The sequence below is a fragment of the Accipiter gentilis genome, chromosome 15 (assembly GCF_929443795.1).
Source record: "Accipiter gentilis chromosome 15, bAccGen1.1, whole genome shotgun sequence".
In the NCBI taxonomy this organism is placed as follows: Eukaryota; Metazoa; Chordata; class Aves; order Accipitriformes; family Accipitridae; genus Astur; species Astur gentilis.
In genome coordinates, this window is record NC_064894.1 from 7,079,906 (window position 1) to 7,368,263 (window position 288,358).

The following is a 288,358-nucleotide window of genomic DNA, read 5'->3' on the forward strand; positions in this document are numbered from 1 at the left end:
CACTGGAGGGAAGAGCACCCTGCCGCGGCCAGCCTGAGCTTCTTGTGTTCCGAGTCTGGTTAGACTCTGGTCTTTAACCCAGAAATTAAAACATGTTGGATTTCCCCCGGAGGTTTACCTTGGTGAAATTTATCAACTATTTATACAAAACTGTATCTGTTCAACAGTATTTCTAAGTTTAGGAACTTAGTTTACTTTTGCACATACACTGATGTCAACTAAATATACATATATATACACACACACAAAATATAACTAAATATACTGATGCCAACTCACAGCAGTAGTTTGCAAACTGTTACACAAGCCCCTACCCCCATTGTGTTCCAAATGTAACAGTTTTTAAATCAAGCTCCGTGACAGTGCCTGTTGACATCAGGTTTGTCCTTCCTAACTCAAACTTCAGAAAACTAACGTCGTTTCCCTTATCTTTACGCGTATGTAAGGAGTGCAGTGGTAGCCTGGATAGGGATGTTGGTATATATTGGACCAAACCTGTGACGTTAATTGTAGGAACTCTCAGGAAATATTTGGTTGGGAATTTAAAGCTCTAGGATGAGTGCATTATTTATGCAGCAGGCTGAAAACAGAGTAATTATTTTAGCTCTAGAGTTCTTCATACTCTGTAACTTCGGGCCTGGAATTTTATTTCATATTATACAACAGGAACATGCCAGATAGTGCATCGGTTCTGTAATACAAAAAAAATCGGAGGCTAACACCAAAAGAGCGCTATTAAAACCATGACATGTTTCTCACATAAAATGACACTAAATATGACATAAGTTGCATTGGAATGCAAACAAATGGAGTATATTTCTTACTTAAATGTTCCTTGGTTCTGAAACCTAAACTGCTTTGTAAACAATATTGTAATAATATCTGTCTGTGTTACAAAAGGGCAATAAAAGGCCGTGAGAAGTTGTACAGCTTCTTCCCATCCCACAAGATCACTGAAATTTCTAGACCTCAAACAAAATTTGCACTGACTCCTTCCACTGCAAATGAATGTTTAGGTTCCAGAACGAAGAAGACATTTTAAACAAATGTCTGGATTAATATGTTGAATACGTTTGTATGGACAGCTTATGGTATGACGTTTAATTAGAAAGTGATACAGCTTTTTTTTTTCCCCAGGGAAACCAGGCCTTTGTTTTGCAAAGGCAGTGTTCCCTGAATGAATTTATGAGTTCTTTTTTTGCTCTACACCTTACTGTACAGTCATTTTTGTGAGCTTTTCATTCTACCCTCAATTATTCTCAGTCTTTTCACATATAGTTCCCTTTTTCGTAGTGACATTGTCTAATTCTAATGCTTTTATTTAGACACTAAATTTTTCTGGCCAGTTAGGAGCTAGATGGGGTGAACTTGCCTTCACTCTTTTATCTTGTCCACAATCAGAGTTGCTTGATGTCATTATTTCCATTTTGCAAATTGAGTGCTGAAGCTCAGGGGAAGAGGTTAAAAGCATCTGAGTTTAAGCTACTCTAATTAAACTGCTGAAATTCACACTCCAGCTACTCTCACTTGTGTGTTGAAAAGTAAGCTTAAAAAGATGCTTGCTGGTTATTTGGCTACTTGAAGAGAGAAACTGATGTTGTGGTTAGGAGGACGGTTTGCCTAGACTGAAATTTTACTGACCCAAGATTACCAGGAGCCAGTGTTGAAGTGAGTGTTTCATTCTGCTTTCCAATTTTTTGCTCTGATCTTTACACAGGTGAGTGTTTTCTACAGTACTTGTATAGACCTATCATTTGGTTTCTTTGGTTTTGCAAATACTGCTGCAAATCTGACCCTACGCGTCTGAAGTTGGGCACCTGAAAATAAGAACATGGCTAATGACCACTGGAACATACTTTTAAGTAACTTGCCAAATATCAGATAGTTTTCCTGTAGCGATGGGTCATGTGTTCATGTCTGAAATACAGTATTTAGTTGGTTTAACAATGAGGGAGGGTTTTTTTTTCATTATCTTACCCTCTCATGGAACAACAGGAGTCATACAGCTCAGTTGGTTTTGCTGTGAGATTTTAAGTTCCCTAAACAACTAGACTTAGCATCCATTGAGAGAAGTGGTTTCTGGAGAAAACATTGTATGTCATCACATAGAATTTTGTACATGCAAGTAGACTAAATTAAGGTTCCTTAGACAATTTAGCAATTTTTGGATGCTTCCTACCTTTCTAGTGCTTGTGTTTGTTAACTGTCTCGCTTAATGTGTATTTTGCATTTCGCTTATTTGGGTTTTCCTGACTATCATTGTCAGTATATGATGGTCACTCGTAGAACTAATTCCACAATTCTGATTTTTGTTACTCCGTAAGCAGTCATAGTATGTTGTCGTTTTTTTCCTTACCTAGGTGAAAACATGGCGCACAAATCCCAGTCACTTTTCCAGTTGTTTGCTGACAGAACTTGTTCTGGTGGTGGTTACAGATTTTGCCCAAGCCTTTGCTGTTTTCCTTCATTCCAAACCCCAGAGGATATCCTTTCTGCACTGGTTCTTCTCCCAGTCTCTCTTGGCTCTACATCTGTTAATCTTTTATCATGTCTCTAAGCTCAGCTCTTCAATCTACACTCTAGAAAAATGGCCACTGCTGTCGTTACCTTCCTTGATCCTGTGTTGCCAAAGGAGCTTCATCAGCAGAGAGGCTGAGGAAGTATGGGCTGGATGAGCAGCCAGTGAGGTGTACTGAGTAACGGCTCAACAGCTGGGCCTGGAGGGTGGTGATCGGTGGTACAACGTCTAGCTGGAGGCTGGTAACTAGCGGTGCATCTCAGGGATGACCACAGGTTCTAGTCCTGTTCAACATCTTCATTAACAATCTGGATGATAGGGCAGAGGGCACCCTCAGCAAGTTTTCAGGTGATACAAAACTGGGAAGAGTGGCTGATACACTGAAGGGTTGTGCTGCTGTCCAGAGGGACCTCAACAGGCTGGAGAAATGGGCTGACAGGAACCTTCAAAGGGAAGCGCAAAGTCCAGTCCTTGGTGGGGAACAACCCCAGGCACCAGGACATGCTGGGGGCCAAGTGGTTGGAAAGAAGCTTGGAAGAAAAGGACCTGAGGGTCCTGGTGGACACCAAGTTGATCGTGAACCAGCAATGTGCCCTTGCTGCAGAGAAAGCTAATAGTGTCCTGAACTGCACAGGGAAGAGTCACCAGCACATCCAGGGAGGCTCCCCTCTACTCAGTGAGCTATGTCCAGGTCTGGGCTCTCCGGTACAAGAAAGACATGGTCATACTGGAGAAGAGTCTGGCAAAGGGCCACAGAGATGATTATTAAGTGACTGGAGCATTCCTCCTGTGAGGAAAGGCTGAGAGAGCTGGGATTGTTTAGCCTGGAGAAGAGAAGGCTCAGTGGGGAATCTCATCCATGTGTATCAATACCTGAAGGGAGGATGCAAACAAGATGGAGCCAGGCTCTTTCCAGTAGTGCCCAGTGACAGGACCAGGGGCCATGAAACACAGGAGGTTCCCTCTGAACATCACTTTCTTACTGCGAGGCTGACTGAGCAGTAGCACAGGTTGCCTAGAGGAGCTGTGGAATCTCTATCCATGGAGATACTGAAAAGTCATCTGGACATGGTCCTGGGCAACTGGTTCCAGGTGGCCCTGCTTGAGCAGGGGGGCTGGACCAGATGACTTCCAGAGGTCCTTTCGAACCTCAGTTGCTCTGTGAGCTTGCTCTCAGTTCCTGTCCTTGCTCTGACAAACCTGGCAGGTGAAAGGTGGCTGCAAAGGAAATCCTGGCGAGTGCTGCGGGTACAGGTGTGCTGTTCCGAGAATGAAGCTACAGGGGTCAGGGCCAGCCCATAGGTAACACTCATCAGAAGTTCATAGCTTGGCTGAATTTGGTTGCATTGCAAGACTAACGACAAAAGGCACATCTCTGGCATACAAGACAAACTGCTTGCCAAATTTAAATCTATGCTACAAGTCTGTAGGAAACTTTCTTGCAGAGCTTAATCGGTGTTACTGTTCTTTAACATTGTGAGCAGAACTGTTTTAGCTAGTGTTCAATTTGCAGAAAATAACCTACTTTGGAAAATTTTAAACTGAGCAGCTGAAGGTTACCGAGGGTATTATAAGCAAAACACAGCAATTTTTTGATACCTGCTACAAGAAGCTGTCGGTACTGTGATCTACCAAATCCATACCGAAGTTCATTTAGCTGCAGGTGAGTAACTTCTGTTCCATGAAGAGCAGCCCTACACCTGACATCTGCAGGTTGCCTATTTACTGCAGGCTGCTTTGTTTTTCAGATGGGCCTGCAGTTACCAACAATTGCTGTTCATCACCAAAAAGGAAATCCATATAGGTAATCACAGAGTATGGCAGCGGTGGTGGGGGCAAGAAGCAAAAATTTTAAAAAACTGTGGTAATTGCTATTGTGTGTTACCTGTGTGGCTTTCACTGGGTTCTCATTCCTACACTACAGCTCCTCCTTGTCCTCCAGATGAAATACCTAAACCCGTGGGGCCCATTCTACTTTCAACGTACATGAGAGTGGGCCCATGATATCTTTGCCAGAGAGAAGCTTCAGCCAAAACAAAAGCAAATCTTTCCCCTGGTGCAACGGGGCATGTTGCACCAGGAATGGAATCCATCTGTCCTCAAATACTGGGATGACTCCAGGAATATCTTCCAGCTCATTTTCCTGTCCTCGCCATTTGGGTTTATAGAATGAATCTGCTCACAAAGGTAAAACGTAAAGCAAGGAACTTCAGAAGGATTGCGAGTTGACAAGTTAGGGATTCCTCTTACCTCCTTTCACGCTATTATTTATGCAAGCCTATTTCTCTGGAGCTACCCACAATTCCAAACCATCTGCTTGCTTAATTGAATTACCCTTTAAGGAGAGGAAATAGAAAATTGGGGCCAGTCCAAAAAACAGAGCATCAGAAACCAGTCACACGTTGCTAGTGGTGGAAATGCAAAACCATCGACCTTCCTTAACTAACATGTTGTCTGATAACACAAAAGAAGAAACCACTTAGCAAATGAAATGAAACAGGAAGACTTTAAATAGGAGCTCTTGCCTTAAAATGTAATGTTTTCATTTTCTGTAACTTGAATGAAGCTGTTGGAATGCAGAAGGCCTGTGGAAAAGTCAGAATATTAAAAAAATTATGTGCAGTCAAAATAGGTGTTCATGTAAAGTCTACTGGAAGGAAAGGGGGGGGGGGATCATTTCACAGCTGTCAAAGTCAGAGAATTATGTACATGCGCATAACACTAAGTGAAAGGGAGCAGATAAGACTTACACACCAATTCCCAGTAAATAATTTACATGATAAGGAAATGAATGGTGCTTATCTAGAGTGAGCCTCCCTGGAAAGAAACCAAAGGTTGATGCTGAAAGGATCACCATCTTGGAGTTGGTAAGCATACTACTGCTAAAATCCCAGCAAGTTTTCTTGTTCTTTCTCTGTCTCTGGACATAAGCTGCTGAACCTTCAGCCAGCTAGAAACGTTCTTTTGCAAACATATGAGCAAGCTATTCTTCATCCAGACCAATAACGGATAAATTGTGCTGGCAGGACTATGCTGGCAGCTACAATAGCTACATGTGGAAACTGCAAGGGTAATTCCAAAAATTCCAGTTTTAAAAGCAGTGAGTTTAGGTTTAGTTTTTTCAGAAATTAATTGCAAAACTATAAAATCATTTTAGGGAGTATCAAGGCACTAAACTGAAACACTCAACAGTCAGGGAACTCCAAGAGTTGATGCTGATAAGCTGTGAGGTATTTTAACATGACCACATTACACAGTGTAATTACATCACATTCATATATATTTAGAGTATGTCAAAAAGCAATGTAGAGTAAATGAGCTTCTGGCCTCATTAAGTCATTGGCTGTGACTTAAGTCAGTTCCCATGGACATTTTTACAGGCAGAACTTTACCCATTACGTGTGATGTGTAAAACAGTTGTAGCTACGTGTAATCCACGGGGAAACCCAGCTAATACCAACGTGATTTAAACACAAGCTTTCCGTCTGAAGAGATGCCTACAGTAAAGGCTCATAGTCGATGTCAAACCTGATTTTTGCATTTAATTTTTCATAATAAAGTGTGGGGAGAGAAACTTAACACTCACAATACTAACCACTTGAGAACAACCATCTCGGGAGTGAAAGTTCTAGCCATGCAAGTGTGAGAGCCTTTACATTTTTGTATTTATATTGAATGGTCTAAATTTTGATCAACTTAATTATACATAAGAATTCACTTTCACAGACATTTAAATAGCCAGGATGTTGTATGATATTCTTTGAAATGCAAACACACATAATATCCTCCCAGGGTTTTCTGAGAAGTCACCTGGGGTCCTTTACCTGCTCATCCTTCCAAACTACCCTTCCATCAGCTCTGACACAATGCAGTGGCTCGTACAATTAATGCATATTTTTTAAAAACGTGTGGCAACTTTAATGACAGAAACTGTATACTATAATCTGTAGCAACCTGAATTCATATTAAAATATTCAATTTTAATATCTGTGTGAACAAAGACACCTTGGACATCTAATATATCGTCAGTTCTTCGCAGCAGGGCTACAGCAGAGGGACGCATACATGTTGATAGTCCTCTTAAAATGTCACACTGCCTTGTCTCAGTGGTCTTCCTGCCTTTGGCATGCTTGCAGGATTCCGTCTAGGCTGTCCAGAATATTGCATTTACACATTTAAGACAGTGCTAATATATATTTCTCATTCATGATACTTCTCGTTCATCAGACCCTTGTGGTCTAATGGGTACAGCGTGCACCTGCCTGAGCGAAAGCTGTGCTGGCAGACCTCATCTGTGCATTGCGGATTGTGAACAGATGTTCCTCCGCTGCTGTTTCCCCTGCCTGACACATTGAGGTGCAGGAGGAACAGGGCGATGCTAAAGGTACTCTGCTTTCCCTCCCAGCCTCGAACTGTGTCTGTCTGTTACACAGCTGTTAAGAAAAATTGGTTGGCGTCTCCAACCTAGCTACACTGTTTCTGGTGTTCTGAAAAGTCTCAGAGTGAAACTACAGAGGTTGGTCCAACTTTCCTAGGAATGAAACTGGAAACACTTCTTGCCTGCTTCCTTATATACAGGCAAGGGGTACAGTAAAATACATTTTGCCTTGTTTTCTCTTTCCATCTTCCCCCCCTCCGCCCCCCTCCTCCCCCCTTTTTAGGTTGAAGTTCTTGCCCTCAGATTTTACTTGTGTGTGAGTTTTCCTGTATTTTCCCAGAAGATTTATAGAAGAGAGGCTGCTGTGTCTTGGGTTATTTTTAGATTTCCCAGGGACAAAAGAGGGGAGAGAGGAGATACGCGCTCCTCCTGATGAGGGAGCAGCACGTCAGATGGTGAGATAGTGCTCAGCACTGCTCGGCTTCCATGGCACCATGGAACCGACCGGCTTGTTTACACTGAAAATATTTTGTTGAGCGTTTCCTGACATCGTATCCTGTTTTGCTAACAGAGGGGCTTTTATCCAGTCAGCAAATTTGCATTTTCATTTAGCTGTCCAGTCATTCCCTCCTCCCCCCCCAATAATAATTATCCTTATCTGTCTTTTGCAAATAAAAGTAAGGCTGAACATACAAAGTACTGCCCTGAAAGGCAGTGCCAAAGGCAAACTCCCGTCTTCTAGAAGTTATACAGTATTTTGATTTGTCCAAATTGTTAAATGTTCCTAAACTATCTCAAGCGAAGATGCAACTGTCAAATTCACCTTGCCACTTTGCAGGCGTGTGGAACGTTTTAAAAACCAAAACAAGCTCATAGCATGTTTCAGGAGTTGTAGGAATGTTAATCTGGACACAGGATTTAACTCCACCCGTGCTCTGCCCAGGATGCAGGATTACTCAGGCGCTTTGTGTACTCCCATTTTCCTTTCCATGTCTACATCCACAGTGAACCTTGACTAACCCTTTCCCTAGAGAACCCCCTGGGTTTTCTCTTTATCCCCTAGAAGAGACCAAGGCATCGTTATGACTATCGTATCTACAGGGGTTGATAAGGCTGGAAGAAAACATTTTGTTTAAATTATATATTAGTTAGCGGCTGTACTCACAGTGTCCCTGGCGTTGTCCAAACACTCACAAAGGATGCAGCGAAGCATGCCCTGCCTAAAGAAAGGTAGTTAGGGCTGCGAGATTAAGGAAAACACGAGAGATTTGGAAGTATGAACTGGCTCGTTTCCCTCTGCCAGCAAAATACAGAAGAATTTTACGGCTGTCAGGCAGAGAGCAAAGAGGCTTTGCGCATACAGTCAGGGTCACTGTGCCACTCGCGAAGTGTTGTGTGAAGAGAAGCAAAGTCTTTGCGGGAAAGCTGACAAACCCGCTGGCGATGCTAGGCCGCTCGTAAAGCCGAGGGCCGGGGACGTTTTGCAAAACTCCAACACGGCGGGTCAGGGAGGGGCGGCTGCCGTTGGCGGTTTGACGCCATGGCCGAGCGTGAGGCAATGCCGTCCGGTCGAACCGCTCTCCTGCCTCACGCCAGCCGTGGGGAGGAATGGCTGGGTGTAGGCAGAGGCTGGGGAAACCTCGCAGAACCCCCGGCGGGAAGGCAGGCCGGCACCTCAGCCGCCTCACGGGACCGGGCTGGGGTGGGTGGGCAGGACCGCTGCCACCCACGGGTGTAAAATCCCTCATGGCGGGTCCCGTGAGGGCAGGGAGGCCACGGGCCCTGGGGCCGAGGTGAGGGAGCTCAGGAGACGGGGGTTGAAGAGTCTCTGACCTCCGAGGTTCGCCGCAGCGGGAGAGCCGCCGCTTATTCCGTACCCTTCTTTAGGGGGTAATGGTTGACTGAGAGAAAGATGACCCTTTCTGTAACAGCACTGGTTAAAAAAAAGACAAAGAAAACAAAAGGGGGAAAAACCCCCAAGCTCTCCCACAACAACCACGAGCCGCGTCCCAAAACCACCAGCCCACGGAAGACCAGCTCCGGCGCGGGAGGGCGCAGGCCGCCCGAGGGGAGCCGGGCCCTGCCCTGCCCTGCCCTGCCCTCAGCGGCCGCGGGCTGCTAGGCCGGGGCTCCCTGTCAGGCAACGCCGGTGCGGAGGGAAGGCCGGCGGGCCCGGGCCGTCCTTCGCCGCCTCAGCCCCCGCCCCCGGCCTGCCCCTGTGGCGCTGACGTCCCGGCCGGGCCGGGCGGCGCAGAGCAGCGCAGCAGCCGAGCGCGGCGACAGCAGCAGCAGCAGCAGCAGCAGCAGGTAAGGACGCGGCACAGCAGGCCCTTGGCCCTCCTCCTCCTCCTCCTCCTCCTCTTCGGCGGGGGTGGCCGCGGCCCGCTGCTTCCCCCCCCCCCCCCCCCCCCCGCTTTCGCCTCAGTCCGGCCCGGCGTCAGGTGCGGTCGGCTCTCCACAGGTTTCTCCCGGGAGGAGCGGGGCTTTGCGGGGTCAGGCGTTCTCCGGTAGCAACCGGTATCGCGGCGCGGGGAGGGGGGGGGGGGGGGGAGCGACCTGTTGGAGCGGGAGGCGGCCGGGAAGAGAGCCCCGGCGGCGGGGTGAGCGCTCCCCGCCGGCCCTCCTCGGGCTGTACCTTCACCTTCCTCCCCAGGAGGGACCACCACAGCCTGAAGGGGTTTTTCTTCCTTCAGCGAGCTGGCACGGGAGTTTTTTCCCTGCGTTGGGTTTGCTTGGGGTTTTTTTCAAGTATCATTCACTGTAAAATACCATCCCTGCTGAGCTCTTTTCCTCGTTTCAAAAACATTTCCGTGCTGGTAGGCTTGTCCTTGTCCCAGAAAAGATGTTTTTTTACAGCCTTGACCGGCCGCCCGCAGTATGACCGGTAGTGCGACTGAAAAACATCTTCTCTTGGAGTATTTCTCCCTGAAGTGCTTTTGCAGGGCTGCGTTTTTGGAGAGCGGGGTGATGTGCTGCTACCAAAAACTGACACCCAGTTCCTGTAACTCGCGCCCATGACTGAACAGGAAAACTGGGAAAGGTTCGTCCCTTTAATGGGCCAGCGCTTGAATACAACTTGCAATGCAGCATATTTATTGTTGACGCTTGCCTGATACTTGGCCCTCAGGTTCCGAACTAGTAAATCCTAAGGCCCGTAAGATTGAGACATCTAAATTAATAGATTACAGGTTGTATAAAAGGACAGTTGTTATCTGTGACTTCATCTAAATACTGCTGGTTGTCAGCCCTTTTTTTATTGCTGGTTGTCAGCCCTTTTTTACAAAGGTGGCGAGAAGTAGTGTTTCGTGTCTTGTGCCCTGCCTTGCTCTCGGAAGGCAAAGACCTTTGGGGCGGTCTAATTTCTTACAGTTCAGTTGGCATCGCCCGGCTGCGGAGCGGCCTATGAACTGGGGTTCACAGCCGTCGGAGTACAAAGGTTGGCCATGGAGCTGAGTCTTCCTTGTGTTGCGAACGTGACAAATTAACAGGGTAGAGATGAACTCGTGAGTTAAATGTCATCTGCAGTTTTTCTTTTCAAGGCAGAGGAGGGTGCTAGGGAAAAAAGCCTAATAACAGTAGAAATAATGGTTAAAATTATCCTTGTGCAAATTTAAAAGTATAGGTTAATGTCTTCTTGCACTATTTGTTTAAATACCATAAAACTGTGCTAATGTACAAGTTAACTATGAAGCCAGCGGTTTATAAAATAACCGCAAAAGAAGGATCTGAGCGTCGTTCAGGTGGGAGAGTAAATACCGAAATTGTCAGAGCACAAGTTAGAAACTTTTGCGATTGTTGTTTTTACTAATGTAGAAATTAGGATTTAGCTTGACTGTATTTTTAGTGGATGTGTTTTTAATGTGTATAAGTTAATAAACTATTTAGTGACGGTACAGTTATGCCTTTAACTGTGAAACTGTAAAGCCAGCAGTGTGAACATAAAGGCAGTAAAGTTTGCTGCGAGGCTTAATAGCTTTCTGAATTAAAACCATGTCAGTATTAGCTTGCAGATACTGTAAATTGAACTAATTTCCCTATGCCCATATTTCTAGCCTGAGTGGGCGCTTGTGTATAACCTGCACTAACTACTGTGTCCTTCAGGATGCGGGATTGCCATGTGCCTTTGTTTTCATCTGGAGTCAGTATTTTGACCCATTAACCATTATTTTCTTGTAAGCAAGGTGATTGTGCCTGCTCGCAGGGGTGGAGAAGGTTTCGTGACCCAGTCTAACCATATTCCCTTGGTATTTGATAATGTTGGTCTGAGGAAAGCTTTGAGGTTTTAGGAATTTTGACGGTCTGGTGAGTGATGTGGCAAAGTTAAGTAGGGGCTAAATTTTATTGTCACTTTCAGTACAAAATGCGGAAGCGTGAGATTAAGCTGTCAGGTTCAAAACAAACAGAAGAGGGGTGTTTTGTTTTTGACCCAACGTGTAGTTAGTTAAGCTTTGGAAATATTTTCTGAAAGCATGTGGATGTTGCAATTTTACAGGGACTCGAAAAGCAGCCAGGCAAATTAATGGAAGAAAAATCCACTAAGGCTGACTTGTACAGAGTAACTCTTGTAGCTCAGGGAGTTGCCGAGCTGCACGTGGAGCCTGGGAAAGTACTGTCAAGTATTTACCAAATTTTTATATTGATTTCAGGCACTGACAACTGCAGGCAGCATACTGGAGACAACAGACCTGCTATCTGACCCAGTAGGGCTGCTCTTAGGAAAATTATTTATTAATCTGAAGTGTTTGAGAACAGCTGAGCCAAAGGGACCAGATCTAGAGATAGCAGCTCTGTCAGAGCGATTATGTGTCGCCATCAAACTGGGAAATCAGCTACAAGTGGTGCTGGGGGCAGTTCTGGCACCTTTGTCGTCATTGATTATCTTTGATCAACAGAATTAGCACAAAGTCTGAAGGAGACTGAGGAGGGGTTTCAGACCTTATTTTTGATGCTCTGTTTTGGAGGACAAGAGGTTTTTGATATATTTGATGGCTGTATTCAAGTACAAGATACTATTTTCAGGAAGGAGATCCTGTAATGCAGAAAGGCAAAGTCAGCTTGGCAGCAGCGCCGTGGAAGCAGATCTGAGGGTTGAGGGGGATTGCGATAAGCAGTGGGATGCAGTACTGGTGAAGTTCATGATTTAACTTTTTGTACTAGTGAAGCTTAAGTTAACAGGATAATGTGTTCAGTTTTGGCCACAGCCATTTAAGAAAGATAAATATAAACGTCTCAGTCCGGCAGAAATGGTCATCAAGGCATAGGAAGGGTTTGCGAAGCATTGTCTACAGAGACCACACGTGTTTGGGAAGAGTGTTCTACAAAGTCTAGACAAGCTCAGTTCCAGCAGAAAGAGGATGAGATGAGGGAACAAGAAGATGCTACAGTCTTAAAATTAGTGAGAAGTGGTCTATGTCCTTCTGTCAGTGACTGTATTAAAAAAAAAGATGAAACTAGTTTGTACCAAAGATTTGATGTAGTTCTTAAAATCTGTTATGCTTTGCGGAAAACTGGAACAAACTGAAGTTGTGCAATCTCCTTTTTGCAAAGGTTTTTGAAAGTCGAAGAAGACTTGTGTTAAGGATGTATTAAAGACTTCCCTCAGGACTGTTTTACTTGTTCTCATGTAGGGGGTTGAAGCTGATGATTTCTTCAGGTGCTGTCTGTATTCTGGCCTGAGTTTATGTGGAAAAAAGTAATTTTAGTGCTCAAAAGAAAGGCAGTTTCTGTGATAAAGGCCTAGAATCTTTCAATTATTGGTGGTCATCTGATGTTACAGCTTAATGTATTTGGTTTTAAAATAGTTAGTGTTGAGGCAAAGTATTGCATTTGACAGCAAAATGTTGTGGTTTAGGAGTGTAGCCCATAATCCTGTAGGAAATGTACGTGTAGGATCATATTGTGATATAAACCAGGAAAATCAGACGGATAAAACCTGAGGTGTTCATCATCTACTGTAGTATATACTGTATGTGGCTTGATAACCTGTGTCCAAATGTTGCAGCATCTTCTGTTCTGAACCACTTTTAAAGAATTGTCAGCTTATTAAAAAAAAAAAAAAGAAATCAGACTTGCTAGGTAGTGTATGTTTCTTTAGGTACCCTCATTTTGAATCTGTTTTTTAAAGTATGCATGGGCAGATAAAAATGACTTAACATTTTAACATAGCATGCCACCTATTTAAGTTTTTGCTTTGGTGTTTCTTGGAATGACTGTATTACGTGTGTAGTACATACTGGTGGGTGCAACTTGTGTTTTTGAAGTGTTGATAGAAACTGTAATAATATAAAGAACACATAGAAAAAAATATAGCTTTTGAACTGAAATCTGTAGATGAAACCTTTTTTTTTTTCCTTCTTCTTTTTTCCCCAAATACCAGTTTTGCGAAGCTAAATGTGAAGTGTCACCAGCCTTTATAGTTTTTCCTAAGGTTTTGATGGCAAGAAAAAGATAAATGCATGCGCTCTTTAATCTCTGTCAGCACGATTTCTGTAAGTAATGACCACACATAGTTAATAGTATATATTTTATTGGAAGGAGCACACTAAATTCTGTCTTTCAATAAGCGACTGTCTTAGAATACCAATTACAAAGAATTGATTTAGCCAAAGCGAGCTTTCGCTTTTTCTTTTGTTGAACAGTATCCAAAAACGGAGCGGAGGACGATGGGGCTGGGGAGGGCTGGTTCGGTTCGGTCCTGTCGCCGTGCTGCATGCCGCAGCTCGAAGGCAAAGTTGCCACCTTGGACCTCTTGGCGCGGCCTTGTGAAGGTGGTTTGGGAGCCTGTACAACACTCCAACTTTTTCCCAGTGAAATGGGAGTGAGTTGCGGCCAGGCAGCGTTTACCCTGCAGACACGGTGCTGGCTGCAGCTCCTGTAGGCATTGTGGAGCTAATTGCAGCTACTGTCAGTGGCATGGCATGCTCAAACGCTTGGTTAGCATGAGTTGGTGTCTGTGCTGCCGTGGCTACGCTTCAGGTCATACCCAAGGTTTACGTGACTCCTGAAGCACTTCTGTCAAGCCATGGGTCTTTCCTCGTCAGCCGAATGCTTCTCCTCACTCTGCAAGTGGGTGGATGAAGGGTAGTTTCTGCTTGCTGCAGGGAATGAGAGAGGGATGAGGCTATCTGGAGTTAAACCTCACTTTTCAGATATGCAGCTCGCAGTGCTGCTGCTGCGCTCACCTGATACCTGAGTGGTAAAGGCAGAATGGGGCCAGTCTCCAAACTGGGATCCGGCTCTGGCAGTGCTGAACGGAGGTCTTGTGAGCGGTGCCATTGCTGGGCTGGCCACATCTGCACGTGCATCTTTCGGGGTTTGGTCTGCTCTCAGAAAAATCAATGGAGAAATTCCCAGAGTCTTCAGCTGGAAGTCTGAGTGAACCCTGGATTTGTAAATGCTCAACAAAAGGCCTTTTTTAGCATAAAAGAAAACTTCTTTGTTTTTTTGAAGCAATGTGCCTTGAAAGAGCTTGCTGAATTTATTTTGTGAAGGTGGTAGTTAAACAGACAATTAAGAATATTATTAGTGTAGTGGATAATTACTTAGTTTCGTGAACAAATTTGTTTTCTTTAACAATATTTAGAAGATTTATCTGAAGTTTGGGGGATAAAAAAAAAGAGAAGCAGGGAATGTGACAAAGTCAGTGGTTCACAAAAACCTCTCCGGTATCAGCAAGAACTCTGGCTATATTGGTAGCAGCAACTTTCTGAATTATAACATAGAATCATAGAATGGTGGGTTGGAAGGGACCTTTAAAGGTCACCTAGTCCAACCCCCCTGCAGTGAGCAGGGACATCTTCAACCAGATCAGGTTGCTCAGAGCCCTGTCCAGCCTGACCTGGAATGTTTCCTGGGATGGCGCATCTGCCACCTCTCTGGGCAACCTGTGCCAGTGTTTCATCACCTTCCTGGTGAAAAATGTCTTCCTTATATCTAGTCTGAATCTACCCTTTTGTTTAAAACCATTACCCCTTGTCTTACTGCAACAAGCCCTGCTAAAAAGTTTGTCCCCATCTTTTTTATAGGCCCCCTTTAAGTACTGAAAGGCTGCATTAAGGTCTCCCTGGAGCCTTCTCTTCTCCAGGCCTGATCTGAAGTCCTGTAAGTATTGTTATATTTCCTATTTTGAGCAAGTCCAGCTTGTGATTTGTATGGTCCAGAACTCCATCCCTCTCATCTGCTGTACTCTCTTTGTTGCCAGTGACACTCAGCAAGGTTTTGGTCATCTCAGGTTCATTCTTAGTGCCCCGGATCCAAAGCAACCTGACTAAAATGTGATACTGTAGTAGCCGTGTTTCAGAAGAAGCTGCCTGTGGGAGGGCAGCATGTCCTTCTCCCAACCTCTGGCACGACCCGTGAGGGAGGCCGTGCCTGGTGGGGTGAGGACAGGGGACACCTCCTTCTGAGTTCCCATCCGCTCTTCGCTCTTTCCTGATCTATTCAAGTGCAGCCCATCACACCCGCTCTATAGTGGCAGAGGGGACGGCAGTAACAATCTTTCATTAAATCCTCCGTGGCAAAGACTGGCTGTTTTGCTGCATCTTCCTCTTCTCAGCTGGGTGAGTGCTGTGTGCAGGCAAGCTGAACCTTCCCGCCGTCATGCTCCGCTTGTTTAAGGGGAGGCACTGGAGCGTTTTGGGAGGGGGATGCTCTGTACCACCAGGTTTAATGGTGTGCGGTAACCTCCTGTGCTGGGGGTCCTGCTTACCTACTGCAAAGTTTCCAGGACAGGGATCAAAGCATTTGGGAATGAAGAATCTGACAAATACTTTTGGTAACTTCAATTTTAATGATTCTCTAGGGTTGCAATTTTGTGAGTAGTTGGGCTGAGGTAATTGCCTGCTGGCCCCCCGAAAGGAGGAAATCTTCCCACTGTTGTGCCCTCCCCTCCGCTCCCTTCCCAGCAGCGATGATGGTCGTTGGGCTTTTCCACATCTCAGTGCAATCTGCTGGCTCTGCAGAAAGCAACAAAACCCATCGCCTTTCTCTTCTCCGTATCCCTGCTGCAAAGGGACGTCATGCGTTTCAGAGCTTATGCAGTGGGGCAGCAGGAGCGTGCAGCGAGGAGCAGAAATGAGGGGAGGCAGGTGAAGGGTTGTACCCCTCTCAAGGTGGTAAGCTGTTACCCCTTCACCTCACCCTCTCTCAGGAAACTACAGCATTTTCTGCGGTCTCTTAAACCTATGTAACGCTTCGTTGCCTCTACCAAAAGGTACACAAATGCCTCCAGTAGCCCTGTTGGCAGAGAGAAATGCGGACATAAAGAGTGTACATGGGGGATTTCAGAATCATAGCAGTAGGACCGGAAAGGATTTTAAAAGATAAGGAACTTCAGAGGGCCCTAAAATAACATGGACTTTTATTGCTGTGTAAAGATACGAACACTTGGGTTTAGTACATGTGATGGTTTTGGGGGCGGGGAGGAATTTTTTGTGTATTTTTTGTTTTTCTTACCTGGTATCCTTTACAAAGGCAGGAAAACAAATGAGATGAATCTTTGTCTTGTTTTGTGGGCTCCTAGTAAGTTGCTTTTTTTGCAGTGTTTGCTGATTGCTTTAAAGCCTTTGCTGTGTTCATGCAGCAAGACTTTTCGGCAGGTGCTTGGGTACGTGAATGGCACTCTGCAGTGTATTGTTCTCTTTGCTCTACTGCACGGGGCGTTACTTATGTGGATGTACAGGGATGATGCTCTTTCTCCTTCTCTTACGCTTGTTGGCTTGCCTTTCAATCAGCATGCCGGTAGGCCCATTTTCTCCTCCTCTTTTAATTTTTTTCCAAAAATAGACTTGCCAGCTGGGTATTCATATGTGGGAATACGCAAATGCACATGTTGCATCATCACTTTATTGTCCTTGTTTGCTCTTTGCTGGGATAATTTCTCAGAGGCTTTAATGGTTTTCATGGATTTCAGTAACTGATCTTCTTGTGGCCATGGTTAAGAGCATTGCTTCAAATTTCAAAGATCTTGGGAAACAGAAGAGAAGTGGTCTTGTCTGTCATAGTTGTCTTGAAACGCAGCTGTTGGGAACAAAGCATTTAACTGCAAGTGTACAGAAGAAACAGAAGTTTCAGGGACAGTGTGATGTTCTTTGGTTTTGATTGTCATGCCATTACAGTACTCCTGCATCTTCTCAACCATCTGAAATTAGTCATGGTCAGACACTCAATCTCAGATTATATGGACCTTGAGATAGTATTTGGTTAACTGCATGGATGTCATATATTAAAATAATTTTTTCTTTGGGTGTTTGGAGATGTATTGGGGGCTTTTGAAAAAGTAGTGTAACACCTTAGTATTTTTTTAGATCATTTATACAAGAACATATATTAAACTTTGATTAGGGGAAGGATACTTTTTCAAATACATTTTGTATCATATCCTGATGGTAATCTGAAACAAATTTTAGATCTTGTTTTATGTTCTGCTCTGAAGTTTGACATCCTTTCAAAGAAAAAGAGTATTTCTTGCTAACCTAGGGAGAGGAATCTTAGACATGAAGTTTCTTAGCCTGTTATCATGCTGTACAAGTCATGTCTTGCTCAAAAGGTCACCACCCACAGAACATGTTTTTTGCAGTGCAGTGCACTAAGAAGCTGCTTTTCTTAGGGCTGTAACGGTCTTTCCTATTGTAAATGAAAATACAGTCTTTTGATGATACGGCATCTGATGCTATGGGTATTTGTGTGTTACGTGCTAAATTATAATTGTGTATATTCAACACCAAAGCAGCAATGCTAAATATAAACAATATGTTGACCATGTACTCTTATGGAGTATTCTCTTTCAATTTAAATCCTTGCGGCCTTTCCCAATTTTTCATACATATATGTATTTTTTTAAACTAGTACATCAGATTTCATTTAACTTGGAACTGAAAGTACTTTTTTTTAATAAGTGTTGGAGTTAAGCTTCTTTATTTCTCTTGATATGGAGTTGCGTGTCTGTTCATGTAGTAGTCAGCCTAGCAGGGGTTTTAAGATATTAAGCTGGTTCATAGACTTTTTTTTTTTAAATTGCCCTTTGCAGCTTCTGTTGCAAACCCTTCTGTTATGGTCCTGGATCAGTTACTGAGCTCTGTAGACAGAGAATTTTTTTAATCCTTTTTTTAAAAAATGCAGTTCTATTATTTCCTGATATTTTTTTTTTAAAGTTTTTTTAGTAAAAAATTTGGGAATTCATGTGAGTAATAAGTACTGACTGCTTGAGTGCATCAGATGGAAGTGGAAATTCGCATGGTTTCAAAGAAACCGGCTATTTGAGATGAGTTGTTTTCTGTGTTAATCCTGGTTTCTTTCTGAATCCCTGTGGGAGGGAAGAGGGCGGACAAAGGCCACTTTATGCTGCTGGCGTGTTTGCTGAGTGACTCTGCTGCTTCAGCCCTCGGGAGAGGCTAGAAACAGGGGAGAGGGAAGCGAGGAGGAGGAGGACGAGGAAGAGTAGTTTGAGGTGAGCTCCTTCTTGAGGAACGTGTGAAGGCTGAAGGACGATGCCATGCCAAGGTGGGAAAGCTGGGGAGCTGAGAGGACCAAAGGGACCCCAGCAGATTCAAGAGGGGACTCTTGAAGATTGTAATGGAAGGAAAATGCTGGTTTGACTGCTTGAAGGCAAAACAGGTTGGCATCAGGGGTCGACCTTCCTACCATGCCTGGGCTGGACTTTAAAGCCCTGTTTTCCTCCTCAACTGAAAGATGCTGCCTGATCCCCATACATGCCCAGGCACTGACCCTGGGTGTGCCTGCCGTGGGTGTAAAAAGACCATGAGGCCTTCCAATTTGGGCTAAGTATTCCACCCCAAGACAGGTAAAGGTTTTGGAGTGACATCTGAAGTTGTGCTGAGGTGTGGTTAGTTGTAATTAATAAAAGCTAATTGGCTCATGTTTTCCTAGGACTCGGCACATTCTCTCTAGCAGCCTCCCTTATTTCCATCAGTCGTCCTGTTGGAAATGGCCAAGAAGTTTTGAGAGGATCCAGGTAAGACAGGAGCCTTCTTAAAGGATCTGTTACTTCCTCCACTGTACATACTTTATGGAGAAATTGGGACAGGCTGTAAAGGCTCGCGTGGCTGTGTTTTGTTTAGTATGATCGCTGCTCCATTTTAAATTCACGGCCTAACTTTGTGATGAGCATCTTGCAGGCAGGCAGGCCCACAAAACTTGTTAACTGGTAGTCTCCAATTTGACAATGAGATAAGCACATCTGTGTGATAAATACAGGATTTTTTTTCAAGTATTTAATTTTACTTTTTTCAGGCCTTTGCTTAAGGAAAAGCTGTGTAACTGACACACCTGAAAATACAGGAGAACCAACTTGAATATGAAATACTAGCCACATTTGTAGGAGAAACAATTTTATGTTGTGAGGAATTAGCCTAGTGGTGTTAGCAAGCATTTAAATAAGGTTTGGTGGTTGGTGTGGGGGGCTGTTTATTTTTAAAGCTCATGTCTTGGCAGTCTTTGAGTTACTACTGTTGAAAAAGAAGGGTGGGGTTTTTTTTTCCTTTTTTTCTGCCACACCACCACTTCCCTTAAGCATCTCCTGCAAGTGTTTGGACTATGCTGAACTTTTAATATAAGCTAAAAGCTTGTACTAGTACCTAGGGAAGTTAGAAAAACTAAACCGCCTTCTCTATTATTGTATCTCTGTCAAGGTCTTCACATACATTTCAATACTAATAAGAAGAAAATGTGGGAGAAGAATGAAGGGGTTTTTTTTAAGATCTTCCTGTAGCTGTGGCAGGATTTCCCCTTTTTCAGGTACCAGGGCTCTCCTCCAAGGGCCCCTACCCAGCTGGGACAGGAATGGCTTGGTGTCAGCTCGGGTGCTTCAGGCTATAGTGAGTCATATGTGGGGCGCAGACCTTGGTTCCGTGATAGCTGATACCACCTCTTTGCACTGTTTGATGTAATGTCAGTCAAATTTTGACCCAGATGCATGTGATAACGTTCATTTGGAGTTCACCAGAGCATAAAACATAATGAATACTCCAGTGTATATTGTTAGCACGTCACCTGGATTGGCTTCCTGGGTTGCATTGTGTCTTGCCCATCGTTCATCTGCCTGGATCACTCTGGGATCCAGGCTGCAGCGGAGGTGTGGTCTGGATCCTTGGTGCTTCAAATGCAGGTATTTGTGGACTCCTTCCGAATCAGACTTCGTTTTTCAGGGTCAGCTGCTGCCCTTAAACAAGCCCTGTGTAAGTTATGCCCAGGACACCTGCCTTTTTTTTTTTTTCTTTTTTTTTCTTTTTTTTCTTTTATGTTGCTACTTCCAGGATATCCTGCCTTTTGTATTTCACAACTTGCTGGAAATAAGAAGGATTTGCATGGCGTCAGTCCTACAAATGAGCGTGCAGCTTCACATGCTCTTTGTGGACTGCATATACCAAGACAGATTGCAAATGGAATTTGTACAATAGAGCAAGTAAAACTGGCTACATCAGTGTGGTTTTCTGAGGATGAAAGAGATGCTGGTTTTTGTTTTACTTGGCAGGCAGGCTTGGTGTCTAGGGAGAAGAGCAGTGGAGAGACGCAGGGCAGAACATTGGGTAGAAGCAGAATTTAAGGATTGGAAAGAGTTTTAAACAAAACTGTGTTTTTCTCTACTCTGCCTTCCCTTGTTGAGGATGACCAATGTCATGCCAGTAAGCGCTGGATTGGGGATGGCTGTAATTACTTAGAAGCTGTCAACCTACAATTAACCCTACTTGTCAGCCTGAGGTTGGGAGAGTGACGTGGAGGACACATTTGCTGTGGGGAACACTCCTCTCACAGCAAGCTTTGCTCCTGTGTGCCCAGCAGAGCCTGGGAAGCCCTGCAGTAGAACGTGCTTGCTCCCCACGCAATTCGGCAGGAAGGAGTATTTTTTGTTGTTGCAGGTTGTTGTGGGTTGGTGCTCTGCTGGGGACTCCTTTGGCTACTCACAGTGGTCCTTGCGCTGGATGAGATGGCACTGATCTTGTTCGGGGTCGGCAGAAGCACCTTGTCACCTTGTCAAGAGCACCCTAGCAAAGAAAGCCCTATGGCTTTTGCCACCCAAAATGCGTGTGGTTTCATAGGATTCCTGGACCAAAGCAGCAATCTGTTTTCCTGTTTTGGGAAAAATGGAAGCGGGCTGAATACTGTTGCACTAAGATGAAGATCTGCTTTACAAGCTAATTTTAAGTGCAGCTTAATGTGTAAGTGGTTTAGAGTAGAAGGGTTTGAGAAGGGGAGTAACTACCAGAGGTACAAAATTATTAATGCTGGTGTTGACTAGGGTGGTGTAGGCAGAAGCAGCCACATGATGTAGGGAAAGCGCAATCTGGAACAGGGGCTGCCGATGTGCTGAAGGGAGGAGGCTGAGAAGATGTGGTTCATCTTCCAGGCTAGCTGGGCTCAGAGGCGCAGCACGGTGCAGGACCAGCACAGCTCCCCTGGCAGGATGGAAAGCTCCTGGCCTCCTGCTGTTCCCCAAAACCAAAAGCAGTCCAGAGCATTTCAAGGAGTTTTTGTTACCTGGAATAGCATCAGTGGTGATTTTTCTGGGATTGGCCCTTTCTGCTGCCAAGTTTTCTCTTCAATATCTTCAGTGATCCTGCCATTTCTTGTGTTTTTTGACTTGCTGATAGCTGGCAGTTTTAACAATAAATGCGAGTTTCTGTCTAGAGAGCAAAGAGAAACTTTAGAGTTTCCCTCTAAAGAGCAAAAAAAAAAAAAGGCATTTTGAGGCTGGTAGAAGAAATAAACTATGGGATGGCTAGAGAAAGGGGAGAAGCTGGGTATCAAAGAAGATGAAAATCATTCACTACCATCAAGGCCTATCTTTTATTGCACTGCTACAGTAGAAGGGCAGGCCGGGTGAAAAGTTAGTCCTCTGTCCTATACCTCCCTTCCCTTGTGTTTTTCAGCGTAAAACTGGTTCAAGAGACATGCAGCAGTGAAGGCTTACAGGAAGGCTGCTGTAGTTATTAGAGCACTTCCTGGGTGGCTCGGGATTTCTCTCTGAAGCCACACCTGGTTTATTAGGGTTTCCTATGCTGTTATTACAGGACACACTCAGTATACATTTCCAGAATGATGTCAAAAGCTTCCGTATCAGAGCAGGATCATCATAGAGCACAGGCTGCTGGATGTGTGAAGAAATTAATTAAATTACAGCATCCAGTAAAACTTGCATGAGTTTTATAGTGTAGAAGCTGAAAAACCAAATACTTTTTTGATAACCTTTGAAATATTCTCTGTTGTGTGTTTAAACTTGAACGTCAGCAGACTTTGCTAACTCATCACTCCTAAAAAAAAAAAAAAAAAAAAAAAAATAAAGAATATTTATTATCTCTTAACAGACTGGATGCAGTGGTATTGTTCTTTTAGCAAAATTAGATTTGTATCCTTCACAGGTCATAACACTGGGAGGTTAGCCAGCATGGCTCACCCTTGTCTGTGAAGGGAGTATAGGAAACGGCTATTGCTGGTTGTGCAGGCATTTGAGAAGGCATTTGATTAATTTGTTTTCCTTGTTGTCCCCAAGTTATTGGAGTCATTCAGGAACCATGTATTTTTTTTTTAAGTTTGTCAGAGTAAACCATTATAGCTAGCAAGTTCTTTTTACTAGTCACCCAAATAAAGAAGAAGCTCTGGACGTTGTGAATTTCCTTTATCAGAGCTTTGATACTGAAATGCAATGTCAGGTTGTTGGTAAATATTATTAATTTTCTTTTCTGTGTAGTAAGAAAGAAATACTGCCTGCTTTTAGTTTTTGCGGAATAGTGTGGCAAAAATGTACTCCAGGTTTATAGTTCAGTCTTCTGAACTATAGTCGAGTGCTTCTGTTAAATATCCTCTATTTATTAATAGAAATAATAAGATAATTCTTCAGACCTTGTGTCCTTCAGTTAATAAAGGGAAACATGTACATCCCTGTAATTGAAGACAGGTATGCTATTGTGGAGGGTGGAACATGAGTCTTTGTAAAGAGAGGTGAACTCTCCATTAACACGGAGTGACAAGGGTACTGATTCATCTGTTGATGCATTTTGCAAAATGGGTCGGTGGATTTTTGTGGGCTTTTTTGGCTTTTTTTAGTTCAGTGGGTTGTGAGTTGTGTCAGTTGGGCTGCTTTGTACTATTATCTTAACTCTTTTTGAATGCAATTATTGTTGTGTTCTTGCCTCAAGACTTCTTATAGGTCTCTGGAAGGTGACTGAATCCCATGTGTTTATTGCGATGTCTGTCTCAGCACCAAACAAAGGAATTGGGCTTTTCTGGGTTCCTGAGGAAATGCCTGACTTGAATTAACCCTCTGAATTCTTCCTTACAGTCAGATTTGTCTCTATTCTACACATAATTGTTTATTTTACACTGTGTTTTGAATTTTTTTCGAAGATGACGTTAGAAGATCTCTAAACATGAGATGTTGTAAGACAACTATACTTACAAGCTTTTAGTTTTCTAGTTCCCATGAATAATTCAAAACCAAAAACTCTTCCCTAAAGGAAGATTTTTACTCCAGAGAGAAAATACAGGAAATCTATGTGGATTTTAGTATTAACCCCCCCTGCCCCTCCGAGAGGGTGCTCAGGTCCTTCAACAGTGTGAAGAAAATCCATCATGAAAGCAGATTTGAAATACATATATTCACAAGGAAGAATTTGAATAGGTCGTATCTGACTTTCGTGTAGAATTTCCTGATCGCTGTAATTTAAGCTCCTGTGGAGCTCAAATTTTGGATGAATTTACAAAGAAGATATATGGACTATGTGCACCTGCAATAAAGCATATATTTGCTGGAACATAGGAAGTGATGAAGACCTCCAGATTAGAGTCCCAAATAGAGTGCTTGAGTGAACTTAAGTTGGAGCATTGGAGACCAGAAGTCCGGAAAGCTGAAGAGGATGCTTTATAAAGCCCTGAGCAAGGGGGTCATCGGGTTGTCTTCTCATGGGTGCATTGATGATAAGTTTCATGTGATCCCACAGTCTTTCTTTCAGTTGCAGCGCAGCCTCATTTGCATCTTCGATCAGTCTGTTTGGTTTAGAATTGTATTTTTCATCCTTTAAAAACTAGTAACGTGTTAGTTTTCCATGGAAAAAAAAACATCAGGGACTGTTTTGTGGCTTACTGTTTGGCAGTCAGCTGTGAGGGTCTTGCTTGTAGTCACAAATGCATTAATTGAGTGTTTTTATCATCAGGACTTTGCCTGTGACTTTTTAGCTGTCTGGTAGACCTTTTGATTGACACTGATGTTTTTGAGTACTTGCAATATCTGCAAAAGCTGAAATCAGCCAGGAATTGACTCTGAAGTGTTTCTGGCAGAAGGCACTAGCACTTACCTTTGGCTGTGTCTGTGTATGTACTGAAAATAAATAAAAAAGGCAGCTGCTTTGCAGACTGGGCATGGTGTCTTGCAAATCAGACTGAGAAATATTGAACTAGGAAGAAAAAAAATCTAGTCCTAATTTAAAATCTGTGTTATTGGTTAAAAGTAATTCTACAAAAGATTTTCGAAATGATCGATGGTCTTTGTGTTTAAAGTAGTGCCTGTTTCTAGTCTGTGTGGTCTTTGCTTCCAGTGCCCGTGTATTACAGCTTTTTCTGCTAGATTGAAGAATTCTGTAGTTTGTTTTCCATATAAATATTGTATATATTTAACCTGTGATTACATGATCCTTACCATTTTTTGTTTGGCAAAGGAAAGGGTTTGCTTAAAGCTTCATGGAATTCCTGTGTGGCTGGTACTGAGCACATAGAGGGAAGTTGTAAAGATGTGCAAGAAGAAAATGTTTTGCCTTGGCCTTGGAAGAACAAGGGGATGTGTCTTCAAGTTTAGAAATCAGTAATAATACATTTTTTAGTAGGAAGGATTTTCAAACTGTTCCTTTAGATTGGGCTAGAATTGGAGGAAGGCTTTAAAGGTGCTTCTCTTGATCACAAAAGGTATTTGAATTAAAAGAAAAAAATATAAGAAGATTTAAGTATCTTTGAAGCACGCTTAAGAACTATTTCACGTTATCCTCTTCTCTAATTGATTAACTGGATAATAGGTTTAAATGTACCAAATAACAAAACCCATGGATTTTATAGCAACTGATCTGAATTGATCTAATTAAGTTTGGTTTTTCCTCTTGTGTCACCTGGGTGAATCCTAATGATGTATAGCAGGTTCCATTAAATTGGGTTGTGCCTGCTTCTTGGGAATGGTGTTGAGAAAATTAGAAATTTCTTCAGGAACATTAATTTATTAAATAAAAGTACTAAGTGGAAATGGCTGTTCGGTGTGTTTCTGCTCCAACTATATCTGGTCCTTCTCACTCATTTGGGCAACTCCATTTGATTGCCTTTCTTGATGGTCTTAATATCGAGCATATTGACTGCATTTTGTACATGTAGACGTGTAGCTGATACAGGGTTTGAACCTGTGATGTCAGGTGTGATGTCAGTTTTGCTCCTTACCTTGTAAAAAGTATTTTTGATTTCTGGACCCCCTGAAGTTTCTGCTGGGCAGCTGGATTCTGTCAGAAATTTCACATCTGTGGCTCTTTGGGATATTATTTTTTCTTAATCCCCTTTTGGGGACTGCCAAACCAGCAGTTAATAACTGTTCTAGAAGAGTGTTACTTAAATCCTAAAGGTCGTATTGGCCAAATCTCTGTGATCCACGCAAAGTGCCCTATTTTTACAGTTGGGAAACATGATGTCAACCTTCCTTGACATCAGATAGCTCAAAGAAATGTTGGTAATCAATTCCAGAAGCTCTGCTGTTAGAGTTTCTGTTATGTTTTTCCCTTTCCCCTTTGTGTTGCACAAACAGAACACAAAATATAGTTGTTTGGCAAATACTATATGTACTTGCTTCTTTCTGAAGTGTTTAAAAATGCATCTTTATTCTCTGAAAAGTAATGATTTTCTAGATTGGCCTTGAGCATCCGAACTCCAGCTGTGTCCAAATAATTTGGGCCATGCTTGTATGCATTTTGAGATTTTTTGCAAAATGTTACAGGTAACAATCAGCTGGAGGAGATGAGAAAACCTGTTAACTTTTCAGAAATCTTAAACAAAATCTTCAAAGCTATGGAAAAACCATTAGGTTTAGAAAGGTCTGAATTTTTAACCTGAATCATTAAGAAAATACCCTTAATTAATGTTTCAGATACTCTTTGTATTTCTGCATCAAATATTTTGCTTTGAGTGAAGGGAAGCTTTTATGGCTGAGAAAGGATCGTACGTTAAAAATGAATAAAGTAAGTCTGCTTGAGCTTTGAATTACAAGTGGACTCATTTTTGTGCCTTAGAAAAGGCAGGTGTTTGGTCTGTGTCTGTTCTCTTAGACTGCATCCTTTGCACGTGTATTCAGAGATGTGGAGAGCCACGGTAACACCTTGCTGTTGCCTCAGGGAGGAGTTTCTGCTCTCATCTCTGCCTTCCCGTGGATATACTTTCTACTTCTATCTTAATGCTGTCAGTGGAGCTCACCCATCTTCTTTTTGAACTGGGAGAAATTATATAAGTGGATCAAATGGTGGACTTTGGCAGAGATATTTTTCTGCTGTTGCAAGTGCAGTGAGCTGGTTCAGAAGCACCAGGGCTGGTACCGCCTGAGTTGGGGAGGAGGGGACCGAAAACCGGGAAACCTGACTTTTGTCCTTGGGACAGGGAGCTGCTGAATTACCTCACCGGCTTTTTTGGTGGGTTTTGTGTGTGTGTGTGTTTTTTGTTGAGTTTTTTTGTTTGTTTGTTTTTTGTTTTGGAAGCTCTTACCTAAGTCACAAAATGTCCTAGGGTACCTCATGATAGTTCCATAGTTGATTGTGAGTAGAGCATCACATAGTGAGTAAGGGGGCTAAGTTGTCCTGGCAGAGGGGAAAGAGGGTTTTACTTGGGGTTTTTTTTGGTGGACGTATCTGTGGTTTGTGGGGAAGAGTAACATTGCACTGATCTTGTATTTGAGAACTTTAAACTTTTATGTGTGAGCCTTGTACACTCTTGTCGAGGGTATTTTTAATAGTGTCTTCCGGTGTGTTTTTAAACCAATTTGGATTTACATTTTATATATTGCTCATAAATGAAAGAAAAGTTGACTTTTTATAATGCAATGTTGGAACAGGAGCAGAAATTTCTGTACGTGATTAGATCTGCACAACTGCAAATGTTAGCTGTGCTTTTGGCTTTAAAGCCCTAATTCAAATCTCTCCTGTCCGACAAGCAGCAGAAAGATTAATCTCCTCTGGAGAGAGGAATCCATACCCCAGTTTTAGACAAACCACGATGATTAAAGGTATTTGCAGGTTGAATAATCACAAGCCTTTGTTCAGGACTGCTGAACAGGGTTATGTTAAAACATGCAGGAACAGGATTTATTCGCATTCCTGTTGTTGCTGCTTCCATATTTCTGGTCCACAGCATCATCTGATGGGGAGCCAGTGGTAAGTTCCCAGCTGAGCATATAAGCGATATTTTACTTTGAAACCTGTTGTTTGATTAGACAACAGTATCTTCGGGTGTCCTCCCACAGCTGGGGCGAGGGCCGCTCGTCAGAGCGCAGTGCCCTTGTGTGGGTTGGTGGTGGCTCACGGGCTGGGGGCTGCTGGATCATCTCGGGACAATTTAGAGGGAACTGAAGATAACTTTAATCATGCTTTGTTTTTAGAGAGCAAGATTACTACAATTATATAAAGGCTGAAAGGGAAAACTTGGTTTGGCTGGTGTTTGAACTCTGGTTTTTAAAAGAAGTGTACATTTTAAGTATTGAAATTTGGAGGTCTAAGGCAAAATGTTTGTGTTGTAGTAGGAATAGTCTGTCCTTGGGGAGGGAAGAAGGAAGAATAACTCAGTCTACATTATTTAGGAAGAAAAAAAAAGTTAGGAGAAGCTGTCTTATTGTTGGTTTAAGGTCTTTCTTGCTGTTTAAGTAATGCCATATGACCAGTAGCTATATGTTACATGATCACTAATGCACAGTATTAAAAAAGAAAGCTTTGATTAAAATGGTGATAAAGTTGAAGATAAAATGCAGATTAGAAAAGGGGAAAAATGCCTTAAACCGGCTTCTGACTGTGTTAGAGCAACAGTCTACAATTTCTGTCTTTTCCTGTGCCAGAAACCGTCAGCAGCTGGATGAAGAATGAGTAGAGGTGTGTCTCCATTAGCGTTTTAGTTCATCTCAGGACCTTGCTCTTGTGGTGAACCTCCTGGTTGCCTGCACTTACTGCACTGCAGGTCCTGGATCCTGTTTGGATGAAACCAGAATTCTCCTTACAAAAACACCTGATACTCTCCGGCTGTGAATTCCTATTCAGTCCAGAGGCTTAGAGTAGAGCCATTTGGTACTGACTGCATTTAGTAAAACCTCAAAATGCCTGTAGTCTGGGCACTGGCCCCTCAGCGCTGCTGTTTCACTGCACAAATTTGTTTCTATCGTATTGTGCTGTAAAGCAACAAAAGGGAGGAAAGGTGTCACTTGGTGAAACTAATTAGGTGAAACTAATATAAGTGTTTTCATCTTTCATTTTGTTCCTGAGATGAAAATTAATGTAGTATGATCATAGCCTCACCATAATGTTAAATTCTGGAATAATTGTTAAAGAAAGGAAAACAAAATGGAAACTAAATATTCATGTAATTGAAAGAGGAGAAGGCAAAAGTGGTTGTGATGAGTTTCCTAACCTCTGGAGGTGTGCTCTTTGTATAAAATATTTCACATAGTCTGAAATGAAAGCTCAAGTGCCCTAGATAAAGGCTCTCATCTTCGAGCTGTCAAGTCCAATTGGGAAGTATCAGTGGCAGCATGACAGTGCTCATTCTCCCAGAAGTTTTGTTCCGGCTGTAATTGCTCAGGAAGTTTTGAATTTAAGAACACCTGAGCCACCTTTTGCGGCTGGATTTACAACCTGACTAAAAGCTTTCCTTGACGCCACTTCTGGCCTCCTTGCCAAAATAAATAGGCTGTTCTTAGCATGTGACCATGGTGGTTTGTCCTCTGCATGAGCTTCCGTACAAAATTTGTAATTACTTTTAAGTGTTAGTCCTGGTAGCCGTGATTCTGCATGTGTTATTTTCAGTTTATTTTCATATCAGATTTATTGAGATCGCGTGTGCCTGTGGTTGCTGTGCTTTAGTACAATTCCCAGCCTCAGGGATGGCCCTCTTGCATGTGAAGAGAATGTGTTCACTGTATCGCCTGCACCATGGGACTTGTTATTGAAAGCCTTATAGCTACCCTAGATTTCTTCTGAAAGATGAATTTGGCCAAGCCTGGTCTCTTGTATAGGTTTTGTAACACTCGGACAGAAAATTAGTAACTATTTTTGTGGTAATGCTGGTTGGTAATTTTTAGTCACTGTTGACTTTAACAGACTCTTTTGAGCAGGGATGCACTTTCTGGCAACATCCCTGTTAAATTAATAAATAACATTTTGTACGTGGCAAGGGTGGTGAGTAGTGATCAGATGATGTATTTGAGGTTTTAAAATGAGTCAATAAAACACAGTTGGACTTTGAGCTCAGTCTTCTGCCTTAGATCTTCTAACCATTTTCTGAACAAGAAGTGAGCGTGATATTCTTGAGCTGGATTTCTTGTAACAACTCACGGTCTGTAAAAGTATGGAGCTGTATTACTTACTTGCTGCAGCTCCCTAAGACACTGACCCAGCAGTAACAAAAACAGACATTTGTCTTGGGCTGTGGCAAAATCTGAGCAACGATTAGCTGTGATCCAGAGTCCATATTCTGCTTGGCCTCATAACTATGTTTAGGGAAGCCCAGGACTTTCTCAAACCTTGCAGAGAGTTAGTGTCCTACCAAAAATGAAAGTTGAGCTGTGGTCAGGATGTGGCTAATGTGGAAGTTGTTATGGTCTGCAGTTTTCCCTGCTGCTGAAATCTCGTCGGTGCTAATGGTAGATTTCCTCTGATTTATTGCTGTTCAGATGCCTAGCCTTTCCACCACTTTGCCTTCTGTGAAAATACCAGCTCTTCTGGAAGGGTAGAAGAATTAAACGTTATTTTAGAATCATAGAATGGTTTGGGTTGGAAGGGACCTTAAAGATCATGTAGTCCAACCCCCTGCCATGGGCAGGGACACCTTCCACTAGACCAGGTTGCTCCAAGCCCCATCCAATCTGGCCTTGGACACTGCCAGGGATGGGGCAGCCACAGCCTCTCTGGGCAACCTGTGCCAGTGTCTCACCATCCTCATCGTAAAAAAACTTTTTCCTTATGTCTAATATAAATCTACCCTTCTTCATTTTAAAACCATTGCCCCTTGTTCTTGTCACTAAAGGCCCTGGTTAAAGTCTCTTTACATCTTTCTGCAGGCCCCCTTTAGGTACTGGAAGGTTGCAGTAAGGTCTCCCTGGAGCCTTCTCTTCTCCAGGCTGGACAACCCCAACTCTCTCAGCCTGTCTTCATAGGAGAGGTGCTCCAGCCCTCTGATCATTTTTGTGGATTTTCAGTGGACTTTATTCTTAAAGCATACGTTCCAGATTTTCTTTTGAGATTGAGATAGTGTAGCTAATTTCTTCGCAATTACTGTCTCTTGCTAAAATTACTATTTGTACGTTCTTGCCTTGTAATAAGGGGCCCATTATACTTGTCTCCCCAAGAAAACCTGTGGATTTACCAACAAAACATGTTCAGTGTCACTTTCTCTGGGTAGCTCTAGGTACTTCTTTTTTGTCCTTTGCTGTTGATAACTGTCTTAAATGGCTCTCGTGCTTTTTTGTGTGAAGAGAAAGCTTTCAGTCTCATCCCTCAGAATTACTTTATCAGTGACATTGGTGCACTTGGCAACAGTTGGGGGTTTTTTTGTTTGGTTTTTTTTTGTTTTTATTAAGAGAAGATTGAGTAGATTTGGACAAGAACCTTGTTTTTTAGCTACCCATTTTTGAAGGGCGAGTTTCTCCCGAGTTCATTATGATCTGTAGAGGATTGTCTGTGTTTCAGCCCATTGCCTATAAGTTTTTGTAGGAAGTACAAGCTGATAGGAAGAGATGAAAAAGGAGGCAGCACCTGATAATGTAAGTGATTTTAGGAGCTAATGCTGTCTCTGAAGGAATTACGGTTTCTATGCGGAGAGGGATGACAGTAAACAGTTCCTGGGTTGTACTTGTTAATCTGCAGGTACTGATTGTCATTAGTTTCTAGTATTTTCTTCTTTAATAAAGTAGCCAAATCAAAGTTGGTACTATTTGGAAAACTCTGATTTACTGCCTATTTGTTATTCTGGTAGTAAGACAGAAAGTACAGTTGTCTTTTTTCCAGTCCAACCTCTCTGCAGTGGCCTGAGGTCAAGCATCTGAGGTTTCCTGCAGACCCTCCAGCAGCCTTTGATGCTGCTATCTGCAGTGCTCAGTTTATTTGATTTGACTTAGATCCTGGCTGAGTATATATTCTTATTTTTCTAAAATATCTGTTCCATTTTCACTCTGATATGTACCAGGAAGTCATGTGTGACAACGTATTCTTATTGCTGGACTTTAAAAACAAATTATCATGCAAATGTGTGTCTCTGTTCTGTTATTTATACACATACGTATTTATCAAACTGATAAAACTGAGCACAGGTTGCTTTCTTGCTTATTTCTGTATTTACTTAGTTTTCCATTATTACACTGCAAATTACTGCATTATTACTCAAAAGTTGGGTGGGGTTTTTTTGGGGTCTCCCCCTCCCCTTAAATTGGTGGTTAGGGATAGGCCTCTGATTTTCTTGTGAGGGGATGAACTTTCTTGGGTTTATCTGTGTTCATATGAGTTAGAATAAATTACTGGGATTCAGTCTGCCTTGGCCTCTTTCTGAATCAGCTTGGCAAAAGCTGATATAAAATGCAATATATGCTTGCTTTAACTGGTATGAGCCCTTGCTGATTACACCAAGGTGTGCTTTTAGCTGACAGTTATGATGGTCTACAGAGGATTAAAATTCTGGGGTCCTGATATCATAATATGCAGCTTCTGTAATTCAGATTGTGGAAGCAGGTGACCAGATATTTACACACCAAACCAATATTTATGACAACTGATAGCATTTCCTTTAAGTATTTGGGAAGCAAAGGAAGGACTTTCTTACCTTACTATTTTTTTCATTTGTGTAATCTGATTTTTCTGCTTTTTGTGCTGGAGCTGAGGTCTCTTGTGTTTGGCAGACTTGAGGCCTGTTGGCAGTGTTTGTTTTATCTTGTATACAGAGGTCAAAGAGAAACCGATGGCTGTGCAGTCTTAAAAGAGAATAAACACATCAGTTCTTGTATTAGGTCACCTGAAGATGAGCAATAGCTTGGCAGCAGGGTGCGTTGGGTGCGGAAATGGGACACTTTAATTTGACAGTAGGAGGGTATAAGATGTAGAAGATGAATGGGTGGGGAAGGCTGGAAAATGACATAACTGGAGGAGAATTTAAACCTCATTAGCTTAGAAAGAGTCATCGTCAGTCTTCAAGAAGTATTTGTTCTTTCTGATGTTTACACTTGGAAAATGTGGTCCACGAGGAGTGCTACCTGAAGGGGTTTAAAGTTACCTGCCCTTGTTGAGGCCGTTTGTTGAATATGATTTAAGCTCGTGTGCTTGAGCACTGCAATCGGTGGTCACACAGTGTGGTCTCTCAGCTGTAGGGGTAGTTGACTCCAGAGTTCACCTCCCGAGCTTGAACTACTCCAGCTAGATCTGCAAGACAGCGTGTCTGTCTGCTCCTGTGTGTTCTTTATGCTTTATCATGAGACAGCTTAAGACGCCTTTGATTTTGCTTTGATACCTTTATCTGTTCTGCTTTGTACTTCCTTTCTTCCCTTCTCACTGCCCGCTGGTTTCACTAGGGCTGACTTGCACAGTCTGAAAGTGCTTGGTTGGTTTGAATAACCTTTTTAAGACTCTGTCTCTTAGCCATATCTGTTTTTCTGGTCCTCTTCTGAAGTAGTGTCCAGACCATAACTGAGGAGTTCGTTCTTTAATTTTAACTTCAGCTTTTTTTTTTTTTTTTTTTTTTTTTTTTCGGTCTTGCTGAAATTTGATGTTGTGTCTTGGGTTTTGCTACTTTTCCTCTTTCTGCTTGTTGCTATTACTGGCTTAGGTGTTGCTGTTGGTTGAAAATGCTTGTGCAGATCCCCTTGGCATACTTATTCCTTGGTTTGTCAGGAAGCTCTACTTGGGTTATTTTAATTAACAAGAATGGGGACAGAAACCTCTCTATTTTGTTAGAAGGAACTAAAACAGGAACCATGTTCTTGAGAGAACGGTAGCTTAAACAGCTGGCAGAACAACAGGAATCACAGACGAAATCATCAGAACTTGTTGATCCTGCTACGAATCAAGTTTAACTTCCCAATGTCATGGTCAAAAGACCACAACCTCTGTGGTTAGAGTTTTACAAGCTTACAAGTTGTATGAAACTAATCTCGGCCTTGTATAATGACAGTTGGAATTGGACAAATAGTGGCTACTAAAGTTTGACAGAATTTTAAAACTAGCTAGAATTTTGTTAAGAAATTAACTAGAACTACATTGCTGCGAGTAAGAGCTGTTTCAGCCTAGCTTTCATGATATTGAGGGTTTTTTTTGTTTGTTTGTTTTGTTCTCATTTTGAACTGTTGCTGCAGTAGGATATTACTGCATAAGCCACATCTTGACGGATCCAGTCAGTACTTCTCGTGGGGAGCACAGGTGGGCACAGTGCACGTGGGGGACAGATACATCAGGTGCCACAAAGATCTTCGGTGCTCACGGGGTCTCGTGAGGGATACATTTCCAAAAAAACACTAAGCCCAGTTAAGGCAGAGTCCACTGGAAAGCTTGCTCCTGCAGCCCCTCCAGTTGTTGGTAGATGGGAGTACTTTCCACCGAGGTTTTTGCAGCTAACAGTTTTGGTTAGATTTACTAAAAGTAAGATGTTGCTTTTTGGTAGATTTGAAATTTTTGAAGCTGGAACTACTGTTAATGTTTTTATAGGGTCCCCAAACAAAACTTCATATAGGATGATGGCTTTTTCTTTTAAAGGTCTAAGCAAATGCTTCCATACTACAGCTTGCTGAGAACTAAATCTGTTGGCATTGATGACAGATGGAAGCTGCTTGCTCCTGTCAATTTATTCTTTTAGATTTATAGAAATTAGATTTTCTTTTTTTGCCTTCATACATGCCTTGGTCCTTCTTCATGAAGTACATCATGTCAAGTACAAACACGGTCATGGTTACCTCAGGATTTAATACGAGCCAATATCAATCTCCTAGTTAATATAAAATGTGTGTCGCTGTCTTCCTTTGCTAAGTCTCATTTGACCTTGCATCTTCTCCACTCGTTGTCATCTTCTCACACGTTACAGTTTGTGAGAGTGTTTGCTGCTTCTCCTCCGCCGGTGTGCAACGAGCCATCCTTTTCTGTCTCCAGCCCCTCTTGTGGACTCATTTTTTCTGCCATCCCCACAGAGCTGGTGTGTTTATTGTCATTGCCCAAAGCTGCCTTCCTTTGGGTTTCTTGGACCTTCACTGTAACCTCCAGTGGCAGATTTCCTTGACCACACAGTATTTATTTTTGTTTCTTAGGCAGTACTGAGGCTCTTGGCACTTCGTAAACAGCTGAAAGCCACTTGGCCTTTTAGAAATCTGTTCAGTTAAAGTACAAATTGTGTTAGATAAGCTTCCCATGATAGGTGCTTTTTTATGATGTTGTCCTTTTTTAATGGGCTACATTTTTGTTATGTGAAAGGTGCATATAATACAAAAATGATGATTAATTAAACATGATGCATTTGAAAAAGCATGGAAGAAATGTATTTCAAAAAAAGAGTTCTTGCATGCAGCGCAATGCGTGTAACACCTCATTTTCAGAATGGTGTTAAATAGGAAACATTCAGTTCCTGTGAAGGAAATTTCTTAGCATTAATTAACAAATTGATTCTTTTTAGGAGCTTATTTGGATGCAACAGCCATTTAAATATTTGCAGACAACGTAGTTGTGTGTTTTTCAAAGTACTTCTTGCTCAGACCATCTCCTGCCCTGTGTCAGTATTTCTCAAGGTGGCCAGGAGGGGAAGAGACAGGAGCAAGGAGCAAAGCCAGGAGCGTAGCTGGGGTGAATTGACTTGAGCAATAATTAAGACAGAGGAAGGTAAGATGGTTTAGGGTAAGCCATACAGGTCTTTTGCCAAGCCTGTCTCTACTACACCCCTTCCTCTGTGCCTTAAAATTTGTTTTTCAAGGATATGTTTCTGGAATTATTTGCATCTTTTCCTTCCATTTTCAGAACTTCGTAAATGTGTCCCATAGTGAGGGAAGTGGAAAGACAGCACAGATGTTCCAGGTGGAGCTGTTTGAGAAATGATAAGGAGTGTTGCAAGCTTGCTTTACTGAGGTCCAGAACAGTTTTTTTGTAATTGGGAATTGCCACATTTAATGTGGAGAAAATAAAACTGGATTTCTCTTCTGCTTTAAGCACAAGGGCTTTTTTTAAAAAATGTTTTGAGTAGTGAACACAACAGCAGAGTAGGTATTTGCTATGTGAATGCTAAATAGGAAGTGAATACAAATACAAAAGAGTGATTCTTACGGAAGTACTACAGAAATCAGTTTCTAGCTGCTCAGTATTGACAACTCGTTGATAACTGCAAATATACAAGAAAATGAGCATGCCATGAGAATAATTTCATGAGCTGTTGTGCTCAAATTGTCTCTGGCAGTCAGAGCATGTAGCTTTAAAAGAAGTTTTTATCTAGTAATTCTCAGATATGTGAACTATTACTCTTTGTTTTACTTGCATACATCTACAAAATGTATTGGCAATTGACAAGTCAGCATTAACATTTTCAAGGCAAATTGTTTTTGAAGATACCTTTGTGCTGTGCTGTATTCTAACCTGTGTTCTTCTGTTCTGGATTGGCAGAAGTCTCCACTTGACAGTTACCTTGCTGATGTTACCTTAAGTAGGCGTTAAAAAACTGCAGTTTGGTATGGCTAAACTAGAGTGTGCTAGTGCAGAGAAGTTTTATAGTAAATTTAAAAAGTAAATAAGAAATAAAAATTGAATGGGTTTAATATTCAGTTAAACAATGCAGATATGATTGTATTGCATTTAGCTCAAAAAAAAAAAAAATCTTTGTACTATATCTGCAGTTCCTTTGAAGTATTGTCACTTGCTGTAGAGTGCTGAATGCTGCCTAAGCTTTGATTTGTTGAAGTTTCAGTTAAACAGTGAACTAGAACTGAAAAGATAACTTGATTGACAGTAAGCTGCCACTATGTATCAATGTTTTCCTCTATCTGGTCTGTCCTGTATATTCACAGGACCCTTCCCAAAGCATTCTCATGTGCCTGGTGTAATCTGCAGAATTTTGAGCAGCTCTTAAACACACAAGTAGTAGGGTTTTTTTAATATAGAGCAACCTATGTAATTCTACTCTTACTGTGATAATTTGCTACTATGCCTATTCTGACTAGCTTATTTTCCTTGGATTTAACCAACCTAATGAGATACTGTCAGTTGTTTAATGAAGTTTTTTAATTTGTTTTAATTAGTTAATTCAGCAATCAGTACACTGCCTTGGTATAGTTAACTGTTCGTAGGATAGTAAATAAGATCAGATCATACAAATGCCTACCTCTGGGCTCTGGTAACAAGTTGAAAATCGCATTACTGTATTTTGCTTTCCTAGACTTCTTTCACCAGATGGTAGCGTTTGACTTCCTTTTGAATAATCTACAAAAATAAAAATATAGTTGTAATACATTATTTTAAAATCAGTAATATTTAAGTAAATGTAAGGGGGATGATAATGTGCCAACTTTCAACTGAGGAATTCTTTGTTGTTTCATATACTCAATGTGTTATGTAGATATTTTTTTTGAGAAACAGTATCATTAAACATTCTCCAAAAGAGGGAATAATAGTGCCGAAAAGGTTAAAGAAGAGCTGGTGGGTGTTTTTCTTGCTACTGTAATCTGGGGAGTACAATATAGTTTTGTCTTGCAAGTTGTTTGAACTGCTGGCTACTAGCGTTTAGCCAGTGCTGAATGTGCTGAATACTATTACTGATAATTAAGGCAAGGTCTATTGCTGCTTGCCAATTATGAAAATATAAAATCTGACATTTGAAGGAATAGCTATTAAGTTTAGCAACTTCAGACAAATGCTTGTTTTATTACTGTCCCTTTCCTGCTCAACGGAGAGACAAACTCTAGTACGGGGTTCCTGGACTCTTTCTATAGACTGTAGAAAGAAAAGGGCAGCTAGCTTCCCAGTTATAAATGTTACCTTTGTGAATTCTCTCCTTCGTGTTGGAAGAAGTCTTAATTGTGGAGACCAAAATGACCTAGCAACTTATAATCAACTACTTTAATATATACTGAGTACATACATACAAATGTGGAAGATGGCTCATTTTGGCCTCCTCATCATTCAGGTGACCCTTTGTGTTTGGTAGTGTTGCTCTCAAATTTGTTGCCTTAGTGCTTTTAGCCTGCATGAGTCTTTTTGCTTTTATAGTTTTCAGAAATGGTGTGCTCTTTCAACAGCGTAGTAAAGTTGGCTGCATGTAGATTGGATTTAGATGGATGCACATGGGAGAAAGAAAGTTTGTTCCCACTGATAGCTACTAGTGAGTAGTCTGTAACCAGACTGGGGCTGTATTTTTATGGGGAAAAATATGTTTTGAAGGTTCTCCATCCAAATCTACATTTTTCCGAGTTTGTACTCTGTGATATGTATGTTTTAATCAGTAAAGCATAGTTTCATGTTTTAAAAAAGTGCTGTTTTCTCTTTCTAAGGGACTTTTGTTAGGTAGTTGAACTTTGAACTTCTTGTGTTTCTGTTCACCTTAAAATGCTGGGCTGGAAACCGGCTGTTCAAGAGCTGGTTCAGGAATAGATTTCATGCATGTGTCTCAAGGGCAATGGCATATACATCAGATGAAGGGGTAGATAATAGAGCAGGTATGACCTGATAGGTTTCAGTATCCAATTTAAATGTACTACCTGTCAGAGTCCCAGCTGACAGAGATGGAGTGGTGCCAAAACCAAAATGTTACAACTGGTTTTGTGTCACTTCTCAGGCAGAAGACTGTATTTATTAAAAGTAATTGTCCTGTGAATAACTACTACACTTGGATTTAGATGCTTTCACCCAGTGGCTTCTTAGACGCTTGCAAAGCCTCAGGTATTTTCTTTAAACATGCATTTCCTGGTGGTGGCTGAATTCAATTGCTGCTCTGTCTTTCAAGAGGATTTTTTTAGCTTGTGACACTCCTCTGTCATAATTTATTAACAAAGTATGAAGTAGGTTTAGGAGTATGTAAGAAAGCAAAAGCCCATGTCAGTGAGCAAAGCAGAAGCCTTTGGATGCTAATTGGGAAGGTCGGATTCGAACTTTTGGCAGAAATTTTGGCAGTAATTTCAGGGTTTTTCTCTTGTGCAACATGGTTACGTCCAGAGTCCTAGCTGTGCTACTCGGGATGTAAAAGACAGCCTTGTTTTTAGTGGTTTTGTGACACATGACTTAAGTACTAATTTGAACTAGCATTTTAAAAGCAAATGGTAGGCTTGTGAAGAAATGAAGGTCTGCTTATATCCAGAAATAAACTCAGCTGTTTAGCAACCATGCCCGCAATGGCAGTTGTACTCAGAGGTCAGATCTGGCTGGAAAAAAAAAATAAAAAAATCCTTAAAACTGTGGTGTATACTATATCTGATTTACCATATCCTAACGTAAAGAAAAAATGGCCTACAGCCAATTGTGAGTGAATACAGATGTTGTTTTACAGGATTTATCATATGACGCTGGCAACACATGATGAAGATGATGGTGTTTTGTAGAGTTCATGGGATGTAGCAAAAGGTTTGAAGTAAATAGAAGTGAATGTGACACTCAAGGTTTTAGAACAATAACTTTCTATGAGTAGTTAAAAGAAGTTACTATGCTCCATTCACGGGGGAAAAGTAAACCACCAATTTTCCTGTATTAAATATAACATTTTAAATAGCATGAATTGCGTGAGTAGAATATACTAGAAACATTTGTCAAAATCTTCATGAGCTTTTTACATCCTGAACTGCATTCAGGAGGAAAAAAATCTGCTGAATTGAGTAAATTTAAACACAAAACCAGACATCAACACTAAACGAAGTACTCTATAGCTATTTTTTTCAAAGTCTCTTCAGAATGCTACTTAATTTAAAAAATATTTGGGTCTTTGCCTCAGAATTATTTTTTTTCTTCTATTATTTCCCATTAAAGTTAACAGCAAATTGTCTTATTCCTTGACAAGTAAGATACTAAGACCAGCAGCATTCTCAAAGCAGTCACAGCAAGCCTTTTCCTTCTCTTCAAACATTTCTGAAGTCTTTGGGGGCAGCAAAAAGCAGGTCATGTGCAGCATGTCCTGACAGATTCTCTGTGGGACAAGGGTGTCCTTTTCTGCTCGTGGTTGTACAACTTTCTGGTGGGCCAGTGACTCTTTTTCCTTGCTGTTGGTTGTGGCAAAGGGGTCTGTAGCCTTCCCCAGTTGTGAGAAATTTTGGAGATCCTTTTTCCTTCAGATGTGGGAAAAGAAAAATGTGGAACGTGTTTTGTAGCTTACAGACTCTTGGAATTTGCTGCCAGTGTTTTCTTTGCTGCTTGGCAGGCTCATTTGGCTCATGCTGAGAGAGGCAAGTTACACCTTGGTGATATGAGATACTTTTTACAAATTTTGGAATCACTAAAACATGTCAGTTTAGTATGTGAATGAGTTTTGGAGGGGAGTAAGAAACGGTCAGGAGAAGTGAGCCTTTCAAGCTGTGTGGACTCTTTATTCTTATTAGGGTAAGGACAATAAAGTAGGTTTTGGGGAAAAAAAAAAAAAGAAGAAAGGACTAATTCAGCATATTTAAAATGGCACTGTTGGCCATTCAGAGTGTGCCAATCCTGGCAACTTTCCTGGTTAGCTCAATGAGCATTGCGTGCAATGAAACACTCCTTTTAATTGGGAGCTTATTTAGCTGCATAACTTGAGGACCCTAAGGTTTGAATGTCTTGGTCTTTGCATCTATTTGACTTGTATATCATCGATTCCTCTGAGACAATTTTCATACCGTGTTTTTGTAGAAAGTGAGGTTGGTATTCCGTAAGAGTCAGAATTGTAATGTTACAGTGTCAGAGGTCAGTCTCTCAAAGGCTTATAGTTTGATAAATCATTTGCGACCGAATATATCTGTGGTTATTTAAAAGCCATGTGCCCAGCCACATGAAAAGAGTGAGCACGTTCATTTGTCTCAAATGACAAGAGACTGAATTTCTGCTCACGTGCCTTGACATGTGCCCGTTACAGAAATTCCAGTATTTGCACACCAAATCAGGTACAGACAAGTATCCATTAATCATATGACCCACTGCATGCACATGTATATTTATGTGTGTCTGTACATGTATATACACACATGGATATACACACTCCTAGAATAGACTTAGCTTTGAATCTGTCTTGTACTTCTATTTTGATTGTGAGATAGACCCCCTTTTTGGTTCACAAGTTAAATTGGGGAAAGAGCTGCAGGGACCAGTCTGTGGACCCCCCTCCCCCCCTCCCCCAGATTGAGCTGTTCTTGAATCTTCTCCCTACTTAACTCTGAGTGTTTCCTCTGCAAGCAAAGCATCGTGGGTTGGAAAAAGGCTGGAAGAATCTTGTCCTGACAGACTGGCTCCAGTCTGCAGACTGGTTCCTTCCACGCTGAGTAATAGGAATAAACATAATAAACTAAAGTCTGTATAGTGAATCCTGATACCTTACTAAATTTGTATACAATTTTTTTTTTGTTTAATTTTTTTTTTTTTTTTTTTTCTTACAGGAAATACTGGATAGATCCCACAATGGAGGACGGGAAGCCCGTTTGGGCTCCACACCCAACTGATGGGTTTCAGATGGGGATGATTGTGGACATTGGCACTGACAACTTAACTATTGAACCTTTGAATCAGAAAGGCAAGGTAAGCCTCTCACAAACAAAGGAACAGAGAAAAACCTTACAAAAACTATTTTACGTGTAGGCCAAATCTTTGCCAATATCTACAATTACACGCAGCCTGAAGGAGTGGAAAGTCAGTTTTCTGTTCTAAGTTTGGCTAAGGATCTTTGTTTAGCTTTAGCTTACCTTGCAAGTGAAACATCCCACTGATAAGAAGAGCATGCTTTCTGTCAGTTATCTGCATGTGCATTGAGTATGTGCTTGTCAAACAGAGGAGGACTGAATCTTCGTAGCCATTTGATTCAGTACCGTATACCTTATTTTTCTAAATTAGAGACTGATTAAGAATCTACTGTTGAGATTAGCTTCTCTCTTTTCCCTTACATGCATAGAGAGTGTCCTACAGGGGTGTGCTAGGCTTTGTCTTAGATTAGACACCTTCCTGTTAGATTGATGGAGATTGAGAGATGAATCCTGTTACCTCAGGTACCTTGAGAAGTAACATGATGTCAAACAAAGGTCCTATGGAATTGCTACATCAAATTAAAGGCAAAATAAATGTAATTTTAAAATGAAGACCTAATTCATTCTAATTAGTGTGTTCCAACTGCTTCATTTATCATGACATCTTTCAGATTCAGTATGTTGTAATTAAATGTCAGTTTATACAGGAAACACCTTGTATCTATCTATTATCCTAATTCAGATGGTCAGCATCCTGGTTTTTACTAGCTGGAATAAGATCAGACACTGTTTTAGAAGTTGTGATTTTGGTCTTTGTGAATATGTGATATGTGCCCTTTCTAACAATTTTGTCCTTTCTGTATCTTCAGGCATGGAAAAGGCAAAATGTTTTTTGTAACTTCTTTTTTCATGTCAACAATAGCAAAGAATGCCTTGTCACAGGTCAAAAGGTTATGCAGCAGTCCTTCCTTTGGGGGGAATGTTTATAGGCTTTTTTTCTTCTGCATCTTGAGAGGAAGTTGATTTTGCTTTCCTTAAAAATACAAAGCACTGATTTTTGTGTGTGAGAGAGAAAGTCTGTAGGTTTAATAGCAGTAGTATGCATTCTTCAGTCTGCGGAAGAGCAAAATTACTCAGACAAGAATATTAAATATTCCACCTATGGCTAAGTAGTCTTTAACTGACTTAAATTGTTTTGACCCCCACTGCTATTTCTGTTTATATCCCGAAATGGTTCTGATGTGATAAAGAGCAAAGACTGATGTGATAAAGAGAAGGCACTATATTGAAACAGAAACAAGCAATAAGGAGATCCCCGAGTCCCCGAGTCGCTGTTTATTTCTAATATATGCTCCTTTCAGGGAGCTTTTTTTTTTGTGTGTGTGTGAAAACAAAAAATGATCCTAAAATATGAATATTTCACTTAATGGTTCACAACAATCTCTTTGTCTAGAAAGTTTGTTACTCTGCTGTTGGCTGTTTTCCTGAATTGAGCAGATCAATTAAGGGCCTAATGTTCACTCATCTAAGGGAACAAACACTTCACAGTTTAAATACCATAGAGATTATGGTCCTATATTTCTAATTATCAAACTTCCTTATATTAATAGAGGTGGAGTAAAACATTTTCTTGTTTACCTTCTCAGTCCTTTCAAGGTGTCATTGATTTCTTTTTATAGTGAAATGTTTCTCGTTGCTTTTTGTCTTTTTAAGAAGACTATTCTTCTGTGCTTAGACCATTAATTTGAAGTAGTCAGCATTAATACCCATTATTATCAACTTTGTTTACTTAAAGTGATAGTTCAAAAGTATTCTTCAGTAAGAAGGAGTGATCCAGCAGCTCCAGAGTTGCTCATGATAATTACAGGGAGGAGAGGAGTAACCTGATCTTGTAAACCTATCCGGGCAGTGTAACTTATTATTATTATTTAATCTGGGTCATTAACATGTCATATGTATTCTCTGTAGGCGCTGGTAGCTTACCAGAGATCACAGGCTGAAAAGGAAATGTATATGCATGTGTTTGATTATTCCCTTTTATACTACTTAATGGTTAATTAAAATATGTTGTTACGAACTGCAATAAATGCTGCAAGGCAGCAGTTTCATGATGTCTTAAAATCTTCCCTCCCTTCCCCACTGGTAGCTAGCTCTGGCGTTGCAGAGTGGCCTGCTCTCAGCTCTGCGTGCCAAGCTGTGCGTGACGGAGCAAACGAGGTCACAGAACAGATCCACCTTAAAAATGAAGAAGTGGGAAGTTTTCAGGATGGCGGCAAGCAGTGGCAGGAGGATGGAGGACCTGAGGCCAGCGTGGCCGTAGATTGCTTTCTATTATGAAACCAAGTTACCCAGTCCAGACGGGGTGAAGGTAGTTGGCCAACGCACCGATTTACTTATAAACCAGCAATAGCAATTTTGGGTGCCGCAGCCCATACAGAGTTAACAGCAGCATTTACATTTCTGCGCAGAGGCTGGGTGTCTAAAGAGAGGTGGGGATCTGAGTCACCCAGCCTGGGCTATACAAAGAAGAGTGATCCAAGCTGCAGGAGCACGTTATCGGAACAGAGGATGCACGTGTTGCACGATGGGAGCTACTCCCTGAAAACTAGATCATCAGCTTGAAAGGCTGATAAATGCCCCGACTGGAAAGAAAATGGAGAAACCGGAGAGTGGTTTGCTAATGAGCGTGGTCCCACCTAGGGCTGGAGCGCTGCCCTGAGAATGGGCTCCGAACCGGACCAGGGTGCCGGGGCTCGCAGCCCTGGCGTGCGTCCCACCAGCAGTTGCACGCTGGTGTACAAGGACGGAGGTGGGTAGAAAGGCAGCCAGGTGTTAAGCAAAACTAGTATTGCGTTTACACTTGGAGTGTACTTTTCTGAACTTACTGGGAACCCTAACCACAGATCGTGTTGCACATATTTTTATTTTATTGTGTTGCTTAATGCTGTAACAGGGAGGAGGCAGATGACAGTGCAGTTGCCAAATGGGGAATTTACTCTTTTCCTGAAGGTAGCAAATCTAAGTAAAGTGATCAGGGAGCAATGCCTCAGGGGGACTTGCACCATGAGCTGCCATCCCGGGATCCTCGGGATCCTTGTGGCACTGAGGAGTGGGGGTCAGGAATTTCCTAGAGCATCAGCAGCGTGCTGCAGGCGGGCGCTGACACCCCTCCTGCCCTCAGCTGAGAGGCACCTGATGGCTCTGCGCCAGTTCTGAAGGGTCATGGAGGGCTTTATGGGGCACCTGCTCTGGTATGCTGTGAATAACCAGAAAGGTATTTTCCTGGGCTAAGTATAAATGAATAAACGTACTTTGAAAGTAAGGATCAGAATGTCCAAAGTTCAGTGTTTCAAGCTAAGGGTGTTTTTTTTTTTTTAGCAGTGAGCGCAGCTTGCTTGTGCGAATGAGACATGTTCTTGTCTGTCTTACGCACCGTTTGTACTGCTTTAGGTTGGTTTGTGAAATATGGCTGAGAGTAGTGTCCTGTCTGTATCTGGAAGGCATTGTTACACATATTGGATTACATGGTAGAAAGAAGATCCTGCTTGAATGGAAAGATATCTTTTTTCACTCATCTAGTTTCTGGGAGAATAGTTAAGATTGCCATTGGATTTCAAGGCCTGCTTCATTACAAAGACGAAAAAAAAACCTCTGCAAAAAAACCTAAACCTTCTGTTTTGCCTCCTGAGACCACTTTAGTGTCTCGTAAGGTTAATATCCTTTCCATTTTCTTAGAACAAGTTTGTTTTAATGCACAAGTCTTCCACCAAATGCCTGTGTTTTCTCCTTAAAATAAATGTTTAAAAAAAAAATATGGGACAACATAGTAAAGAATTTCTTTGGGTATTTTTTTATTGATAGACCTGGGATACCTTGCCCATTTTCCTATTTAATATACTGGATTTTAACAGTAACTGGCAATACTCGGAGCTCTGCACATCTAACTAACGCACTTACCTACGTAACAAGTAATCACCTTACATAAAGCAGTAGTCCAACTGTGACATACAGGAGTGAAATTCTTTGTTGTCATAGTTGAAGCTAGGCTTCATATTCTGATCTAAAAAAGTCCAGCAGAAAACCAGCAGCTTTCAGATAAGCCTTCTTGACATTGCTTGTTTGTTTTATCACTTCTGAAATATTCTAGAAATTAATTCACAATTCATATTGAGTGAAAAAATGGAGGATATAATACAGCATGAGTTCTCATTATTTTTTTTCATTGAAATTTATCTTGGATCAGAATGCTGAGTGGTGAGGACATTGAAAAAGCCCCATCTTTCTCTTCTGGGATAGGTCTGGTATGGCTGGCTTTAGACCCATGAAACATTAAAGTATCAGAGAGATCTATGAAGAGTTACAAAATAGCCTGGTATCACATTCATTATCTCCTGTGAAAAAAATTCTGTCCTTGCTAGCAGCTAAACTTGGGTTACACATCAGCAGACAAGAACAAGAAGTAAAGTTAGATGTTTTCGTGAAGCCAGTCATGCTCTTTTTAAACTTTTCCACTGTTTCATGTACAGTTTCATGTACAGTGAACAGATTACATGGGAAACTGTTGTTTTCAAATATATCTTTACCCAACAAGATATACTTTTATCACTGATAGACTTGCAGAGGAAATTATTAGGATAATATGTTCTAATTGCAATATTGTGAGGGGGAGTAAAGGAGGGGGAATCTCTGCCCTGCTAAAACTCTGAATAGCAGCTGGCAACTTTCTGAGGTAGGTAAAGATGTTCAGGTCCTCCACAGCTCCACCAAACTTCCATAAAGGATATTTTGGAGGAAGTTGGTCTGATGGACATTCAGATGTTCCGTCATCGAGCAGTTCTGTATCCCTTAGGAAAGCTTCTTTTGCATATTGTTCTCCATTAGATCCTGATAAGGGGATGACAAAGTATAATTTATTATGACTACAAATTGCATACTTTGATATCCCTTCCCTACAAAGTTATCATATAGACTTACTGTTTTCTGACTGGCGGTAATTAGTTCTGCTCCAACATTTTTAACCCTTCCCACTTCGAAGGGAGTTGGAATTTGTGGCTGTTTGTGATGGTGTAAGCTGCAAGAGCTCACATATTGTGTCTGTTGTACTGAAGCAAAGATGAAGCAAGTTGCTGTATTTCTCCTAAACTTCCATGTGAGGTGTTTTTCGTGGGACTGTCTTGCTGAGTACAATGTTAAACAAGCAAATGTGTTTGTTTATTAAGGTCAGTCTTTAGATCTGGTTGGTTGCCTTTTCAAATTTTGGACTGGACTTCTTGTCTCCATTTCCATGGGGAAAAGGAGACTGTGCCTGCAGCAGCATGGTAGCTATCGTGTTTAATTGGTACAAGAGGGTTTTTGTTCATTCATAGGTAGCTCAAACAAGCTATTACTACGGTAAACAAAAAAGTATAATTAAAAACCTACCCTTACAATAGGTATTTTTGTGCAGATGCTGTAATGTGTGTGCGCTAGGATGTTTTCCTTTCCTTTTTACAACAATATAAGTTATGATTTCTGGAGAATAAGGAAGAAACAAAGTTGCTTTTATTATGGATTTTTCCAGTTGGAGTGAGCACTTGATAAATGGCTGTTTTGTATAACTGGAATACAAGTGTTGAAGGAAGGTCTTGTTTTACTTTAGTATTGATTTACTGAAGAAAAAAACCCAAGCAACAACTAAAGCTACAGTATTTGGGGATACAGAGGATAGTATGTATTGAACATTTATGGTTGAAGTAGGAATGTTTTAAAACAGTGTATGATAATGATAGCACAGTCCTTTAGCTGAACTAATGATTTGGGTTTTATTCTTTGTGCTTCTTTGCAAAACTGAGGAAGTCGTGTGTCCTTTACAATGCTGTTCCCTCTGTAGTACTTTTTTTTATCCTTATTTTTTATATTACACAATATTACAATATTACAAGCATTTTTGGAAATGAGCATCAAATATTCTTGCAATAAAATATATATTACAGTGACTGCATTTTTATAATGTAGCGTAGTAATGTAAATGTAGCAGCTCCTGTGTGCACCTATTAACTCAGTAAAATTTCCAGTGCTGAAGTATAAAGCTGGCAACTTCATTTTAAACCACGCACAATTACAGCGCACTCGCTTGTATCATTGAATCAAACATCTTTGAACTATATTTCTATTTTTATGGAATTCTGACAATGTTAATATTTTTCATCTAACAGACTTTTCAGGCTGCTATCAATCAAGTGTTTCCTGCGGAAGAGGACAGCAAAAAGGATGTAGAAGATAATTGTAAGTTACAAATTTTAAAATAAACTACGTATTTGAAGAAAAATCTGCATAGAAGAGAATTTTGTTTCCTTACAAGCTTCCTGTTTCTTCCTTTTACTCTTTGTTTTGCTTCTTTGCCTGAATTTATGTATGACCTCTACTAGTCCTAGTACTTCTTAAAGTAAGCCCATTTTAAATATAATTTATTGTGTTTTTTTAGTTTTCAGTTGAACACTTCAGAGGACCTCATAGTTACCTTATTCCCACACGCAACTGTTACTTGACTTCAGATATATATTGAATGTCACCTAACTGCATCAGGATCAACTGCATTCAGCATTATGGGGGTTAACTATATCTTTTAGAGTGCAGCAAAAGAATTAGTTGCTTTAGCAGCATCCGTATTGTACAGCATTATCCTGCATGTAACCCATTTCTTAGATAGCATTCCTGTGGAAGTGCAGGTAATTGAAAATAAATTTTAAGATAACCTTGCTAAAACTGGAAATGGGAATCTGGACCCATTGAGGCCACTGGAAAAGGAAATAGGTTACAGTGAATTGGATACAGGAGTCCTGCTGGAGAAGGAGTTTTGAGGTGAACTTGTGTAATAAACTTTAGTGTTGATCTGCAGAGCTTTTATTTTGTTAAAAATTTTATAGTTAGATGTGTAGAATCAAATACAGTATTCAAATCTGGGGAGAGGGGAGACACTACCGAGAAAGATGAGCAGGTACTAGCATCAGATTTTAAAGAAACACTTCGCTGCCCTTGCTCTGTGTGAGCAAATCGCAGACTCTCCTGTCTTGAAAACCCGATGAAGGCAATTCTTTTACACATTTCCTGTGGTGTTTACTGGCTGGTGAAAATACTGTTAACTTTGTAAATGGTCGGCAAAAGTATCTTCTATTGTTCTTTGTTTAAAATAGAGGCTGGGACTTTGAAAGTTGTTTAGGTGATTCCTGTTTTGGAATAGGGGTTAGTATTTATATCCCGTGACAGGAAATACAGCTGTTACAGCTGCTCCATAAGGAACAAGAAGGTGAAACCTGAGGTTTATGATCTGACTTAGATGGTGCAGTGTCATTCCAGGTGGAGCCAAGCTGGTAGCCTTGTTTCCAGTTGCTTGTGTTTTTGCAAACATTATGTGGGTTGAAACTTTTCAAAGCTGGTATCTGTATTGTCTGCACATCAGGATCGTTAGGGAAATGCATTTAATCTGTGCATCTGCCACAGTGATTTTACTGAGATGTCCAGGCACCTCAGTGTCCTAGTCAGGGGACTGAAATTTGGAATAAGATTATAGAAATTATTTAAGATTCCAGCAAAGTACTATTCAATTAAGTTAAATCAGTCTTCTCGTCAGAGAGAATGTCTTCTTTCACTTACTGAGTAAAATATAAAGCTTAAAAATGCTTTGTCCGGTAATCCTTTCTGTATTAAACATTATTTTGAGACTTTTCTAATGTAGTCTAGCTGTTTTCTAGCTGAGATTTATCTCCAGGATGTGTGAAACCCAAGTTAATTTTCCCTCTCTGTCAGAGAGCATTTGTGCTGAGCATCATTGACATTTAAGAAGAAACTTTATAAAATACTGAGTGCTTTCAGTCTCACCTTATAATATTGTTCTGAAAAATCCTGAAAAACTAGTTAATAATACACTTACTATTCCAACGTATGCTTTAGTGATTAACTCCCGTCTAGGAAGCAATTTGCTGAATATTGCTTTTTGCACCCTTAGTCTTCCATATTCCAAATGCACTAGCTGCAAGAGACACCTTTTTGAGAATCTAGCCCTTCCTCAAATGTGAATTTTCAGTAAATATTGCAAACAGTACAGAGACAAAGCATTTACTTTTTTTTTTTTTTTTTTTTTTTTTTTTTGTGATTCACACTCTTCTTCTGCCCCCACTGAACCCCGCTCAGTTTTGGGGGCGTTGTCACCATATGTGGAATTCGTATTTTTTTTATGGCCAAGAAAAAGATTTTTTTTTTTTTTTTTTTTTTTTAAATTTCTGTGGTGAAACAATTTTTCAAAAAAGAAGGGAGGCAGGTTATCAGATAAGAATCTTAAAAAAAAACAGTTCTACAGATGCAGACCCTTGCAATTACATGATAAAATTATTTTCCATACAAACCCTGCTTCATTGTGTGCACAGGAGAGCCAGTGTGAGTAAATTTGACGTTGGTATATCCTAGCTTTTGGTACCTGACTTCACTTCTGTGAACTTTGTGTGTGTGTATAAGTAAACATATGGACTATTAAATGCATATAGATACGTACAGTGGTTATATTTAGGCATGAGCCATGTGAATATTCAGAATTCTCTCTGGTGACTTCCTTTGCCTCTGGAAATGGATGCTTCTTTTAAAGGATTTATTCTAAAAGAGATGCATTTCGAAGTTGCTGACATAAGCCTTAGTTTGCATGTCTTGAGTGAAGGCTTCGACGTTCCCTCGGGGAGCAAGCTCCCATTACGCAGGTGTAACTGCTTTAACAAGGACTTGCTAAGAGACTACTGGGGATGCACTGAGATCTGGGGTCCTTTGTTGTTTAGACTTTACCAAGTCTTTATTAGGATGATTAACCGATGACTGTTTCCTTTAAAACATAACGCAAACCCCGAGAGGTTCTTATGAAGATAGTCAAGGGGGAGGATCATTTCTTTAAGTGTATGTAGACAGTTACTATGTAGTAGTTTTTGAACTCAGTACTGAGAATCCAAATGACTTAAAAAAAAATCAGCAAACTTCAAAAGTTAACACCCTACCCCCCCCAACCCCCCCCCCCCCCCAAGCATACACAGGGGGAGAAGGAGATTTTAAACTTTGATTAGAGCAAGCAGGAGTTTCTGCTTGTGGCCCATTTCCTCGTCATGTCTCTTTGTCTTGGGACGACCATGTTAAAAAAAGGCGAAGGTGGAAAGAGGTCTGTGGAGGCAGACCTGCGGTTTGTGGTCCCGGCGCCATTTTCTGGGCCGCGCGGAGCGGCCTGGGTGAGCCTGTGGAGGGGAGCAGGAGAAGGCCCGCGGCGCCAGCTGCCTGCCCGCCATTGCCTCATGTAATGGCGGCCGTGCTGTTACGTAGCTCTGCTGGGGCGGCCGGGGAGAGGCCGTGGTGGTTGGGACCAGCCTGCTGCTTCACGGCGGTATCGTGCGCAGGCCCGATTTCAAGGCCGTTGTGATCCGAAGGGAGATTTTCCTTTGCGTAAAGCTGAAGCACGCCTCGTGTGCCCTTGCCAGCACGGGGATGTGCGCGCAAGGGATTTTGCGGAGGAGGATGGTTTCTTCTAAGCAACCCAGAAGTTGCAGGGTCCTTTGAGAAGCGTGAACGATGCCAACCGTTTGAAGCAAAGCTGTATTTAGTCATGTAATGGAAGGAAGGGCTGTTGTTCAGTGAAGCTACGCAAGCCAGAGGGAGGCTGGAAATGGCTGCTGAACCTGCCTTTGCTTCAGGCTGAGCTGGTATAGGTGGTGGGAGGCACGAGCCACTCCTCAGTCCGCTGTGGAAGGAAGGGTAAACGAAAGACGAGATTCCAAACGAGATTGGAAACGAAAACACAGATGCTATTGAGAAGCTTGCGTTATCCTTCGCCAGTATCTTTTGGTTCAGCAGGAGGAGCATTGAAAGAGATGTTAAGAGCTGCTTGCTGAGCTTCAGGCGTCCTTGCAGGGCAAGGTGGCTGAGCAGGTTGACTTCAGGTTGTAAGAACCGGCAGCCCTTCTTGCACATTTGTGTAAATAAGTTGGAATGCATTTTTCTCTGCTGGAGCCCTCAAGAAAGGGCATCGGTTCAACTTGGTTCAAGCTGAGAAACAGCTTTGTTGGTCATTATAGATGAGAGGTACATATGTGGCCCTCGCGCGAGGTGCGGGGTGGCAGTTACAATTACAGGCACAGTGCTTACTCCATCAACAGTAGTCAGATGTATACAACTTTTTAAGTGGTGCTAATACGGTAAGGTTTACCAGTATGGTAGTCAGTCAGTTGTAACTAGACAAAATGGTGTTGTGCATTTGAATTTTAAGTGGTGTGAAAAAGAGGATTGGGCATATTTGAAAATGCAGACTGTGTAGTGAGTAGTGCCCTCAGTTGGTTTAGGGATGATGTTTTTAATATTGTTACAATGGGAACTGGTAATGGCCTCTGTAATTAAGGCTGCTAAGACTTTCCAGTGCTTTATAGCTGAAAATAAGGACCGGCTTTGCCAGAATGTGAACCCATATGGCCTGAAGCTTTCTGTGGGTGCCTGCTCGCTGCCTTCAGCGGCCACTTTGTAACATTTCAGCAGAGTTGGTTGGTTATTTTATATTAACGAGCTAAGGAGAAAAATAAAGCTAGGTATTGACATGTTAATGTTTTCTTTTTCCCCTAACAGTTTCCTTGAGGAGGCCTAGTAGCAACAAAATTCAGAATTGAAATACAAAAGGCTGCGTTGGTGCCTAGTGTTGCAATGATGCCTGCTGCCGCCTCTAGACAGTATTTCTCAATTGAATCGGTGAATATAAACATCTAAAAATCACCAGGAGCCAGCAGTTATTCTAAACATCAGTTAGTTGGCATTACCCTGGGGATACTGTGGCCGAGATTGGAGAGGGGAGCTGGAAGGAAGGAAAGAGTTGGCGATTTTGGTAGGCACCAGTTTCTGTGCTTGCAGGCCGGCATGGTTGGAGATACACCGTGTTTGTCTGAGGCTGGTAAAAGGGAGCTTATGCTGAGCAGAGCCTGTGTTGAGACTCCTGGAGTCTGACGCTTTGTTGAGCAACTTCCTGTAACTCCAGTTGTATAGTAAAGAGCAGTTCTATGGTTTTTAAAGCATATATTGAGTCAGCAGTTATGCCTCAACACAGTATAAAGAAATGATTGATAGGATTAAACTGTAAGGAAAGAGAGGGGAAGTAAAATTCTCCTTACTCCTAAGATTTAGTTTTTCAGCTGTACAGGAAAGTAGTCCTGAGCTCTTAATGGTATACAATTGTCTTTTACTTGCAGGTTCCCTTATGTATTTAAATGAGGCCACTCTTCTTCACAATATCAAAGTTCGGTACAGTAAGGACAGAATTTATGTAAGTATTACATGTCATAACAACCAGTCTAATGATAGATGTCCTTTCAAATAATCAACAAAATAAGCGTTTCCAATTCTGTTTATTCCTATAACAGAAACTAAACAGAAGTGGTAACATTGCAAGGTTAGGAGCTTTTAGGCTGCCTTTTTTTATTTTTATTTTTTTCCATCTTATACCTTGTTTGAGATCTGAATCACATTAATCACATTAATATTAGCTGATTTCTACCAGGCAGAGCAGTAGATTTTTCTCTACGTGACTGTTCATGTGCAACCATAGCACAACATTGTATCACAAAGGTCTGTTCCTTCAGGTAACTTAGTTTGCCAGTAGAGTACCTGTTAACAAAGATGGTTTTCTTTCTTCATTATTTTTGAACGAAGCAAACAGGTGCCGTCTTTGACACCTCCTAGCTCAGATGTCCATCTTAATCTTTTATATTGCTATCAAATTGCCTAATTGTAGTTAATGAATTCTGACTAAATTACATTTTGTCCTTGCCATCTGCCTGGACACTGACAGCTGTGAAATAGTAGAAAGATAAGAGTTTCTTTCTTCCTTTTTTTTTTTTTTTTCCTAATAGAAAGCTGGCTAGTGATAATATGAAACAGTTCTACATATTTTCTAAGTGTCTGTGTAAAAATAATCAACTTTTGTGCTAGCATACTGTTCTAAAATTAATTGAATTAGAGTTAAACCCTTTATATATATGTATATATACATAAAGAAAGTAGAGTTGTTTTCCTTTGTTGCAGTTAATTTTACTAGCTATAAATTCTTTATGGCTCAAGAACAAACACCAGCTTTAAAATAAATAAATAAAAAAACCCGGCCATTTGAACACTGTTCTGGAAAAATAATTTAAAAAAAAAAGCAAGCAAAAAAACCCTCAAAGGAAGTAAAATTCTAAAACTGAACTGGTTATGAGGTAGGGTAGTATTTAGCTTCATAAAGCCTTTCTTTATTTTAAACAAATACTACTAATATGTTGTCTTAAGCAGGTGTATTTTCAGGGGGGAGGGGAGGGGTGAGGAAAGTTTGATTTATATTTTAACTACCTTTCCCTTGTAACTTTACAATACGTTTTGAACCAACAAATTCTTTTTGCTTTTTGTTTAATGCTAGTTAACAGTATTTGTCTTGTCACTAAAACTAACGTTAGTACTTGCAGCTCTTGAAGAATTCTGTGCATATGTTTTCCTTCAGTGAAATAAGTGCTGAAAATAGAAACATCTAAAAAAATTCATATATTTTGTGTGATCCAGCCTTCTATCAACATACCATGATAGTGTCCAAATTTCCATTGTCTAGGTATATGCTTAGTAACAACAAGCATTTCAAGCTGAAGGTTTATCTGCTTTTCTTCAGACCTTTTCCTGAAAATCTTTTTTTCTGTGATTCAGGCATCTGTTCTTCCTTGCATGTAATCTGGCCATTATAACCAAGCTATGAAAGGGTTTTTTTTTTTTTTCAGAAACCTTAAAAAACTTATCTTCAGTCTTCCTTATCCTATGGAAAGGTAAAAAGCAGTCTGGGTTTGAGATTCTTCTCAAATTCCTTCTCTGTGAGAGTACACTTGAGTTCTGTATTTCTCACTGTGGAAGCAGCCATAGCTAATTTCTCTCAGCTGAATGCTTTTATTGCCTGGTTTGAGCGCATTTCCAGGCAGGATTCTGTCAGTCCTTCCTGCTGAGTTGCTTCCATTAGATACTGAAAAATTGTCGTCCTCACTGGAGGAGAGTGCATTATGCTAGCCAGGAGCTTAGTTTATTCACTTTTGACGAGGAGGTTGTGGTGTCTCATCCTTGATCCAGTAACTCGGACAATAGGAAATAATTTAAAAGGAGATTGGGAGAAAGGTAAAATTCAGGACATGCTCCACAGCTCAGTGGTTAGGAAATTCTCCTGAGAAGTTTTTTTTCATAGAATTCCTGAGAAGGTAATTAGAGAAACTCTGAAAATGTATCCGTTCTTGTATCTGCATTAGCTGGAGAGAACTGTAAATGTAATTGTTATACTTAGGCTATGGTCTTCAATAGTAATACAAAATTGCTGTTAACGATTTGGTTGGATACCAGCTAATAGTTTTCTGTTAATTGTTATTTTCACAGACCTATGTAGCCAACATTCTTATTGCAGTGAATCCGTATTTTGATATACCTAAGTTTTATTCTTCAGATACTATTAAAAAGTACCAGGGTAGATCACTTGGAACGTTGCCACCACATGTTTTTGCTATTGGTATGTATTGAGTCTGTATTTGTCTTTTACAAAACAAACATTAAATACTTTGCAGTTACACATAAAATGCCACCTGTAACTAATTAATTTACTTTTAACTGTTATAAATTAAAACCACTCATTGCTAAAATTGCAAATCCTCTCATCCTTGATATGCGCAGTTTGGAGAACTTGGAAATTAGCAACCCTAGCAACCCTGTTGCTATTATTCTGTACCTCCACTGTTTTATGTCTAAGCAGTTTAAATATAATTTACAACCATTAAAAAAAAAAAAAAAGTTCAGATTTTAAAAGTGAAGAATGGCATAATTATGATTGGCACTGTCTTTCACTGTGGTGATTTCTTTTGCCTTTTATTGCGTTGCCAGATCATGTGCACTGTTTCTTTTTATATGCTTGTGTTACAGGCAGAAAGTACATTTAAATGTTATTTATGGGATATACCTGATTTCAGTCACTTTGTTTAAGAAAAAAAAAATTTGGAAACTACAAATCAATATTTGACTTGTTAAAAGCCTTCTCACCGTGTTGCATTTTTTTTTGTAATCAAAAGTATAAATAGCTGGGGTTTTAGTACCTTTTGCATAACAAGAAAACTACCCATGTTTTTCCAAGTTACCTTGTCTCAGATGCTACAAAGTGCAACTGAAAGTTTCCCTTTAAAGGACACATTAAAGTAATATTGGTTACAATTTTGTAAATATATTTAATTCAAGAGATTTAGTTCTAGGTGGTGGGTTTTGTTTTATTTTGTCCTGGATATAGTTGAGTAGCTCTTTGTTTTCAAAGACTTTAAGCTCTTACATGTCAGTGTTTGAGGGTGAGCAACTATAATATGATCTAAAGGGAAACAGACTTTAATAAGTTGTGATGCACTCAATTGTAAAGATTTACTTTTTTATTCCTGAAAATGTTACATTTTAATTTTTGTATTGTAGCTTGACTTCTACTTCCAGCTCTCCTGAATATTAATTTTTCTTATGTTTACCATATTCTTCTTTTTAAGCTGATAAAGCATTCCGTGACATGAAAGTGCTCAAGATGAGTCAGTCCATCATAGTCTCTGGAGAATCAGGAGCTGGCAAGACAGAAAACACTAAATTTGTTTTGAGGTTTGTGCTTTTGGACCAGAGTTATTCATTGAATTTCTCGTGTTGATGCGTTTGGTTGACATACAGTCAGAGCAAATTGTAAAGTAATCGGTAGGTTTAAGCCACAATTCAGTAAGATACCTCTACGTACACATTAATACAAGAAATTCATGGGGTTAAACTTAAATGCTGACATGGTAACATACGGAAATGGCTATATATTCACAGAAACCTTAACTCGGTTGTAGTGACATCATGTAGTAGTTACGGTTTATGATGCAGTCATTATGGTATTGCACATCTGGTATTGTGGTAGATAAAAACGTAACTAGGCATTTTAACTGTGTCTTGCAAGACACTGTTGGTTTTGCCATAAATGTGCATTTCTGTGTTTTCCTTGTCTTTGTTTCTTTAGTTTGCTTAAGCATCCAGGGTTTTTTAACTCTTGACTTTGAGGTCACTGCAGAGATTCTGTAATATACCTTACCCTAATTTATAGAATAAGATTGAATAATGGGTTTTATTTATTTATTGATGTTCACGTATGACCAATACTAAATCAAGCATATTAAACTACATGGAGGTCATGTTGCTGATATATATCAGCCTTGCTTCCTTTTATGTGATTTGAATGTTTTTGACCATATTTGCTTCATACTTTAGCAGCTTTATATCACTCTGGAACAAATGTAACTGGAAAGCACTGCTCCGTTAAATTCATCTATATCATAGATGGCCTGATTATCCAGGGAAGCACGGTGCAGGCAGTGTGAATATGCTCCCTTCCCTGCCTTGTCCTTGTTTCCCAGTATAAATCTTTAATTCCCTTTTCCCTGACATCATGTATTCTTTAATATGTATGTACAGCAGCGGTATTATCTTCCACATCCCATGAGAATTGTCATAGCTGTCTGTCCTTCATACTGCTCTTCTCTGCCCCTGTGCAACCTTTAACAGATAGCTATAAGAATTACTGCAAGATGCTGGTAATGATTTTTACAGGGGACATCCTAACTTTGATTCTGATAAGAGTAAAAAAAGATGGCAGGCACTGGGAGGACATCTCCTGAGGAATGCTCTCAGAGGAGGTTATTCTTCTGCTTCATGGCAAAGGAAGTTCTGATTACATGGCAGACAAAGATCGCTGCTGCTACTTCTCCCCACCACTCGCCCCCATGAAGTCCGTGTACAAAACATCATTGAGTTTTAAAAGCAGGAAGGTTTTTCCTTTGTGTGCTCAGAAAGCAAAAGGTACTAATACAGCTCTCTTAGTGCCCCTAAATTATTTTTGGAAGGCCCCATTTTCAGGAACTGTTTTTAACTTGGCCCAGATTTACTTGTGAATTTCCAGAAAGCATGCTCTGTGCACAGGGGAAAAAAAAAAAGAAAAAGCAAAAAGCAAGCTGCAACTTAGGAGCCAGTATGTTACAGATTTATTTTCAAAGTCTTTCTTCAGTTGCTAAGTTGAATCTTACCTTGATTAGGCACCTGCAATTTCCTATCTCACTGTCTCCATGTGGGATTTTTATTAACACTGAGAGTTACAAACACAGAAGCTGTATGCATGGAAACATTATTTAATTCAGGAAATAAATATGAAACCTTATGCATTTACTAAGGTTATTAATAAATACAGATAGTACAGTAATAGTTTCATTATATTTGTATAAAAGTATAATTTCCATCTATACATCTAGAAGAAATTTCTAGCGTGTCTTGAAGTACTGAAAAAAATCTGAAGTCTGCAAAAATATTTTTGTTTTAACAAAAAAGAAAAGTCAAACTGCATTTATTTTAAAAGATATAGGTATTTGGAACTTGTAAGAAATATGCTTTCCCTTTAGTAAATGGTTAGTAAGTATGGTACAGAGGCATGCTAAATCCTGTTGAATTGAGGCAACCTGACACATGAAAGATACCGATATTTTTATCTTGCTTTACAGGTATTTGACAGAATCCTATGGCACTGGCCAAGATATTGATGATAGAATTGTAGAAGGTATTGAATTTTCTTTAATTGAATTAAAATGCTGATGGTTTAATTTTTATTTATGTATTTATTTATTCAATTTTGATATGTCAATCAACAGTAAGTAAATAAAAGGTAGGATGGAGATACTATCAGACTTCCTAGGGCATCATTTACTGGTAGTTTACCTTGATCTTAAATTCTGAAAACATAATCTTTATTTGTTATTCGCTTAATTTTTATTTAGTATAGTGTCACAGTCCTTGATCTAGAAAATGTTTCAGTGTGTGTTTGAGTTGAACTTCACACATGTGTACCCAAGATTGGATTTTATGCTGTATGAAATCTGCAAGGACAAGGTTATGTTCTCATTACTATCTGTTTGTACCAGGAAAGAGTAATCCCTCCTCCTCACCATAAAGTTCTGAAAGTCAGGTAAAGCAGGGAAGTTATTTTAAACTAAGTTTCTGGGTCATTTTTCTGTTAGGTCTTTTTTGTCAGAAAGCACATAATTAGGATTGACGCTTTCATTGTGTCTATCTTTATAATAGGCTCCCAAACTCAGAACAGACTGCGTTGATCATCCAGTTGAGCCTCTTTAATGTTGCATGCACTTGCTAATTGAACAGAAAATAACTTTTTGAGAAAATATAAATATCTCAAAAAAACCCAACCCTCAGCCAATCTAATATGCCTCATATATCAGTTTTAGTCTTCTATAGCATATAGTAGATTTATTTTGGAATTTCGTTACTCTCTGTCTTTTTCTTAAACCAAGAATTTTTACTTTTGCTTTAAATTTTCTGTTTTCCAATTCAAGCCACTGGATCATTCTACTGGAACTACTGCAGGCTTTAATCTCTTGTTGCTGTAGGTTTGCTTAAACCAATTCCTTAGTGAAATCCACTGTGTGCTAAAGGAACTCGGAAAGTGGCCAGGAGTTGGATAATGCCTGACACAGTATGCCATAAAATTAATTGGTACTTGTAGGTATTCTTAGAAAAGCTTGGGGTTTTTAATCTAAACCAGCATCTGATGCATGAATTTTGAAGTTTTTTAGGCACAATTTTAATGAGCATGCTTACAGCATATGTATTACTAGAGGAACCTTTAACCTATCTGAAAGACCTCTTGCAATTTGTTTTTATTCATAATATTTTCTTCAAAACTGTTAATATTATGTAGAATACCTGAATAGCTATCAAAGATCTCTTAAGAAGTCAGTTTTGAAAGTCAGATTTGCATTTTCATAAGCTGTAAGTATTAAAAAAATGAAAACCTAGCCAAACCCGAGAAGGTAATGCTGATGTTGTCCTACTAAATCATGCATTATCATCTATAATTTATCCAATCATTGTAGTTATTCCCTCATTCTTTAATTTTTGTAGGACCAGATTTGTAGGTGGCTGTCAGTGGAGTTTAAATCTGAGTTTCTGCTCGCTTAGTTTCCAATGCATATTTTTTTAGCTAAAAGCTTTAGAAGATCTTGCACATATTTTCAGTGTTTTATTGTTACTGTGATTCAGTAAATTGTTTTTGTTTGATCTTCAGAGCTAGTAAATGCAGTCTTTCAGAGGCCTTGTGTTTTATAACTACTAGGCATTTTCAGACTGCTTAAAGTGTGCATGATGTGTAGAGAGAGAGAGAGAGAGATATATATATGTACATGCTTTAGATTGCTGCCACTCTTTCTTTATGGGCTTTAAGGCGCTTGAAAACTGCAGCCGGTAAAAAATAAAATCACTCAATCACTTAATTGACCTAATTTGAAAGGGCATTTTTAAGTTGTTTTTGAAATCAACACACTCTTCTAATACATTTTTTTTAATTCCCTAATCAATCTAACATGCTGCATGCATGACATTTAAGTGGCACTTTTGTCTGTGGGATAAGTGGGTAGTTTAGATTTTATGAGTAACAACTCATTGGGAAGTGTCAAATTGTGTGTTGTATCATATAGTTTATGTATCAGTTATTTACCTACTTGCTGTGGACGAATATCACTGAATAATTTTCAGTGCTTGTCTCTGAATTTCTTACAGTATCTATTCAAATGCTTTGCAATCTTACGTGATATTTAAGTACTTCATTGTAAGTTCCACCACAGTATATCCAGTACAATTTGCAAAACTGATTGTTCCTAATAGCTAATATTTTTCCTTTAATTTTCAAACCTTATGCCCCATAAGTTCACTGAATAATTAGTATGTATTTGTTCTCTCTTTCTTTTTGGTAGTTTATTGATCAAATTTTAAGACTTTAAAAATTTTAATTTTTTTAAACAGCAAATCCCCTATTAGAAGCCTTTGGAAATGCAAAGACTGTTCGCAACAACAACAGCAGTCGTTTTGGGAAATTTGTAGAAATTCACTTCAATGAAAAGGTACTGGAATTTTGATACAGATAACCAGTGTTGATTTTTTTGCCATAAAATGGTAGTGCTAGAGTGTAAGTAGGCTGAATAGACTTATTTATCTTGCACCAAATAGCTACTGTCCTGCTTTACAGATATGATTTGTATTCTATCACCTGGAAAGGAGAACCAAAGCCACACATTACTGTGTCACTGCTGGAAGATGGTGGGTCAAGTCAGTAGGAAAATTGCTTCCATGCACAAAAGAATAAAAATTGTTCCCTTCATTGAAAAAAGGCATGTCTGAAGAATAACTTACTTGCTCTTAAGTATTTATGCATTCCCTTAATGTACAAATAAGCATGAGTTGCATATTAGATATAAACAGATATAAATGTATTTTAATACTTTAAATGAATTATTGATGGTTTTATGTATTTGTATAAAATTTGGGGACCTCACATTACTATTATGTATGTGACAGGAGTCATGGATTTTTTTTAATTTTTTTTTTCAGAAGTACTATTCACTGTGTAGCTTATGAAAAATGTTCCTTGTTTGGGTGTAGTTTTGCTTGGATAGCGTATGCATACACACATTCCACAATTAAGAATGACTGTATAGCTGTCCAGCATGTCCAAGTTCAAGACTTTCGTCGACGATTCTTGTAGAGATTATGTACATGCCTCCTCATCTTTCTGATTGAGGACATAAAGAAACAAATTCTTGCTGTTCCTTCCTGAAGAGTTTAAGCACATCATCTGGTCTTGAGCTTGTGGTCTTTTCCTAAGTTTTCATCCCTCGGTTTTGTAACTAAACTTCAGATCTTTGGTTAATAGTTTAGATAGTAAAAAACTAAATTCTTTTAAGGGAGAGGGACTTTATCTGCTGGCCAAGTTCATGTTAATAAACTTATGGAAAAGACCCAAATTTCTACTTGGAATGATGCATTCATGACCTGTCAACTTACCTGTCAACACTTAAATGGTGTTTCAGATTAATTGCTTCAGCTGAAGCAAATAGCACTCAAAGTATCTTCAGAAACTGCTTAAAAGCCTGTTTTGGCTTTCCAGGGCAAGATCAGCCTGTTTACCTGAGCCCCTTTTTTACAAGACTATATATTTCACAAGACTTCACTTCATGATGACCTTATTAGGTCTGATTTCTTGAAGAAATATAAGTACAGACTGGGGCCTCCTGAATGACTGCATTTGTCAGTCAGTAAGCCCTCCTTACTTGCTGTAAGAGCCGTAAGCTCAGGAATTTCCTTACTATTAAGATTTGTTTAGACACAGGGAATTTTACTATAGGCTAGATAACAAATGGCTTTCGAAATTCCTGTCAGACTTCCATCTCACAAAAGAAGTGGAAGTGTTTGAAACAAAATGTTTTCTTGTAATGTCTGCCTAAGATATTGCCCAAATATGTATTCTTTAATTTTAACCCTTCCTTCTCCTTTGCAAGAGTCTCAGTGAAATGCAACTAGAGAAGCTTGTAATAGCACAGTAATGGCACTTACTGCCATCCAAAAAGTGTAAGGATGGCTGTAGCAATGCTTGCAGGAACTACTGGAATTCTACCATGGATTTATGCTTGTTGGGGTGAAGCAGGCCCTTCTTTTAAGAGGAATCTGTGTATATGCAATACCTGAGCTGAGGGGAGAAGTTATGGTAAAGGCACTGTTTTCTATGCTCAGTATGTGTTAGGTGTAGATATATTTTAACCTTCTTTGGAGCAGTGTCCGTTAAGCGAGCCATGATCAGACAAATGTAAATTGGAAACTTCTGAATCTCAAATAATCAAAAAATATTCAGATAATCAGAAAAATATTTTTTCCTCCTAGAACTCGGTGGTTGGTGGATTTGTATCACATTACCTTCTGGAGAAATCTAGGATCTGTGTGCAAGGCAAAGAAGAGAGGAATTACCATATCTTTTACAGGCTTTGTGCTGGTGCTCCAGAAGACATTAGAGAAAAACTGTACCTAAGCTCTCCTGAAAACTTCAGGGTGAGTATCAGAGTCAGTGTTTGTAAAGCTTCTCATATTGCCATACATGGATTTTTCATATAGGTCTTAAAATCTGTATTTATTATCTTTGACAGACTCCTTCCTGTTACAAAAATCCGAAGATTTTTTTTGTTAAATCTATTTGAATCTGAAAAAAAGCTGCCTGTCATTTTTCCTTATTGGAAGATTTCCTGTATTTTTTCTCTATGGCTTAAAATTGAGGAATCTTTGCTTTTTCCAAAAAAATCCTGTTGCATACGCAGCGGGTAGCAATGTTGTTATGGGATCTTCTAGAGGTGTGAAGGGTGAATTTCTTGGTGGTAGTCTAACTGTTCTGTGGGTAACTCATCTTTTAAGTCCTGAAAAATGCATTTATTTCTTCCTATTCCAGCCATGTGTTTAGGAGGACATAGGATTTGTCCCACGATTCTCTCTCTTAAATTATTCTTCCCTTACGCTTCACACCGAGGATCAGACCACTGTGACAAGGTGGTTGTGTGTTGTGGTTTAACCCCGGCCAGCAACTAAGCACCACGAAGCTGCTCACTCACTCCCCCCAACCCAGTGGGATGGGGGAGAGAACCAGAAGGAAAATGATCAAACTCGGTTGAGATAAGAACCGTTTAATAGAACAGTAAGGAAGAAACTAATAATGATAATATCAACAATAATAAAATGACAATAATAATAAAAGGATTGGCATATGCAAAACAAGTGATGCACAATGTAATTGCTCACCACCCACTGACCAGTGCCCAGTTAGTTCCCAAGCCACCCCCCCAGGCCAACTCCCCCCAGTTTATATACTGGGCATCATGTCACATGGTATGGAATACCCCTTTGGCCAGTTTGGGTCAGCTGCCCTGGCTGTGTCCCCTCCCAACTCCTTGTGCCCCTCCAGCCTTCTTGCTGGCTGGGCATGAGGAGCTGAAAAATCCTTGACTTAGTGTAAACACCACTCAGCAACAACTGAAAACATCAGTGTGTTATCACCATTCTTCTCATACTGAACCCAAAACATAACACTATACCAGCTACTAGAAAGACAATTAACTCTATCCCAGTCGAAACCAGGACATTGTGCTTCTCTGTTCCAGTCCACGTGTTTTCACATCACTTGTCTTTTCTACTCTGTTGCACCTTGTTCCTATCACACCGTACTCATTTGTACTGTTCCAGTTTTGAGTCTCTCCTGTTCCTCTCATCATGCTCCTCTGTCATTCTTGTTCACTCCAGGTTACACGATAAGACTCATCAGTCCCTTTCAGGTGAAAGGTACCCCTTTTATGTCTGATTGACCTGAAGCCCATGCTCAGCTCTTCCTGCCAAGATTAATTCTATTCATTAAACATGATCCTCCCTCTTAGGTTTTTCTTCACCTGATTTATTCTTTCCTGAGGGCTACTTACTATTTCTGAGTTTTGGCTATCTTTCCACAACCTGTTACTGGTCCAGTCAGTCAAGTAATGGAGAAGCCAATAAAATACACATCAAATCAGTGCTGAGTGTAATACTCCTAACTATACCTAAATGAAAGTGAACTTAAAATAAATAGAGGGTAAATAAGACTCGAATCATTGTGCATACTTCTTTAAAAATGTTAGGTTAATGTTCAGTGGCAGGGAGAAAGCAGAGGAGAATTGTAGGAGTTGTTAGGAAAGGAAGGGAGAATGAGATAGTGAGTTATGCTGCAATGTACATCCATATTTGTAAATAGCATACACAGTTGTGTCATCCCAACTCAAAGGAACATAAAATCCTTGGGTGAAGCAGAGGTCATGGTTGAATACAAGCAATTGGATAGTGTAGGCCCTTTAATTCTATCCAGTGTGCCTGTTTTTATGACTTCTGATTTGTTTACTGCCTTCCCTTCTTCTCCCCATGCTTTATTTTTAGGGGTTTTGCCCTTTTCTGAGTTTATGTGGTTTCTCCTGATTAACCCTGATTCTGTGTTATGTTTCTAGTAGCTATCCCACAAACAGGCTGGCTTTCTGTCCTACCATTATGTTCTTGCATTCTTTTCCTCCCATTTTTCCACCGAACAGTTTTACTACTTCAGTTTAACTGTTAACTTTTTCCACCAGCTTTCCTTCTTTCTCCTGCCCTTCTCTATGTTCAGATTTCATTGAATTGTTTTCAGAAATGATTGAGAAATAACGTGACGTTTCCTTTTGCTTTCTTTCCTTTTGTGTCAGTCAAAATATTTTTTTCTATTTTGTTTTCTGTTTGCCTGAAGGACTCCAACCCCATTTCCCTTATTTTTAAATTCTCTTTTAATTTCTCAGTGGTTAAATCTCGATTACTGCAGTCATTTTTTTTCTTGAGGAACGAATATTATTGAACTCTTATCCAACCAGTGCACCTTTTACCGATAGAGCTGTTTCTCATTGTTTTCCTGATTGTCCCTTCTCTTTCTCTTCAAAGCAAGCTTTTGCTGTCCCTTTCAAGGCCCTTCTAAGCCTATTCACATCTTACACTGTCATCACCTTTTTATTAGTAATGTGAGGACTTTTGCCTTCACTCATTTATTCCTACTATTTAATTATGTATAAATATATTGGTAGGTTTTTGGTTAGTTTTGTTTTTCTTTTCCTTTTGCCAATCACACTTGAACTGTAAATGCCTACAAATATCACCATGTGCTTTGTTGACCTCCACTGGAAAGAAAAATATTAGCAAATCTCATCCTATTGGTAAATACTGGTCAGTTGTTTGCTTGTGTTCTGTCATTTGCCTCCACTGTCTCTTGGCTTATTCCTGGCTTGGAATCTCATGGAAGCAGAATTTTGTGTATCTCTAAAATACACAGACCAAATCCCTGCTCTGGGTTCGAAAAGCTTTTGTAACACAACCCTGGAGAGCTACAAGGATACAACTACAACTACAAGGATATAAATAAATTGACTATCATCTTTTTAGACTTTCTTGATCTTAAATGGGCTGAGGAACACCGCTAACAAAGAATTACATTACTGTGTTAATAGCTTTCTTTGTTGGTGTGTTTTGCTACTTGGTTTTCAGCAGAGGGCTAGAAGGCTTAAAGATACAAAGCTCCTACTAGTTTTGTGCAAAGCAGTGCTTGCATAGGTGACACCTAAATTAGTGCACTCAAGTGTAGGGAAGGTGGGTGGACACTGGTGACCGAACATGTTGCTGCTGCCTCTTGGCTTGGCCACGTCAGTCTGCTTACTGATGAGCCAGGAAGCGTGCACAGAGCTGCAGTTCCATATCGTGCATGTCGTACATTTGTACTGTGGTGTCTAGATGATCTTGCTCCCTAAAAGCCACGGCAGTATTTTAGGAAAAAGTTTTCTTAATTCCTCAGAGGTGTTCCTAGGGGCCTTTATAGACCTTACATTCTTTCTGTAAATATTTAGTTTGTATCTTCTTATAGTTCATCTATTTTTACTCCATTGTGCAATAGAAACTTGATCAGATGCTTATAAAGAAGGAATTGCTTCTGTTCTGTAGGAGAGCTTTTCTTTTGAAACACCCAACAAACACAACACTTAAAAAAAAAAACACCCCAAAACAGAAAACCAAAAAAACCCAGCACCATTTATTTTCATATAATATGGAACTAGTTTTCAAAACTTTTGTCTTTACTGTGCGGTTATTCTATGCAATATTCTCATATATGTTTTAAAGCTAAGCTCTTGAACAAATTTTCAAATATATACTTTTATTGTGCAGCCACTTTTCTATTAAAACTTATTTCTTGTAGTTAATAGATTTTTAATTCTGGAACTGAATATGCTGCATGCCCACTCTTGGGGATTTTTTTTTTAATCAAAAACTCTGCTCATGAGAGCACACAAGGTTGTAGATGTCAAGGTCAGAATTATAACCTGCTTAAAATCAGGCTGGTGCAGTATAGTACTGAACAGCCCGAGTGCCTTCACAAAAGGCACTCGCTGGCCTGTTTCAGTTATAAAGAGTTTACAGTGACACCAGCCTTATCACACCGTGACATAATTTTTTTGACTTCTACTAAATTTGCAGCAGTTGCTGTCATTTCCATTAAGAATGTTTATTGCTTTACCATAAGTTAGTATTTGAATCCTTCCTTGCTGCGTGTGAAAGATCCACTCTGCATGTTAACACTTCTGAAATATTTAATAATTTTTTTCCCTGTCTGACATTAAAGTAGATTATCTTTAATTAAAAAAACCCAAAACCTTAGGATCATTTTCATCTTTGTATGTATGTAAATTCATATAAATATACTTAGAGTTTATTAGTCATATTGCACTAAACTTTCATGAAGTATCACTTTATAGGAGATTTTTAGAAAAAAACAAAACAAAACAACTGTAAAAGGTTAATTTTCTTCCTAAATTTGTATTACTCTTGTCAGGATTATTTTTTCCCTGTTTTCTTTGTTCTCATGTGCTGCTTCGGGTTTTATCATAAAATGGCTCCGAATAATCACACTTGTGTCACTTTTTTTACCACGTTTTTTTGTTGACTGCATGTCTGTCTGGTTCAAATTTCATGGAAATACCATCTTTCAAGCTTCTAATAATAGATGGTGTTATTATACTAAGCAAAGTTTGATGATTGATCAGTGTTTTGATATTAATGCTGATTTTTTTTACAAGAAAAACATTCAGGAATAAAATATTACTCTTAAGTTGGTTATTTAGAAAAGTCTATCCCTAAAGACACAGTTTTGCATTGGCTCTATTGTGCCACTTGTCTTCTGCGTTGTAGTTTATCAAGTCAAAGTCCAAATTAAGGCCAGCTTAGGTCCTAACTCTCAAGTCTGTTTTGCTCAATGCCTGGTTTCTCTTGAGCTGCACTCACTTGAAAATAGGACTATCTCAAATCTAAGGTAATTCTCATTTTTCACAGAAGTGAAACAGTAATAAAAGACAAAGGATAACTTAATGCTCTTTTTTTCCCCCAGTAGGCTGGCTTCCCCTTGATTTAAGTGATCCCTTGTTATCTCCTCCCCATGCATTGTGAACCAAGGCAACTGCACTGGCTGCACCTGCCTGACCTGTTGTCTGGATTTCAGCAACGCTGATGAGGATTACCTCTCTGTTAGTTCATTCTTCCCCCGCAGTTCCCCTGGGGAAAAAAAAAACCCCACCACAATAGTATTTAGATGTTATATATGATAACCTCAAGCGGTGTATTTGTGTGCTTTAAAAATATAATTTCTCCTAGATTTAATATGTAAATTTACTTGAGTTTTTAGTTTTCAAATGAAAGCCGTTTTCTTGTGACTAGATGTCTCCTACACAGGTTATTATTGAATACCATGGTTGTTCACATTCTCAGCCTGTCAGATAAGTTTCCACACTCCCTTCTTGAAAAGTACAACATTTTTCACTTCCCATCCCCAGTTTCTGGGATCGTGTTACTAACACTGTAATACAGGGATATATTGTGTTTAAAATATGGGCTTTGCATTCTTATTGACTGATAAAAAATACTTTTTGATACTTTGTTGAACACCAAACTGACTTTGACCAGTGTTTCTTGCCACTTTAATATTAAATTTGTCACCTAGTTTTCTTCTGCTGATAGAAATGCTTTGAAGACTATTTTATTTTGTAGAATTTCGTATATAAATTTTAATCCAAATATAGAATTATCTGTGTTCACCTCGTTGAAAACATCTCCTTTGTTCACGGGCTAGAGCAAAGAATCAGTTCACTTCCTTTAGACAAAGGGCTCTGTCCAAGCTTTTGGACAGAGTTCTTACTTTCAGCTGAACGAATTAGAAAGAAAAAGCTGGCGGTCCCAATTTGCTGGAAGTGTCAGTCATTATCTGAATGCCTGCTCTATTCCCTTTCCTATCCAACATGAGGTGGTTATCAGAAGCCAGATACTGAATTAGGCTTCTGCTTGTACCATGTTATAAGCTTTTAATACTCCTCAAGCTTTTTAATATGCTATGTCTCTTACTACCCATAGAAATATTTCACTGGTGAGGAAAAAATGAGTAAAGTTTGGTATTACGCATAGGCCAGAAAATTTATTTTCGTGGTTCCTAATTTTGATTGTCTTTTCTGTAATCCCAGACTCCATTAATAGGTTTAGTAGAGTCAAACGTTAAGAAAACATTGTGGGACTTAACAAAATGAATATCCCACTGTGTCAAAAAGTATTTTAGTTGTCAAAATCGAGAAGATTCCAACAGAAGTTTGTTACTGTTGCACCTCTGTAATTTTGTAGATGTAAATTAATACATTTTCAAGGAATGAATTCTGAATACCTACTGTGTTTTTGGTATCATATGATTAAATCAAGCTATGTAGAACAAGCCTTAAATAAAAGCATATATCTTCCTTATTTCTTTCTTTAAGTATACATTTCTACTTTTTTATTGTTACAGTATTTAAATCGAGGCTGTACCAGATACTTTGCTACCAAAGAAACAGACAAGCAGATTTTGCAAAATCGCAAGAGTCCTGAGGTATGTTTGTATCTTCAGTTAGTTTATATCATTAACTAATGCAGATAAGAGTTCAAAATTATGATTACGGTTTTACAGTGTGGAATGAAATGTTCATTTTACACATCTTTATAGGTCTAAATGGGTACTGTCAAAGCTGTTATATTCCAAACTCTGGTTTTCGAGTTCAGTCCTAGAAAAACATTTTAACATGCACCTTAAAATCCGAAATGGAACAGTATATAAAATTGTTTCCTTTTCATTCTTATTATAATACAACACTTAATGATGCAGCTTGTGTTCTGTGGAAAACAAAAATCTACCCAAGACTACTCGTAATTTTCTTTTTAAATCTTAGTACTGCAAGGAATAGGTCAGAAGCAGTAGTTTTTTCCAGAGCCATTTTTACTGTCTGGATTTTTGAAGTGATGTTCCAAACTGTTTTATAAAACATTAGTGCAACCTCACTTCCAGCACGAGTATATCTGCCTCCCCAGTATACTGTGTTCTTTATTGTTTTTTTGTTGTCCCCTTGCTATGAACTGTTACTTATGGCAGAGCATGGCAGTTTCTGGAAGAAAGTGTGAAACTTCAAAACACTTCTTTCCTCTTTCTCCATCTCTGTTTACATTTTTTAAAACTGGAATGACCAGAATTTGTAGAATTTAAACCTCTGAGCTTTTTCACATGAGGACATTAAAGAATTTAATCCAAATTAATAGTATATGTGAATTGGAAGTTGTTTAAACACTTCATTAAACTTCCACTGTGTTCTCTAATACAGTTTTCATCTATTCATACCTAAAGTACTAATTTTTTATTTGTATAGCTGGAAGATATTTCAAATCTTAATTAAATCCGTACTTGTGATTCAGTAGCAGGGCAAGCTGCATATACATGTGGAAAAATACAAAGATAACTTCACTCAAGAGCTTCTCTACCCCAATGGCCATGGCCATCTCTTTTAGATTTGAGAACTTTGGCTTAAGCTTGTACATAGCTTGTGGCTAGCTGTGAGAGATGGTATAGATACTTCCTTTGCTCAAGTAACGTTGTTAAGTCTACTCCTGGATTTCAAGTGTTTGTATGTTGTCATACTGAGCACATAATGCCAATTTCTTTTGCTTGAATGTAGACTATTTTCTATAATCAGGGATGGTGGAGAGTGAGATACAGAAATGCTGATTTGGTATTACTGTGAGGCAGAAAGCTGGTAGATACTTAATTCTCGTCAAGCATATAGAGGAAGAGCTGGTTGGGAGATTTTGCCTCTGTTTACCTAATTTGCCTTAAATGAAGATTTGTAGTGAAGTTGGTCATTTATGTAGGCATAAAGTATCAACATTCACTTATTCGTGCTACTGGAAGATGAACCTGTGCAATCTTCTGTTATTGGTGGGATTTACAGGTGGGTGTTCTGTTGTAAAATATGTCCTCTAAAGGACTTAATTTAAAATAAGTGTATGTCTAAATTAAAACATACTGAGAATAATTCTGAAAATATGTATTAGACATTAAGTAGTGGAACATATGATGCCATAATACCTGTAGGTTACAGCCGTGTCAGTTTGAAGGCTTAATAAAGGATCAAATTTCAATGATATTTAAACCCATTCTAGCCACTTAAACAGGAAATATACTGCATTGTTCAGGTTTTTAAATCAGAGATTTTATATTTGCTCTGTCATTCTATGAAGAATATTAAGAGTATTTTAATAAAAGTAGCTGGAATAGTCAATTAATACTTAAATTATTTTTCTGTTTTCCTTATCAGGAAGATGAGGTGATCATTTTACATAATTAAGATGTAGTTTAATTTTATTGACGTGTCTAAATGTTGTGTGAAGTGAATTTTTCAGATGCATGTGGTGTTTTGTTTTGATGAAAATCATGTTAGCTTATTTGATATTGACAAGCCTTTTACTTAAAGTTAATTATTCTTTTTAGTTGAAAACATTTTAAAGTAACTGTAAAAACGTAGCTCAGTCTGTGCATGTTCAGTTAGTCTCTTGATTGCATGCAGATTTGTTACTATCTAACCCATTAATAGTTAAAATGGCTTTTGATGTATTTAAATGAGGAAAATCAGCAAAATGTTCTATTGGCTTTTTAAAACATAGCTGGTTTTCTTCTAAGCCATGGAACACTGCAAATGACTTTCCTGTTTCTTAATCACCAGCAAACATTAACAAGTATATTTCTCTAAAAAAGTCTGTTTAGGATAGGGATAACTCTTCCAGTTCTGATTTGTCCTATACTCCTTTCCCATGGCCTGTCAGACTTTCTGTCATCCTATTACGAGGACCTCAATCATCTTTCAGCTGCTAGGGGCTAGAAGCACCCCTCTGTTATAAATGTTTTGATAACTCTCTTTGCCAAAGTCTTCCTTTCCACCGCTCACTATCCAGTATTCTCCTGTCCTTAGCTGTCACGTTCTCCAACTTCTGCTTTCTGAAGATATTTTGAAGTTTGCTTTGAAGCTGAATTTTGAAGATCATGCTTCAAAGTATCAACAAATTAAAATAAATCAGGGTTCTTGCAAAGCCTGTATTGTATGAAGAGCTCTAATCTCTACCTAGTTTGGCATGCTTCTTTTATGCTTTTTGTTATGGTTTATTCTTGACTGGAAATAATGGCTTACATTTGCTTAAACCACTTACTGAATTTTTGGTTTATCTTGTTGTTTTATAGTATCTCAAAGCAGGTTCCTTGAAGGATCCACTCTTAGATGATCATGGAGATTTCAACAGAATGTGCACAGCAATGAAAAAGATTGGTCTGGATGATGCAGAAAAACTTGATCTTTTTAGAGTAGTGGCTGGTGTCCTTCACCTTGGAAATATTGATTTTGAGGAAGCTGGGAGCACTTCAGGTTAGATGAAACTTAAATTGTTCTCTGTAAAAATGCTGAATATGTCTCTTGATTACAGATGATTCCTTTCCATGTGAATTATTGCTTTAGAAAGCTGCCTTGTGCTCAAGGGTAATTCAGTTTTAATTCACCCCATTTTGAAGTCAAGTTTACCTATTTGTTTTAAAGTTGTACTTCTTTACATGCTCTGAAAGCAAATGGGCTGTCACTGAAATTGTTCAAGAAATTGTTCAGTGCAAAGTTTGATATAAGAGACATTTTGTGTCTCAAAACAGTACTTGTATTTTAATAATAATTTTTAAAAGTCAAACTTCTTGCTAATATCATGAAAACGTCTTGAAATTAGCAACTCCATGTGTAGGGAAAGGCATTAGGTCCTTTGGCTTCCAAAAATACCATCATGTTAGTATTTTGAAAGGTGAGGAAAAAAAGTTACAGCAAAAAACTTAAGTAAATGTAAACTTCCTATTTAAGGAAGTATCTTATTCCTTTAAGATGTCACTCACAAGATGAGTTGGTACAACAGTAGCAGAATGTGCAGGAAGGTTGAGGATAGGGAATGAGTATTTTGGGAATGGTCGTTCTTACCTCACTACTGAAATCAGCCTCTCTAAGTTGAGAGCTGCTGTCCATATATTCCTGAAAGACTGAAGAAACTCCCACTCTGGACATACTACAATACAACTATAGTAGAAAAGATATGTATGTAGATCTTTATCTTGAGTTGCAAGATACACAAGATAGGGTGAAATTGGTTCCTCTTAGTCCTACTTCAGGTATGTATAGCTCCTGCCAAATTTGGTAAAGTTGCTGGGAAGGGCATGCCAAACAACATTTTTAAAAGGTGTTTGAATGATGAATTAAATGAGTACTAGCCTTCCAGGTTCACTATCTCCCGACCCGAAGTGCAGAATCACCACAGAAGAGATCAGGGGAGGTCTCTAGTCCAACGTGTGCTGGTCAGAGCAGGGCCAAGACTGAAATCAGACCGGGTAGCTTAGGGTTGTCGCAGAGGAGGTGGGTTTTTTTCTTTTTTTTCCTTTTCTTTTTTTTTTCTTCTTTTTTTCTTTTCCTCCTTTTTTTTTTTTCCTTGGGTCAAATCAGAACCTCCCCAGCGTCAGTTCATGATCTTGCCATCTTCATGAAGACGACTGAAATGAACATGATTAACATGAATGAATCTGGGAAGATGTGGGTATAGAAAAGGGTAGTGGCTTCACGGGCCTTGGCAGTAAGCTGGCAGGGAGCTTCCCTGTTTTGGCCTTCTCTGAGTTGGGACTTGGGGATTGACAAGGTGGGACAGTGAAAAAGGTGCAAATGTGAGTGGAGAGGCAGTTTCAGGAGGCAAATGAGCAAGGACAGGGGGAACCACAGATGGTCAGGAAAGTGAGCGTTTAGCGAAGGGAAGGAGGACACCAGAAAACTTTTTTTTTTTTCCCTCTGAATGTTGAAATTCAAACCCATTTTTTTCTGGAATAAGTTACTGAACTTCTAAAGTGTTCATTGCAAATACAGGCTTTATTCTGCTCTCACCTTGCATGTGTACACACAGGTGTGCATTTGAACTGCTCCAGGCACAGTCTGTCTCTTACCAGAGACCCTCTGAAGTTGCTGTTTCAAAAACCTGGGAAATGCCAAACAAAAGCTGTTTACTACAGGTCAGATGGTGTTTCAGAGCTTCCAAAATCAAGTCACAAAAGCCCTAATCTTTTAAGGACTCCTTTCTCTCCCCCCTCCCCTTTTTTTTTTTTTGCCTAGTGTCATTGTAGAGTAAGGAATTCAAGCAATGTTTGACTAGTTAGTTCCGCCCTTTGGTCTCTTCGCTTACCTGTAGGAAAAAAAAATAATGAGAACAACAGGAAATAAATGTTGTTATCCTGGCATATGTAATTAAGTGTTAGTTGTTGATAAAGCGTTTGAGTGCTTCAGTGAGAGATTTACGAAGCTGTAGTGGCTGGATGAGCTCTGGCGTGAAGGGTGTGGGGCAGAGCAGAAGGAAGCACACCTCTCGGCTGTTTACCCAGGAAAATGTACATACCAGTATCTGAAAAAGTAAGTGCTAGGAGTCTGCCGTGCCAGGCACTGCTGTTGCATAGCAAGGAAGTCTGGAGGATTACAGGAACATCTAAATCCAAAAGTTTAAATCCCTGCAGTTAGTTTCTAGGTATTAGCATTGGGATAGTTCTTTCACTTACAAGCAGGTTAGCTTTTGAACAGCCCATGTTTCGAGCAATGTCCTAGAAACTGAGAATTTCATCTGTATTTTTTGGGTGGTGCTCTTTTGTTTGTTGTTGTTGGGTTTGGGGGGTGGTTTGGTTTTTTTTTGGTGGTGGGGTTGTTTTTTTTTTGGGGGAGGGGGGGAAGGGTGTCGTGTTTTTGAGAGCTGACTCTTTGCATGTAATATGTGAAGCAGTTTCCAGGGACAAACTTTAATTCCTTCAAAGTTGATGTCACCTCTAGCCGTCGCGGCAAGACCGTCACCACCGGTTCAGTGTTTTTCCTAGAACCTCGCCTAACGATGCCGGCCGCAGCAGCGGCGTTAGGAGGCACGCTTTTAAGACCAGAGAGAGAAAGAGCGTGTCCGTGGCAGCCCGCCCGCAGCCCGGTAGAGCCTGGCTGCGGCCGGGCGCCGGTCTGACCCCTCTCCCACCCAGGGGGCTGCACGCTGCGGCCGCGGAGCCAGCCGGCGCTGGAGTGCTGCGCGGCGCTGCTGGGCCTGGACCAGGAGGACCTGCGCGGCAGCCTCACCACCCGCGTCATGCTCACCACGGCAGGGGGCGCCAAAGGAACGGTCATCAAGTGAGTCCCGCGGGCGGCCGCACCGGGGGGACTGGGCGGGCGACGGCGGGCCGCACACAAACGACACCACACGACACGACACCACACGACACGCGTGTTGTCGTCCCGCCGCTGAAGCGGACCGCCCCCGCGGCTTTCGCGGAGGGGCCTGCGCTGAAGCGCGGCCGGGGCCTTGAGCCCCTCCCGGCCCGGCGCTGCGAACTGCGCTCTGAGGTAACCCTCGCCCGAGCTTTGCCCCCCGCCCAAAGGCCCTCGGGATCCGCCTGCGGGGACAGGCTTTGTCCCATTTCTGACCCGCGGGGAAAATGGCCTCAAACTCCCCCTTGGCAAGTATCAACCGAGCTGCAGTTCGCCTGAGGGCAGCTACTTAAAACGCTCACTTAACGGTATACGATAACACCAGGCTACAAAAATGGGAGAGTGCGGAAGACTTGCACGCTTCCCTTGTTAGTCCCTTCAAAACAGGGACTAACATTTACACGTTCACTAGCTCCCGACCCCAAGCGCAGAATCACCGCAGAAGAGATCAGGGGAGGTCTCTAGTCCAACGTGTACTGGTCAAAGCAGGGCCAAGACTGAATTCAGACCGGGTGGCTTAGGGTTGTCACAGAGGAGACGCTTTTCTGTCATGCGAGTGTTAATTTTGAGATGACAGTTTTTTAACACGGCTTTTATTTTTTTTTTCTTAATTTTTTTTTTTTTTTTTTTTTTTAACCAGTTGATCCAAATGCACATTTTTAGATGCTCAGGCTTGCTTGTTTCATTGTTGTTAGGTCATTGGAGGTTTTTTTTCTTATTTGGAAGAGTGGCAGCTGTACAATGTCTGACTAAAATGGCCTTTTTTTCAGGAAAAAACCAGCTTTGAATAAGTTACTGTCATGTTTCCTAAAACCTCTCACATGTCAGTGAGTACGCTGTGTGACCAGGGAAAGTATACTAGGCAGCCTGTTAAATCCATGACCCTCAGAGAAAATTAGATACAGATTTAACAGATACACTGTATCAGGGACTGTTAATGCTGTGCCTAAAATATTTCAGGAGATATATACTTGGATGTCTCTCTCTTGTCACGGGGGCTGCACAGTGCTCCCACGACTGCTGCCTTGCGATACTAGGTCAGGGATGCTCTAGTCGGAGGGTGGTACATCCACCCTTCTCGGTGTCTGGGTGATCAGTGTCCCTGTGTTTGCCACATCTAATTCTTCTGAAATCAAATTTCAGCTTTAAAAACACCACTGCAAATGGTAAACCAGAAATGCGCTGCTTCTTGCTGTTGCTGGTAAACAAACATTTAATCTTGACTGCGAAGTTAATATTGTTTCATAGAAACATAAAAAATACGTGGAACAGGATAAATTTAAGAGAAAGTTTTTTGTTTTTTTTTCTGGAGCTATTAAGAATACATCACTGTTGAAGTAAATAGTGATCTTAAAAAAAGAGTGATTATCCCTTTCATTTTGACAAGAAGCTATTATCAAGGTAACTTCCTAGGCATAGAAGCAGGATAGTGATTTCTTTCTGTACACATATGGAGAAGGAATAATTGCAAAGAACGTGTTTAAACATGGTAGTGAGGATAACATTTCAATACTGTGAAAGTTATGACTCTTATGAAACTGAGTTTTAGGAAGATGATTTCACTACAGTTGCCTTTTGTTTATGAAAACCCTCCAGCTTCCACCACAGATTTTCTCTTGTTGAGATTGATGCTAGCCTGTAAGCTGTCAGGGTTGCTAGCTAAGCTGCATGCAACTGAATTGTGTGTTTTAACATTCAGTTTTCTATGTTGTGTGTTTGCTGGAGTTAAACCATCACATGGAAAACTGAACTTGGGCTACACAGTTTTGAGCACATTAAAAGTAATGCTCAATGTTTAGCTGAATGCATCAATCTTTCAATTAGGAAACTAATCAACATTCACTTCACTCATTGGAAGACTGCATGCGTGGTTCTTACTGACTTACGAAAACAATGAAATTGTTTTAGTGAATCAGAAATACAACTTTATGCACATTACACCGGAAGTTTAATATATGAAAGCTATAATTAATTATCTATATTAATGTGGTTTATATAAGTTCCTTGCATATTGTGTCTTTTGAAATTTATTATTTATGTCTTACAGTATGAAGTATTTGTTAACGTATCATAAACTTGTGGACTGAAAGTAAGAGCTGATTGATTTAACCTTGGTATGTCACTGTGGCCAGTAAAGGTGGCAGGTGTTAGTTAATACATGCTTAGGTTATGTCAGACTTATGAGGTGAAAAGTTGATCTTTGAGCACTTGAGAGCATTGGCTTTTTTAGTCCTTGAACGATGTAATGGACTTGAGTAATGAAGGTTTCCAGTGGTCAAGAGCTCATTCTGTGCAAGAGAAGTAATCTTGATCTCTACTTAATTCTAACTAATAATGATAAATTAAAGGAGAATAGCTGTGGTGCAAATATTCTTCAGGACCTGCTTCCTGATCTCCAGGGTGAAACTGATCTTCCTGGCCAAAATTTGAGCATGATAAACCATCAGCGACAGCCTGTGCTGTTTGAACATCGTGGGTTTTTAGGGGAATGCAGATGCTCTTCTGAATAAACTCATATTGAGGAGTCTTAAGTTTAGCATGGGTATGGGCTGTTGTTCCAGTAATACATGATTACTGAATAGCTGACCTTTGAGGTGTATTTCTAGATAGAGCAACCAAGTAGACTTCTTGGTGGTCTGCTTATTTCTGTACTTTGAAAGAAGGGATGGTCAAGAGTTAGAAGTTTATAGTGACTGCCATGGAAAAAGTTATAATGGTAAGTAATGATTGGGGAGGGGTTATTCTGCCTTCAGTTAAAAGCTCAAGATTTAGGTCTCTTCATAATATATTCAATAGTGCATCTCTGGGAAGTGGTTATAAATTCAGTTTTTAGAAATTGGGGACTCTTAGTCACTATCATCTTGCTGCCTTGTCAGCTGATATGGAAATAATTTTTCTCTTTGTAACAGCCTTTACGTATAGGAAGATGTGGGTCTTGCAGGACGAAGTGCCTCCGTTGGCCGATATTTTCCAAGTTTTACTATTTGCTCTCTTCCAGACCATGTCTAAATTGACAGAAATATCTCCGATATATTCATCCAGGACAATCTTTATCAGTACTACAGATAACATTAGAGTAGAAAACTATGTATTATACAGTACAGGTGGTACTTATATTAATGCATGGCAGTATGAGAATTGCAGGTTTTGGAAGTTAGTAATGTTTTTTACTTAATTCAGCCCGTGATCCCCTACAAATGCTGATCTTTGTCTCCTGACTCACTGTTTATCTGGTTATTCTCCATCTTGCGTTTGTATTTTTGAATTCTCCTAAGTATACCGCCACACACTTTCCTTTACTGAAATCTGTCTTGTGGATTTTTAGATCATCTCTTCAGTTTGTGAAAATAATTTTGTATGCTAATCTTGTTACCAAGATTTTCTGCTTTCTTAGTTCGGTATTATTAGACCATTTTTTTGAAAATACCCTTACTTTTGCATTCCTTTTAACTGAAAGTGTTAACTAGAAGCAGAAGGGGTTTGAACAAATCGCATCCATGTCAGATTCAGATGGCACCCCACTGGAAATGCTCTCGGTGAACTATTGACTCAGCCTCTGAGAACAGATTAGTTTTGGCTGTTGTACACATAACATATAGATAAAGCGTGCCTGTGTAGTTTCTGTTTGAGAATGTTTGGTGGGACACACCGAGCACTAAAGCAAAGGGGTATCATAATATACTGCTTTCCTTTCATCACATCTCAAGTGACCCTGTCCAGGAAGGCTTCTTAAATACAATTTTTGTTGCAGCTTCAAACTCACTTTGGATTAAGACTGTAAAGATTTTCTGCTCAGCATATTTATCCTGATAAGCCTGGGGTGTTGTTAGCAGTGTACTGTTTCAAAAGTCTGCAAACACAAGGAGCTATGGCTTTGTGCCAGCAGATTTTCCCCAGTGTTTTATTTTGTGGATGGCAAAAACGAATTCTGAGGACTCCTTCCACCATCTCAAAGGATTAATGCATTAAGCCTCTTTCTCTAGTGTTTTCTAAACTTATGCAGCTAAAAGCAAACGTATGCTAATAAATACATATATCTTTTTCTCATGTGGCTTACTGCATGTACAAGTGGTTTGGACTGGTTTAGATATTTGTTAATTAGCCAGCAGGTTTTTCTATGGTAGTGTAGTTTAGAAACTATTTTATTGCGATCAGTATTAGAGTTTTGACAAGTACATCGTTTTATTTTGTTACAGCAACCCAAAGAGCTACTCATTTCTCTCTGTCTTTCTTAGGGACCTTTTGTGTTCAAGTAGATCATGTGAGTCCTAATAGGTCACAGTGAATAAATAGCTCAGCTGAAATCACTGTGCTAGGAGTATAACAAAGGCTTTGTTCTGCTGGGCACAATGGAGCCAACAAGGAACAGTAGGAGGGTGACGCTAAATGCTATCTCTGTGAATTTTATTAAATACTAATGCAGTGGACTGCCAGGGAGACTTGACAGCTGCACTACGTTTATCTGTCCTTGTTAGTCTCCCAAAAAGAGCATAATAATCACCTCATTGGCTGAGGTTTTTGCCATCCACGTAAAGTATGTTTACAGAGAATAATGTCTTAGTATTCAAAATTTGGTACACCACTTAGACTGTAAATGCACTGTGCTACTCTTATCCAGTTTCTCCCTTTCCAAGAAGACTTTCAAAGAGGACTCTGTCATCACAAAGTAAATTTTTTTACAGTGTGAAAAATTTAACTTGCATCATTCCAGGTCCTCCAGCTTCTTTTGGATTATGTTTTCTACCAAAATGCATATTTTTTTTTTGTGGTGGTGGTACGGAAGCCTCTGTTGGAAAAACATTGTGGTTTTTTTTTTTTGTGTGTTTTTTTTTTTTAGAAAATACTTTTCTACAGTTTTTGGACCTTCTCTCAAATTACAAATGTGCTACTTATATTCTTCAATTATGTAGGCCTTTCACTAGTTAGGGTTATTTCATCCAGGCCTTTTTATTTGTGAAGCAGTAACAGTATTGGATGACAGCAGCTGATGGGTATCGCTTCACCTGCTCTCTCTCCCTTAATTGTTGTCAACCATGGGCAAATGATACATATTTTAATTGCAGTTTATTTGTTCTGGAAAATGTTTGTGGACTGCATGGAACTGTCTGCAGGATAAATCTAGTCCATGAGAACACTTTACCCCAGACCTCAGACTTTCTGGATCACTGAAAACCTTGCTGAAGAAATTAGTATGAAGACCAAACAAGGGGTTTTGTTGTAGCCTTACCAAATAGCTTAGAAATTGGAAAAATGTTTTCCCTGTTCCTTACAAGTAGCTATATCTTTTCCTGTTCAGACAAGAAACAGGAGGAGGAAACGGATTCCTTTGTCAGTGTGCCGACCAGAGGAAAGGAGGAGCTGAGTGAAAGCATGTTCCTGAGAAGGAAGTCACTGATTCTGAATGTCAGTTCTGTAATAGGGCTCTTCTGTATCTACTGGCTCAGTGCAATTTCAGCACTATTTTGTGGTTCTGTACTTTCCACTGTGCAAAAGGCATTGCAGGGTTACATGTTCTTTCCATGGGTTTCTGCTGCATACTATGAAATTTAAAATAACAGTAGGGTTTTGTGCAGTTTCTAGATTTCTACTTTATAATGGCAGAATTTGTTATTTTTGAAGAACAGGGAGGCTTTATGAATACACGCTGTAGATGTATGACTGTTTGTCATGTTGTTTAAAAAAATAAATTGAAAGCATAGATGATTTCAGTGTATTGTATTATGTAATAGGCCTGCAGCTGACATGTGGGAATTAGTATTCTGATCTCTTAAACGTATCAGAATGGAATGTAAAGGTACCTTCCTTCTATTTATAAGATAAGATTTCTGTCAGTACTCGTTACCTTAAGATAAGTCAGGAGATACTTAGTGGAAGACAAGATTGTATGTTAAAGCTAATTACTATCTCATGTAATGTAGCTGCAGGTGTCCTTAGTGAACAGAGTCTCTGGTTCCCTGACTCACCAGTCACAATAGAAAGTGATCTCCATCAGTCTCATGTTTCTGCATCAGAAGTATCATCCTTGAGAAAATACAGAAATAATAAATTTGCGTTAGTGTAGTGCTTGTGAATCCTGGGAAGTGAAGGAAATGATGCAATATGGGTAAGCTGCATAGCATTAAGTTCTTTTCTGACCTGCCACTTCTTTGTACTCCTGTGTACAGAAAACTGCCTGGAGGGGGCGATAGGGCAGTTCTGCAGTGGTGACAGCTTGAACCTTGTACGTAGGGCTTACTTAAACAGTTCAGATAAGAGGTATTTTTTAAATGTAGATTTGCTGCATGCTTGAGAAGTTCCATAACTGGTTATCCACCACCTTAGCTGGACAGTCCATCCTATGATTATTACAAATTGTTATTGTAGTCCTGGTGGTCCAAGGATATGAGAGGCAAGGTATATGGGGAGAAGTGATTTGTTTTATTAAGCCAACTGATTGAGATATTTAGAAAAAGCCTAAGAGCCTTTGTCATACAGCCATCATCCTTATTCTTCATGACAAAGAGGATTGGTGTAATAAAAACCTTGACATTATTTCTCCCTGTTCCTCCCTGCAAATTTTATCGGTTTGGTTAGCAAAGGGTCTCTCCCTAAAAATCTCTTCTTTTGGTTTACTTCAACATTGGATATATCTGTATGTCATGATACAGTGTTGTGGAAAGCCTTTGTGTACCTATAGTCGTTCTAAATTGTAGGCCGTCATTCCATGCATGAAATTTTGATACTGTCTGGTCTGGTCAAGAGGCTTATCAGTATTTCAATTTAATTTTTTTCCCTTTATATTTTTTTTATTGACATGTAAAAATCCTTTGGAATTTTAATCTTTGACAGTCTGATTCTGTTCTGGTCTGATTCTGTTCAGATTGGTGGGACTTCTGCTTTTGAATTCTTTGGCAACATCATTAGGATCTAAGTGCAATTTGCAATCATACCATAAAGCCAAAAGTTCATTTTTCACACTGCTCTCATGTTGTTTCTTAAACACTTCCTTAAGGCTTTATTCTTACATAAATTGTCTTATTCTGGAGACTTTTACAGGTACTTCTTCAGCTGTGTACAGTGTAACTCTTTTTTAGGTTTGGTACTCTTACCTGTTAATCTGAAACTTTTTTTTTTTTTTTTTTTTTTTTTTTAAAAAAAAAGTCTTGTAGAGTGTATTTATCTAGGAGATGATGTGGTTAAAAGTGCTTGGAGACCACATGCCTGGGAGTGTTCAAGGCCAGGTTGGATGGGGCTTTGAGCAACCTGCTCTAGTGGAAGGTGTCCCTGCCCATGGCAGGGGGTTGGAACTAGATGATCTTTAAGGTCCCTTCCAACCCAAACTATTCTATGATTCTATGTTGTCTTAAGAGGCTCCTTCTTCCAGTGTTTAAAAAGAATCCTTATTTTGGGATTGCATCTAACTTTTACCATGAGAACACACTCCCTTATCTATGTTTTTTTACTGTTGTCACCAATTTACTTACAGCTTTATAGCCTTAGTTATAGCCCTTATGAAAGTATAGGGACAAAGGTGTCAGAGCAAACCTGAACTATAGGTTTTGTTGTAATGAGGCAGCTCATAAATACATAGTTGAAATATTTTTTGTAGATGGGAATGTCTGTATTTTAAATATATCTCTCTCTGGCAATTATCAATATAGTTTGTTATTATCTAAGAAACGAGTATGAAAACATCTGCATCTTAACTTCTACTGAAAATAGTGAAACATCATTCTTTCTTTTTACAGGTAGGATAGTTAGTCTAACTTGGCAAGTTTGTTTCCAGCCTGGGCCTAGAGCTCAGGGGATTTTTGTGTCCTAGTTTACAATAATTGGAAAGGCTCTTTTTAAGTTTAGGGTCTAATCATTTAGTCTAATCAGTATTTCAGAGTCAGCAATTCTGAAAAGTAAGATCTGTATTTTTGTTTTGTAGGGTACCCTTGAAAGTGGAACAAGCAAACAATGCTCGTGATGCCTTGGCTAAAACAGTGTATAGTCATCTGTTTGACCATGTAGTGAACAGGGTAAACCAGTGTTTTCCATTTGAGACTTCTTCTTTCTTCATTGGAGTTCTAGATATAGCTGGTTTTGGTAAGTACACTTAAAAAAAAAAAAAAAAAAATATTCTAGTTGTCTATTATTGCTGCCAAAGATTCAATGATAAACTCTGTAATGGAGAGGGGGAGGGTTTGGGTTTTTTTGGTTGGGGTGGGTGGGATGGGTTACAAGGGCCTAAGAAGGTATCAAGAGAGCAGATAAAGCCTCGTTTTCCTGAGATACAAGAATATAGAGGAGGTCTAGAGCTTCTCCTGATGACCTAATAACGCTAACAAGTGTTAGTGTGCAACTAAGCATCTTCATAATGGTTTCAGATACCTGTAGTGTCTACATAGACACAGCTTTTGAAGGACTAAAAATTTGGAATGAAATCTTACTTTGGCCACCCAGTAAAATTAGGAAAGATATCGCATGTGTGTGCTGTTTTCCTGTTCAGTCCTGAGAAGATCACTGCATACTGACAGGCAAATGAAGTCTCTGAATTAAGATACTGTATTCCTGGAGGCTGGATAGTTCTGTTGCAGAGTTGGACTTTGGGCTGCTGGTTGCTCCTGGGATGTGGTGGGTGTTGATGGTTCCTGTAAAGCTTTTGTCTTCACTGGAATGCAGAATAGGGCATGTTTTCTGTTTTGCTCTAGCCCTGCTAAGGTGGTCCAAGAACAGTGAAAACGGTAACCTTTGGTTTTCAGGTCTTTAGAGCTAGGATATCATGTGCCAGCCTGATGTGACATGGATGTATGAGGATGTATTGGTACATTTTCACTGTATGGTAGCATCTTGCTTTGGTTCGCTGCCAGATAGAACTGTCTGTTATTTGTCTTAGAAATATGATCTGCTGCAGTATTTTTATATCTATCTTATGTGAGACTTGAAAATCTGTAAAAGCTTTTATTTTACTGAAAGAGACAGATATGGATCTGAACACATCTTTAAATATTAGCACTGTGAAGCTTTTCTTAGTTACTGTGTAATATAAATTCTTGCAACACTGGTTTATCATAGAAGTTTAACTTCTGTTTTTTCAGAATACTTTGAACACAACAGTTTTGAACAGTTCTGTATTAACTACTGTAATGAAAAACTGCAGCAGTTTTTTAATGAAAGGATTCTGAAAGAGGTATGTTATATTTAATGTTATATTTGAGGATTTATTTTTTTAGTAAAGAGACACTTAAAGTAGCACTGCTTTCCATAAGATTGCACATTGTGCTTAGATTAAAAAAAAAACAGTTGACAAACTGTTTTCCTACCGTGTGACACCTGGTTGTGCCAGAAAAGAATATGACTTTTTGAAAACCAAAAGTCTTTTCTTCATTTTTACCGTTCATTAAAATGAGGCATCCAGATACTGGACAATGTCTCATACCTAATGGGAATATCTAATTGCATGGGCATATCATTAAGGAGGTGAAGTTGGGATATATTAAGCTGTGGAAGGAAATTCTAAAATATGTGTTGATTCATGCTGTATTTAAAAATGTCTTCAGGTGTATTAAAAAAAAAAATTTTTTTGGTGGGTAAAAAAATACATGGTGAGTGTGTTTTCTCTTTTCAATTTTGTTTTGGTTTGGTTTTTGGTTTGGTTTTTTTTTTTTGTTGGTTTTTTTTTTTAGGAACAAGAACTTTACCAAAAAGAAGGCCTAGGGGTTAATGAAGTGCGCTATGTAGATAATCAGGACTGCATAGGTATGTGCTTCTTGAAATGTCAAGCTATTCATTAGTGTCATAGAGAAAAAAGCTTCAAGCAAAAGAGGCAAAATATGTGTAGCACTAGAAATTTGTGCTTTTAATGACTGGTGCAACCTTGTGAATTCTTCCATCTTTGTATAACATTCTAGTTCTGGTTGGTAATAGAGCCATGTTGTCCTACGGTGTGTAATAACTGCAGCTGGGACTTGTGAATTTCATGTGCATTTTCCTAGAAAACTAATTAGAACACCTAAATAGGGTAAATAAAGTGAAGCAGGGTGTGAGGGTGTCTGGGGAAAAATATTCCATGAATTAAAAAAATCCCATCCCATTGCCCCCATCTTTTTTGAGCCAGTCAGCGAGCAGAGAAACGAAATGAACTACAGGCAACAGGCTGTAGATGTTACTGCTGTTTTTAGGCTTCCACAGACTGATATACCAGAGGCTTAAGAGGATGTTGTTGGGTTTTTTGTTTGTTTGTTTGGGGTTTTTTTGTTTCCTCTGTGTTCAACTTGTGTTCTCCAGATTGGTGTATTGTGAACAAAAGTTCATCTTGCTTTTGCATTTACAGTAATTTGCTTATGGTAACTAGTCAGTCCTGGCTGAGCAGAGAGCGACAGAATTTAACATCTGTTGCAAAATGTTTGGTTTTTCTAAGATTCTGTAGCTCTGCTGAAGTTTTCACTTTGTCAGATAGGACTGTACAGTCACTAACTCTGACTTAACTAAAGACAACTCTTGTCAAGCAAACCTCTTAGCCATCTTGTGCAAAAGCAACAGGAAGGTATTTGGAGGAGGGAACAAAAAGAATAGCAACAGGAAATAGGTGACTTCTATGAATACAAATCTTACCTCTTCTATTGGTTTAATAATGTGTTTAATAATGTGTATATGAGCCTGACCCTGTTCCCCAAAATGTTATAGTTTAGAGACTGTCATGTTGCTATAAAAAGGGTTTCTTCCCTCCCAGTGCATGTTTGCATTTGGGTTTTTTTTTGTTGTTGTTTTTGTTTGTTTGTTTGGGGTTTTTTTTGGTTCTTTTGAAACATATCTCAGGATCTAAAGGGGTTCCCTGATGCCTATTGGAAGAAAGGGCCTCTGTCTGACTCATAGTGGGAAAATGGGTCAGGTTGTAGAGATTGTTGCCAAGTTGTTGCCTCTTCCTGCCACACTTTCTGTTGAAATACGATTTTGTTTAAGGTGTTGGACCAGGCTGGTGACAGCAGTGAACATGTAGAAATACTGTCACAAAAGACAAGGTTATCATGTTGACATGGGCAATTTTTTAACGCTATGGCAGAATCTTAGAAACAGTCATTAGTATGTTAGAATGTTTTGATGGAATGGTAGTCATCTCTGTAGCTAAATTAGCTTATTCAGACTTTATAAGCATAAATTCTTTGCATGGGGGTTTTCTTTGTGCTTTATATATAGCCTCATACTGTTTACAATCTGTAGTAAGAGTTCATAGGCATTGCTGCAGTACAAGCATTAGTCATTCCCTCCTTTCCACAGGAAAAAAATGTAGGTAGTAAAAATTCCTCTTAAAAGAACAGTTTCGTAGATAATACAAAAAATGTTTTAAAAGCTGCAAAATTCTTGTGTCTAATAGTTTCAAGAGCATGAATTTCTATGTCAGCTTCTAAGCGCTTTCATATATGGTGTGAAAGGTCAAGGCAATACACTTGTAAGAAGTTGTGAAAGCACCACTGTATGCTCAAGTCTGGTCTGCCTTTCTTAAAACAAATGCGTTTCATTTTCCTCCCTGGATCCTGTTGTGAATGGAAGTATGTGCCTTTTCATGCTTTTAGTTTTGACATGTGGTAAAACGTGGATGAAAAACTTAAAAAAAACCTCCAAAAAACCAAAAGCCCAACGATACAAGCAATTATCCCATAAAGACCCATGGTCATACCAAAGAAACATTTAGGCACCTTTTGGGAATTAGATTGAGACCCAGAGTAAAAATCAAACAATTCATGCCTGATCTTCCCTGCCTGCCGCCCCCCCGCCCCTGTGTTCCTTGTGCTAGAATTAGAACTTGATATGTATAGGGTATAGATTACATCAACAATTCAGATATGTAGAATTATTTTGCAATTACTTTTTTGTATTTTGTGTTAACAGCTTTCCCTACATACCTTTATACAGAATCAGATCAGTAGCATTTTAAACTTGTAATGTTCAGTTCTGATACGAGTTTATATATTCAATTTTTGTAAATATATTTTGTTTTATTAATAGATTTGATTGAAGCAAAGTTAATAGGTGTACTGGATATTTTGGATGAAGAAAATCGTCTTCCCCAACCAAGTGACCAGCATTTTACTTCAGTTGTGCACCAGAAACACAAGGACCATTTCAGGCTCTCTGTAGGTTTATTTTTGCTGTCTGTCCTGTTTTAATAAAACAGGTTTTGGAACAGTTGACAGTAACACTTCAATTTAATGAAACCCTTTCCTAAGAAATCTCATACCACAGCAGTCTGCACAGTCCGTATTCTTTTGTTAAGGACAAGTTTGGTTATTAGGTTTGTTGAAAACTTCACTGAAGGTTTTAAGTCTTCTAGCAATTCTAATATCCTGCTGAAACTAAAGCTGTGTTCTTCACTTGTATTTGATGTTTCTTGGCATGTAATGCATGAAAGGGAAATAAAACCACATTTTGATTTAGATTATTTCATATCAGATGAGCTATTTTGTTGTTCCTTTCAAAAATTGCTTGTTTTGGACAATATTTGACTTGCATGGAGTATCTAGCTAGCACTTCAGAGATGAAAATAGGGAACACACAAGGAAAACCTTTTTGTTGTTAATTCTTTAACTTACAGCACTCTGTGGAAGATTAATGCAAGCTATTGCAATTTGTGTACATGACTTCTGTTGAAAGTGGGGGAGAGAGTTAATTCCCTGCTGAAAAAATGCAAGCAAATGGAGCCAAATAAAATTGTCATCCATTTACCTTTTGTTAGGTTTCCACTTAATCTTGCGTAACTGGATTGCTGTGCAGTGAAACATTTTTGTCGGTATGTGTACAGTCAGCTAGGTGGTTGCCTTTTAAAATATACCATCTAAAAATATTTTAAGCTTCTATCTAATTGTATTTATATGACAAGGCTGTTCATTAGTTGTGGAATGAACGGTATAGAAATTGTTGATTAAAGCCAAAAAGAAAATCAACTAGTTGGTGTTAGCAATCCTGGTGACTTTTGTTTTGAATATGAGGTATCTAAGAGTGTGAATGAGAAGGAAAATAGGTTTTTGGAGTATCTTGGTTTGAACAGGAGCAGTAGTGGTCACCACAATTGTACTGCAGGAAAGGTCGTTTTTAACACCTAGTACTTCTGGCAGAATCATGGTGATGTTTTAAGAGTAAACTTTTTCTCACTCTGTGGTATAATTCTTTTTTGTAATTCAATTTTTTTAATTCCAGATTCCTAGAAAGTCTAAATTGGCTGTTCACAGAAATATCAGAGATGATGAAGGCTTTATTATCCGACATTTTGCAGGAGCAGTATGCTATGAGACGGTAATTTTACTTATGCAAAACTATTTTTGTTATGCTTTGTAGGGCTTGTGATATTCAGAAGTTGATATGTCTTAGCTTTGAAATTGATTTTATGAGTATGTGACAGAATTGACAGTTTCTTTTAACTTTACAGATTACAGACTGTTTTGGTGACGTATATTTTGTCTAAGTTTGTTATAAATCTACAGGTATTGGTGTCAAATATTGATTCATGATCTACTGCAAATCTTACATCAACATACGTTTGGATCTTGGGGAGGGGAATACACTACGTGATATGAAAGTACTGTTAGATTTAAGAGTAGCTTTTCGGAAGCATGCTTATCCTTGTATGCAATCACTGTTTATGTTATATTAAAATCACATTTCATACTTTTTGGTTTCCATTTCTACTGGCAATAGAATCATTCATGTAAGAATACGAAATACCTGCAATTGCTACCCTCAGAATACATTCCAGCTTCTTGTACTTTTTTGACTATTCATCATACAAAAACATTGAAACACCTGAAGCCAATATTTAAAACCTAATTTTTAAAAAGTAAGAGTTTAGGATAAACAGAAGATCCATAATGCTTCATTGTTCTAGTCTGTAATTCCAGTGTTTAAGAGGAAAATACATATTTTAAGGGCTTGTTCTTATTTACTTCAAAATACTGCAAGAATGAGAAATGATTACTGTGCTGATTTGAAGTAGGCACATTCTGTAGTTATTTTACAACTTGAAGTCTGTGTGTTACCTATCTGATTTTTCTGAGGTCACTGAGCATGTATGTTAATAATACCATAGAGTGTCTTCAGGAATGGAGGAGCCACATATGAGCACATAAGCTCTGCTGTCTGAGCTAATCAGATATGAGGTAGCTTTGGTCCAGAAGCTATGCTAATATGCTTGACTTAATTTATCCCCTCCCTCCGAGGGACTTACATAGCTTGGGCCTTAAAACTTTTGGACTATAGCTGCCTTGTACCTCACCTGTTACTTGTTTCTCTTTCTCACTGCACTTGTGGCAGTTCTTACAGTCTCATTTGTGGTGAGGAGGCTTATCTGGCTGCATTCATATTCCAGTCTTGTGTTTTCATAGTCCAAGGTGGCCTGTGTTTGTCCTTTGATTCTCATCACCATTAAATCCTATCCATTAAATAGGATATCTGGCAAATTCATACTTTCTTCAATTAGTCTTGGACTCTTCTGTTCATAAATATCAAAGTCACTATTAAAGTTGCACCAAAAGTGACTGAGAATTTTGTTAGCATGAAATTGGATAGCTAGTGTCTGAATTTCAGTATAATGTATTGTTCTTAACTTCTAAAAGTTAGTGAGCCAATTTAAATAAACCAGAGAGGGAAGGTTTGTAGGAAGGGACAATATCTTTTATTAAATCAACTGTTCTTAGTCATAGTACTACTAAAACAACCATTTTTTATTTCATTTTCCAAACTGTGTAGATGCACCAATTAAAATGTGCCTGTTAATGCCCATTTCACAATAGATCTTAAGTGATACTACAAGCAGTGAAGAATTAAGCTTCTCAGAACTCCCAAGTGATGATGTGCTGAGTACTCAAAATGGAAGCAAGGAGGATAATCATTGAAAAAACCACAACTGACCTCTTAAAAGGCATTATACCTTACCTTGGGTTTCATGATTCCAACAGCATCCTTCAAATTTAAGAATGTCTTTTCTCTCTGTCATTAGTGTTTTTTGTGTCCAGTCCAGAAGTTGTTTGAAATAATGTATGGCTATTTACCCCACATATTGTTGCTGATTTTTTTAATTAAGTATGTGACTTTTTTTGCTTTAATTTTCTTTAAGACTTAAGCAACTGGGGCAGTGACTATTATTTTCTTGGGTTGTCTTTTCAGATGCAATTTGTGGAAAAAAACAATGATGCTTTGCACATGTCCCTTGAATCTCTTATATGTGAATCCAAGGACAAGTTTGTTCGACAGCTGTTTGAATCTAACACTAACAACAACAAGGATCCCAAGCAAAAAGCTGGGAAACTTAGTTTCATCAGTGTGGGAAACAAGTTCAAGGTAACATAACATAGCAAAGAATCTTATCTTCTTGTAATATATGCCACTTTTAAGTTACCTGAAATAAGTAGAACCTAAGGTTGGGATAATTGAGTGGTAATTTGAGGTTCAGACAAAGAAAATTTTAGACTTTTTTACTATTGAATTATAAGAAACCAGTATATTCAAGCTACATACTGTGCATTTCTGTCAAAAAGATGTTTCATAATAGCCCTTAAAGAGATTATACAGTAATTTTTAAGTCAGAATTTGCAAGGCCACATGAAAGTCTTTATTCAGGAGGTTTAAAGTCTTGAGATTCAGATTTGTATTCTGTGGACTTTAAGGGGTTCTAAATGTGACAAAAGGTGTCCTTCCATCCTATCTTAGTTGTTCATTCTAGAAGATGTATCAATTGGCTACACTGTGCCATTCTCAAAATTCAATACCTAATCTAACCACTGTTTTTCCTCTTCTAAAATATAAAGATAGTCATGGCTTTCACAGAAAGATGTTCATTGTGCTGAATGTTTCCTTTCTCAATACCTGAATCTGATGCTTCTCCTCATTTTTTCCTTTCTTCTGCTTGTTGTAAAGCTGACCTTCAAACCTTGTCTTCTCCAAATGTTTTCTGCATCCTTTTCTCATTCAGCAGTTTTATTTTAGCTGGACTATTCCAGCTCAGGATGGCTAGAAAGAGAACTATAGGGGAATTAAGAGATGAAAAGCAGGCACAACCGTGGGCTGCAGGTAAATTTTTCAATCTCATGGATTTACTTTTGGTAGAGCTGCTGCAATTTCAGCAAGAGCTCTTCTCAACACATCTGGGCCAGATCCAATGAAGGATTTGTATGCCTTCAAATCAAGTGCTGCAACATTTTTGGTATGCTACCTTACCTAGGACACCTAAAACCCCACATCATGTTCCTAGCTAGACTCCTTACGTACTCCCTGGGGAAAGCAGGTATCTTGGACAATCCAAAAAACATGTTGTAGAGTGGGGCACTGCCAATAGCAGAAGAGCATTTCTGCATTTCCGCTCCATGTCAAGGTTAAGTGCTGAATCAGGACTGGGAGATAAATTCATTCTTGCATAATTGTATCATGTGGCCAGTGTTTAGAACTCTTCTCTAAACACGCAGGGGCTGAAGAATGGGAAGGATACGGTTAGCAGCACTTGCTTTATTATAGCAACAGTATTCTGCTTCAGGTCTACACTATATTTAGTGTTTCATATCTACTGTATTTCCTGAAGCACCAAGTTATTGGTCAATCTGACAAAGAGGATTCTCCTTATACCGTTCTGGAGACGGGTTATTAGGTAGCCAGAAATAAAACTTTGATGGGCCCAGGAAGAGTAGGAGATGGAGCCTGACTTTTACAGTAGTGGGTTTGGTATTTAACTAGGAATTGGGCAGCCTGCTCTCTTGAGTTTTGCTCTGATGATTATTTCCTCCTCTTTATTATATAGTGGTTGTAGAATTAAACTGTAGCAATCAGTTTAATATAAAACGCATTATCAGAAGGCAGACTGAAAAATAGAATTACATACAGATAAGCTGTCTCCTGAGCCAACCCTGCAACCATGAGTCTGTTGTAGGTGAATCTAGGATGCATTGTTTTTATAACTGCATTTTTAAAATGAAACCAACTGTGAGATCTCTGACATAATGTCCACTTTCCTCCATCTGAGTTTTCAATTACTCTTGGATTTAGCACCCCACATCAAGTAGATGTGGACATGTGAATGATACCATTGTCCAAGGAGGGCTGGAGTCAAAAAAGGGAGGCATTTTTTAAGTTAAGCAGCAGTTGAGTGGGGAACTTTTTGGATTGCCTTTTGGACTTTGGTGTTCACCTCTATACCTAGAACATGACTAAAGTCCTCTTTGGATCTGGCCCACCAAACTATAATTCTTTCAATGTTTTCAAGTTTCATGGCATTCTGAATGTATGGGTTACTCCCAGTAATTCATTTAGTGTTACCTTCCCAGACACAACATGTGCTGCTGATGAACACTAATAGCCTTGAAAATTTCACTTCAGATGACATCAAAATAAGTTCTATTACCTTAGTAGAAATTTCATCTTTTTAAGAATAAGAATTTTTAGTGCATCAGTATGTCAGTCAGTCTCAAATTCTTCTAATTACATCAATTAGATGGTGTTGCAGGGACTTCTCTTTATGGAATCCTTCACACATCCCTTCCTTATAACTAATTAAAATTACTTCTCATAAATCAGTTGAGGGCATGATTAATTTGTTCATCAGATCTACTCAAGAATCTTTGGGATGATTTTACTATGGTAATGATGGATTCAATTGTGATAATTCAAAGAACAGTAGTTTTAGCAATATGTTTTATTCATATGATGATTTCATCGGTGAAATTTACTTGAGAATGGCTCTGACTTATTTTGTGTCAAATCACAGAGTATAAGGAAGGGGTATTTTTCCTCTAGCAGAAATGTATTTTGTTGATGGAAATTAGTCTGTCCCTTCCAAAATTAAGCATTTCTACCTTAAGAAAACACAAAGATTATATTCAAGTAGAGATAGAGAGAGTATGTATAAGTGAGAACTGAGCAGGAGGTTATTAGTGTTTGTCATGCCTCTTGTGGCACTCCTTCTCTCTCTCTAACCATATCCATGATAAGTTTAAAAAAAAAACAAACCAATTTTATCCACTGGAAGGATGGCTGGCAGCTGTAGGTGACACATATTGCCCATACTGGTTTCGTGGATTCAAGGTAATTGAAAGATCTGGTCCAAAAAAATATTAGTCAAAAGTCAGATCCTTTCAATTTTGGTTCCAGTACAGAAAATGAGTAGTATGTTAGGACATACAGAATTTTGTCTTCAGTCTATATCCTTAAAGCTTGCTAGTAAAGTAGAAAGGCTGGCACTGCAGTAATCTATGTGGTAAAACAGACACATCTGTAAAGTAAAAGTATAGCTGTGTTCCTGATGTGGTTCTGGAATATTTTAAGTCCCTGCCAGTTACAGTCAATAGCAACTGTGACACATTTTCCCTGACAGCCTTAAGTCTCTGGTGATCCTGTAGACTTGCCCCCAAAGAATCGTAGGACTGTGGTCTTTTCTCATCACAGTATGTTTAAATTCAACCTCGGTCAATCTGGTTTTAAAATATAGTCTATTGTCATCAACAGAGAATTAAAAATTTGAAAGTTTGGAATTAAAAATAGATTATGCAGGTTCATTCACCTAAATGTTGACTTAGCTTAAAAAAAAAGAAGATGACCCTGAGCTTATCTGTTTTCTGTGTTAATTATTTAACATACAAATGTATGCTTGTTATAGGTTAAATTTGGGCTTTCACAAATTTTCAGTGTAATTTTTTTTAAATTATTGCTGATCAATCTTATTTTCTCTATAACATTATTACATAGCCATTATTTCCTTTATTTTCCCACATGGGCTTGCACTTTTTTTTGCTAACTATGTTGTAGTAACTAACTAGTCCATACAGTATTGTTGTACAATTAAACACAAACAATATCCTCTGGACCATTCGTGCACACTTGCATGATTTTGGCTGTTAAAATTTGTGAACGTTTTGATTTATCAATTCTGTCTGATATACTAACAATGAACATGCATGCAGTAATGCTATACCACTACTCTGTATATTTCTGTCGTTGTCATGGTAAGACTATTGAAATATCTGTTTTCTTTTACAGACACAGTTAAATCTGCTTCTTGAGAAGCTTCACAGTACTGTAAGTATGTATACAGATACAGGTTCATAATTTTCTGTCATAATTCATAATCGATAATCTCAACAATATGGTTTACAATAAATGTGCTAAGTATTGCTTTAGAGCTTGAAGTTATATGGCACTTCAGAAGCATCTTGCTGTGCAGGTGATGATTATTGAGTTACTTTAAAAAAAAACCCACCACCTTTAAAAAAAGTTGTTGTAGAATGAAAGTTACACAATTTGAGTAAACAGTAAGAAATCTGTCTGGGCTGCAATCTCCTTTTTTATCACTTTTACTTTTTCCCATTCACTGGTTATCATTGATGACTAATTTGCAGAAGGTTTAGAGATGTTACTTCGAAGGAAGGCAGATAATAATTTATTATTAATTACTGTTTTCAGATTCCATGAAGCTGTTAAAAATAAAATGTTTCATTTCACTTTTGTGATAGGCTGTAAATGCACAGATGGTCAAAGAACCTGATTCCCCTAATGAGTATTTGCTAATTTAGCTGGTGTAATTTGATAGGGTTTAGAATTCTCCATGTAGTTCAACGTAACCATTTTTTTTAGAACTTGGACTTGTAGGAACACATTCTTGTTTCTCTTGACCGCATGTTCTAATCAATTCTAGATATGAGGTTATGATCTTGTCAAAAAAAAAGGGGGGGGAACATGGGAAACAAATGGGACAGGTGCTGGAGTGTAGCTGATATTAAGTTTTTACTGTACTCATGAGGCTGGTCTGAAAGAAAGATGATCTCTTTCATACAGAACACTCCGGAACTGAGATCCAGTCCAGGGAAAAAATATGTGTCCAGGCTTGCTGTACTCTGAGTTTAGCTAACTCATGACTGAGGATATATTGTTAATATAGAGCTCCCTTGGCAGGTGCTCTCTCACTCTCAGCTGAGAGATGGAAAAAGAGAGAAGACACTGCAAACAGCAGTAATACTATGTTTTCTCAGTCCCAATTTTGTTTTAGTATATAAGGTAGGTTATCATCAACAGCCACCTGTTATAGGAAAATCTGAATAATTGGATGGTGTTTTGCAAAAATGTCATCCTTAATGAATGTGAAATGGTGAGAGAAAGCAGTGGTCAAAATTGTAGAGATAGCATGCATAGTGATAAGAAAGGAGCAGACTGGAACAACGTGGGGGAAGGGAGAGTGAAGCCATGAGCCTAAAGAAACTGTAAAAAGTAAAAGTTAGAAGAAAGGAAGGTCAAGTTCATCTGGCATGTTTCCAGTGTCAGGAGGCTGCTAGCATGTTCACTGATATGAACTCTGGAGGACTGAGGCATTTAGGTGGTGTGACTGTAGACGATAATGAGGGTAGTAGAATCTAGACTGCTAAATCATAATTAGATTGTACTAGTGTTAAGAACAGTTGAATGAAAACTCGAACGTTGAGGATCCAATTAATAGTTTGAGCATTGAGATCAGTTACATCAAGATTGAACGCTAGAATGCAAAACTGATATACAAGAGAAAAAGAATGTCAGCATTTCTCTTTCAGAATACTATTATTTTTTATCCTTTTTTTCCCCACCCATAATTCTTAAATGATTAACTGTTATTTCAGGAGGTTTAAAAATGTGTAGATTCTGCTAACTTCTTGTTTTGGTAATAGGGATCTAGCTTTATTCGCTGTATCAAACCTAATTTAAAGATGACAAATCACCATTTTGAAGGAGGACAGATCCTCTCTCAGCTGCAGTGTTCAGGTAATGTATGCCTCTGATGTTTTTCCCTCTGTTTATTACTTTGGGCATTGCAGATTGACCTAAGTTTGAAATATGTGAGATGGAAGCAATATTTCCTTGCTTGAATTGTTGCTTTCTAGAAGGTAGCTTATTTATGCCTTATGAACAGTTATTCAGATTCTTAGTAACTTAACTCTCATTTTAGTCAATAGAACCCTAGAAATAATTCATCTGAACAGCCATAAGGTCTCTTCTTTGCAAGATGAGTTGATGTAATTTCCATTGACTGTTTTTCCATTGATTATAATGAGAGCTCAAACACCAGGTGCATATGTAAGAAGCCATGTAGCCATATATTGGTACATAAATTTAGATTTCTTGACCTGGAGCTGAATGCCATCCCTTTGTATTGCCCACAGTGTTAACAGGGAAGCAGTTCTGTCCAGAAAAACAGAATTTCTTTAAATGACTGTGGCAGTTGAAGTGTTAGAAACTCCTGTGTATGTTGAGAAGCAGTCAGTATTAGCAGAGATATCTAATAATGGAAACACACTTGTTTTCTTTGATTTTATAGATATTATGATAGAGTTGAATCATATTGTTTTACTTTTTCAAAATTTCTTTATACCACTGTTAATTTGATTTGGAGCTGAACTTCCAACAAGGGCACTTCATAGTCTTTCCTGTAGCTTTGTATAGCACAGATTGCTGCTTTTTCATTATTCTTGAAATGGTAGGCACTTTCCAATTTTCCAGCTTTATAGTAAAGAGTGAGTATTAGCAGTTTTGCTCATGCCCTGCTGAACAGCGGAAGGAAATGCTTGCTTGGTAATTAGAGTGCTGGTATTGTCGTTCTTCATAGGGTGTTTGTTCATCAAAGTACTTTGATTTTTTTTTTTTTTTTTCCTTTTCTGTATTTTTGTACTTTCAGCAGCTTGTGCTTAATTTTTTCTCTTTTTGAAGACAAGATACTTCCAGGTTCTGTAGCTCCTGTTTTGACAAGCCCACATGTTTAACATGTCATGTTACTGTCACAAAAGCTTAACAACTTTTCAGCATTCCATTAACACCATTAGTAGTAGGTTTCTTCAGGTTAACAGCATTTGGCATGTCGGAGAAGAAAAAAAATAACAAATTAAGTCCCTGCCCCCTCCCCCCCCCCAATGTTTTACAGTAGTCCTACAAGCTCACTTTTCCATATTTGCTTACTTCAGCAACAATAAATGAAGCTTAATCTCGTAAAACAAAGTTATAACATGTAATGTTAAAACAGCAAGATGTAATGCTGTAAAATCTTTTTTGAAGAAGAAAGACTTGGTGTAAACAAATCAAATTTCCATTTGCAAATATGCAAAAGATTAAGTTTAAAGATAGCAACCACAAGTTAAAGGCTAACTTAAAAACTTATATGCAAAATCTGTTGATAGGTTTATGTAAAGCATCGGGTAAAAACTGGCATGGCCTGTGCTGCTTGAAGTAATTTGAACCATTCACTGACTGTATCTGTGCTTTACTGATGTCCTAGTCACAGCCAAAATGTAGTAACAGTCTTTGGGACATTAAAATTACATCTTAGTAGCTGGTACCTAGTACTGCAAGTACACTACATGTTCTGGCACTGTATTTAATGTCAAATCAGCACCACATCTCACAAATATCATTGACATGATGAAAACAAAAGCCTGGTTGGGCATTATTTGTTATTTTTTTTTCATAAAAAATGAAAATGTCAGGTCTGCTAAAAAGAAAAAAAATATTTAGAAGAAATATTAGAAAAAAATCCTCTGCATGATTGAGTGTTACTTACCTCTCAAATAGGGAGAAAATTGTATGGGCTCTTCTCATCTGTTCAGTATTAACTTTTTGTGAATGATCACATGATCAAGAAATGTTAAAGGCTGGATCAAGTCCCAGCTGAACTTTGTGGTTTCATCTCTGAACAATGTCTTTGGGGCTTATGTCATAAACTACTGGTTATCATAAAAATCACTGCTTCATATGAATTTTACTGATACCAGCTTTTGCACCTCTGTTTCAATGAATTTAGGAATGGTGTCAGTTCTGGATTTGATGCAAGGTGGTTTCCCTTCACGAGCTTCATTTCATGAACTGTATAATATGTACAAGAAATACTTGCCTGAAAAATTGGCTCGGCTGGATCCTAGGCTCTTTTGCAAGGTAAGAAAGAAATTAATTCTTCTTCTATAACATGCAGGACAGAAAATGTATTGGGGAGGGGGTGTGTGGTTTTTTTAACTTTTGGGTTTGATGGTTTTTTTTTTTGAAGGAGGCAGAATATAATCCTAACTGTTTTCTGTGTTTCAGGCACTATTTAAAGCCTTGGGACTGAATGAAAATGATTACAAATTTGGGCTAACCAAGGTGTTTTTTAGACCGGGCAAGGTAGTGTTTCTCTTGAATTTCATGAATGTGAATCTTAGAATAATTTTGGTTGGAAGGGACCTCTGAAGGTGACATTGTTCAACACATTGCTAACAGTGTGGCCAACTTAAATAAGGTTGCCCAGGGGTTTTTGTAAATACTGTTCATTTTCTGTGAAAAAACATCAATATTAATACTGATATAATTGGTTTCATAGTCTTGTTGCTAATGCTGCTGTATTCCTAATGCAGTGTTCGTATTTCCAGATGTCCTGCTGGCCACCTAAGACTTACGTTGACTAAAAAAGAGCAAGTCAGAGTAAAGAAAAAATATTTTCTAGTAAAATCTATTTATAGCTGAAATCTCTTTCTGTTATTCTAAGCATTGATGCTGCTATGCAGAGAAAGAAGATGAAGTATGGAGCTGTTGCAACTAAAAAGGAAAATTATTGTAGACCCAGAACAATGTTCTTACTGTCATAATTACCAAAAAGTAGAAGTACAGGATTTTCAGAAAAGGTTGCCATTAGTTGGACTCTTATACAAAGGTTAAAAATTGAGAAGTGCTTTCAGGGCTTTATTTTTTCCCAGATACAGAATTAGGGGTGTCTTAAAGTTGTGGAAGGCCAGAGTAAGTCTTCAGGATGTAGAACAACAATTGATTTTTAAAAATTTTGGCAATAAATAGTTTTAGTGATTAATAAATAGTTGGATTATTCAAAATGCTAAGTGTTGCACATCAGTTAAACAAACAGACAAAAAAACCCAGCAGTTATTTGTTATCATTAAAGAATAAAGTGATGCCAGAAATACCTGCTCACTTGAATTAATTGAAAGCTGTTACAATGATGACATACAGTTTACATTAAAAATATTTAACCTTTTTAACTCAACAGGCTCTTATATAATAATGTCTAACGCTCTCTGTTCTAGTTTGTAAAACTTTTTTATTTATTTTAATTATTTAGTTTGCAGAGTTTGATCAGATAATGAAGTCTGATCCAGATCACTTAGCAGAGCTAGTTAAACGAGTGAATCGCTGGCTTATCTGCAGTCGTTGGAAAAAAGTTCAATGGTGTTCTCTCTCAGTGATTAAATGTACGTATTTTATGTTTTATTAAATCAAAATGTTTGTTAAAAATATAACAAAGTAATTATCATCACCTTGAAATGTGGCCGAGGACATGTATAGCAGATGGTTACATACTAAAGTCTGAGTAATTGATTTCAAGGTTGGTGAGTTTTGGGGTTTTTTTATGCTTTATGTTTGGTACGTATAGCGGGGCTTAGAGCAGAGGTTTTTCAAGGTGGAACATACAGCCCACCACCAGTCTCCCGTGTCCAGTCTGCTTGGGTACTTACTGAAGCCTGGGTAAACACTTGCACAGAAATAAATAAATAGCTATCACAGGGCTTGCAAGGGGAGACTTCTACATCAGCAGGAAAGAACAGTAGTTCAGCTCTCAGCTGACAACATGGAGTCATTTAGTTCTGGGAAGTGCCTGCACAGAGCTTGTCATCTCTGGACAGAAACTGCATGTCTGAAAGCACTGACATGAATTATGGGGTGAACATCTCCACTCCAGCAATTACTGCTGATCAGCCAATAAGTGCCTATCACTATTGATAGGCAGTTTCTAAGTGCTTGGCCTGCCCAGTTTGCTGGAAGAGTGTGAATGAGGCGGTGTGGAATAGAGAATGGTGCTTGTGGGTGCTTCAGTAAAGATGTCTGGGAGATGGGGAAAAGTCTGATGCAGGATGTCAGGGATCTATGATACGGAAGGTGGAAAGTGTACATTAAGATGGGGAAGAAAAGCATAAAGGCCTCGTGCCTTACGACTGTGCGTTTGGGCCAGCACAGTCGTGAGACATCTGTCACTGATTGGATACTATTTGTTGCTGTTTATACTGGGGCAAATACAATTTGTGAATTCTTGTTGTACAGGCTTCACACATCAGAAATTGTTAACACTAACATAATGTTTTTCATCTAGAAATTTATGCCATTTAATCTATTCTTCAGAAAGATAAGACAGAAAGCCTGTCACTGTGTCCAAAAAGTAGAAACCCAGGGAAATAATATTCTGGTTTGATGTGCCTTACTTTTTTTTAGTGTTTAATGGGAAATTAGAAGCTACTTTTATCACCAGAATAAAGCTGAAATAGATACACAAAAAGTAGAGTACATCTTTGTGATCACCTAAGTGCAGTAGTTAAATATCACTGTGTTCACAAACCATGTGCTCAGCTGATGACTAAAGGCAGTATGGATCCTTAGGCATCTACTTCCTCTAGCAGATATGTAAAAATCACATTTATTGTTGCACTTCCAAGCTACTCGGCATGCATGCTCGTGCCTGTGCCTTATTCTCTGTTTAACTTGCCTCCTAGTCCCAGTCACTTGAGTTTTTAGATGAAGACTGCATTAGAACAATGACAGCTGGAAGTTTTGTTTTCTGTTCTTTCATTTCAGTATTGCATATGCTCAGTAAAGTTGCAGCCGCCTTATCATCTCTAGCAGATATTGGCTACTTGATTACCCTTCAGTTCAGGACTTAGACTTGCTGAGTATTTCCTGTTTGCTAGGTCCAGTGACTTTTTGCTGAGGTTACCGATGTCTGTGAATCCTGGGGGTGGTGTGTGTGTGCACACGTGCAGTTCTTCCTGTTTGTTTTGGGTGGGAGCTTTTATGCCTGTCTCGGGATTTTGAATTCTGTTGTCTGCTGTGTCTTAAGTGTCGTGGTTCTGGTATAGACCTAGCTCTCAAGCACACATAGTCTGCGTACAGTTTTGAGTCATCGAGTGTTTGAGTAATACAGCTGTTGTGTTAAATGGTATAAACCATTGAGAGTCAGTCTCTTCTGTGTGTTTACAGTGAAAAATAAGATAAAATATCGAGCCAGTGCCTGCATTAAAATACAAAAGACTATTCGTATGTGGCTTTGCAAGAGAAAGCACAAACCACGGTAAGAGGATATTCCTTGCTTGAAGAAAATGGATTTTTAATAATATTTTCTTGTGAATGTAAAGAAGAGATTTACTATGCTTAACTAACTATATCTAAAGTCATAGAATGATGCTACGTGTGACTGAAAGAGACTGAGAGGTGCCATGTTCCTCCTTTCTTTCCCAAGGATGAACAGGCTAAACCTGAACCTTTCCTAAGAGATGTTTGTTTAGCTTTTTGTTCATAAAATCCTCCACTGATAGCCTAGTTATTAGAAATCCTTAGTTAAGTCTCTTTACATTAAAATTAAGCTCATTAATTTTTGTCCTTTACCCGTTCACACCTTCGTTTATAGGCCCCCTTTCTTTTTTATCTTAAAGATAATTGTGTGTTCTGTCTGTCTTGTCTCCTCTTGAAATTAAGTTATTCCTTTAGCTTTAATCTGACTGCATGGAATACTGATGGAAAAACCACTTCGGTCATTAAGCTCTGCTGACACCTTTTTGTTCTTTGATAGCAATCCAACTCTCTGTTCTTTAATAGTGCTGTTATAAAATGGTCTCTTTTACATCCTTTGATAGTTATGTTTCATTTTGTACCTTGGCATTTCTGACCATGTGCCTATATTTTTAAGCTGTTCTGTACTCATCTTTAATGAATTGATTTAGTTTCTACTTTTTGTGTGTTGTTTTCCTGAATCCCAGTTGAGTGATTTCTCTCTGGGAAGGCTGTCTCTGCAGAGTTGTCACTTGTAAGTCTGGCCTTCAGTATTGGTTCTTTAAAAAGCTCCAAGTTTTCCTGGACTCTTCTTTTAGCCAGACTTTTTTTTTCCCCTGTGGGGTCTTAATGACTGGGTTCCCTGCTGTGTAGTTAAGTTTTATCTGATTCAGTTGCATTATTGCTCTTTGAGTAAGTGGCACACCTGAACCTTTATCCACTCCAGTCAAAATCCTCTAGTGGATACTAATGATTTGTTACTGGAAAAAAAAAACCAAACAAAAAAACAACCCCACATTAACTCTCAAAATAAAAATGCATTTTTCCATTTTGAGTCACTGTCTGTTAATCAGTTTTAATTATTGTTTGCAAAAGGCTCCATTGCTTAGTTAACTTCATGAGCTAATGTTTGAATTTCAGAAAAAGAGGGTGAGTTTTATCAGTAGTCATAACTTGTCTCCTCTATCTACCTCTTTAATGTGAGTAATAAGTGGTAGTTTTGAAAATACCACCTCGTAAAAACATCCCACGATACAAATAAACTGTCTTACCTTTACAGCATCGATGGCCTGATAAAAGTGCGTACGCTGAAGAAGAGACTTGATAAATTTAATGAAGTAGTAAGTGCTCTGAAGGAGGGGAAGGCGGAGACAAGCAAGCAGGTCAAGGAGCTGGAGTATTCTATTGATGCTTCAATGACCAAAATTAAGGTATGATAATAATCAGAGAAATAGTTTCTTACTACTGGAACCTTTTGAAAACTTGATCTAAACTAGAAGGCCAATGTATTTTTCTTAACAGAAAAAACATTTTAATATAGAGGTCTTAATTTTCAGAGACACTGAGTAAATCCTGTTTAAAATTGTTTGTGAATGTGACTGAAGTGAATTCTGAAACTGGGTGCATATGTCTAGACTTTGGTATTATTATCTGTGTTTCAAAATTGGCACTGGAGCGTTTAAGGCAAAAATGCATGTTGATATTGTGAGACAAGTGTTGTTAATAATTTGCTTGTTGCTTTTATTATTAGAATAATACATATTAGCAATGTTTTAAATTAATCAGGGCTGAAACGTATAAGCATTTGTCACAGAGTGAAGAGATTTATATTCCAGTAAGGAGTTTTTTTCAGACTTTGTAGTAAAGAGAATTCATCTTGCTGATTATACTTCAGGTTCTGTAGTTCTCAGTTTCTTACCACAAAAGCACACAGACAAAATGAAAGCACACTGGGATTTATTAGTGTTAAAAAAAAATTTATTGTGTTGAATTTTTGTTTCATGCAACATTACAGCTTTCTTAGTGTACCATATTAATATTTTTCTATTTAAAATCATGGTTGAAAAGATGATAGAGTTAACCTGTCAACTTCCTGTTCTCTTTTCTAATAAAAATAAGATAATTTGATAATTGTCATGTTCCATCCTCAGAAAAGGTCAACAACAGTTTTATTAGTATACATGAATGTGAATTGTAAAATGAAATTAAATTGTAGCTATCAGTGAGGTTTGAAAACATACGTAGCAAAGGCTATTGTTTTAAGTATTTTCAACCTGTTGTTTGCTACTAATAATACCTTTTTAAAAAAAGTTAGTCATAGCACAGTCCAATACTTTTCCTAAGTGCTAGCACACATGGTAAGAAGAACTATTCTGTGCTATGACATAAAAGGCAGAGCTGTAAATAACCACTGTAGCAGCTAGCAACACGACATAAAATGCACATAGGAGGCCCTTAGTTTTCATTTTAGTGTGGTAAGAATTAATTTCTGTTGCTTAAAACTGCAAGGTTTGAAAAAACGAAGTCATGTTTTAAAGAGAAGTCATGTTTAATTTCAGTGATAAAATGGAGTTTACTTTGTATGGTTTTATATGAGAGAGGAAAGTAATGGATCCCCAGGATTTTAGGGAGAAACGGAAGGATGTGCTCAAGCTCCACTACCCTGAAGTGTATATATAATGTAATTATACTGCTCAATGCTCTCATTTTGCTCAATTTTTTTTCAATGTACATTTTTAAAAGTGAAGTACAAATGTAAAAGAATATAACCCCTCTTATTATTTAATTTTGCAGACCACTATAATGACTAGGGAACAGATACAGAAAGAATATGACGCTCTAGTTAGAAGCTCAGAGCAGCTTCTGAGTGCACTGCAAAAGAAGAAACAGCAAGAGGAGGAAGCAGAGAGGCTACGGCGCATCCAGGAGGAAATGGAAAAAGAAAGAAAGAGACGTGAAGAGGAAGAACAACAACGAAGGAAGGAAGAAGAGGAGAGACGTCTGTGAGTCTTGAATAAGTTGCTGGTTATAGAATGAGAAGAAAATAGGAAAGGCACTTTAATGAGGTCGTTTTTAATATTCCTATGCTTAAAGAAAGTAATTTGGATTTGTAATCCTGGTGTGATATGCAGTGTTAAAACATTTCATTTCCCAGTGTAAGGTAAGTGTAGTCAGAATAGAGTATGGAAGAAGTTATATGATGCTGCTGGAAATACATATGGACTTGAAAAGTTCCTTGACTTTACATGTAGTGTCCTGTCATCGGGACGGTACTGATTTCCGGATTACCATTCAGTTTTATGGAGGATGCTTTCCTATCTTGTGTTCGCTTGCATCATAATAACATGTTTTCATTTCCTCCTCCTCTTTTATAATAGGAAATCTGAGATTGAGGCAAAGAGAAAACAGGAAGAGGAAGAGAGGAAAAAGAGGGAAGAAGAAGAAAAGCGTATTCAGGTTAGTATTTTAGCTATGTGTGGTGTCTGGGGTTTTTGTTGTTGCTGGGGTTTTTCTTTGTTTTAAATATTTTTCACAGCTTAGGGTCTCCACTGAGTCCTAGGGCTTCATTTTATAAATATGTGTCTCAGAGTCATTCAGCAGTGTCGCTTTAGTAGTAAATGTAAGGCGAAAACCATGCTTAGGGTATCCCAAGACAGATCACCCATTTCTAGTTCATGTGCAAGTTCAGGTCTTCTGGATAGAGGTGCCTTTGTTTTTAAAGTTTTTCTAAAGTTACTTTAAAGTTAAAAATACACAACACTGAAGAATCGTAGTTTAGCCTTCGCAGTTTTTTGCAGATGTTCCATGTCAGGCAAGTTTGGCACTCTTTTACTAGAAGTCACATCTGCACTCAGGCTGTGTCATGTACCAGCTTAACTGTAAACACTTTCATAATATTGGTAATAATAAGAGGATACGGGACTGTCTCTAGTAGCCCGTTTGGCTACATTCATGTAGAATAAATATATGCAGTTCAAACCCTGCTCCTCCACCCCTTCCCCTTGATTCCTGACACTTCTTACTGATCCCATCATGAACTCACACTCAGAGTTGTGTTTGGCCCCTATACCCTTGTTTTCCTCTTGTCTTGGAGATTACCTGGGTGACCTGGGAGAGCGGTCTCAGAGAGAAAAAGCTTCTGTAGCAAGCGCAGGGCCACGGTCCCTGAAGTTTACAGAGTCTTTTAAGCCCTGTCCACGATTAATCAGAAGCAGAATTTTTCTCCTGTATCTTGTTATCCTTGGAGTTAGCCTAGCACTGTTTATTCTCCTTGTGTCTGCGTACTCTTTTCTATCACCTCACCCTCATTTTTGATAAACAAGTCAGTGGAACTAACAGAGAAATTATAGCTTAACTTCGGTGAAAAATGGCTCTTTCCTGTCTTTATTGGGTCTGTCACCTGTATCAGAATAATAAGCACTACCAGCTTGCAGAAGTTAAACATAAAAAGAGTAAGCTGCTATTTGACTAAGTCTCTAAATCATTGCTTGGAGACCATTGCAGATGTGCCTAGTGTTTTTTGAGAAATTCAGAGGATAAGTTTCCATTCAGGGACAGTTTAAATGGATTAAACTTTGTCCACTGAGGCAGCAAGTTGGCCTGTTGCCAGAAGGTTTGAAAACTTGGTCTGCCAGCTCTAAGAGCATCTCTAGGGATTGTTTTTATTTATGTTGCTTTGTTTCCGAGATGTGGATATCTGCTGTGCAGAATGTAATTTATACTTCTACAGAAATGCTGCATTTGGATACAAAGCAGATACGTAATCCAGTAGCGTAGTTCTTTCTTCTACATACAGTTAATTACTCAGTCTCTCTTCCTGGTGGTTGTTACTATCAGCTAATCTAAAGTGGGATTCATAGTGTGAAGTCACTGGTGTTACTGCACTGCTTTAGTGGTGCAAGTTCACGATGAAGAGTAGGAAGTGACTTTGTCTCCTTTGTTGAGTTTTGGGCACCAAAAAAGGTACTGCTAAGACTTGGCTTGTCTTGACTTTCAGACATATGAATTGAATGGTTACGTTTTACTTATTGTATGTGCAAGACCCTTTGTTAAATAATGATGGTAAACTGGTATTTAGTTTTGCTCTGCAGAGGCAGTATATCTGGATTGCTTCTGCGTTGCAGTAAGTCAGAATTTTACCATTTGCTTAAATTCAAAGTCAGATCAGGTCCACAGAAGATTCCAGCATTTGTCTTGACCCCTTTTCAGAGTGAACCGTGGACCTATATGCAAAGCAATGCCAATTGCAAAGGCCTGTAATACCAAGTGCAGAATATCAAGGGAGTATTGTGTTAGTGCTACGGAGGAGTAACCATATTGCTCTGTATCATCTGAGTTTTAATTCTAAAAACTTTTGAAGGCTAATTTTCATAATACCTAACAAAAAGCTTCATGTGTTTTTTAAATAAGGAATAATTGATTGGAACTTTATTTTGAAAAGGTAATACAAGTGGTGGACAATAATGATTTGATAAACTACATGAAAACCAAGATGCAGTCTTAGCTGTTTTGTTTTCTTGGGTCAAATTAAATACTAATGCTGTTACTTTTTCAGTTCTGTAAATTTTGCATGTTTTGAAAGCTATAAATACACTACTTGGCATATTTTTCTAATCATCTGCTTAGGTACCATTTTGGTTTTGATTGGGTAAGGTTAAAGGTGTGTTTTTATAAAACAGGCTGAAATTGAGGCTCAGCTAGCTAGAGAACGAGAAGAGGAAACCCAGCACCAGGCAGTGCTTGAACAGGAACGTCGTGATCATGAACTTGCAATGAGAATTGCCCAGAGTGAGGCAGAACTCATCAGTGATGAGGCTCAGCTTGATCTAGGATTGCGTAGGTATGTGGTTAAGTGGTAACATTTTTCTCTCGCTCTCTCTGGTGGTTTTTTTTTTGGTCTTCTTCCTTTCCTGATCCCTTTCAGAAACCTATGCTTATGTTGGTTTTATGTATTTTTGTATTAATTAAATGGGCATTTTAAGTCAGTGTATTCATATATTTTTCAAATTAACTTGTGAAATTTGTTAGAAATAGATTGCTTTTGCTTAAAGACTTCCTCCATTTTGCATCTTGCTACATCAGTAATTTAGTAGGTGCTTGTGAATACGACTGCAGTTCTCTTTCTCTTTTTGAGTTCTGGCAAGGATGGCAACCAATTTAAATTATTAATTTTAGGATTCATTTAAAGTAGTGAATGGAATTTCCTTAGTGGTAAGTAGTAATAAGATATACCCTTTCTGGTACTTGATGGTTCCAGTAATACAGTGTGAATTTGTGTATGTTTTTTTTTTTTACCAAGAAGCCCTCTCTGAATGCAGAAACAGTAGTTATTTCTGTGTCCTGATTTGTAAGTTTTTTAAAGTGGAATGAATATATTTAACATAGATGGGTTTGAAAATTAAATGTCATCTTAAATGTTTTCTTTTGTGTGAATTTTTGTGTGTCACAAGAAGTGCTTGGCTTCTGGTATACAGATCCACACCGCCTGCAAAGCAAGAGCTCTTCATGTGTAAAGGGTGATCCCTTAGAAACAACTTAGAAGATCCAGTAAAAATGGTACTTATTAGTCAAATTGCATAAAGGGACTTAGGAACATGATCACATCATCGGTGACTTCATTAGTGCTACTCTACTAAGTTTGTTGTTGTTGAAAGAAGGGGTGTAAGAAAATCCCAAGTGTTTCCATGGTATTTCAAGCTCCCAGATGTGTTCTCTTTGCTACTCAAATTTTACCTAGTTGTATACTTTTTTTTAATAACCATATGCCTATGAGAGGTAGCTGGGTGATTTTTTTTGTCATGTACAATACTGATTTTTAGACAGTTCCACTAAAATTATTGGTTTTGCCCTCAGTTATACAGTAGCTGTCGTGTTGTCTCAGGTAAGACTTTAACATGCACAGGTGGATGTCTAAGTTCTTCACAGACAGCATTCTGGAGATTTTCGTACTTTCCCTGTTTGGATTTTGGTGCAACACTTTTGAAGGTAAACGCAAAGTCACTCTAGTGTTGCAGCCTGACAAACTTCTCTCAGACATGAAAGAAGGGAGGCAATACACAAGAAGGGCTCAGAGAATTGAGTAACTTTTCTGTCAGTGAAGCTCTAATCTCCACAGTGTTTCCTACTGCTCATGGGTGATCCTGGTATATGTCTTCCTTGGGTAGTCCTGGAATGGATGATGAACTAACCATCCTGATAGTTATGACAGCCATTTTTTCTCCACTGTGTAGCTAGCGGTAGGAGAATGAAGACTTTTCTGAATGATTGCAAAGTGCAGAATGGTCTGAACAAATTAACATAGTGATGTAAATAATTTCTTGAGCAAGATAATATATAAATCTAGAAAAAAGTAATAGATTTTTCTGCTTGTATGAGATTTTAGCTCATTAGCAATTTTTTTTCCTTCTGTTTCTGCAGTCTACTTCAAAGAGTGTTAACTATTTCCAAAAATTGAAGAAAATGCTTTTAATTTCAACTTTGATTTGATTTTGGTTTGGTTTGTTTAAAAACAAACTAAACCATTCCTGTGGGTAGATTTCCATGTAACTGCAGGAATTGGTTTAAAAGTAGAAATTGTGGGAATTCTTCTCTGAAATGAAAACTATTGGTTTGAACAAAACATGGAATTTAATAATTTAAATATAAATTCTCAGGACTTACTTTGACTGATAGCAGTTAAAATTTTACTAGAGTCTAAGGAAGTTATATTCTGCCATCTTCTGGATTTGAGACTTGCATATTACCATATGATACACTGAAATCACTGTGACTTTTATATATGTATATTTGCCTTTTGTTTAAATTTTGCTGTAGTAGGATAAAGCATGTATCACTCCATGCTGAACTAATGCAGTATACTGATTCTACAGTGTTTTCACACAATTTTGTAAAATATCATTTCATGCTTACATATTGGCATGAATAAAAGGATATTTTCCTTTGTGCTGTACTACCTGTGCAGTGAAAATAGTAAGAACAAGGTGATTTTCATGTGCCACTTTGAAGGAACTCTTGTAATTTGCTCTTTTTTTAAGGAACGTGATACTTGTGCTTTGTCATATTTGAAAAAGAGTAGCCTCAACTTTCTTTTCTCCTGAATACCTTGCTGCATTCACCATTAGTTTTCATAGATATTTAAAGGTTCATAAGTATTAGTGGTTTCTTTGAAAAATGCATTCTTTGGCTCCTGTCAAAGAAGAAAAGTTGTTTGTTCTGGCAGTAGATCCAGCATTTTTATTTGTGCTTATTCTGTGCTGAATATGCAGGACCTCTCCTAGCTTCATCCAATTTTATTACTCATCCACAATTTGAAAGCATGTGTAACAAGGGATTTACTGCACCTAGGGGTAAATTAACAGAAGTGGTTAACACTTAAGTAAAGAATTAGTTAAATAATAGGTATCTGTTTTCAACTGTGCAATATTTTTAATTTGTGGCTTATGGAAACGTGGTGTAACATATAGCACCAAAATAAGCTAGCCTCAGTGAAGGTGGTGTGAGTATATCTGTTCTGTGTGTTGTGTTGGAACAGTCCAAGTAAGTTCTAATTTGTAGCATATTCAATGCTACATGTGTGTTCATTATGGCAGTTAGATTCGATGTCTTTTCACAGCTTGCATGAAGAAGCTATCTGTCCTGTTCCCAGAGTAGCTACATGAGGATTGCTGTTATTTCTCATGATATGCTTATCCAGGCATAAAATATATCAGTAGCATGTCTCAAAATCTTTGATTTTGAAAGGGGTGAGGGAGAGAAAGTGTGTGGGAAGTTTTCACTTGTACATTTTTTCCAGATTATCTTAATCTAACTTTTTAAAAAGAATGTAACATTCATGATTGAATGAGAGAGGAGAAGAAGAAAGGTCTATATAATCATAAGATAGTAAATAAGATGTAAGAGAGCATGAAATACTATGACCCATCTTTTCCCACTTCAGATTATTAGAAAGGTAACTAGGAAGAAGTCTATCTAACATAATTATCTTCTATTTGCAGAGCCAATGGAACAAAGCTGCAAATGACTGCGTATGGCATTTTTTTCCATTTGAATGCTCTAATAGAAAAAGAAGCAACACTAATTAATTCAAAGGAAATTGATATTGTCCTCTTATTTACTAATACTCCATAACAATCTTATTATCGTGCATCTGTAAACTTTAAATCAGTTTGAAATACCTTATATCCACTACTTTGCTTCTGTCTAATAAACAAGTTAATAATCTAATGTACCTAATAATATCTATTTAAAGATGATTATGTAATTAGTGTAAACTTTTTCACATACTATCCATTTTTCACTGTTCCGTGTGATTTATTGCTCTTTACAGAATCAGGACTATATATATATATATATATATTGGAATGGAAGTTATGGAAGTTATTTAAAATAAGTAGACTTTTTTTTTGTGCACTTCAGTTTGGTTGGCAAGAGATTTTCACAGTTATAAAGGCTGGTTTTATATTAATATGTTTGGTTTATGCTTATTTATCAATTTTCTTATAGGGAACAAATGGCCACAGAAATGTCAGAAATATTGTCTAGGTAGGTGAGAAGCCAACACCAAATGAATCAATCATTATATAAAAAGAAATCACACATGAAATGGGTTGAATAATTATGGAATGAAAAATAATGCAATCTGGGTTTCTTTAAGTGGATAAGTAAATTATTTCTTTCAGGTAAATTTCCTTTATCAACACCTTTTTCAGCAATTATTTTTCTGCTATTTTAATTGATTAAATATATATTTTAAAAAAGAATAGTTCATGTACCCTGGCTTTTTGTGTCATTTTGATAATGTTCCTCCAGCTCTCTTCTCTTTTCACCTTTCTTATAATGATAATAGAAAACTAGGCTCCACAGCTTTCAAAGGAGTATTTCTACAGATTCAACAGACTTTGTGAAGTTATTGAATGTTAATGTAACTGATAGTGCTTTTAATAAAAAAAAAATTCTAGTTATAATTCCCTTCAAATAAAAGCAGATTTGAAAATTACCATGTTAAAAGCATATTAAAACCCCTCTGAAGACATCTAAACAAAATCCCTTCTGAGATGTCTTGGATGCTATTGCAAGATTTTATGCACAATGCAAGAGGAAAGGAGAATGCAGGTTTAGATCTGAATACAATTCTTCTCGAACAGTCTCATAGTAGTTTGTGATAGAACACTAATTCTCCGTTGAGAGAAATTGTTATAATGTTCTCCATATCAGTGAGTAATTAGAAAGTGTTTTGTGCAACTTGAGGACAGAAATAACATTTTTGCATTCATTTTCTGAAGCTTACCTAAGAAGCAAAATTATTTAGAGTTTTTAAAAGTGAATCTGTCGTTAAACAAGCTACTATGCTGTGTATATATCATCTGAAGATGGTCAGTCTCACATGATTGATGGGTTTTCTAGCTGTAGCATTGATAATTGTGAATGCAGCTGTTAATTTGTTTCTTGCAGTGGTATTTTAAGAATAGGAATAAACAATGTTGTGTGTAATTAAGCTAGCATATGAATTTAGATGTCTAGATTATATATTGCATATATTGACATAGTTCCAATGACAATGGCCAATTCTTAATGTACAAAAAAATAAAAAAATTTTGGGGGCAAAATCAGAGGCTCTGCGTTTTGGTTGAGTTCAAAATGTAATAATTCTTACTGCATGCTTGTTTAACTAAATTTTTTCACTTGTCATATACTGTAAACTTTTGACTTGAGACTGACTTTTTTAAGTCTGGAAATACTGTTTATGATACATAACTTTGTCAGATTGAGTGGTGAAGACTGATTGGCAAGTATGATGGTCTTCTTAATGCCAGACTGTCATGCTTAAAGTCATGTAGAAAACAAAAGAGTGATCTGCAGAGTAGTACTGTAATGGAAAGACTAAGCCATTCAATTGGATTAGCATTCTTAAAGATTACTAGTTTAACCAGAGATCTTACAGCCTAGTTCTGGTGCTCTAAATTATGTAGCAAATTCTTAGAGTGGTGGGTAGTGTTGCTAAATAAGGAAAATCCTTAGGATTTGTCAAATTAGTTTCAAGAAGGTTAGACACCAGGCAACGGAAATTACATTTAGCAGCAATTCTGTAATGTCCTACAGGTATGCCAATGATGACAAAATATTAATATATATATTTTGAAGCAGACAGTCTGCCTAATGATTTGGTTTACACATAGGAGTAGTACTAAGGGTGAGGAAAATTCCTGTCCCTCAGCTATGTACTGATTAAAAGTCAAAGAGGTAGTTCTTTATGTCAGACTTCTCACATACCATAAGTGGAAGCTGTGTGTTAACTCAGATTAGTGGTATGAGTAGGCATAATCAAGCTGATGCTTAATTCTGTAGTTTTAATTACATTTGAAGAGATGGTTCAGTTGCTGTTAAGAAGAACATTTGGTGAAACAGATTGTTTTATTCTAGGAAACTTAAAATGCATTTGTTATCTCTGCATTCAAAATTGCTATATCTCCATAGAGAAATTTTTCATAGAAAATATATTTATAACCTATTAACTAAAAAGGGAAAATAAACAACATAAAACTTCATAGTACTGCATGAGACCTTTATGGAAAAATGAACTTTAAAATAATATTCACCAGTTTATATAAATACTGTAATAATGCAACAGTCCCACAAAAATATTGCTGCACAAACAGACTTTAAATTAAAAGGCCTGGTTTCTTCTGTTTTTCTCTCTTGTGAATTTTTGAATACTTAATTGCATCAAGTGTTTTGCTACCATGTTAAAGATCTAGTTTCTTCTGAATAAATCCTCTCAGATCCTGAAAGATAATTCAGTTTGCCTCATGTTCTTAGTCATGGACATTAGCAGAGATTTGATAAAATCATGTGTCTGTTCTTGAATTCCTTAGTGTTTAAAAAGTATTCTGATTGTCACTGAATGTTGGAGTGTTTTAAACTTAGTTTATATCCAAATAATCCATGGGAAGTTTGCCGTTCCTAAGGCAAAGTTCTTACACTTCTTATCCATACCATTTTTAAGACAAAAAAAAAAAAAAAAAAAGAATATTTTTTTTAGGTTTATCTTTAGATGTATGCATGTAATGTTTGTTTGTTTGTTACATGGATAACCTTATATGTGCTGCTAAAGATGATGGAGATTTTAGTAATAATTTGTCAGTTGCATTTGCCGTTGACTTTGTTGCATACTACCTACATGACAAATACCTTTTGCCTCTGAAAAACAGTTTCTGGATGAGTCTTTTTATACTGGTCAGCCTTTCTTCTGAAAGTGGTCTTTTTTTCCATAGTATCTCTTGATGATTCCCCCCACCCCTGAATAAACATTGCTGTTCTCAGACAGCTGCTATACAATTAATGTAGAATTAATTTGATTTCTTGTCTCAAATTAGACTTTTGTCAAAGATATGGAATATTTTCTCCGGTCTTGGAACAAGGATTTTGTCCTGATCCAGTTTTAAACAGCAGAGGAAACACCTTTTCTTCCTTCTCCTTGTCTACTTCAGAAATAGTTTTTTGTCTTATTTTTCAAATGGAACTAAAATGTATATGGCCACCCTTTGTTGTCTGTATTCTGTATCTTGACTAGTACTAAATCATGTGGGGTGAGGTACACATAAATAGAACGTGCGTCTTTTCACACATAAGTGCTAACTATTAATGACAATTCCTTTTAATCTCTAGGCACGCAATCAGATGATTATATTATTTTGGATGTAAAAGATGCCTTCACTTTCCCTTAATCATTTGAACATCTTCAAAATGGTATTTTGTCTTTGAATTCAGTCCCTCTGCTGCTAATTTTCATTGTAATAAGCATGCTGCAGTGTTGATCATGGGATCTGTTCTTCCTGTTGTAAAAATTCCTGTCTCATACTTGAAAAAATACATATTTTTTTTTTAATAATTGTAGGGGTCCTTCAGTTCAAGCCACAAAAGCTGCTGCTGGTACTAAGAAGCATGATCTCAGTAAGTGGAAATATGCAGAGCTTCGTGATACAATCAATACATCCTGTGGTAAGTGGTGGGGTTTTTTTCTGATTTGAGAAAGAAGTCAAGTTGTAATTGTATGAAAGGCGTTACTTTCTTCCTATAACAAAGATAAAAACTTGCTCATTAATTTATTCAGGTTTGAATGAATGTCAAATTAATTTTTAAAAGTTGTATTACCCTGAAGAGAATAGCAAACTAAGCTATTTCCATATTGAGGAAACAGAATTTCCTTTGTTATCTCCTTTACTGATTATACTTTTATGATGTTAAACTGCTTGGGCCATAAACTACATCTTATAATCTCTTAATTAAATTGTCTCAGTTTTACGTATTTCCACAAAGGGAATAATAGTTATTATGCTTTACCTAGAATTTATGTGTTCTAAGAAATTTTTTGCTGCCACTTCTTGCTGTCATCAAATCACAAAAAAGCAAATATGTCATGTAAAGGACAGCAAAAAATATTTTCTGTCTTAGATGTTCAGATTATTCTTCAGTTTTCAAAATGTGTAACTTCATTTGGGAAGCTCACAGTTGGGACATTAATTACTTTTCCCCCAGTGTTATGAAGATCAAAACAGATAAGAATTATTCCTTTATTAAATATTACTGTTTCTTCCTGCTTCTGATTGAAAGCAGTTGGTTAATTTCTGATTTAAGATCACTCAGAATTTCTCCCTGGGAGTAGAAATTGGAAACAAACCCATTCTCTCTATTTGTATTTAGCTCCAAATTCTAACAGTATCTGTATTGTTTTTGTGTATGCAAGACTGGAATGATGTTTTCAGCTGAATAGGTGGTACAGTAATACATGGTGCTATGGTGCTAGTGTGTGTTCATCCCTAGTGAAGCCAGTCTGGATTCTCTTCCATGACTAATGAAGAAGCCTTGCGATCATTCAGTCTCTTGATATAATGAAATTCAGCAAAATTAAAATATATTTAATAAACTGGAGAAAGAACCTAGGTCTGAGCAATCAAATTGCCTATTTTCTTTTTTTCAGTTCCAGAAATAAAGTTCAGCAGTGAAATTTTATCTGTTTCCCTACTGCTTGGCTTGTGATAATGTCAACAGGCAAATTTAGTGAAGTGAAAATTTTATTTGTAGCATTTCACTGCTCCAGATCTCACAGTGGAGCAGCTACTTTGGGGACTGCCATTACTCTAAAGGAGAAAAGGATATATAGCACTCTAAGGGACTTTTCTGGGCCATAAAATAGAAGTCCTGTTGCTGCAGAGAGTGAGGGTATAATTTAATAAATATAATAAATATAATTATTATACTATATTAAAAATATTAGTGTTACAACATGATCTAAAATTATTTAGATATCAGTATAGAAAAGCATTTAGTAAATAATTATTCTGATTTTTCTCACTTATCCCTCCCTTCCTCATTTTTTGAGACAGATATTGAACTGTTGGCGGCTTGCAGAGAAGAGTTTCACAGAAGGCTAAAGGTATATCATGCTTGGAAATCCAAGAATAAGAAACGCAATGCAGAAACAGAACAGCGTGCCCCCAAATCAGTCACAGACTATGGTGAGGAGAGATAATTTTGTGTTTATAATGATTTTGGTGACAATATTCTAAAGAAAACATTTCTAGAATTAATTTTGGTTTCACTAGGTTGAAGGAAATTCTTGGGTTTTTAAAGAGTATTTTTATATTGATTTAAGGTAAATATTTTGAAAAGATTGGAACTTTTGCTTGCTTGAGCATTACCTGAGAATTTGAGCTTTTCAGGGAATTTTGGTACAGATACATGGCAGGTGAAATCTGGATCCCTGGAAAAGATGTTATCAAAGAATGGGGTCCTTGTGGCCATGCCTAGTAATGTGGTTTTAAGTGCTTAAGAAAGCTTATGACTGAAACAGCAGGAAAAGGCATTTGAAGCACTTCTGCAAAGTGGTAAGTTGCTTTGAATTTGAGCTCACAAGTTCTGTCTGGAGCTAAATAGGTAAAATAAAAATGTATGCACAGTATTGCTAATGGGAAGTAGCAAAGAGCAGAAAATGTTTGGATTATTGCAAATAAAGCTTGGAGTATTCATGATCTCATCACATTTAGTTAGATATTTACAGCATTCTTTTCAATGTTTTTCATTGCATTTTTTTACATTCCTTGAAATATGGCTTCATATTTCTGAAGAAAAGTTAGAACATTGCAGTTCAGAAGAAAGTCGCTGATAGTGACCTTTCAAGACTTTTGTTAATGTCAGAAGTAATTTTTCCTATTGCAAATAATTATACTACAGGGGCATTTCACATCTAGGTATTGTAATGATCTGAGAAGGTATTCAGAAGGAACTCTGATTTCTTAGATGTTTAAGCTAAAAGTCTTTCAGGTGTCAGCGGATGTGTGCTTCAAATGATGTAGTTTTTTCTTTCTGTCTTTTCCCTGATGGGTGAAAAATGTTGAGGTAATGAAACTGTAAGTTATAAAGAATCAGCACTTTTATGTTTTGTTCAACATATAATATTTGTTCACAGATTTTGCACCATTTTTGAGCAACTCACGTAAGTGGGGAGACGGTTATTTAAGCTAACTTTGAAGAATAGGAACACTTGAGAGCTCTGTACTAACATCAATTAATCCAGTGTTTTGCTACACATGTATATAGAATTTAATTGTTCAAAAAAATTCTATTGTACAATTTGGCTATGTTATTGAACTGATGGTAATTACATGTTACTCTGGTATTTACAAATGTACTTTACTGCTTATCTTCATGAGATCTTAGCCATTTGAGCAGTCATGGGAAGGGAAGATGAAATAACCTTTTTATGTAGGTTATTTGAAGGTATAGTCTCCTTGTTTTGTTTTTGGGGTTTTTTTTCTCTCTTTCTTTCCTCTTCCCTGCCCCTCCCCACCATGAAATGCCATGCTTGTTCCAAGATTTTTTTACTGTTTGCATATGGCTTTTTGTTGTAGCAAAACTCTGGAATCAACAATGTAACAGCTATTTTCCTAGCACACAAACTAACATTCAGGTGGTGGTTTCTTTTGAATAAAGAACTACAATTCCATACCACTGAAAAGTAGAGGCTATATTGGCTGCTTAGCATTCCTGTCCTCTAGATTTCCTCTTGCATTTAGGTATGCATTTAGGGGTAGAAATAAGCCTTAGCAATTACCATTGCAGTGCCAAAAGTGTTTGATAATACTAAAGCACTGATCTGCTGTGATAGATGTTCAGACAATGTACAGAAAATAGAATTAATTTCTTATAAACTGTAAACTACGTCTCCTGGTAAAATACATGCTTTATCAGAGTTGATGTATAAAAGCAGCGTTCACCTATTAAAATCTGTTTTGTTTTTCTTCTCTTGGCTTATGTAGACATGGAAAAAAATTGGGGGGTATGATTTGTATAGTACATACTTTTTTTAAGGTTCTGCTCTTTGCATTTAGAAAAAACTATTTTTGCTTGCATCTAAGTGGAAGAAATGTCAAGGTGCAGTTGCTAGTCTATTAGTCTTGTTCATAACTGTAAAAATATGTTATTAGAGGTGACTGTCATTCTTCATTTTATTAAATTTTAGCTCAAAAATTAGCTTTGCTGCTTATCAGACAACGGACAAAAGGAATTCATTTTTAATTATTCCCTTTAAGCTCAAACATGGAACTGTTAATACTGATTTTGTTTTGTAGAGATGGCATAGATTCACATTCAGAATTTCTTAAACAGGGTATTTGTAACAGTGGTATTGTAAACCACTAAAACAAGATCACTAATAAACTTTTGCAGGAGGCAGTTATTAAAGGAAAGGATCTTGCTTGTAAGAGCATTTACTATTTAAAACTGATTATGATAGTGTATACATAACATTAAGAAGGTCGATCAGTTGATGAGTTAACATAGAGAGTATTTGCTTTTATTGTGAAGAAAGCTTCTCTCTGAAGTCTGAAATGTGTGGAACTCTGAGGGAGTCCAAAAATGCCATTGGCAATTGTTTACCAAATATATATGAAGCTTTAAAAGACTTTCTATAACTCTTGTCTCCTCTAGGAGTTTGGTCTGTTTATCTTAATGGTCTGAAATAAACAATTTCCTTAAAAAAAGAAAGCAGCCAGAGAGTAGTTCTAATGCTGGAGTTCAGTACGCAGAAATCTAGGCAGAAAGTTATGTTTGGTGGCAGCTTTGTAATAAGCAGTAATTGTTGTAAACATTTCTATTAACAAATTAGTCATTTCTAACAGTATTACACACCTTTCTGTGTTAACTGTCAAAAATCTTCAAGTTACAATTTTTGTAACTGAAGACGCTTCCTTGTGCTATAATCTTGTTTTACAAAGAGATGGACCGAACTAGAGCTGTTACTAATTAATGTTTCTGGTTGGTAAGAAATTTGAGATGGGAAGTTTTATCTTAAATATTGATTTAAAGCAGAACGTGTTATTTTACTCACTTTGTTTTGTCTAAATGTACCTGATGCCATTGAGCAAGCTATAGAGCAACATACGGATGCAATAGTTAACATGAGCCTTTCCTCACCAGTGTTGTAGCTGTAGTGATTAAAAGAATGCACATTATATGAGACGGGAGTGCTTTTTAGGTTTAATGAGACATCACCTTGTATTCAGAGAGATTTTGTCAGGTTTTGGGGGGTTGGGTTTGGGTTTGGGAGTCTTTGTTTGGGGTTTTGTTTGTTTTGTTGTTTTGGGGCGGGGGTGGGGTGGGTTTTTTGGTTGGTGTTTTTTGGGTTTTTTTACTTTTCTGATTAATCAAGCAAGTTATAATACGGCTTTCTTCTTTTCTGTTTTTTTTTTTTTTTGCTTGTTTTTGGGTTTTTTTTGGTTTTTGCATGATAGCTCAACAGAACCCGACAACCCAGCTACCAGCCAGGCAACAAGAGATTGAAATAAACAGACAGCAGCGTTACTTCCGCATTCCCTTCATCCGTCCTGCGGACCAATACAAAGATCCCCAGAACAAGAAGAAGGGTTGGTGGTATGCACATTTTGATGGGCCATGGATTGCTCGACAAATGGAACTTCATCCTGACAAGGCACCCATTCTCCTTGTAGCGGGTTGGTATTGAAAGCAAAATTCAAATACTGAAAAGGTTCAAAGTTGATAACTTTAGAAAAAGAGGCTGATGATACAAGTTTCCCAACTTGTATCCTCTTTTTTTCCATCAACAGTTCTTGTCTGGGCAGAATTTGAGGATTTGGGAGTGCTGTTGATGGTGGCCAAATGTTACAGAGTATCATTTGGAGATGTAATTGGTCATGTGTTTTACTTGTACATGTACTTTAATCTGGGAAATCGTAGACAGAGTGACAATCCAAATGTAAATGGATTTTATTATTAAGTGTCCTCAGAGTGTTCACTGAACTGGAGGCAGCGTGAAGGTAAAACATGATTTATCTGCAAAGTTCTACTCATCATTGTCTTGGTTTTTAGTTAGCTTTGAAAAATTACAGCAGTTTGTATCGGAACAATTTGCAATTTGTCTTTCTATAGTATGGTGCTAATAGCAAACTGATGCTTTTACCATATTTATGCTGCCTAGTATGCAAGAATAGCTCTTTAATCTTAAACATTTAAATAAAAACTGAATGTGGCAATGGATTAGGTAGAGATTTACCTGGTAATGAAGTGTATCCTCCTTTTCTGGAGGACCATGAAAGGGGGAGAAAACACTGTTGAAATGCTGTTTAGAGTTCTATGTTTTGAGTTTTTGTATTTAACTTGGAGACTGAGGAAAAGGCCATAACCAATTTGTTTAGCTTCAGAGTGAGGAAAAGTTCCTTTGTTTTCTGCTAATTATTTTTAATAGAATTCCTTATACCAGCTGTTGCCTGTTCAGTGTCAAAGCCCATAGCTAAAAGTAGCATTGTTGTCATAAATACCACATTCAATGGATCACCTATTAAAAATAAATTAAAATACAGCAAGTGAGCTACATTCATCATTTCATCGGATTCCCTGTGTCAGTCCCATTTGGTGAACACTGTTTGTTTAGCATGGGAGGCAGACAGAGTGAGAATACTGGCTACTTGATCAAAAGTCTCAAGTTCTTAGTCACTTTGCTCCATTTAAACAAATTGAATAACAGCAGTTCACTCTAAACCTGTGTAAAACTGAAAATATGTGTAAAACAAACGTGGTTGTCATCTTGTAGTGGTTTTCAGGAGAATATAGCAAGAAAGCTGATCTTTTCGGCTTCTTTCCTTTGTTCGTTTGCTCGTTTTTTAAGCACAATTTTGTCAGTTGCAGAATCTGATACTAGTTTATTCTGATACTGCTTTTCTGTACTGTGTGGGGGCAAAAAAGAATAAATTTCTCTCTCTCTCTCTTTCTTTCTGTCTCTGAGGACTGATTTCCCCATAAGCTCTGACGTCTATTAACAAACCAGAGCTTGAGAGAGGAAATCTAATTAACAAAGATATAATCTTTGTTAATGGGACCTTCGAATAATGTAAGAGCTTTATGAAGATTTTTCTTTTTCCCTTTACCATTTCAGGTAAGGATGATATGGATATGTGTGAGCTTAATCTTGAAGAGACTGGCTTAACTCGAAAGCGAGGTGCTGAAATTTTGCCGAGACAGTTTGAAGAAATTTGGGAGCGCTGTGGAGGTATCCAGTATCTTCAAAATGCAATTGAAAGCAGACAAGCTCGTCCTACATATGCTACGGCTATGCTGCAGAACCTGTTGAAATAAGTGGTCATTTTGCACAGTAGTGTTCAAGATGAGAACCCTTGCCCATGATACAAAGGGAAGAGTTCCTCTGTGCAACAGAGGACGTAAGCATTCTATAATCATATTAGAGATGTTTAATATAAAGTGAACAGATTTTATTAATCATGTGGTTTGTTAATTTGTACTTTATGATGTTTAATTTGTGTAGTGAACTTTACTAGGTATGAGGACCTTGAAGAAACTTCAGTCAGTGTAGTTTGTTGCATTTTGTTTATATGCTGCATTTTCTGTAACAGTTTCTGTTATAACTCCTAACACTTTTAAGCAATCTGTCTGTACTTGGGTACATATTACAAAGAACTGCATTGCAACCACCTCGTTATAAAATCCCCTCTTTAAAACACTGAATAGTTGGCTTCAAGTGGTGGCCTAGTAAAGAGGATATATGCTGTTTCTAATAACTGGAATTGTGAGGCCTTAGCTTTGACTTCTGTTCCAGAGAAGTTGGAGTATACTTTTATATAATCTGAGACATTTTATGTCCTGATTTGAAAACTGGTTCGTGTCTGTATTTACCGACTTTTTCAGAAACTGATGGGAAATCCTCCTAAACTTGAGACCCATAAATTCATATTTAATGAATATGAATTCTCTGTCTTGGTTGAAGAGAAATGGTTTTTGTACATTCTGAGAAGCACATTCATATATGTCAATATTGTGTAATATTAGAGGTACTCAAAGAATGTACTGCTCATTAGGGCTTATACCACTTCTCTCAGTTTCTTTGTCTTTTCTCTAAGTACAAGTTTCCTTTAGACTTTTATTTTTCTGACCAAATTTCCGTTAGAAATTCTTGGACAGTTTGTTTATCCAGGTAGTGTAATTTCAATATATTATGCAAAATTATCCACGACTTGTATCTGGAGGCATATAAGATTAAGGATAGCATAAGGGAAATATGTTCAGCTTTTTGGTGGCAGTATAACTTAACTGAATATTGAGGCCTGAGCCTCAGACATCCTGTTTATTTTAATTGTAATGAGATGCACAAGGTCTGTACCTTTTGTTAGATTGTATGAAAATTTGGTCCAGTAACGTAATGCATCTACATGCTGATGAAATAGCTACAATTTTTAGTATACTAGAATATCATAGGATTTGGACACTGAGCTTTATTTTAATCTCTGTCAAGTTTCATAGCTTGTAACAGTTCCCTTATTAAGCAGTTTGTTTGGGGAGTTTTTGTGGGTGGGAGTTATTAATTTCACACAGTTTTAAGATGCATTTGGTTCACTGATGTGAATATTGTTTCACCGTGCTGGCCATTATTTCAACAAATTAAACTTGATTATTTATTATCTCTCTGATAGGCATTTGAAATACAAGTAGCTTGATATTCAATTACTCATTCAACTTGATTTAAAAAGAAGTCTTGTTTTATGAATTGACGGAAGTTTGCTTACACTATAAAATAAATTCCTTACTGTTTACTCAGTGTGAAACCTCTTGGAAACTTTAGTTTTTAAATGCATAAATATACCTAATTAATAACTTTCAAGAGGTACAGTTCTGTGGCACAGAGAAAGCTCCTGATGCATATATCCTTGCTGACCTTAGCTTGTGCTTGCATGCCACCATCTGCTTGCTATTACAGATGCACTCCTTACTGTAACACGTGGAGATACCTGAGTAATACATTAACTCTGTATGAATCCGCTGCGTCAGGGAATCTCAACTTCTGCTGCATACCCACTCTACTTTTTGGTCGTGTGATTGCAGACAAGAAAATGTTTTCATTTTACCCAAATTCTTCACTGAAGCAGTAATTCTTGGCTGGAAGGTGAAAGGAGCAGCGCATCAGACTGCTGGCTAGCAAGTTGTGTACAAACCTGTGCAGTGTTGCATGAGTTTAAAGGTGCTGCTTATGAAATTTAGATTACTGGTTTAATGTGTTACTGACTTGGAACCAAAGTTTCAGAACTTCCAGTCTCCAGAAACTTAGCACTGCAAGAACCTATGATCATTCATGCGATACAAGGAAGAAAAATGACTGAAGTGGTAGGGGTGAGATGCCCTACCCTCTATTTATTACTATCTGGATTTAGCGTCTTGATTTAACACATTCAGTCTCAGTTTATATATATATATTTATATAGAAAACAGATCTTACGAGACTGAATATGGTAAGCAAAGAACCTCAATACTTAAGTGTGTGTGTAAGTATATACACATATATATGCTTAAATATTTTAGTATATGTATGTGTAAACATACTTGTGGGGAACTTACAATAAATAAAATTGTTAACTGAATTTTTCCAGTCTGTTCCTTTGATTATGCCAGGATTTCCTTGACTGGCATCAGAAAGAAAATTTATTTTTCAGAATGGGGTGTATGGGAATTCTTGTTAACTAAATGACTAACAAATATGAGCTATCAGGAAAATAAAATCGACTCTGAAATAGTGGAGGAGGAACTGGTGGCTGGATGTTCTCAGATGAGATGGTCCCACCTCTCTGCATTGCTCCAGCAGTATGCCTGAGGCAAGCAGAAGATGCATTCCAAAAGTCAGGGTATTCTAGTTTGCACAGTAGCGAGCCCTTTTTTTTCTTTTTCTTTTTCCTTTTTTCTCTGCACTGAAAGCAGCATCTGCTTTTAGTTCTACTCATCTTTTTGTGCAACAAAATTAATTTTCAGCTTGTTTCAGTTTGTGGGGGTTTATTTATGTCAGGCAATATTCAGCTGCTTACCGATTGATTCCTTTGTTCCATCTACTGTGTCAGATAATTATACTGTTGGTTGATTTGGAGAGGAAATAAGGGGAGGAGGGGGAGGTTGATCTGTAGGATTGTAGTATTACCTAATGCCCTTCTGATCTGTGGTTATAGAGAAAAAACTGATTTTGTTTTTAAAGCAAAATGATGAGGTAAACATGTTGGCTTGGTTCTGTGTGTTTGATTTTTAAAAGAAATTTCCTCCTGCCTCTCAGTGAACCTGTCCATTATAGTTGAGATCTTCTGCATGAAACACTCCAGAAAACAGAAGAGCAGAAGAGAATCACCGTGCGTGGCTACATTCCTGACGAGGTGGCCCAGGAATATGAATTTTCTAGCGAATGCTACTTCGAAGATCACAAGGTCATTAAATACTTGTCTTTCATCCACTGATAAGATTGTTTTTCTTTACCTAGTTGAATCCTTTGGGTTTTTCTCCAAAATCTTTATTTAAAGTATTTAAATGACCTCCTAATACTGTATTGAAAATTAAAAAAAATAAATACATTCCATGTTGACATCTCAGTTGTATCTCTTACCATTTTGTCTTTAAAGATTTAAAGCATAGTAAAAAAGGGTAAATTAAATTACGAGAAGGATAAAAGGATTTCTGTGCTGGAACTGCCAGCTGCTTTTCTATAAGATATTTATGGTACTTAAAGCTACTCTAGTAAAGATTTTGTCTTTACTTTCTAAGGTAAGTGTTCCTCTAAAATAACATTCTGATACTAAAAAATTCTGATTTCGTTATCTTTAAGTGTCACACCCCATTTCTCAGTATTTGTTGAAACAAGTATCTTTTTACTTTTATTACCATTTTTTAACCTTTATTGCTATCACTTCCAACCTATTTATCGTTTGCTGTGCTGTGTACAGTTTGCACCTTTTCCATTTTAGATCATGACGATTGGCGACTACGGAAACCGCTTAGGATGCGTTGAGTTTGTGTGCTGCAGGAAAAGCTTTGTTTGGGGTGGAGATGCGTTGCTTTTGTGTGTGTTTGTTGGGTTTTTTGTAGTTGTTTTTTGGGTTCTTTTTTAAAGTATTCTCAAACTTTCCTGTCTTAAGGGCCAAATCAGAATGGTGTTTTTTTAATTTAAGAAGACTGAAATAATTCAGACTTTGATATCTAGGAGATGTAATTTTGTTTCACTTTCGTTATGGCTTTTATCTCCAACTGTAGCTTTACATCAGTTTTAAGATAATGTGATGTGTTTTAATGTGAGATTAAATACCAATTCAATTCCCTGTGAAATTTTCAAGTAATAGTTTTATTATATTTTATTGAAATACAAAAGGCTTACATCCAGCAAATATATTTGGTAATTAACAGTTGAGAGTGATAAATACAATCATGAATAATCATTATTAAAATACACATTTTAATATTACTTATTCTTTAATCTGACTAGTGATAACTAGTATGAATTGAAATATACTAAACACATACAAAAATACATTTGTAATGGAAAAAATGGAATGCTTTCAGCATTCTTAATGCATTCTTAACTTACGTAAGCGATGGTGAAAAGCTAACGTTTGTTGGCAGGGATGACTTCCAGTGCCCTGCAAGAAGTATTTTTAAAGTAAGAGTTTTATTCTGAAGTGTTACTGTGTAAAACCACATTTTAGGTTTCCTTTTTTTTTCCCCCTAGTTAAATAAATTAAGTAAAAATACTATTTCAGCTGTAGAAACTCAACCTTGTATTCTTGGTGCATTGCCTTCATTTGTACACAATCACCAGTTTTAGTGGTTTTGCAGGCAAATCTGTTTGTGCAGTTAGTCGTTTGGAATTTGTAAACAGTTCTTTTGAGCATACATTATAAGGTAAGCTTAAGTTCAGTCTTTGCTGTGGTAACTGTGTGGTATAAAGTAAAAAGAATTGTCACTAAAATCAGCTACTCTCCTGAATACATGAAAGTTTCACATCTGAATGAGGAGCCATCATCCAGTATAGTCATGAACTTTGTAGAAGCTCAGTTTGAGCTGTAAGTGCTAGTTCTGGTATGCACCGAGCAGCAAACAGGGCCTGAACGTTACAAAACACTGGTGCAACGTGTAAATACATATACGCTCAAGAAAAAGGTGTTCAAGGTAAAAATAATGCTCATACTTGAATCAGGATTGTGGATCCATAGAGCGTAAATTACTAAGCCTATAAAATACTTAATGGCCACCCATTTTCTGCTTAGATTTCTTCTACAAAAACTAATAGTAACCTCTCAAAATTATTTGTGTGTATACTGAGTTTAAAGTGTATGTGCTTATGTGCAACTCTAATCTACATGTTACTGGGAGGGTGCTTGTGAGTATAAAACTCGTGATTGGAAAAGATGAAGCTGCAGGCATTGTGCCTCAGCAAAAAGTTGGAAGCCTTAGGATAACCTGGCAGTTTAACTGTCATCAGAAACGAAGCAGTGAGGTGTGTATGTATATATGTGTATATATAATGTGTTAATTATCAGAAAAATAGGAATCTGACGTTCACAGAAACGATAAAAAAAATTAATCCCAACTTCTGTGTGATTTGCAATGTGAGCGTGGTAGGGCGAGAATGAAAAAGTTCCTAAATGCTTTTAACGTGGCCTTTGGTCAATGACAGCTCTTACTTCCATGTTTGCCACTTACATTAGTGTACGTGAAGAAGGTTAATAAAAGGGTATAGAAATGCAGTAAAGTTTCTTTGACATTTTTACCCAAATGGCTGTGACATACAATATTGAAAAAAGTCACTTCTCACGAAAATCTGTTTCTAGCATTTGGCTCTTAAATGAAAATACAGTTAAGATGTGTAAGCCCTGGATGCTTAATGCATGCATCTTAACACTGGGGACTTCTTACTAGGCAAATTTTAGACATGGTCAAATAGTTGGTCGACGTGGTCATGTTGTTCAATAAAACTTTTTTTTTTTTTATGTGTACTGATGTTACAGCTAAAAGTTATATCTTGAGGAATCCTTGAATTTTTTTCATACGCATGATCAACCTGAAGTTCAGTCTTGAATAATGCAGACCTTCTTTTTCTAATACCTGTAAGAGAAACTCTCGTTAAGACATTCGAAAAGCGTTTTATTTAATTTGAAAATGTATTATTTATCTACTGCTAATAGGCAAGGTCTCACTAAAATCTGTTAAGATAATCTCCAGTTCATTGTAAGGAGAATTGAGATAATCCTGAAGTTATTATTTACATACTAAATCATTGAGCTCAGAGTAAAATTTATTATTTTTTCTCCCTGGTACAGCAATGCTGTGCTTCTGTATGAAACAACAAACAACTACCACCGATACCACCATAATCTGAAGAACATGGTTTTGACTGTAAATAATTAGAATGCAGTGTGCTACAAAAGAAGCCGTATCTAAAGTATCTACAAGATTCCCAGTTACAGCAGACCTGGGATGAAACAATCTTTTGGGATGTTCAGTTTCTACGCATTGTTTTAAGTGTGAGAGTGGCAACTGTGCCATGCAGACTTGTAAATTTGTAAAACCTGACCCCTGGTATTCTTGAACTAAGAGCACAGCGCTTCCATCTCTGTATGGTATTTTAGGTCGTCTTCCCCCTGTGATTCTGGTAATGAAACACTAAATCTCTGATGTTGGTGGGGGAGGTCTAACACGCTAACTTGTATTGTTGTTGTAGTGTTTTAATCCAAAATACTGTTTGCTTGATGATCGAAGCGACTGACATGAGGATGAAACAAATGGCAGTCTTTGTTTTCACCTCAAATTTAATTTCAGTCCTCTTTCTTGATGGCTGAGTCGGCTTTTCAGAGGATCTTGCTATGTGTCAGTTACTGGTTTTGATGAGCAAAGAGTGATGTATTTTATGTATTTCTTAGGGAGAATCTGTAATGACTTTCAGGCTTTGTCTGAATTGCATCAAATGAAGCGGTCTTTGTCCATGCTGATTAGAGTCAGCATTATGAAACAAATTATTCTACCATCCTCTTATCCAGTGTTTTTTTCCCAATGCTTCTGGGCTATTTTGTGTCAAAGGTTTCTGGATCCTCTTAGGTTTTACCTAAGTTTGTTAAAACTGATTTTCTGTGGTATTTGTTGCAGCACAGTTCTTTTGCAAGCTTAGAAAAGTTTGTGAAGACTAGATGAGATCCTTTTTCTTTTCAGGGGTTAGAACCGTCACTGAATTTTGCCAGGTAATGTCTTGAAAAAGAAGCTTACTCACCCATGCCATGTACAAGCACAAATAAATGATGTTTATAGAATAGCATCCATTAGACCAACTGAAAAATAATAGACTTTATGGGCAGCCTGACATAAGACCCTTACAGCTGAAAAGCTGTGTGCTGTATTTTTCAGCACCTTTTTCACCGAGCAGAGAGCATCCAGCGCAGTCACTAACAGGGACAGCAGATACTACAAGAGAAAAGTTGCATTTTGAGTGAGGTGGTGTCTTTGGCTCTCATCCCAAAGGATTAGAGAGCCCACGCTTAGGTGAGGTGGGCAGCAGAGAGTCAGGTCAGCAGGATCATTTTTGGAGAACTTTGGCATGTTTGACTCTCAGCCGTAGTAGGCCAACTGGATGTGGACTTGTGGGCCTTATGACTCAGTCTGAATGAGCTGATCCACTCAAATGTGTGAATTCTACCTCATTGTCACATTCTGCTTTGGCCCCCAAAAAGATGACTGACTCAGTCATTTTATTCCTCATATTGTATGATTTGTGGAGCAAGGCACACCAAGTTCCCAGAGACCTAACCATGTAGAGAGGTGGCTTTCAGCTGCTTGCAAGAACTTGGGTTTTCTACTGAGCTCAGAGAGAAGGAAGAGAAAGTTCTTCACCTGGACGTGAAACATGTTTGTTAGTTCCTGGATTACTAATTGGGTAAAAACCCAACCAAACAAAACCCCCTCTGATAACTAAGTTTTGCAGTCATTTTCCATGTAGTGACCCTATAACTAAACTGGAGATATTTTCCATGCTTAGGAAGGAATTGAAGGTTATTTTAGCTTCTACTGGAATTCCATGCTTATTTTCATACACGCCTTTATAAATACAGAGCTGTACTTACGGTAGATAGTATGTCCTAAAAAGCTGTCAATGCTGTCATTACACATTGCAAAACAGAATTGAAAGACTGGAATTTTCAGTTTCACCTAAGAGTTCTAGATATCCACCGCCTCCTGCAATTCAATTCAAGTGCCATATTCTGTTTTAAAAATCTAGCTCCAAAGGAGTTGTATCACTACATTGTGATACGGAAGTGGCGCTCTCAGTTTCAGCTAACAAAAGCTGTTTGTGTTTACGTTTTTCTTCCTCCACTGACTTTTTTCAAATCATTAAAAACTTCTTCAACATAAAGGCTCTGATGTGAACACTCATTTAGAACTTAAATAATGGTGAAAAATGGCCAAAACCATCTAATTTTTTTTTAAACCCATTTCTATTTTGTGGTTGCCTCACTTCTCACTAAATTAAATTCCTTAACTAGATCTTGAGAAGAGCTTTGTCAATATACTTTTGACAACTCAAATAGAGTCTAGATGACAGAGGCCTGGTTTTCTCCCACAGATGTGCCATTTTATTCTTTTCATAAAATATTTAATGCTGTTGTAAGTAGTAATTTTAAGTAGTTCAGCTGGTATGGAAGCTTATTGGTCTGCAATTACCCACAGACACATTTCTTTTAAGGTGGATGTAAAATACTAATTGCAAACGTCTGTGCTCTTGCTTTATCAGCAGGGAAGCCAATTCATTCTTGAGCTTTTCCAAACTGCTGCTCCCTGCTGACTTGTCGGTCTCTGTCACTCACTGCCTGCCAGTCCCCGCGTTGTCCGCTGTCTGTAACTGTGACCTGGAGTACTGGAGAGACCAGACCTGGGTGTGATGAAGATCAATGAAAAGTAATCTTTCTATATGGTGTTCCTTTATTTATTTACATGACAATGTACTGGCTCAAGCCAGAGATTCACGTACCCCGGTATCCTGTCTCCCGTAGTATATAGCCAGTGCCAGGGCAATCCTGTACTGATACTACCCTCAGTAATAATGGGTACTAACAGCTATAGTAAAACCTTTCTCTTCCTAATTGGGCTGTAATTCAGAAAAATGAAAATGGGAAAGTAAAAGCTTTTTGTCTACCTTTCAAGAGAGCATCCTCAGATACATCAGAAGTAAGATACAGCCTGGCAATTTTAGAAAATTTTGTGACTTGGCTTTTCTCCTTTCTGTCTGGTTTTTTTTTTTTTTTTTTCCTCCCCCAAAGATACAAGAGGTTTCGAGTTGTAAAACTTGAAATAGTGTTCAAGGTACGAGCAGTATTCTGTTCAAGTTACAATTCCTACTTGTTCAAACTCTGTGTAGCTTAAACAGGCACACATTATTTTTAAATGATCTGTTACTGCTAGTTAAAACCTGCCCTTTGGTTTGTGTTCTGTGTGGCTTTGTCGTTTTCAATACTCTCTTCCTTCGTTTGTTTCAGCGCCTGCCACATTAGCAGATGGGTATACAGAATGGAACTTTGTTGTATAAAAGCACTTAAGAAGGGATGGTTGTCATATCAAGCATCTGAAACCCCCGAGCTTCTCGTTGTATGGTATTAGTACAAAAAGGCTTCCTGGTAACATTGACAGACAGGAAACTCAACAGATTTTTAAAGCTCTTGAAAATAGTCACAAACCTTGGTTTTGTCTGGCTGAATGCTGGAAATGAAGACTTTCAGAGACTAACTTGTCAATCCTGGCTTTGTAAACTGGTCTGGTGACCTACAACAGTTTAAAAAAAAAAAAAAAAAAAAAGAAATCAAAAGACCGGATTAATTATTTCAGTAAATCACAAGAAGCACTCAGATGGGATGGGCCACCAAAGCCATGCAAGAGAGCTGTAAGAAAAGCGGTTCTACAGTCCTGTTATGAAACCTACACAGCAGTAAATGTGGAACGTAAATAAATGAATTAGTATTTTTAGTTCTGAAATTGTGCAGCAAGAGATGAGAGTCAAATTTGATTTAGTTGTAGAGTTAATACATGAAGATGGACCTGCTATTTGAGGTGGGACTGTTTGTTGAGGGGTAAGAAAAGGATTTCCATGCATTTTACCTCCATGCTGAATTGTGTTTTCAAGTTCATGTAATGCTTCGTGATCAATGATCCTTGAGGAACTGACACAAGCACTTACACTACAAGCCGTATGACAAAAGCTAGTTATGGGTTCATCATGTTCAAAAGCAGGATTAATCCTTACAGCATTTTCTGAATTGCAGCTGTTGAGAGTAGGACTTCTACAATGCAGAACATTTTTGTTTAGATAAGATTTTAAATTGCAAAATTAAAAAAGGAATATTTTGAAATGTGAAGAAAAAGATCATGAGCAGCTTACTGCAAATCAGAGTTTCTTTTGCTTTTTCTTCTTAACTTAATAATTAAAATGATGAGGAGAAAAACAAGGCTTAGTAAGCCAAGAATGAGAGGTTTAAAAGTGAAGGGTTGTATGGGTTCTGGAGCAAATTTTGCACAGCGCTGTCCGTGGTAAAGCTCGTGTCTACGTACAGGGCATCTAAAATAGGGAGAGGAAGAGAAAAATGTACAGAACTTGAAGGCAGAAAATATGGAGTACCTCAAATGAAAACAAAGGAAAATCTGCATTTAAATACAAGCACAGTATTCCCAGTACAATTAATTGTTACATGTCTGTATGAAATAATGTGATTGATAATAGATGAAAGATAATATTCTTAGATTCAGGAGTGTTAAATAAAGAGACATATTTTTTGCCAACCTATTAATTTTAAGGAAATTAATGCATTTGGAACATCTCTGACAAATTTCTGGCCCCACAGGTGAAGTTGAAATAACATTTGTATCTGAGTAGCAAGTTCTGAAATAAGAGTTTTACTGCAAATAGCTCCCTTTAAAGCAAGGGAGAAGATTGCCATATTTTATATGAGAACACAGGGGTTCTAGTTAGTGGAAAAACTAGCGTGGTTCCAAGTAAATTCACAAGCAAACCAAGTGCCTGACTAAAGCAAATAATAGGCCATAATTGTCTCTCTGCAGACTGTACAAGTTTGCACGAACTGTCAGTATAAGACTGGTCTTAAGTTTGTTTGAACTTGCTAGAATTCACAAAAAGTTTCATTTATTAATACTTGTATCATTCCAAATGATGATTTGGTTATTACTGTACATCAAATGGGGGCTTTTCTGAAATGGAAAGGTGTTATTTTCCTTAGTGCGTTGGTCTTGGAGGAGTAGGCTGTATACCCTTTGGTACTTTGGTAAAGTTTTGAGAGGACCTCATTAGCTCACAGGCTGATTTCTAGTACAAAATACAGCAGCTGCACTACTGCGACTCTGCAAATCAGGAATTCAGCAGTAACTGCAGTGAATTCAACATAATCTTCTGTTATCATTTCTGTGACGCCCACTGCAGAAAATGAATTATGTCAGTTATGTTGTTAGAGTGAAATTATCGTATGAATAATTTGCTCAGTAGTTAGTCTTATTTTTTTGACATTAATGCTAAGTATGCTAAAAGATGTATCATCAACCTAGTAAAGTCAATATTAAGAGACAATAAACAAGTGCAAGAATTGTAACTTGTCTCTTGCTTATACACGTGGCTGGTGAACTACTGTGTGCCAGTCTAGTATGCAGTTTCACATAATGCTCTGGATAGTCTAGTCTTACAGTGGGAAGAAACTTGATTCTTTTTAAGAGAGAATTAAGACGTTCAAGTACTGTGGTAGTTCTCATTATTGGCTTAACATCATTTCATGTAAAAATCCTTATGGAATGTGTTTGCAGTTAGGAGGAGCTGCTAATCTTCAAGTCTTTCCCAGAAAGCCCTGAAAGCAGCCTTCATGTGCTTTATTGGGTGGTCTGGAATCAGAATAGTGCTCATAGGTGTGTTTATAAGAATATGGATATCCTTTTTAATACATCTTAGAAAAATGGAATTTCTTGAAATACTACTATGTAATCAATAGCAAAACCATGAATGTGGTGTTTCATTTTTCCAAGATGTATTTGGAAATCTGAAAAGAATGCATTGTTTTGTATGTCTTATCTCTGCCAGTGATGCTGAATTTCTAATAATTTTCTAAAGCATCCCTAAAAAATACCTAGATCATGATGTTCTGTGTGTACTAACAGGCAGAAATGGATTCCTCCGTAATGAGACTATTCATACCAAAGAAGGGTATTGCAGTGTAGCTTAGAGCATCTGAATGTTGAGGTCGTGGCTTATTAGCACAGTCTGTGCTGTCGAAAAGTATATACTCAGCCCTGCTTGTTCATGCAATAGACATACCAGGGGTCTGTTACCAGAATTCATGTTAAGCACCATTTATTTACCTGCAGACAGCTCCTCTTCCTGGAACTAACTCGCATTTCCCACCATTGACGCAAAGATGCGGTTCCAGCTCACACAGGCTCCGACAGGGTAATCCGTCTTGGCTTGCGTAACCAGGTTTACAAAGGCAGTCAGCCTCTTTTGTCCACTCGTTCATTATGCATTCCGAAAACTCGTCACATGCCATGAATTTGCACGGGTCTGCCTGATCAGCTGTAAAGGATGGGTAAATCATTAATTGATGCATTACCCCAAAGTAACTTGGCAGGCTTTGTGGCAGCTAGAGAAAACAATTCACATTTACTGGCCAGCTACTTGTGCATGTTAATAGGAGGATGTAGTCTAGCGTAAAAGGACACGCATCCTTCTTTCTGTAGATGACACAGCAAGCACGCAAGCTTCTATTTACTTCTACGTTTGTTTACCCCATCACTATTTGGCTGTGATTTTATTTTCATGTCGCTGACAAGGATTTTCACATTTGTATATTTTTGTCCTTTTTTTACTGTAATTGCTAGTTTTATACTCATGGATGCTATGCTACAGCCTTGCATGTGTGTAAGAAATCGTTCTGGCTGTAATGATCTTAAACACATAATTTAGGACATGACAAGGGGAGGGAATTAAGTTATTGAATATTGCAGAGTACTATGAGGGCTGCAACCTAGAAATATTGGCATGGTCTAGAGAAAATACGTGCTTGCAAGTGTTTTGGATTATTTTTTTTTAAGTGATATGTTAGCATTGGGAAAACTTGCTGGGGTTTTTTGTTTGTTTTTTTTTTTTTTTATTTTATTTTATTTTTAAATATTATGAAGGGATGCCTCTGTGATACTAAGGGAAGCTGAGCCTGCTGATGTTCATAGGAAGGCCGGAATCAGAGGCAGCTTGAAGTCCTAACATCTCCTGTCACACAAGTCTACTTCTCCTTTCCCATTCTCTGCTTACTGGAAATGAAAAAGGAGGCATTTTAACCCAGTGCTCCACCCAGCTTGTGCTGATGGGGTGGTGAGGAGGAGGGCTGCATCCCCCAGTCTTGTCTCATGGAGGCAGTTTACTGTGTACTGCGGCGTAAAGCCCTTAGGAGGCAAAAGATGAGAAGCAGACCAGGGGATACAAAGTCTGTTCTTGCCAGCAAACAGTTTCAATAAGGTGTGTGGAATCCAGAAAGGTTTCAAAAAAAATAATTACAAAAACAAGAAAAGAGAGCACAGAGAATGAAATGCGAGCAGATATACAGCTGTGAGCTGGACTATGTGGCCTTTTTTAGTTACGTGGGCTTAAAATTTCTTTAGAAGAAAAATCTATAGTTTAAAAAGAAGATTCATGTGGGATATTGCAGCTAGTACCTGTAGGTACTAACTAGGCTGAGAATTTTCTTCTGGAGCTGCTTCATGCTCCATACTAGATGCTCAGTAATACTAATTTCAATGAAAAATGAGCATTGCAGTCTTTATAGTAGTACTGGAAATATCAGACACACACTACGATATGCTTAACTGGTAAAAATTAATCCAGCAGAGCTGTTCACTTTTAACCCCTCTATAGTTCTATGGCTAGTTCCCTTTTTATTTTTTATTTTTTATTTATTTTTCTTATTTTAGACTAGTGAGTTTTAGCATGCTTAGTTTCCCTTCGCTATATGGGGATGTTGATTTGGGTCTGCTTTGCTCCTGGACTGTAAATGTATGTATGCATAAACTCTTAACAACTGGGCATCAAAGTAATGCAATGAATTACAAAGTAACTTTATTGCCAGGCAAACCCTTGCTTATGTGTAAAAAAAAAAAAACAAAACAAAAAAAACAACCCACCCCTAAAAATCCCCAAGTAAAAAAAAGTTCCGAGTACTGTGCTCTGGTCATTGATAATACTGATTGGAATTACAAAGTTTAGTCTCTAATGAAACAAAACCAGCTGGCAAATCAAAAGGGGATATTAATTCTTACAGATTCTTTTCTTATCCACACAGAATTGCACACCAAGCAAAACCAGAACACTTCTAAAGGAAAAATCGTTAATAAAAGAGTTTGTATGACTGAGTACTAGATTAAAACAGTAACAGCTGCATTAACTGCATGTCTCCTCTAAGTCTCTCCCCACTTCTGATGGTTACAGTTTGCCATTATAGGAGTGGAAATAAAAGTTGATACTGCTAGTAGAGAGACGCAGGCTGAAGCTGAAAGGTCTCAGCACGTTTCTATTTGACAAGCAGAGCTTGGCAGGAGCATTTCGCTGGGTTAGAGGGTCATTTTTTGGTGATAATGTTTCATTTTCCTTAATAAAGTGTTGGGCTACGTACCTGCCATACTTTGTCATCTTTTCTGTGTTTTCACTTTGTTTAGATTACAAAAATAATGCATGCAGGTATTTTAAAAGCCCACTAGGTTATTCTTTATGGTATTATTTACAACCAGTGCAGTCAGCCTTTTGCAGCTGCTGAGTCTTGATAGGTATTTTGGACTGTCAGTGCCTATCAGTGTTTCAATTTGGTATAACATTATTACCACTAGATGGCTCTTACTTTCACAATAAATAGGAATTTGCTCAAATTACCTTAATTTACTGAACAGTTTGGGGTTTTTTTTGTTTGTTATTTTTCTGAAGTGAAAAGACAGTAGGGCTCTGAAACACCTGTAGGGGAATATACTGGCTTTATAAACATAATTTCTTCTATTTTGACGTTTTGCTACTGTTTGTAAGCCTTGAAAGAATAGCTCTCTGCAAACTCATTGGGATAATTGTTTTCTTAAATTAATGTTGAAATACCACATCAGTAAAGCAACGAATATGGACGAAGATGAAAGATTTTTAAATTTTTCTGTGTTTGCGTTTTAGCAACCTTCTCATTTTAATTTTCATTTAATGAAAATTTACTACCAAAGCAGAGATGTGTGGCAGCCCAAAGTTCACTCTTTCTAGTGAACTCATTTAATACTTAATTCAGCAAAACATCAGTTTATCATGGCAGTATTTTTGAAAGTTTGAATACTGTGATTTTGTTAACTTTCTTTACCACGCACTACGTATGCTCTTAGTGGCCACAAGGAGATATGTAAAATGAAAACAGATTAGAAACTGCCTGTGTGTAGATGGATTTCTGTTCTGGAATTGCCAGAGATCTATACATAAAAAGACAGCTTAACCAAAACTGCTGAAGGCATCTGCATGCTAAGGTACTGGTAGCATTCTTCTCCACGCCAATGAGATTAAATTCAGCCCTGAAATAATTACGAGAACCTGAAAATAGATCCAGGCTTCAATTTTATAAAACAACGCAGTTTTTGAAAACTTTAAGCTTCTGACATTACAACAGTGTCCAGATACATTGTCACTGACTATCTAGGTGTTTAACAAAGACTACAGACTTATCTGAAAGGTATTAAATCAGGAGGGATTCTGGAATTACAAATCTATGGAGTGCTACTTATAGTCATGCTCTGGTCAGCGAGTATTTGTAGAATACAATTATTCCTACAAATTATCTCCTTCTGTCTAGAACTCTGTAGCCCTTTAAAAACAGGTTTAATGATGCTCTAAACTATGGTTTGCTTACAACACTGCGAAAACCATACTCAGGTGCAAGGTTTGCATAAGTCACTAAGTCACTCATGTAAACTGAGCGTTCCTAAACTGAGCATTCCTTCTACCTGTCTTCACCCAGCCCTTATTCTAGAGAGTTTTTAGTTTACTCTATTTGGCTCTGAAGAGCAGTCTGTGTACATGCACAGACCAACACCTGAACCCAGCATTTCATTATAGTGTGAAAATATGTCTGCAGATAATTTGCAACATCTTGGTTTTTCTTATTACTCCTGATCACTGGGAGGCTATTGCTAATATCGTTATTTCCACAACAGTAATACTTCTGAAGCTGTAACAATCTGGAAAAGATTATCTGCTTGGTTTTGGTTTTGCACATACATTAGTAATGCAATCTTACCTGGCTCAATATCCAGGGAATAGCTGTCGATCTCCAAATTGAGGTGTTGGGCTGCAGCATCACAGAAATCTTCCAAAACACAGTGTACTGCTTCTGTGATATTGTATGGCACTGTCCTGGCAAATTTCATTTTGCTGTTCACAATCACACTTCCGTTCCTGAAGTTAAGTATTTCCAGGTGCTTAAAACCTGTAAGGTTGGACTGAAGGTATGGAAGTAGCTGCAAAAGAGAAATTTGCCTTTATTTTAGCTTACTGGCAATGTCTACCCGCTATTAATTTCTCTTATAGTCACTTTTCATTATCAAGTACACACATCACACACTTATTTATCTGAATTTAATACAATTGTTAAACTCCGCCACTAAATTCACTTTTCTGTTTAGCACTATCTTCTTCAGGACTTTGGTGTCTTTCTCAATAATATATTGAGATGGATGGGCAGCAATTTCACCTGTAATGAAATGCACACCAGCTGGGGAGTTTATTCATCTGGAAGAGAAAAAAATCACCTCACTCCAAAGCCAACTTTAATTATTTTCAAACGTTCAATCCAGACAGGTTAGTCCATAGCATAATAGGCATGTTACTGAGCTGACCTGCTGCCCTATTGTACCCATGGAGAAAATCCGTATCTAATCATGGTCCCCCTGCTAAGCTATGATATATTTTAAAAGGCCTATTTTTAAATCCAGCATGTAGACACAAGCCTTAGATGTAATCAGCACTGCTATACTGTTGATGTGAATCTAAGAAAAAGCCAAATAAACTACATGCCAGGCATATATCTGGAGTCTCTTGAACAAGTAAAAACTTTCATCGCTGGCTGCATAAACTCTTTCTTCACACCCTGAGAGCATCCCAGGGTTATGGATCCTTTAAAAATACAGCTTATCAGACTGAATTGTAGTAGGGTCTGATATCGTTAAGATACCGTGCTCTTCAGTGGATTTCGTTAAACCGTGCCCAACTATTGCAAATGTTGTTCAAGTTGATTCTCACCCACCAATTGCATGAACTGTTGTTCTAGTGCTTTGTATTCTGTCGAACTCCTATTGAAGAGGTCATCAGAAAAGTGCATGTTGGTTACCCTCAGGCTGAAGAAAACTACTAGCTCTTTGCCTTTGGCTGCGGTTGTCATGGAGCTGGTAGTTACATACTTCAGCGTAGGAGCTGGGGTGGCTTCTGCAGGCTCGGTTGTCAGCACTGAGATATAACCGCTGCCGTGCTCCGCTTCCTCCAGTGCTGCTGTGCTCATCGCACCGACGTGATCTAACTCGGCAGCAATGTCCTGCACTCCTGTCCCGGTGCCATCGGGCGTAACGCTCTCAGAGGCGGGCACTGAGGAATCTGGGACTTCAGGGGACTGTTCGATGATCTCCGAAGGGCTGTAGGGCGGGCCGGTTGCCGCAGGCAGCGGTGCTCTTTGGTCTGATGGTAGCGCGTCTGTAATAACATCTTCAGGCTGCGCGGTAGAGAGATCACTTGAACCAATAAAGAAAGGCAACGTTTCGTAAGTGCTGGCTGTAACTAAAATGTCATCGCCTGATGATTCTGGTTCATCCATGATCTTAACTGCTGCAGAAAAACAGGGGAAAAACAAGTAGCTCTTTTGAAAGCAAGCATAACAAATATCAAGCATGGAAACAACATGTATGTTGTATTTCCATTGAAGCATTTTTTAAAAACAAGCTTTAACGCTATCAAAACATGAAAATGTTATTTCCATCACCAAGGAGGGGCTACTGGAATAAAACACCTCATCCACATGTTTAAGTGATGAGATTTCTGTGGGTGCTCTGTTTAAATAATAATTAGACTTGGTAAGTATTTCCTGAGCCATAGCAAAGCACATTCCTGTTCTGAAGGTACATAATCACACTGTCAGTTTATATTGACGGAAAGAGTAGATCACAGCTTTGAGCTGTCTGCTCGGATCAGTTGTATGCCAGAGTCATTCTGTTCCCCTCTGCGAGAGGTTAATGCTATTATTTGCCAGTAATCATAAAATGTGGTTAAGGAAAGCAGTACAGCCTCTTCAGATGCACATTCTGTCGATTTACCTAAAAGACAACAGCACCAGTGAAAACAAATTCAAACCTTAAGAAATCATCTGCTGCACCTGAAGCAGCCATTTGATCCAGATGCTGAACTTTTATGAGGTCCTCGGTGGGGCTTGGCGCGGATCTAGGATGTGTGATAGCTGTAGCTGAAATCCAAATCTAAAGCGGGATGAGTGAGACTCTTTGAATTTGGCTTGCAGCTACCCGGCCACGATGGCTTTACAGAAAATGCTGGCCTCCGAGAAACAGACATCTACCCAAGCTGACAACTTTGTCCTTTTCCAGTGAAATACTTGTGTGGGTTCTTCACACGGGACTTTTAGCAGCCCCCTGCAGGCAAAATCACTTATCAGCTGATGGTAAAGAAGTTTTCCTCCAACTGATGAACTGTTCCATTTCCTACGCACTAATTTCCTCCCAGTGGCTAATGAAAGTACTGAAGGAGAGCAAATTTTGCATTGGCAAAAACCTCAGCTGAAGGAGGTGGCAACTATTCTGTCCATGGCATAGGAGTTGCCCATGGATGTTCTTTGTGTCCCTTTCCATTTCCTTGCTTCCAGACAAATGAGGCCCAATTTTCTGCGTATTATATTGCTGGTTTTTAGGAACAAATGTACATTTTCAACAAAGAAAAGCTTAATATGAGACAGCTGTCTATTTTCTTGACAGTGTGAATTTAACAGCACGTACTAGCTCTTTGCTTCCTCCCTGCAGATACAATGCCTTGGTCTAATGAGGAGTATTTTCTATATAGCCATATATAGCCCCATTCTGCTAAACTGACCACATTTCTCAAAACAGCAAAGAGTTGTTCTAAGGCAAGGTACGTGGTTTTACTAGAATTAGATGCTTGAAAAGAATTTTCTCCCATCTAGTCATCACTTTGCATAAACTTATGTTAAGAGCTGATACATACATATTTTTTCCCCCTTTATCATTTATTATCTATGTTGTACTACCTGTATGGTGATTCAGCGATAGTAGGGTAAAAAAACCAGAACATGTGCTAATAAAATAAATTGATAGTATAAAAGTAATAAATAGTATAATATAAAAATATATAAAATTCATATATAAATAATAAATAGTACCAATAGTAATAAACTAAGTAAAACACATAATAGACTGACCAGTTGTTAAACTGTTGGAGTAGGTTGTGAGAGAGCTAGATTTACTTTTTGGTTTTGCTTCAAACTCCTCAGGAGTCTTAAGAGTATGCCTTTGTGTGGTGTTAATCTCACTTCTAGGAGACATTTAAAAGTGAGATGCATCCTCTAAGCCAGTCATCTTTCCTCCCTTTTTAGTCGAGAGAGACATTTATCTCACTTGAAGAAAACCATCCAAACATATGCTGGATCTTTTGAAGTGCCTGTATCTTTCTGTTGACTTCAGAACATACACAACGGATTTATGTAGGAGGCCTGGTTTTCCCCTTACACAGTTTCTGTTACCTAAATCAATCTCTTCAGCTCCTTGTAGCATTATTGAGGTTCACTGATTTCTCTGAGGTGCTCAAGTATTAGGCTGATAAGGACTATTAAAGTTTTTTGAAAAAGGGAAACACTTTCCGTTGTGTCGTAGTTGGACACTACCAGCAGGGCAGTGTGGTTCTAGCTCTGGTGAAGGGTCAGTGAATTTTACACTGGAATACCAGTAACATGGTGTTACTGGAGTGTTCCTCCTCCCACTCAGTTCTAAGGTTTTCCATATTACAAGTATTTCGCATGCCTTGGCTAAGGGAAGAACTAGATATTATTTTTTTTTGCCTGTTCTGTGGAGAAGTGAACTTCTAGAAACAATTTCCAAAGGTAACCTGGATACTCTGAAGCAGAACTGCTCAGGTGAAGCAGCCTGGAAGGATCATGACTGCATCTGCTTCTATTTATGCAGTCACTGCATCAGTAAGTACCACAAATGTTATTCTGTTACAAATAAACCCACCTGAAAGCACAGTGTATTTTAAGACTGTTTTTAACAGGTATTGAGTAACAGATGCTAACACTGTATTTCAGCAAGGTGCTGAGGAGTATCAGGCAAATTCTTGCTAGAGCAGAGTCTGTCACAGCAGCAGTACGTGTCCTCATAGCTATACATGAAAAAGCATTCTAGAAACTAGATGTGGACTATTCTGGCAGGGGTAATAAGGGAAAGGACACCTTCCACAGTTGCTGCTTTTTGGATGCACAAAATATTGCAAGTTTGTAAGGCAACTGCCTTGCAAGATGCTCCCCCTCTTTGGAAGACCAGGTTATTAGCTCCAGTTTGTTACGTGTTTTTGCAGGATTCCTCTGTTATCTTGTAGCTCAAAGTAGAGCAGTCATCAAAGGCAGTTCGCAAACTGCCCTGGACAGCTGGTGTTGCTGGACAAACATTTTGGTATACTTTGGCGCATTGGAACAAATCAGTAGGAGGTGGGTGCTGCCAGGTTTTTCCGGAGACCAGGTTTTAAGGGAGGCAACTGCAATGCAGTGGCATGGCACAAGGGGTGCCTATTTTGCCCGTAACACTAGCTGGCCGATGGTAAGTTATTGAAGATCACTCATCTCTGCCAATATTTAGTATCCCTTTCCCGCATTAGAGAAGGCAAATTTTTATAGCCATTTTTGTTGCCTTCAACTGCATGCATGAAAACATCTTCCCCCAAGTGCCTCATTTTAACTGGCAGAATATTTGGAAAACAGAATGATTTAGATGACAAAACTTCCCACTTGGTAAGAGACTATATTTCACCTATTTTGGATTTGATATTTAGGGTTGAGTTCTAATCCCACATTTATCAGCAGTGAAGTCACTGAAATCAATGGAACCATGGTAGCATAAAACCTGAGCAAGTGAGATCAGGATATTTGGATTTGCCCTGAGGATCAGGAGCGGCCAGTCCTATGGCCCTTAGAGGAAAAGCTTTCTGCCAGATTATAAAATAGTTCCTTACCTTTCACATGATGAGATCCTGCCACCTCCCTCCCACATCCCTAGCGGCTGTTCATGACCGAAGTGTACAAAATAACAAGCAAACTTAGAGTACTGGTGATTCTGGAAAAGACTCTGAAATACGCTGCTAATATGAAGCATCTCTGTTGGATGGGATGCAGAAAAAACACAGGTGCTGCATTCTACTTTACTGCAAGCCAGACTGTCGTGATCTGGAAGCACAACGGGACCATGATGTGGGTGCAGCAAATTCCCATTTAAACTAATTGTACAGTCTCCTTTTATCTGTTGTGATATGTAATTTGGTCTGTTGTGATATGTAATTCGCACTGCTGACAGTATAATACAAGGGCTACGGTCCCAGTCCCTACAGCCCTAGAGAGTAACCAAAAGAGAATAAAAAAGTAAGTAAGTGCTGTATGGAACTGGGGTTGTGCATGCAGGATGTAACACCAAACGCTGCACCACAGCTTGATGCCCCTAATGCTTCATTGAGAACTTGAGGTGCTTTTCTCTTGCCATGTCCTTGTGTTTCTTGTGTAATCAAGGATATGGACAGATTAGAAAAACAAAGCCTAGTGGTGTTCTCTGTTTACAAAGCTCTTGCTGTTACTTGTTACGCTGATAAGGAGTGAGAGTCACTTATTAGTTAAGGGAACTCAGAACAGATTTCTTAGCATTAGTGCCTGAGGCATTAATGCAGGATGATCTACTGATGGGATGAACCTGCAGCTCCACAGAGCAACCTTCTCTCAGCATGACAACAAACACTCAAGCGTATGATCGCGATGGCATTTGTTAGGCAGATTGTATTTTAGAAAGAGGTAAGTACAAGAGAAAAAAAGAACTGAAATGGCTTTGAAATTGCAGCAAGTATGAAGCAGAATAACCATACATATAGTATACATTAGGCATACAGCTGTGTATATGTTTGTGTATATATATATATATGGTTATACAGAGACTATAACGGTCTTCTGACATCCTCTTATTGCAAGCAAAGTAACTTAAAAGGCCTTGAGGGCATACCAAGATGATCTCTGTGCATGTATCACCTGTTTTCATAAGCTGCCAAGTGTTATTTATCAGTCACTGTCTCTCCAGCTGAGACAGACAGTGACTGACTACAGAGGTGGTGTTAGTCCCTTGCAGTGTGAAAGGAAACAGGCTCACCTTAAAGGCTGCTGAGTGCTTACTGAACCACAGTACCAGTCCTGAACCCAGGGATTACTGGCCCCTTCTGCTGGTTGCACTTTGTCTAACCCCTGTCATGTTACTGCTGCAAGACATGCCTACACAAGAGACATGTTGAAATCAGCAGTAAAATGATCTGCAACTGGTTTTGCCAAGCTTTTCCACTGTCTATATGAGCCTTTGATAAAAATCAACCCTAAGGAGCTAAAAACTATGGATGAAACAAAGAGGACCTAGATATTTGGGATGAAAAAACCCCACCTTTGCATTTAAAATATTGCTTTTATATATAAAACCAATATATATTGGTTTTCAGACTAGATATAAAGAAGAATTTTTTTACAATGAGGGTATTGAATCACTGGAAGAGGTTGCCCAGAGAGGTGGCAGATGCTCCATCCCTGGAAACGTTCCAGGTCAGGCTGGACGGGGCTCTGAGCAACCTGATCTGGTTGAAGATGTCCCTGCTCACTGCAGGGGGTTGGACTGGGTGACCTTTAAAGGCCCCTTCCAACCCAAACCGTTCTATGATGATTCTATGATTCTATAAGCGCGTATATATATAGAAATAATTTTGAAATGGAACACAAAATGCACTTAAACTGGTTCATCATAAAGCAATTATTTGTAATACTTCACCCAGTTTGCCTTGTAGATGAGATTTTTACAGCAGAAGGCTAGAAAAAACACAGGCAATTATTTTATGAAACCTCTAAAAGCACAACCACTGAAGAATTAGATATTCTTAGCTCAGCATATTTCATTTCAGCACACAGTTTGGTCTACAACACTATCATTCAGGTGTAGGAAACCTGCAGAGAGCACGAAATAAGATGCTGAACTCAAATATAACCCCAGAGTAACGATATTGAAGGTTAAAAAATGGCGTGGAATTAAAAACTGCTGTCAGCAATAAAAAACTCAACTCTAACTCTCAGCCACCACTTACCCTCCCACAAAGATATTTACTCAACTCTCCAGATGTTTTTTTGTATTACATGGACAAGGCAGGACAATCTTGTACTGAGAAGAGTTTTATATCTAAAATTAAACTGCTCTTGGCAAAGATGTGTAAACACTAAATTAGTAGGCAATTTCCTGGGCGCATTGCTATATTAAATCTTTGTAAAAAGAGTGCTGCATGCAGGCATGTATTCCCAACTGAGGGAGTAAAATACATAGATTTGACTTATCAGAAAAAATCAACTGCCATTTCAACAACTTTATTTTAGGTATCTAATTAGTTTGTCCTCTTCTATTTTTTTAAGTGAGGGAAACCCTCCTAATTGACCATGAATAAGGAATTATTGTTCAAGAAAGGTCAAATTGTCATGAAAATTTTTTCTAGTAGGTTTGCATTAATAAGCAGATGCAGAAAGTTATACATTAAGAGGGTCTGGCATTTAATTTCATTCATGAGCTTAATAAGCACTGACATTGCCTATTGGCAATGCATGAATTTTCCAAGTCCACTGGCAGATATTGTTCTGTATATGAAAGTTACAGTATTGCAATGTACATGTATGTATTTGTATATATGCTGGCTGAAGAAAATAACAAAGGAAAAAAGTGTGCAATTAAGAGGTTGGTCTGTAATGCAGGGTAAGAATCTCTTTATGGGCAGCTCTGCTGATATAAATACCAGATGGATTGCTACAGCAAGTAGCTGGATTCAAATCTATGTATTTTGTTGGTGCCTGAAATGCCACAAAATCCCTGGATGCAGGACTGTTGTATACAAGAAAATCGATAGTGCCGAATTTGTGCTTGAGGTCTTTCATTTTTAACTAGGGCACAAGTAAGATGAGGATTAAGAGAATTAAGGGAAGAGGATCATTAACCTAACATGTCACAACAAATGTCTTGCAGCACATAATTACTGATTAAGTTTGCCTTTTTAACTGTAAGGCCAAGCCATAAAAGCCAGAATGATCTATGGCTGTCATTCTGTCTGTCTATATGAACTCCTCAGAAGCCAGGTCCAGTGTCCAGTGTAACCAACAGAACCCCTTCTCCACTGACTTCAGTGAACCTCATTTCACTGGGAGCAAACCCCATCTCTTCACCATCTCCAGTCCTAAAAATTCTTGTAGCTCTTGACTTTTCCTCTTTAGCACCCTGGCTGAAAATTTTTGAGTAGTCTAATTTTTCACAGAGCAGCCTGATAGCCGCGGCTCTAGCCCCAGTACCACATAGTTCCCTGCGTAACTTAAGAAGCCTTCAGTTTATTCTGAAAATTTTCATACTTTGCAGCTGTGCTTCATCATCATGTTCTCACCACCAAAGATGCAAATGAATGTCATTCGGACATGATGTCACAAGGGGAGTATTTTGTACTCCAATAACATACTACTTAGTGATGATAATCATGTCTCATTACACTCAGAACAATTCAGTTCTACCTTACACTCTGAAAACTAAGAGGATAACATAAAATTTGCAAAATCAAGACCTGAAAAGCTAAACCACCGCAAAATTCAGGGTGTTGAGTAACTACAATTTACTAATCTTGTGTATGTTCATTATGAAAAAAATCTTCCAAGGCTGCTTCTTTAGTTGGGTTCCACACACTGGCATCTGTTTGGTTACAACTGGACAATCTGGACAACCTCATTTTACTGACTTTCATGCTTAGCTGAGTAATTTGACCAAGTCAACAGACTGTGTGTGTGATCTGGAACATGTCTGCTCCCAAACAGAGTTATGACATGGACCTCATCTCACTTTGGGATGTTTACCATGATTGCTCTCTTTAGATGTCAGTAGTATTATATACTTCTGCAATGACTGAAGAAACAACTTAAAAGCAAAGAATTCTTCCCTTGTTCTTCAAAGATGCATAAAGATTTAGAGTAAATCAGGGCCAAGCCCTGACTACTGCTACTTCCATATAGAGAAAGAATTCCCTTTATGGAATGTCTAAGGGTTAATATTTTCATTGAGCCGTCTCTGCTTGGGAAATGAAAGCTCCCTTAGCTTTCATGGAAGTCAGTCAGTAGCAAAAGACAGTCACATATGCATTTAGCAATTTCATGTGTTTGGTCACTGTACCTGTAAGTGTCCTCTGAAATATCAGTTTCTTGTGCTATTAAAAATTATTTTTTTCTTTGATTATAATTTTCACATGCATTGGCCAATGCATGGCTGAAAAATAGTAATTCAGCTTGTCATTTTCTGTCTCATTAAGGACTTTATTTACTTCAATTAGCTATCTGCTAATAGTTTTCTCATTAAAGCTTTTTGCATGTTTTTTGAATAAGGCCTTTTCTTCAATACTTTGAAATAATGCAATAAATATATTTGATATAAGATTTTTTAAAACTTTTTCGGCTTTAAAGTAGTCATTTAAGTGCAACAGGTGGAAATATAATAGATATACAATTAATTGGGCAGGCTTACTTTATAGACCTGGGCCAAATTCATGTACTGAGAGACTTGACCGTTAAATTTCAATGACTATCTTCAGCATTCTCATGTTTCAGCAGTTCTAGAGGATTAAGTGTTTCAGACACACGTAAGTACTTTGAACAATACAGGAATGTCCGGTCTTTAAAGCATCCCCAAAGCTCTGATAGCAGTGTTTGACTCATTTTGCACTGAAACTACGCAATGGAAGTACCTGCGGAAAAGAGACTGGATAGCAGTCAATGATAATCTGTTAAATCTGGGTCTGAACCATCATCCCACAACAACCACTCCACCGTCTTCAAGAGCTGCTGCACCTGGTTACGGTGACTGTTCTGTCTCTCTGAGTTAAGGTACGGAAAAGACACAGAAATATCCATTTGCCTCAGCACTCTTCTGAGTACAGCAGAAGAAAAGTCAGTATTTCCATATTAATTGCTTTAGGCAGTTAGCACTATTCACACTTGTAATTAAGGGATTAGAAAGTTGGATGTCGAGGCAATATTCCTGCATATTATAAGAATACTCTACAGACAGGTGTATAATTAGATACCTTGTATGGACAGTAGGTCAGTGGTATGTTATTTCCATAACATGACAAGTCACTTTTTACCATTTACAGAACCTGTACCTCATCAGCTACTGAGATTGCCAGATAAAATGACATACTAGTGCTCAAGCACTCTAAAAGTCAGTTTTCTGATTAAAGTCCTTGCTAAAGAAATTATTCAACTGAGATTAGAATACTCTTGTAAAGAAAGGGAATTAGTAAGTACATTTACAATGAAAACATGTTAAAAATACCAGAGGCTGCTGTGAATATTATTTATTTTATGCTATTTTGTATTGAAGTCTGCACTATTTGCTACCATAATAAAATAACATTAAAATATATCTTAAACAGGTAAGATACCATGCTAAACTGAGAAGTCTGGACTTGATTGGTATTCACATCAATGAATTAAATAGCGAAGCAAAACTGAGAAACAGTGAATTTGCAAATATGAATACATTTCTACAAAGGAATAGAATCAAAGATGAATAAGAAACATCTCGCTTAAAAGCATAGCTTCAGGAGGATTAACAGTTCTTATTCCTGTTGTTGACTGTTCTACAATTAAATTTGAAAAATTTTATTTCATGAGTTCAGAATAATGAAATCTGTGTGGAAATAACCTAAAGCTTTACAAACACCTGGAAACATAAAGAAGCATCCATTTAAATGTTGCAAATACTCCTGTGTGCCACTGTAACGATTTTGGAGCACCTCAAATGGAGAACCTGGAACACTGGTTTTGATTTATTTTACTTTAGAATGATTAGAAACAAAATCTGACAGTTTACAATACCTATCCTTCAGAATTGAAAGTACCCTCCAAATCCCTGCCCACTTTCTCTATTTTTCTCACCTGTGTGATAGGAAAAAAAAAAAAAAAAAGTAAATTTTTGGTAGGTGATGGGACCACCAGACAGTTTTGTGGTATTGAAGTTTATTAGTTTGCTAAATGGTAAAAACAAAATAGAAGTCACATGATATACATTCAAATAATATGTTGACCCAAGGACCTAAAAACAGAAAAGACAAACAAGAAATTAGAAAGTTAAAACCTGTGGCACTCTCAAAATCTTGTCATCAGATTAATAATTTAAGACTTGTCAAGAAAAATGAAAACACTGGATATGCTTTTTTTTTTTCCGTACTATATAGTCACTTGTATGTGAAAACCATGGAATTAATGGAATAAAAGTCACAGAATGAGGAGTATTTTGTTCTCGTAAACAGCTGTCCCCTGGATGTAGGTATTCTGATTTTTCTCATAGTTTTGAAATGGAACAAGTGACTGTCTGAGAGAGAGATGGGAGGAGATATTTAATTGGGAAGATCCTGCTGGTTTTACACTATGTTGCATTGTAAGAATACATTTCAATTTTAGTGATATTGATAATGACTTTGGGCCAGATGCCTTAGCGCTGACTTGGCTTGTTAAATCCATCCACCATGGTTGGATTCTGAATCTAAACAGCTCATAACAGCCAGAGCACTGTTGTCAGGGAGCAGGCAGTTTAAGTGTTAAACCCAGCAATAACTACACAATACAGCCTTTAGTTGTATGTTTGCTTTGATATTCCCTAAGAGACCTTCATATAACATTGGGAAGCAGAAGTCTTAAGACACAGGCTAGTTTCTCAAAAAAATTACATATAAATAAATATTTGGGATTGTTCTCACAAAAAACATTTGGATTAAGGTACATGGATTTCATTTAACTATTTAACTGTTGTTGAGTGGTGGTGATAATAGAAACATGAAACTTTATTTGTTACTGTAACAAAAAGAAAGATTAACTGCTCATAGAACTTACAGGTATAATGGAAAACTAAAACAAGGGAAAAATAACTAGTTAGCTGTCCACAATCTACCCTCCTCCCTCCACATGAAAGAAAATCTAAGTATAACTAATACTAACCTTCTTAGAATAGTTTAAAAAGCACTTGTCATTAAGAGGGGTGAAAACTGGATTGCAAGAAGAAAAAAATTTTTTTTTGTAACAGCAGCTGATGCTGTGTGTATTCTCTTCTGCCCTCGCCAGTGAAGTTGTGTGTCCTGATGCTTTCAGGCTTGTGTTCTCCTCAAGCCACTCTACTTTTTTTCTTTATTAGAGCTTTGCAGTATCATGTAGGCATAGGCATATTGTGAGGTTCCCCAAGAACAGTTTAGCATAATTTTGATTTTTATTGTTTCGCTTTAGACTGTCAGTTGGTGCCTAATTCTGAAATGGGGAATAAGATATTTAATAGGGATGAGAATGCAACTTTGGTCTTATCTTAATGATCTAAGACAAATTTAGCCAGGTCTTCAGCCACTGCTCTGGGCTACATATACATTTAGGGGAAAGGACTGAAATGTATTACTCTTGCAGTATTTTTCCAAATTCATTCCTCCTGATCTCTAGCAAAATAAATCAAAACAATGGCAAGCTTTATTGAAAGGTAGAGCTTAGGAACTGAAATCTTTGGGTACGAAGATGCCATTCATGAATAATACTTCTTGTTTTCTCAGTCAACCCCTGGCAGGTTTTGCTATGCCAACAATACCCTCCTCCCACTCTGCTTGAAAGCCCATCATTCCAAATTGCATGGCAATAAAGATGGTTATTAAAGGAATGTTTGCCCATATATAAAATGTTGACTGTAAACTCAGTTATCTGTTATTGGCACCACTATTCTACAAGTATTGTATTCTACAATACTTTAATTAAAAAAAAAAATCCACCAACTGGGGAAAAATGAAAAAGAAATGTAAGCATGTAAATGCAATAAAATGAACAAGAAATTAATTGTTTCACGTACAAGCTTGGTTTAATCATGTTCGTACTGATGCACATGATGATCTTGCCATTCTACAGAATAAAACTTCTGCCTCCTTCTAATTTACACCTGGGTATCATTGCTTGAAATTGTGTTTAGTCCTTTCCTCTATATGTCTTTCTATAAAGTTACATTGAGAAAACAATGTTATGAACTTATTGAAAAAATGCATGTTAACTTCAACCAGAAGTCTGACACCCCCTACCCGCCTTTTATTTCCTTCCTTTTTTTTTTTAAATTGCAATGTGCAAATATATGAGATCTATCCTGGCAGGAGTTCTGCACATTCTAGACTTTCACAAACACAAACCCCATTAAATTTAGTATAAACATTATTGCAAATTTGCCTCCATTTAAGATTTTTATGTATTTTTGTTTGTTAGTTTTAAATATTATGGCATCTTTCAAACTGAAGAACAAGCAGCTTAAGTAAATTGATACTAACATCAATGCCACCTATGTGAGGCATCTCAGGTATGGCCAAGAGAATCAAAGTTGGAAGGCCAAGACCTCTCTGTAGATAGAGATTTAAAACTCCATCCAGAGATGTGATTCAGAGCACCTAAGTTACAACTTGCGTAGTCTAATGCAGGTGGCATGAGTTATCTCCTAACAAGGAACTGGCTCAGATGGACTTTCTTATGCTGGAAGGACAGTGAATACCCCAATGAGAGGACTGTAATAATTTTAGAAAATCAAAATTTTAGTGCCATTTGATCATAACACATTATTTCTCGAAGCCAGCATTTCTAGCAAGACCAAGGATTTTTAATGAGTGAGGGAAATGCATTATTTAGGGCATGTCAGTCTCGGCAGTGCCACTTTACCTGATATTTGTTCCAGCTGGACTACATAACATGTAAACTTCATTAGTTTCATCCATTTATGACCTGGCAAAGGGTAATCTTACACCCCCAGCCCAAAAGTCTCTATTATTTGTTTTAAAATATTTTTCTTATTTTACTACTGCATTGGTCACAGGTTCTTAAATTATTTTATTCAGGGCATTAATATATTAAAGTTATTTGTGATACTGACTCTTCAAATTCTGAACTTGTTTCTGCCTTTTTATATTCTGTTTTTATTAGAGGATTGGAAATACTGTGATTGTGTCTGAAGACTGTAAACTTCCTCAAAGAAGTTTTTAGCCCTTTAGTTCTACAGAAAATTCATTTTCTGGAACAAAGTGCAATTAGACCACATGCAGCAACAGCTACACATCCCTCCTGGAGGGAGAGCTCCTTCATGCATAGTAACAAAGATGAATTATGGGTGGGTTGGAGGCTGGTCAGGTTTTCAGGGTTACCATGCGGCAAGTACTCCTTCCCTCCCCTCCTCTGAGACTCTATAGCCTTTGTGGCTGCTCCTGTCTTCCTAGGCAGCAGGCAAGAGAACTTTCCCATTTTTCAGCTTTAGATCTTGTCTCTGCATGCAGGCAGAAAAGGTTTGGTTTTAACACAAGATGGGATCTGAGACTGAAATGTACGAAAGCCTGTATTTCGTATGTTCTGCCTCACTCATAGCGGAGGGCTGCCTGCAACCAATGAAAAGCTTAAGCTTTTACTAGTGGAGTGATTTTAAAGTCAGCAGTATTATGGTGAATTTGGAGGGAGGGAGATGATTAGTTTGGAGTGAAAAAGCATTGAACATGGAAGGGGACAACCATCAGGGGAATGCTAATTAGAGGAGCAGTGACAGCATTTAGGAAACAGAGGTACTGGAGGATGATTAGCTTTAAGAGTCTAAAAGGGCGCATGTGAGTTACATGAGAATTAGCTGCAAGAGCGATGGAGTTGACTAGCAATATACAGTGATGACTGTGTGAGAGAGAAACCCCAAGTGTGTGTGTAGCATATGAGCATCTGGTCCAGGTGTCCACATGTGGAAACAATGGGAGAGCATTGTGCGCCTGTGTCCACAGAAGAGACTTAAGAGCAAAAAGTATGAGTGAACAAGTGGCAGAGCACAGAGGTATATCTTCCTGCTATCTATATAGGTGGAAAATGAAGTGTTACATTTTTCCACTCTGCAAGTGGCTCTGAAGATTTGCCTTTGGATAAGCAAATTTTCTTAGCAGAAATATAAATTGTTTTCTGTACTTCACACAGTAATTTCAATGAGTCATTTGAATTACCAATTGCATATAAAGTAAAGTTTCACTTATTTTGGTTAGCATGCATTTATATTGCCTATTTAGGGGGGCATGAATAAGAAATCATATTTGAAGGAAGCAAAGCTTAACCTTAAAGTAAAACTGAACTGAAGTGATTGGATAGCTTAATGATTTAAAAAGGTGATGGGTTAAATGGGGAAAATAGATAGTACTCTGTTTCTCTCGTACCTTTTTGCTTGGATTAGTCATTTCATTTTAGCTTTGTTAAGTACGTTTTGAAGACGTGATGCAGGTTTTGTTCTATTCAGGTTGCTCCTGCTGTTCCCAGCATGGAGATGGCTGAGCAGCAGGCTTTCATTAATTTTTAGCCATATACTAATGACTTACTATAATACATTTATGACTCTTCAAGATACCTGTAGTACTCCGAGTATGCAATTTTAACTTTATCACAACAATGAACACACTATGAACTTTTTCTTAAATCTGATGTATCCTAATATGGGGCTGCTGAAACTTTTGCATTCGGCCTCATCTTCAATTCACAGATAACTTTTAGGCTAATCAATATCATATATAACGCTTGAGAAAATGACATAGTTAGACCTACCTGTTCACTTCAAGCATCAGGCTGAAGCAGCATCTCCATGAAAAGCGTTCTATGCACATCTGAAGTGGCAAGTGACAAGTGAAAACGTACAGAGAGAAGCTGATGGGGGAGAACATTGAGAAAATCCTGTCAGTTTATGGTCAAAGAAAACATAAGAAGAACAGAAAAACATGTAAAGAAACAGAGGAGTTCTTACCCTGTATAACCACCGATGTGAAATAACTGGTGAGCGATCCTGGCACAAAGAATGGGTGAATTCCAGTCCTGGGAACATCCAGAGTGGTTCTTGCGAGAATTAATGGGGTTTTCTCTTCCAGAACAAGGCTGGTTATGCCAAAGAGAAAATCTATGCTAAGCACAGATGGTGCTTAGGCAGCTGGGGATGAACCAGAGGGAGAAAGAATCCCAAACATCCAGAAAATGGAGTTTTTCTAGAAATTGCTTAGAAATAGTGAGTCAGGAGCGCACAATCAAATTAACTGTTGGGCAGGAGGAATATGTTAAAGAGGACCACTCACAACAAGACTCTGTGAACATGAGAGCAATTATGGAAATTAATGAGGCTTTTATCAGTTACACATACAAAGATGTGACCACCATCTACCCTTATCAGTGGGTTTTTTTCTCACAGAAATAAAACTCTCTGATACACCCTGCAGAGTCTTCTTCTCTCAGAATCTTTCTTGAGAGCTTGAGGGTGATCCAGGCTGGTCAGACTGAGGTGTAGTACAACAGAATAGCTGAAGTATTTTACTGTTAGCTTTATTTTGTCCTATGTTTCTGGAATAACTTCTCCAGAAATAATGCTTCCTCCATGATGGTCAGGATTTTGGGATAACCATTTACCTGGACTGTATGATTTATTAGTAGCTACAATTAATACAAATACAAATTAAAATTCTTCTTACTGTTTAGGAAGTAAAAGTATATAATTATTGTTGTTGCAGACTTCAGGGACTCTGATATCTGTTAATACATTTATTTGCATTTGTTTTACTGCTGAAATTTTCTTGGTTTTTGAAATAACAATCTGTCTAATATGTTACATAAGTGTCTTCCTTTCTGAATGGTCATACTATTTTAGGTAGAGTCACAGGAAGACTGCAAAGAAAGGGAGAAGAAATTTAACCATACGGGAGAGATATTGATGAGTTAACTCATCAGAGGGGGAAAAAAATATGAGGAAGAAAGAGGAATGCTAGAGAACAGTGAACAGGTATCATCTCAGACAGTAGAAAAAAGTAGTTTTGCACTGGTTGTAAATGGAAACAGCCTAGATTTTGAAGGTGCTACAGCAAAAAAATAACATTTTGGAGTAGTCAAATGTTTAAACCATGACATCTGAACCAGGCATTTCAGAACTTTTCAGTAAGAGGTCTGGAAATTTGTACCAAGGTTTTTCTCTTAATTCTATTGGGAAAACTCAAACCAGAATTTGAAATTAAAAGGTTAGGCTTACTTTAAAGACAGCTTAGCATCTTCCTGGTAGTTCTGGGCTACTTCAAGGGCTGGAGTAACTGCCATTTGGCCAGCAAGTGTCTAATCCTCACTAGCCTGTTCATTATTGCCCATGGACAGCATCACCACTCCAGAATGAGCACAGTACCAACTGAAAGAAGCATCACACCTGCTCCTGGCTCATTTCTCCCACTGGCTGCCCAAGCCTGACAAATCCCATCCTGTATGGCTTAAAAGGACACCTCTTGTTAGTTCGACTCCTCCTCCCTCACCTGTTTTTTACTCTTCTTTCCCTAGATGTTGTATGCAGACCTTTAAATTTGTGTGTGTGAGGCTGAGTCTGATTATCTTTTTGGGAGCTGTGAAAGAATTTTTTTAATTGCTTTTCTCAGTGACCTCTGGTAAGCACAATTAAAGTAGTTGGCACAGGTTGTAGACATTCAACGTTCAGGAGCCTGTAGTAATGTTCAGCCTGTAGTTGCACACGTGATAACCAATGCAATAAAGTCCATCTGCGAAACATATAGCTGATGGGGATACCTAAAAGAATCTCAGACTGTGTTATTTCTGGTAGCCACCTCTTCCTTTCATGGTGAAGAAGAGTGAATTTAAAGTTTTAAACGTGTGGTGAAGAAAACTTGCTCCATCTCCTGGACCGTAGGGTGGGGAAATGGCTGGAAGTTAATGTAGTAGAATTGCAGGCAACTGTTTAGACCCTAACCCTCTGTCCAACCTCATACAACACCGTCTGAGTAGTTCCTGCTGTTTCACACCAGCAACACAGTTAAAAGTTGGGTTTTTTTTAAAGAGTACTAAGAAATGCAGCTCTGAGATGCAGCCAGGCACAAAGTATGAAAAATTCTGTACCTGCTAGTGAGGAATTCTGCTTGCCATATTAAAATTAATATCATAGATATTGTTGACTTTAATAAAACTTCTGTCATAAATGTTGTTAAGTCCTGAATTTCCAGATCAAATTCTACCAGTTCCTACTAAATATGCAACGTCTAGGGAAATAAAAGAATAGAGGGAATGCTGTACACAGGACTGCCAGAATTGAAAAAAGCTATAAAAAGAGAAAAAGTTTTAAAGCATATACACTAATTACTCTTTTAAGAACTCAGAAGATAGATTTTCAACCTGTCTCTTCTATTAAGCATGTGATATATTTTGTGTACTATAAGGTTTTAAGCAAATAGAATAACTACAGCTTTGTGTCATTACTAACATGACAGCCCTTCTTTTGAGACAGGGAACAATTATTTTTCTCCTGCTACTCAGCTGCAGAGATAATGATGGAATTCTCACATTCTAGTGCTTGTTTTAGACACAACTTGTGTTCAACAAGGAGGAACAAGACAGTGGGCCTTATTTCAGGGAAGCTTTTTTTTCACAGCTCTAGACAGTCTGTTCTGTTTTGCAGATTGACAGGTTCCAAAGCAAATGTGCAACAAATAATTTCTTGAAGTAGTGTTTAAAGGGTCAATACCAGGTGCTTTCAGGATCAAACCTGCACTTACAGAAGATCCACATCTCTTTAAAAGAGATTCAAATTCCATGCTCTGTGGGCACAGGCAATAATGGCTTTAGGAAGAAGAAAATCCTTTATGTATTTTTTAACTGAATTTCAAATTATATGAGAAAAATTTGTTGAAGAAATCTGTGTTAGTAAGTAAGTGGTGAACTTTCCATTTGTATTATCCTTCCTAAAATTTCCTTTGGTCCTGGTATTTGCCTGATGACATTGAAATTCATTAAACTATTAAATGAAGTGTCTCTGAGGATCATTTAGAAACACAGAACCAAATCCCCCTTTTGAACCAAGGTATCAGAGCCTGTGCAAGAGTCAAATGAACTGTGGTCCTACACTGTCACTGGAGAACAATCAAGCAAGCTTGAACCTTGGGGCCAGTATCTTTCCTCACATCCACTGAAAAAACAGTCAGGCAGTAACTGTAATAAACTGCAATAAACAAATTCTTTACAGTTTTAGATCTGAAGAAAAAGAATGGAACTAGTATCTTCAGCATAAGTTGCTCTGCATTTTTGGTGAGTCAAATACCCTCTGTTTCTTCTCTTCAGTCATTTGGAGCTGTTAGGCTACAAGGTTTTTCAGCTATTTAGCAAATTACAAAATAGATATGTGGCTTTATGTGGTTTTTTTGACATTAAATCCCTAACCCAATGAGTGAATAGAATGAAAAATGCATATGACTTCCCCCCCCCCCCCCCCCCCCAAATATAACACTTTTCCACAGTTATAATGAATGTTATTTAAAGGTATGCTGTACTGTTATTTGAAGGTATGCTGTGCTTTTATCAGTAACACTACAAGACTTCTCAGCATGCATTTGAAAATAGTTGTGTTTAACGCTTTTCATCATAAACTTTATTTTCAGGAACATTTGACAATTGATTCATACAAGAAGTGCTTTTCTAATCTTTAAGTCACTCTGCTAATCATAAAGTATTTGCCTCTCTCACTTCAGAACTCTGTGTATAAAGGCAAGACTATAGAATGGGAAGTTTTTATTTCAGTACAGAAACTACCAGGTGCAACAATATGACCATAGAATATGCTGTGCTCTTCCCTGTCCAGGGCTGATCACTGTATGATCCCAAATGGCAGCTTTTACATTCTTTAAAATTCTGATCTTGTTATTTACTGGATCCAGAAAGAACAATACTATAGACAGTACACTACACGGGCATTGCCCCCTCTTATATTTCTGCTGTGTGGGCCCATTGTGAAGGATGTTATCACCATGCAGTGGGGTGTTTCCAATCAGCTATGCAAACATTACCTGTTGGCCTTACAGGATGTGGGGCTGGGCAGCAGGGATGCTGTTTCTGGGCACGCTGGGTCAGGAAGAACATCTTGAAAGGGGGAGGAGGGTTCATTATGCTCACTCCAAGATGCTTCTGGAGTGCAGGTTGGGACATGAAAGCCCAAGGACTGAGCAAGGAGGTAGATGGTGGCACAGGGACAGAGTAGAGCCTCCTATGGGAGCAGGGGACTTTCCTGGAACAGGGAGCAAACTTACTAGCCTTGAGGATGACATTCTTGGGGATCCAGAAACACTGAGCGTGGTTATGCAAGGTAATGTATATTGTGGGAATTTTGCCCTGAATTTGTTTTTTTGTTTGGTTTCCCCCACAGATTTTTTGGTATTGCTTACAGACTACATGGGGACTTCAGAGAATCCTGCTAGTTCCTGTGAAGTTCTTACCTGCCCTCTGCTTTTCTGTGGAGAGGGTCAGTCAAAACTTGGAGACAAAGCACACCTGAATATTCATCCAAGAACTAATTCCTCCCATGTGTTTGTAGCAACCTCTTGCAACTTACACAGATAGCACAGGCTTCTTAGAAGTATAAGTAAAATTAAAGTTTACTGACCTAACACTAGGATGGTGAGGCTAGGTTGGGGAGCAGGAGAGGGAGCAGAAAAGAGCTGGGACAGATGGAGGGTAACAGCAGGAACCATGGCTCTTGCTGCTTTGTGAGTGGAGGCTGCTGTCCCACACAGTCCAGTTACCCGCACACCATAGTTCTCCGCAGTGTCAAGCACGGCTTTCCAAACCACTGACGGAGGTGACGGAGGCAGCAGCCTTACTGACATTTTGCTGTTCTAGGGGAAAGCCCAATTTGCTGGTGCCCTAAAGCTGACCCTACTATCTTTGTTTGAACTTTTTTCAGCTGCAGGGTCAACAATTTTCTGGAAACTGTGGGAAGCATGTCTACAATGTATTTTTCATTTTAAAAGCTAAATTATACGGACATTTCCTCCACCCAGACATATGTATGTGTACACTTTTTTGATATGTGTTTTTTTCTCATATATCTGGGCGCCTCTAAAAAACTTTACTGTATGGATAAAACCGAATAAACAAACATGGAAAACAGAAATTTTAAAAAGTTTTTCACATTCATCAGACCTGTAGATATATAAACTTTTCTGAGCCATGGTACTCTTTGCTTGGAATAAATTATTTCCTGGTACTCTTGCTGCTATCATCCATATCTGTTTGTAGAACCCAAAGTAATTTACCTTCCATGTATTAAACACCAAAATTTTTTGTGTTAGCCTGGGATTTCCTTCTTTTCTTTTCCCCTGACATGTCTTTTTGCTCTGCCCTTTTGATTTTTTACCATAATATCCTGTACAAAGAGTGACTTATCCTCAGGCATTTGTTGTTGGGTTGTGTGTTTGGTTTTTTTTCTTTGACAAACTTGAAGTCAGGTACATTAGGATTTTCCTGAAGTAGGCATCAGAAATGTAAATTTTTTACCTTTGATGGTCCAGAAAAAATTCTGTCACAACTGAAAGGCATGCTTACTGTACTTATACAGTACTCTATGTGTCATAACAACTGGATCTTTCCTACTGTCTCTTACGGAAAAAACTTTTGTGTCTTTCTTACCTTGTCCAGACAGGCTGTCTTGATCAGCTTCCTTGAAAGGTGGTTCTGTTATATCAGTCAGTTCTTTCTTCTCCTCAGCTTCACTATGCTCATCTCCAGCTTGGAGGAAATTAAGTGGAGTAAAGCTACCTGTGGTATAAACTGCCAGTGTGGTAGCCTGCTGTATTGGAGACTCATAGCCGTCGGTGATTAAGTCATTGCTAGCAGAATCATCTGCTGGAGGAGGCAAATAGGAATCCTCTGTTTTTGGAGGACTGCTAGTGCTACCCAGAGCATCAAAAGGCACTGTGAAACTTTGGTGGCCAGTAGTGATATCTTCTGTGTCTGGAGGAGATTTGTCCTGAAATGGTTCTCTGGAGGGTTTGGTAGGGAACACAGGTTCAGATGAAACAAAATTATTAAAGTCTTCAGGGGCATCAATGTCTCCACTTAGTACAGGGATTCCAGTTGTAAATTCATCGACCAAGATGTCTCCTGTTCGGTCCACTGTTGCTGGGCTGGGGTAACCTAGTGGGAGTTCCACACTCATGGAGTCCTCCTGAAAAAGTTTTTAAAAAGCAGCTTTCATTATGTTTAACTTTCACTGCTAAAAAGGCCAATAATCTTTAGTCACAGGTGCTTGCAAACAGCTAACTCAGCATGAAGTCATGGGATGTATAAAATGTTTGGCATGTGCATGGGATCCTAATCACATTGCCTATAATTTTAAAAATGGTCAAAAGATGATTTTCACTCTCCCTGTCAATTGCTCTCCTGTCATTAAGATGTACTACTGAACTGGTAAGACATTGTTTATTTTGTAATTAAAACTGGAAAAGGTAATTAAGCAGTAATATTCACCCATAAATGCTCTAAACAGTATCTCTGTTGCAGTATGAGAACACAACATTCATCCTTACAGCATTTATAAAAGACAGATACGTATTTGTGGCATAGCATACTGTGTACACAATTTCTGTGTATTTATGTACATCTTAACACTGTTCAATTTTATTTCTCATGGAGAAATAGATAAATATAACAACCATTATTAACTTACCAAATCAGGGCCTGCCAGAGGAATAGTGACCATGGCCTGGATATCATTATCTAAATCACTAGGTGGTATAACAGATTCTAGGAGGTGGAAAAAAAAAAATAAATTAGAGAGAGTGAGCACAATATTTAAGCAGTGGCATACTGAAAACTGGTCAAGACACATAAACTTAGTAAAAAACAGTATTAAAACTATTCTCCATAAAAAAACCCCCAACTTTTAAAAATCCATGTTAAGAAGAAAGAGGCATAAATTTCCATTTAAACTGGAAATTATAAGGAAAACAGGAATTTTATATGCAGTATTCTTTGTACTCTTTATTTAGTATAAATGGGATAGGTCTGCAGAGAGCTGAACCATGGATGAATGCTTAAAATCAGCTGAAATGTGAATCACTCAGTTAAATCCACATGGGCTATGATGACTCATTATATTGTGTCGTTCATTAAGCCTAAATTCTTTCCAGTCTTACCCAGAGTCCACACCATTGTCACTCTCAGTGTTTTGGCTTTAGTGCCCAGTTGCTCCCTTCACCCCCTCAGAGGACCTCTTTAGACATACTTGCATGTAAGCTGTTTTTCTAAAACTGGTTATTAAAAATAACTACTGGGAAAAAGTCAATTAAAATAGCTATTATTAAAGTGTTCTATATCCATGAAATTTTTTCTTGGGACTTTCAATCTACATTAAAATATGACATTTTATTCTTACAGAAAGTGTTAATTAATTTTTTTTTTGGCTAGAAAATGGTGCTGTTTGTTTGTAAATGAAACACTGTAGCTAAAAGTTGGTGTGTGTTTTAAGATTGTTTTGGTAAATATACATACGAAAAAAACATTTTAAATTATTTTGCCCATTTTTAACCCACCTCCCCAAAACTAGGGCTATGCTTGCTTTGAAAAAAATCATTGATGCACTAGAAGGCGATATTTATTATCTGGATTACTAAACAGGATGCAGCCTTTCAACCCTCTGCTGGAGGTCTTCGCACCCAGCTTGCCATCTACATTCCCTCTGTGTTTCAGAGAGCAAAACACACCTTTACAGTGTGTTTCACACCACTGATTTTAGCTTAGCATCAAATGCTCTTTAAGGTGTCTGTCTCTCTGACTTCACTGGGAGGTTAGACAGCTTGCTTAAAATTAAGCCTTAGCTTTCAGAAAGCTAAGTTTGTATTAGAGAAAGCCTTCACTTTTTGTCTTATGAAAGAAAGGTGACTGTCCATACTGGGAAATTAAAATGATATCATGAATATTCTTTTTTTCCCCCCTCCTCTTATCTGTCTTAGTGTGCAAAATATTATAAACGCACATTTTGCTCTAAAATTTAACTTAGATCTGTGTATCCATTGGATGCTATGCAACACTTAGGAGAATGGGATGCATCAAATGCAAACAATCTGTTAGAGAAGCAAAGGAGACCTTATTGAACTTGCATCAGTTTGAAATGGCAAGGTTCACACTTGTGCTAGGCATCAGCTCGCCTACTGACCATCAGTAAACTGAAGTGTTCCAAGATCCATTGGCAGGGACTGGTCTTCGTGGAGTGCTATAGCAACCAGTTGCTGAAGGTCTGTTACTGTCAGTTTAGTTGCTGATATCTCCCTCTCTTCCTTTGGAGAAAGTAGAATTTTTTCATTTTCAACCTTATTAGATCCAATAGTTGAGATGTCATCCGCCGTGCTTTTGGTTTCTGAGCCATCTCTCTCAAAGTTTACCACGTATCGTGCTATAGTGCTGCTTGATCTGCAAGGGGAAGATGCAAAAATGCCCAGTGCAGCAAAATCAGTTGCTGGCTGACAACCGATTTTACAAACAAACAAACAAACAAACAAAAATATATGCAACTATAACATATTATCTTCTGTAAAAATAATGCAAATATACTTCTTTCTAAAGAGACTGTCATCTTCAAATTACTTTTGCTATACCTAACTCTTTTTTTCTATGCATAATTTTTAATAAAAGTTCCAATATTGAAGAAAATTATAAAAATGTTCTAACATAATCCAGTTTAATCTGACTACTCAGAGACCTGTAGAACTGGTAATATAGTTTGAAGCCATTGACTATTAGTTCAAACAGTCATAAATGCATGCTGGGATCACTAGAAGCCATAATCACCTCTTAATTATAGGAACCTATGAAAAGGGATTAGACAGTTCATAAAACTACAGATAAGAAAAAATCCTATCGCATCTGGGGCAATTTTTTACTCTTTTTTTGAAGAACAGCATGAAAGTTAGCTAATGTGGAAAGCAAATAACTTTTCACAATGGGAGTTAGCTTTTCCAAGTCCAAATGAATGGGTATAGCTTCTCCCTAGAGGTACTTGTTTAACAGAAGTCTCAAATTTTCACCATTATTTATACATCACTTTTCATAAATGCTAAATACACCTAATGAAAATGAAAAATAATGAGTACATTGTAAAACATTTGTACCCCACTATGTTGCTTTTTGTAATATCAAGTAACTGAAGAAAGAGGAATTTCACTTTATATAGTATGTGCTATGTATTTATATTTATATGACATTGCAAGAATTTGGGAAAAGCATTAGACAATTCTTTCTTTTAAACTACAAGTAAAAGAGAAATTCTGGGAACTGCTAGACAAATTATTCCCAGCAGCACTTTTATGCAACAACAGACTCTGTAGCTGTTTGTATTGCCAGTCAAAAGCTCCCTGCATTTTATCAAGCTAGTTACTGGTCTCTTTGCCATTCTATCTGGCCTGATAATGGAGATAACAAATCAAATTCTACATACTTATTGAAGATAATGTGTATATGGGAATACAGCTAGGAAACAGCAGATCAAAAATGAAAATTTAAATATGAAGTTTCCCTACTTTTTTCCCACTTTTGGTTTATGACTGATAAAGATCTTTTGTCATCTGAATGTGAATTTTCTTAGGTCAAACAATTTTCTTTCCTTCAGAGAGATCCTGACAAAATTTGATTACATGAACCTTTCAGATTAAGGTAAAAGCTGTCCTTTCTGCTTTACATCACAGATTTTATACTTGGGCAGAACACAAATCAATTCACTTTGTCACATCAAGATAAAGAACATTTATTGATGTATCTATGTACATTTAATAGTCTACAAAATGATTAATCTTCATAATGAATTACAGACAAATTACCCATCTTTCTCCTTCTTCTGTCTTCATTTCATCACAGAAGAAAGGGTGGGATAAAGGATTGCAAAAGAAAGAAAAACAAAGATTCATGTATACTGGTAAATCAATCAGTAGTACATCAGAAACATCTTTTGACAATTTATCTTATTTTCTATGTGTGGTCTATAATTTTTATGTCTGTATGAAAATGACAGCCTACTCTCCATCATTTCACTTTTTGTCTTCCAAACAATGGGAATATCCATGTTTTGAGTGGGGAAACAGGAATTTTACTTTTCCTTGATAGTTTGAAACACCTGCTTTCCTATTTCCCACTACAAATGGTGCAATTTGAACACTGTCATTGTTAATCTATATCCTTATGGTTGCAATGAACCCCTGTGACAGTAGTAGCAACTATTCCTGTTACCACACATGGTGCCTACTCAGATCCTAATCACAGGGGTAACTTGAGCTATTAATTACCTCTGGAAGACAGGCCTATGTTGACCTTCTGTAAATAATGCCCTGTTATTTTCCCTGATGAATTCTCTAGCATATCTCTAATGTTGTCCTTCCATATTGCCCTGTGGGAAATGCTGCTAATATATGTAGCAATATGGCTAAGGGAGAATGGACAGCAACACTGTCTTTGATGATCTGTAACTCTCAGGAGATAACTAAATTACTAGATGATGGGAAGCAATCCTGGTCTTCCACACTGGTGAATATACTTTCATATCAGCTCCTAAGACCAAGATACTAAACAGAAAGGGATCCCAGATCTCATGGAGTTGCAACTGAAAGAGGTTCGTTATTGCAAGTTGTAACTACGAGATACTACTACAGATTTTCTCTGCTTGTTCAGCAGTAACCAGCTTTTTGTTTTCTTACTTTCATTATCAAAAGGTAAGCAACTAATTTTCACTCTATTTATTTTGCTCTTCTCTCTCCTTTTTCCCAGCAATTTTGCAGAGGAAAGCTGGGAAGAGGTATGCTTTTGTCTAAAATTGCATTGCTATATGAATGTCCTTCAACATGTATTAAATATTACTGAGGATGTGTTTGCATTTCTCTCCATATTGACTCTGTGTTGTTCCCAGAAAACTATTTTCTGTTTATAGCAATACACACCCCACTATTATATAGGTCTCTTCATGTTGGAGGGAAAGAAGGAAGTGGAGAATCCTAGTAGCCAATAGAAAAATGAGTCCCATTTTCTTACTTACTTAAATCCTAATACGTGGATTTCTTTGAATCCTGGAAGTTTCTCGAATATTTTTTGCATCTGGAGAAAACCATAAAATCATTAATTCAGTGTAAGTTCTACCACTAAAAAGCAAGCACTACCTAGACATGTTTTTCATATTTAAGAAAGAGCTTTAGGGAACAGTCTCAACTGCTCTCTTTGTGGTATCACCATTGCCCAACTTAAACACTATATTTGTTTTGTATATGATGCCTGTGCTACCTGTTAATAGGCAAAATGAAGTACAAAATATAGCTTTTTTTTTTAGTAATGTAATTATGTAAATCAGTGGTTATCTAGTTCATAATAGAGCAAGTCAAACATGAATCAAATGGTTTTCTCATTTTCAGCAGTTTTGGTTCATGAATAATTTTGTGATTCAAGTTACCTTACTGTAAATTTTTAATATTTTAGAAATATTAAACAAATGCAGATGAATTTAGATTATTTGACAAATCATTTATAAATTAAACAGTTTTAACTGTGTTGTACAAATAGAATAACTTCATATATTTTTAATTCTAATGTAAACAATTGTACATGGTTTTGAAAAGAAGAGACAATATGAAGAATAAACAATGAGCAGAAAATGTGAATTCTGTATACATTTTTCAGGCTTTAGGATAATAAGTGTTTTTATCAGCACCTCAAGAATTAACAATGTTTTGAGATCCTGATGATTGATCTTTTGGTCTTTTTCAATTATAGCAACATTTATGCAGTTAAGTCAAATGAAATATTTTATGTACATCTACTATGTCAGAGTAAAGGGGTTTTTAAACACACGGTTCCACAGTTCCTTTCTGATTCACTTCCTGGTCCTGTTAAGTACCAGGCAACCCATCGTCTAAGCCTTTCATCTGCAAAAAAAGCCTGTGGAGTTGAGGGAATTGAGCACTTGAAAAGAAGTGAAAAAGCCTTTTGAGGAATGAGGTCCTTTTAATTCAGCATGTCACTTAAAAAGGATGTGAACTAATGTGGCAATCTTTCCTCTACCTTAGCTATATGGTTCCGTACAAACCCAGCATACATTTAAAACTCATTCATTCATGCATGAGAGTTTGTCAGAACTGGTAGGGAATGGGTGGTCAGACCCACAGCTTTCTCTGCATCTCTAATGTAGGTTAAGTGAAGAAGAAGTAGCAGAAGATCAGTATGTTACCACAATACCAGGTATCAGCCACACTGTATAAGCCTAGATATCTTTTTCATTACAGCAAACAGAAAAGAAGGTAACGTATAGTGCAGAAAATGGCCTGTCATCTACATTCCCCTTGCCCATCTCTCGCAAGAGGACAGTAGGAAAGGAGCTGAGGTAAATACTTCATTTTGAGTTTGGTCTGACTTAGTAGAAGTGGGGTGGAAGTACGAATTAGACTGTGGGAAGATTTTAAATGTTATTCATATGACTAATTCTCACTTAAAGTAACAGAGATTAAGGGCCTAAATCAGTAGGATGCAATTAATTTCCCCAAATTTAAGCAAGCACTATCATTTTAGATGCCTTAAGGTCATCTTCTGCTCAGTTGCTGGTTCAAAAGGGTGCAGCTCTCATATTTGAGAAGCCCTTGCAGATGTATTCGATAACCTGGGGCACCTGAAACGGCACCAGGTATCCATGTTTAGGTGACTGAATCCCCTTTTAGCCATGTTCTGCCAGCTAACTGTTAGCAAGAGCTCTGTTCAATCTCTTCTTGGTTCTCTTTATACCATAATGAAGTTGATGTTTTCTTTTAACTGTATGCACATATGTAGCTTCCTATTTCCTAGTTTTCCCAAATGAACCTGCATTAACTGAGTAGCATAAGCATCTGAATCTGTATTCTGTTTCTCATGTGATTTTAAATGTATGTTGTGGTATACAGATGTACTTCTGAACATCTGCACTGTAATGTCTGCTGTAACTCTTCCCTCTTGACATGTCCTGGAATGAATTAGAAACTGAGCTTGGAACTCCACAGCCTCAACCTTCGCAAAAGCTTCTCTGGAATTTGTACAGGAGCTTATGTAGCTGGATGAGGTTTTAATTCTGAATCCAACCTCCTCACTCTCACTCTTTGTGTACACTTGTAAAACTGTCTTGTATCAAGGTTGCCCTCTGCCTTCGCCGTGACCTATCTGTGTGAAAGAATGTCAGGTGTATTTCATGGTGCCGTACTACAAATAATTTTCTGTTCAACATTGCATGTCAAGAACAGCTTTGGACTCTTTAAAGTGACAGATAAAATTTGATGACAATGGAAAAATTATTTAACAATCAAGAAACTTTGCATTTCTCCCCCTCCAATTAATGAAATAACTTAAAAGTCAGATTGCTGAATTACATCATTGTACGTGTAGTAAACAAAGTCTGCAGGCAGTTCGGTTTCAGGATAATACTGGAACTCTCCAGAGAAGCTACTTTTTATCAGCTCTGCCAACACATCCTTCACCATTTTTCTATGCATATCTGCAACTGAACCAGGATAGTGAAATAGCTTGCACTAAGGAATGCTCATGAAACTGATGAGAAGCTTTAGTTAATTTTACTAAGAAAACCTTTTGGGAACCTCAAGTCATTAACTGCTATCTATTAAATTGATAGCTGAACATTCAGTTAATATTATTAATTATATGGAAACACCACAGTTGTTCCAGTTCTTACAGAAACTATGGTAATGCACAACAAAATGTCTGGAAGTCCTTTGAAGAATAGTTCAGAAAACAGTAGCTAATTACTTTAACATTTATATTACATTTCTCATTAGGTTTATTGTAGAAATTAAATTATGACAAAGTACTGTTCATGAATTCCTGATTAAGCCCGAATGATATTCCTAAAGTTACTCTGTTCATTAGTTATCTGAGGCTCTGCTGCTGACAAAAGACGTTGGCTTTTTAGGTTGGTGGCTGAACAGATGGCCTAAAAAAGGAGAAAAGCTGACTATACATGAAGGAAAACTGAACGTCTTGAGACAACAGGAATTATCTATTTCAAGTGAGGGCAGTAGATTCTAATTCTGTTTTATGGTGAAGGTAGTTTCATAGTATGAATCTCAGCCAAGGTACAAAGCCAACATTTTGGCATTCAGTCAGCCTCCTTACCTGTAGCTGAAATTTGGCAGCTAGCTGTCGGTACTGTGGGGAGTTGGGATCACTAAGTTCAGCTGTGTACTCCTGATCAGTGAGAGTGACACTGAATTCTACCATTTGCTCCACAGGCAGTTCTGGGACTGTGTTTGTTCCCAGCTCCTGGAAAAGAAGAGGAGAGGCAAAAAAGGGGACAAATAAAATGAAGTGAATTTTTTCTCCACATTTCAGTATTTAATAGGTAGAAGGGTTTCCTTTTAAGCTCATCCCCAAAATGGCTTTCTGAACCATATCCTACAAAAGGCAAAGGTTCCTAGCCACATCTGTTGGCTTAATTCTTCTGCCTTTGCAAACAGGGTTCTATTACTGTGACTTGAGAGTTGCCTTTGATATGCATAAATGAAGGTGATAAAGATCAAAGCAGAGGGGAAAGGCAAGGGGCCGGCTCCCACCTGGGGCTCCTTCAGCAGAGGGGTCCACCCTGGTGAGGCCTCGGGCCCTGGTGAGGCCTCAGGCCCTGGTGAGGCCTCGGTCTCCCTGCAGAGGGAGGTTCTGGAAGGTTCCCTGAAGCCACACAGCTCTGCTGAGGACAGGGCCGCCTCCCTGCCACCCCCAGGCACAGCAGCCAGGACAGGGAAAATAACAGCCCTTCCTACGGCCCCCACCCCTCCCTCAGACATAACCCGTGGCCTGTGGTAGCTGTTGTAGACCCGTGGAGGGAGGGGATGGCCCCCCGTGCCATGCTGCGTGGCTGCTCTGAGGAGATGTCAGCAGAGATCCCCGCTTTGACAGCTGGCTGGCTGGCAAGAAAAAGGCAAGAAGGTCCACTCCTATCCCCTGCGCTGTGGAAAGCTCAGAAGGTATGCATTTTTACATTATTTAATGAAGAATAAGGTGACAAAGTGGTGCAAGACAGGCAATGGGTCGCTCGTTAAAAGGATACAGACTCTGCCTAAAAGCTGGTTGCCGTATTTTTATACCTTCTACTGCATAGGCAAGAAACATCATGCACTATTTCAGTCCAAAACAGATGCTAATAAAACCCTTTGGTCCTACTAGCAGTAACAGAGGGGAGCACTCATGGTTTATAAGCACGAAGTGTTTATAAGGCTTTACCCCTCTTTTCTGCTAGCTGAGCTCACAAAGAAGAGGTGAGTGAAAAAGTGGGATAGGAAAATAGGCTGCCCTTACCTTCACAGGAGTCTTCGTGTCATTAACAATTTCATTGAGCAGTGTGCCGTTAGGTACTGGTGCATATGGAGAGAAGGATGTGCCAGGGGAGCCTGGAGGGGTTTAAAGTAAAATCAGGCAAGAACAGGTTTGCACATCAAAAATCTCCCCCTTTCCCTGTCGGACAGGCGTCAGCTCACTGGAGAAGCTTTCCTTATGGAGGGTGTGTTTGAGCATAAGCCTGCGCCAGTGAAAGGTGGTCATGACTTATGGCATGGGTAAAGCTGCTACTTTTTATACAATAGACAGCCTTTCTTTCCAGGTCAAAACCTCAGTAGCATTGCATGTCTGTGACTGAAGGCAAAAATGGCACTGACTATGCATCAATGAAATTGTGTGAATTAAATAAGATTTGATAATTTCCTGTCATACTGCCTTATATATCACCAAATGTCTAACCTTGATTTTGACATTTGAGATCTTTGTCTCTATGATAGCCACCTTTCTTTAGGGCTCAATTTAAAGTAACAAGAGGCTTTGACAGAGTTTTCCAGCTAGAAGCAAAATTACCATGCTGGAAGTTGCTGTCAATAAGATTCTGTCATATTTGGCCCTCATAAAAATATGTGTGAAGGATGTTTCCTCCTTGAACCAAAATGCTCAGATTTACAGATTTTTATCACTGCATAAATTTCTAGCATTAAAGAACTGTAGTACACAACAGTGTTGATGTAGGTCTTATTGGAATAATCTGCTCAAATTAACATTTTGGCATCACTGTGACTTTCTGGCTAAAGTAATTCTTTATTTTCATCTGCTTGCTTATTTTGGCTAACAAAATGCAGCAACTGACACTCTAAATGTTGTTTTATAACTGCAGCAAAATTAGCTCTATTCTCTACAGGTGAAACTTAGGAAAACATGCATTTAAAGATTGTGAAACAAACTTGGAATGCTACATTTGAGTAGCAGACATGCTGTAAAGAAATAAAAAAATGCTTCTTATAGATTATTTTGCTAATGCTTTTTCATTGTACTTCACTGAACTTGTCATGCTTCTACTGCATTCATTAAATTACAGCTTTCTAAGATATGTGAATCACTGGTTTTAGCAATTCTATTTAATGGGCAGATGCACAGCAAGCAGATTTGATTTTACCTGTAGAAATGGAAGGAATGTCTTCCTGCTTTTTGCCACCTGTTTTCTCTGTGGATATTTCATCTTTCCTATCAATCAAATAGAAATGAGTGATTTAATGATCAGCATGCTGTACCAGCAATGGCAAAAGTGTAAAAAAAAAAGTAGAAATTACCCCAGTACTAAGTGTGCTTTAAATGAGAGAAGTTATTTCTAATGGAATATTTGACAAGCTGGTTAAACAGGCAATGGAACAGTAGATCATATTTTATATTCAACAGTTTATATATTTCCTTTCCTCTCCTTCAATATGTTATTTGCTCTTGCAATGAACAAAAGTACTGATTTGACATATTCCTCCACCAAGGACTACCAACCCTGCCAGGAGTCTGCTCATGAGGTTTCATGACTGATATTCTCCAAGCAATCAGAGGGATGGAGTCACAGAGATTAAATCAGTGCACAGGGTCCGCTTTGTGAGTGAGGGCTTTGGGCTTTGGGTTCCTTCTAATTTTACAGCCAATGGACATTTCATAGTTCCAAGGGTGTTTCATATGGTTTGATGTGAGAAGAGATCGGGTGGTCTTATTTTTCAGTAGTCAGCCTGCATTTTAATATCATAAGGATGTTTCCAACTAATGATAGTTTCAAATCAGATTCCTAGATCAAGATTATTATAAATTGTAGGAATGTTTATGTTTGGATCTGGATGTAATATTCATGAGTTAATGGCTACCATGGTCCCCATGGCAGACAGCTGAAAACTTCAGTAAGAATATGGTGGGTGTGATGCACAGACTGTCTGCCTTGCATCACAGGATTTGTTTTTGTATTGTTGATATTATTTTCTGTTGTAAGTTTTACAGTCATGTGCTGATGAATAAATTTTGTAACTGCAACTGTTAACTTCCCTGAAAAGCAGAAGTGGTATGTATATATAAGTACACTTTATAAAAGATGTGTTCAAGGTTCCTGCAGTTATGGCTATAGAATAATTTCTGCTCTAAACCCAAATTTTTATTCATTCATAGCTTTTAGAAACATTTAGATTCATAGATAAGAATCTTCTAAGTGACATTTTGAGATTTTTCTTTCCTGAAATTGAGGGGTGAAGAATTTCAGTTGTTTTAGGCTCTAAGTAGAGCGTGGAAAAAAACACAACATAAAATAAAAAGACCTATCATGGAAATAAATGAGGGCAGAATTCCTCAAAATTTCTATAGAAATAGCTATTGTTAAGGCAGTGCACACAGGTGGAGTGTTTGTGAAAACCGATATGAGTGAAAGAACTAAGGGCACTGCAAATGCATAGTGTGGTGGTAACAGAGACAACATGAAGCTTGTAGGATAGACAGAAAAGATGGCTGGGCTGCATTTCTATACAGGAGCAACCTAGTTGTTTAATAACCTAAGTAAAGAACATGAACAACTCCTGATTTACCACATCCTCTGGATATCTCATGTGGTGAGAACTAAAGTACTATTTGTAATGTTTTAACTGGAGACTGATCTCTCTACATGGCATCTACAGAAGATACAAAATATTTCCCAAACCACACAGTAGTAAAGATGAATTCCAACAATGTATAACCGTGGCTGCCTCTATTTCCAGGTACAAGATGAGTAATTTCATAGCATTTACTTCACATTCTGAATTGAGTCTAGGGAAAACCATACTGTTCACATAGAACATAAGAAGCCTGAGATCAGCCCCTTCACTTATTGCCTTGCTGCTGCTGTTTGCACTAGACTGAGTGAAAAGACCTCCCTTTGGACTTCCAGGAGAGTTTAATTAGGCCCTACATTATTAAACATACATTTCTGAGAAAGAGGAACACTCAAGTTCCCATGTCATAATGAACAAAGATACATAAGATCTCTGTGATCACGAGACAGTATAACTTATGAATGGAAAAGATTATTTGCTACACCTGAAAATCTAAGAAAATTTGAAGGAGAGAATGATAAATTAATAAGAGAAACTGTGGACAATGATTTGTCTGGCTGTACTGTAGTATTTATATACGGAGAGACAGAGTTCAGTATTGTAACTTTAATCCTGGCATTCTCAGACTTCTGAGCATTGCCAGGAGCATACTTTTTTCCAAGAGTTTATGGAATAAAGCATCACGTTAGCTAACAGTATCATGGCACCTAAAAATACAGGGGAAAACTAAAGTAAGGGCATAGTGTTTTCTTAATATTGCATAATGTAGCCTCCCAGATAAACTTTTGTTAAGGTGTCTGACTAGCCTTTTCAGAATTATAGCTATTGTGGGTAATCTTTTGTCACACTCCTGGTCAACACTAGTCTAACACAAAGCCGTGTCTCTGTCAGGGTTTCATGCTCACATTAGTCTAAGAAGACATTCCGTGATGTGTCAAAGTGAACAGGCAACTCAGACATTTGGCCACCTTCATTATTTGTGATTCAGTTACTGTGTACTATGATACAGTACATACATACAGTATATGCATCTCTCACAGCACACACCAAATACACCACAGTGCTACCTGTGTATCTGTTCACATCCACACACAGCTACACATATCTTTTTCAAAAAAGGCAGTAACAGCAAGTGGCAAGGTTCTACTTGTGCTACTTACCTTTCCTGGAAGGTTCTATGTTTTACTCGCTGCGGAAAGATTAAGAAAAACAGCATTTTACTAGTGGGTGTATCCAACCATTGAGCAGAAGCCTGTTAGCTCTTTCATTTACTGTACTTTTATGTTTTCCTTCTAACACATGCCCCCTCCTCTTCCTGAGCAATACTTTGCCCTTATATAAGCAGATGGGGAGGGACTTGGAAGTCTCCCCCAGTTTCTAAACAAATGTCAGTAATCCTTACCCGTTGGATTATTTCCAGGTGCTCTTGGGAATTGCTGAAGTTTTTGCCAATGTCAAATATGCAGAAAGTTTCCCTCTGGCAGGCAGTAACCCAGTTCTGATATTCAGAAGTGTCAGGAATCCGATCCAGAAAAATACGAAAGGCTTCCCACACAGCTTCCTGGCAGACTGAGTAAGAAGAAAGGGACTGGGGATAGGTGCTTTGTACCAGTAAGTAAACTTGAAAGCCTTTTTAAAGTGATTTGGGATTTACACATTTTACTGTACTTAGTAAACAAGTCCATCTTCTAGGTATTTTTAGATATTTAGGTCTTCTAGGTATTTTTGAGTTGATGGTTATTCGCCTGTATGCTGAAGGATTAACCATCTTTGAGTTAAGGATTGCTAATTCCCCTCTTTTTAAAAGGGAGATTGATTTGGCCCAACATCATCATCATTAATAAGGAGCAAACACAAAGCACATTTCCTTCACCACAAAGGTACATACATACAAAGGTACATACATACAAATATACATACTGGATGTTCTAGTGAGAGCAAACAGGGAGGTAGAGAAAAAAAATAATCTAGCAGTCATCATACTTGAATAATCATAATGTAACTATATACAAGGTTTTGTATGTTAGTATGGTTAACTATGCATAGAACAAGCTAAACAGAACATATTTAAGATTTTGATACTCCCCACACATATAACAAAATATTTAAATGGAAAAAAGTATTTTTTAAATACAGTAGGCTAAAATGATTTGATTATATTCCAAATTTTCAATGTAATTAGTCTTTTCAAAATCCTAAGGACATTCTGCAGCAGGTAAATGCTTTTATGTTTCTTTAAGCACCTCTGGAAAATTGAATGACTTAGTATAGGTAAAATTCCTTTGGAAAGAACAAGATTTCCTTCCTTTCTACACAGCTGTACACAGTCATCTGTTCAATGTTAAAGATCTCCTCCATGGTGATGAATCACCCACTTAAATGTTACATCAGACAAGATCAACAGGTACTGTGGCTGCAGAGAGAACAGTATTATCCTACATCATTTGGGGAAATGAAAATGAACATAAACAGAGTAAGACAGTGGGGGAGATTTTGAGAAGGTGGTATTCAGGAATGGCTCTAAGGGAGTTTCATTTACTGGATGCAAACTGACTTACTTACATGAGATTATGTAAAAAACATAATATAATAATGGAGACTAATATTTTTACATATTCTGTTGGCTCACTCCTTATGCAAGAAAGCCATGAAGTTCACCTGTAGTATGTTACAAAATACATTAGAATGTATATTTGGGCTTGGCATCCAGTTTCTTGATTTATTTTCTAGGGAAAACTTGTAAAAGTTAAGTTCCTGCTGCAAAGACCTTGCTCTCCAGCACTGTGAGTGAGGATCATGACATGCATGAGTATATGAGGGAGGGGAGAAAGCAGCAGCAGCTAGGTTATAAAATGCTCAGAAATACTTTATAGGGTTTACTTTCCCTTGATGATTCTGATAACACAGGTCTTGGATATGTCTGCAAAAGTGAGTTTTTGAGAGTGACAGATGGTGGGGCTATACTTCTGAGTGCACTTTTACCAACATCTTGCTGAAGTCTCCTCTTTTTTGTAAGTTGAAACCATTTCTGAAAGATTCTGGAGGATAAACTATTCCCTTCTCCAGACAGCTACTGCCTATCTGACTAACTATATTAATATGTCTTTGGATTTCAGATACCAGTCCTTCCCCACACCCAAAATATTTGGGTTTCACTTAAGTCACTTCACACAGCCACAAACTAAACATAGAATGAATCCTGGCTGCACCCGAGTCGTGTTTAAAATCCCTGAGTGGTCCAAAGAGTCCTCAAGCTAGCACAGAACCAGCCGGGAAGTGCTGTTTTGTATGGACTTTCCTGCTTAACTGCAGAAATATCTATGCACGCAGGTTGTCCTCTGCAGGGTCTGTGAACTCAGTTGTGTAAGATCACCAACATGGCTCGATGGCTGCTAGAACTAATGTGTTTTGAACAGAATGAGTGTAGTTTTTCTCAGCTGTTGCTATACCTTCCCATTTGTGGATGACTGCCTCTGTCACTACTTGTTGATTCCTCTGGTATTGTTTAGTCAAAAAAGTCAGCTGTATTTTTGGCTTTGTGAAAATATAATGTACATTCACTCAAGGTGAAGGAACATGCTTTTTCAAAATGTTGTTTAAAGTTAAATGCTTTTAGAGAAGGGGATTTTCAAACATATTAGGAAAACCATTTTTACAAAACTTGCTAGCAATTTAAAAGCTGTTGCCTTTAGCACTTTACTTTGCAAAGTTCATTACTGTGAGATGGGCCATTTATTGTCAGCACTTGATACCTGCTTTGACTTAGAGATAATTATCTGCATTATCTAAAATATCAGTGTCTCTGAAATTAGTGCAGTTTCTCTAGGTGTTCTCTAAACTTGCTGTAGGGATGTACTCACCTAGCTGTGTTAGGGCACCTCAATAATACCTCAGGAACGACCTGCCCTCCCAGTAGAGCAGCTGCATGTGGAGCAGATGTGGTCAGATTATTAAAAAGGAACAGGCTGTCTTTTGAAAAGATTTATTCATTATGAGCTAGCAGTTAAGGCTACTTTCTATCATCTTTTTTTCTCACTTACAACTCTCTGGTATCTGTTTTTCTGAGCAGTAACTGCTGAATAAAGATATACTATCTGATGAAAAGTAATCCAGTTACCAGGGTTCAAATAAACATGACAGATGGCCAGCTGAGGAGGCATCGTAGCTGATTCCATGCATGAGGGACTGCCTTCATGGGGACTTAAGATATGCTGTGTTATTTCAGAGTTGATATAGGGCCACAGTAGACTCAGGTTATCCTATAGCAACTGTCTAAGCTCCTATATCTGAGCTGGTTTGAGTTGTATGCTCATTCTTGAAAGCATAAAATATATGTAGTATGTAAAAAAAAATTGTGTAATTTTTCTTAGGAAGCAGTAAAGTTCTCTAGAGGACAGATATAATCCACAGTGCTGTTACAGTTCTAAACATGTCATGGGACTTGGAGGAGTGGAAGTGGTCTTGTAGATTTAGATACAGAAAAGAACGGACCTAAGGGTATGTCTGCAAAACAAAATGAAGGTAAGATTGTCCCACAGATAGGCACAGGCTGTAAGACTCCAGCGTGGCTACAAGATTATCTTTTCATGAAGGCTTGTACTGTAGTTACAGTTTCAAGGATAATGCTTGCACCACCACATTTTCACTGCTACTTTTTTTCCTTCATTTTCCCCTTTCATCAGGTAAATTAGCATGCTCAGCTGGGAGGGCAGAATTCTTGGGTTCTGATCTTTCCTTGAAGGAAAGATTTTCTGAGATTTTAACGAAGGACACTGTAATGGAAAATGTGCAATTATTCAAGGGACCAGAAACACCTTTTCCTGATGAGTGTACAAGTTATTCAGCTGCGGTCATCTGTTTTATTGCTTACTTTTGGGGAAGTGCTCCAGCTTCAGCTGAAGATCTGAATGATACCTACTCAGAGAATTTTGTGAGTGTAGGACACTCTGCTGGGAAAGAGGAGATGTAAGTTTAAACCTGCTTGCACTACACGGTTTACAGAGCCCAATATCCCAGCTGATGTGCTGCTCTCCACAAACGTGGTAGTACTGTCATCATCAGTTTTTAAATGAAAATGTCATAGTTGCAGTTCTTTGCGTTCAAGTCAAAGATACCACACTGTCCCAGGATAGCTTGTTTTCAGCCCAGTGAGGGATGTGCCAGTGAGTTTTAGGGACTTTCAGGATTAATTAATATTGAAGAAAGGCTTTTTGAATCAGCCTTTTTAACACGTTTCACAATTCTGTCTAATGCCCATTGGGTTGAAATTCAGTCCCACAACAGATACCAAATATGTTTGTATCTATAGGAATGGCTGCAGACATTGGTGTAGTTTGCCCATGCTGCCTATAGCAAGCAGCTGCCAGAGTAAAATTTTTGCAGCTTTAAATCCAGGTTTCATTTCAGAGGGAACTAGCTGGTTCCCCGAAAGAGAGCCGAGGAATGGCCAAATTACATAAATGTATGTGAACGGTTGGAGACCAATATAGAGGACAAATAGATAAGCAAAGTTGATTTAGGGAGTAGATGTTGCCTTAGATACTTGCATCCCAGGAGTACTGACTAGATTTTAGAATTAGCTTTGGACCATCTAGCTGCAGCACAAAAATATGCATTTTTCTAATACAAATTGGAACAGCCACAGCATGAAAGACTGGGAGAGGTAGAGGGGGGAAGAGAGGAAATCTAAAAAACAGGGGCTATTTGCACTGTGCCCCCTAGGGCCCTAAAATTGGCGTGGAAACTCTATAGGCTTTCTATGGTCAAGGGAGGTAAAGAAAGGACTGGGGAGGGAGCGAATTAATTGGGGGAGGGAGCGAATTAATTGGGAAAGGGCAGAAAACCCATTCTAGACTTTCTGAAAGTAGGACTAAGGTCTTTGCATGAGCTGATGGCAATAATCGCAGTGTTTTTAGCATACCAACACTGCCACAGACTTTATATAACTACAAATACACCAACATATTTGTGCAATGACCAATGAATAGTTTCATTACTTGTCTTGAGCTGGTGGGATTAATTCTGAGTAGCAATGATGGTACCTGCTGCACTTCGAGAAAGGCAGTACATCTTTACACAGTAGTGCAAACATAACTTGGTCTTCACGTTCTGCCATGCCAGAACACTGTGTAACTGAGTTCGTTAGTCCTTTGAGTGTACTGTTTTATTCTGTTCTGGTAACTATCTGTCTTGAGCCATGCTGATGTACGTGTAACATTTAATTGTCTATGTAAAAGTAAAGCATAAAGCAAATGGCACATACACTGCCTAGAGCTAAAGAACAAGATTCTGGAAAATTATTGTGTTTCCTCAATTAAAAGAAATACTTTCAGAGAGGAAGTACATGCTACAATCATCATCTTACCTCTTAATCTATAGTAAGCTTGGTGACTGGCTAAAATCTGCTTCACTGATTCTTGTGGGCAAACTTTCACACCAGTTGAGAAAAAGGATGACCTCTTTGTTCGGTGTTTTGCCATGTCAAATATCCGCCTTATGGTTGATACTCTGGACCTCTTTGTTGTTCTTTCTGTTTTGTCTGACCCTGAAGCATCTGCAAGATGTTTGGCTTCACTGCGGTTTATTTTATCAGGGATTTCTGGAAAAGATAAAAAGTAAGCATGAACATAAGCATACATTGCATAGGCAATAGGTATCCAATGCAAGATCATGTCTGGAAAATGGGTATGAACCTGAGAGTCCTTTTTGCTACGATATATTGGTGTCAATGCCCTGACTGAATTAATGTGCTGAGGAGAAACATCTTGAGATCACATGGGGGAACTGGGACTCAAGAGACCTGGTAACTAATTTCCTTGTATCTCAACACATGACCCCAGGACACATAGGGTAAAAGTTTCAGAAGCCCTAAATCTTGTTTTCAAAAGTAACTTTGGGTTAGATCCACAAAGGACACTTAAGTGCTTGAACTTAGTGCTACAGGATCTCATTTGTGAGCGTATCACCCTGTAGGGAAATTTACACTACAATCATTAAGTAACGGTCTGGAGCCTGGGGAAAGTGAAGCATATCTATATCAGCTTACAGTGTAAAAAGGTGTCTGTGCTAGAAGTAAAATGAGAAGTATTTGTACGTTAAATCTGCACCCTTTTGAGATATTCTTATCTTTCCTTTGGGCTTCAGGGCACATCTCCCTTCACATCAGGTTCATAGTCTTGAACCCATCCCAAGAACTGGACCCTGAAACACTTTCTTTCAAAAGCTGAACAGGAGTTTGATTGTCTTTGGGGAAAGAGAGAGCTGTTTCCAGTCTCCTCCTTTTACTGCACAGTGCACTCCTCTACCCTTCCCTCACATAAACTGAGGTATTAATCAGAACAGACTGCAATTATGTTTCTTTGCCACCGGATGATAGGTGTTGTGAATGCTGTGGCACTGTATCTCAATAGATCTTTATTCCTGGCAAAGTGGAAGAGCTACCGTAGAAAAAAATGAAATCAGTGAGTGGGAATTGAAGATCTAGGCTTAACTGTTACTTATGGAGCTATTTAAGTTATCAAAGAGCCTCAGGCATAGGAACCCCCATATTAAAAGGCACACAAAAATTCAGGACTCATTCAGTTCCACTTCCTGAGTATTTGTGATGCAGTATTACGTGACATAGCAGCTAAATTTAATGTAAAAATGTTAATGATAAAAATAGCATATAAGGCACACATTTAAAAGAGCTGAAATACAGCATTTTGGAGGATCGTGTGAAAGGAGCAATTAGTATCTTTTAGATTATCTTCCAAAATTTTGCATACATATTAATAAAGATGTTACGGTTAATTTGGACATACCTTTTTTTGGTTGCATTTTCATACATTTGATACAGTCATTACGGATGAAAAATAAAGAAAAATGTAAACAGAATAAAAGACGTTTTGAAAGAGCTGTTTTGAAAGAAAAGTGTAAAATTTGTAGATAATTGGAAAACTTCAAGGGAGAAAATGTAAGAAAGACCTCATATATGTATATGCTGATGAATCAACTAAAAAAATTGCTTTGAAGAATGGTTTAAAAACTTGTAAAGGAAGAATAAAAGGAAATAGCAGGGTTCAAAAGGAACAAGTTCAGTGAGAGTAATACCATCAAAAAATTAAGAGTAAAAAATTATCAGTTTGCTGGAGAAAGAAGAAATGTCGTGCTGCATATAACAAACACTAATTATCATGTTCTTAGGCAAATCAAGAGAAAATAAGGAAGGTAAAAACACATTATCTTGACAATTTGGAACTGAGTTAATTAAATGTTTAAAGAAAAGGGCAGATAAATGATGAAAGAAAAATAATTGAAAAGCATACTGTTACAAAAAGAGTAGTACTTGAAGTAAAAAATGGAGAAAGTTGACTGCTTCACTATGATGAATATTGTATGAAAGGCAGGAAGTCATACAATGAAGGCAACAGGTGATATTGCTTTGTAAAACATGCCAGAGGCAGCAACCTGTAGGCCTATAACTGTCTAATTGTTGCAAGGTAATTTAAAATGATGATGCAGTCATAAAGTGTTTGTCATTAAATAAAATGGAAGTAATTTTTCCACAGTCATGTCAGGTCATGAACCATAAACTGCATAAAAGGAATTTCCCTTGTGAAAACATGGCTTTGAGTCCATCAGAAACCACAAGTGGCCAAACAGTGGATCAGCTGAGACACTGAATTATTTTAATGATATATGGGGTGAGAGCAAAAGATTCAATTCCATTGAAATCTCAAAGCAGACCTCTGAAATCCTCTAGAAGAAAATACCAAAAATCTACATGGAAAGTAGCCAGTTGTAAGTCTATTACCTTTTACAAGGTATATTAACTGTGATAGACCAGCTGCCCAGGCAGTCTGACCAACTGGGGCAGAGGATTTTGTCACTAAGCTCTTTGATAGCTTTTGTATGGAGCAGAGGCCTTTCTTGAAGGATTTGCTTCTTCCCCAGGATTTGCCCCTAAGTCATTAACTTGAATTAAGAATTATACTATTAATAAGACTGACAAAGGAGATTCTTCTCCAATGATTGTTGTAATGATTTCAGTCTCTCTGTGTTAGGGTCACCATTTGGGCTTTTCAATCTGAGAAAGTGACCATACATTATCTGCTTCCAATTATCACTGTTCTGCTAGTCTATTCAGGGTAGGTGTAAAAATTTTTTTCTTTTCATTCTTTCCCTTCAGTTTCCACCTTTTTTTGTGGGAGGGATCTGTTGCTTAAGTATGCTTATTGTAATAGGTTTAATTTCATTTATATCTTGTGGTTAGTAAATTTCCCTTACTAGAGTAACTTTTATTACCATCAGTTCTTGGAATCACTTTTTTACTAAACTTAAGCAAAATTTGAATTGGAAAAAGCATCAGCCCCTCTCTCCACATGATTGTCCAATACTTATTCCCTAATATATGAATGGAAGAAAACCTGTCTTCTGGTACAAACATTATTTGTTCACAATTCCTCAGACCTGTGCTTTCTTCTGTGTCTGTGGAAATTCTGAACTGAGAAATTTTTACCTAAGGCTCCCAGATGGTTCAGCCATATACTTTGCTGTATTATGCCTCCATCTACAACTTTTTAGATGCTTTGCTTTCAGTGTCCTCAGTTGAAAAAAACTGATCTAAAAAGACCTGTGCTGTTATGAAGTTGAACCCATATATATTAGTTGATCCCTTTTCATTTTACCATGCAACATAATAGTTGTGTAAACTGGAATGGTGCAAATTTTACGGGGTACATAATTTGATCATGTAAAAAAATCCCAATAATACTAGACTGATTTACTTTTCTTAAAATAAATATTTTTTGTAATTTTTTTGGTTCTCATTCTCTTTTCTGGAACAAACTTATGCAATTAATATATTTAGTGTTTACTGTGCCCAATTTGACTTTTTTTTAATTTAACTCCATTGTTTCACAAAGGTGACTGTGTCAGTTTTACCTTTAAAAGGTATGTTTAAGATTTTTAGTTTTCTTTGATAGTTCTAGGGTAGAAGGAGAGATAACTGTCAAAGTCTGGTGAAATTTTATTGTACATTAGCTTAATCTCCAAGGTGCCTTAAACAACGCTGTAACTCTCCTTTATTCTCACATGAAAGAACCTGCATCATTGTCCCCATTTTCCAGTTGGCATATTGAGGAAAAAAGTTAAGGTAGTTTTACCAAGATGATCTACAGATCCACTGTCAGACATTGTTAAAATTTGGAGTCCCTGACCTCTAGTCCTGAACTTAGACAAATATAACAAAAGATTTTCAAAATATGATAAAGCAATTTTCAAAATACGATATAGCAATCTTTTTCATATGGGACCTAATCAAAATGCTTTGACATCCATACAGGCCTCTCAAGTGCATAGCACTGTTCTTCAGGTTTTGTTTTCTGGCAGATAAATGGTATTCATGTCTCTAACTATAAATCTGAAATCCTCAGCATTAGGGCAGGCCTTGTGTCTCTGGAGGCCTGCATTATCAAATTTATACGCTCACTAAAAAACCAAGGCAGGAGAAATAGATTTCAAAGGTGAGAGTTCCTATGTGTTTTTAATAATCTGCATGATGAAAAAGGAAATGTACATCATTATTTAACTGGATTCTAGGAAGAAAAGAGTTTAAAACCATTCAGATAATTGGTCAACTTTTTGTTTTGTTTTGTTTTGTTTTATAAACACAGGAGAAAGCAGCTTGTATTCATACCTTTTTGTATAACTGTAGTGGATGCTTTTCTGCACAGCTTTATTCATTTCTAGCTGTTAATAGTATCAGTTTTGGGAGGACTCCAGTTTTGGTGGGGGTTGTTTGGGTTTTTTTTTCAGCAATGTAGGCAATCTCTGTGTAGGAACATTTACCTACAGAATTAATTTGAAAATAATTTACTGAAATGTAAAACTTTTAGTTTTATTTGACCTTAGAAAATTAAGATGTCATTGTATACAAAAAGAAGAATTTAAAGTATGGTAGCTAAAGGTTTCAGCAGCAAAATTCAAGGTGACATCAGGACAAAACTGTTGAAGTCTGAATAATTCATCATTAAAGTAATCATGAGGTTTGACATGTATGAAAAAGCAGATTAGTCTGAAAAATAAGTGGATGTTCTTAGGATAGAGAAGAATGCTTGATTGATAAATGATACATATTGCCTGCACAATAAAATAATTATTAGTTAAAAGACAAGGCTTATTTAAGGGGAACTGCTGAAATAGGATAAGGAAAGCTTATCAAAGAGGGTTAATTCAACAAAGATCCTATACATGTGTTGTTGTGATCCAATTAAATATACAGCAGGGCCAACAGCCCCTGTGTTGATAATTCAACCAGTAACAAAAGCAAGGATGACTAGTCATGGAAAGTTGATCTTGAGATCTCTGAAAGGGCTGATCAATGTAAACACCAGATGGAGCATAGAAAGTACAAAGAGGGGTAATATCCTAGACTTCATGTAGAGGCAGTCTCCTCCTGTCATGGGAGTAGTGAGGACCCCAAATTCTAATGGCATTTGCCAGTGACAGACAGGGTGGCCATGACATATTCCCTCCTTCTATTCCTTTTTTAATCTTTTTTTTATGTCACATTGCCTCAGTCCCAGTTGCATGGGAAGGGTCTGACTGGATTAAAGGGGCTTAGATAAGCAGGGGCAGATTAAAATATGGCATGGCTTTATCATCTAATGCAGCCTAGATCCTCCATACGAGTACTAGGAGCAGCATCTATCTTCTCCCAGAGAAGCATGCAACAACCTCCATCTTCCCATGCAGATGTGGAAGTAGAGGCCCTTTCCTTGTACTCTTGCTGGTGTTTGGGGCTGCTTTGCCAGACACTAGCTCTGACTGTGTTTGCATTAGATTTTCAAGCTTGGTTTCACAACCGTGAAGGCTCACAACTTTAAAAATGTGAGAGTATGGAATCCCATATTAGAAAAATTAATACTAATATTTAATCGGCTCAGGTCATCTCTGAGAGCTCTGTGCCCTTAAACACAGGATTATATGTCTTACTTGTACTTGTCTTTGGGTCCAATATATTTTTTAACGCACATGGTGAAAGAACTTTGAGAGGAAATGCTGAGGGGACTCAACCTCAACAGTTGCTGCATCCTGGTGGGTAGTGGGTCTTGTCTGGGAGCTAACTGGGGTAGCAGAGGCACAGGAGAGAACTCAGTATGGATCTCACTTCTTCAGGTTTAGTGCACTCAGCTAGTGAGCTGCTGGGTAAGAGGGCAGTATCCACTACCGTGGGGATGTTCTGCTGAAAGAGAAGGAGCTAACATGGATGCCTAGCTTCAGAAGAGGGTGAACACTGGCCAGAGGAGAATGCCCGTGTTCCTAAAAGAAAGGAAGAGTGTTAAGGCATTTATATTAAAAGCAATTAATTTTAAGTCCTCAAAATGAATATTGACAATTATGAACATGGTAATTGCTGTTTGGTATGTTGGCTTGTGCGAATGCCATTCTTAAATGTCACTAAATAGTAACATGGAATGATGCCTGGGTAGCTAATCATGGCAAAGAGCTATGTGGCCCAAGTCCAGTCCTCCAGATTGGAAGACCTTGTGTTCAGCTGCTGGTGTTCACTAGCAAACTTCCTGCACAAGTACCACAAAGGTACAATGGGGACTTTGTATTGAAGACAAAGTATATCTGATTCCTGTATCTCTTGCTTGGATTCAGCATGACAAAATGTCACCTGCACATGTGCACAAGCTGTGCTCAAGCTCTCTATGGCACAGGAGAGCAGCTCCAGGCTCCTGCTTAAAAGGTAAGTTCTGTGATTTTTAGCATTTTAAAGACTATGTTCTTGTTATGAATTAGATCTGTGCCAAGGATCTTCCTCCTTAAGAATTCAGGAAAGTGGCGGGTTTTCATAAAACCTGGTTCTTGGCAGGAATGGATGATGGTGCTCCATTAAACATTTATGGAAGATGAAGAATTTAGTTACTGTTAACATAGTACTCAAATAAGGCAAGGCTCCCATTAATCCTTATGTGATATATTCCTGTTGTTATCCTTATGTTAAACATACTAAGTGTTTGGTTATAATGAAACAATTTACACCTCAGAACTTATATGGAAATAAATCTGGAGAAGAATGTGATAAATTATTTTGAAATATATGTTATAGCAATGACAGTAGTAAATGTCTAAATTTTAATAAACCCCCCAAAACTTCTTGTTTCAATGTGTTACATTCAAAGCTAGGAGATAGCATTAGATAACAGTTCTTTTGCAGAACCCTTTAAATTAACCTGAATTTACCAAAGATCACTGTTGTCAGCAACCAATGTGCTTTGGAATTTCATTAAGTGTGAAGAATTTAATTTCTGTAGGTAGGTAACATTGAGAAACTAAAATAGGTATCATAATGCCTCAGCTGTTCCCCTCCTCCCAGATATTCACTCAAATCTGTGTGGTTTTCTATGCCAAGTGGAGAAACACAACTGTTAAATCAACAAACTTCAGAAAGAAAGCTAAGAAGGTAATTTGAAACAATTCTTATGAAATTTATGTTTAGGCCTTATGACAGACAAATATCATTTTTTCTCTCTCTCTAAATAGGCAATTTGGTAACATCTTTGAATTATGCTAACTATACAATTCATGGCAAAATAACTATGCTAAATTATATACCTATTATAGATGAGAGCAGGAAACATAAGTCGTCACTGGTAAGATCCTCCTGCTTTTGTGAATATAGTTGTCATATACTGACTAAAAATGAATCCACGTTCATGATAAATGCAGTCTGTACCTACCACAAATATTGAACATGCTGAAAGCTTTATGAGTCAACACATGTGATTTTGATACATTTCCTTCCTACCTGAAAGAGCATCATAGGAAACTCATGTTTTCCTTCACATCATGTGTCTCATTTAAGGTAGAAATATATACCATCTCTTTCAGACAGATAAGTGCAAGTTCTGGTGGAGGATCCTCCTTATTATTCATCAACTCTACTAACCGCTGCTGCTGGAATTCATAGAAAATATCAAAGGCCATTTATTGTTTCATTGCCAACATCTGAATCCTGTAACAATCTGCTTAAGGTCCAGGACCCGGACTAGAAACACCATTAAAGAATGATTGGTTTTAATGTTGACATGTGAAACATATATATATTTGTGTTTCCTTGGCCATCTTAGAAGCATTTGACCTGAAATGCTCTTCTGTTACCTGATACGGTTTACATCAAAGGATGCAAGAAAATGCTTCAAATGTTTGAGTACTTCTTGGAGGGGTGCGTCCAATCTGCAGTGACGAAACACTCACTTGAGCACCTCTGCTATTCATTTCCTAAACAATCTTACTCAAGACATACAGCCATCCTCTGAGAAAGTCAGTGAGACAGCATAAGTTCAAGTTCCTATGATATTTTGCTATGTATATCAACATTTCAACAATTTTGATGGTGTGAGTCAGAGTTGCAGTGCAGAATGGGCTTATTGATGTAACCATATTAAAATATGATGACAATTAGGATGGTTGGCATATGAGAAAGCTTCCAGGAGCCAGAAGCCACAGAGCCATCTCTCTGCTTGAACGTGTGTAATGGGAACTGGTCAATTTTACTCACAGTTTAGGGGTGCTCATCCTGCAATACAATCTACAGTCTCTGGCCAATTTACACCATCTCATTTTGACAGAGAGTGACTTGGGCTTAACCTTACCTAACTTAGTTATGTGTCAAGCTGCATAGACCAAGTTACGTTGGGAGGACACCTGGAAGTCCCCTAGTCCAATTCCTTGCTCTAAGCATGGCCAACTTCTGAGCTAGATGAAATTGATCTAGTTTTGAGCGAGAGGAGGAAAGAGAAAGGAACTGGATTAGATCTGTCTTCATTTTGTGCTGTAATGACAAAATCACAAAATGAAAGATGAGTGCACTACTGCTTCCTACCTGAAACTGCTGGGGCTTCTGTGATCTGTGTTGACTCACGTATGAAAGGTATGCCTGGAATATACCCACTAAAACTGTATTTCAGGTAACAAGTGTCTGTCCAGTAAATAGCAGCTGATAGTGACTAAAGGCCAGTATATATGTATATACAAGCAGACAGATAGATATTTCTTTTGAGGAAGTGTGTTGTTCAATATCACATGTTCCTAAGGGGAAGAAATTGAAACACAGCTGGGCTTGCAAAGTCCAAAGCACATGGAATGTGCAGAATAGTGCACCTAATTCCTGATAAAAACTGAAGAATTATGTGATAGAGAATGAGCAGAAGACTCATTTTAATCCCCAAAGGACTGGGAATAGGACAGAGGTACAAAAGCAGAGGGGAAAACATATATTTAAAATATTTTAAAGCATCAAAATGCAGTAGTTTTCCTTCTGGGAAGAAGACAGTGTGTTTGCTACATCTGATGAATGTTGGTCATATCGCTTGCTGCACTGCTGAAGCCACTAGGACACCACAATTAGCTGAGAAATGAAGAATAGCATAAACAATAATCTGGATTTCTAGCAGGTTAAGATTTATTGTAACTACTTTATTGTAGCCTGTAAATTAATGTCCTGTAGAGGGAGAAAACCTTTTATTATGAATAGTAATCATCTTGTCCACAGGTATTTTCAGAGAAAAAATCCCACACATCTAACTGTTCATTAACATATAGTTCACTAATCACTATGGTATGGGTATGATTATATCTGGAATTAATATTTTTCAAGTTTGGCTTTTAGCCAGGAAATAGATAAAATTAAAACCCACATATAATCCAGTGTTACATTTGTTTGGGGGGGGGGGGGGGGGGGGGAAGGGTTCTTTTCATTTGTTTACAAGCATAACCAGGAAAACTAGCTTTAACTTGGTAATTCTTATTTTATGGATGAAAGCAAAAAATAATCTTAGTGCAAAAAACAGTTGTCTTTATCTTCTTTCTTTCTTTGAAGCTTTATGCTCTTTGACTTCCCTTTCCCTTTGGCACAAGTTTGCTTAACCCTTTTTTCAAGGGCAATTATAGTAATGAAGATCTGCAACACATTGCTGAATTGGAACAGCCGAGCGGGAAGGACTAAGTCAGAATGAATTAAAATTGTTTCATAGAGCACACACAAAGCCTTTGTGTCCTAAAGAATGGCTGAGTAAATAGCGGATATTTGCTTGCTGAATAAAAAATAACACTAAACAGCCTTGAAGGCTCTCTGGTTCCCTTACATTTTCAGTATCAAGCGCTAGGATGTACCCAGCATCAATGTATCGTTTTGAGAGTTCAAAGCTCCTTTGTGTTTTGCTAGTTATTCTGGGGTTTCAGTGGTTTACAATTCAACAGTTAAAAATTATTCTACTGCCATATTTTGTGCGTAGATTTTTTGCCATCACAAAGGTTTTATGCCCCTCACTTTCCCTTCCCATTGTTAGAGCCAGTTTGTGTGAGTTCAAGTCCTGAGGTCATTTCCTGGATTCTGACACTAGTCATGGCCAAAGATAAACACTCTCCCTCTAAAGTCTTTATTTTGTTACCTACAGTTTCCTGTTTGTTTACTGTAGAATTGGAGGTGCTCCTGGACAGCCTCCAAATGTCTGGGAAAAGGACTCTTTTGGTCCTAAAATAGGGACGAGGAAGAAGGACCAAAAGACATTACCAAGCAAGCCCCACTTCTGTTAATGCATTTTTTGTTAAATATAGATGTGAGCAAATCAGGAATTTGAATTTAAGATAGTTTTGTTCATGAGGAAAACAAAATATCAACTGATTAACCCTATAAATATTTAGAGATTATTAGCTCTATTTTTTTTCTTTTAAGATGGGAGTATTTTATGTCTTAGTCTCTTATTTCCTAGTCTGTCACTGTTTACATGTACTGCAAACTTGAATAGCCATAAAAGCCTCAAATCATCTGTTAGGATCACTAATGATCGTAAGTATTCAGTGTATTGGCAGAGCCTGCGTACTTTTGAAAACATGTTCTGTAAGTATCTGACCCTAGTGCTAAGTCATAAAATAACAGTTCTGGAAACATCCCTGCTCTGGTAAAGAAGTTTCTTAACACAAACCTTAAGTCTTTTGAGATCTGTGTGCATATATTTGAGATAATGTAGTTTTAAAATATTATATATGGCATGACTACATGGCAGTAAAAATTATTATGCATTTATGCATACCACATGTACTTTATAAAACTGGTCGGAAGGAATTTTTCCAATTATCATTCATATGCACGTATAGAAAAAATGTTTTTTCCCCTGAAAGCCATCAAAAATGAGAAAATTCCAACACTGCTACATAAGCAAGATGCTATGTGAAGTTTATCATTGGTCATTGTTTCCTGAGTGTTAATAAACATTCTGTGCACCAAGTCTTCTACTACATCTCTTAGGGAGATAATATACAGTTCTGTATTCCTCTCTGTCAAGATAGACTCCCAGGATTTTGCTGGTCTTTTATGGGAAACGTAATGTAACATACAATCACAATTTGCAATAGGTGAAACTGTGTGACCCCACTTTTTACATTATTGCTTTCTCAGTTCATAATTATAAACATGGACTGTAATGATGCCATCAAGCATGCACAGATTACCTGGAATTAATGCTATCTCCTTCTATCATAGAATATGCAACTTAAATGCAAAAGCAGTGCATTTGATATAACTTTTCTTCTTGTCAGACATGAACTATCACCCATTCTCTCACTTTTTGCCACATTTCCAAAATATCATTAATGATTAAATGACATTATTTACATAGAATTAAAAAGCAAAATCAAAGAGCAACACAATATAAATCTAGTGTTAACTAATACATTACTTTTTCCCAAGGGTTTTTTCAGTACTGTAATTGTCCACTAGAGAAAATTTACATCATTTCAGTGAGATACAAGAACTGTGTTCTTTATTTTCTAAAGAAAATCTGTGCAAAGCAAGACCAAAAAAAAAAAAAAAAAAAGTGTAAATAAAACTTTCAAAGTGGTATTGACAGCAAACTATATTTTACACCATCATTTCAACAAATATTTAAATGCTATTGAGAAGACTTCTCTTTTATCATTTTACATTCTTTGCATTTAATTAAATGCCTAAGACTGACATAACCTAGGAGGTCATTGACTTGGGCAAGCCTAAAGCAGTTGTAATATTGTCTTTTAATTCAGTTATATGAATATCAAAGCATGGATGGAAGAGTTAATAAGAAAATTCCCCCCAAATTAAACATGTTCCCCAAAGCTCTAAATCTATTGAACATGGAACTGAACAGGGAAAAATCACATTGCCATCTTTTCTTTTTTGTTGTTGAAGAAGCTTTAAAATTGCTGTGAACTTTTTAATGTTTTTAAAAGGAGCAATAGTTAGCTGCTACAATTATTACTACTACAGTAATCCTTACTAGTACTGCCATTTTTTGTGTATTTGCCAATATGGTTTATTCCTCTAGAATTTGTATATCTAAAAGTTTGAAGTTGTTTCTAACAATGGCTAGTAAATACAAAGATATACTTTACTACTTTCCTTTCATTTCAAGAGTGACAGACCATCTTTAACAATGTCAGCACTTACATGTTCTTTCAGCTATTTTACCCCTTCCATATAATTGTTTTTGAAATTATATTTTTCCATAACAGAACATATGCAGGTATATCAAAACTAAATGGCATCTCTTACAGAGATTATAAAGCCTGGGAAACACATATAAGAAATCTTGCCAATGTTTCCTTTTCCAACTTTTTTAGCAATGTCAGTAACTGTGCGGTCTCTAGCTGAACTGTCAAAACACTGAATTCCAAACAAAGCATTCTGTAAAGTGAAAATACCCTGATCTTTCAGTTTATTTTTTCCAACATATGCATTGTAAATTCATATAAACCTTTAATATATGAACTTACCTCTGCTTCCCTGAACTTGGAGAGCAAGGCAAATGATCAAAAATATTAATCCAGTTTTCAAATGCATGCTGTCTATTGATCATTCACAGTTTTCAAGATCAATCATGCAGGAAATAACAATACTTCGGTCAAGTAGAAGAATTTTGTTTTCTTAAAGAACTAAAATCCCCAAATGTCTTCCCTCTTATTATTTTTCAGGTGTCCCCAGCCTTGGACTGCATTGAATTGCAACTAAGCAAAGAGTGCATGCAACAGGTGCCAGAATGCAAGAGCTGGACAAACCCCTCCAACTCACACACTTCTAGCCTGGGGGACTGGAGTGGTAAGAGAAGAGTGACGAAGTTTTAAAAAAAAGCAGTGTCTGTTTCTGGAATAATCTGTTTATCTGCTGCTCAGACATAATCCCTCTTACGGTCCAGCTGGAGGAGCTTTCTTCATCTTATTAACCTTCTGGAGCAGCATCTGTCAACCCCAGAAGACTTTAGGAGCACCATGATAAACAACGGAAGTCTCTTCTAGTGCCCATTGCCTTCGAACATTGATCCTTTGGGCATTCCGGAGGTACAGCATGTGAGCGGAGGCAAAATCACGGGGAGAGCTAATTGTGCTATTTCCAAATGAGTGATCATAAAACTCAGGGAACTTCTTTTGAAGAAGAAGACAGCTTTGTCTGAAAGAACATACTATACTCAGCTTTTCCACTGCATATGTCTTGGAAGCCTCTCTTTCTTCTCATACCAAAAGGTTGCTGTTGCAATATTCCTATCCAAGCAGTGATGATGATGTTCTGTGACAGCGGTGAAATGATGACTCAGCAGTAAATTGCAGCAGTGTTCAGGGCTGGCACAATCTGATGCCAAACCACAAGTGGGGAAGGGAAGGTGCTGCATAGAGGGAGAGTAAGAAACAGTGGTGGGATATGCTGTCTCAAGCATATAGCTATAACCAGGCCAAAAATTGGCAGTGAGCGAATATACTTTTCAAACAGCTCTGTTCCAGTTTCCCAAATAACTATTCCTGTTACATATTTGGCATGTGTAAATGTTCCATACTCACTTTTTATTTTCCAGAATGGTTTTTACTGTTGCATTACACCTAAAAAAGCTACCAGGTGGTCATTTGTAATGGTCCGTCCACCTTAGAGATTTTTGTGCAACTGTGCTTTAACATAGGAAGTATCTAAACTGGCAGCAAGAATCTGAAAGTACAAGTCAACCCCAGAAGACTAAGAATAACCTTTGTTTGAACCCAATCAGTATTCTATTTTTACGTAGGATTTAAACAATGGTAACCTCCCTCCCTTTACGAGATTGCCTAATTTTAACTACTCAGACCAGCTAGTACAGAGAGAGAGACTGGGCTGGGACCAGACAAGATCTGCTTTTTTAAATTTTCACAATCTTTTTCTGATTTTCAGTGCTCGTTTTAATGCTTTATATATATTGTTTCATGCACATTGATTTATTGTTCTAACAAACCAAATTAAGAATACCTTGCCAGTAGCACAATCTAAAACAACAGTGGAGATGATCAGGATTTCTACTGGAGAAAATTTGAGTATTACATAAGGGTCATTTTTTAACAGTAACATTATTTGTCTTTACATATTTTATATATCATAATCATATGGTATATAGTGTGGTCATATAAGTGCTACCTCTATGAACCAGCTAAGCTTTAGCAAGCATTTATAAGCATATTATAGTTGAAAGATGAAGTTCCCCCCAATATGTTATCTGATTTTTAGTTGCTTCAGCTCTCAATCTGCAGCAATTGGAAATGTAAGTAATTTTTCTGAGGGTGGTGGAATCTGCCGTTTCTGGTGACAGACATCTGAAAGTGTGGGATTGGCGAAAGTCAGATTATTTCCTCAGAGCACCCTAGGTACCAAACTCCCTATGGAATTTGGTAGGAATGTGATCCTTTAATTCCATTAGGAATCTAATTTAAGCATCAGACTACATTTTGAAAATGTGCAATAAAGAGATTTACTTAATTACTATGCAGAGACTTGTTAGTGAAGCCTGTGCCAGGAATCAGAAATCCTTTATCAAAGTTTTCATTTAAAAACAAATTTTTGAGCTCTTCACATGTTGCCGAAGACAAACATTTAATAAAACATACTCTTATCTTTCAGAGATAAAGGAACAGGAACAATCCTTGAACACACCACAGTATTGTTTAGCATCAAGGTATGACTTAAGGAAAATATTGAGCTCCATAGATAAACTGTGACTAAAATTTTTGTAGGGCAGGAATCTGCATACTTTGAGATGCTGCTTAAATCATGAATATTTCAAGCCTGTTTCTGTTAAGGCAGTGCCTTCTATGTATTTCCATTTAATTAAGAAATTTTGTAACTAACCTTGATAACTGCCACAGTGGAAGCAAACAAGAATGATAAACACTCATTAAAGCTAAAGCAGTATTATCTAGGGACCACTCCATCTCTAAGCACTGTAGTGTTTAATTATAGGTCACTGTTAATTAATCTAGAAGTGTTTCTTCTAGTTGGTTTGCTGTCAACAATAATTATATATTGTTAAAGAGGCGATTAAAAAAATTCTACTGAAATTCAATAGTGCATTATAAATATACTACCAAGACATGGGAAGGGCAAAACTGTATGCCAAACTATCCATTCACCCAGGATAAGTGCTTGTAAATGGGTTAAATCAGACCCCCTTAATGGTCACCTCAGTGAATCACTGCACATATCTAGAATAATACACTGATGTGCTGTTTAAATACAACTAAAACTGTTTCCTTTGCTTGCAGAAAAATGACAGTTTAGGACATCAAGGACTCCATTTAGAAGACTTTTGATGTGAATTGTTAGTAAATCTGGGTCTCAAGGCATTGTCACATAAAGATGATCTAAATGTTGCTATGCATAGTGCTGAATTTCAGGTACCCTATGTAGGGATGTAAATCAGGGCACCAGCCAACTCATGTTACCCATAAAAGCAAGCCAGATTCTATAGCATCAGACTAGGAGTATACCATCTAAGTTTAACTTCTGTTTTTAGTTGTCCTGAGTAATTTCTTTTATTCTTCTAGCCAACTGTTTTCCTTATAATTTCCACGCTGCATTTACCTGACAGACCTGTCCCACCCTCAGGAAGGGGAGATAGATAGTTATGAAGTACATTTTAAATAACTTCAAGTCTTTCTTTCTCTGGTATTATTTCCATAGGAGTCAGATTGGTAACTGGCAGCCAGCAAGCACCAGGCATAGCTTTAGGCTCCTGATTAAAAGTGAGGAAACCTGAGCTCTTCTGCTCCCTTCTTTGCTGTTGAGGTTGGCCAAACCACACCCTGTCTCTCAGCCTCCATATGTGCAAATAGAGGGGATGACCCTGGGGCTAGAAAAGCCTCTGCAGGAACAAATAAGATAATACCTGTAAGCAAGAATGGCTTTTTACCTCCTTTCTCACACATTAAAATGTAAGTAAAATCTTTCACAAATTATTATTTTAAAAGGAATATTTTATTTTTAGATGTTCTGGTTTGCATATCAAAGTTAGGCATCAGCAGTAGTCCTATAGTGGATTTAAAGAGTTTGTCATGAAGAACACAAATTGTATTTTTGCTCTTTGAGCTTTTCCAGTTGGGCAGTATTTGTATTTTGCCCTCTACTGCTGCCCAGCCACTGTGGTTTTTTTTTTCTCAATGAACTAATACAAGATTTATATTTAGTCAGTAAATTAAATAAAATAAAAAAATAAAATAAACACATATCTCTTGGGCCATAAAAAATACCTGTGACTTTTTACTGTTTTTCTTTATATTTCATAGACAATTCCTCTTTCTGGTGTCTCTCCTTAGTAGCAGGGAACAAATACGATCACATCAGGGAAAGCCAGTTTGAAACTAAGCAAAGTATTTTCTCCCTGGAAGAACTGATCAGTGTCCAGACATTGTGCTTGCAAATGTTGTCTTGTTTTTCAAACCAACTGTTCTTTAAAACCTCTTTCTTCTGGAAATTCTTACATTATTCCTTCAAAACTGAACTCGGTCAGTATATCCTGGAAGAGTACCATATAACTCACTTTGCTGATGGCCATAGACAGTGATAGCATTGGGATAACGCACTACATTTTTATTGGGATGTCATTAAAATAATAGTAATGTAGCAAATGCTGTGGAAATTAAGTTACTTTTTAGTCTGAGTAAATGCCAGAAGTGGAGTAATAATTTGGTTTAGAGCAAAGCAGTAAATTTGAATTGCAAGAAATAGCCAGTAACAGATACCAGGAGCTCAAAAGAAACTCAGAGATTAAGGTTCTGAGTTGCTGACTATGCAACTGAATGTTTAGATCGGACTCCATACCAAAGCAAAGAGTTTTCAGAAAGGTTTCATTACAAATCTGGAGAACTGTACTAGGAAAATTGATAGAAACCATAATAAAAGAAATAAGCGCAGTAACAAGAATGATGTGGCTGATACAACATGGCTGGACAACAGTTTTTCATGAAGTCTGCTTTTAAAGAAACTAAGCTCTTATGGAGTAAAAAGAAAAATCTTCTGTATTAATAGCTTATTAAAAGATGAGAAACAAGGGAAAGAAATAAGCATTTCAAAGGCTAGGTGTTACCATTAGGTTTTATGCTGGAAAAGGGGGCAAAAGATAAGGTAACAAAATTTGCTGATGGTACAGAATTGCTCAGAATCGTTAAGGTTTACTCTAATAGTGAAAAGATGCAGACGTGTGTCCTGCTGCTGAATGTGGATAACAAAGCTGCAGATAAAATATATCCATGGGAAAAAAATAATGCTATCAATGGACAGATAATTATTCGCTCTAAATTAGTAATAGCCGTTTGGCAAGGACAGTTTGAAAGAATAGTTTTCTGACAATGGTAGCTCAATCTTTAGCCATGATCAAAAGAAGAAATAGAATATTAATGGTTATTAGATACCAATAGAAAGGAAAGCATTTTTTTTAAAAATAAAATGGTATATCATGCATATTTAATGATGCTCTGGTCCTGCAATAGCAGTAATACCCAGTAAAACTAGAAATGTTAATGGGTTGTTGGGGAAGATTATCAGAGGAATGGAATGGTTTCCATATAAGTAAATATTACACAGACTAGGAATCTTTGGCCTGAAAGGGACATGACAGAAAGGTTGAGGAAATTAGTAAATTACTTAGTTTTTCTTGTAATATGAGAACAGGAAAATACCCAACTGAATTTTCAGGCATCTATTTTCTACCTTCTTCCTTAGCCTTTTGTATTCTTGGTCTCTGCAGCTTGCTGGGATAATAAATTTTCTAATTTAATTATGCATTTTATGAAAATTTGCTTCCTTTATATAAGGATAAGCAGAAATTTGACAAATTCATGAACACTAGGTCTATCAAGGAATGGGATGCACATGCTGTTCCAGTGGCAACCTCTTGCACAAAGACCATTAATCGCCGATTGTCAAACACTGTGAGGGCAAGCTTGGAACTAGATCACTTTGGCTTGCCGGTTCCTTACATTATTTCCATATCCATATATTGGCCATAAATGTAGATAAGATAGTGGCTTAACTGGGTCTTTGTTCTGATCCAGCATGACTACTGTTAGGCACTGGGCTGTATTGCCCAACTTGGACTAACCTGCCATTGAAGTCAAGCTTACCCAGTAGTTATAATAACTCCTGATCATACTGAATGGTGCAGAAAACTCATCTGTTTTCTGTGATACCTCTCTTCTCCAAAAAAAGGAGCTTGATGCTCTGTTCTGCAGTTGCAGCAAACATTGCGGAATTCTAGTCTGAACACAGCATTGAAGCAGGTGATGCGTTAATGCAGTTATCTCCTTTCATGAACATAAACCTAGACCTCTTCTTCATTTGAAAGCTACCTCCAAGATTCTCTAGGGTCTCTAAAAAGCTTTGCTGCTTTGCTGTTACTAACACAGTTATGAAGTCCAAGCACACTTTATTATTTAGAACTGGAAAAAGTATTGTGTGCATACATTTACATGATGACTTACAGATATATCTCTGATGACTGCTTGACCCCATCACCTGTGCTTTCTTCTGAAACTTTTTATACTGCTCACTCTTAAAAGGATTAATGTATTTAGATGCTGTTTAGTACGATAAGGGAGATAAGGGTATGAAAAAAGCATGGTATTAACTTAGCAGTTCAGCATAATTATGAGGAAAATACCCCAGCCTGACTGCTGCTTCAGGATGATCACTGATAAACAAATTATGCTCATGTTGATAGTTATATGATCTTTCTTTGGTATCATCAAATATCTAAATAGGATTAAACTGATTTTTTTTCTAGCGGGCAGTGATACAGCAAGCTGACCATTAGCTTCCCGTCAGTGGAGATAAAGACTACAGTACATCTGCTCAGATTATCATGCACTTGCTTGCATACCAATACACAACTTTCTGTTATTCCTGGAGCTGCTTAAGCTTATATCATGGGGAGCCATAATGAGCTGAAACATGTTTCTTCCTATGATTGACAAGTTGTTTTTCTCTTGGTGCTCGGAAAGGATCTTTCTAGATTTAACTGATAGAGTTAACTGATGGATTTACTATTCACAAAACTGTCCTCAGCAGTGTACCAAACTAGGTTGAACATTGTAGTTATCAGCTATAAAAAATTCAAACTATCAAACATGTCTCTGTACATGAAGCAAGCTTGCAGAGATGTGGTCTTTTACAGTATGTGTTGTCTAATCAGAAGCAGGAAACATAGGAGTAGCTGGTAGCTCAGTTTCTTTTTGTGGTAATGGGAAAAGACATTTAGTAGTGAGAAGGCAAGAATACAGATATCTAAAGTGTTAGGTGTGCTTGTATCTTTATACTAGCTTAGTTTTTCCCCCTATTGAGAGATTTGGCATGAGATAACAGTTATTCTATATTGCTTAGCCTAACACTATTCAGTTTTTTTTTTCACAGTTTTTCTTTCAGTTATTCCTTGTCATGCACAAATGACCATATTTCCTGTGCACAGGACTGATCTGGTAGGCAAGAATTTTTGGCTCAAGAAAAGGTCTTGCAAAAAAACCTAGTACGTGCACCAACGTTGTGTGGCACTGAAGCTGTTGAAAGGAGAGAAATTAAAAACCTACCCAGAAAGATAAAAATGTGCACAAATGTGTGGAAATTTATTATCTTTATGGTGGAATCCATATTTATTTTTATTATTATCTTAACAGTTTCTTACTCTCCTTTTTCAGGACAGGTGGGTGTGCTTTTGTTTTCAGGAAGGGACAGGTGACAGTAAGCAGGACTTTTATGGACCTGACCATACCCTGGAACTTCCTGATCCATATGTGTGATGATAACTGTCATTAACAAAGTTAATGGCTGTGATAACATGTAGTTCCAGCAAGAGTAAATATCCAAATTTAATTCCAATATTTTCTTAACAAAACTTAGGAAAACTGGAAGAAGGAGTGTGGAGGTTGCATTTAACTAGGCCTGTCAAGGCTTGGAGAATTATTTAAGTAATTGAAACACTGCTCTTATCTATGTTATTGGTCTTTTTGCTTCAATTACTTTCACTGATAAACCTACTGTGTTTGAACTCAGAGAAACGCTGCGAAAAACCTGTTCTGTCAAAGATGCTTTAAGAAGCAGGTCGTATGTCAACTTTACAAGTATTGGCCTCTCATCTAACAAGCTTGTTTCATGCTTTTGATAGATTCCTAACTCTTTTCTACCCAGCCGACAGTATCATAGCTGTCATTGTTTACATAGTGGAATCTGTGTATGTGCAGAAGCTGTTTTTTCCCAGTATTGTTGCTGCTGGATCCCTCAATGGAATCTCACCCAGTTAACTTTGATGTTGTGGTTACCACCATTAAACTCTGTTGTGGTTTATTCAGTATAACATTACCAGTGTGATATTGCCATTATTCAGATCATGCTTTGTTACTTGTATCACTAGTCACGTTATCTTAGACTGTTAAATAAAGTTTTATTACTATTCTACATTCTTTCCAAAGGGCTCTGTGCCAGTTGGGCCTTATTCTGCATCTCATAGCTACATTTTTGGAAATGCAGCTGATGCAGACTAAGGATATGAAAATATTTGCTCTAGTTCTTTCAAACCGTGTTATAGTTCTTGTTTGTATTGCTCGATTGCCCTTTCTCATGTTAATATTTTGGTATTGTTAAACTTTAAGGGAAATATGAATTAAGTGAGTTCTTGGTGTCCATTCTAAATGGAAAAATTTTGAATAAGTTTTGACTATTTTCTGTGAAGACAAGTTTATTTCTATTGTTTCCAAAAGTAGTAATTATAAAGTTGTTCTCATGTTTAAAAATTGCTTTTTCACTTTCATTAAGCAGCTTGAGAAGTTGTCATATATTATTTAGTAAGGTTGTGACCTTGCTTTTCTATAAAGACGCCAATTGCCTCTCACTTCCATTTATTTTTCTTTCTTGCAGATTTGTATTTCTGGAAGAGTTTGCAGTTTCAGTGTACTATTTTACAAGGCCAAATGTATTATACATGTGTTACTCTGCATGCTGAATAGAGCTGGGATTGTTTAGCTTTCAGAAGAGAAGACTCGGGGTGAATCTTAACAACATTTTTAAATACCTGATGGGAGGGAGGGAAGAGCCAGAACCAGACTTCTCAGTGTTGCCCAGTGAAAGGACAGGAGGCAGTGGGCACAAACTGAAATGCAAGAAATTCCATTTGAACAGACTTTTTTTAGTGTGAGGGTGATTGAACACTAGGACAGTGATCTCCAGAGAGGTTGTAAAGTCTCCCTTCTTGGAAATACTCAAAACCCAACTGGACATGGTCCTGAGTAACCTGGTCTAGCTGACCCTGGTCTTGCTGTGGGGTTGGACTAGGTGATCTCCAGAGGTCCCTTCCTACCTCTGTCATTCTATGGTTCTATAGTACTCTCATAGTGAGGGAACAGAAACAACTCCCTGTAAAGAGGCAAGTAACTTTTCAAATTCATTTGAGCACCACTTCAGCCTACTGTAGGGCATCTATAAGCCACATTCAGCTCCAAACAGTATTTTCAATGGGATTCTTTGATACGACAACTATGTTCACACATAAAGATTTTAGAGTATAACACACACAGAACAGGAAGAATTATTCCATGTACAGTTAGGAGTTTATCAAGTCTAGAAAGCTGAAATTATGTTTTAAAGAAAGAAAACTTTAGACTGAGTAAGAAGAAAAAAAATTCTAGAATTTGTTCATTTCTGGAACAGAATTCTGTGATGTGGCAAAAGTTCCTGTGTGTGTATTGTTAGAAATGGTGTTAATAGCCTGTTCAGGGTTTTTTTTTTTAATCATTGTTCTTACTGTGATTCCTAAACTAGGCTTCAGAAATTCAAGGCACACTACAAATACTCAATTAAAGATGACAAATTCCCAGAAAAGAATACACAGGATTTATCAAAGTAATAGGACAGGAGTTTGACATTTTTTTTCAGAGTATAAAAACCAGGACCAATTGTGGTTAAGTTACTTCCAGTTTATAACCTGCATCCTTCAGTTAGGGTACAGTTATACTCTGCATAGCATTGATGGTGCATATGGACAGCAGGAAGGGAGAAGCTGGTCAGAAAATCTGTTGTACACAATTCATATTGTTCCTTCCCCTTCAGTCCAGAATGAATCCTAAATACTCAATCTTTCTCTGATCTTTTGCTCTGTTTATAAAACCCACATTCTCCACCAAGTTTTTATTTACCCAAGCACTATTTTTTGATCCTCTGCCCTGGTGACCGTGTGGCCTCTTGTCTGGTCTCTTTTCCTCAGGTTTCTATCCTTTCCATATCTGCTTTCTCTCCTTTCTGGCCTTCCCATTTCATCCCATCTCCTAATTTCATTCTGCTTCTTTACACAGTTTTCTCATCTCCTCCATGTCTTTGGCTTGAAGTTGCTTTCCAGCCCATTATAGTGTTATTTTGAAAGCTAAGAGTGGACTGGAGGATTGTTGTGCTGTTTGTTAGCTACCCCACGGTGTTACCTTGGTTGGTAACACCAAGGTAAGAAGGGCGAAGCTACTTATTTTATCTTATACAATACCACCCTCCGCTGGCAGCTCCTCTTTCCTTCCCTCTGCATTTCACTGATGGCTACAGCAATATATAAGAGGCTCCTGCCTTCAAAGGTCACAAGGGAATTATCATTTAGAAAGGCTGAATAGCTTATCTTTATATTAGGAAAAAATAAACAACAGCACTGTGCCTTCTTTCTACCCCCTGCATTGGATTGTGTTAACGTGGGGGTTTATTTAGCTCCTTTTCAGACATCTTTTTCATTCCAACTCCTCTTTCTTCATTGCTACCTTTAATTTCCCACAGTGGCTCCCAGCTTCCCCATGGCAAAATACAATGAGGGCATTTCCTGAAGCCAGTTTCCAGAAACCAGGCCCTGTTGTCAGCGGTACTTGGGGCTCTGCTCAATGCAGATGGAAGAGGATGTGCTATGTGGATTCCTCCCACCTCAGCCCTGAGATGAGTGGGCAGTGAACTGGGGGTCCCTGGGGCTCTCTGATCTGGAACAACAAAGAAGAGGCACCCTCTGGGATGCATCAGCTTTTTGCACCACATCAACTCTCAGCCAGACAAATGGTTTTGGAGGAGCCAGCTCAGGGCTGATTGTGACACAGAAGTTAAAACCTCAAAACTTTCTGTATAGCAGCTATACGAGACACTTTGTGGGCTGGCTGAGTATCCTTATTACCCATTCAGGGCTGCCTCTTTGCTATGAACTTGTTAGAGGCAAGACAAAATAGTACCTCTGTCCCTATACATTTAACACCACAGACATCAGACTGCTTTTTACAGTTCTGGTTATGACTAGCTTTCCCCTGTGCCATGCAGCCACATTCTGCAACCCCCTGAGCCTCCTTTCTTACAGACTCTTTGAGTTCAGCCTCACTCCAGCCACTTTCTGTGCCTCTCCTCCCTCCCTCCGGCCATTGCATTATCTCCTTCATTCCTGTCTTTAACATCCTCTGTCCTCTCTTTCTGTCAACTAATCCCTTACTAATTAAACTCTGCCCAAAGGACAAGTAAGCAAAGTTAGCTGAACTGACATGAAATTTGCAGGCTGTTACACTTCTTGCTTTGTTTGTGTATTTAATCCTTCTCTCTAGCTTTTATCTGCTTGTCTATTTAGATAAGAAGCTGTTGTGGAGTAGGGTTGCTATGTGTGTATTGTACAAGACCCACTTTCATAAGCACTGTGGCAATGCATATAATAAATGCTACTATCACATTGTATTTAAAGGTCATCAGAGGCTGCTGTTGCCATCTCTTGAGGGTGCTAGTGGCAGCTATTTTACTGCTATCTGTTTGGGATCCTGCTTCTCCAAACAGGTCCTGCTTATGAAAGTGACCGCCGGCTCATCGGGCTAAGAGCTTTTATTGGGGCTCAGATGCTTTTCTGGGTGCCAGCTTCCATGAAAATGTTCCAGAAGCATTTTATAGACCAGCACTTTAAAACAAACAGGTCTCATTGACCTGCCTTCACGCAGGAGGACATGCGGACATGTGGCACTGGGTGGCAGCTCCAAATTACTTCCTCAAACAACTTGAATAGCTTGGGATGAAAGAAAGAGAACACCATCTCTGGAGGGATGCCACTGCCCTGTGTTTCTTCCATTTACCACAGATGCCTCTAGTTTCAGTTTGAATGAGTATTTTTGAGAGCTTCTGTAACTTGCATAGCAATACCTGAAGTCCATCTGTATTTACATGCAGCTAGCAGTGAAGCCACAGCAGCACACGCTCAACATTGCCCGTGAAAGTGAGGCAAGAAAAAACTAAGCAGCCAGGCAGTACAAAGCTCCATATTACTTTTATGGCAGTGACTGAATTATCTAGTTCAAAACAAGCATGGTCATCCTTATTTAAAGCATGGAAGAGGTGGAATCTGGGGTTAGGGTCTGTGGTAGCATCTCTCATGGGGAGCAATGCAGGGTTTTAGCAGCTATTTTGCTTTGCCCTATAGCCTCCACATGGGTAAGTGTGCTCATGATAGGTGAAGAAGCTCCTGCTTACTTGGGACCTAAGTTATCTCTGAAAATAGTTCGTGGGCTGTCTGTGAAGGCCATTTGCTCAAATGCCTTTGAAGTGGTCATCAGTAGAATGGCCCTGCGTTGTAGGAATTCTGCGTATAGGGTGTTTGCTTTGCCCAAGGAAAGTGATAAGCATGACTACAAGAACAAGGTGAAAGCAACATTCTGTCCTACTGTCATGTTGAAGATAATGTCTAATTCCTGTTTATGCCCATTTTTCTTACCATATATTTTTCCCTGGATCTCATTTTCATCCAAGGCAAACTTGTCTACATATCTTAGTGTTAAAATTGGCACTCTGTTCTTAGTGGGAAAGAATTAACTATTTTGGGAAATGCAAACACCTTTTTAAGAACAATGCAAGGGAATGCTTCACTAAGCTGAAATTCCTGAACTGGCATTGTTGTGTCTTAGTAGTTAAGCAATCTAGACAGCTGATTTTAAAACAGAACAGTACTTAGTAAGAAGCAACTTTTTTTTGTGCTAAGGAATTTCATGAATGAGCTTGGGGGTTGTCTGTGGTTGATCTGAGTTTCAGGTCAGGGTTTCAGGTCAGATATATAGGGCAGGGTGCAATACAAATTGTTGATCAGCTTTTTAGCTGTCAAGTGGGGCAGTTTCCCGCAGTGGTATCTTCAGGACTAGTTTCAGGGTTAGTGCTGTCTGGATTTGGGGTCAGACATCTGTCAAATCTACTCCCACAACACAGAAGTGGGACATGTTTTATACCACAGAATGGATTTAAGTGTGAGATATTCCTTTCACAGAAAGTCTAACACTGTGTTAGAATATGGAGAGATCAGTGCCTCATTCTGAGAAACATTACATGGGTTTTTAAATTCTGTGCTGTAAAATGTAATGTATCTAAATCAGTAAAATCTCCAAACAAGTTAGGCAATATGACACATGAAGGTCAGAAAAGAGAAGTTTATTTACACAGATTAAAAGACTGAGTTCTTGGTGTTATGGAAGTGATTAGAAAAAACTCCCACTGTGATTAGCAAAAATCCCTCATGGTGACCAGGAATTCATCCAGAAGCATAATATGAAAGCGAGTATAAAAACCCCAGTAAACTTACACAATACAAGGAGAACGGAACACAAATATCATAATGAAATAAAATGGATCATAAGGAAGAAGTAGAGAGAGGAGAAACAGGAGGTCCAATAGTAGCAAACACTTAGTAATAACAATGTGAGAAATAGCAATGATGGAAAGTAATGGAATATGGTGCTATGTATAAACAGTCAGGAAACAGCGGCCACTTTAGCCTAAATTATCCTAGAACTTTGCTAAACCAGGCAAGAATATGGGAAACATGGACTGAGCTCCAATCTTACAAATATTTTACAAATCCGTGAATAGGACCACTGCCAATATTCCTACATCAGCTGTGAAAGAGAGTTAGTGTACTCCATGTTCTTTCTTAATGTAATTTTTTGAATCTAGAAACAGGCTTCTCTTCTGCTACAATATGACAGTCTGATCAAATTTTCATCATTTGTAATAGACTTTTATCAGTATTCATTTTTCTAATGCAGTAACAAAAAGTCTTATCACATATGTGACAAAAAGATTCCTGATAACAAAGGTACCATAGATTAAGTAACATGGTAGAAAATTTTTGAATACATTAGAATTCCCCCGGCAAGACTTTTGACATTCATTTCCTGTTGCACCTTGGAAACACTGCTTACCCAGCAGATTTCACAGCAAAATAAATAAATGAGCAAAACTGGTGAATAAAAACATCTCACTACTGAATTTGTAGAAGCTGTATTGAAGCCATGTGTGCTCCATGTCTCATGGGAACAGACCAGATAAAAATGGAATTCACTGTGAGGAAGAATGCTGATTGTGTATACCTAGATCTAGAGGTATAAGTGATTCACCTGGCAGAACTAATACTTGTCTGTAAAATAAACTATTGGCTACCACAACTAGGATGCCTGAGAAGCATAAAACAAAGATACATAGCTCCTCATTCAATAGTACAAAGCCTACCAATAGGATACAGAAAGCTTTCTGTAATACATCATAATTACTTCAAAATTGGGTCTTTATTCACAATGTAGGAGAAATGTTTTCAAATTATATTTTGCTATATTGCAGAAAAGCAGTTAATGTCACATAAATTTAAATTGTTATGTATTATGCTACATGCTTAATTTTATTGCATTGGTTAAATTATATTACTTTCCAGAAAGAATTGTGCGCTGTAGAATAGTTGTCAGTTTAAGCGTTTTGTAAGAGTAACTGAAAAGTCCCACATGGGACTTAATCACTTTCTTCTATAGAATTCAGATATGAATGCAGACAGTCCTACCAAAAACTTACAGAGACTGAAGGCAGGGCTTCTGCCGAACAGGAAGATAGCTTCTCCTTCCAGAAAATTGCACAGAGCCAGCAACATCAGATAAGTATCTTATATTTGCATTACTGATTCTTTTTCTCGTAACCCTCTTAGTAGACTGGATTCATGCTTTTTTAGTGAAAGTGCATTGCCTTTCAGCTCTTGAATTAGCTTTATTCTAATGCCCATTAACACACAACAGATGGAGAGCTATAATCTGAAGGGTCCTGTAACTAAGAGTCCCAAGTGTACTCTTAATAAAGGACTTGATTCTATCATCTTTTTGGCTTGAGTTATACAGAATGGTATATAATTGACTTAAGTACACAATCAGTTTCATCAAAATTACCAATTCCACTTGTGAGCAAAGTGGAGCACACATGCATGTGTTTGTGTGACTGAAGCCCTGGATACATACTTCTCTTAACTTATGTTCATAGTTTTCTACTTCAACATAATAAATATATTAGTCTCCTTAGATTGTTGGCTATGATTTACAGATACAGAAATCTTAGAATGATAAATAAGTGGCAAAGGCATGGTATAAATAATACACCAAGCCAAACTGTTTGTTTTGCATTCTGGATTTGGATTTGTTTTGGATTGTGACTGGATTCTAAAAGCAGTTTGTAGTTTCATAGACATCTTAAAATTTTTTATACAAGAATTTAAACACATCTGGCAAAGGTTGGTACAAATTTAGGATGAGAATGTATCATGACACACACTTTGTCAGAACCTCTTTAAAAATATATAGCTCATTTATGGCATTTTATACAGAATATAAAAATAGTGAAAAGAGCAGCAAGTAAAAGGTTCAGTAAAAATCTTTTTGCTGAGATGCTTGTTGAGGGTAGGGAAACCTACACAGTCCTACACATGTTCATAATACATAAAGCAATATAAAGGAAATAATAGGAATACACATATTTGTTAAATTGCAGAGATTAAATTTCCATTAAAATGCCATCATTTCTTTCAGTGCTATAGGAAAGTAATTAGAATCGTTGCTACAGTAGTTGCTTTTGTTACATTTAGAGATTTCATTACAGAGAGAAACATTTAATATCAGGGAATCCTGATGCTTCTGAATATATTTTCTACTTCATAATATAAAAGGGCTTTGTGAAATTCACAACAGCTGCTGAAGCATTAGGGAATATGAAAATATTGTGCAGCGCTCATTCAGTTTGCTAAGCGATAGAGCAGAAAAGCGCCTTTTCTCTCCTGTTTTTGCAAGGCTTATTTCACGTCCACAAACGCAGAATGGATACTTTGATACTGATGGTCAGTGCTGAAAATGCTACTGTTTGTTGAGTGCACTGCAATGCATTTCTCCTGTTGATATGGCAGATAATATTAATTCTTTTGGTATAATACAAACTGGCCTGTTCTGCTTTAATTGTGCAGTCAGTGCTCCTGTTGAAGTTGTTTATAGTCTCAAGGGAATCAGTGTGTAGTATTTTATACCCACGTTTGTATTTTATGATTTATTGTTTACTTTTTAAAGGCTCCTTAACTAATCTGTAGTGAATATGAGGGGGAATGGTTATAAAATTGCTGAGTCCAGAATTCTAGTCTAATGAGAAACTGCAGACTTATAAGAAAACCAGCATGTTTTCATCCCCACAGAATCTACTTCATTATGCAGGAGACTGCATATTGCACAAGGAGGATCTGTAGAGAGCAAAAGCTAGACAGCTGTACAAAGGAACAGGCTCAAGTGGAGAGGGGAAGGAAGATATAAAGATGCTTATGGCACGTAAGCAAGTCAATCTGATCTTTAGTTCTCTTTGGTAAAGCTATTAATCTAAACTGGACAAACTGAAGGGGCTGACTTAAAAGACGGTTGACAGAATCTGGTCCTACCGAATAAAAGGAACTATATGGTATTTAACTAGGATTAGCCAATTGATGTTTCTGGGTATGTAATTACCTGTATTACATCTGCAAAATAGTAAAGAGCAGGCCTTCTTAAAGAGGAGGCCTGTTAACAGGATAGTAACAAGCAGAAATACAACAAGCAGACTTCCCAGAACCGATCTAGTTCAGCTCTATGTTGTTTACTGGAGACTACACCTTGCACAAAATCCTGCACAGTGCACAGGGACATCTAATGACTGAATCAGAGACTGCAACTAAACATATTCCTCAAGCTACCTGAGCACACAGGAAAGGCTGGGCTGGGTGTAGGCAAAGCAGGTGCTCAGAAAATTACCTTACATATATGCAAATATTGCCTTACACAATCCAAATAAAATTGAGCGTTATCTGAATATGAACCCTGAATGAGGCTGTGAGATAATCCTGACCGATGCAGTATTAAAGCTGATTGAAACAACTTAAAACGAACAGCCCCCATCCCCCTTATTTTTGCCACTGAAGAGTGTGTAGTTTTGAAATGACAGGATGTATCTACATGTAAAAAAATCAGAGTATTGCTCATATAAGAACATTTTCTCAGCAATCTACTTAAGATATAGGGATTTGAGGAATTGTAATAAGAATAGTAATCTGGGAATGTAGAAAGCTGGATTGAATTCTGTGTTCATCTACAGACACTTGTGTGACCTTCAGCAAAGTCCTTGGGTCAGATCCCCAAGGTTGCAATTGGGGGGAGTTAGAGGCTTGATAAACTTTGATGATCTGGAGGTTTGTTGACCAAACTCATTTCCACAAAACTTTGGTATCTCAAGGCAGTATTGGGAGGATGAACATGTTAAAAAAAGGGTGCTTTTATGATAGTAAGAGAAGTACCACAGACATTTCAAAACTGGAAGGCTGACTTGTGCATAGTTGCTGACTTTACCTATACCTTCAAAAGGTGCATGCAGATGCTTGACTGAATCATAATAGTATAGGTTTCCTTTCTTGCATAGGAGAAAAAGTTTTCTTGAGTTTTTTTAGATACCAGACAAGACAACTTCAAGGTTGATGATCTGAATAAAAGCACTAGGAAAGAAACTTTTAGCTGGTCAGTTCTGTTTTCATCAGGAGATGACTCTTCAGTTAGTGGGAATTGTTATAAAAGATTTCATGGAACACTGATATTAAGACTGCCTGTCATTGCCTGCTTAACTGCAATATCTTTCTAGGATTTATAGAACTCCCATTGGCCACCAAAACAAGCAAACAAACAAACAAAAAACCCTGACAGATTTTTTCTATGTTGGAAAAGTCAGTGGACTCTGGGGACATCTTCTCGTACTTTATAGGCCTCCCTGTTGCTTTCAAATTGTTGATGTAATGTTTCTCCATACAATTTCTCTTTCCTTATAAAAATCTATTTGAAAATTTCTCTCCTGAGGAATGAAAGCAAATTCCTGCCTTTGAACATTCTCTCTGTTTGTGTCTTTCTCTTATAAAATGGATTTTCAGGTATCATCTTTATCATCTTTTCAGCAGTTCCTGAAGCATGAGTGATAGCTTATTTGTAGAAGAGGTAAGGGCTGTTTTAAGTTTGTTTACATAAGACTAGAACAGGAACCTTACTCTTGGATTCAGAGAGATGGTTTGAATTTACCTGCACTGATCCAATTTGTGAACTTTTTTCCAGACTCATCCATCTAAAATTATTAGAAACCTCGCAAACACAGAGCTGTAGTCACAGACAGCAGAAATAGTATGGAAGTGCATTTAGTCCTTTCCTGATTAAAATTAAAAAGTTTAGTTCTACACAGTGGTAAATGTGTTCAGCTTCTTTGACATCAAAGGAGCCTTACCATCTTACTTTAAAACAGAATTTGTCCCAATGTATTTATATAAAAATACATGCAGATATATTTGCCACTGGAAAGCGTTATTACTGAGATCTGTTATGTTTGTGTATGATTCTATAAATAACCTTTAGGGGGGCTCCTGAGGGAATGAGGAAGTTGAGCAGTAAGCTGGTAAATGTAATTCATGGCTGATGTATGCAAAGTAGTTGGTAACTAGAAGAAATAACTGGAACTTCTCATATCTCTCACCGGGATCTGAATACAGAGCCACCCAGATACAAAGACCTAACCATCATTGTCGACACCTCAGTACAAATTAAGACAAGGTTAGAGAATACCCCAAACAGAACAGAAATGATTCTGAACTTATGTAAAGTTTTCATGTAACTTAATGGGATACACTTTCCTGGAATACTGTGTTTGGTTCTATCATCTTTTCTCTACAACATTTCTTGTATAACATTTAGGAAGACATGGAACCATGCTTTTTCTGTTTCTTTTCCAGCAAAATAATCTGATGTAACAATGATTTTTTTAGGCTTAATTTATGGATTCCTGGTAACTATCTTGAGACCCCTAGTTGGAAGGTGATATAATAGGTGCAGAGCATTATTATTACATCACATTAGCATTTAAGATGGCAAAGATTTTTAATGCTTAAAGAGACACCATGAATATTGATTGATTCAAAATGTTAATCCATAGTCTGAAATTCCTGTGAAACAAGTTTTCTGCTCATCCTGCACCTATTGTACCTCCCGAATGAGATAAATCATTCATAAAATTCTAGTATCTCTGATGAGGCATCTGCTGAAAATAAAATTCAAAAAAAGTGCTTTTATCTGTGCATACAAATTCATTTTCAAACCGATTTTTTTTGTGACTGATTAACCTCTACCATTTATATGAGCTAGTAGAACATTAAAAACCATGACTATGAAAAATTTGGAAGAATTCTGAAATTATTATCTCTCCTGGACAATCTTATTGAGAATTACTTTGAGAGTTTCAGCTCTCTTTTTTCTTTTTTTTTTTTTTTTTTTAAATACAGATAATTGTTCTAGTACCTCTCATAGTACCACTGAGAAGAGTCTGTCTCTGTCCTTTCTATACCCTTCCAGTAGGCAGTTGTAGACAGCGATAAGATGCCCCTTGAGCCTTCTTGTCTTTGTTGAATTAATAGGTACAAGCAATTGTGTGAAACATTGTTGAAGTAAAATATGTTCAGTAGATTTTGTTGATGCTGTTGTTGCTGTTTTAAAATTAATCTTCTTCAATCTGATTGGCCTGGAGAACTTTATAGTCTTAGCCAAGGTCTGACTTGTTGCCTTACCTCAAAGGAGCACTAACACAGTGCTGTCTCCCTTCCACTATTCACCTTGTAGATTGATATGGTGGCTTAATAACCTCTCTTGAAAATATCTGGGAAATAAATACCACAACTCTGTCTGTTTTTGCGGGGATTAGTGTTGATTTAATTAAATTTGTTTGCATTTCTAACATTTCATAGGCCACATCCTGAGGGGAGCTAAGGCTCTACTGTACTCTGGCTTCACTTCAGTTTCTCACAGAGATGGAACACACTGGAGCTATGTTTCATCTGAATCATGTCTATCCCTTTAAGAAATTACTGGTTTTACAGTCCACTGTAGCAGGGAAGTGACTATAGGAAACACTAAGGCTTTGAAGAATTGCTTAGGCCCTGGTCTCAGCTGGGTTGCCTGTTACCTGCTAAAGAAGGATTTAGTCTGAACTGCTGTAATGTTTAAGCAATAATATGACTTGGAAGTAATTTATCTGAGTATGTTGTGCTAAACCTCTTGTCTGTTAGTTCTCTAAAAAGTCTGCATATTTTTCTTGTAATTGAGTTTCTCAATAGCATATAGACAGATTATATACATATATTATCTACAATTTACATGCCACTGACAAAAATTTCTATTCCAACACAAGTAGATGTGATTTTTAATAATTTCTTGAGATTGTTTCCAGCCCCTTGCAAAATTCTTGGCTTCAGGTAGTTTATTTTCTTGCATTATTGTCCTGGTTTCAGCTGGGATAGAGTTAATTATCTTCCTAGTAGCTGGTACAGTGCTGTGTTTTGAGTTCAGTATGAGAAGAATGTTGATAACACACTGATGTTTCCGGTTGTTGCTACGTAATGTTTAGTCTAAAGTCAAGGATTTTTCAGCTTCTGATGCCCAGCCAGCAAGAACGCTGGAGGGGCACAAGAAGTTGGGAGAGAAGACAGCCGGGACAGCTGACCCCAACTGGCCAACGGGGTATTGCATACCAGGTGACATCATGCCCAGTATATAAACTGGGGGGAGTGGGGGCGGGGGGATCGCCGCTCGGGGACTAACTGGGCACTGGTCGGTGGGTGGTGAGCAATTGCATTGTGCATCATTTGTATATTGCAATCCTTTTATTATTACTGTTGTCATTTTGTTAGTGTTATCATTATTAGTTTCTTCTTTTCTGCTCTATTAAACCGTTCTTATCTCAACCCACAAGTTTTACTTCTTTTCCCTGATATTCTCCCCCATCCCACTGGGTGGGGGAGAGCGAGCAGCTGCGTGGTGCTTAGTTGCTGGCTGGGGTTAAACCATGACAATTATACATTTCTTAGTCATTAAAGGCAAGTGGAGACATCTCCACATTTGGGAAAGCTGGGAGTTGGGTGAAGTACTTATTCACACTTTGTGGTTTCAGAATTGCGTTGTAAAACATCTTTTTGCTAATTTTTCAGCAAATGTTCTATGAGTAAAGTTTCTTTATGCAATTGTTTATGGAAAGTGGAGTTTTGGTGAATGAAATAACTTCGTTTAACCAGGAAAGTAAAGTCTAACTCTCCATGATGGCTAAAAAAATAATGATTCGAATAACTTTTAATTTGAAAGATAACATTATGTTGAGGGTTTTATGTAAGATCTTATGTCACGGAAGAAGAAATTTGTCAAGCCTAGTTCATTTTTGTGTTCTGTCTTTTTCTTGTTTTCTCTGCAGAAGCAACACTTCTAAATCCTCAGCTATGTAACTGAACACTGAAATATCACTGTTGTTTAGCATTTCTTATGTTTGGATGTTGTGAAAGATTGAGGTGATGAGACATTTCTCTTGGGTGTGGCAAGGACTATTGCTATGACATTCCAGATTGGTTTAGGTAATGATTTGGATATTATTGTTCTTTTCCTGGATTCTATTCATGAACTAGATGAAAGGGACACACAGGCTGTGATGTCTAAATGTAACAAAATTTTAGCAGTATGCAATTGTCTCAGAGGAATAAATAATTTTTTATGGCTACTTATTTTGTGCCACGTTTGAACTTGATTGCAGGTTTGCAGGTTTGGATGGCATACAAATTATTTTCAAACACACAGAGACACACCTTAGCACTTAAAAGATAAGCTGGGAAAATAAATGAAAAGCTGTAGAACTGAAATCTCTTGTCCAGTATTTTTTCAGAGATATGGGGTGTGTTTTCTGAATGCTGGCTCACACCTCTGAAAATGTACTTAAAATAACTTGCTAGTCTTCATTCAAAGTTTAAAAAATGTGAGGAATAACCTTTTCTCAGAAGAATTTGCAAGAAGAAATATAATAGGCAGAGGTTTGATGGATCTAAAACACTGGCTTGCTAGAACTTTATTAATGCCAGCATTAGGCCAGTTCTGCTGCATTCTTATTCCTTGCAAGCTCTTAAGATTCATCTAAGTTTTTTAATTCACACATCAGGTGCTGATTTTTTTTTTCCATAAAGTCCTTGTCACTGTGCAATGCTAAAAGATATGAGAAATAGTGCAAACATTGGAAAGAAATATTCAGCATGATCCAGCATTTAAAAATATCAGCTATCCTTCACACCCTTCTTTTTCACTGGCTTTAATTTACTTGTTATTTGAGTTACTGTTTTAATAAGTTTTTTCTACCATTAATGTTAATTATTGAGTCCTGACAATGTATTTAATCTTGCATAGGAATGCAGCTGTGACTCACAGGCGGTACAAAAAGTCATAATATACTGCCAAGGAGTCAAATCATGAAGCCTTTCCCCTCAAGGGAAAAACAATATTCACTGGATTTCTAATTTGAATATTCTGCACCAAAATGGTTTTTAGTTTGAGCCTGACTTTTCAGACACTTCTTATGATACCAACTCATTCATCCCAATCCATGCTGTTACAATGCTAGGATATGCTCTGAAGAATGCCTGCAGAACCTATGTAGTAGTTCTACTTTTCTAAGAATTTATATTAGGCAAGCTTTTTGTATCATTGCAAATCAGACATACATAATGTGTGCCTCCTTGCATCAGATGTTGTGTTCTTAGCTCAAATAAATTCTTAAACTTCACCAACTTGGTAGCTATTAGTGCTTGTGCAAGTGAGACCCAAATCAGGATCATTATTTCTCTTAGAGGTTGCTGAAGAGATGTATAAATTTGTTTCATGGTTAATATGTATTAAAAGCTTCAGCAGTTGAACTGTGGAATTAGATCATATTCTCAAATGACAGGAGGGGAAACATTCTTTGTTATGTCTATGGAGCTTGAACAACACTTAAATAAATGCTGAATTCATTCTTATGCTTTTCAAAGTAAAAAGTTTTTCATCTTTCTGAATGTGAAATACAAATTTAATTATGCTCTCCCACATATAAAGTGCAAACTAGTTTGAAGAATGCACAGTACACATTGTTGCGCTATTTTCAGAAAGGAGATATGATAACTTGTCTCTAACACATGATATTAATTCAATACTTTATTTTAAAGATGTCAAATTTGAATATGCAAAGGGCCCATTTACCTTGGTTTGGATGTGAACGTGAAGTCAAATCTAAGTATACATTTTTTAATGCAAATGATGACCTGCTTTACATTTATATACCTCTAGAACTTCAGAGTTCTTGAGAGTTCAGGGAACTTGCCTGATCTATTGCATTCTCCAGCATGAAGATGAACTAGTACAGAATGATAAGAGCCAAATGTTTTTCATATTTACCAAAGTACCTCTAGGAAGATTTACAAAGTGTGATTTTTAATATGCTTCTCAACTGCTGTGAGGAAACAACCAATGGGTTCTTAAAATCTGTTAAATTGGATCTGCAGCACTGTGATTAATGGCAAATTTAGGGTATATGTGGAGCTATCAGGAGAGTTACACTTCCTTGCTCCTCTAAGCTGAGCATAGTTCTATTAATGTTGAAGGAGCTGCTGGGGAATTACTGAATGTTGTATTGTCACTGCTGAGTGTGTTTGAAGACAAAGCACAAACATCTCCGGTGTTACAAAACTTCCTTTACAATTCCTATTAGATAGCAAATGTGAACCAAAGTGTCAGACTAAACTAGGGGAAAAGCTGACTGCATCAAATCATCAACTGAAGAGCTCCATCAGACTAACTGCAGGATCCCTCAAGGCCTGCAGAATTGCAGCTGCATTGGCTTCTGTCACAAATTGAAGTACAAGGGAGAGACTGGAGTTTCTCAAAAAGTTGTGAACTCTATATTAAAAGGATCAACCTGGAGGGTTTTTTTGCCCTGGGTGTCTAAACTGGTCTGTGTCAGGGTACACAGTACAAGCAGTGATGTCATTATCTGCTAGATATTAATGCATTCTGAACTTAAATGGACCTGCCTGAAAACAACAGAAGTTCAACATGGTATTTAATACAACACTATGTGGGACCACTGTCTTGAATATGGTTAACTTTGTCCAAAAACACAGAGGCACATACAACTCTCATCTCATAAAAGATCAGACAGCTTCTACTTTGTTTAGATCTGTGGCTTGCTATTGAAGTTCTGTTAAATTTGTTCATCAGTGAAGCTATTATTTAGTATATGTGGTACAGACATTTACAGCTAATTTACACATTTGTATTGAAGGTCAAGTGTTTCACATACTATTTAAGATTAAAAAACGATTTTTCTGGTGAATTTTATGCATTAGAAGAAGTACTTTCACTGAAAAACAAATAACTAACAGAAAAAGCAATTTGGTTTTTGTTGTGTTTCACTTGTGTTTATTGAAGACTTGTATATTTGAAGGAGAAATCTTTCCTCCTAGATACAACTTAACACAACTTCTCCTTTTGCTGTTGCTTGAAAGGAAAATGCTTCTGTTTATGATATTACAGTCTAATACTATGACAGACCGTAATTTCTCAAATAAACTTGGATTGACTGGGGACATTGCAGGATTAATTTGAAAAAGGTGCTTACTGAAAAATAAGCAAACACAAGAACCTTATTCTAAAATTAATAGTTAACATAAGAATGCTAAGAATCATAAGTATGATTCTGTAACTTGGAGGATAGAGAGAACTGTATTTCAGTGTCTTATTTCATTATACAGTTCATTTCTCTGCCTTAAAATCTGTTATTTAAGCACTTTATGTGTTAAATTCATACTTAAGCTCAGTTGTGGTGAAGGCTAGGATTATGAAAATTGCTACTTAGTAGGATGGCTGAACCCACGATTTTGCTGTCTTGGGCTTGTGTTAATGGTGTAGTCCATCTGCATGCGCTGAATGAAGCTCTGCTCACCCCAGACATATAAGAAAAAGAACAATGAAGGATAACAAAATGGTCAGAGGTACAGCAACACACATTGCTATATGAGAATACACTAAACGTTATGATCTCACAGCTTGTAAAAATAATACCTGGGAATACTTCCTCTTTATTTCCCATAAGCAGGAAGGGGGATATCCAGTGAAACCATCAGGCACCACGTTCAAAACAAATAAAAAGAAGAGCTGCTGATCAAACACAACTAAACTTTCATATTTACTGCATATGATACTGTACCAGCCAAAAGATTATACAGGTTTTAATGATGGATGAATTTATGAAGCAGCTGTTAAACATGATAGTCTGTCTACAATTTCTGACTGAAGAAGTCCCTCAAGATGCTCTTTTCAGGAAACTGGGGAATCCATGAGGGAAAGGATCACTCTTTAGCCACCTTGTTTCTTGTATTGTTTCCCTAAGCATGGTCACTGGCCTATGGGCAGAGAGAGTATGTTGAGCTAAGCAGCCTTTTACTTAATTCTGCATTCAAACGTATCTTTTTTACCTAACCAGCAACCCGTGTGGCTTTGTTAGCTGGCGAGACCTCTTTAGCATACATCTACCCATACAGCTGCTTCTTCCAAAGACTTCACTGCAGTAAACACATAGGAAGGCCGGAATGAAATATTGGTAGAAAGACATAATATCTATAAATAGTTATAGTGTAGAATATTAACATTGTTTTCTTATACTCTGCAGAAGTGTATCTACAATTGCATTTAGCTGAGAAATTTCATGTGGAAACAGAAAATACCTGCAGAATGTTTTTAACATATTCCTGGTTTCTTCTTTTTCTAATCTGCCCATCAACAGTAGTTTGGTGTTGTCCTTAAATTATAGTTTAGTTGAGTTTTCCTTTGCCTTGGAGGAGATTCTGAAAACCTGCAATAGCAAAGACAAAAAGAAATTGGAAGAATTATATGAAACTGGATGGTTATATAAAAGGCATCAGTGGAAAACATTACAGGATTTTTTTTTTTCTACTGAGAGAAATCCAGAGAAAGCTAATTGTACCAGCAAGTACAATTGCCAGAAAGTTGTTGCTGCGTAGCTTCCGCTCTTAATTATTTTGCACAGCAATAGACAAACATATGGAGAGTCTTCTTTTCTGTAATGCTCCTGGAAGATGTTTCTGACTGTATGACTTTTCTTTCTTAGGTCCTGTTCTGTTCTGGGTTAGGAGGCATGTAAAAAAATGTCATGGAAAAAATCTGTCAGACTTTTGCACAAAGTGTTCTTTTCTTGTTTCTGGGAGTCATTGTCTATTTCTGGCAATGTCTGATTAAGCAGCGGGAAATAATGTCCAATGAGCAAAGAATTACATTTTTAATAAAGCAATGTTTGAGGTTTAAACATATACTCTAGATATTTGTCTAGGTGTTTTTATCATGCCACACTTGCAGAATTTTAGCAACTGCCATATATACAGCTAAGGAGAAGCACCAAGGAACAACAAAGAGTAAAATGCGGAGACAGAGAGAGTGAAGGATGGAAGGATCAGAGGTCAGATAGTGGGAGCTGTTGTATGTAAGATTTACTTCTGGAATTATTTCAGGTGGAGAGGAACAAGGAGCCAGCACCTTTTATTATCTAGCAATCTCACTATTCAGATGGAGCATCTCTGAGGAGCACAAGTTTCAACAGTGCTTCCACCCACTTTTTATATCACTCATTAATCACTACTCAATCAGAAAGGGTAATCTCCTGGCCCTGGTGCACTAAATCTCCTCCTTCAGCAAGATCCTAACAGGAAGATATGCCTTTAATGAGTCCCCAAGGCTAAGATTTTCTGCCCCCTTTACCAGTTAATTCCTTGAAATAATAGGGAAGAAATGCTAGCTGTTTTAAATCAGGCTTATTATGTGCGTACCATTTCTTTGTCCATGACACTGCTGACAATACTCAGGGGTTGCTCTTAAAAGTCCAGTCCCTGCTTTCACATGTCCTACAGAGAGTCACTGAATTGTAACTGGACATATAGATTTACCATGGGTTCCAGAAGAAAATTTCTTGCGAATTTTCCTACAGATGAGGAATAAAATCAATGTACATGTTTTTGATTTAGAGATAAGCAATCACCTGGGATCTGAATTATTATTATTTGCTCAATGATGCCATTGTTTTTAGTACAGTGTTAACACAGGAGGTTCTTCAATGTTGTGCAGAGAATTTCAATGTCTGGTTCCATTAATATTCATCCTGTTAAAACTGGTCACCCACACCCACTGCACAATCATGACAGATTCCATCCTTAGATCTAAATAGGACAAAAAATACAGTTTTGAAAAAAAATGAAGCATATTTATCTTTGTCTTCCTGACTCACTCTTACAAGCTAATAATGCAGAATCAGTATGTACCTACGTATGTACATGTCTTGGGAAGCCAGTAAGCATGTTGCACAGAAGTAGGCTGAAAATAAGTAGGAGTGTCTTTGACACCGATTCCTGCAAAGCAGTGGCATCAATCTGTGCTGTGGAGCACAGTAAAAAGAGCAGAGAAATTAAAGGTTCCTTGCACTGTTTTGTTGTCAGTGCCCACTGTAGTTTTTCTGGCTGAAGTCTGGGAATGAAATTTTTGATATGCAGATTGTTCACGCTGGGCTTATACATCTTTCATTCCATTTCTCTCTGGATACATAAAGGGTGATTTCCATAGGTAAGGTTGAATGGATTTTGTCAGTCTAAGCAGAAATTAAATTACTCTATTGCTTATTCACCTCAAAATTACAGCACCTGCCTTTTCTGCGGGCAGAAACAATTTCTTAGGATCAGACACAAAACCTGATTATGATTTAAAATGGATCTTTCAGAAATGTACCCCTTTGTGTCTGTTCATTCTCTGTTCTGACTAAATTCAGTAACAACAACCATACAACGAAGTAGTCTGTAACTAAAACTGGCTTCACTCCTGTATACCTCCTATACTGAAGTATTTTCTGCACTGTAAGACCTTTATTCACTACCATTTCACTTAACGGAAATAAAATCCTTACACAGAGACTGACAAATACTGTTTTCCTACAGCAAATGTCACAAAGACCTGCCTGCCTTCCTTTGTGTGCCTTTATCTATGTTTTTCCTTACAGGCTTTTTGCAGTGGATGTCCTGGGACCCTGCATGGAGCAGCTTCACAGTCACTTCACTCCTTTTCTGACTGTGCAAAAATCTTTTGTTCTCTTGTCTCCTCCTCTCCTTTGTCTTTCTCTCTTTTTTTTTTTTTCTTTGTTCTTTCATTTCATTGATCCACACTCTAGGAAAATCCCACACAAACAGTGCCACCAACACCTATCATCCCCATCCCAGAAAAAGCACCAAAGTGATGGCATGATAGTTTCCCTTGTAAGTTATGCCACTTTACTGTGCTTTTTTGTAAGTATCAACTACATAAGATCCATCTGTTCTGTCTCGTGAAGTGGCCTCCAGAATGGGAACCCGTATTAATATGACTCTTACAACACGTGTAAAAAAGGGAACAAAATCTCATGTTACATTCATGAGATACTTGTTTAGACTTGTTCTTGGCTGCATGATTAATTATGTAAGGTAAATAACTAATTTATAAATTAAACATGTATGCAACTTTTTAATGTATGTAGTTATTTAATTTGTTCATGTATTCTTTTATCATTTCCAGTGAAAGTATCATAATTAATGCTATTTTAAGAGCAAATGAGTGTAAAATTGCAGATGCCTTTGAAAGAACAGACTTCGTTTAGGCAGGAGGTGGTAACTGAAATAATTGAACCTCACATTGTAGTTAAATTTGCCTCCTGCTTCTTTCTTTTAACAGTCACAAAAGAATATGGAATTAAGTCCTTTAAACTTTGAGATGAGATTCATTTCCTGCCAGTGCACCGGAGACAAAGGTAAGAGTGCTTGAAATGGGGCTTCCACGTTCTTCCTCACAAACCAGCTTCTGCTAGAGCAAATCTTTCTGACAGGGTTTTCTCTTTGGATACGTCAAAAGGCAAGGCTGCATAGCGTCAGAAACTGGCAGGCCTCAGGCCGGGTTTTTCCAAACGTTTCGAAACGTCTCCGTGAGGCCTCCTCCTTGGCACGGCAGGGACGGGGCTGCCCTGAGGCCCAAATGTCTGCCCTGTGAACGGCCCCTCACAAAGCTGAGCGCAGAGGCCTGGCTGTGGGGAGGACGGATGGCTGCCCAAGCCATGGACGTCTCCTGCCCCTGCCCCATCCCTGGTGTGCCTGCCCTGCTCTCCAGGACAACACCTGAGAGGACTAGGTGGGTCTTTCCTTTCGTCTCTGGCAGCAAAACCAGCTGAGGAAGCTTTGGTCTCGCCTTTTGTCCTTCTTCAATCCCGTTCTCGTGCTTCAGACCCCGTCGCTTCGCCAGCACAGCTGTGCTGCAATGGTCTGGGCTAAAGAAGTCTTCCAAAAAAGAGGGGGTTTCTTCCCCTCTATACCATACAGCGCAGCATACCATTACTGCTCGCTGACAAGGGTTGAAGCGCTCCGGCAGCACTCTCTGCTGACTGGGAATAGTGGGTTCAGTGGTTCAGGGTCCTGCTGAGGGCCTGTAGCACGTGGGGGACCTCCCCTGCAGACGAAGCAGAAGATGGATGCAATTTAATGGCACTAATCATCATAGGCCCCGATCTGAAAGCAACTGGGTTAAGAGAAGACGGGTTTTGGAATGAGGTGGGGGACATGGAGGTTACAGTGAAACGGAACGAGAAGTGGAGCCATGGGACAACGCTGTTATCCATTCACCTTCTTTTTCCTATATTGGGGGAGGTCTCCCTGACTTCCTGACTATCTCACGGTAACATGACAGAATTTCACTTAAACAAAGTTCATGTAATACAGATTTATTCTGAATCATGTTGTATAACAGTTTTCTTGTCTAGTTCATACAGCACAGAGCTCATGTCGTAGATTTAAGATGCTGGTAAGTTCTCCTCCCCTGGGAAGGATGAGTTGCTTTAAAGTTATTAAGGTTTCAATGTGAAACAAGAAATGGTGCCTCGCAAAGAAAATAATCCCATTGATTTTTTGCAGCTTTTTGACTGAAAGGTTGTTCCAAAGACAAAATACTTTCGAGTAAAATGAGATTGAGAACAGAAAGAATATTTCTGCTGATTGTTACAGTTTTGGCTTTTAGCCACTTGTCAAGTACCTATCTTAAGAGAGAAAAAAACAGAAGAGAAATTGGAAAGTTTCATCGATAATTATCAAAAAGCCTCAACATTGTCCTCCCTGACTGTACTTGTCTGCTATTTTTATGTGCAAATGTGTTGGTTTTAGTAACACGTAACAATTCTAATTCTAAATGGTAAAAAAACCCAACTCTTTTTATTTAAATCCTAGAAAGCAGAGGCCCTGTGTGAGATCCAGTGGACTTCTGTTGGGGTCTTCCAATGTGGTTGCAGTTGAACTTACCTCTCTTCTCAGTGGTCCCCTTCTGTGGAATGTGCACAACTCTGCACTCCTCTCTCTGTTCATTGGGTTATGAAGCCAGTTTCCCCTCTCTCCTTTTGTGCTGGGAAGTCAAAAAGTGACTAGTTTGCCAGTAAATTGGTAAATGTACATAAGGGGAGGAGGCTTCTGTTTAAAAACTAACTTTTTTTTTTAGAGTTTGTAGTAGATGACAAGCATTACATGCTAATACATCTAGGATGGATGTTAAAGCACTTGAAGTATGCACCAACTTCAACAACAGCTGTGAAATACAAGTCTTGTTTAGATAAAAGTCTTTATTCCTTCAGTTAGTGAGTACTACTAGAAGAAAAACCCACCTGGCTGACTTGATTTAGGTAGTTTTGAAGACTGCTACAATAACACAATCCAAAGCTGAACAAATTTGTGTTGGTCACATGTTTTATTGAGTATTGCTTCTAGTTTTTCACTAATCATGACCTCAAAAGGTATTTCAAGAGACATATTCCTGGTCTGCTAAGCCAATATATTATTGAATGAAGACAGAAGTATGCCAAAGAAATTAAAGGGTTAAAAAAGATAGAAAAATGTAGGCAGGAGATGTTAAGAGCAGGATCCCAAGTCTGCACACCATTCATAATTTAGTCACAAGCCTTGGCTTCATGCTTCTTGGTCAGACCTGATCTACTATTGATGGCTCTGAAGGGCCAGGTCTATAAAAGCATGAACTGGGCTGAGCAGTGTCAGGATTTGGGTATGAGTATGGTAACTTTGATGGCAAAGCTCACAGTAAATTCCAGTCATCTCCTGTATTTCCACACAGGAGTGCCTTATAACCGGTTTCAAGAGGGATAAGCAGCCTCAACCCATTATCAATGTACAGGAAAGGTATCTGTAAGTGGCCTCAATGCTAAACGTCTCCTTTTGCTTGTAAAATCCTTCACACCATAGTCATGCTGACCTAGAACCATAGCAGGCTCTTTTGAGACCCCCTTGTCAGAGCTTTTAAACCGTACAGTTTGTACTATTCTGTTTCACTTTGGCTTTGGCTGACTTTCATAAACAGATTCACTTTAGTGGTGACAGATTTTCTTTTCTAGTTTGGCAACTTAGAAGATCGGCCTTTACATAACAACATTTTGCCCATACTCAGCATTTCTCAAACCTATATTTTAAAATTCTGGTTTAAAGTCTAGCTTTGGAGTTCACACTTAAAAAGGAATTGAAAAACTGGGGAATATTTAGGAAAGAACCAGAGAAATTATTTGTCATCTGGAAAACTGGATTACACTCGTAAGATTTAAGGAAACTAATCTATTTCTGTCTTAAGAAAAGGTTAAGAATTTATTTGACTACAGTCTACAGGGAAAAAAGGGAGCAGCTCTTGGGAAATAGGGAAGTTTTAACCTAAAAAGGAATGTAGGATTTTCCATTTATTATTATTAGAATACACAATATGAATAAGGTGCAATTTTCTTTTTATCATGAATGATGTTTAACTATTGGCATGAGGTTTTTTTGCATTTGAATCTTCTGGCCCTGGTACAACAGAAGAATGAAAATTCTTTCAAACCTTTGTAGCAGTGACAGAAATGTGTCAAAGAAATAATATCTGGCCTGGGATCCAGATCAAGCATTGATTTCTTTTTACTGGACTGACCTTAGTTGGCTGAATTGGGAAGGTAGAAAAGCTGGTCATGGAGAAAGAGCCTGAATATTATTCTTTTTTTTTTTTTTCATATTTGCTGGATACATTTTTTTAAAGTTGCAGGTTTTGCTATAGGATTTTTTTTAATTATTCATTCTATGGAAAAGTAGAAGGGAGGAATATCTCAAACCATATAGTGTGCTTTTCTTTGTTAAAGATCTGTAAGGGTATACTTCCGTGAGGCTCTGCATAGAAATAATGGTCTGCTGAAATTTCATGTATGCTTGAAAATTCAATACAGAAATTATACTCATTAAATCAAACAAACAACTCCCCAAACCCTTCTACACATGCACAGGTCCCTTCACCCACACTGGATAAATAAGCAGAGAATGTCCCTCGCTCATCAGAAGAATTAATTTATATGCCTCATTTGGATAAGAGTTACTTGGGCTGCAGGCATTATAACTAGAACAATACATATGTTTACATCACAGCATCCTCTTAAATTTTTAGCATTCAGTTATAATAGGCACTTCTGGGAATCTAGAAATTGGTAGCTTCTGGCTACTGTGCAAGAGTGTGTAAATTCCTCATGTCACACAGTCCACCCAGATTCTCTGCATCTAGCCCTGCATGACCCCCAAAAAAGTAAAGTAGGTTTTCTCTTCCTGCAGCATATCTGGAGAGTTCAGCTAAGGTAGTAATGAATTTACAGGCTACCTAGCTTATCCAGTTAAGGTAACAGTTCCTGGCAATTCTTTAAGATGTTGACAAGCAGCATCTCTAATTTACCTGCTCAGACCTCAAGCTGTCTGCTTTCCTTCCTTTTCCTTGTAGGCAAATATAAACCTTTAGGTAAGCATTGGTAATTCAGTTTTAAAGCTCAGTACTATTGTTACGGGGTCCTGATTTAGATCTTGCTTACTTCCCTTCATAACACTGACTTCAATAGGGTCAGTCGTTCGTACTATAGCTTCAGAAACCTCATTGTCAAGGTGTGCCTACATTAGGGTCCCAGTTTGGGCCAGGAGTGCTCTTTCAAAGTGAGTCTCTCTGTTGGAGAGACTGGGCAAGAACTGGCTCCTTTCTGATGAATTTAAGTCAGAAGATACACTCCGGGAACTCACCTACTCTACTCCAACAGCTAACTGTCTGTCCATGGGACCAGAGTGGGGCTAGTCCATAGTAAAACACCCAAAATGTGTATTTGTCTATTGTTGCCAACAGTAGGTCCTCAGCACTAATTGTTTCACCTATAAATCTGCTTCTGTTGGCAACTCTACCTCTTGCTAATGGAAATGTAGCCTCTACAGTCCATTTTTTTTTTTTTTTTTTAATTTCTATGGTATCTTTGCATGGCTTTTAGTAACTGAAATGGCTAGAGGCAAAACAGTCACAGTTTGATAGATTTAGCTGCAATTAGCACAAGCCATCACTGCCTCTCTTTATATGTTGCTGATGCAAAGGGATTGTTTTAGGCTACTGATGATGTGAATGTCCATATTCATAGTTTTAAAGGTGTGTAGGTGCAGGACTTGTAAAAAGGGTTATGTTAATCAGAGAAAGTAGGTTTGAAAGAAAACTTAAGAAAGCATGAGTCCATCCTTCTGTCCCAAGTCAAGAATGACTGCACGCAAACCATTCTTGACCAATATTTGTTGAACCTAGAAAGACATAGAGTTTCTAGTTTTATGATCTGTTATAAACATAATATGCAAAATGTTACAAATTTTTGCTAATAAATAATTTAATTCCCACAGAAACAGAGGATTTAAAAGATACATAAGCATAGTTGTATAAAACATTTTACAGCATTGCCTTACAATAAGTGGCAACTGGAAACTGTTCTGAGCAGGATTCCTTAATGCGTATGTAGCTTTTCAAACTTCTATTTTGCATGTTTGAATTTTTTTGGGAAAATTTCAGCTAAAATGATACAGTCATTTTTTTCAGTCACTTCCTTTTATCATTGTCTCTCCTTTGTTCCTCACACTCTGTTATACTATCAGAGGAAGGACACTTTGTTTTACCCATGCTGTAATGTTCTGAAATTATATCTTTAAAATTCTCTAGCCATCACAGATCTTTGGAGAAAAGTTTCTCTTTTTGTCAGGGGGAACCTTTTTGCAATATCTGTGAAAACTGGAATTGGCAAATACTTGGTAGGGAATTTTTGAATTTCCATAGTTAAAAATGGCCCAAAAAATTCAATCACCATTTGCCTTCACACTGGTTTTCCTCAGACAGATCCCAAAATGATGGTCAAGCTACATCTATCATCCCTGTGGAAAAACTGAACATGGTCCACGTAGCTCAGAAATGACCATGCTGAATAACTGTTGCTGCTACAAAATATTTGAGTGCTCAAGTTCAGGTCTACAGGAGTTTCAAAAGACTTTCCACTTAATTGATTTCTGGTGAGCCTGGTCTCCTGAAGGAGAGCAAGTGATCTGTTTTTGCTGTGGGGAATAGAGTAAAACCAGAAGGGGAAAATGGAATAAATTCAAAGTGTGATGAGACAGAGACTGGAGGAGAGAGAGAAAAGAGAACTGGAGAAAGCAGTTGGTAATGAATTAGGACAAGAAAACAAAATATTGGATTTTGCTGTGATAGTTGGGTGAGGAATGATGGAGATCCTGCTGTTAGGGTTGGAGAAGGGGGAAGAAATGGGAAACTGGGAGTCAGCTGTTCCAAAGCAGAATGATGACAACAGGAATTAGAGTGGAAGAGTCAAAGAATGAGCTAGGCTGGCCAAGTACATCAGGAACCAATTCATAGAACAGGGTAACTACTTAGAGATCTCTTTAGTGAGGCAGGATCCCAGGCCTGGGAACAGTGCGAGAAAAGCTATGACTTCATCTTCTGCTTCAGATTCAGCCATACAAGGTTAATGCCACTAATGTCTTTCACAGATAAGTTTTGGGAAGATGGCTGAATACCCACGAAGTCTTCAGAAACTCTATTGAGGCCTTCTGCAGGAAGAATTGTAAGTTAATCATACCACCTATGTAAAAAGGTTTGAAGAGCATGCAGGAAATAGGCAAGCCCATTAGCTGAGCATAGTCCATTCTGCACATCAAATCTGACAGATTAAAGAAATGATGTGTGCCTCAACTTTTTTCCTTCTTGGTGCACTCAGTCTGATACATCTGGGCACTATGACATGAAGTGGACCGCAGTGGTGAAGCACTGGGTGGCACATTACCCACCACGCACAACTCCTCTTCCAGTGCTTCATCTGTGGACTACACAGACTGCCTCAGATCCACGCACTTGGGGAAACCTGATGTGAAGTCACAGGACAAGAGAAGGTTCCATGTTGTGCTGAAAGGTCTAGAGCTTGTAGTGGGAGAGAATGGGATGTGAGCCTGTTGTCTGAGTCTAACTTGGTCTGTGAGATTTGGTAGGTCTGCACTAAGGGTGCGATTATGCAACAAAATGTTGTAGGTGATGTATTCCTGGAGTGGGTGAGAGGTGAATGATGATGTCTGCACAGGCAGTTCTGTCATTTCCTAAGCCTAATTCCATCATTTGAATGGCAACTTTAATAATGCTCTTTTAACATAGATGCTTTTGTGTATCATTAATTTTTAATTTTGCAGTCTAGCTGTAGTCTGAGACAATGTATTTGTTTAGTTTGTTCCAGAAGACGGGAACCTGCTTGTGATTAATCTGGTGTCTTTTGTCTTTTTCATTTGGTGAGGAGTATAATTTGCCCTAACTCTTTGTTTCTCTCTCTGCACTCGTTCCAATACATTGCTATCTTTCCAGATGTACGTGATGTGAGAAGCAGCCCTGCAGGAACTATTCCCCCTGCTTCCCCCACACCTTCTCTCTTCCAGAGCAGGCTCTGACAATACAGATAGCCAAAATAACACAATAGTCTTTGCAAAAGTAGATCAGAGGCTTACAAGCAACACAGGTAGGAATACCTCAGACTCCTTTGTTCTTCCTTACATAACTTGCTCTCTTTCCTTAAGGTGGCATCCCTTGGGCATGGAAAGGGAAGAAATAAGGAGATTGGGTTGCACTTGACCTTGAAAAAAAGAAAATCCTCTTGAACTCAGAGTTGCCTTTTTAGATTCTGTAGACATGGAGACGTTAAAGAGCTGAAAATATCATTAAAAATATGATGAAGCAATAAATTGAGAGTTTGAACAATTCCAGAAGGCTGTCCTCTCCAAAGAGATAAAGTTTGAGAACTTCAACTTAGAGAAACAACTGTGGATGTGAAAATTCTGGACTGAGCAACAGAAAAAATTCTATTAGGTACAATAGAAAAAAACAGATTGTGGGATTAGGTGGCTCTGTGTTTTAGCTGGGGTTTGAATTAAGATCACAAAAGTCACCTTGAATGCAATTTAAGCGGGATGTTGTCTCCTGTCTACAAAAATAAGAGCTTGGACGTCTAGTCCCTGTTTGTTTACATCATGAAACAGCTAACACAGTAGCTGGTGTGATTTACGGATTGCATCTTGCATTGGAGAGGGGAGGCCCAGTGTTACAGGGAATGCTGAAGTTTGGGAGGGAAGTGGCTTAGTAGTGTTCCATGACAGAGCTCGCTTAGGGCCTAATTAAGCCAGTATTGTCAGGGACACCTTCTATTCAAGGAAATTCTAATCATCTTTTGTTTCAATTAAATAGAGTTTTTCTTTCATATTCTTCACCTCTCTGGATCACTGTGCTGAAGAGTCTTGTACACTGTCCTATGTTACACTTTCAAGTACCTGTGAGGCTAAGTGCACATCTGCTGAATTGTCTTTAAATAAACTTTAAGTAACACTTTTAATTTGTTGTCTTTGAAGACTGAGATTTTTAATAAAAGCTTTGGAAAGGAGATGTTCACACTAATGTCCCAGTCAAGCTGTCATATAATGCTTTTATGATGACATCATGGTTTTAGCTAACTTCCTTACTTGGCACCTAATCATAGCCCGTAAACCAGAACCAGCATCAAAAGACTTGTGTGGCCATTTGAATTTCATAGCCTTGAGAGACAGGATTAGTTTTTTACAGTGCTTCTGTTTTCTTTTCCTTACTACACCTCCTAGAAGCTTAGAAATAAATGCCCAGTGAGCCACTGAAGTGCTGAAATTACTGCAAACACCAAAAGCTGCTATAAATAGGCTAGTTCACTATATATAATTAACAGTGTGCAAATATGCCATTTTTAGCCTTTGTAAAAGTTCATGCAGCTCAGTGGCCAGGAACGAGCGCAGAGTTCAGGGACCTGATTTTAGAACAACATACTTAGACCATGAGTTGCCAACTTTCGCTCATGCCCTTGCCTTCAAGCGGTGGTGGTGGCCAGAAGAAGCAATAGTTTGGACTTTGGCTGGGGAGGTAGGGTAAGAGTTGCTTTTATTACACAAGTTCTGACTTTGTAGCTTAAAGCACCCACTCTCAGGTTGTGTCATGAGGTGGTCGCAAGCCCAGGAGCTGATCAGTGTTTCCTTTTGAATTTATAATCTGGTCTGCACAGGTGGGCTCCCGTAACCAGTGCCTGAAAACACTTCTGCAGAGCTCTGTGTGGAAAGTGTGCAAGGCCTTTCTGTAGAATAAAGGGGTTTTTTTGAAGGTTCAAGTTTATTCATATACTATATCCCTTGAAGTATTGGAGGCAGAGATGGTGAATTATGGTTCAGATCCCTGTGCATTCTCAGATTACGGAGTGTAACTTTGCCATTTAAACATCAAATATATGCTTTTGCCTCTAAATTTCTCCTTCACATCAGTTTTCCATTGTATGCTTTATTTTAGTGAACAAAAAGTGTGTTTTAGATAGTAGTGGAGTTAGATATAAATATATGGAAAATAGTATCTCATCAGCTACAACATCTGATCAGCTGGCAGCTGCCACAGGCTGCTCTGCCTGTTGCTTTGGAAATGCGGTGGGCTTGCCAGCTGGCGGTCTTGCTAGGGTCTTGATGAGTTGCCTTGCTTTTTGGGCACTCCTGAATTTTTCCCTAAAATAATTTCAACAGGTCCTGCTTTTGTTTTCCTTTTTTTAATACTTGCTTCAGCTCTTTGGGAAGGATTCTTCATTAAAATGTGTGTGTATGTCTCACATGTGTTCCACCTAACATGGCACCAATGCAAAAATATTTACTTTTAAGTCACACCTGCCTAGAAAACAAGGGTGGGCTATGGCAACTCCACTGAAAGCTGCTGGGACCTGTGTCCCTCAGCATTTCGGAGCATGCCCATGGCATGCAGTGGAGCCCAGTAGAGGCAATCCCGAACTAGTACTCATCGGAGTCCTTCCCACCAAACCGGAGTTGGAGGCAAGGTAGCCATCTCACAGCAGTGCGGTACTTAACACTAAGCATCGTTTATTTGCTTATGAAGCACAGTTTATTAATTTTACCAAGTGTCACTGGGATATCCCTGTACTCCTTTGGGACCAGTAGCTAAAATTATTTCACTGTGGCTGCCTGTGCCATTTTGCCATACAGGGGGGCTTGGGCTATTTTAGGGATTGCACTGCCTTGTGTTATTCTGCATTCACAGGCCCCCTTTGGCAGCTGCAAGTGTTTTATCATCTGAAGTTTATCATGTGATTGAACTAGGGTTCAGTCTGATAAAATATTGTCTGCTAATTCATCCTGGTCAATATGTTGGCTCCTTCAACACTTCAACAGAAAAATAGAAGTGATTATCTTTCTGTAGCCTCTGTCGGTTATAGAATTGATCTGGAGCTGCACTTGCAATCTTTTGCTAGTGTAGTGTATTGAGCAAGCTGTGGGAATGTTTCTTGTTTGTTTTTGTTTGGTTTAATATGGGTCTGCTAGGAAAAACAAGCAAGAAGAGGAAAAATTATAGCTGAACATAAGACAGACATCTGCAAACCCTTATGAGTTTTTTCAAGTGCAAACTTTAACTACAAACAGTAATATTTTCAGATATCTGAGCCAGTACTGAGCCAACTTACTGTCTGAAGACCGTGAAATAGATGTGTCTTAAAATCCAGCTTTGAAAGTGTTTTGCTCCAACTGTCAGAATAACAATGCTTTTTCAGAAATATGTGAATGGCCTTTGGATCCATGATATAGGTCATTTATTTATTTATTTAAGATATTAAAAATTACTTTAACGCAGAACTGTTTGTGATTTTTGAATTGGATTTCTCTGTTTAGGAGAAGAAATATTTCAGAAAAATGAGAAACAGGCAGTGCTTTCCAGCACTTTTTAACCAAAGATTCTTCTGTAGCTTTTTTTGGTCCATATTTTCCATAGGCAAATTGCAAGCATGTTATCTCTTGTAGTCTCTCCTGCTATTCCACTTGCAGAAAATGTATCTTAGTTGAGGCAAGTAAGTTATCTATCAGCTGTAAAATAGTTCTTACGCCCTTTCTAATGTAATATATATTGCACTTTTCTATAAAAAGTATTGGTGTCAAGAAGAGGGATGGAGAACAATTTACTGAGAATTATAGTGAAACCTATTGGTAAAGATACTCTCCTGGGATATAAGGGTTCAAATCCCATCAAAAAATACAGGTATGTGTTTGAACATGAGTCTCACATCTGACTGAAAGGCCCTGCTTTTGGGCTGCTTGGAAAAAAAGATGCCACATCTTCCCCATCAATTCTATGAATGTCTTCTCAGCTTATTCCATTAATTGATAATATTTAGGTCTTAAAAAAAATGGGAGAAGAGAGACTCTTAATTCATCCTGAAATAATACAAAAACACTACTTTTTTTCTTTGTTGAAGAAAACAAGGATTTAAATTTCTGATCCAAATGCATAATTTTTCCACCTGATTTTTAATTGTCATTAAAATGAAGAGACAGAATCATGGATTTACAAGCTTGTATGGGAAATTAATTTCTCAATAGGTAGAGTAGATAGTACAGCAGATAGTCTAGAATATTCTTGATTTCAGAATTGGCATGAAGAGCAATATGGAGATGCAGCTTGAAAAGAACCATGCTGCTTCATTCACTCTAATTTGCACTGTCCTCAGGATGGACTGGGCAAAACAAGCATTTCCCAACACATCCATCTATGGCAATAATTGGTAATTTAATAAAATACATTTGCAGCTCAGGAAAGTTCCTTTATAACTGTGTTAACCAAAACACATATCTCCACCATAGTTACAAATAATGCCAGATTATTCCATTTTTAACTATTATTCTGAAGGATTCATAGCACTGAAACTCATTAAATAAAAACGCTTTAACCTGTTTAATACTGGAGCTTTAATGAATTATATATGAAAGTAATTTCCTCTAGACTGCTAAGTAGCAGAACTGTGTTTTGCTTTTTGTTTGTTTACCCTTTTTTCTCTTTTCACAGAACTGCTTATGTAAAGTAGTTCTAGAACAACTGCTAAAACCAGGTTTTGACTTTGTGCCACCATCCACTGATGAACAGAATTGACGTAGGTACAAATAACAGGACTTTGACTTTCAAGATACTGGGATAGGATAGATAAAGACACATGTGATGCCAGACACATCTGATGTCAGAAATTATCCTACTGGATATAAACTTAAGATCTGCATGGTGTTGGTTCTCAAAATCTGGCTCTAAATCTTTTATCAGAAATGAATTAATAAGATGAAGACCTAATGAGTTGGCATGTTATTTATAAATTCAGTATTTATTTGAAATGCACACTAATATATGAATAATTTTGTCTTTGTTTATTTTAACTGAACTCAGAACGATTGCTTTTTGCTTAGTCTCCCTAGACGGCCATGAATAAATAAGTTCCTCTTTTATTACCTGTGCTATACTTTTGTAGCACTAGCAAGTTAGTCAGACCAGATTTTCTGCAGAATGAAGAGTAGAGCATTATTTTCCTTTGAAAGCTTCTTTTTCCTTTTTGCAAGACAATACTGATGTTAAATCACTTTTTTTTTTTTACCATGCTTGATTAATGCACCTCTCCTATGCAGCCTGTAGCCTTAAAAGTGTGCTTATCAAGATCAAGTATGGTTAAACCAAATGTTAAAGCAAAGCACAGGTGTGTTGATATTTGTTTCAGCATTTGTAACCAAGTTCCTAGTGTGATTGGGAGAATTGTCAAAAGACAGAAGAAAATGAGGGACATGGTATGAAGAGCTCACCCCAATTATTATCTATCAAAGCTACAGCACTGTGTAACTTGAAAAAGAGTTCTGAGAGCTTGTGACCACCAAAGGGGAATGGCATTGGTAATACACCTCATGATTAACAAATTGAATGCAAGGGGTAAAAGGATGATATCTAATCAACAAGGCCCACATTAGCTTCTCAAGTGTAATTATATGTGCAAAAGCACTTTTTGAAAAGGTGAGCAGTAAAATATAGGTACCAAAGTATGTCCCCTTACATAGTGAATCGTTTAACATGCTCTGTCATACATTTTTAAATTACTTTTGTTAGAGCCTTTTTAAACAAAGAAGGCTAAACAGAATATTTCTTGCACTTCAAGATGTAGGACAAATTGCAATTTTTTTTCTACAACTTTGGTTTGTTCATATTTTTACATTCTGGGTCAGATTCCACTTCCACTTTGGCCTGGTTGTTGAGCATAACAGCTACCTTTTGCTGACAGCGCAGCTGTGTGTCTTTATGATAGCTCACTCATTTAAAATGAGGATGCACACGTGCATGAGAATATTACCAAATAATATCACCAGTATCTAGTAGGCTTTTGATATTAACCACCTGTCTCTCTGTTACTACCTCATAATGCTCTCTCAATGCAGTGAGCCATTCAAATTTCTTTTTTTCCTGTGGGATTTATGCTTTCTTAAAGTGCTCCTTACACTAGCAAAATTCTTTTCATATTATTCATACAGAACTTCCACTGCTTACATCATCTGTGCAGCAACCGACAGCATATGACAGAGTGAATAGAGATATCTACAAAGACTTACTGTGTAATTTTTACATCCTGCAACAAGTAAGAATAACAAATAATATGAGATGCAAGGTAAGCATAAAAGAAAGTCATGGGAACTTCATATTCATATGCATATCATATCATATGGTTATTTACGTACTGGACATAAGTGATGGATTAACTAGGCATGGTCTTACAGCTGGAAAAAAAAAAAGATTGCACCAAGGTTTCTTGAGCTATGAGCCAAAAACTCAGGGAAGAACAAGGAAAGACTCTTCAGTTTATCAGAAATCAGAAAATTATTTTTGGGAAGACTGTCGGAAAAATGCCAGGTAATGAGGAGAGATTATAAAGGGTAGTGGAAATTTTATGTGTATACATATTTCCGAAAGCATTTCTGCATACAGGGATCAGGTGACAAAAAACAATGAAAGAGAGATTTTGAGAGAGGTCAAGAGAAGAAACGTGAATGGGCATTGGCACGGGAGAACATGAGAATTGGAAAGAAGGGTAGCAGGTGACTGAAAACAGTATGTGGGCAGTAACATAGCTATACAGAGTGTTGAAAATCAAGGCAATGGCTATGAAGCAGGTGCAGATGGTGATGCCAGGACAGGAATGGTATTTGTGAGAGGGGTGACTGTGAAGTAACAAAATAGATGCTTGCACTCAATGAACTTGACAAAAATGGCAATAGGGGAAACCCAGAGAAAAGGAGGTGTACAAATAACTAGGCAAGGACTAAAAAGTGAAGATTGATGGGAGGAATTAGTTAAGTTTGTTTTGAATTGTTAAATGTGATATTTAGTGGGTAATATTCCTTGTAGGAAAAGACTCCTTGACTTGCTGGAAGCAGCAGTACTTAAAAACATTGTACAATAATTTAATATTGGGAAGAAGTAATTTCTGAAGCAGTCTGACGTTGTAGATGCCCTTAGCTGAACTTTGAAGAACTGAAGTGAGATTTTTCAACCCTAAACCACTCATGTCTACACCACGAGTGAAGGGACACTTTCTAGCTGGGGACAGCGGGAATGGTAAACATAAACTAGTGAATTATACTTTCTATCCAGACTTTGCTGTTTTCAAAAATATCAAAATGTTGTAAACTGCAGGGCTTTTGTCAGTTAACTCTATTTAATTCTTACTTATTGCCAGCTGGACCTATATATGTCCTAGGACTCTCTTGGCCCAGGCCTGTATAAGGCAAAAAGGTAGCCCTTGTCCCCCAAAGTATATTGTTTAACCGTATGGGTAAAATGGGGGTATCGTAAAAGGGGAGTATAGTACATTAAGACAAAACTGCCCACCTAGAAAGGAAATTTTTTACAGACTGTTAGCAGCCTAAATGTTCCCAAGCTTTTTATAAGCATCCCAGACATGCAGGAGCAATTTGAAAGAAGGCAGCAGGGTGGCTGTCCAGCTGTTGACAGCTGCTGCCCTATACAGGGGGCACTTCACAAGAACAAGTGCAAAGCTTTGAAAATCAAACTATGCATATTAGTGGAAGGTTTTATTCTAGGATGGTCAAAGCAGAGACATTGTTTAGAGCATTGTAAACAAGAGTTTAATTAGAAAGAGTCTGCTGGAACTCAGTCTGCCTGTCAGTGCCTTACACCATGTGCTCCAGGTCTTGCTGTTGTCTGTGATTGTATCTGGTGATTCCTGATGCTCAGTTTATGTGCCCCTTAAAAATTCTTTAGGAACTAATCTTTGAGGACTGAATATGACAAATAGGTTCTGAATTGACTGTGAGGGACTTTGAAATGCAGTCAGATACTGTTCTAGGTGACATCAATAAATGTGTTTTTCCTGGGGACTCCCTTGCTTTTTAAAAAATTTGGTTTAACCATGCAATTTGAGGAATACTCAGAGCTCCATGAATTTCAAGAGCAAAAGGGACCATTGTGTTCCTTTAGTGACCATCCCTAGGCTGCACGTAATTTCTGCATAAGGTATGGCATATGTTGAAAAAAAAAGGTATGATTTAAAAAAGACAAAGATGCTTGACAAGCCACCTCTCTCCTAATATTTTCCCAGTGATTCTTTAGGCTTGTAGTTGAAATGTAAACCTGAGCCTGAACTTTATCTTTCATTGTTTTCTGGTTACTGGATCTCATTATAAATTTTAAAAATTGTTATTAAAAGGAGCTATAAGCCAGGAATCTTTTACTTACATGTATTTGCAGATGCTGATCAAGTCATATCTTAGCCTTCTAATTGATAAACTAATCAGAGTTTATTGATGCTTTCACAAATGGATTTTCCATATTACAAGTTATTTTGAAAACCATTTTTGAATCCCTTCTAACTTTTTACCAAGTAATTTCTAAAGTGTGCACTGCACAGCATGACATAATATTCCAGTAATGGTCTCACTAATGCTCTTTACAGAGATAAATACCAGCTCTTCACTAATCTTAGTATTTGCTGGCTTAAGCATTCAGGAATCACAGTCATTTTCTTATCTATAGCACTGTGCTGAATGTTCATGCTTAATTAGCTCATTTACTATGACCCCAGAATCTTTCTCTGTGTAAATGTGTTTCAGAATGTGGTCTCCCATTTTGCTCTTAGATCTTGTTTTCGTCTCTGCAAATTGCATGGTTTTAAAAAAAATACATCTTCCGGAACAATCAGGTTACTGTCCATAGCAGCTCTATACGCTGTTACTTGGCACTCTGCTGGTTTTCATGTGATTTTCGGACTGCATATGTATAGAATTCAGCATTTGTTCATCTATTACACATCTTCACTGTTGTTTACAGCAGTAAGGGAGAATTTATATCCGTTAGTGAGATATTAATGAAATGTAGATGAAACCGGATTAAAGTTGTGTGCCTGAGGCAGCTGGTGCTTTCTGTTCTTTGCTCTGGAGCAGATCTTGCTGCTGTCAATGGCAGGACTAGCTGAAGCATGCGTGAACCAGTTCCTGAGCTGAAACACTTACGGTCAAGCATACTAAAGTAACTGAAAACATATATCAGTTTACATGACTATTCTGCAGTGAGTTTGGGGCTATTCCACCTTCCTGTCTAGCAGCAGCAATCAAGGAACATATACGGGGGGAGATCTTGTGGCAGGAACATCTTTAGCCACCAAGGTGAATCCACCAACATTCACAAGTCAAACTGCAAAATACGTAGTTGCCGTATTTTAGGCATAATAATGTAAGGTGGTGCATCCTTCGCTATACATGCTCCTTCTACCCAGAAAGTTTGCTGGAGGGTAACAGCGCTTCACATGCTTTCATTCTGGATTTTGCCATGGCGTTGCAATGCAGGATGAGAACTGTTTCTGTGAGGAGATAGCTGATGTACAATGATAGAATAGGAGCTAAGAGCACGGGATTGTGTTTGGGCGCTGTAGATGAAAATAATGTGTTACTGTCAACGCACCTGGCTTTAAATGCTCTCTGTTTGCATACAAAAAGACTTTTTTCTGTTTTATTTGAGGCAAAGGGTGTGCGTGCCTGAAAAATAACGCATTATCTGCCAGGTGCAAAGATAGGATTTTGCTGGTTGAATGTGTTGTGATTCAAGTGCTAATGGAGTTGGCCTGGAGGTTTTGTTCATTAAAGGCTGTTTAATTGCTAGGATGTAACATGAAAGTGCATAAGGAAAGCATAGCTTCAGAAGGATGGCCAGAAAAGCTACGTGTTTACATGTATCTGCATACAAATGCTTCTCACAGTCCGTGTGAACTGGAGGCTGCACTTTTCCATCTCTGTACACCAGTGTTTGGAATATTAAATAGTGAACTTTAAAATAGGAAAATTGAGGTTTTCCACTCACCAATAATATTTTGGAAATGTGCAGCTAGATAAAGGCCAAATTAGAACCCTGGTGACCAACTGTGGTGATAATTGATTCCAAATATATAGACAGAAATTTAGAATAAATGTGCCATATAAAACTGGATGTCTTCAACGAATTCAGATTAAATTATTCACAGAGCCACTTACATTATGATTTCACGTCATGATAAAGATATCTCTTTAAAAAACAATGACAAACTAATGCCTAACATTATCAGTTATTAGACATTATTTAATTTGCAAACCATTTTAAAAATTTTTTTTATGCAACACCTATCTGATGTAACACTGATGTGGTTTACAGCTGTTTTTATAAGATCTAAGTTTACACTGAAAATATTTCTCTTTGCACTGGTAAATAAATTATCATCATCTTGTCTGGGGATTCTTGGTGAACAGGCTGACACATTTCTTTTAGTTTTTTTTTATTTAATAAGGTATGTTTTTCAATCCCATTTGGCCTTCCGTAATAAAAGTGAAACAATTACCAAGTTATTTATGACAAAGAAATTGCAATAATAAGATGCTAAATAGAATAAGATGCTAAAAAGAAGATAGAGAGATGCCTTTTTTTTCTTTATGAGACATTCTAGCAGTGTATGGACTTCCATGGGTAATATCTCTTACAGATCTGTTGCATCAACTGTCATGAAAAATCTGTCTTCACCAAACTGTTGTTATCTGCTGTATAATCTACTTGCCTTACCCACGCATACATTTCTTCCCCCTGAGTATTAAAAAAGATCAGGTCGCATGCTGATACATGCACAGACTTCCCAAAGTCTCCCCTGTCCAGCTGAGGAGGGAAGTGACAGAGCAGCTTTGGTGGGCACCTGGTGTCCAGCCAGGGTCAACCCACCACAGTGTGTCTCCTTGAAATCTAGGTAGTTTTTTTAAAAAATATGAATAGAAAGCCCAGCTGTTCAGACTGGCTTTTTGTGTGCTAACAAGGTCAGCTGATCTGTTCTCTTTTTAGTCTTGTCAGAACTATCTTTTTTTACACTGTGGTTCATCCCCTTTTTTTTCCTGTCCTTATCTTAAATCTCTTTGTTCATTAAAAATAATCCCTGAATGCAGATTAATGCCTTGTTGTGATTTTGGCCTGATCAACTACTTATTGCTATTACAGAGACAGTGACTATTGGCAAGAGTAATAAATAGATCGTAAATTGCAGGGTCAGATCATTAACTGCAATTGTTACGCCTCTAATATATTATCTACTTCATCACTCTTCTGTCTACGAACCTATCTCAGCTAGGAAAATTTTAATGCTCCAAGTCTCTAAGTAGCTTTAAATAGCTGCCTTATCTTTTAAAAATCAAACTCAATTGTCCCTCATCTAAGGAATTTTACCCCCAAAACTAGCTGGTGTGAGTACGGGAGGGTGGTGTTCAATCATGCACAAGTGATGTCTTAAAAGCTTTTATCTATTAGCCCTTCAGAGTAAAAAAAAAAAGTGGATTTCATATTTCTTGACAGCAAAATTTTCTGGATGTCCAGTAAGGCCATACAGCTCAGCTTCTGGTTCTTTAAGAGTCTGAAATATGGACCAGTAAGCAGGGTTGTTTGTAATAGGAAAACTTCAGTTGTTTGAGTTTTGGGGTTTTTTTTAAGAAACATCTTAAATGCATCTTCTGTGATTTTCTTTTCCTCAAACCTCTTTCCAGTTAGAAAAGCCTAATGATTTTCATAAACCTTTTTCTCTCTAATATATTCCAACATTTTAGAATAGCCTTCCCTCCCCCCCCTCCCCCCCCCCGAAACAGGTAAAATACTGTATTAGAAGCATTTCTAATGCTTTCTGGGACTGTCTGCATAATTCCCAAGTGGGTAATGCTCTTCTCAGAAAATCATGGTGATGAGATATTTGATCAAACAAAACAATTAAGGCTGGAAACTCATTTCCATGTGCTTGACTTTGCTTTTTGATAATGCACGTATATATATTATTTACTGCATGCTAATCAAACTCTCTTATGAAATTAAAAAATATGCATTTTCTCAGTAGCTTTATGGTTCACCATGTAAAATCTGAGTGCTTCGCAAAGATTTCATATTGGCACCACTCCAGAAAGTGAACATATCTATTTTATAGACAAGTCACTTGATCCAGAAGACTACATTCTATTAAATTCGTCTCCCGGTTTGTGGTTCCTAGGACTTGAATTTTGATGTTTTAGGTTAAATTAGATTTCTTCACACTGAATTCAGGTGCTGCTGTGAATCATAAGAATTTTGAAAAATCCAGGCTGAGGATCAATTTAAGTTGGAAACATTTCCAAAAGGCAATACATTTTCTTGCTTCTTTCCCTGGAAGCTCTTCATTAGGTGCATGGGGTGAAGCAGGAATGTTACGGTAAAGCAGCTCTATCTCTCTAACCAGCTTGGTGCTCCTAGACACGCAGGAGATGGGAAAATAGCAGATGATGAATGATGGGAGAGCTGTTGTAAAGGGAATTTTTTCAAAGTGGTGGAGATGGAGCTCGGAGCACTGCCTTTTATTTCACTAAGGAAGTTAAAAAAACAGAGCAAAATTCAGGTGCAGTTGGAGTTGGCTGTTTTAGGGGGTGGGGATGGGAGTAGGTAGGTGGAAAAATAGGAATAAGGGTGAGCTTTTATACTGCAGTTGAAAACCTTGAAATTCTCCTAACTATCTTTCCCTCATGATAAGGAGAGGTGAGTAAACTTTTGTCAGATGGAGGAGTCACAATATTTTGAAGGTGTTGGACTGGGGAAAACAATATAAAAGCTCTGGGCATTTCACTACCAGTTTAGATATCCTAATTTCCCTTTACAAACTTAGTATTCAAAAAGTGAGAGTTCAGTTTAAATGTGAAATCACCTTTTTTTTAACTGAAAAAGGAATCTTTTGTCTCAGCTGTCACTGCGGCATATTTTATCCTGCATTTATTACGACGCACATTCAGTCACTTTTCATTTTTTATTTCCTAGGGTTAATTAGAGTTTTAAAGCCTTTTGTATACTTACTCCCCCACTGCTACATAATTACAACTTATAATGAATTATCTCTAAGTTTTGATTGGTTACTGTGGCTTCTCATCATTTAACAGATAAACCTGGAAATAGGAAGCACATGTTCCACACTGTTTAGGAAAAAATTAGTTTCACCTAGCTTAGCCACATGCTAAGTGTCTTGTCTGCACTTCTTGACAAGGCACCTCCTATCATCAACGAGGAAAGATAGGTAGTGGATAGGATAGTTTGCCCCCATCATTTTTATGCCTGAGTCAGAGGTCACAGGAATCTCTCTGCATTGACTATTAGAGGTGCTCTAGAGAAGTAGCTCTGAGATGTCTTCAAAACCTACACTTGTTGGTCCACTCAGACACAACAGTTTCCACATTTCATTGCTCTCTACAAACCTTCTTCAAAGAACTACTATGTGTTTACTGAAAATGTGAAAATGGTTGAAAATGCGTATTTCTGTGATGACAACATTCTGTGATAGTTGAAAATGTGTATTTCTGTGATGAATAGCCAAAATGTGTGTTTCTCTTGTCATCACAGAATTAACACTTTTTAAACCATTTTCACATTTGAAATGTCACACTAGTCCCGACCCTTTAAAAAAGGTTAAGAAACACACAATTTTAAGATCTTATAGAAGATGCTATCCTAAATCATAACCTGTTTCTACTCTCTTTGGCATGCAACAGTCATTTTGTCCTTTGAGAGTCAAATTCACTTCTGAACCCAGAAACTTCCTTGCAGTTTTTGTAGATTTTTCTTGGATTTTGATCTTATGAATTTGGGTTGTCCAACAGAGTAAATGACCATTTTTTTTCCTGTGGTCAAACAGCTGTTTCAATCTTTGTATAATGCTAAAAGGAAAATTTAATAAAACTCTCTTTTGTTCTTTGAAGGAAACTTAGTTCACCTCTTACAGACAGGGAAGGGGGATACTTTCTCTAAATAAGATATGTCCTTCAGTGGAGTTTGCATTCTGACAAAATGTTATCTGAATACTCAAACACGATTTTCTAGATGTTCTGAAACTGTATTTTTTTTTTTTTTTTGTATCTCTAAAGGAGTTCCTCTTGCCTTCTACTGCATTCTTTCCTTCTGCTAATGTGCAACGTAGTATGTGTTACTTCCCTAGTAGCATGCCAAGCCGATAAAATCATCCTCTATTTGGAAAATTGTGAATAAGAAATCTGAATCCTCTCATTAATATCAAGAATAGAAGGTTACCTTTAAAAAGAAACCAAGTGATTGATTCCACTGTAAGAAGGTTTCTTCTATTTTAACATCCTTTTAATCAGTCTATCTTTAATGACTAGCAGAAGATTCCCTAGTTGCGGTATACACCTTGTTATCCTGCCCTTGGAAGCTACAAGAACAAGAATATAATTTAAATATTTCTCTGAGAATAGTGAGCATAACAAAGCCTCACTATAAATTAATTGCAAGTATGTCTTTGAATCGGAATAAGTTAGAGGAGCAATAATGAGTGGTTTTGAAAGTAGTGGATGGTGCAAAAATATAATCACTGGTGTCTTTGTTTAAATCTTTGTATGACTCTTTATTCTCATCATGTGAATCATGCCAAAGAAACTCCAACACTAGCCCAGAAGAATGTTTCTGTGATGGAGAGGTGAACAGTAGCCAAAGTGGGGGACTTCAAGCGAAGTTAATGCTCGTTATTAATTGTTTCACAAAAGGAAGTTTTCCTTTGTGGTCAGTGAGAGAGTGAAAATCTGCCAGCTGGCTTTTGATAGTGTTAAATACATAAAGGCTAACAAGGTAGGTGCTAGAGACACCATTTCCCAACACCTGTCTTTCAAGTTCCTTCATTTAAACCAGAGAATGCTTGCGCTATGCTTCCAAATAAGTCTCCCTTTGCTCTTGAGCGCGTAGCTGAGTTCCTCACCCCGTCTCACCCACAGCCCTGAGAGCCCTCTGATGACAGGTACGTCAGACACCGATATCTCGATACAAGTATTCTCTGCAGGTCCTGAAGCTCTTCTGTCCTCTGTGCCAAGCAGTCCTGCCTTATGGCTTTGAACAGAAATTCCCCCAGCTCTGCCTCTCAGAGGTTGTTATCTATCTGTCCTAGGCTGTTATCTATCTGTCCTAGGCTAGCGGCAAGCAAGCCAAAGTACCTCAGCAACTTTCCCACGTGGAATAATAGTAGATGTATGCCTTACCTGAGATCCCTTGTAGGGACCTGTGTTTGCACAGCAAAAACCAAACTAAGTAAAAGATATTCCTCTTCTTGCTAAACCAAAGTCAGTTCTAACAGCGAACTTGTTCAAAATCTTGGTGTGACAGAAAAAAATGTTGAACAATGTTCATCAAAATGTCACTTTGGGGAGCATCGCCAAAGAATCATTCTTAACTCCTTCTTATTTTCACACCAATATGCCTATATACTTGTTAAATTATAGCACATGGCCATTATGACTCTTTGATAAAGGCATGGCATCATATTCTGTTGATTTAAGTATAGAGACATTTGTATTTATGGAAGAAAAAGGTTAACTTTATTCTTACAACTGAATTATTTCAGAGTCAAAACAATTGTCTCAGAAATATAATTCGAAAATATCAAATAAATTTACTTTATTCTACTTAGTCAAAACACCTTTCAGTCCTAACAAAATGACGCATAACAGGCTCATTACCCTTCTATCTAATGAACAAAGATGAATTATCTTCAATGTCAAAGTCAAATCATTCTCATATCATTTTACCCAGAAGCCCTTTAACTTCTTCAGATTAGATCTTGTTGACTAGAGCTCCACGTCTTCTCTGTTCTAGAGAAAAAACTGAAACCTTTAATTGTCTGTGTACATCTTGAGCATGTACTTAAAGTTAAATATTTGCTAGAATATCTTCCTAAAATAAGGACAAGTGGGTTTATTTTGAGATCCAGGTTGGACATGGCATACGTTTTACAGGGCTTCTGCTCAGAACTAAAGTACAGATTAATATTCGTGCCTAATTAAAGGAAACCTGATTTAGGTAACATCTCAAGATACAGTCACGCAGGCTGCGGCGCTTGATGCAGTTCTGCAGGGAGAAGTTCCCCGGTGGATATCTATGACGTTATTTATTATTTCAGTCTGTGTGAAGTTGACTTGGATTCTGGCCTGAGACTGGCCAAGGCTTTTAGTGATCTTTGCTCTCCCTGGAGTAGTTGTGCATGGACCGTGATCTCAGTGAGTCTGGAGACGGGGTTATTAATATTGAAAAGAGTCTAAAAGAATTTGTAAATAGCTTTAGGCAAATCAACAGCAGTTTGTCTTCAGTATTATCTGATTTATTCATGTGAAGGCTATAGGTCTCATCTAGCACTATTATTGCCCTTGTGTGAGCCATGGTACCTATTGAATTGATCACTAGCTGACACTGATTCGAATGAATGGGTGCAGACAGGAATTTGTAATTTGTTTCATTATGGAAATATTTATAATTGTTAAAAAATTAAGTATACATTTCTTCCTTGCTGAAAATGCTTAGGCTTGTGTGAAAACGTGATTTGTAATGTTTTTTTAATGGAGAAAATCCTTAGTTAAAATAAATTCTCTTTAAGATAATTATTTTTGTAGGAGATTTTAGAAAAATAAAATTAAATATTTAGAATTAAAACTTTTTAAAAAAGGGCTGCAAATCTGCGTGATACCCTTTTCTTAAACAAATGTATCACCAGTCAAAGAGAACCAACTACTTTAGCTTTCCTTTTGGAGTTTTGTGTTCTCGGAGTTGCGGAGAAGGTCCAGCATAGTTCGTATCACAGTCAGTTTATGCTATAGAAGGGCTATGAATTTTTAAATATAGTTGTTTTGCCTTTTTTATTTTAAAAAAAGAGGTAATTTTAATCAATGATCCTTTGGGGCAAGAAACATTTAAAAAACAATATCTTGATAATACTGCTTATTCAACTTTCATATTTTACTTTTTATTAGTAAACTTTGAAGAAATTTAAAAAGGCCAGTACTGTGGTTTTTTTTATTAATAACTACATACTCAACCCTCAATTTTATTGTGATGAAGATCTTAAGGAGGTCTTGTGAACCTGAAAGACCTTTATTTTTTACAAATATACCAGCTGATGTTGTAAAAGAAATTACTTCCACACCCAAACCTTGTTTTTTTATCACCTTGAACTGTCATAGGTACAAGAAGATTCTTCCCAAAGTGTTTTGTGGCAGGGTATGTTTACATACAAAAGGGATAATGCTAAATGAATAATAATAATAATAAAAGAGTGTTGAGGTCTCCACTCTTATTAAAGCCAGAGGTTAAACTGTTAACTTTACAACAAAAAGGATATGATCCTCTGTTTCCAGTACTTCATGAAGCGTCCTTTAAGCAGTAAGGTCCACACTGATTTTCAAGCAGGAATAGCAAAAAATGTTCATGTTCACAAAAATAGTAAACTGTGAATAACAAGGTCTTGTCTGAATTGACTTCTAGACTGATATGGTAGATTATCCCCAAAGATACTGCATGTGTTTCTCCCATATACATTTATATTCCTCAGATGAGAGCTGAACAATTTTACCCTCTTACAGTTTCGCCCTCTTATTTTATTACTATTATATACCAATTACATGGTTCTTGTATGAAACGGTTTCTGATGTGACTTTTACCAGTGGTACACAAGAGCTTTTCCACTTGCTAAAGATTATTCTCTTTGCATAATGAAAAGCAATTGCAGTCTTTTTAAAACAATGATCTCTTGTGCTGGAGAAACTGTAATGAATATAGTTCTGACTTAGTCAAAAATAAGTACCTATTTTAAGTTAGTTCAAAGTTACTTACGTCTCTAAAACTTTAGCACCTGGCCAAAAATGTATACCTAGATTTTGTCAGGCAAAATTACCATTTTTACTACTTATTCTCTGGCACATAATTTGCAAGTTTATTGATTTTTTATCCACTTTTAAATTGTTACAGTTTCCATCATCCATGCTATTGTATAAAGAAAAAAACGTTTTCTTTGGCTCTAAACCCACATATAGATCTTTCTTATCAATTAGATTTTGAATAATGCTTACTGTATGTGGCCACAGTCTCCTTTCTGTCTTGGGCAGAGACGGAGTGAGGACCCTCTGAGGAGCTCTGAGGGCATTCCCACTCTTCCAGAGCAAACAAAGTGTTAAGCACTGTGAACAAAGTGAAATGGTTTAAGAAGGGCATTTTTAGAGCTGTGCTTCTGCCGCAGAAAAATAGTTATTGACAAAACCCCACCACACGTGCCAGTGTTTCTGGTAACCATGGCTCATCCCCATGAAAAGGCAGTGCTGGCTCTGCAAAGAGCACTGCCATCAGTTAGAATTTTAAGAGGTTGTCTGTTTCTTGCTGGAAGAACTAGAAAGCCATGTAAGAAGGATCCTGCTTTTCATTTTGGTCATGACTCCAACACGGTGGGCTTTATCACCTTTCTGTTAGCTTTCCTACGAGGCTGCTGGAAATTGCTGTTTGGGATTGCACAGGAACGGCATGCCGCTCCTCTGCTGCTGCTTCTGGAAGACTGCAGGTGGAAGTTCCTATGTAAAGTCAGTTGTAGCACTGAAATCACCAGCTGACATCATGGAAAGCCTTTTATTTTCTAATTTTAACACTTTCTTTACTGACTGAGGTATTTGGGAGTCTTTTTGCTTTTTATTTAGATAAAAAATGGTCTTTATTTTTTTGTTGATGGGGGAAAAGGTCAGAAAGAGCTGCCCATTTTGTTTCACATTTATTCAATGGAAATGGTTATTCATTATTTCCAAGCTTTTGTTCAGGTTTTACTAGCCCAGCCCATCTGAGCGCCTGCTGGATTACAGTCTTAAAAAAATTGCTAAGACTCTTGAGAAATGTGGTGTTCCAAAACAAATTCTAGAATGCTATTTTGTCAAAGGCAAAAAAATAATTAAATGAATCATTATTTCCCACCTAGCACTCATTGTGGAGTTATTGCCTAATAAACACGTCTGAGTGCAAGGAGAGAAAGTAAAGTCTGGAGAGAAATCAAGTCAGTATGTGGGAAATTACTAAGCTTCATTTGGATTAATACAAAAGCAAGAAAGAGTGATGGTGGTGATCAATATCAGCCTAGAAAATTTCTTTTATTACACCTGTCCTTGCTGCTGTATTGCCTTTCCACTTGAGCTAAATCCAGGTAGCTTCTTATTTATCACCTGGCTGCAGGTAGCTGGTGATCTGAGCCTGCACGAATCTAGTTGCCGAACTCCTCCGTGAGTTCATTTTCTTTGACTGCTGCTACTGAAATCTCTGCCTTTGGCCTCGAGATTGGAAAGAAGAGAGTGTGACCATGCAAGGAAGGTGTGAGGTGGGAAGTCCTAGCACCTGAACTCTGAATCCTGCTCTGTAACACAATTGCTCTCAGGGCAAACTTTTTATTTTGCCCATCGGTACTAACAAGGCCAGTCTGAGGAGTGGAAGGGTAGTGGTCACAGCTCTTACTGACTTTGGTAGGATTAGGGGTGCTTGACGTCTTCCAAACCAAATTCATGGAAGCTGGACTTACAGGCCTCTGAGCACAAGAGGAGAAAAATGCCTGATGCCGAAAGGCACTCTGTAGTCGTGGCCGTGGGGCAGGATGAGGCCGTAGTTCCAGTTCCTCCCCATCAACCTTGTGGCTGTGAAACGGTGCAGCAGGAGTCCTGCTTTGGTAGATCTCAGGGAATTTGCGGTCACTTTGTCTCTGACCTGCACTAGCCTATTGCAGTCGCTTTGTTCCCCCTCACCCTGTAGTTTTTCTCCCGGTCAGAGTCTTCCTTTTCCCATCTCCACCAGGAGAGGCAAGGCCAGTCCTTGCAGGAGGAGAACGGGCATTTCCAGCAGTGCCTGGAGGAGAGAGGGAGAAGTGAAGGGTCACCAGGGCAAATAGCAAAAGACTGCACTGGATCTGAAACAAACCTGTGCCATGAGTCTCTGCTGTGGAAGCAAGAGTTGTCTTACTTCACATCAGGCTGATAAATAGGAATTTTCAGTTGGTTATCCCTCAGTTCATAATGAAGGGAGATACATCAAGACTGAACAGAGGTGAAATTAAGAATTTTTTATTGGAGCATGTAATAGTGGCATGAAGGTTTCCAGGTATTGACAATGATGCTTTATATTTGTAAAGTATCTTCCACAGCCCAGGCGTTTGTTGCTCACATTAGAAACCTGAATTAGTGCAACCACACAACAGCCATCATTTTCAGCCAAATAACTGCTGTAAGCAGCATTTCTTTACTGGAGGAAATCAAGGCATATGTGTTTGAGGTTTGCCTAAGGTCAAACAAAAGATGCTAATTTAGATTTTCAGTGAAGCTCCCCAAGCTAGAAACATATTAACTGTGTTTTAACTTAGCTTTCCAAGAATGGATAAGACACATTGTACAGCTCCGCATGATTTGTGGAATGGGGGCACTGCAGGGTTGGTACGTATGGTGCCATAATACTTATCAATAAAATGCAGCATTTCTATATTTTGACAGAGGTGACAGGAAAGACCCAGGAATTAACACTATGTGGCAGGAGGTAAAGAGTAGACACACTCTGAAATTAATTAACAACATCACTCATTAAAATGGAAATATTTACAAGAAAATGAAGTGTGTGTAAGAAAAAAGATGACAAGAATACACACTGATGCCTTAACTTTTGACTGCTGCAGTTTCACACAATAACTATCTGTATAATAAATACTGTAATATTCTGGATATTTCAACTGAAAAATAAGAACCATTTCATCATATCATGCATGGAATATACTTTTATACGTAAAAAAGAAAAAATTCAGAAATCTGAAGAAAGGAGAGTTTTGCCACATTATTTGCCAGTGACTATCAGTGAAGTACTGAAAACATTTTTGTGTAGAAAGGAAGCGAACCATTTCCAGCAGATTTCTGTGCCGGTTAATGTCACATTTGCCTGAATAAGTTATTATTAGGCTCCCTCCGGTTTAACAAATGTATTTGAGCTGTCAGATTGTGTCTAAAGGCAGTCGCTCACTTCTTTGTTTTTAGTCCTAAATTACACATGACATTTATTGTTAAACTCAAGGTGCCTCCATGCAAAACCAGTTCACTCTTTGCGACTGTGCACTTTCTACTGACTAATCAATAGATAAGCAATTTACATGGCCTGTGGCTTCTAGTTCAGTCACTGGCTTTTAACAGAAATCACTGCCTTGGAAGCAACAAAGACCTTTAAAAGGATTGAAACAGTCATACATAATTAAGATTTTCTGCCAGTGTATTTATCCTTTGATACCAGCACACAGAGAAAAAATTAAAATCTGCAGGGATTTTGCCTCTTTCATTTAAAAAAAAAATTACTGTTTTCAGTTTATGCATTTTCATCACTTGTGGACAAACAGTTCCTGTGCTACTTGGCTAGAGAGAGCTAGGAAAAAGAAGGAAATCAGTGGAATACTTGTAGAAAGTGTAGTAGTACTAACACCCCTTTGTACTTCTCTAGGCAACTTTGAATTTACTCCTTGTTGAGAATTAATGGGGTTTGTACTGGGATATTGGCTAGAATTCACTGGCTACAGATGCAAACAGTTGATGGCCACCTCCTATTTCTTGTTTGTGGCCTATAGGAGATCGCAGTGTGGGAGAGCCTCAAAATCATAAAGACGTACCTTTGATAGGGTGGAGGAAGAGAGAGGAAAGATGATTCACATTCTCATGTCGACTGTCGGGTATTTCCAATTGCTGACAGAAGACCAAAGAAAATTGTCTTTCACGCTCAAAGGATTTATTGAGGTTTAAGGAACACTGTACTGCTGGTAAGTTGTACTATGTCCTATTAATAATCTTTTCAAATAACAGTGTTACTTTTACAAAGCTGAAGTTAGGTGAGGCGTCCACCTACAATGTATTTGATTTCTCCCAGAATTACTTACATACCCTTTCATTGATTAGCCTCACAATGAGAGCTTTCTGCATGAATTGTGGGGTAGCAACATTCAACCATTTCCTTACTGTGAGGGAGGAAATAGTTTCTATGAGTCAACAAACAGGTATTCCCCATACTCTGAAATTACTGCACCCTCCTGAAAGACTGGAAATGCTTGACCAAATCTGCTTGAGATCAGTAGAGGACTGAAGCTCTCACGTATGCTGGCTAAATAAAAGCAATTGTGTAAAGGGAAACACAGCTTTGAATGAAAGACCTGGCTCACTTTTTGAAGAAATTACTTAGATGTCCTGTTTCAGGAGGCAGTTCAGGTCTGGGCGACCTCAAGTACCTACTGCCTGGAGAGAGCCAGGATTAGAGGGACATGCCCTCTTGTTTAAATTTAGGTAGTCTCTGTGGCTCCCCTCCTGTGATAAATTTTAGAGTGCTCTTCATCACCTAAAGCCCATCTGCAGATTCATCTGCAAAGCAAAATGTTGCAAGCTGGACACTGGAGCAATGAACACTGCACAATGTGCAGAAGTTCTTTTTGTGCACTGTGTCCTTTTCACACTGCTTTGCAGTGTTGTCCAGTCTCACTCATCCAGTGCTCCATTTCAGGACCATTTTTATTAAAAGGTTCAAAGAGTTTCCTACTTTGCAGTCTGTACCCTTGACATGCTAGATATAATATAACGAGCTCTTGGAGACCAAAGACTTTCATGCTCAATAAATCTTTTGAGACTTGTTACCGTCTGTCAATCATGAGCCTGATAAATCTTCCTACTTAAGGCAATTTAGAACTTTTCAATAGGCCACTTGAGCTTACAGCATCTTTTAAAAAATTGCTTGAAAGGAAAAAAAGTTGATGAAAAGCAGAAGACAAATAGCTCTCATTCCAGTGGGTGTTTTTTAAGTAGCTTATGTGTGTCCCAGTTGCTGTCATGAAGCCACTGGGCATGTGCTTCTTTGCATTTACATCGGGTATTTAATGATTAACCTAGACCTTGTACAGCTAGACACTATGTTTTTCAGTGGGAGTGAAGGTGCTAAATTCTGCACTGAAACTCCAATCTAACAAAGAATGTAAATGCTGCTTTAAGATGGGGCAGCAAACCTGAATGCCTCTTTGAATGGATTTTGTGTTATTTAACTGAAGCGTCAAGTCTCCACCCTTTTGAGTTAAGGAGAAGCTAAGTCATGTTAAGCAAGAAGCTAAGGGTGCTTGATATCACTGAGTAAAGTATTTTATCCTTGTTACAGCCAGATGCTGAAGGTGGTGGGTAATCAGGGACATAATTATTATGACTTAAAACTGAGGACATGGAGATCTATGTGACTGCAAGACATATTACCTCCCAAAGATTTTGAGAAATATGTAACAGGTTATTTGTTCTGTCTATTAGTTGTATAAGATTTTAGACATGCACTGGGCAAGAGTAAAAACTGTATTTCTGCATTACAAAAGCAGCAACAACTACTTCATATTTGACTTGCTCAGAGTACTAGAGACATGATACCAGTAAAATATATTCTGAAACCTGGAGTCATTGAGAGCAAATAGTGAATAAATTCTGTCTGAAGTGAATCTGGCAGATGACTCTGTTAAAACAAGAGCCTAACACAGCACAGCTTGCTGTAGTGCCACAAAAGAACTGAAAGTGTCTGGCAGTGGAAGCAATCATCATCTAATAAAGATGATGTGGTAAATTTTATGAATAAAAAAGCATATAAAAGCTCAAGGTTATTATTTACAAAATGACCTGACAAGTGCTTTTTTTTTTTCTATTCTTCCCTCCTGGAATCATAGTTATGCCATGTCTTTGGTTACAGGTGACATGAAGTGAAAACCAAATGACTAGAAAAAAGTATTAAGGAAATAAAAGTCCTTTTGGCCACTTCTGTCATTCAAATAAACCCCAACTAATGATAAGAGCAAATTCTTCAGTTGCATATCCACAAGAAAATACAGAACTTCCTCTCATCTAGGAGGTGGTTGAGAGTGTGCACAGCAGCACATTAGCACACCTCTGGGGCTTCCACGTAACGGCTGGCAAGTTAGCAAGGATCTTCTCTGAGCTCAAGAAATCCTAGAAACTGATCAAGATCCTCTTATTTTGAGCAACAAAATGTATACATATTTCTTTCTCTTCTGTAAATATTTTGGTCGTTAATTTTAAGAAAATCTAATCCGTAAAAATGATTTATTTCTGTTTCAGGAATATTGTACATAGTTTCAATGATTCAGTGGGAGTCTTCTTGCTTTGCAGAAAACTTTTCGATACTATGGTGATTTGTTTTGCATTAGAAATGTAAATTTTGCAGAAATATTTTGACATGTTTACTGTTGTAAGCAGTTGTAACAATGCGTGACCTAGTTTTGATTTGGGAAATTACTTGAGCAGTGAAAAAATAACTGGAAACAGGCATGTGGAGCAACAAGAGCTGCAAGTTATCTTAATTTTGTTAAAAAGACAAAATAAGCCTCATGTAGCTTTACATTGCTCTTTTTGTTCTGAGGTTTGTGGTTAGTTTTTTTAATACTTAAGCAAATGTTCATTTACAAGTAGGAGTTTCATTGTACTGTTTTTCCGCTAACCTTTGGAAACAGGCGCAGGAGTTGGGCGCTCCCCAGAAGTTGGGTAATGTGTAATATACGGGTGAAAGAGTGGTGTGTTTAGGTCCCATCTTTATTAATTGTTGCATCCCCTTGGTTTCTAGAGAAGGAGTCGCACTACCTTTTCTTTGCACCTTGTCTCAGTTCGGATGGCTAATCCTTTGTTGTCAAAGTGCTGCCCGTTCCTGTATCCTTTCCCTCCTTCCAAACTCCCAGCTTAGCTGCAAGACTGGATGCACAGAAACTTTTCAGTGGTTTTTTGGACTGTGGTACCTAATCCTCCAGCCATGGAGACGGCAGTGTGCCATTTCCTTCCCAGGCAGGGACTGAGTCCCCCCCCCCCCGCCCAGGTCCGTGGCACGTACACCTGAGCTGGAGGGCTTGGAAGCGACTTTGGGATTCACAAAAGCAGGTATTGCCAGAAGGACCAGGCTTGTCCTTTTCAGCAGAGTGGTGTCTGTGGTCTGGTGTGCTGTCGTTGCTGATGACTGATTCTTTGACTTGCGATTTTCTAGGAAATATCACCATTAAGTACGCAGCAAACTGTCACTGTTTGCTTATGAAGGTGAGGCAACATGGAGTGCATTCAGCCCTGTGTATCAGAGGGCACACATCATTCACCCTCATTAAGACTCTCCCAGTGTTTGCTAAGAGTGAATAAAAGCATCAAAGCTTGGTCCTTCTCTAGCTGCACGCTGACATTAACTGTTGTCAAGAGGAGCTCAGAAGTTAGATAGCATTTCTGCCTGCTGTGCTGTTTTGATCTTGTTTTCATGTTATTAAAGTAATTAAAATTATGTCTGTGACAACAGTTTGTGAGGTCCCTCAGATATAGAAATGAACTGTCTTTATACAATTGAACAGTCTTGTAAGAAAGAGACACAGTGAGAAAGAATATCAGAGCCAGAGAGAAAATTATATTCATTTTCACAAATTGAATTATCTGAAATAATTGCTAGCAATTATACACAGTAATGCTGCATTCCAAATGGCAGCAAAGGTACCGAGGTAAGCTTAGATATTTGTGTTTTGGATGACTGTTTGATCTACTCATAACTAAAAGATGTTTCACATGCTGGACCATGGTATCTTGCAGTGTCAAGAAACTAATCAACAGAAAGGGAGCAGGGGCAGGTTAATTGTAGGTGTTGTAGGAACTGAACAGCTGCACTGCTGGGATGGACAAGATGATTTAGCAAATATTTTCTTAAAGGATTACCCAATAGCTTAGCTATTATCATTATCCTTCAAAATTAACAACAATTTTACTTTACTCTTAGAATGACCAAGTCATGTTTTCAGATACTTCTGTGCTCAAACCCTAAATTTAGCTGGAGGCAAAAGCTGAGTTTTTGTCAATTGCAAATACAAATATGACTATGTTTATCATGTTATATGTCAGGTGCCTGCTACAGTTATCTTATGCAGCTACTGCAGTTGTTCATCAAATCTAGTAAATAAATTTCTGTATTACCATATAGCAATGTACTGTTCAGATTGCAAAATCAAATAAATAAAGATAAAAAAATTCTACACTGGGGTTTTTTTCATGAGTTTGGATGCTTTTCACATACATACAATATATTTCAATCCCAGTTTCTGTGCTTATTGTAAATTTGTATTATATATTTTTTTCAGATGTAGCATACTGTATGCTACTTAAAAATATAGTATGTTTCACTTAAAAATGTGAAAGACACTTCACTAACTAAATACCATATTGACATTTATTTTCTGAATTTAATGATTCTCTGTAGATGTATCCTCCTGTCAGCATCTTATTTTGCTGCTTAAGGTCACACACGAGTCCAGACTCTTGTCCTCCTGGGTATGTGTTGGTTTCCAGGCTGACTCAAATCTAGACCAGAACCAGATGGCTTACAGGGGGAGAAACTTGTGCCAGGCAAGAAGAAAAAGAGTGGGAATGGTCAAGGGAGGAGTACTGACTTGAAATCTAGCCTCACCCTACTTTCAGGTCATAGAAGGTGCAACCACCTGAAGCCAGTGAGTGTGCTGAATGTAGAATCATAGAATCATTTAGGTTGGAAAAGACCTTCAAGATCATTGAGTCTAACCATCAACCATGCTCATGAAACCATGTTCTGAAGTGCCTTGTCTATGCACTTTTAGAATACCTCCAGGGATGGTGACTCAACCACTTCCCTGGGCAGCCTGTTCCAATGTCTGACAACCCTTTCAGTGAAGAAACATGAGCCTGCATTGGAGCACTGCCGACAAGGCAGGGGAAACCCAGAGCTTTCAGGATATTTACATTATAAGCACCTGGATTCAGAAGCCATTCCTGTGTGTTTGTGCATCGTTTGAACAATGGAACCTCAACCTTTGGACCTCTAGGTAAAACTGAAATGTAGATGGCAATTATGACTTGCAGAAGGGTAAACCGTATGGTGGAAAAAAACCCCAACGTTATCAGCTCCAGCCTGTGTTCATCGCACTGTGTCAGGAAAGATGTGAACGTGCCTTTCTGAAAACAAGAGGGACTTTCTGCCAGGAAACATTTCCTTAGTGATGAGCTGAAGTCCTTAGTACAAGCAATGTTAGTTTTAATTAATACTTAATGCAGTGTTAGGAAATGTGTGGCAGCAACGACAGGATTTTTCTTCTCTGCTGTGCGGTGTTCTATCACCAACCACCAGTTTCTATCTTGCTGTTGCAAGTCTTTATCTGTGCTTTACAATGTATCAGACAGCCATAACCGTTGTACATTCAGAGGATCCCTTTTAAGTGTCTTTATTCCTCTCTATACCACTGTTTTATTTTGGTGTGAGCCCCTTTCCATTACCATAAAGCCACAGCCCATTTAGTGAAGAGGAAAACAAGGCCTGTAGGAAAGCAGTCAGAAACAATTATTAACACAAAAGTAAACAGCTTTACTTTAGTACCTGTATTAGGTTAGGAGCAAGTGTAGGGAAGAAAGAAGACTCTGCAAGTGAATAGCTTAACGGTACATGATATAAAGGATTTTGTGGAACTATCATCTATGTCCTATGAGAGAAGGGGCATAAAGCCATGATGTCACAGGAAAGCCAAGGTTTTGACGGCCTTGAAGGGAAGAAAATTTTTATTTGCTTCTCATAAATATTACAAACCTAATCATTAAACAGAGTGGGAATTCATATTTTGTTAGCATAAAATTGATCCTGTTGGCCATCACTAAATCTTCGAACATCCCTGGAATATTACTCAAAGTTAATAAACCTTTTCTGGGAAGGACTTCATAGACAAACAGGCAAGACAGAAAAGGGTAGAGGCACTTAATGTCAAAACAGCATTGTCTGTTCCAGAATTGCAGACAACTCTAAAGCAAATAATCTCAGAAGAGCGTAGATCAATGTGTTAGTAGATAAAACACAGACTGGAAAAGAGAAAGATCAATCATTTAAACACCCATCTACAAGAAGAAGGAAAAAATACCTTTTATTAAGGAGGACATTAATCTGGCCACCATATTCAGGAGGGCTTATACGGCCAGTATTAGGAATTTTCGAGAAAGTTAAAAAAAAATTTAAATGGCAAGTTCCTCAGGCAAGAACTTTGCACTCAATTCCTATTCAGATGAAAATATTTTTTTCACAGAACTAATAGTAAGTGATTACCTAAGTGCAAATGACCAAGACTTGATTAAATTTTTGAAAAAAGAAGAAATTATAAGCAAGCAATACTCATGCTAGGACTTTTAAAGGTCGAACTTCACAGAGCAGAAAAAAATATGCCAAATCATTTGTGAAAGGAATTTAAACAGAAAAATGGGAATGGCATTAGTTGCTCTAGCTTTTTTTTTTGGCATTTTCTACCAAAATAATTTCACCTCCATGTAGCATTTGTGTGTCCTGGCAAGTTAATCTACATTTTAAAAGGCATGACTTCATCACCTGCTCTGTTGTTACTAAAGAATCTGCAATAGGCTGGGTTCAGCACTAATTATGGCAAGTTTATGTGGACATTGTGGCTATTCAGATCCACACTTACTTTCCAATAATCCTTTGCATTTTGCAAGGTTGCAGTTTACTTTTTATTGCTGTTAAAGCAAATAAAAATTCAGCTAAGATGAAGTAGTATGGTGAAAAAGTACTTCGAACCAGTATCAATACTTAACAATCAAATCTTTTTTATCTACTATATCAATATTTGCTCCCTAATAGCCTGGCCCTTACTTTGATTAGTAGACAAATACTCCACATAGTAGTAGTAAGTGGCCATTTAATTTTATCATAAGAACTAACCATATTTGCATGGCAAGATTTATTCATCATCACTTTACACAGTTTAAGAAACATGGTTCAGTTAGTTTTTGCTTGCTTTCTGATAATTCATCTCAATATCTTCTCCACTATTTCATTAAGAGAAGAAGATATGTTTATGCTTTCTCTTCATTCCCTCTTGAAGGCTTGTACTACTTTTACCTTCCTAAAGTCTTCCTCTGGGTACTGGCTGTTCATAAGTCCTCTAAAAAGTAATAATAAGTACCATGGATTGCTGTTTAGGTTGCAGTCTCATAAGCACATGTGGAGATATGTGGCTTTATTTGTACTACTGCCTTTAATTTAGCTATTAAGATATCTTAGACTACACATAAATTTGAAAGCTCGCAATATTATGATTTACTGAGGACACTAAATTTATCCAAATCCATATCCTAATAAAGTGTAAATATGCCATTGTCAAGCACTGTTAGATAAACCACAAATGTGTTGCTCCCTGGGAGAACAGATTTGTTCTTTTAGTTTACTGTGAAGTCCTAAGGAGGAAACCTACTACTTGTAAGGGGAGAAAGGGAGCGGGTTCTAGAAGTGTGCTAAAGCAATGGGGTTTTTTCTTCCTGGGAATGTCTAACAGTGCAGTGCTCAAGTAGTGTCTATTCACATTTTTCAAGTCTTAGCACCTTTATTTGCTCACTTTTTGGAATGAATTTGACATATATTTGATTTCTTAACATTCCTCAACAGTTTTATTATGTTCTCTTGCTGGAGTTCCAGTTTGGAATTTTCTCATATGGGGGGGTATGTTTGCTAGCGAACTTCTGCAGAGATGAAATATGTATGAATTCCTTGGGGGAATGCCAAAGCACTGTTGCATAGATGATTCTCTGAAGCATGGAGGATAAATGGGGAAAATTGTAAAGAACGAAATAAATGAAAAGTAAATAACTGAAATAAATAACAGTAATTTTTGTCTACAACACGTCGATATATATTTAAAGGACGTAATTTTTCTCTGCTCTCCATAACATACCTTTTCTTAACTGCCTAGAGAGAAATGGCTAGAAAAGATCACAAGATCTTCATTACAGACATCAGAAAATAAAGAAAAGCACTTCCAAAATTCTTTTTAAGAGGTAATTAACACTGGATCAATGCTCACTGTAGATTTTGAGTATTTTGTCAACATACATAAACAATAAGTGTATTAAATGAGAATATACCACGTTTCTGAGTAGAATAAAAGATTCTCATATAATCTTCTGCCAGCCCAAGAATTAAAAGGCAAGCCCAGCTGAAGGGAAACAGAAGGTGATTTGAATCTGGCTATCTAAAGGCTTTGGAGTGGAGGCAAGGTAAGACTGTGCCACAGCAGGCTTTAATTCTAGTGAAAGTAAAATAAGGAAAAAAGGAATAAAAGTAATAAGTTCAATTCATGCCAGGAGACTGCCAAACATGTAAAGCAACAGGTAAATAAAGAGATTGGAATAACATTACAAGTCCAAAGCATGTAGGAATAAGACCCTGGGGAACATCCTATTCAAATTCTGCCCATTGATTTAAGTGGGAGTAAAATTTGGTTTCATTCCATGAGTAGCTTGTTGAAGAGCAGTAATGGAAAAGCAGACCAAAGCCTTTTGAGCTGATACCTTTGGCAGTCCCAAAGATAACATTTCTCACCAACAGCTGTGTGAATAAAAGTTAAGAGGCAGATGAGAAAATTGTAAATAACCAGCCCATTTTTGTGTTTTCTTTTCAAGTAGGCAGGACAGAATTTGAGAAAACAATGGTATAGTTGTGTTTCATAGTGCAATGCATGTTAGGATATGACAATTAACTCACATTCTTCTTTGGATAGCTTGAATGCTAAGATGCAAGAGTGGAAGTTGTTTGCTCACATGTGTAAATGCTTCCATCAGGAAACAATGTATAAATAATGTTCTTAACTCATTCATTAAAACTAATAAATGGCAAAAATACCTCTTAGACCTTTTTCATGGAGAGCAGGGCTACAGGCAAGCTTTTCAAAACTGGGGTCTATGGCAAATGGCAGGCGTGGATAATGCTGAAGAATCAAGTGGTCTCACAGATATGGGGCAGACCACGCAAGAGGCAGGCTGGAGCTGAAACTTCGCCCACAGGGAACAGGCCTGCTCTCAGCTACATTGCAGTTGAGCTTAGATAAGGTAATAAAGAAGCTTGCGCAGCAGGGGTCTCTGTTATCGCTTTCATATAGAGTCTTTTTCCACTTGCTCTGCAATGCTTGCGCTTACTCCACTGTCTTTGCCCTCCTGATTTCGGTGGTCAAAACTACTTGCTGCAATTGCCTGAAAATCAATCAGCAATTGCTGAAATTGCCTTCTACATAGGTGGAAAAATACTGTAAACCTCAACGTCTTAGGAGAATTTTTTTCCCTGTACCACCTCCAGTTCGCTCAAGGAAGCAGTACTTACCGATGCTGCCACCTCCAAGGAAAATCTGCACCATGAAAGGGAGAGAGGTACAAAGCCCCCAACCTAGCAGAGACCTTTGCGGTGCAAATATTGCGTGGATTCATGTCTGTGTGCGGAGAGGTCGTGTTAGACAATGCTCCACCTGAGCTAACAAATCCTAACCTATCTGCACTGTGAAAGTTTTATTATGCTCTGTGGGAAGGAGCCATGGCAGAGAGTGGAGAATTTGCTTGCTGGTTTATTCCTCTGGAAATTATTCCCGAGGACTCCTTTGGGAGTAATATATTTAAGGCTTCCAAGGCTGTGCTTCCAAAAGCAGTGGTGGACTATGTGCTATGTCTTGAAGCATCAAGACCAGTGCTTATAACCCAAAGTACATGTCTCTTTGGGGAGTAACTGATGAGAACTTCACCTCTGCTGGTGCCTGATGGAGGAAGGCTGCGTCTTGCATTAGAAAAGAGATCACAATATAGACTATTGAGCAAACCGAAACATGGCTGGGGACCTTTGCTTGTGTTTATACTAAGATGACAAGGTAGATGTGTAAGTGTTGTTCCATTAGTCTCCATACAGATGAGTTCTTAGCGTGTTCCTTGGTATGTGTTTGGCTTTTGCCTCCTAATATCTTCACAAAGAATATCCGGGCATTTCTTGGGGAGTAGTGTAGTGCTTCTAATTGTTTACGGAGATGAAACGACCGTGTTTTGGGTTGGGGGAAGGTTTAGTTGCAGGGTAGCAGCTGTGCTGTGCCAATTGGCCTCAGCACCAGAGGATGGTCACCAGCCCACTTTATTTATTAGTTCATATGTTGATTTTGTGCAACTGCTCTAGTATCACCTATATAACTGAGTTAGGTTACAGTCATCTTTGGAGCAAGACAGTTTTGTAAATTATTTTGCTGTGGGGACAGAAAAATTCTCCTTTCCTATTTTTGTTTCTTAACATCGGATGGATGTTTTCACGTATTCATCAAATACTTTTTCAGGTACGTTCGGCCATCCTAATTTATTCCATAACACAACAATTGAGTGTTTATTTTAAAGCTTCTAGGACTTTCAAGCAAACCCTAAATATTGTGGTATCAGACTGCATTGAAATTAGTGGGTTTTTCCTATTGTCCGTGTTTCACAGTAAACTTTTGTAAGGATAATATATGTATGCCTGAATCCTGGAAAAGGAATTGGAAAACTGTATTCAACTCTTGTTCTCTCCATCTCCGGCCCTGCAGAAAGCAGAGTTTGACAGCAGCTGTGTACTTTATTGTACTGGGGAACATGCAAGTTTCTTTTCAGCAGAAGTTGCCAGTTGTGACAACTTATGTTCAGTTTTATGAGCAGTGGCCACTGGAGACTGAACGAAATTGGATTTGCACTCCAAATCCCACAGCCTGTGCCTTTTTAGGAGGAGCTGCTCCTTGGATGATGGTAGGATTTAAATATGGTTATTTATGATATGCTAGAAATCTACTTCTGTAAACAAAACTAGTTTCATGTAGAAGAGCAAAGACAGGATGTCAAGAAGAAAAACTACAGGGACTGATGGCTGCCTCTGTAATATCCATATTTTCTAAATAACTGTATTATTAATTTCATAAAGCTTCAGAAAATTCTGACAATATTGCAAACTCTGACGTTCAGATTGTATGTATTGATTAAGCTGGTGATCAATAGCAACCCATGTCCTTCCAACTAAATTAAAAGTTTAGAGTAGATATCCTGCAGAAAATCGAACTCCTAGGAAGCAGGGAACTAGTGCTGAAGCAGAAGTTGTTACCTGTTTTCACTCCTGTTTAGCTAAAATTCAGGGATTGTTTCTGTTTGGATGAAAAGTCCCAGCTACCTTTGATGTGGATTTCTTTATTTGCAAAGAAAGTAAAAGGTCTCCTTTGCCTGAACACAGAGGATCTAGTTTTCTTACAGCTCCAGGGATCTTTCAGATAGCTCTCCAGCCAAGACCTCTGCTTCTGTTTGGTTTTCTCCCTTTTTCCCTTTTCCCTGCTTTGTTGCTGCCCGGAAACCTTTTTTTTCCAGCTTCTGCCATTTCTCCTATGAACATGCCGCAAAGGGAGAGGACTTTGGTCAGCAGCAAGTGCAGTGGGAGCAGCGCGAGGCTCAAGAACTCTTAGTAAAGACAGGTCTTCAGGAAGTTCGGCTTTTAAACCTCGGAAACGTTGGCAAGTTTCTGTTGGACTTACCTACGCCAACCCTGATTTTCAACAGGGTGGCAAAAGACACATTCTCGATGAAAAAGCTCAACCTTGCCAAATGTCGTGGTCCTTTTGCAGAGTCAGGGGCCAGTAGAACTTCTGTAAGAAAGGATAAATGCTTTGAATATTTAAACAAAAATATATTTTCTTCTGGATGGGTTCCTAGCTGAACTATTCTCCTGGAATTTCTCCATTAACGTGTGATCTCAGACAGACATCTGGCCTGGAGAATTTCTGCCCATTTAGCTTTGCAAGCTTAAAAAAAATAGTAAACAAGGTGTTACAGTGGGAAGCGGCTGACAACATTACTAATGGCTGGTGCCAACCAATATGCATAAGGGTCAATAATAATTGTGTAATGTATTGCATACACAAATGAAGCTCGGTGGCAGACTCCCAAATGGACTAAAGACATAATTTGTAGGCACTCTTGGGCAAGCCTAAGGGGAAACCTTGCTCTTTGAATTAGTCAAAGGGAGAGCTTTTACCACGACGTGCAGTGTTTGCTGGCGAAGGGATTTTCCGCAGGCTGCTGAGCGCACTGTGCATACGAGCCTCTCTAACTGGCTCATTCGCTGCTGTTAAGAAGATGACAGGCTTTATATCCTAAAGGAGGATTTTTCTGCTCCTGTTACTTCCCTTGGAGACATAAAAGTATATTAAGAAAAGCTATGGCAACTTACAGAAACCTGCTCTTTGCATGGTTCTTGGTTTCCTTTGGTACCACCGTCTGTGTAACTGGTTCTCGTTTCTCCAGTTCTCTCACAGTTTTTCTCCATCATTGTCACCCTGGCAGTGAAGGTGAACAAGTTCCGCTTTGTAACCAAATCTCCAGCTCTCATCTATTTCACCAGTTCTTTTGAATCTAAACTTTGCTTCAACAGCTGTGACAAAGGATGAGGGGAATCAGCTTCCTCAACAGCTTCTCTTGTCCGAAAGAAAAAGAGGCGAGATGAGGGGAGGAAAAAGAAGCCTCCTACACGACCTCAATGAAATTGTTACTTGTCCTGTCGCTGTTTTGATTAAATGGTCTCGGGACAGTACCTGGGACCCCACTATTTAGGGTAATGGTTATTTTTTATGCTCCTGGCTTAAAAACTGTTCAAGAATTCATAGTACATAATAGACTCTTTTTCTCAATTTGTGGGGGCTTGTTAGTGGAAAATGGCTTGATGTAACCAAAAGGAAGGCATTGCAATGTATCTTCAACGGACAACAACTAATTTAAGCAGGATAACTTAAGTTAGTTAAGTCCAGGTTAACTCTACTATTTTTTTCTACTCAGAGTAAAACTTAAGTGGGCAACTCTTAACAATGAAGTCCATTTCATAATAGCAAGGTCTGATTTTGAGTCTTTAAGATATTATTGTTTCCTGTAAAACAGGCTTATACCTCCTGGTGATTCTCTGATGAGGGCTGTATTTATAAGATACATTACTCTGACATTCTCTTCTCCTGAAAGAAGCTTCCCAAATTTGTTCAGCAAAACCTTATTTATCTTTCTAGGGATCCTCACAGAAAGTGAGCCACGGCAATTTTATGACATTGTGTGTTTACCTACATTTCAGTGAAATTTTGTTCTCACGTCCACAATTATGTTATTTGCCTGTTACTTTTGTCCCCTCTGTCATATAATTCATGTCAGTTGGATTTCAGATACACCGGGATGGAGACTGAAGTTTGTAATTACTTGTTTGAGATTCTTAGTACATATCTGAAAACCATAAAAAAAAGAAACACACCGAAATGGTGATAAACCCAAACTAAAAAGTGGAGACTGGATTTCTTTTTAAGGCCTACTAGTAGAAAGCAGGAGGCTTGAGCCCAAATCCCAGCATTATCTCAGATTTACTGGGTGACCTTGGAGAGGGCAACAGGGCCCTGAATTAACACAGAGCGCTGTAGACCTTCCTTCTGGCAGTAATGCCACCCTGAGCAGGAGTGGGATTACTCATATATGTGCTTAAGGGTTTTGCTGAACAATGCCTTTAATCCCACTGTGCCCACACCAGCATGTATAGCACTGCAGTGAGTAATCATTTCATTAAAGTTTTTAATATGCTTAAAACTAAAGTTACAATATATAAACATGCATACTAATAGCCTATGTGTATATCAACACAGAATTTATATGATTTTTTTTCTTCTTTTAAACTTCATTATCGACGAGGAGGTTGGTGATTCTTATTTGGATGCATCAAAGTCAGATGTTGAAATTTCTGTTGAAAATTTCAATTAGTCACACCTGCAACCTTTTCAGGGGAAGGACTCAGATTAATTGCTCAGTGATATTCTCTTACTTTTGTTTGTTTGCAAATTGTTGATGTCTCCTTGTTTTAATAATTAAAAAGTGAAAAAACAATTTTTTTCTGATGTGAAATTTTTCTTTTATATTCAAATTTTAGTTATTTTATATGAAACAAAATAATCAAGTCAACAATAACAAAATAACTGAATTGGCCTAAACCTCCATTTCTCAGGTTTTGTTTGTCAATGTTTATGGAAATTAATTTTAGATGCTGATTTAAGGTGCAGAGGTTCTTTTGGAGGTCTTTTGAGTTTGAAGCTTTTTTCCAATAACCTACCTAAGGATGCTAGGAAAGCTAAGTTCTTCCAGTTGAACTTCTTCACTAGGGACTGGAGATGCACCTACAAGTAAGAAATACAAGTCAGTTGTCTGTACTAACCTAATCCTGGGTTAGCATCACTGTTAGAAAATAAAGATACTGCTAAGAAAAATGAGGAAACGAGTACGATAAGTCTCAAGAACTGTATCTGAGAGGCACTAGTGACAGAGAACATGGAAGGAACTAGATCTATCTTATGTCTCTCTGCCTGAACATGATCCTTAGGTGGGCCTGTGTGTATGAATTTCTATCCTGAAGGGTGAAGAATGAGATGTATTTGGAGTTTGGCCCCATTGGGAAAATATAATTGAGGAAGTCACTAGACCAACATCAGAATAAGAATAAATTTTCTTGCCCAAAGTTTTGAATTCATTCACCACGACAAGAGTGTAATACTTCTTAAAACAGGTAAGAATCAAGTCTGTCACATTTCAGATATTGTACAGAACTTAACTGCAGGATTAAAAGTCTCTCATCTTTAATATTAATGGCCTACCGAAAAGGGGTCAAGTTGGAATTCTTGTTTACCGATTAAACAGCACTTGACTTGACTTAGCTTTTAGCTGAATTAATACAAAGAATGTCCATCTTGCCATGTTGTCTTATTTCTACGCTTCCTATGGCATTGCTTACTGTACGCTGTAGCTATGTTTGCTTTAACATACTCTTTTTGAACACTGCTGTAATATGCATATACTCGAGTAATTTACTGGCAAAATGAGCTGCTGATTTACTGGTGGGGAAAAATGGAGTGCTAAGTGAGTTTTTGTTTCTCCCCATTGCCCTGACTCAATTACAGTCTGGCGCTATGAAACATTATAGCCTCCGCTTCGCAGCTGCACTGCACATCTCCCTTTTCCATTCAACGAGGGCTGCAATGTTCCGCAGTCAAGTAAGTGTTGTACCACCCTTTTGTAGCCAGTCCCTGTAGGACAGCAGGGGAGTGCTTTAGTCTCAATGTCTTCTGCCGGGGCGCTCAAGTAACAGAACTTCATGTTTGTCGCTAAAAATTCCTGTATTTTAGGCACAGGTCTGATCCACTGCCTAGTGAAAGTAATGTCTCTGTTTTGTCCTTGTGCAGACCCAAACTCAAACAGAACTAAAAAAATTCTCTGCTAAAAGCATTTCAGCGCCTGAACCTGGGAACCTTCAAGCCCCCACACGAAGCTCTGTTACTTAAGCAAAGCAAGCAGCTACGCCAGATGGTAGTTAGAATAAGCTGCTCTTCTGTGCGTGGACTACCCAGAACCCAGCAACGAGAAAGAGGGTTAAACCCCCTTATCTTACAAGCACATTACGAAGGCGGGAGATTAACATGTGAAATTTTTGAGCGACTCACTGGGTATGCCTACCCTGTTCTTCAAAGGTGGTCCCAAGAGGAACGCTGAAGTGCCTGCAGACAGGATAACTCTAAGGAGGTGGCTGCAGTTCTCAGCGCTCTCGCTGCCGGCTGACACCCTGTGATTTTCAGAAACACTGGCAGCTGTTTTAATGGAGGAAGTGAACAAGCGAACTGAAATGACAGCTCTATGACAAATAAATCGGAGTGAAAGTAATGCCATTCTTTGCTAGCTCACAGACCTGTAGTTCCTGGAGGAAGAGGTAGTGCGCTTTTCTCTGTGTGTCCAACAGTGTGTTCCTTGCATTGATTGATAAACTTGTACGGAATGCCATAGCCTTCCCAAGCGCATCCGAACAGTGTTTGGTCTCCTAAATTTGTGGCTAGATTGGTTCTTCTAAACTCATTGAGACTTCTAAACCACGTTGGGGCTAGCGTGAATAACTAAAAGCCTATGGTTTCATGCAAGACGGAGTCCATTAGATGTTTCGTTTGTATATGTGCTTGTGTCACCCAGAGATTCAGGACCATATCTATTTTAGAAGCTCTTGCATTAACTGTCCCGATATTAGTAAGAAGCAATACCTCTAAAAAACCCCAAATGCTAAATCACTGCCTATTGAAACTTAATCTTTTGTCAAGTTAATGTTTTGTTCTGTGCTGTTAATTTCGTGAAGATTAACTGCCTTCTGTGCTGTGTTTTAAGTACTACCAGATTTCTTACCTCATTCTCCTCTAAAATGTATTTGTGTTATCTCATGGATACGGCCGGCTGTACATTGTACCTGAACTCTTGTGTGCGGCACTGCACGTGAAACTGTGTAAGCCAGCGCCTGCCCGCTTATGGAGACCACAGCAACCTGTGTGGCTCTGCAATGGCTTCAGCCTTGTTCTTACGAAGAATGCATATTGCTCCATAAATAAATTTCACACGAAGGATTCTAACAGAACTCACTGGTGGTACAGCGATGAATCAGGGAGTTTATGGTAAGAAGTTTTTGTTTAGATTTATATAGAACAGGATGGCTTTGAATCACAAACAGGACTGGATTCTGAAATAATAAATAACGCATTTCTTCATATTTAATGGAAGGTACCCGAAATGGAAGTGCATTGAGTGACTTGAAAGTAGGTCCAACTACCCAGTTAGATCAGCTCGCCCTGGGTTCAGTTTGGGGGCTGGTCTTGCTTTGAGCAGGGAGTTGGACGGGGTGATCTCCACCCAGAGGTCCCTCCCAGCCCACACAACTCTGCGATATAAATAACAAGCAGAAGTTAGATAGTTCAGTCATGAAACACTTACTCAAAACGTGTTGTTCCTGCAGTAGTCAGCTCTGCACTTCTGTGGGAGCCAGCATTCCCCGGGGAACGGGAAGACGCAGGGAGTGGGCTGCGCCGCAGAGCCGCCACGTGGGCTGCGATACTGCGCTGCCCTGCCAGCTGCCCCCGAAAAGTCACCCAGGCATCTCTGCACCAGCCTTCAGGCAAACACAAGCAGCCGCTGTGAGCCTGGCGCTGCGTTCGAGCAAATACACCCCTCTGGAAGCTGGAGAATTGGTCTCTGAGGTTTATCGGCACGGGCTGGCAGTGGAAGGCAGAGGGCTGTGTTCAGTCTGCGGGGAGCCAGCACACGTGTCGTGCTCTTCACGGCGTAATGAATCGGTGTTGCAGATGAACCGCCCGTGATAACAGCCTCAGCTATTTATTTTATGTTTGTGGCTCAAACCCAGGCTCCCTGTTCATCTCCACTGTCACTGCGCTGGCTAATCCTCCGGTTCCAGTCTAGTTCCAGCTGACTTCATCTTCAGGACCAAGTACGTGGTCAATGTGCAGTGTAGGAATCGAGGCAATGCAGACTTTAACATTTCATAATTGTCCGTACGTGTAAAAATGTGTTTTAAAGCCTGGACTAGTCATTGTGACAACCAACAAGGAGTTACAAGAAAAGCTCGTTGAATTGTTACCTTTAGTATTGACTACAGTGTTCTTTTTTTCGCAGCTGTTACTCTTCCTCATTTCAGTTTAATTAATTGGTCTTTGAAGGCTGTCAAACTGACCTGGAAAAGCAGAAACTTCCAAATATATGAATGAAATGAGGTAAGAGAGGTGGGATCTAGTAGCTTTAAAATCTTGAACTGCCAGTAAACCGGAAGAAATCAGTTACATTTCTTAATTATGGGGAACATATTCCAAGTTAGCAAACCAACTTTGGGTCCTAAATCTGTTCTGATCAATGAAAAAACACTTTTCAGGGTAAGAATGCAATTCCAATGTCAACTTCAAATGGAACTTGACATCAATCACACATTGATCAGTTGTCTGTAGTTAAGTTGTTTATAATTTTCAATCACAGTGTACAAAAGCTAAGAATTTGAATAAATCTGTGCCACATAATCACATAATTTTATTAGCATACTTGCGGTGAGAAGTAAAAATAAGATTTAAAATAATTGTTTAAGTGAAAGCTTTTTTTGGATGCTTTAAACTATGCTTGGAATTGCTATATTTATAATCAATCTCCTCTGATTCCTTGTATAGATGGATAGTAATCAGTTTTTCATTTGCAGCTTCTGTAGATCTTTCATGTTGCAACAAAGGTAGAGTTTTAAAACATTTAATTGTTACTGTAAAAATCCCCAAAGCTCATAGAGGAGCTCAGAAAAAAAAAGGTAGTTTCAGGCAATAAAACTAACTTTACTGTTGAAAGATCATTTTGGTTTCAAAGGGCCAGCAATCTTTTAAATTTGCATTTATTGGATTTCACTTCTGTTTGAATGCTAATGTTTGAGGAGTCTAACTGTAAATCTTGTTTGCTTTTAGTCATTTTATTGCCAGATGTTCAAATCATAATTAATGAAACTTTTTCAAAAGTGTTACAATTATATCAATCCTGAATAATCTGAACGTGATCAAATCTAGCAAAAAATAAGGCGGTTATAGAATAAAATACCTTTAAAAGCATTAATATAGCAGTCGTAATTTGAATGATCTCTACTTCTATGATCTAGGGAAAATATAATTTAATAGCATAACATTAAGGATATTCATATTCAAATTTGAATTGCAAACAACTAGTGAAAAATAAAATCTTAAATAATAACACTTCAAGTTTATGAAAAGTACTCAGTGATTTTGATCTGGATCTTAATCTCTGGAGAAGTTAGCCATCATTTTCCTCCTCAAAAGTCAATTGGCATGTAAATAAAGGTTTTAATCTCTATTGTTCTCTCTGTTGTATCAATGATTACTCTATAATATTGTTTGGCACAGCGTCTAGCTGTGTCGAAGAACTCCTGGATCCTGTAGTTATTGGACTTTACACCAGACCAATAACTGGAGTCAGAGTGAATCCACAAGGGATTTTTTGCAACAGTAAATATGTGTTGGGAGCTTATTTGCTCCCGTTTGCGAACAGGCATCATAAGGCAGACCTGACCCAAAGCTTCTCAGAACTATGAGAAAAATTAACTTTTTGTCACCCCGAGAATGACAAAGAAAGGGGTTTTTATCCTCATCACCAATGGCAGCAAAATTAAATTTTGTGTCGACAGCACGGTTTAGGGAAGCTGGGAGGGAGCGATGGTGAGGCAGAGGAGAGCCAGGGCCCTGGTAATGAGGAAAACCTTTCTCCAAGCACGCTGCTACTAGAGGCAGCCACCTACTTTGTGTCTGTCTAGGGCAGCCCCTCTCCATAGGACAACTTTAACTGTTTATTTGGAAGAGATTAATTCAGACCAGTGCAATGAAGGTGTGCCCATATGTCAAAAAAAAAAAAAAAGGTTGCGAGGAGTTTGCTCTGTGTTTTCTTTACAATTTGTTCTGAAAGGGGGAAAGAAAAAAGCTGGCAATTGCAAAAGTTGTATTTAAAGTTATCAGTTATGCTAACTGCATTTTTCTAGCATGGATGCCTGGACATATATTTCCGTGAGGTACAGTAGCCAGAGTTGTTCAAGCATTTTCTGTAATATTCTTCCTCGATCCCACAGGAAAAAAAAAAAAAAAAAAAAAGAGGTTTTTTTTGGCTTATTTTTGTTTTCTACTGTTTCCTAGGTGATAAATATGTTAAAACTTTTTTAAGAAAAGAAGGTGGGAGCTGACGCTTAGAATTTCACTCTCAGGTTTTATCCTGGATGTAGAAAAGTGACAAGCAAGGTGAGTGACAGCAAAAATATTTAGCAATCTCTTTCTTCCCTTTGCCAAAGTATTGTTCTTTTCCCCTATTGATTTTCTGTCCCAGTCACTGCTGCTGACCTGATCTGCATGAATAAGAATTTCTTGTTTAAAGAAATGTATCTGAAATGCTCAATATTAACAATGATGGGGAAAAAAAAACCCCTTGATACAATAGGAAGAAATATTCTTTTTATTATTAATATTTGAGATTTAGATGGAAAAGATGAAAGTTTTCTTTTTCCTCTGCTTAGGGAAGCATCAACAGTTAAAGAATACAAATTCATTTGTAGATTAAAATAGCACTGAAAAGTTTCAGACACTGCACCTCTTAAGCTGCTCAGTTCCCCAGACTTAGGAACCCTTGGGAGAGGGCGATGCAGAATATGTCCTTTAGTAATGAGACTGTTGAAAGTACATCACTGAGTAAAGAAATCTTTCAAACATCTTAGACCCAGAGCAATTACTGAGCCTATCATTCTTTATCAAATCTATTTGTCTTGAGATGCTGAAATAAAAGTATGACAAGGATCATTAAAACAACAGTCTAAGACAGCAAAGTTATTATTATAATACCCTCTAATATATATTCAGAAATAAATCATGACTATTGTTGTGATGAACCTTAACTTTCTCCTGATTTAGTTACATGTTTAACTTTAAAAGTTTTGGATTACACCATAGCATTTTACACTTCCATTTCTTTCCTTTTTTTTTTTTTTTTTTTTTTTTTATTTTGCTGATTTAATTGCTTGTTTGTCACTTTCTTTCTCTGAACAGTTCTTCCCTTTTCCCATTGCTCCATCGCTTTTTCTGTTGTGGTGCATTCAGGCATGCTGTTATCCTAGGGGCGTTATCTGTTTTGGTAGAGTTGAGCATATTTTACCACTCTGCATAAAAAACTACACTGATGGGAAACTTGCAGCATATTAGATCCTCACATCCTCTCATCATTTGAACTTGCGTCTCTTTGTAGGTATTAAAGTAGTTCATTTGCATATTGTGTTGTCAACAAACACGATACCTAGTGTGGGGTAGGTGCAATGCAAGCGTGTTAGGCAAATACTAGAAGAAATAGGATTGACTTCTGATTAGAACTGGCTACGTATGTCTTGTTCTTCGCATGAACGGGTTATGGAGGTGGCTACTGCCACACCTTCCTTTCCATGCATATGCTTCTGCTGTTGTTACACCAAAATGAGTTTTGGGAACAGGGCTAAGGGAAAAGATACCTCAGGGGTAATGCTGGAGTAGTGGATAAAAAATTTGAAAAGCTGAACAACTTATGATGTGGGGAAACGGACAGAATAATCTTCTAATGTTAAACTCTAAAGTAAGTAATCAGAGACAATCCAATGCCACTAGAAAGCAGAATGAGGACTTCCATCCCCACAAATGCTTTTGAAATATAAAATCCTATACAAGCTTTCCAAGGTGTTACTTCTACTGATAGTAAGGTAATTCCAGCTGAAGATATATAAGTGAAAAACAGTTTCATATTAACATTACTTGCAGCCACAGCTACAACATTACTAGTGCATGATACTCATTGAAAACCAAATAAGCTTGAACCAAAATGGTTTTGCAAAATACTACAGTTTGTTCCAGACTAAGGGGTAGGCAAAGTATCTGACCTGTAAGTTGACCATTTTACCACCTACAGGCAGAACTGCACAGTTTGAGTTTGCCAACGCTTGGAGTTCTGTTGATTGCATACACTCGCTGAATAGTTCATATGCCTCTACCTTTGTGAGTGCAGATTACTAAATTGAGTAATATTTAGTATAACAATGTAATTTTAAAAAGAGGAAAATGTTATCAATAACATTTTAATGAAATATGATATTTTAAAAAGATGCTGTATTCCAAAGATCTCAGAATTAAACCATGAACTTTGAATTCAGGGATATAATGTATAGGTTTTAATGTATAGGTTTATAATGTACTCATGTCACAGGATATAATGCATAGCTTTTAATACCAGAAGGACCTATGAGACTGTGAGCAGCATTACAGATGAAGTAAAATTAAATAGAATTTAATTTTCATATGTCTGGATATGATGACTTTAAAAAGGGAAAAGTCAGATATTCTGGTGCCAGTACATAATGACCCTCAATCTAAAAATGTATGTCTTATTTCAGTGTGTCTAGCTGTATTTTATATCATTAGCTCTAGTTATATTTCTTCTTTTGCTCCTGTCTGCCTAAACAGATGTAATTGCTCCCCTAAAACATTTGTATTGACTGAAACTACTTTATCTTCTAATGAATCAGCAAAGCACTAACCCACCTGCTTAACATAAAGGATCTTGAAATCAATGGGACTTTAATTAAATAGACGTTTAAGGGCTTCATTGAACAGAGACCTTGAGTTGTCACATCTCAAATAGATGATACATGTTTTGTTACCTGTCTACCCTGTGGCTTGCCCTTATTACAGAAGGGGTCAGTTGAGAGTCATAGGTTTTCTGTGTCACCGCTACAAATAAGTAAGTAAATTCTATGTCTCTATGCCATTTTGGACTTTTTCTTGACTGCCAAAGTTTACTGGTTTATTTTTATTGAGTTTAATTTTTCAAAGTACGTACAGCTCTGTATTTGTCCAACTGATCTCTCTGCTGCTTCAGGTCAGAGTCATTCAGGCTAAGCTGAGCATCATTTGAGCATTATCGGTGAAAGGCCAGTTTCTGGGATCATAGTAACTTTCATTTTTGTTTTACTTTATCTGTCTTTTGTTCTACAGCATAACAAAAAAAGCTACTAATGTAGAGGAAACCCTGGGACTGAACCAAAAGTTTTGCTTTGAAATGGATTTTAGAGAGTGGAGAACCAATGTAAAAAGACCTAAGTGTGATCAAGAAATGTGAGTGCCTAAAAATAGACATCCAGTGCCATTTTAGAGGACGTAGGGGATCTGAGAGACCTATATGAAACTGGCAGATGCTATTAACCCTATGGGAGATCCATACCTTTCTTGTTTAGTAGATAGCATCCAGATTTTACCTCCTCCTGATATTGGATTGACTTGCCTAATATGCTTCCAAATAAATCTTGTATCAGTAATTATTTGTCCTTCAAAACCCTAAGTTTCCTCTAGGAAAATATTCACAGTAGGATACTAGCCTTCATCTGAAGCTCTCAGATTTGACACCTTTACAGCTTTTGTTCATATGTAAACTCAATTATAGAAAAGGTCTTTGTAGGACCTTGATGCCATCTGTAAAATAACAACTGGCTTCAAAGCATTATTGATGTATTAGAAAGATCAAAGCTGACATAAGAACCTGTTTAAGCAATAGAAATACATTTTGAAAAGCTTTTTATAGACTAAAAGTTCTGTGATGACTCCTGCTATGCAACTAGCTCTTTGTTTTGAGTTTCGCCAAATGTCACACTCAGGATGACCTTTAGCATCCCTATTTGTTTAGATGTGGCTATTTCCAGGAGCTGTCCACCCTTATGTTTACCCTTTTTCTCCCTCCTCCTGTTCTAATTTCTAGAAGTATGTCGCACATTGCTGGCCTTGATTGTACTTTCCTACCATTTTATAAATTGTTTCATTACTTACGTGCAGAAGCCCAAGCATTGTGCCTGCTAATTACGAGCTCCCCTCTTAGCTTGGGGTGAATGCTGTGAGTAATCTGCAGTTGCAGATTTGTGTACTTTATGCCACACACCTTTCACGAGCTGCTTCGACTGGGTGTTTGGAAATAGCTCAGTTTCTGTTACCAGATTTTCATTTCTCAGTGTGCTTTTGACTGGGTTTGAGTAAGGAGTGCTTCAGAACACGAAAATATCATAGGCAGGAAAAGCTGTTCTGATATTTTTCAAGCAAGACCACAGTTACCAACCTCATTCTTCTACCATGTGCTGGAATTTATTAATAAAACTTCAGCCAGGAGCAAACACTCACTGTTCAATATCTACCTTTACTTCAGATCAATAGGAAAGGGAGAGGAAGACTCTTGTGCCTGGTTATCACGTGTCTGTATTTCTGATAGAGAAGAACACCTGATTAAAAATGGCAGAAACCATGGATACAGAAGTATCTCATATTCCACTTTTCTTTTTCCTGTCTGCCCATTATCTGTCTGTTAGGCTAGCCTAAGGAACCACAAGAGATTCTGCTTAAGCACTTGCTTATACCAGTTCAACGAATGGTTGAATGAATGGCTAATCACCAAGGGAATGACTGGCCACAAAAGAGGAATCATATACTAGTGCCAATGCAGACTTCCAGTGCACAATCCACCGTTATTTACAGATTAGCTCGACGAGACAGAGGGAATACGTGTCTGCAAAACTATCCTTTAGTAAAGGGGTGAGTGATCCAGTGAGCATACTGTGAATATTCATAACTTGGGCATGATGAACTGAGTAGAAGCTGCCAAATGATTTCAACAGCCCAGAGGACTTTTAGAAAACAGTGAAGATTAGCTGCCCTCGTCTCTATTGTTATGAGGTGACTAGCTGGAGTCAAGAGCCTCTTTGTTCTCTCCCCAGTCCCATGACTCACCTTCCAAGGAGTCTGTTCCATGGGAAGCTGACATTCTCTTTAAAACTTTCCATTAGATAACATCAGATGCATCTCCTACTTGATTATTTTTGTTTGTTTGTTTTTTTGTGATCCACATACCACCTTTGGATTGTACAGTAATCAATATTTCTGTTTAGGATTAGGAAGAAAAACTTCCAAAAGTGACCGAAGAGTAACTGATACAATGTGGTCTCCTTAAGCCTGTAATCACATAGAGTAATGATTTGGGGGTAGAAATTCACTTTCCTGCATCATCTCATTGGGTCATCATAAAAGAAACTGAGTAGAAACCAGGGTTTCTTGCAGATGGACAGTGGGGACCATCCCAACCATCTCCATCACCTTTTTTTTGTCTTTCTGTCTCAATAGTGACATGCAGTAGTGGCATAATGCAACAGGAGTTACTGCAAACCTGGTACAGACTTGTTGCAGTATGTAGCATGTCTCCATAGACGTGTACATTTTTAATAGCACTTAAATGTGCTACCTAATTCTTGAACATTTGTGTTTGCATGGTAACTGTCAGCTGGGATCTCGATGGTCATCCCAAGCTCACAGAGGTGTGCACGTCTCAGCCTCGGCTGAGCACAGAAAGGCAACACGGGGGATAATTACACGGTTCTTTATATGGCAACGGGCAATTTTTCCATTTTCTCTGATGTTCTTGTCTTGTTACTATTACTTTCATTATGAATAAGCTATGCTGACCTTTTGTACAATATAGTTCTCTTAAACCTCTGTTGTGTTAGGGGTGTAGGCACACAGAAACACACACACAAGCTTATTAAGAAATTTTCTTTTAAGGATTCTGTGGGTTAAGAACACTAGAGCTGCCACCGCTGCAAACATTAACTATGTTAATGCCAAATCATTTTTACAGAGTATGGAATGAAGACTGTAATTATGTTAGTTAAGAGGGCAGAAGTAAGTAAAGGAAAAAATAAAGATAGATACAATTGAGAAAGGAGAAGTTAGGGGGAAAAGGTGGGGAAAGGAGCAAAGGATGCAGCACAGTAATTCTAAAACATCACCACATTTTCCCCACCAAATAGTACTAGAAGTTGCTGAATAAATAGCACACAATAATTAAACAAACAAACAAACAAACAAAACCAAAAAACAACAAAAAACCCAAATGGAAAACCCTTTAGTTTTTTTACCTCTAAATTGATATTTTTTCCTCCTGTTACATCAATGGGCATCCTGCTGCAGTTTGAGGAGAACATATATCTTTCCCAGTTTGGTGGCTGTAACAAAAAATAAAAAGTGGTAATTGAGTTAAATTTCGCTGCCTTAAAAATTAACTGTAAATAAAGTAGGAATCTTCCCTCATCTTTTCAATTTACTTCAATCTCAGTTCCAGCTTGTTTACATCTTCCAATATTATTGAACTATCTTCAGGGAAAAAAATTCCTATCCCCAAAGTATTCTAGGAGCTCTAAAAGTTGCTGCTGTACTTTGATAGCCCTATTTTCATGAAAGACTGGTCTGTGTATCAAGACTGCATTGCCAGTTGCTGTAGGAACCTCCTATGTTTAACTGTATTAAAGCAGGGAAACAAAGCATACACATAGAAACATCACTGCTTGTGGTTGCCTTCAGGCAGGTCGAATTGATGTAATTCCACTTCTGAAAGGTTATCACAGAATATTTCCTCTTTTATTTGGAACATTCAGCTCTTTGGGGAAGTTTCCAATTGCGGCGTATTGTGTCCCTTTTCTTAGAGAACGTCACGTTTCTGTACTTGTTTCAGATGGACCCATTGTGGTTGAATAGTTATTTAAAAATAGTTGGCACTGGGTTCTGAAAACATCAGGATTTCTTTTTGTCTGATCTAATAGTTATTAAATACCGAACCTAATCATATCAGTGAATTTGACCTTGTGAATTCACTGAGAATTTGATTTTAACACTTTCTGTTGTATGGACTTTCATTTTTCTGTAGACTGAAGTGAATGCTCATGTTACTCTTTTTATGTATACATTGAGTTGTTTATCTAAAATTGTCTAAAAATGTCTCAAAGAAATCAGAACATGACTCTTATGCAGGCAACCCAATGCTCCCTGAATTAGTATGTGATTGAAGGGTTTAGAAGATAATCCAGTTTTTAATCTGAGAATAAAGTAATTTAGCTGGTTTCAACTTCTTAAATACCCCTCTACTCCAGAGGTTTATATCTCATGCTTATAGGAAAATTTCATAAATATTAATTATGTCAACAGTGAAGCTTATATTATGGAACATTGTATTATTTAAGGCTGACATTTTTGTAATCTATATGTTAACATTTTAAAAGGGTCTTCCTGGGCTGCCTGGATTTTTTTTTTTTTTTTTTCCATTTAACTGGTGTTAAGTCTTGCTATTCTAGTCTTTGCTTGGTCACCCTGTTTGCCAAATTACCCAATAATGGGTTGGGGCACACTGGTGTTTGCACAATCCTGTTCTAGACTTGTCACATCTAATTTTAGTGTGTGCCCCTGTAAGGACTGGTCACATCTACTTTTCACGTGCGCTTGGTGAAGGCAATGTTTCTCCTAACAACTCTCCCTGAATTAATATTTTAGTTATTAAGCTGCTGCTGGCATGATTTCTGGATGCTTTTGGTCTGCCTTGCTTATTTAAAACACATTTTGCTCTTCTGAGCTATTGTGCAGCTTCTCATTCGTGCCAGCACTTCTGCACTTCTGGAGTCTCAGTTATTTTTTCTGGTAGTTCGTTTAACCGCTCCTTTCAAGCTACTAATCAGTTTTCATTTTACATCTAGCCGCTTCAGAAATCATAGCCTTTTGCTATATTGAAAATTATTTTTCGTTGGTCCTACTACTGTACTAGCTTCAGTCATGAATCAGTCATGTTACTGGAGCTAGAAATTGCCACCTTTGCTGGGATCACACAGCCATAACTCTATGTACCATTTTTATGTGTACCTATGGCTTCAGTTAATTCCAGGAATGTCACACTTTGACTGGAGCAAACGCAGCCTCGTCAGCTGTCCCGCCATCCACGCTGGTCCCAGTTTGTCTGTGCTACTGGTACCCATGGCTTGTTCAGCTGCTGTGCTGAACTCGCTGCCTCTTGCTGCAAGACGCAGGGGAAGCGTGGCCAGAAGCAGCAAGACAGGTTTGAGGGCATCTTTCTTTTTTTGCATAAGCCCGTGCACCCCGGGAAAGAGAGGAAAGCGGTTCCTCAGTGCTATCTTGGCACTTGCGGGTAACAGTGCTCATTTCAGGCCTGAAATTAATTGGCTGCATTTCTGCATCAGCCGTGGCAGATGGCCCAGCCATACTTACTTACTATGTCCTTTTAGCCCCGTGAGGTTCTGGCAAAAAGGCATCAGCAGCGTGTCCTCCGGGCTCACAGCAACCGGTCGTGGACATAAACTTTCAGCGGTAGAAGACCATCTGTGACGCTTTGTGCCAAAGGCTGCGCCATTCCCAGCGCCCTTCTTCTCTGCCTGCACACCAGAGCGTGATTCCCCAGGGCCTTTGGAATGGAAGATAAAGATGTCCAGATGTGGGGCAGACTCCCAAGGGGGTCTGCTAGTGTATTCCTGAGTCGAGGGGGTGGATTTCTCTGTTTCCTTTCCTTGGAAAGTCCAGTGCCAACAACTCCTCAATGCGGCTTGCTCAACTGCCCAACCTAAGCATGCTCACCATGAGACCCGGACTTGCTTTTCTCTGCAAAAATTCTCACAGCCCAAGTAAAACTCAGCAAGAAGTCCCCTATTGCTACATTTCTGCCAGCTGATGGTTCTCAAAGTAGGGTTTGGAGACAATATTCTCCCTCTGATGTATCGTGAAGAAGAGGCCGGAACAAAAAAGATGCCCGTGTGACTTTTCCCTATGCACCAGAAAGGCCTAATATCCTTGGCCAGATGCAGCTGAACTGCCCTTTTGTGCCTGGATGGTAAATCTCATTAATTCCTTCAGAAACCGTGACCATCTCTGTGTACCAGTAAATTGAATGGTACCTGAGCCAGGATTTCCCAGGCACTGGAATGGGATTGCACATGCTGCTAAAGGGTTTAGATGGCCCCTTAGCATGCTTTTTTGGCCTCACCACCTAGGGAGTCCCCAACCAATTTCTGACACAGTCTGGGACTTATCACAGCTCAGGCACCATTGCCGTTTAGTATTTTGGATCAATTCATGCTCCTGGAGAGTGATAACATTTAATTGTATGGACACGGGCCGCTCTGGGCCACCCCGGGCCACCTGGCTTTAGGAACCTGACTGTTCCCTAGATTCACTGGTGAAGAACGGTTTGGGGCAAACATCCAATTTACTAGCTGTAGGCTGTATGTCCAAGGAGGATCATTCTGGGACAAACATGAAGCAGGAACAAATGTGAAGTATTCACAGATTTCTGAGGAACCTGTTGATTTGTGCCAGAGGCAATCCTGAACGAGAAACAACAGATGGACGTTATGAACCTGGATCCAGGATAGCGTGACAATAAATACATGACCTAGGATATTTAATGTGGCTTTTGTTACATGAGGGTCTATCAACTCTTGGCTTCAAAACTGATCTTTTCATGCACAGTAGTTTAAGCTCCTGGGACACCTTGGGCTGAAAGGCATTGCCTGAATCTAACTGTCCAGACTTCTGTAGCTACAACTCCAGACACATGCAAATGTCATGAAGGCCTTGGCTTGTACCTGCTTTCTGGGTGTCTTAGAAGCCTAATGGTATCCTAAATAAAATGTCATTAGATAACATTTTGCACAACTGAACCGTGTCCTTCACCCCCTCTTACCCACATGTGAACCTCTGTGTTCTCAGAAACTCTTTGGACAAATTCAGTCTCGGTAAACTTTTCAGGACACAGAATTCAACTCAGCTTTTAAAATACAAGAGGAAAAACTTTTTCTTCTAAATATGCCTTGGGCATTCACAAATAAGTGTTGCATATAATATTAATCTCTTGTGCCAGAAAGAATCAGAGTGCGTTGGTGTGTTCGGCCTTTTATATTTCCCTTTGATTGGCTAAATATGCCACTTTAGCCCACACAACTCAGTAGGGATCTTGCTAGCTTCCAAAAAACTGGAAAACTGTGCTGAATGCTAATTTCCCATGTGCAGATAAGAACGTACACCCTAATTTGGCATTTACATTTGTGAAAGAAGAAAGCTGTATTCAGCAACGGAGACGAGGGACATCAGTGTGAAAATGAAGCCAGGTTTTTAACAACTGGAACTAGAGCTTTTGGTAAACTGTATAATTAGAAGAAACTGTGAATCTTGTTTTTAATGCAAATGCCAGGAAGAACCCTTTGTCCTTTGCCATCAAACTTCCTGCCCCAAGCCGCAAAAGCATATACGTATTTTGAACGGATTGTCACAGATTATTATTAAGAACCTTAGGATATGAACTAGGGCCAAGAAAGCTCGTGGCAATGTCCCCATGCCTTGCATTAGCCAAGGGAAACTCCAGGTAGCGTACCATTATCAGGTAAATATATACTCTCACCATCGCTGACTGGAAACCCGTGAAGGCAAGTAATTACCCCGTCTTTGCAGTTTGTGTTTAAAGTGTGTAATTATCTCTCCTACCCTCTAAACAAATGTGTTTCATCGTATTTTAAAGGTGTTTAATGAACATTTACTGGCATATATAAAATCCGGCAACTATCAGAACAATTCAGTAAAGTAATTTGATTACGTTTCTATGTTGAGAAACTTTAATTTAAAAACAGAAGAAAAAGACTTCTAATCTTTCTTTCATTAAATGTAAGATCTCAGAATCTTTCTGATATTTTCCTCGTATGAACACCAAACATATAAACATGGACTAAAGATATGATGAACCCTGAGGGTCCACATGTTTTTGGTAGGTATTTTAGAAATTTCTCTGTAGAGAAGAAAGTTTGTTCTGGTGAGATATAATGTGTAAGCTTTCAAAAAATTTAAATAAATATAACTTGCTATTTATGCTTAACAAAATTCAGTAACCCCCAGGTTTTAAGTTTGACAGCTTTTACCTTTTTTTGGTATATCTTCGCTATGGTGAGCCAGACAAAACACAAAGCAGAAATCACACAAATAAGAAAATTATAATCTTGTAAGGAATACAAAGTCATTTTTTTGACCAAGGAGGTTGAAATGGGTTTGAATGAAACAACAATTTTTCAATATTCATTCAAGCTATATTTCTAAATCTATTAGTGAATTGCCTATTCTCCGTTGTCACAATCATCATATTATTACCAGATAAAATTGAATTTAGATTCATATCTAAACCCCTTTAGTCATTGTAATTCAACTAACTCAGCAGAAATTGTTAAAATGGAACTTTCCTTACATTTTTCTAAAATTGTGACTTGAATTTGAAAGCGGGTTATAGTATCTTTAACCGCGCTGAATATTACCTTACTTTGTGCATAGTCCTAAAGAATTTCCTAAGATTGCTTTTGAAGGAGGACATTATTTGAAAAAGAAGAAGAGAAGCAAAATCCTTTTGCTTTTGTCAATATGTATAGGCTTTACCCCAGTTATGAAAATCAGGCAAGGTCCATTCACAAGACACATGAAAAGAGTGTTATAATCTTATGCTCACTATGCTCAGCAGGATAGAAACAAGACTAGTAACACACTTTATGAGAAAAACTGACATTAAAAATGTGATTGCCTATTATATGTTGAAATGGTTACTGTGAGAACTCGGAAATTGCTTCTATTGAAGAACATAGTTGAGTTTTGCTTATTCATGTTTGCAAATAGATTTTGAATGGATTACAACACTTCAGAAATATTCATTTCTCAAAAGTAATTCATTGGCCAAAAGTACTTATCAACTTGGTAGGCATCTTTTTTCTCTCTTGAAATCTGGTGTTGTTTTTCTGTGGTTAAGCCTTCTTTGATATTTTTATTTTACAAAAAAAGGTGGAATTATTGTTTCACCTCTCGTAACTAATAGACTAGTATGTCTACCTTGAGAACTGTAAATGAAATATTATTATGTTATTTTCTGAAAAATATTTGTAATAGTAAAGCTCAGCTGCCTAAAAAGTCATTGAAGAGTATAAAAGTTATGAGCATATGAAAATCAAAATTAAAATGACTGTGATCACATTGCATATTACCCAGCATAGTGGCACACCCTGCAATTTTGGCTATGAGATACAAATGTCACGGAAGACCTGTTCTTTTCTCCTTCTGCATTCCTCCCTCCCAACCTGGCTTCAGAGTAATCTTAATACCAGCAATTTTCTCTGATTCCACACGGCATTTGGGGAACATCTGCAATTAGGCTCAGCACCATATGGAATAGGCTTGGCCTCATATTATGTGTCAGTCTGAAACATATTGTGTGAGTTTACTGTTTCATGAAGTTAGCAAGAGTTTTGTAGCCATTCCCATGTAGCCTGGTCTACACTTGGAACAAGCGGACAATGCAGATTTTCATTCTAAAGTGCTCAAGCCAGAAGGCCACAAGGCGCTTCTGTGATAAAGCAGATGAAACCTGGCTATTCTGAGACTCGCTTTTGAGATCTGGGTCTCATTCTGCTTACAAACTTGAGTGATGGTAACAGCCCTTCCCATCTGAAGCCAAACTGTTGTTGCATAACGAGGGTAAAAGAGTAGGTGGTGGGTGGAGACGGAGCTGAAATCCCAGTGATATACCTTGATTTCCACTGTAACCTAGAAGTCCAACCCTTTGCATTCCACATTCCTCTTTGTAATCTATGTTGTTCACCAAATTGTACTTTGTACTAACATGAAGTGGCCAGATATCGTGATTTTTTTCTGCATTTGCTAAGTGACTTGTGACTTTGTATTCCTAACCATGAGCACACTTCAGATGACTGAGTTTCAGAGCTGCTAAAAGTCAAGTCTATTTTGAATGCCTCCAGGTAGATGCAGAAAATTGCAATGTCCTCCAAATCACTAAACACTCCAAACCACTTAAATATACCTAGTTATTTTGGCAGTGCAAATGAACAGCTGGTAGGTAAATATGCAGTAGAGAGGAAGGTTATGCCAATGGAAAGTGAATCATATTCTACAATAAGACTTTACACATTTGAAAAATAAAGGGTGATAAAATATTTAACTCAATGTGGTATGTAATCCTACCAATTTTGTTACTTAAGGAAAAAAACTCCCATCTGTAAACCACGACAGTTTTACAAAGAACAGTGGCCAATGGTAAACGCACACAACTTTTACTCAACAGTATTTTAAATATGACCTCTATTGTTTAGAAATAACACTTTACAGTGTTTCCTTATAAAATGGAATCAAATTGCAGTACAAACACCACGCCATCAATTTTTCCCTCTCTCAAAGTTTCAAATTATTATCAACTATGCCTTTAATTATATTCTTACTATGTAGGACTAATTGCAAAATATACACTTAAATTTTGTTATGAGCAATTAAGTAATTGTGAACTGTGTGCACATAATTTGATTGCTTATATAAAGAAGGTACAGGATGGAAAATTTGTGGTTGGGACTTGTTATATTTTGAGCATATAATCCAGAACTGGAGCTCATTAGTGTATTTCCTCTGCTTATTTGCATGCAAAAATATAAGTGGTGGCAAAAACATTATGTAAATGAATTTTAAAAAAACCCATGCTGACCTATTAGAAATCCTAGATGGCCATATTGTACAGTCCAGCAGCACTGCAAGAGAACAGCCCAGGACAGGTGTATTTACAGATCCCTGGAACGGTGGTCAGGTTTGAAGGAGAAATAGCTGGGATGCTTTGTCTTGAACAGTTTTATTTTACAAAACCCATTTTTTTCACGAGCACATTTGTTTTAATGGCATCTTCCACTTGAAAATATTTTCCCAATTGTCCTGGTTTTTGTACTTGCATTTGGTAAGAAATTAAAATAAAAATTTTACACTGAAGGAGATCATGGCCGTTTCTGAGAAAATGGAAATTCTGAGCTGGAAGTAATGGGTGGAAATTTTCAACGGCGTGAGCAATTAACTAGGTTTCCGTGCAGCAATGAGAAGTCGTTCAAACCTCTGGTGAGCCCACCTGAGCTGCGGTGATACAGTGGTGGATTTGCCGGGTGGTGGGAAACTGCCATTCCCGGAGAGCGTCAGTACTACTGCACCCATTCCCTGTCGGAGGGACGGAGTGCCATGTCTAATGGACATTGATTTACTGTGCGTGGCAGGACTATACTCCGATAAGATTTAATACCGTTTCTGCCGTGGTGATTCATTTCCCTTCGGGAATGAAGTAGAACTGAGGTTAGGAGATTCACGAGCTCAGAAATCCTGCACAGAATGACTTTCCATTTTATGTCCTCATCATTTTCTCCCTGGAACAATTTTCACTGTGCCACAGTGAATGAAGGAATCTGCAGTACAATTGGAGTTTGACTCCGTCCCTCCCTCCCTACTCTCTCTCCCACCACTGAAAGCATCCATCGTTGGGAGATACGGCGAGTTCGCAGCCTCCCTGGAGGGGTTCCTATTTAAGACGAGCTGTGTGCAGGCTGCATACTGGAGCCAGGAGAAAAATCAGCAGTGGCTTTGCCCTTTCTAAGCAATCCCTTTTCTTTTTTCTCTTTTGCTGCATGCATTCTGAATGGTACTAAACCGTGCATGTCTGCTGAAATCCTAATCAAAATTTATTGTGCATGAAATTCACTGATAGCGTATTAGGTGCCCAAGTGGGCATGCAACTAGATTCTTTGCCTGCACATCCTATGGAAAAAAGCCTGGGGTCTGAGTGAGATTTGTTCAGTTTTGATGACTTCCATCAAAAAAAAAAAAAAATGTTATGTCTCTTACAGTGGTGGATGATAGCAAACTGCCCCCCGTCACCATCAATCCTTTATTTTCTTGTGCTCCAGCTCCTGCCCAGCTGCTGCAGCTGACATTCTGTAGCCCGAGAACTGCCGGGTGCCAGCTAAAGGACTGCTTTTAGGATTGGTTCCTAATAGGAACTGGAGTCTTTGCTTTCCCTTCCTGCTGCGAGGCTACTGCAGAGCATTAGGAAAAAAAAGACAAAGCTGACTTTTCCCATTTGATTAGACTGTGACCCACAGAGCTCCCGGGAGAGTTACCTGAATGTTGTATTTTATCATCCAGACGAAACTTTCTTTTACATTTCAGTTGTTTGTCCATTGATTGTGTTGTGTTCCGTAATTGCTGGTTGCTGAGGTGCAGCAGGGTCAGGTTGTACTCTTGACACATAGAACTTAATCCTTGAGGGTTCTTCTTAAAATCAATGTAACACTCAAGGGAGGTAGAGGTAGGCACTGGAGGTCCAAATAATTGCTTCTAACTGGTGCGCTTAAAACTTCTCAAGCCTTATCTAAGGGAAAGGAAGCTCTGACGTCTCCATGTCTCCTTCAGCGTTGGAAACTGGTTCAGTTTTTAGTGTGCTCCCCTTGAAGTGCCCTGTGTGCCGTGGTCACAGGTGTTACATCCCTTTTTATCAGTACTCTTCTCAAACTGCACGGCATCGCAGCCTTTGGGGCTAGGAGCACTGTTACCGTGAAGAGCACATGGAAACGATGAAGACAGGAAATACGTTTTTAATTTTGCTACTTATTCTCTGCTTACTAACACGGTACTAATATGCTGAAACATCATATCCAAGTGCATGTAAACTCTTCCCCATTCCCCACAGTTCTGAAAGATGGTTCAGACCTTGTCGTGTTGCTGTCTCTACTCAGAGAAGGTCTTTGGGTTTCATAGGTTTTCTTTTGCCTCAGGGATAATATTCTGCAGGCTGGCAATAGCGGAAGGACCCGTCAATTGGAAAGAATGACAAGAAGAGGGAGAAAAGGCACATTCATTTAAAAGAAATGCTAGGTGAGGGAACAAAGGGGGTAGGGAGCGTGATGCATTTCACAAGGCTGTCAGGATCTGTTCGGCAGAAATGACCAAACACGCAAGGATGGATACACTGTGCTGTGTCTCGAGAAGTGTTGTAGAGTGGTGTGTACTGGAGAGATGCTCTCACAGCAAATTCTACCTGATCTCTCCAAAGCCTTCCCCGTGACTGGCACACGCTCATCTATGTCTGCTCTGCCTGAGAGCGTGCAAGCTGTGCTGTTGCTCTGAACAAATGTGAACATAAACAGAAGCCTGCAGACAACAAGGCGGTGATAATACATATGCAACATTGCAGAAATATTGTCCTGGGGAATTATTACTGTGCATTTCTTAAAGCAGGGACTTGGTGTGAATAAAAAAAATGCCTGTTGGAGTAGGACTACTCAAATCTAAATAATTATAAAGACAGATGATCAATCTGTGTGGAGGTTTGAATACATAAAAATATATTGTAAGATACATGTTTGATTGGCTTCTTTCCACCTAACACCACATTCCTAGCATTCGCTTAAGATTATTGTTCACTGAATGTCTTGCTCTCATTTTTTTTATTATGAGGTCCCTTTCCCATAACCTTTGTTATCCAAAAGTTAAGTCCCCAGTTTAAGCAAATCATCGGTCTCCTAAGGTCCTTTTTAAGTTAATAAACATATTGTCCTCTAAAGATGCCTTAATCCCACCTCTTTCACAGAGGGGTCTTGAATGGCTAGGCTGTAATAGATGCAAGATGTTCAGATAGTAAAAGTGGAAGAGAATGCTTCTCTCATTTTGCTCAGATAAATGTATTCCTCTTATTGTGTTTTGTAGCATTGTATCTGATCTGTTGTGTTTTTTTCTTTGTGATTTAGTCCTTTCAGGGACAGCTAGTCTATCTGCAAACACGGGATTTGGGGTGATAACTGCTGAATGTCTACCTAGAATAATGAACTTGTTCCAAAGGAAAGAGAACTTTTCAGGAAAAAGAAAGGTTCACACATGTCACGACATTGCAATTGCTTTCTGTCTTCTTGGTTCACCTGCCTGTTCAGGGAATGGCAAAAGCACAGTATGGCTGGGGTAGGAAGACACCTCTGGAGATCATCTAGTCTGCCCCCCCCAGCTCAAAGCAGGCTTAAAAAGAGCAGGTTGTTCAGTCTCTTGCCCAGTCGGGTTTTGAACATCTTCAGCCTTTATGAAGAAAAGAAATACTTTCTTCAAGGACATATACATTACTGGAATGCCATCAGAACTGACAACAACCATATTGTTCCCACCGACCCTTTTGACACAGTGAAATTATCTGTTGTCTTCCATGATAACTTTATGTTGGGCAGGACCTTCATTTAACATTGTATTCCATGACTGGGGCACACTTAAAATGTTGTTAATTAATATATCAGGCACTGAGCAGATCTTTGCCTGTCAGCTGCAGCTCCCTGCTGTGTTATGTTTTGATTTTGGAATTCGTTTAGAGCTCATGTCCTCAAAGATATTAGAGCATCCAGACCAAAACTAAATTTTGTTTAACAGCATTTCTGATAACTTTCCAAAGCTGTATGAAAATTTTAGAAATAGATCTTATTTATCCATCCACTAGGGAAAGTAATTATGTTAATTGCATATGGTATATAATATCTGTTAGAATTTAGGAAAGAATGATTTGTGTGTGCATATGTCCACATTCTTGCACAACGAGATTTGGTTTACATAATATCCACACCACAAAACATAACTTGTACCAATTTATTTTTTAAAATGATGTATTCTGCCTCAAAGTAAGGTTACCAATAAAGTGTGGTGTCGTGGTTTAACCCCAGCCAGCAACTCAGCCCCAGGCAGCCGCTCACTCACCTCCCTCACAGTGGGATGGGGGAGAGAATCAGAACAGTAATGGCAAGAAAACTCACGGGTTGAGATAAAGACAGTTTAATAGGTAAAGCAAAATCCACACATGCAAGCAAAGCAAACCAAGGACTCCATTCCCCTCTTCCCACGGGCAGGCAGGTGTTCAGCCATCTCCAGGACAGCAGGGCTCCAGCACGCCTGACGGGGACTTGGGAAGACAAACGCCATCACTCCCAACGTCCCCCCTTCCTCCTTCTTCCCCAGCTTTATGTGCCGAGCATGACGTCCGATGGTCTGGGATATCCCTGGGTCAGTTGGGGTCGGCTGCCCCGGCTGCGTCCCCTCCAACTCCTTGTGCCCCCCCAGCTCCTCGCTGGTGGGGTGGGGTGAGGAGCAGAACAGCCCTTGGCTCTGGGTAAGCCCTGCTCAGCAGGGACCAAAACGGCCCTGGCTTACCAGCACTGTTTCCAGCACAAATCCAAACCACAGCCCCGTACTAGCTACTATGAAGTAGTATCCCAGCCAAAACCAGCACATAATCTACAGAAATAGTTGTCTAGTTGATGAAGCTTCCCGTGTTGCCGAGAGAGAGAGACACACACATAGTAAACAAACCACCTTGTTTAATTTAGGCAGTAAGAATAGGGTGAATTCACCTGAAGAGATGTTTTGCATCTTAAAGAAAGCCCCTTGTGCTAGACACCTAACTTTTGGATGTCAAAAGTGAGCTGATATGAATCACAAATTCTAAAATATAAAAGAGATTAGCAGACGAAATGTTATGCTGCTTTCCTATTGATCACGATCACACAATCTGATCAGTACAGAAAGGACGCACATTGGTTTTCAAGCTATGTCTTTGAGCAGAGCCGGTAATCCATAAATTACATATAATAATCACAACTGAATTTAAACATGACAGCTAAGGTTGTGTTTCCTCCCAAACTTGCTGTGCAGAGGAACACTCTAATCTGTATGGGCATCACAGCACAGGACCAGCAAGGACCTCAAGAGAGCCTCAGTGGGTTCTTCTGCTCCATGCAAAGGGTGACTGGGTCTTGATCACTCTTGTCAGATGTTTGTCTAAGCAATTCCCAAGGATCTCCAGTGCTAGAGCCTCAACAGCTTCCCCAGTTTAATCTATTCCAGTGCTACACTACACATAACATCAGGAAAAATTTGCTAGTACCTGGTCTAAATCTTCATGCTAATTCAAACCAATTACTTCTTGCACTATTCACCACCAGCACAGTCAGTTATTTTATTTCTCCTTTCAGCAGCCTTTTATGTATTTGAACACTGTTGCGTGCCTCTTCAGTATGCTTTAATTTAAATGACCCTTCAACCTTTCTTTATAGATCAAGATTTCTTGACTTCTTGATTGCTCTCCTAAGGATTCTGCTCAGCTGGTCCACATTTTTCTTGAAAGACAATGCCTGAAACTAGAGCGAGCTGAGTCCTTATTAGTGTTAATCAGAGAGAAGGGATTGCTTCAGGTGTTTTGCACAGTGCATTTTTTTTTTTTAATATATTCCGGTATAATGTCAACTCATGTCCTAAGCCTGTATATGAAGATTGAGAACTTGAAGACTGTAATGCTGATGAAGCTGAAGCCATGCAAAAAGTGGTCTCATATTTCTGAGACCCTTCATTTTTGTAGTATTAGGAGCTATCTAGCAGCAAATGCAGATATTAGTAGCTAGATATATATAAAAAAAATGCAACCATGGAATTGCCATTTCAGAAACAAGTTCAGGGTTTAGACATGCGTTGAATATCCATTCTTTGGTTGTGATTACTTGACAATGAAGCCCAATATATGGGGTTTTTTCCCCTCATAGAGCAGATTAGTCCTAAGCGTTAGTAATTCAAGCATCTTCACACTGTTCTGCTTGGTATCTTGACCTGTGACCTGGGCTCACTTCCTAAATGGAAGTGCGCTGCTACCATGGCTACTGCTGGTGTTAGCTGCCAGGCAAGCAGGGCTTTGGTATCTGATATAGGGACAGTAAAAAAGATCAGAGTCCAAATGTGATGAAGGGTTTGCTTATAAAGTAGGTAAGTGGTTAATATGAAATCAGTATCAAGACAGAAGCCTTTCACCTGGACCTTGCAGCTTTTGATATTTGAAGATAAAGGAAGAATCAGTTGCAGAGCCCCCTCTTTACCAGCTCCTGCTAGACCTTCAGGGGCTACCCAGACCAGTTCCAGCTCTCCCCACAAACACCCGGGTTGGAGCTGCTGTAGCTGTGGTTGCACACAGAAAATAAGTTTGACAATGTTTGGAAAGCTTTTTACAAACATGGTTACATGCTTTGGTTACAACACCCCCTGCCCCCAAAATAAATAAATAAATAAATAGATAAATAAGTAAATAAAACTAATCACATTCCATTCACCTCTGCATATCCACGTGCTGTTTAATTATCAGTGAATTACTGGCTTTGACAAAACTAAGCCCAAATCTCTGTTTTTAATTCTGTGGATACATACAGATTAATGTGTGATATTATGTTTTGTATTTGGACTTATAAATGGCAAGAAAAATGTTTAGATGGTTACAGAAGTCTATTTCGTGTAGGTAATGGACTAGAGCTTCAAAAACCTGTAGATAACATAGAACTTTAGAACTGTTAATTGCATAAGCAGGAGAATAAAATAAATGGATGTTTCACTGCTGTTTGCCAAAATTAATATTTTTTTGTGAGTTTTCTTTCTGGTGACTAGCTTCTAAGGTGACTCCAATGTAATTCAGAAATGACAGTCTGCCCCTGAATATGATCAGTAATGGATCTTAGTGACCTGTCACCGTGCACGTGGTTGTCAGGGCTCTTGTCTTTTAACCCAATACTCTGCCTAGATTAATTTACTAACATTCAGCTTTATTACGAACACAATACCTAAAGTTAAAGTTTGCTTTACATAGTGCCAGGAGGATACTGGGATTGTACTTAACTGAAATCAATTTGTGTTGCAGTAATTATAACGTGGTGTGTCATTTTCTCCTGAACCTATTTTCCTAAAGAAGAGGAGCGGTTCTAAAACTAGATGTTATTTTCCTATTTAGATAAATTATTTAAATTGCCTTGAATTTAATTTATGTTTGGAGCTCACAGCAACACATTAATGTTCTAAAGCAACTTTTGTACAACTTTGCTCTGATGATGTGCATTTAGCAGAGTTCCAGCTGGCAGCTAGAGGCTTTTGAACCCTCGGCAAGATTCAACCTCAGTGGAACCTCAGTGGTATAACGTTAGAGTAGTGGAAGTGCAATGCATCCTTTTCCAACTCATTAACAGAGTTCAGAAGGTTTCAACTGAGAGTTCATGTCAGCATTAGTAAGTCTAAAATTGTTGTAATGCTCATTTTCTGCAGGCTCTGTCTGCTGATAACAAAATTATTTTTTTAAGCTAAAAAAAAGGAAAAAATCGAAGTAACCCATGAGGGTGAGCATAGCCATTGAAGGCATACATTTTACACTTAATGTAAGGAGAGGAACTCTGCTGTGCAAGTGCGGTAAATCTGCATTCCAGAGGCTTTGGGCTCATGGCACGGGCAATATGGAATCAATCTGTCCATGAGTGTATACTATTGCCCGTGTGCAGTAGATGGAAGGAAGATGTCATTAGATCTGCTGTTTCTGAACTCACAACTGATGGGAGTCAGCAGTTATTTTTAATAATGAATCTTTTTATCATATGTCATTAATATGGCAAATACAATGCCAATTTACAGAGAGGCCAGAATGCACTTTTTCTTCAAAGGAAATATGTGAGAGGAAGAATTCAAGTCTTACATTCCAGAGATGCTATTCTTGAACGTATCAAAAAAAGATGTTAAAATGAATGATACAGAAATCCTTCTTTTTATTTTCTTGCGAAGACAACAAGAAACCTAAAAACTACCGCCAGGTTGCAAACAGCAAATGTAAAAAAATTAGCAAGGAAAGGAAAGCTTTCTTTTATGTATACACAGATTCAGACACCAGTCTAATTGCTGTCCTTCCCCCCGTTGGTTGTCATTGCAAAGACCCTGGCGCAGTCAGGACATAGTCTTAAGCAGAATTCTCAGGTCAGGGATCTCCTACGAGGTTTTGAAGGCCTCAGAAAATGTTCTGGAGCTGGAGGCTGGGAGGTCACTGGGAACGGCAGGCTGGTGGGGAGACTGGGATGGTGCCTCCGAGTTTGTGCAGGGGCAGAGTCCCCTCGGGGCGGCGCAGATTTCATCATGTTTGCTGTTTTCTGCACGACTGACCTCATTTTCCTTCTTTTTTTCTCTGCGGACGGGCCAGGTCTGCAGCGTGCCTTCTAGTGACATGGGGTGACTTCTTGCCATTCAGGTTTATGCACTGAGGCAAGAGGAAGAACGGAAAGCTTCTTACTCTCAGGTTTTGTGCTGTAATCTGGTGTTTCAGGCTGAATGCCATGAAATGGGACTTACTGTTCCTCCAGCTAAACAGATACTGTTTCAAAGAGTAATGTCCTGGAGGTTTTTTTTAGGGGCAGGGTGGGTTTTGATTTTTTTTTTTGGTGCATTTCTAAGGGGTCTTAAATTAATTTTCTTTCAGGATTATCTGGGACACTTAAAATGGTAACCGAACTGTACTAATTGCAACTTAAACAAATGAAATAATTGACGTTTCAGAATATAAACATCTAAAATAATGCATTCCTGTTCGAGATATCCTTCTAGTTTTATCTTTCTCCCAAAGGAAGATAATGAAGGGAAAACAGAAGATCTCATTTCCTATGTGAGCTGAAATACTGGTATCTTTTTTTCCAAAGTTTCTTTATCTTTCAGGGTTACAGTAGCCAAGGCAAGTAATCTTTTTTATCCTTCAATAGCCTCTGACTGACATACGTGTCCCAGAGTGGTGTGCCGGTTTTGTCGTCACAGTTGCAGATAGAGTCAGTTTTTAACAGCACTACTGTATGAACGTTTACCCTAGATTAACATAAACCTAGGTCGTTAACAATTTTACCACTTGATAGGGCTTGAAGCAAAAGGGGGCCTTTTCTGCAGACTGCTTCTACAGTTCATTTCCCCAGAAATCCAAACACTGTGAGATAAAATTTAAGTCTAAGATTTCTGGTGGCAGTGGAGACTCAAGCTACAGCATAACAACCTGTCGTCGTTTTTCCCCCACCTGCCATCAGAACAATACTTATCGTTTTCTGCTGTAGGGCTGAACTCTGACATAAGGCTCAACACAGCGTATGTAGGTATAATTGCAAAACTGAAAATGTGACAGATGAAAGGCTAGTTGCACTGTGGTTGCATGCCCTCTAGCTGATGAATTTGTCCATTTCATCTCATGTTCACACCAGCCCCTCCGTGCGGAGATTTAAATTTGCATTTTCCCGGATGACCTTAACTACCATGTTATCCCGTGTTGTGTGTGCAACACCTTTCGCTGACTGTCTTCCACCTTGTAGAGGCTAAATGTTCTCTAAGACAATAAAACAGAGTAAATACAACTTGGTTAGGATACGTTTCTGAGAAAAGAGAGACCTCGATTCCAACTTCTGCTCTGAATCAAAACATGGATTTGAGCCAAGATTTGTCACCTTCCAGGAAAGTGCTTTAACACTGAGTCATTTTCCTTCTCACTGCCTTAATGAATATTTAAGTATTCCATGCAAAATGGAACAGAATCAGTGGGAGACACTGTGAACAAACCTCTCTAGAATACCTTACAATGTTGTAGCTAGGTCATTTTTGAGGAGACATGGCTTCAGAGCCTCACAGGGAAAAGAAAAAATTGCATCTGCCTCCTATAATTTGGGTGGATATGTTTTTGTTTCCTCAGCTTTTTTTGCTTGCCCCCGCCCCCGCCAAGTGCTACCAAATAAAATATTTGGAATATAGGGAAACAAGTAACTTTGGGTATTTTAAAGTTAATTACTTGGTCATTTAAAAACATCTAATGAGAAGTTCAACCCAAATTTGCAACTAGTTTAGCTATTCTGAAAATGTCAGGTTGTTTGGGGGTGTTTTCATATAAATAATCTGCTTTGAAAAAAAAGATGGTCTCTAACCAAAAGAGCCGCTCATGTCTCACAGAAAAATGCAATGTGCATTCTCTTGCCACTGCTACAGAAGAGAAGTTTTCTCTTCATCCACCTGAAGGACAAGAAG

At 38.3% G+C, this 288,358-nt stretch overlaps 2 protein-coding genes across 3 annotated transcripts; one reads left to right on the forward strand and one right to left on the reverse strand.

The window, feature by feature from the left end:
- The first annotated feature begins 18,786 nt into the window (after positions 1-18,786).
- Positions 18,787-122,820, forward strand: MYO6 (myosin VI). Its single transcript, XM_049818018.1, has 35 exons — positions 18,787-18,867; positions 40,669-40,807; positions 46,944-47,013; positions 51,984-52,057; positions 54,172-54,301; positions 55,308-55,413; positions 57,336-57,391; positions 59,647-59,744; positions 61,558-61,722; positions 68,069-68,149; positions 70,820-71,000; positions 73,655-73,799; positions 81,790-81,947; positions 82,940-83,031; positions 83,528-83,600; positions 85,848-85,975; positions 87,036-87,131; positions 88,998-89,171; positions 92,853-92,891; positions 94,508-94,601; positions 96,628-96,758; positions 96,906-96,983; positions 97,930-98,059; positions 99,837-99,927; positions 101,185-101,335; positions 102,699-102,907; positions 103,283-103,361; positions 105,584-105,744; positions 108,899-108,928; positions 109,407-109,445; positions 112,798-112,901; positions 114,287-114,418; positions 115,369-115,395; positions 117,692-117,910; positions 119,350-122,820. The coding sequence occupies exons 2-35, from the start codon at positions 40,691-40,693 to the stop codon at positions 119,547-119,549; spliced, it is 3,858 nt and encodes a 1,285-aa protein (XP_049673975.1). The 5' UTR covers positions 18,787-18,867; positions 40,669-40,690; the 3' UTR covers positions 119,550-122,820.
- An 881-nt stretch (positions 122,821-123,701) lies between these two features.
- IMPG1 (interphotoreceptor matrix proteoglycan 1) lies at positions 123,702-188,855 on the reverse strand. 2 transcript variants are annotated; one of them, XM_049818151.1, is made up of 17 exons: positions 188,161-188,850; positions 175,724-175,957; positions 170,762-170,928; positions 170,520-170,548; positions 167,934-168,001; positions 166,796-166,887; positions 165,620-165,766; positions 162,516-162,574; positions 161,311-161,331; positions 159,654-159,907; positions 158,166-158,242; positions 157,127-157,664; positions 136,568-137,139; positions 135,563-135,782; positions 131,622-131,832; positions 128,948-129,032; positions 123,702-125,333 (listed from the first exon to the last, which is right to left on the reverse strand). In XM_049818151.1, exons 1-16 carry the CDS (start codon positions 188,225-188,227, stop codon positions 128,993-128,995), a joined length of 2,796 nt encoding a protein of 931 aa, XP_049674108.1. In that variant the 5' UTR covers positions 188,228-188,850; the 3' UTR covers positions 123,702-125,333; positions 128,948-128,992. The 2 variants fall into 2 exon arrangements, with proteins under 2 accessions (XP_049674108.1, XP_049674107.1); XM_049818150.1 differs by lacking the exons at positions 123,702-125,333; positions 128,948-129,032 and adding exons at positions 129,051-129,547; positions 129,646-129,822 and having other exon boundaries at positions 188,161-188,855.
- Between the last annotated feature and the right edge of the window lie 99,503 nt (positions 188,856-288,358).

Excerpts from the sequence above, each read along its gene's own strand:
- MYO6 (XM_049818018.1), top strand. The coding sequence starts at position 40,691 with ATGGAGGACGGGAAGCCCGTTTGGGCTCCACACCCAACTGATGGGTTT. Across the intron at positions 68,150-70,819 it reads AAAATCGCAAGAGTCCTGAG|TATCTCAAAGCAGGTTCCTT; the intron begins GTATGTTTGTAT and ends GTTGTTTTATAG. Across the intron at positions 83,032-83,527 it reads ATGAAAGGATTCTGAAAGAG|GAACAAGAACTTTACCAAAA; the intron begins GTATGTTATATT and ends TTTTTTTTTTAG.
- IMPG1 (XM_049818150.1), bottom strand. The coding sequence starts at position 188,227 with ATGCATTTGAAAACTGGATTAATATTTTTGATCATTTGCCTTGCTCTC. Across the intron at positions 168,002-170,519 it reads CATAGAACCTTCCAGGAAAG|GAAAGATGAAATATCCACAG; the intron begins GTAAGTAGCACA and ends TTTGATTGATAG. Across the intron at positions 137,140-157,126 it reads AGACAGCCTGTCTGGACAAG|CAGTTAAGATCATGGATGAA; the intron begins GTAAGAAAGACA and ends GTTTTTCTGCAG.